The sequence below is a fragment of the Chiloscyllium plagiosum genome, unplaced genomic scaffold (assembly GCF_037043375.1).
Source record: "Chiloscyllium plagiosum isolate Xiang-an unplaced genomic scaffold, Cpla_swu_hap1 HiC_scaffold_25, whole genome shotgun sequence".
Lineage (NCBI taxonomy): Eukaryota > Metazoa > Chordata > Chondrichthyes > Orectolobiformes > Hemiscylliidae > Chiloscyllium > Chiloscyllium plagiosum.
This window is the reverse complement of record NW_028270163.1, coordinates 49,590,939-49,879,296: the sequence shown is the minus strand read 5'-3', so window position 1 is coordinate 49,879,296 and position 288,358 is coordinate 49,590,939. Positions and strand designations below refer to the sequence as shown.

The 288,358-nt window shown below is 42.6% G+C and overlaps 4 protein-coding genes and 1 long non-coding RNA gene across 6 annotated transcripts; 4 read left to right on the top strand and 1 right to left on the bottom strand.

Annotated features, from left to right (window-relative positions):
* The first annotated feature begins 14,654 nt into the window (after positions 1–14,654).
* notum1a (notum, palmitoleoyl-protein carboxylesterase a) lies at positions 14,655–59,103 on the top strand. Its single transcript, XM_043714985.2, has 11 exons — positions 14,655–15,437; positions 18,099–18,151; positions 21,365–21,460; positions 22,996–23,056; positions 25,557–25,615; positions 30,996–31,098; positions 45,457–45,648; positions 47,131–47,231; positions 49,089–49,236; positions 50,838–50,885; positions 58,259–59,103. The coding sequence occupies exons 1-11, from the start codon at positions 15,073–15,075 to the stop codon at positions 58,563–58,565; spliced, it is 1,533 nt and encodes a 510-aa protein (XP_043570920.2). The 5' UTR covers positions 14,655–15,072; the 3' UTR covers positions 58,566–59,103.
* LOC148145337 (uncharacterized) lies at positions 48,952–77,958 on the bottom strand. The gene is made up of 3 exons (XR_015761434.1): positions 77,865–77,958; positions 50,654–50,691; positions 48,952–49,198 (listed from the first exon to the last, which is right to left on the bottom strand). It is a non-coding gene; the product is annotated as an uncharacterized LOC148145337 (long non-coding RNA).
* A 12,435-nt stretch (positions 77,959–90,393) lies between these two features.
* On the top strand, positions 90,394–93,460 carry myadml2 (myeloid associated differentiation marker like 2). Its single transcript, XM_043714987.2, has one exon. The coding sequence runs from the start codon at positions 90,394–90,396 to the stop codon at positions 91,303–91,305; it is 912 nt and encodes a 303-aa protein (XP_043570922.1). The 3' UTR covers positions 91,306–93,460.
* Positions 93,461–109,260: 15,800 nt separating this feature from the next.
* LOC122562239 (pyrroline-5-carboxylate reductase 1, mitochondrial-like) lies at positions 109,261–125,603 on the top strand. Its single transcript, XM_043714984.2, has 8 exons — positions 109,261–109,344; positions 109,422–109,546; positions 117,274–117,344; positions 118,914–119,093; positions 120,564–120,785; positions 122,599–122,691; positions 123,664–123,827; positions 124,563–125,603. The coding sequence occupies exons 2-8, from the start codon at positions 109,480–109,482 to the stop codon at positions 124,702–124,704; spliced, it is 939 nt and encodes a 312-aa protein (XP_043570919.2). The 5' UTR covers positions 109,261–109,344; positions 109,422–109,479; the 3' UTR covers positions 124,705–125,603.
* A 10,642-nt stretch (positions 125,604–136,245) lies between these two features.
* cep131 (centrosomal protein 131) lies at positions 136,246–266,227 on the top strand. 2 transcript variants are annotated; one of them, XM_043714979.2, is made up of 27 exons: positions 136,246–136,587; positions 150,035–150,226; positions 151,624–151,733; positions 156,222–156,336; positions 160,972–161,102; positions 164,868–164,981; positions 167,373–167,525; positions 175,991–176,077; positions 177,489–177,606; positions 179,312–179,428; positions 184,396–184,564; positions 185,519–185,595; positions 192,371–192,559; positions 195,228–195,419; positions 196,175–196,312; positions 201,428–201,553; positions 214,791–214,907; positions 223,056–223,158; positions 225,953–226,154; positions 226,710–226,817; positions 233,492–233,609; positions 240,273–240,347; positions 243,111–243,253; positions 253,271–253,448; positions 262,022–262,218; positions 263,375–263,435; positions 265,785–266,227. In XM_043714979.2, exons 2-27 carry the CDS (start codon positions 150,059–150,061, stop codon positions 265,854–265,856), a joined length of 3,378 nt encoding a protein of 1,125 aa, XP_043570914.1. In that variant the 5' UTR covers positions 136,246–136,587; positions 150,035–150,058; the 3' UTR covers positions 265,857–266,227. The 2 variants fall into 2 exon arrangements, with proteins under 2 accessions (XP_043570914.1, XP_043570915.1); XM_043714980.2 differs by lacking the exon at positions 175,991–176,077.
* The last annotated feature ends 22,131 nt before the right edge of the window (positions 266,228–288,358 follow it).

The window sequence follows — 288,358 nt, the reverse complement described above, 5'->3', positions numbered from 1 at the left end:
TTAGTATCTCCCCCATCTCGTGCGGCTCCACACAAAGGCCGCCTTGCTGATCTTTGAGGGACCCTGTTCTTTCCCTAGTTACCCTTTTGTCCTAAATGTATTTGTAAAAGCCCTTTGGATTCTCTTAACTCTATTTGCCAAAGCTATCTCATGTCCCCTTTTTGCCCTCCTGATTTCTGTTTTAATTATATTCCTACTGCCTTTATACTCTTGTAAGGATTCTCTCAATCTATCCTGTCTATACCTTACATATGCTTCCTTTTTCTTAAACAAGCCCTCAATTTCTTTAGTCATCCAGCATTCCCTATATCTACCAGCCTTTTCTTTCAACCTAACAGGAATATACTGTCTCTGGATTCTTGTTACCTCATTTCTGAAGGCTTCCCATTTTCCAGCCATCCATTTACCTTGGAACATCTGTCCCCAATCAGCTTTTGAAAGTTCTTCCCTAATACCGTCAAAATTAAAAATCACACAGGTTATAGTCCAACAGGTTTAATTGGAAGCACACTAGCTTTTGGAACGACGCTCCTTCATCAGGTGATTGTGGAGGGCTCGATCGTAACACAGAATTTATAGCAAAAATTTGCAGTGTGATTCAGTTCCATCACACTGCAAAGTTTTGCTATAAATTCTGTGTTACGATCGAGCCCTCCACAATCACCTGATGAAGGAGCATCGCTCCGAAAGCTAGTATGCTTCCAATTAAACCTGTTGGACTATAATCTGGTGTTGTGTGATTTTTAACTTTGTACACACCAGTCCAACACCGGCATCTCCGAATCATGACCGTCAAAATTAGCCTTCTTCCAATTTAGAACTTCTACTTTTAGATCTGGTCTATCCTTTTCCATCACTATTTTAAAACTAATAGAATTATGGTCACTGGCCTCAAAGTGTTCCCCCACTGACACCTCAATCACCTGCCCTGCCTTATTTCCTAAGAGTAGGTCAGGTTTTGCACCTTCTCTAGTAGGTACATCCACATACTGAATCAGAAAATATTCTTGTACATACTCAACAAATTCTTCTCCATCTAAACCCTTAACACTGTGGCAACCCAAGTCTATGTTTGGAAAGTTAAAATCCCCTACCATAACCACTCTATTATTCTTGCAGATAACTGAATTTGTTTCTTAATGCCCCGCTGACTATTAGGGGAGGACAATCCCAACAAGGTGATCACCCCTTTCTTCTTTCTCAGTTCAACCTAAATAACTTCCCTGGATGCATTACTGGGAATATCCTCCCTCAGTACAGCTGTAATGCTATCCCTTATCAAAAACACCACTTCCCCTCCTCTCTTGCCTCCCTTTCTGTAGCATTTGTATTCTGGAACATTAAGCTACCAGTCCTGTCCATCCCTGAGCCACATTTCTGTAATTGCTATGATATCCCAGTCCCATGTTCCTACCCATGCCCTGAGTTCATCTGCCTTCCCTGTTCGGCCTCTTGCATTGAAATAAATGCAGTTTAATTTATCGGTCCTACCTTGTTCTCTGCTTTGTCCCTGCCTGCCCTGACTCACTTCTTTTCTCAACTGTACCAGTCTCAGATTGATCTCTTTGCTCACTATTTCCCTGTGTCCCATCCCACCAACCCTTCCATCACCCACCCCACTTCCCCCACTCCACCCCACCCCCACCTTACTAGTTTAAATCCTCCCAAGCAGCTCTAGCAAATCTCCATGCCAGTATATTAGCCCCCTTCCAATTTTGGTGCAATCCGTTCTTCTTGTACAGGTCACTTCTACCCCAAAAGAGATTCCATTGATCCAAAAATGTGAATTCTTCTCCCATACACCAGCTCCTCAGCCATGCATTCATCTGCTCTCTCCTCCTATTCCTCCCCTCACTAGCTTGTAGCACCGGGAGTCATCCAGATATTCCTACTTTTGAGGACCTCCTTTTTAAATTCCTGCCTAATTCTCTATAATCTCCCTTTAGAATCTCATCATTTTCTCTTCCTATGTCGTTGATTCCAATGTGGACAATGACCTCCTGCTGGCCCCTCTTCCCTTGAGAACATTCTGCACCCTCTCTGAGACATCCTTGATCCTTGGCACCAGGAAGGCAAAACATCATTCGGATCTTTTGCTACCGGCCACAGAAACGTCTGTCTGTGCCTCGGACTAGAGTGTCTCCTAAAACAATTGATCTCTTGGAACCCAACATACTCTTCATTGCATTAGAGCCAGTCTTGATACCAGAAACTTGGCTGTTCGTGCTACATTCCACTGAGAATCCATCACCCCTGACATTTTCCAAAACAGCATACTTGTTTGAAATTGGGATAGCCAGGTTAAATTAATACTTATGGCATATATTTTAAGTTTAATCAAGAGTCATATCTCAATAAAACAAATAATCAAGAAAGAATCTACTCCACTCTCTACTGCAGACTTATTGTAAGGCCACACCTAAATCTATTCACTTATCTGTTTCTGTGCTGTGACCTCTCCCATACAGGTTCCTCCAAGGTCCGTTGTAAATTTCAATGTTTGTTAATTCATGTTGAGTTCCATTCACCTTGGGATTAATCACCTTGCTTTAAGATTTTCTTCTTCAGGTCCATGCCCTTCATAGATTCAATGGTTCCACCAAGTTGCTGCCTAACCCACCAACCTACTGTCAGAATCAGGGTCACCATCTGCAAGAGGATAACTGTGTGCTGACATTTTCCCTGACAATGAAAAGCAAAACACTAAATCATTAATTCAGCCTTGGAGATGGTGCATTGAGGCAATGCCACTGGACTCATAGCCCAGAACCTCAGTCTTCATTCAAATCTTTCCCATAACCAGGTGGTGAAATGTGCATTCCATAACAATTCAGAGTAAATAGATTAGCCTAATGATGGCCATGTTTCACTAAAGTGCTTCAGAGAAGGAAATGTGCCATCTTTTCCTGTTCTGCCCAATGTTTGACTCCAAAATTCTTAACTGGGGATGACCAGTGATGTCTATGTTCCTTGATCAAATAAATTGAAACAAACTTTGCAATTAAACTCTGGACAGTCACATTTGACATGTATTGGGTTGTTATTTGCAAGTTGAGTATGATTCAGCTTTTTTCCATTGACAATCTGGTTACTAACATCAGGGAGAGAAACAAAGTTAACACTTTGGATAATATGACTCCTTTCACCCTTCCAACGCCTGTCATTAGCATAAATACAATCTTTCCTTCGATGCTATCAGTTCTGAAGAACTCAAAATGTTCACTCTGTTTCTCTCTCCATAGGTGCTGCCAGGCCTACTGAGTTTCTCCAGTATTTTCTGTTTTTATTTCAGATTCCCAGCATCTGCAATATATTGCTTTTATTTGATTATGAATTATATTGTTTGAGGAAGAAATACCAGGATCCTCAGGAAAATTCCTTCATTTATTCTAATAGTGCTACTCGATGTTTTATATTGAATTGATACAATATTTCTTTCATGCTACTTTCTTTGATACTAATTTATTTAATGTCAAAAGTGCAACTTGCCTGTACGACAGCTTGACAAACTGCTTTAGGGTTTGAAGGGAACAGTGCTTCCAGTGGAATAAAACTAGAAGCAAGGAAGTATTATTGATATTCAAAGTTTGTGAGAAGATTTGTAGCTCGGGTGCTCGTTGTTGTGGTTCTGTTCACCGAGCTGGGAATTCGTGTTGCAGACGTTTCGTCCCCTGTCTAGGTGACATCCTCAGTGCTTGGGAGCCTCCTGTGAAGCGCTTCTGCGATGTTTCCTCCGGCATTTATAGTGGTTTGAATCTGCCACTTCCGGTTGTCAGTTCCAGCTGTCCGCTGCAGTGGTCGGTATATTGGGTCCAAATCGATGTGTTTGTTGATAGAATCTGTGGATGAGTGCCATGCCTCTAGGAATTCCCTGGCTGTTCCCTGGCTTGTTCTATAATAGTAGTGTTGTCCCAGTCGAACTCATGTTCTTGTCATCTGCATGTATGGCTACTAAGGATAGCTGGTCGTGTTGTTTCGTGGCTAGCTGGTGTTCATGGATACGGATCGTTAGCTGTCTTCCTGTTTGTCCTATGTAGTATTTTGTGCAGTCTTTGCATGGGATTCTGTACACTATGTTGGTTTTGCTCATGCTGGGTATCGGGTCCTTTGTCCTGGTGAGTTGTCTGAGAGTGGCTGTTGGTTTGTGTGCTGTTATGAGTCCTAGTGGTCATAGTAGTCTGGCTGTCAGTTCGGAAATGTTCTTGATGTATGGTAACGTGGCTAGTCCTTTGGGTTGTGGCATGTCCTCATTCCATTGTCTTTCCCTTAGGCACCTGTTGATGAAATTGCGGGGGTATCTGTTTTTGGCGAATGCATTGTTGAGGTGTTCTTCTTCCTCTTTTTGCAGTTCTGGTGTGCTGCAGTGTGTTATGGCCCTTTTGAACAGTGTCTTGATGCAACAGATTCTATCAACAAACATATCGATCTGGACCCAATATACCGGCCACTGCAATGGACAGCTGGAACTGACAACCGGAAGCGGCATTCACTATAAATGCCGGAGGAAACATCACAGAAGCGCTTCACAGGAGGCTCCCAAGCACTGAGGATGTCACCTAGACAGGGGACGAAACGTCTGCAACACATACTATTGATATTACTGGGAAAAAAAGACATGCTGTTGAAGTTTTTGGTTTTGCAGTTATCAGGACAGAATCCAAGTCAAAAGACTCAAAATCTATTTGCTGACCAATTAGCATCCTCTTCCCATGCAGTATAAATTGATGTTACCTCTGAGATTTGGTATTCTTGCATTACTGTCATGATGAATACATGGAGAAAGCATCAACAACATACCTGGTTTTTTCAGCAATACTCAAGTACTATTCTTCCAAGAGACTATTAACTATGTAAGAGGTTACAAATTGTGCAATGATTATAACTCAGAGGACAATTATAAATGGTATGTAGGGATTATTCTATCAGCACAGGCTAAACGGATTGGGGTTCTACTCACTGGACTTTAGAAGAATGAAAGATGATCTAATTGAAGCATACAGATTCTTCAGTGATTTGACAGGGTCAATGCTGAGAGGAAGTTTCCCCTCATGGGAGAGTCTAGGACCAGAGTGGACAATCTCAGAACAAGGTGGTGTCAATTTCAGACTGAGATTGGAAGGAATTTAGTAGCTAAAGGGGATGTGAGCCTTTGAAAGTGTTTGTGACAGAGAGCTGAGGGGGTATAGTCCTTGAGTTTATTTTAAGGCTGAGATAGATAGATTCTTGATCAGGAGGGGAATCAAACGTTATAGTTAAAGGCAGGAAAGTGGATGTAAGCAAAGTTGTATCAGCCATGATTCTACTGAATAGCAGAACAGGCTCGAGGGGCCGAATGGCCTACACTTGTTCCTAATTTGTATGGTGTATGGACTCCCTGACCGCTGATTCCAGAGACCAATTCCAACTCTGACTGATGAGATGAGAAGTTATTCACAAATAGGTCTGTCTGTCTTACATGACCTGAATGTGGCTAACCAGCCACAATCACATGATGACACAAATTCAGATGACAGTTCCCAGAGGATGGCCAGATAACCGATAGGAATATCACACCAGTATCCTGGCAGTTGCTCCATTTAGGGGCCATTTGGCCCTTCCAGCCTGCTCCACCATTCAATCAGAACCATGGCTACTCTGATTTTAGACTCACCTCTACATTTGTGCAGCGCCCAGTTGGAAGGGGCTGGGGAGAGGTGGTAGGTAGGCAGGGGGCAGCAGGAACCCTGGCCCTGCCAGATACTGTGCTGGAAATGCTGGGAAACTCTGGATTCTCAGGAACCATTGGCATTCCGAGCTCTGGTCATTTGTGCATTTCCAAAAAACGTTCTTTGCTGTTTTCCATTCGGAACCCTATAAACTGCTTTTGTTAGGTTAAGTATTTTTTAAATCATTCCATTTAGGAGGAAAGCCTTCACACGATCTCCCGAGAATGGCGTTTTTACAGCCAACACACTGAACCCTCCCGCGCCGCTTCTGAGCACCAGCTTTACCTGTTTCGGTTTTTTGTTTTTTTTCAATGTCCTGTTTAAAGGTGCCCCGTTTCTGCCCTTTCTCCCCGTCTCTCCCTGTCCTTTCACCCTCTCGCTCCCTTTCCTTTTACTCTCTCTCTCTGCCCTTTGCCTCCTCCCATCCTTTCTCCCATTCTTTCTCTGCCCTTTCTCCCTCCCTCTACCCTCTCTCCCTCTCTCTTTGCCCTGTCTCCCTCTCTGTTACTCTTTGCCCTTCTCTGCTTGCTCTTTCTCTCTTTCGCCCTCTCTGTCCTTTGCCCTTCTCTCTCTGCCCTTTGCCCCCTCTCTCTCTCTGTCCTTTGCCCTTCTCTCTCTGCCCTTTGCCCCCTCTCTCTCTCTGCCCTTTGCTCCTCTGTCTCTCTGCCCTTTGCCTCTCTCTCTGCCCTTTGCCTCTCTCTCTCTCTCTGTCCTTTGCTCCTCTGTCTCTCTGCCCTTTGCCTCTCTCTCTCTGCCCTTTGCCCTTCTCTCTCTGTCCTTTGCTCCTCTGTCTCTCTGCCCTTTGCTCCTCTCTCTCGCTGCCCTTTGCCTCTCTCTTTATCTCTCTGCCCTTTGCTCCTCTTTCTCTCTGCCTGTTGCCCCTCTCTCTCTCTCTTTCTCTGCCCTTTGCCTCTCTCTCTCTGCCCTTCTCTCTGCTCTTTGCCTCTCTCTCTCTGCCCTTTGCCTCTCTCTTTATCTCTCTGCCCTTTGCTCCTCTCTCTCTCTGCCCTTTCTCGCTCTCTCTCTCTCTCTCTGCCCTTTCTCGCTCTCTCTCTCTCTCTGCCCTTTGCTCCTCTCTCTCTGCCCTTTGCTCCTCTCTCTCTCTGCCCTTTCTCGCTCTCTCTCTCTCTCTCTCTGCCCTTTCTCGCTCTCTTTCTCTCTGCCCGTTGCCCCTCTCTCTCTCTCTTTCTCTGCCCTTTGCCTCTCTCTCTCTGCCCTTCTCTCTGTCCTTTGCTCCTCTGTCTCTCTGCCCTTTGCCTCTCTCTCTCTCTGCCCTTTTCTCCTCTCTCTCTCTGCCCTTTGTTCCTCTGCCTTTTTTTTAGGTATGTGAAAGGCAAAAAATGGTTAAGACTAAAATTGGGCCCTTGAAGACAGAAACAGGAGAATATATTACGGGGAACAAAGAAATAGCAGAAGAATTGAATTGGTACTTCAGATCTGTGTTCACTGGGGAAGACACAAGCAATCTCCCTGAGGTAACAGTGGCTGAAGGACCTGAACTGAAGGGAATTTATATTTGCCAGGAATTGGTGTTGGAGAGACTGTTAGGTCTGAAGGTTGATAAGTCTCCGGGGCCTGATGGTCTACATCCCAGGGTACTGAAGGAGGTGGCTCGGGAAATCGTGGATGCGTTGGTGATTATTTTCCAGAGTTCGATAAATTTGGGATCAGTTCCTGCAGATTGGAGGGTGGCTAATGTTGTACCACTTTTTAATAAAGGTGGGAGAGTGAAAGCAGGAAATTATAGACCAGTCAGTCCGACCTCAGTGGTGGGAAAGATGCTGGAGTCTATTATAAAGGATGAAATTACAACACATCTGGATAGTAGTAACAGGATTGGTCAGAGTCAGCATGGATTTATGAAGGGGAAATCATGCTTGACTAATCTTCTGGAATTTTTTGAGGATGTAACTCTGAAGATGGATGAGGGAGATCCAGTAGATGTATGTACCTGGACTTTCAAAAAGCTTTTGATAAAGTTCCACACAGGAGGTTAGTGAGCAAAATTAGGGCACATAGTATTGGGGGCAAAGTACTAACTTGGATTGAAAGTTGGTTGGCTGATAGGAAACAAAGAGTAGTGATAAATGGCTCCATTTCGCAATGGCAGGCAGTGACCAGTGCAGTACCTAACTATGCAGGGATCAGTACTGGGACCGTAGCTTTTTACAATATATGTTAATGATATAGAAGATGGTATTAGTAATAACATTAGCAAATTTGCTGATGATACTAAGCTGGGTGGCAGGGTGAAATGTGATGAGGATGTTAGGAGATTACAGGGTGAACTGGACAAGTTAGGTGAGTGGTCAGATGCATGGCAGATGCAATTTAACGTGGATAAATGCATGGTTATCCACTTTGGTGGCAAGAACAGGAAGGCAGATTACTACCTAAATGGAATCAATTTAGGTAAAGGGGCAGTACAGAGAGATCTGGGAGTTCTTGTACACCAGTCAATGAAGGTAAGCATGCAGGTACAGCAGATTGTGAAGAAGGCTAATAGCATGCTGGCCTTCATAACAAGAGGGATTGAGTATAGAAGCAAAGAGGTTCTTCTGCAGCTGTACAGGGCCCTGGTGAAACCACACCTGGAGTATTGTGTGCAGTTCTGGTCTCCAAATTTGAGGAAAGACATTCTGACTATTGAGGGAGTGCAGCGTAGGTTCAAGAGGTCAATTCCTGGAATGGCGGGATTACCTTACACTGAAAGACTGGAGCGACTGGGCTTGTATACCCTTGAGGTAAAAGCAAGTTTAGAAGACTGAGAGGGGATCTGATTGAGACATATAAGATTATTAAAGGATTGGACACTCTGGAGGCAGGAAACATGTTTCCGCTGATGGGTGAGTGCCGAACCAGAGGACACTGCTTAAAAATACGGGGTAGACCATTTAGGACAGAGATGAGGAGAAACTTCTTCACCCAGAGAGTGGTGGCTGTGTGGAATGCTCTGCCCCAGAGGGCAGTGGAGGCCCAGTCTCTGGATTCATTTAAGAAAGAGTTGGATAGAGCTCTCAAGGATTGTGGAATCAAGGGTTATGGAGATAAGGCAGGAACAGGATACTGATTAAGGATGATCAGCCATGATCATATTGAATGATGGTGCAGGCTCGAAGGGCAGAATGGCCTACTCCTGCACCTATTGTCTATTGCCTCTCTGCCCTTTGCCCTTCTCTCTCTGCCCTTTGCCTCTCTCTCTCTCTCTCTGCCCTTTGCCTCTCTCTCTCTCTGCCTGTTGCTCCTCTCTCTCTCTCTCTGACCTTTGCCTATCTCTCTCTGCTCTTTCCCTCTCTCTCTCTCTCTACCCTTTGCTCCTCTCTCTCTGCCCTTTGCCTCTCTCTCTCTCTCTGCCTGTTGCTCCTCTCTCTCTCTGACCTTTGCCTCTCTCTCTCTGCTCTTTCCCTCTCTCTCTCTCTACCCTTTGCTCCTCTCTCTCTGCCCTTTGCCTCTCTCTCTCTCTGCCCGTTGCTCCTCTCTCTCTCTCACTCTGCCCTTTTCTCCTCTCTCTCTGCCCTTTCCCTCTCTCTCTCTGTCCTTTGTCTCTCTCTCTGCCCTTTGCTCCTCTCTCTGCCCTTTGCCTCTCTCTCTCTCTGTCCTTTGCTCCTCTCTCTCTCTGCCCTTTGCTCCTCTCTCTGCCCTTTGCTCCTCTCTCTCTGCCCTTTGCCTTTCTCTCTCTGCCCTTTGCCTCTCTCTCTCTGCCCTTTGCCTCTCGCTCTGCCCTTTGCTCCTCTCTCTCTGCCCTTTGCTCCTCTCTCTCTGCTCTTTGCCTCTCTCTCTCTGCCCTTTGCTCCTCTCTCTGCCCTTTGCTCCTCTCTCTGCCCTTTGCCTCTCTCTCTCTCTGTCCTTTGCTCCTCTCTCTCTCTGCCCTTTGCTCCTCTCTCTCTGCCCTTTGCCTCTCTCTCTCTCTGCCCTTTGCTCTTCTCTGTGTCTCCCTGGCCTTTGCCCCTCTCTCTGCCATTTGCCCCTCTCTACCTGCTAGTAGTCAAAGAATAATCTGCTTGAAGTCGGGAATTTGCGTGTTTGCCCCAGTGCTTTCCGATATAATTGCTGTAAATTTGCTGAACTTAAAATAAGAAACATTTCATTTCATCCCAGCTCCCGAGCGGAGAGAAAGAACACCATCAAAACACCTTCCAACCACAACCCCACAACCCCGACTGAGAGAACACAGGGCAAAGCAATCTGTCGGAACCTACCATCGGGTCACTCCCTCCCTCCCTCACACACATCCCCTCCCTCCCTCACACATCCCCACCCTCCCTCACACATCCCCTCCCTCACTCACACATCCCCTCCCTCACTCACACACATCCCCTTCCTCCCTCACACATCCCCTCCCTCACTCACACATACCCTCCCTCACTCACACACACTCCCTCCCTCACTCACACATCCCCTCCCTCACTCACACACATCCCCTCCCTCACTCACACACATCCCCTCCCTCACTCACACATCCCCACCCTCCCTCACACATCCCCTCCCTCACTCACACATCCCCTCCCTCACTCACACACATCCCCTTCCTCCCTCACACATCCCCTCCCTCACTCACACATACCCTCCCTCACTCACACACACTCCCTCCCTCACTCACACATCCCCTCCCTCACTCACACACATCCCCTCCCTCCCTCACACATCCCCTCCCTCCCTCACACATCCCCTCCCTCACTCACACATCCCCTCCCTCACACACACACTCCCTCCCTCACTCACACATCCCCTCCCTCACTCACACACATCCCCTCCCTCACTCACACATTCCCTCCCTCCCTCACACCCACATCTCCTCCCTCCCTCACACACACTCCCTCCCTCACACACACATCCCCTCCCTCACTCACACATTCCCTCCCTCACACCCACATCTCCTCCCTCCCTCACACACACTCCCTCCCTCCCTCACACACACATCCCCTCCCTCCCTCACACACATCCCCTCCCTCACTCACACACTCCCTCCCTCCCTCACACACACATCTCCTCCCTCCCTCACACACACTCCCTCCCTCCCTCACACACACATCCCCTCCCTCCCTCACACACATCCCCTCCCTCACTCACACACTCCCTCCCTCCCTCACACCCACATCTCCTCCCTCCCTCACACACATCCCCTCCCTCACTCACACATTCCCTCCCTCACTCACACATTCCCTCCCTCCCTCACACCCACATCTCCTCCCTCCCTCACACACATCCCCTCCCTCACTCACACATTCCCTCCCTCACTCACACATTCCCTCCCTCACACCCACATCTCCTCCCTCTCTCACACACATCCCCTCCCTCACTCACACATTCCCTCCCTCCCTCACACCCACATCTCCTCCCTCACACATATCCCCTCCCTCACTCACACATCCCCTCCCTCCCTCACACATCCCCTCCCTCACTCACACCCACATCTCCTCCCTCCCTCGCACACATCCCCTCACTCACATTCCTTCCGTCACTCATTCACACACATCCTCTCCCTCCCTTCTTCACACACATCCCCTCCCTCACTCACTCACACAATCCCTCCCTCACTCACTCACACATTCCTTCCCTCCCTCCCTCACAAACGTCCCCTCCTTCACTCACACATTCCTTCCCTCCCTCACTCACACATTCCTTCCCTCCCTCCCTCACACACACTCCCTCCCTCCCTCACACACACATCCCCTCCCTCCCTCACACACATCCCCTCCCTCACTCACAAACTCCCTCCCTCCCTCACACCCACATCTCCTCCCTCCCTCACATTCCCTCACTTCTTCCCTCTTTCACTCCCTCTCTCCGTCCCTGGCTTCTTGGTCAGCAACAGCCCGTTCCCCCTCCAAACCCGCGCCGCCGCTGCTGGGGAAGAATTCGGGTCTGACCTGGGGGTCTCTCTCTCCGTGTCCCGGACCCTGGGTAGAGCCTACCGGAGCTGAGAGAATGGAAACCGACAGAGCAGTTTCTGGCAGGACGGTACATCGGGAAGGTGCCTGTGTCACCGACCTCCCGGGGCAGGGCAACTGAGCGATGAAAGGGACTGAATTGGAATTGGCCCTCTATTACCCTCACTTTCTCCTCTATTACCTCCTTCCTGTCTCTCCCACCACCTCTCAGCACCGGCCCAGTCCTTATTCTCTCTCCCCCTCTCTCCCTCTCACCCTGCAGAGTCCCTCCGGCTCTTCTTCCTCATGCACCTTTCTCCCCCCCCCCCTCCCCCTCCCTCCCTCCCGCCAAGGTGGTGACCCTGGTTGACCGCTCTAAGTCTCTCGGACTCCCCCTACCCCCGCAGTACCCTGTCACACACACTGTTCTTACTCTCTCTCTCCCCCCCCCCCCCCGTGTTGTTTCTTGAATAAATATCCCTTATCTCAAATGCCCATCCCTTATCTGAAGCGATCACTTCAAATACAACAGGATGGGCTCTTGTTTTATCCTGTGAGCGGGGTTTCCGCGCCGTTTGGAGTTGAGAGGATTGAAGCAGCACTGGCTCTCGCCCGCACTGTTTTCTGAACCGTGTGTAAACAAGCCGTGATTGGGAAATAATAGGGACTATGGCTGACAGTACTGACCAGGGGATGTGTGCTCTCTCTCTCTCTCCCTCTCTGTTAAAGAGACCTTTGTTCTCTGACATTATTTAGAAAAAAATCTATTTCAGAGAAACGGTTTGGACATGCCGGTATTGGACTGGGGTGGACAAAGTTTAAAAAAATCACACAACACCAGGTTTTAGTCCCACAGGTTTAATTGGAAGCACTAGCTTTCGGAGCGCCGCTCCTTCAAACGCAGCACCGCTGTGTCTCAGTAAAACAAAATGCTGAGCTCTTACTGACTGGCTGAGCTCCGGCCGGCAGAGGGTCCCCTCAGAGATTATTGGGGACCAGGTAAGGTTTTTTTTTTGGGGGGGGGTGGTTCCGGGGGTGCGATTTAATTTGCAATCGCTCCAGGGTTTCAAATGAGCCTGAGGGCACCAGTTGGGGAAACTCCAAATCCGAATGGAGTTAAAGCTGGATTTCAAAGCTGTGCGTCGAGCCCCAGTGGGGGACTGAAACAGTTTGAGCTCCGGCTGAGGGAGAGGGGACAGACCGCGGTGTGAAATATCTTCCACACACACACACACACTGTCTGCCATTCTGGTCACCAGTCTATGGGAGGGTTGTGATTGCACTGGAGTGAGTTGAGGAGATTCACCAGGATGCTGCCTGGGCTGGAGAGAGACTGGATAAGAACCCCAAAAGAACTGCGGATGCTGTAAACTGAAAACTGCTGGAAAAGCTCCTCAGAATGAGGAAGGGTCACTCGACTCGAAACGTAAAGTCTGATTTATCTCCACAGATGCTGAGCAGAAATCATAGATAACATTTCGGGTCGATTGACCTCCCCTCAGAGTCATCGAGCTGTCCAGCACGGAAACAGACCCTTCGGTCCAACTCGTCTATGTCGTCCAGTTCTCTTAACCTCACCTTTTGCCAGCACTTGGCCCAAACCCTTCCTATTCATATACCCATCCAGATGCCTCTTAAATGTGACAATTGTACCAGCCTCCACCACATCCTCTGGCAGCTCATCCCATACACGTACCACCCTTAGGTCCCTTTTATATCTTTTCCCCTCTCAGCCTGAATTTTGTCCCTGGATAGACGGGACTGTTTTCCTCAGAGCGAAGAAGGATGGGGGGCGGGAGGGGATGGGGGACGCGGTGGCTCAGTGGTTAGCTCTGCTGCCTCACAGCATCAGGGACCCCAGTTCGATTCCAACCTCGGCCGACTGTCTGTGTGGAGTTTGCACATTCTCCCCGTGTCTGGGTGGGTTTCCTCCGGGTGCTCCGGTTTCCTCCTACAGTCCAAAGATGTGCAGGTCAGGTGAATTGGCCTTGGGAAATTGCCCACAGTGTTAGTCAGAGGTGAATGTAGGGGAATGGGTCTGGATGGGTTGCTCTTCGGAGGGTCGGTGTGGACTTGTTGGGCCGAAGGGCCTGTTTCCACACTGTAGGGAATCTAATCTAATCTAATCTAAAGAAAAACCTGATTGAGGAGCATGGACGGGATAGGCAGGGCTAAACTCTCTACGTTGGTGGAGAGGTCAGTAATGAAGGGACACCGGTTTAAGGAGGGTTTGAAGAGACACAATCAGACGCCGGTCAGTGGGAATCCGGAACTCAAAAGGCGGGGACTTGAAGACATTTAAAAACTACTTCTGGAGAGCACATCAAACACTAGCACAGACAAGGCAAGGGCTGGAAAATGGGATTAAAATAGATGCTTAATAACTGATGCGGACACGATGGGCCTTCCCCCCCCCCCCCCCCCCGTGCTACTGTAGCTGGAACAACACGGAATATCCAAGAATTAAATCTCCCGGGAGAGCGCGGTATACCCCCCCCCCCTCTCTGGAAAGACTGGAATCAATCCGCTCTGATCTTTGGGAACACTTAACACGGCGGCGACATCAAAGGGACGGCAAACACTCCCAGCCCCCCGTCCTGTTTGTTGAGGGGGGTGGGGGATGCGCAACTGGACAGCAACTGCGAGGGGGGGGGGAGGAAATCCCCTCCCATTGCCCGCCACCCCGACAGCACCACCCCCCCCCCCACCACCGCACCCCCTAATGGGGGAGATCAAAGGCGATTGGGGGAACACCTCAGAGAAGGGCTGTGGGGTGTGTGTGTGTGTGTGGGGGGGGGTGTGTGGGTGATGGTTGGGGAGGGGCTTGTGGGTGGGTGGGGGGGGGGCTAGCGAGGTGGTGGATGAAAGGGCCCCCACTCTCAAAGACCGCCCAGTTTTCTGTTGGCCAGTGCGTTCATTGGCAGGGAGTCAGAGGGAAGATGAAATAAGCGGAGATGGCAATTCAACTCCCCCCCCCCCCCCCCCCCCACCCCACCGTCCCCCCCGCCCCGAGCCATGTTCCCGACCGGAGCGGAGTGTGTGGAGTGAGCTCCCTCAGTATTTAACCAGCGTGGCTTCAGCACTCAGGGGCGGCTCGAGATTCCTCATCCAACTCCAGAGAGCTGCTGTAACAATTGTGGAGAACTTTACTTTAAATCATATCCACCAAGTCGTCTTTTTAAAGAGAAAAGATTTAAACTATTGGGAATAACTATTGGGAGGGGAAAACTACCTCGGCTGGAAAATTGACACGTTTGAATTGCACGATTTTCTGTTTCATTCTGCTTGATTCTTTTTTAAATTAATTTCAGGTTTTTTTTAATTTAGTTAGGTTTCACTCTCCCTGCGTCAGGGACCAGTGTATTTTTTTTATTATTTTGGTTGGGGTGCTGGAATCCTATCCTGAGACAGCGGGAGTAACCTGAGCGGATTTTGCTTTAAGTGTTTTTTTTTGAGAAAGGGGAATAGAGAGAGAGAGAGAGAGAGTTCTGCAGAGAATGGTCTCCGCTCCGAGCCTGTGGCGCCCGCTGCTCTTCGGCTTCGCCCTGTGTCAGCTCGGCGGCCCCGCCGACACCAGGAAAAGCTGGAAGGGTGCCCGACAGAACTCCCACTACCGCCGGCCCCAAGGGCTCTCTGCCCGGGAGAGGAGCCAGCAGCAACCAGCGGCGGCGGCGCCTGAGACCGAGGAGAGTTTTACTTTGGACTTCACCGCGGTAGAAGGAAACATTGATAACTTCATGACTCAGATCAAGAGCCTGGCTCAGTCCCTCTACCCCTGCTCCGTCCAGAAGCTCAACGATGACATGAGGCTCCACTTTCTGACCAACTCCTCGGTTACCTGTAACGACGGCACTCCGGCTGGGTAAGGAATTTCACGCCTCCCCCCCCCCCCCCACTGGACGGTCCTTTCCCCCCCCCAAACAAAACCCCCACTGACATCTCACATTGTCCGGCAGAGAGGATTTCATTTTTAAAAAAACAGCCCCTTTCAATCACGACACTCGGCTTCCTTTGAAAACGGACAGGGCTAGAGAAAAATTAACTACCACCCCCCAAAATAATATCCGCACCCCTCCTCAATCAGTGATCAAAAGTTCTCAGGGATTGGTTTTGCTGCTGAAGGGAATCCGGGTGAGAATGTCATTTTTTTTCTGATGTATTTTTTAAAGTCCACTTTATGGATGGAGCTTCTCTCTTTCTCTCTCCCCCGCCCCCTCACCCCCTTCTCTCTCTCTCTCTCTTGCTCTCTCCCTTCTCCACGCCACCACCGCCCCCAGACCCTAAAAACCTAAAATCTGAGCTGGAGCTTGCTGAAGAACGCGTGGATTCACTCTGCAATGTCCCGAATACAGCAGCTCAGGGCTGTACACGGCCCCGTGTCGCTCACTCGCACCGGGACCCGGCATTCTCCTATATACAACACCCCAAAGGTGACCCCTCCGCACATCCCAGCCTCCTTCCCCAACCAATTAGTCCGTCTGATACTCACATCCCGATCAATTTCACCCCCTCCGTGTGTAAAACTCACATCCTGATCAGTTTCACCCCCTCCCCGTGTAAAACTCAATCCCGATCAGTTTTACCCCCTCCCCGTGTAAAACTCACATCCTGATCAATTTCACACACCCCCTCCCTGTGTAAAACTCACATCCTGATCAGTTTCACACACCCCCTCCCTGTGTAAAACTCACATCCTGATCAGTTTCACCCCCTCCCCTGTGTAAAACTCACATCCCGATCAATTTCACCCCCCCTGTGTAAAACTCATATCCTGATCAGTTTCACCCCCTCCCTGTGTAAAACTCATATCCTGATCTGTTTCACCCACCCCCTGTGTCAAACTCACATCCTGATTAATTTCACTCCCTCCCTGTGTAAAACTCACATCCTGATCAATTTCACCCTCTCCCTGTTTAAAACTCATATCCCGATCAGTTTCACCCCCTCCCTGTGTCAAACTCACATCCTGATTAGTTTCACCCCCTCCCTGTGTAAAACTCACATCCTGATCAGTTCCATCTCTCCCTGTGTAAAACTCACATCCTGATCAGTTTCACCCCCTCCCCGTGTCCGTGTAAAACTCATATCCTGATCAGTTTCACCCCCTCCCTGTGTCAAACTCATATCCTGATCAGTTTCACCCCCTCCCTGTGTCAAACTCATATCCTGATCAGTTTCACCCCCTCCCTGTGTAAAACTCACATCCTGATCTGTTTCACCCACCCCCTGTGTCAAACTCACATCCTGATTAATTTCACTCCCTCCCTGTGTAAAACTCACATCCTGATCAATTTCACCCTCTCCCTGTTTAAAACTCATATCCCGATCAGTTTCACCCCCTCCCTGTGTCAAACTCACATCCTGATCAGTTTCACCCCCTCCTTGTGTCAAACTCACATCCTGATCAGTTTCACCTCTCCCTGTGTAAAACTCACATCCTGACCAGTTTCACCCCCTCCCCGTGTCTGTGTAAAACTCACATCCTGATCAGTTTCACCCCCTCCCTGTGTAAAACTCACATCCTGATCAATTTCACACACAGTCCCACAAACTCTTAGTTCAAATCAGAATTCGGAAAAACAACAGAAAGAGAAGATAACAGCCCCCTTTCTCTCTTTAAGACCCACGTGACGGTGAGGAATTAACAGAAGCGGCGCATTAAATGAGATTTTTTTCTTTATCACCAAAGCCGAGGGGGGTGGGGCGCAGTTCCTAGATCTTTGCATGTCTTTAGTCATTTTGAATGTGAGAATAATATTTAAAGTGACAAAATTCAGAGCAATGTCGGGTGTTTTTGGAATTGATTGTGTTGGTTTTCGATATATATTTTAAATAAAAGGCGAATTTGAGAGTTCAACAGGTAACAAACATTGAGATGCAGAGGCTCCGCATTACAGAGCATCAAACAATCCAGTATTTGGTTCATTAGGGGGATCCCTAACTTCTCAAATCGCGGTGTGAGAGACTCTCAGCTTCCAGCGACAGGGTGCTACCGGTTTTATAAATTCACCCCCGCCCGTTCTATCGGAGTGTTAACAGCGTCCCAAAATTCCGGTGACCTTCGTTACTCTGCCACAGCGGGGACACATTCCCTTCTCCAGTTTCGACAAGAGTAAGCGCTTCGGGGGAGGTGGAGGGGCTGCTCTCTGAGCAATGGTTCACAGGGCAGGGCAGTGACTCCCTACACCGGGCTCCATCTCTGTCAGCTAACATTCCCCCCCCCCCCCCCTCCGCAGTGGGCGAGGAGTTTCGCGAAAAAAAACCCACCAGATTCCCAACGCAGAAAACTCGAAATCTGGATTTTCTTCAGGTCAGTTCTGATGGAGAGTCATCTCGGCTCTCTCTCTCTCTCCATGGCTGCTGCCTGACTCGCTGGGATCTTCAGCGTTTTTCCTTGTCCAGCCAATGACAGTTTTGTTTGCAACATTCCAGCTTAGTATTCCTGAGGCTTCCGAATAGTTTTATTTAGCACAAAGTGAGCTCTCTGTATGTTGCTTTCACTGATTTACCATTACTTTCACAGGTATTACATGAAAGAGTCGAAAGGCAGTAGGCGCTGGTTAATCTTTTTAGAAGGTGAGTTTGGGGCTTTGAATGCAGGTGGATAGATTTCTTAAAGAAAAGCTTTCATTTATATAGCGTTTTCCCCATCCCCAGGCCGTCCCAAAGCACTGTTAGGCAGAGGGATGTTGTGAAGTCAGTCGCTGACATAATACTACTTTTTAGAAATTACAGCACTGACATCTGACGACGTTTAGTCAAAATAATTTTTTCCCGAATTTCACTTTATCTATTGGCGTTGGTAATGACTGAGATCCCGCAGAAATGCGCGTGAGAACAGCAACCTGCTCGGAAACCACGGGAGATCTCAGGAACACTAACATGGAACATCCCTGGTGTTTCTGAAAGGATGTTACTCCCTCTCTTCCAAATTCCGGTTCCCTTGTGCTTCAGCTTTCCAGCACCTGGAGGGGTTTCCTTTGCAGTTGTCCCTTTCTCCAGGGGATGAATCTAACCACTCAGCTCCCTACCCTCTGCTGTGTCCCGTCACCAACTCTTGTGATTAGATTAGATCCCCTAGAGTGTGGAAACAGGCCCTTCGGACCAACAAGTCTACACCTCTGAAGAGTAACCCACCCAGACCCATTTCCCTCTGACTAATGCACCTAACACTCTGGGCAATTTAGCACAACCAATTCACCTAACCTGCACATCTTTGGACTGTGGGAGGAAACCGGAGCACCCGGAGGAAACCCACGCAGACACGGGGAGAATGTGCAAACTCCACACAGACAGTTGCCCAAGGCTGGAATCGAAGTTGGGTCCCTGGGACTGTGAGGCAGCAGTGCTAACCACTGAGCCACTGTGCCGCCCATCCAGACTCTAAAACTATCATGGCAAAGGAGAATTTTATATCAGAGAGAAATGAAGATTAATTTGAAGATTAATATTGCTAGAATGATTTGATATAATCGGAAACACAAATTATAAAATCCATCCAGTACTCATTTTAGTAATAGTATTTTATTTAAACGTTGTCTATCAAGGACCCTAGTTCAGATTTCTTCCCTGAAAAGGTATAGCGATTTAACCATCGTGTAAAAAATACAATGAACTAAAGATTTTCTTCCTCTTCCAGTCAGCAAAATACAACCCTCACAATTACTTCATAATAAAATAGAACAATAAGGAATGGTTGAGGTTATGATCCAGTTCATTGTGAGGTCTGCAAGTGCTGACATTGCTGCTCCCAGGGATACTGTCATAAAGCGATACAGCACGAAACAGACCCTTCGGTCCAACTAGTCTATGCAGACCACGTTCCCAAACTAAACTAATCCCACCTGCCTGCATTTGGTTCATATCCCTCCAAATCGTTCCTATTCATGAACTTATCCAAATGTCTTTTAAAATGTTTCTGGTTGCTTTATTTTGTATAGTTGCTATATAAATGTAAGTTTTTGCTGTAAGTTAAAATCAAATCTCCTCATTCCAGTTTTCTTCCATTATCCTTCTGGTCAATTATGAATTATTCAAGGGAATAATTTGGAAAAGTGCACTTGTCCATTTTTAGCTGGATACTGAATGATAGCGATTTGATGGAGAGAGTACAAATCCTTTTGAGTGTATGGTACAATTTAAGTTGAACCCTTCAAACTCCTTCCTAGCTTTCTATTTTGTGAATTTCTAATTCAATGTGAATCTAGTCCATCTGCCCCTGAATAACCCAGGAATACTTAGGTCTACTATTGATTCCATTGCAACATTAAGCATTCACCTCAGCATAAACCACATCTCACACAGTCCCTCCATGAGTCTATCACTATTAGTGACACTGGTGGAAATAGTTTGATGAGGTAAAGTTAAGAGCAACAAAAATGCTTTGGTATGATGTCAAAGCAATCTGGGCTCTGCAAAAGTTTCCTGCTATGTTTTTGCAATAATATGGGGAATGGAAACATGGATGTGGGTATTTAGATGTGAAATGGAATGTAATAAATTTGGTAATTTTCTAGCATCAGAAAATTACCATGAAAGCTTTTAGCTTGCTGTAAACATTCAACTACTTTAAGTTTCTTCAAAAAGGCGACCTGCAGCCCCATCTGGTCTGGCCTCTATGTGACTCCAGTTTGATTCTTTGTGTCCTTCGCATGACCAGTGATTGGCGATAAATACAACTTACTTTGTGTACCCATAACCCCCACTCCTCAAAACGTCTAATGCTAGAAGTAGTTTCTGTAATTGAGAGGAGCAATTTACAGAGATAGCAGGCCTGATTTTAACCCTAAGTGAATGGGGTTTAATTGAATTAAAATTGCTTGGATCTTGTCCAATGTCAGAAAGCACTGCATATCAGGGGCATTAATAAAACATTAGTATTTTCAGATTTGGTACTGGGGATATTTTAACTCATCTATTGTCATTGTTAATTTAGAGTTTTAAAGTTTATTTATTTTGGCATGTTTTTGTAAAATTTGCCAGTGAACTTATAATTAGCTCAATATATTACATTTATTGTATTAATTTTGTGCCACTTTGAGGAGAGAATTTGGAACCATTGGTTTGACACTGGTAGCGAGTTGTAGATTTCAGAGCTATACATTTATAATGTTTCACTTTGTGAATAAAATCTACAGCTCTAGGAAGATTGACTTCTGGTCTCCTCCTTCACCAACTGGCTGTCAGAGGTTTTATAATGCACCAGCTAGTGTCTGACCCATATGTATTGAGATATGCAGGGGCATCCTCTCTCTTGGTGGCTTGTTTGGGAATTTGCTCCCAAGGTGTTGTTCTGCTTTGTCATTTGCGTGTGCTTACAAATGGCTCATGTTTTAAAAATTTTCTCCCAGATTTTCCGCAGGTATTTTTCATTTATTCCAATTTTCTATTTCACCTCCAACTAGGCCTTTTCAGATGCCCTGATGCTTTGATGTCTTTTAGTTGCCTCATTGAGATGATCATCACACTTCACTCAACAGTATTCTAAACAAAACCTTACTGGGCCATTCCTCCTCTTCCTGACCTTCCCCATCCACTTTTTGTTCATGAGTAAATGTCTGACTTGTCTTCCAGTCCTAGTCCCAATCAAATGTTTAAACTAAGCGATTAATCTGCCTTTTCTTTTTTTTGATACTGAAGGATTTGTTAGTTCTTATTCATGGACATCTACAGTATTTATAGACTATTCATATTTCTGGAGTGCAGAATTGGTATGTTTCTAATCCATAGATGTCTCATGCTGACTGTCCTATTCAATCTTGAATGTGCTGTTTGCCTCTGTTCTCCCAGGGGGCTGGTACTGTTTCAGCAAAGAGAATTGTGACACGCGATATGACACCATGCGCCGGTTAATGAGCTCCACCAACTGGCCTCGAAGTAAAACAGGTTGGTATTGGAAATTATGGTTTGGACGCTGCGCTATTGTTCACGCAACAGAGAGAAAACATTTCAGTCGAATAAAGCATTAGAATAATCATTTCCAAAGTCATTAGATCTGGGCATTCAGTGGGTGATGTCACCAAAGTCCTGCAGAAGTATACCATAGTCATTTGCTATTTGCTAAGATATTGGCAGTTCATAGACTACATCACTGTACTCCTGTAATCTTTTTGAAAAATGCCCAAAATCATGTCATGTATTTAGATGCTCCACTGAAGCACCTTTGGAATTCTCACAATGTTAACATCTAATGCTATAGATGTTAAGGACACTATATAAATGCAATCTGTTGTTATTGTATACATTTCAGGCAGACTGCTTTGGGACTTGGATGGGATAAAGAACTAATCATTCATTTCTTTTCCTCCACTCTGCCCTCCCATATTATATCTGTCTGGCTAATGTGCCAATGAGATGGGATTAAAAGAAAAGTCATTTTTCTTTTTCCAAGGACTGCTCTTGAAATTTTCTTGGAGGGTCACTTTGTGATTTTCAGGGTGACTTTTTTCAGTTTTCACAGGCTCCTTCTCCACTGATGACAGACAAAATAACATGACTTTCCATAGTTAGCATACGGGGTAACTGGACTTGCACAGGAGCAGGATTAGATGAACTCATCACATTTCTCAATAATCATCACCTCTCCATTAAACTTAAAGCAACAAAGCACAATAAAGTTCAAAATAATAAAGCACGATAAAGCACAAAAGGCATTAAGTTCCTAGACACCACAGTATTTAAACTGGCATAAGACAACAGGCATGGGTTAGCAACAAATTAAAGCACAACACAGTGATGCTAGATACTCAAAACAAGTACAAAGTGCTGGAGAAGTTCAGCAGGTCTGGCAGAATCCATGGAGAAAGAAATAGAGTTAATGTTTGGAATCTGGTATGATTCTTCTGGGCAATATGAAGATGATTTTTCTGATTGCTTGTTCCTGTGATTGAAGGTTCCCGTGTGGTTTGGAGCTTCACAGGGTGGAGTTGCCTGCCACTTCCGTGTATTTTGAACATTAACAATAAGGGTTTAGCAATGTCCACGAATCAGTCAGCCTGATTTCTAATGGCTAGAGACCACCACAGAAAGCTATCCATAATTTAACGCAGATTGACTTAATTGGCAATTTCACTGAGAGATACTATAAAAATTGAATGATTTCCCATGAACATTTGCAGATTAACTATTCATTTGTAACTGAAATTCCTATAATTTAGCTGTAAATGATTATTCTAATGCTTGCTCCACATTCCATAATCATTTTACATACTAGGAATCCCAACCCTAATTCTCCAACTATTGAAGTAACTATCCAGTATGTACTCTCAATGTGCAACAAAATTGACTGTGGATCCTTTATATCTCTGACAAGTCATAATCCTGGTTTCCCTCAAAATATTCCATGAAATTTAAAAGAAATGTGTGTTCAAATTCACATTAAGCTCATAGACCTGATGTTTCTGGGGCTTTTCTTTCATCAGGTACTGGAATCCTGTCTCCTCAGCCAGAAGAAAATCCTTACTGGTGGAACGCTAATATGGTGTAAGTTTTGGTCAACTCAAACAATTAGGAACCAAATTTGGAAAAGTTATGATGTCTGAATATGAAACATAATAATAGAAAATATTAAACTAATTCACTTGACGGCTCATAAAAATGCGACACCTGGTTTAAGATTGAATGTCTAAACCCATGCCCTCAACCATCTACATGGTCAAGAACAACAACTGAATGGGAAGATCACAACCATCAAATTCTCCTTCAAGTCACACACCACCCTCCTGACTTGGAAATATATCATTGTTCCTTGTTAGGTCAAACCTCTGGACTTCCATATATATCACGACAGTGGGAGAACTTACACCATACAATCTACAGTGGTTCAAGAAGCTGACTCACCACAGTCTTTCATGGGGCAAAGCAGAGTTTGTTGGCTGGGCCAGCTTTTATTCCCCATCCCTAATTGTCCTTGAGAAAATGGTGGTTAGCTCCTTTCTTGGACTGCTGTGGTCCATGGAGGGCAGACATTCTCACAGTGCTGCTAGGTAGGTGGGTTCAGGAATTTGGCTCAGTAATCATGAAGGAAAAACAGGATAGTTCCAAATCAGGAAAGTGTGTGGCTGGGAGGGGAACTTGCAGGTAAGTGGTGATGCTCCCATGTATCTGCTGCCCTTGTCCTTCGAGTCAGTAGAGATTGGAAGGCGATGTTGAAGAGGTTTTGGGGAGTTGCTGTAGTGCACCTTGTGAATGGTACACAATGCTCAGACCATGTGTCAATGGTGGATGGACTGACCTGAAGGTGGTGAATGGAATGCTAATCAAGTGGGCTGATTTGTCTTGGATGGTGTCAAGCTTCCTGAGTGTTTCCCAAGAGTGGTTCATTCCTGAAGAAGGGCTTATGCCCGAAATGTCGATTCTCCTGCTCCCTGGATGCTGCCTGACCAGCTGCACTTTTCCAGCAACACATTTTTCAGCTGTTTCCCAAGAGTACCAGCAAAGCTAACATCCCATGGATGCATGAAAAATTATACAAACTGCAGGAGTCTTGATATCTCCAATGCTGGATCAATCAATCAGTCAAAGTTAGGGGAGGAGTGAATACAAGTGACTGAAGTACTGTTGGATCAAGAGGGAAAATATGAAATGGCATTCCTGCTTGTAATTACTGTTTAGCCTTTCCCAAGCGAACAATGGCTTTGGATAAGCTGGAGTTCATTGTCAAATTTGAAACATCTCCTGGGGCAATGGTGGCATCTCTGCCATGAGGAAAACGTTCTGGATTTGTGCATCACCCCAGGATTCAATGGCCAAGGAAGCTGCATTTATAAGCAGATTGATTATGAACCTATAAACCCTTCCAATACATGCCAATGGCAGGCGGTCAGAGCAGGAAAATTCCTGGTCAACTACATGACAGGAATAACACTGGAACCTCCACCATCACAATCCATAGCCCTGGACTACAACATGTTTATAAAAGTCACTGCAACCTGGGCTCCATGAGTGAACTGCAACATACAATTACCACTGTAGTAAGTCAGCTTGGCACACTGACTGGATAGGAGAAAGTGAGGTCTGCAGATGCTGGAGATCAGAGCTGAAAATGTGTTGCTGGAAAAGCGCAACACATTCCTGAAGAATTCCTGAAGAAGGGCTTATGCCCGAAACGTCGATTCTCCTGTTCCCTGGATGCTGCCTGACCTGCTGCGCTTTTCCAGCAACACATTTTCAACACTGACTGGATAGGCACATAGAAAGGATGGCTATTTGGTGCTTTTTCATATCCCATCAAGTATTTGCACCTCTGGGTGATGCTGTGCGTAAAGGAAGAACATGAGGAAAATTTTGAACAACATGGTTATGTTAAATCTGGGGAAGTTAAATAATTGCATAGAACCACATTACATGTATCAGCACTGACTTCACTAGTCCCATCTAGGGAACTGAGTAATGAATGTGCTTGTTCTTTTACTGATGTTATGATCCTTACGTTGGGATTGAGATAATTTTAGTTTATTCTAACTAGAACTATCTGCAAAAAGGTAGGCAACACACAAAAGTATGCCATGTAATCATTCCAGTAACTCCTGTGCATTTGTCAAACTGCACTGTGTATTATATATATAGCATAAGTACAGGCTGGGAGTTATAATCTCCTGCACCATTCCCCCTGATTTGCAGGTTATTTTTCTGCCACTGTCATTCGATCCTATTCACCACACATCATCTTGAAGACAGTGCTGACATGCTCCTTGATCTCACACAGATCTACCTCTGAGCCTTTAGGAAGTTTAAGAGACCAGGGTGAATGGCTCCCTCCCTGTTGTGAAGGGCCTGAGGCCTGGTTCCCTGTGATGCCCTCGAAGTCTATTGGCAAATCCAGGACTGGCGTTATTGGATTATCATAGGCGTGAGAAAGTCTTTTCCAATTTCTCCCATCCAGAAGAAACTTGTGTAATTCTGTGTGACACTTAGAATTATATTTCTACTCAAATAATAATATCTGGCACATTGATTAATTGCACATTTTTTCCTCTTTCAGTTTTATTCCTTATTGCTCAAGTGACGTCTGGAGTGGAGCATCCCAGAAATCTGAGAAAAGTATGTTCTGGTTTGGTTCTATGTTGTTTTAAGCAGAATGTATCTCTATCAAATTTATGTAGGTTTGCCAAATGAATAAGTTCATTACTTGGAGTGACACTAAGATGATTAGGGGTTTAGATAGGGTTGACCGTGAGAACCTTTTTCCACGTATGGAGTCAGCTATTACGAGGGGCATAGCTTTAAATTAAGGGGTGGTAGGTATAGGACAGATGTTAGGGGTAGGTTCTTTACTCAGCGAGTCGTGAGTTCATGGAATGCCTTGCCAGTAGCAGTGGTGGACTCTCCCTCTTTATGGGCATTTAAGCGGGCATTGGATAGGCATATGGAGGATAGTGGGCTAGTGTAGGTTAGGTGGGCTTGGATCGGCACAACATCGAGGGCCAAAGAGCCTGTACTGCGCTGTATTCTTCTATGTTCTATGTTCTATTAAGTTATACACATGTGGAAGGTCCTAGTCTGATAGTTGAATTCAGTTGACTGACTATGTCCAGGACAGTGACATGGACATTACAGATCACCATAGTGTCTGTAACTAAAGTTCCAACACTTGATTGTTGTTGAGTTACCAGAATTTGAAAGCGTGCATGCATTGGGGCAGAATCTGATTCACTTCTTCTGCCTCTGAAGTCCAGTAGCTTACCAATGGTCACTGAGATGAATGACCATTTTGATGTGATATTGGAGGATCTGTGAATTTAGCTAATTGAACCAAACAAGCTTACAGTCAAAAGTAAACAATCTAACCATTTAAATAAGAAGGATGGCAGCGGTACCAGTGACCAGAAGTCGGTATTGCCATAAAGACCTGACTGGTTTTCTAATGCCATTTAAGAAAAGAAACCTACAGTTCTTATCTGAACAGGTCAGTAGAAATGCCGTCTGAAGTGACCTGAAGGTTACCTGGTTGCCATCACTTTCTGGCTAACAACTGTTACTTTTCCCAGTGTCACTTGTACTAAAACATTTGTCAGACTTGCACAGGTATTTTGTTAGAGCAATCTATGATTAATCCCATTGCCCCGCTGTCTTCCCCAGCCACTTTGCTCTTTCCCTGCTTCAAATTTATATTCACTCCTTCCCTTTTAAAGGTGCAATGGCCTTTGTCTTAATAACTCCCTTTGGTAAAACATCTTTCTTTGTAAATAAAGTTTTCTTAAACTTTTCTCAGTTTTATTTCAGTTTTAACTAGACTAGGTATGTAAGTTAGGAGAAAGTGAGGACTGCAGATGCTGGAGATCAGAGCTTAAAGATGTGTTGCTGGAAAAGCGCAGCAGGTCAGGCAGCATCCAGGGAACATAAGCCCTTCTTCAGGAATGAGGAGGGTGTGCCAAGCAGGCTAAGATAAAAGGTAGGGAGGAGGGACTTGGGGGAGGGGCGTTGGGAATACGATAGGTGGAAGGAGGTTAAGGAGAGGGTGATAGGCCGGAGTGGGGGTGGGGGTGGAGAGGTCAGGAAGAAGATTGCAGGTGAAGAAGGCGGTGCTGAGTCCGAGGGTTGGGACTGAGAAAAGGTGGGGGGAGGGGAAATGAGAAAGCTGGAGAAATCTGCATTCATCACTTGTGGTTGGAGGGTTCCTTTTCTCCTTTACCTGCTGCGCTTTTCCAGCAACACATTTTTAAGCTTTAGGTATGTAAGTTAGCTCGCTAAGCTTGAAGGTTTGTTTTCAGATATTTCATTGTCATACTAGGGAACATCATCAGTGAGAGTCTCTGGTGAAGCGCTGGTGGTATGTCCCATCTCACGATTTATAGGTCTAGGTTTCTTAAGGCGGATGATACCATTTCCGATTTTTTTCAAGGTAAGGTAGATAGGATCTAAATTGAAGTGTTTAATTAATGGAGTTCTGGTTACGTTAAAAATCACACAACACCAGGTTATAGTTCAACAGGTTTAATTGGAAGCACACTAGCTTTTGGAGCGACGCTCCTTCATCAGGTGATTGTCACCTGATGAAAGAGCATCGCTCCGAAAGCTAGTGTGCTTCCAATTAAACCTGTTGGACTATAACCTGGTGTTGTGTGATTTTTAACTTTGTACACCCCAGTCCAACACCGGCATCTCCGAATCATGAGTTCTGGTTAGAATGCCATGCCTCTAAGAATTCTCGTGTGTGTCTTTGTTTCGCCTGTCCTCAGATGTTTTTTTGGTGGAAGGGGATGATTAGATTAGATTCCCTACAGTGTGGAAACAGGCCCTTTGGCCCAACCAGTCCACACCGATCCTCCAAAGAGTAACCCATCCAGACCCATTTCCCTCTGACTAATGCACCTAACACTATGGGCAATTTAGCATGGCCAATTCACCTGACCTGCACATCTTTGGACTGTGGGAGGAAACCCACGCAGACACGGGGAGAATGTGCCATCTCCACACAGACAGTCACCTGAGGCTGGAATCGAACCTGGGACCCTGGTGCTAACCACTGAGCCACCGTGCCGCCCCCACTGTTGTTCCAGTCAAAGTGGTGTCCTTCTTTGTCTGTACGTATAGAAACTCGTAATAGTGGGTCGGGTCCTTTGGTGGGCAGTTGGTGACAAAATGTCTGAAAACAAACCTTCAGGCTCAGCAAGCTAACTTACATACTTAGCATCAACCTGAGCTACAAACCTTCTCAAAAAATGCTTTAAATACACTCTCCCCATTCACTATACTAAAACTCTTCAATTTTTAAAAGTAAACATTAAATATAGTTTATCCAGCTTTACCTCAGTCGATAAAGTGCTGTAACTCTTGATCACCATTGCTATCTAATGACCTTTCTTAAAGGTTGGTGTGCTTGAATGTTTTCATATTAATCACTTGTGGGACATGGGTGTTGCTGGCTGGTCAGCATTTATTGCCCACCCTTAGTTGTTCTTGAGAAGGTGGTGGTGCTGAAAATGTGTTGCTGGAAAAGCGCAGCGGGTCAGGCAGCATCCAAGGAGCAGGAGAATCAACGTTTCGGGTATGAGCCCTTCTTCAGGAATGAGGAAGGTGTGCCAAGCCGGCTAAGATAAAAGGTAGGGAGGAGGGACTTGGGGGAGGGGGGTTGGAAATGCGATAGGTGGAAGGAGGTTAAGGTGAGGGTGATAAGGTGAGGGTGATAGGCCGGAGTGGGGGTGGGGGCAGAGAGGTCAGGAAGAAGATTGCAGGTTAGGAAGGTGGTGCTGAGTTCAAGGGTTGGGACTGAGACAAGGTGGGGGGAGGGGAAATGAGGAAACTGGAGAAATCTGAGTTCATCCCTTGTGGTTGGAGGGTTCCTAGATGGAAAATGAGGCGCTCTTCCTCCAGCCGTCGTGTTGTTGTGGTCTGGCGATGGAGGAGTCCAAGGATCTGCATGTCCTTGGTGGAGTGGGAGGGGGAGTTGAAGTGTTGAGCCACGGGATGGTTGGGTTGGTTGGTCCGGGTGTCCCAGAGGTGTTCTCTGAAACGTTCCGCAAGTAGGCGGCCTGTCTCCCCAATATAGAGGAGGCCACATCGGGTGCAGCGGATGCAGTAAATGATGTGTGTGGAGGTGCAGGTGAATTTGTGGTGGATATGGAAGGATCCCTTGGGGCCTTGGAGGGAAGTAAGGGGGGAGGTGTGGGCGCAAGTTTTGCATTTCTTGCAGTTGCAGGGTAAGGTGCCGGGAGTGGAGGTTGGATTGGTGGGGGGTGTGGACCTGACGAGGGAGTCTTTTCGGAACGCTGATAGGGGAGGGAGGGAAATATATCCTTGGTGGTGGGGTCCGTTGGAGGTGGGGGAAATGACGATGGATGATACGATGTATATGGAGGTTGGTGGGGTGGTAGGTGAGGACCAGTGGCATTCTGTCCTGGTGGCGATTGGAGGGGCGGGGCTCAAGGGCGGAGGAGCGGGAAGTGGAGGAGATGCGGTGGAGGGCATCGTCGATCACGTCTGGGGGGGAAATTGCGGTCTTTGAAGAAGGAGGCCATCTGTGTTGTTCGGTATTGGAACTGGTCCTCCTGGGAGCAGATGCGGCAGAGACGAAGGAATTGGGAATATGGGATGGCATTTTTACAGGGGGCAGGGTGGGAGGAGGTGTAGTCTAGGTAGCTGTGGGAGTCGGTCGGTTTATAGTAAATGTCCGTGTTGATTCGGTTGCCCGAGATAGAAATGGAGAGGTCTAGGAAGGGGAGGGAGGAGTCTGAGACGGTCCAGGTGAATTTGAGGTCGGGGTGGAAGGTGTTGGTAAAGTGGATGAACTGTTCAACCTCCTCTTGGGAGCACGAGGCAGCGCCAATACAGTCATCGATGTAGCGGAGGAAAAGGTGGGGGGTAGTGCCAGTGTAGCTGCGGAAGATGGACTGTTCCACATATCCTACGAAGAGGCAGGCATAGCTGGGGCCCATGCGGGTGCCCATGGCTACTCCTTTGGTTTGGAGGAAGTGGGAGGATTGGAAAGAGAAGTTGTTCAGGGTGAGGACCAGTTCAGTCAGTCGAAGGAGGGTGTCCTGTGTCGCCAGACCATAGCAACACGACGGCTGGAGGAAGAGCGCCTCATCTTCCGCCTAGGAACCCTCCAATCACAAGGGATGAACTCAGATTTCTCCAGTTTCCTCATTTCCCTTCCCCCACACCTTGTCTCAGTCCCAACCTTCGAACTCAGCACCACCTTCCTAACCTGCAATCTTCTTCCTGACCTCTCCGCCCCCACCCCCACCCCCACTCCGGCCTATCACCCTCACCTTAACCTCCTTCCACCTATTACATTTACAACGCCCCTCCCCCAAGTCCCTCCTCCCTACCTTTTATCTTAGCCTGCTTGGCACACTTTCCTCATTCCTGAAGAAGGGCTCATGCCTGAAATGTCGATTCTGCTGCTTCTTGGATGCTGCCTGACCTGCTGCGCTTTTCCAGCAACACATTTTCAGCTCCGATCTCCAGCATCTGCAGTCCTCACTTTCTCCTGGAAGGTGGTGGTGAACTGCCTTCTTGAACTGCTGCAGGCTGTGTGCTGTTATGTTAGGGAGGGTATTCCAGGATTTTGACACAGGTTGTCATAATTTGATTTGGATTTGATGCCACTCAATGACGAATAGCTACCATCAGTCACTATGGAAAGGTCAACTTGGAAAATTTGGCCTTTAGTACCCTGCATTAGTCAGTACCTTCAGGAGAGAGAGAGGAGACAAATTAAAAGGTGAGACTCTGCTGTAACACCTGGAGGAAACCCACGCAGACACAGGAAGAATGTGCAAACTCCACACAGACAGTCACCTGAGGCTGGAATCAAACCTGGGACCCTGGTGCTGTGAGTCAGCCATGCTAACCACTGAGCCACTGTGCCACCCCCACTGGGTGTTCCAGTCAAAGTGGTGTCCTCCTTTGTCTGTATGTATAGAAACTATTCCATTGTTGTATGCACTCACCAATCATTGCTTATTGTTTGTTGTAGGTGCCTATGCTTTCATGGGAGCCCTGATAATACAAGAAGTTATCAAAGAGCTGTTGACTAAAGGTCTGGAAAATGCAAAGATTCTCCTTCTAGCTGGAACCAGGTATGGTGCTTGGGTTTTCAGGGTCCCAATACTGAGACCCCTTCTCTTAGAAATGTGCTGTGATATGATTAAATGTTCCTTGAGTTAAAAGTGAATTACATGCAGAAAATTGTATTCAGTCCCTGCAATGGGAATGATGTTGGTTGGATTCAGACCTACTTTGGAACTCACACACCACCCAAGGTCATTAGAGATTAAATTCCATTCCATTGTAGCAACTTGATAAGATGAAATGAGGTTGTGGATTGACTAATCATTGTAAATCAACGAGTTAACAATATTTTCTTTTACCATTTCTTTCTATCAACCTTCTTCCATGTTTGTCCCTTCTGTAAGTTTTGAACTATTGGCTTCTGTCTAAGCATAATTCCACTGCTTTGTTCTCGCAGCTAAATTGCTCTACTTCATGCTGAAGTTCAGACAGGAAATGTTGATGAGTTTTTTATCCAATAATCACCCAGCTAACCTAAATATCTGTATACGGTAAAAAGGGATATGAAGCCAAGCAGGTACATGGATGGTGTTAAGACACAGATCTACTGTGAGCTCACTTGAAGAAGAGCAGAACCTGGTCAGAGGGTTAATGGCTCTGCTCCTGTTTGTATAGTCACACTTCCAATAATCATCCAAATAGAAAACAGAAGTGAGAGAGCTGAATGGTTTCTTACATTCTAGCTTGAGATAAGATTTTGCAAACTGTCTTTTTTTTCTTTCTTGTCTAAAGTTGCTAATTTAGTATGTTGGATTAAATTAAAATTCATCCTGCTAATGATTACTCGGTTACTCATTGCCACAGCCAGCTTAAGTATTAGATGAGCTCACTTTCTCATTTGCACTGTTAGTTAGATCAGTACTTATGATGCTATCAGGCCACTTATGTTCCAATGTGACACAATTCAAACCCCCAAGCTGGGATAAAACAGTGCTATTGAATTGTCACAGGGGGATTGTGGAATAGAATAGATAACCTGGTAAATATTCTTTCCTATTCTTACACTTTTAGCAACCTTGTAGTTTCAGTGTGTAGGATTTCTTAAATCATCTTTGCCCGGGCGAGTACGCAATTTGCTGTGTAGAAGCGGGCTCTACGTTTCTCAGAAATCATTTTAGCTGCCCTGGATGTCCCACCATATATTCCTGACAATTCTGTCCCTTCTCCCTTGCAGCACAAACATGTAACAAATTGAGTAATTGTTCAGCAGAGGCAGCGTAAGCAAAACAAAATACAGACAGGAGGCTGAAAACTTTGCTGCAAGTTGCTGGCTTAAAATTTCTTTCCATTGCATGAAGAGACGTAGAAAAGCTGTGATGAAATTAAATGATCCTATAATCACAGTCAGGCAACAATGGAGGCACACATTAACTGCTCAGTATTCTGATATGGTGCATATTTCTCAGGCGAAATAAACACAGCAGTTCACCACTCAACCCCTCTTGTCTGTTTCACTATTCAATTAGATCAATGTCAATCTATATCTTTACTCTATCCATCATCCTTGGTTTCTCTAGAATGTAGAAGATTAAGGGGTGATCTGATCAAAGTCTTCAAGATATTAACAGAACAAGACAGGGTAGGTAAAGATAAACAATTTCTAGTGGTTGGGGATTCTAGAACTAGGGGTCTTAGTCTAAAAATTGGGGCCAGACGATCAGGAGGGATGCTAGGAAGCACTTCTACACCCAAACGGTGGGAGAGGTTTGGAACTCTTCCACAAATAGCAGTTGATGCTACGTCAGTTGTTAGTTTTAAAGCTGAGAGAGATTTTTTTTATTGAGCAAAGATATTAAAGCATCTGGGTCAAAGGCAATTATGTGGAGTTAGGTCACAGATCAGCCATGATCTCATTGAATCGAGGTACACGTCTAAGGGACAGAAAGTTCTGGGCCTGTTCCTATATACTGTATTCATTAAAATGCTTCTATATCAAAAAGATCCAAGTCACACTTCAAACAGATGTATAAAGGAACAAAGGCAGCTCCCATGAACATAAAATATTGGAATCAGGAAGTTTTGAGAATCTTAGCTGGTGTCTTTGTTGCCTTTCTAAGTGCTGAACATTGTTGTTTAAAAAAGAACATATGACATGACATAATACATTTTGACCTTATTAAAATCGTGCATGTTTTAAAAACCTTGCTACAGGATATTTGCTATTGTAAAGAATAGGTTGAAGTGTTCATCTCTTACTTGGAAAAATAATGTGGAGGTGCCGGTGTTGGTCAGAAGTCACACAACACCAAGTTATAGCCCAACAAGTTTATTTGAAACCACAAGCTTTTGGAGCGCAGCCCCTTTGTCAGGTGATGAATGGGCAGTTCTCTGAAATTTTGTGATTTCAAATAAACCTGGCGTTGTGTAACATCTGACTTTGGAAAAATAAATTCAGGCACTCATTCGATATACAAAACCAAAATGTCTGTAAATTTCACCATCACATTTGCAAAATAGGCAAAAGGTTATAACTTTTAAGCCTGAAGGACAATTGTGTTGTGGTATCAGCAACCTTTTGAAGGAATGTTTTGTGAGAACTGATCAAATCAGTTTGCTGAAATCGCCCTGGAAAGAGCAAGAAAGTAGGGGTAGCACATGGCCTTAGCGTTAACATTATCAGTACGGACAGTGCAGCTTCTGTATAATAATTGAAACATGTAGAAAAGACTCACTAACGGTGCCCTGAAACTTGTTCCTGTATTCAATGAGCAAAATATAATTCTCTTTGCTTCCTTTGGCAGAGTTAATGATCTTTGTGCCACAGGAAAGGGCAGCATATTAAAACCTCAATGTGTTCATACAGTGTGACTAAAGACACTTTTATGGTTTGATGCACATTTACCAAATCAAATAGAAAATAATTCCATGGAAATTAGATACAATGGAAACGTACTTGTGACCGCTGTAATATCCTTGTAGATCCTAGAGCTTTAATGGTTTTTCTCTTCCTTCATCATACTGATGTGACTGAGGTTAGTAGTTAAACAGAATAGTTTTATTCAAGTCTACATTCTCAATGCTATGTGACTCTCACTGTTGATGTTCAAATACTCTGTACCATCTAACTTTAATCTTGAGTACAGAACAGTTAATCTAACACAGAAATATAGTTGCGCTTCTATTACTGTCATTCTTTGATACTGCAAATTGTGACTTGGGGGCATACTTTGTAACTTTTAATTGGTCAGAATACTTTGGCAACATGGTATCAGCTGTTCCAAGAAGTGAACACTTTGCTCTTGCATCTGATATTGTAACTCACTGCACTGCCAAATCGAAAAATGAGAAACCAACGTTGATCAAAATAGACATGACGCAAACCAATAACTAAAATGTGACTGCAGCCAAGTGAGGATCGGTGACTAAATATACCTAAGTAAAAACCTCCAAGTGGATAAGGAAGAGAGCAGGAAGAAGCATGTATAAGGAATGGATTTCTAATTACATGCGATATCAATTCTTCAAAAAGTAGACTTGGAAAATGTTTCACTTTAAAGGAGGAAAGACTTTTTACAGTGTATTCAAGACTGTTTTCTATGTTACTAGTCCAGCAAAGAACACTATTTGATCTGTTCATGTGTAATGAAATGGAGCAAGTAGGCCACATCAAGTTAGGGGTGCATTTGGGAAGTGGTGACCACAATATAATTAAGTTCAATACAAGAAAAATAAAGAGCAAGAAAAGTGACAGGCATATGTATTTGACTAGGGAAAAAAAAACAAATTATACCAAGATTAAAAGGGACATGGCCTTGATTAAAGGGAATGAAAAATTGGCAAACATAACTGTATTTAACAGGAAATATTTAAACAGGAGACAGAAAGAGTACAAATTAACTATATTCCAGTAAGGCAAAAAGGATGTGTATCGATGATTAGTAGGAAAAGCAGGCCGCTAAGAGATGAAGAGACCAGTTTGTAGTGGTGTGTGAGGGAATGGCAGAAATGGTGAATAATTCATCTTTGCTTTCACGGAGAAGCTAGTACTGGGATTACACATCTAGATGAGGTGGGGTTGGAAAGTTGGTGGAGATTATAGTTTAAAGAGAAATGACATGAAACAGTTATTCTAAATTTAAGACAGACAAATCATACAGATGTGATGGATTTCACCTGCAGATCCAGAAGAAAGTTAGGAAGGAAATGACTGAAGAGTCTGACTAAAAATTTCTGATGAGTTAGAGTCATACAGCATGGAAACAGACCCTTCGGTCCAACTAGTCCATGCCGACCATGTTCCCAAACTAAACTAGTCCCATCTTGGTTCTGCACTTGGCTCATATCCCTCCAAACCTCTCCTATTCATTTAAAATGTATTTTAAATGTTATAACTGTACCTGCATCCACCACTTCCTCTGGCAGTTTATTCCACACACAAATCACTCTCTGTGTAAAGGAGATGCCCCTCATGTCGTTTTTAAATCTTGCTTCTCTCACCTCAAAAATATAACTATTGGTTTTGAACCTTGGGAAACGACCCTTGCTATTCATCTTATATGGCCCTCATGATTTTATAAACCTCGAGAAGGTCACCCCCTCAACCTCCTATACTCCAATGAAAAATATTCCAATCTTTCAAGTCTATTTTTGTAGCACAAAGAAACAAAGGGAATGTGTCCACAGGGACAGAGAGATGGGAATGTGGGCTGGTCATCTGGGAGTTTTGTTTCTCCTTCTCTCATGTTGTTTATTTACTGCACCCGAGTTACAGTTCTTAAACCGTTAAATCCAGAAGGTGGAAAACAAGAATGGGGGTAAAAGGAAGTTTCTTTTGACTGGAAGAGCCTTGTCCCATTAGGCTTTTATTAGTGAACTATAGTATCTTGCATTTAAGGCAGTGCTTTCTAAATATTTTCCCTCTGTGACTCCATTTCAAGACTTCGCCAATCGTCATGCTTATTGAAATAGTGAGAACTTAGAGACTGGGGTTCAGGGAAATTAGGTGGATGGGTGGTTGGTGAGTTGCTCTGACATTGGGTGACCTGATAGTGTGGCTGTGTAGCTGTTCTAACCTGGTCAGAGCTCCAAATTGCTGCCTCAAGACCGCAGACAGATAGGGGGCAGCAACACAGGAGAGAAATACTGCGCATGACAGATCTTAAAAAGAAACAGAAAGAGCCTGGGGAACAGGTCTGGCAGCATCTGCAGGGACTGAAACTGATTTAACATTTCAAGTCCAATATGACCATTCTTCAGCATTAGTCAAGAGTGTGGTGCTGGAAGAGCACAGCAAGTCAGGCAGCATCCAAGGAGCAGGAGAATTGACGTTTTTGGCATAAGCTCTTCATCAGGTATCCCCCACCCAAACATCAATTCTCCTGCTCCTCAGATACTGCCTGACCTGCTTTGCTTTTCCAGCACCACACTCTCAACTCTGATCTCTAGCATCTGCAGTCCTCGTTTTCTCCATTCTTTAGCATTAGTTTACTGGTAGGAAAATGTCAACCAAAAGATTTTGGAAGTAAGAATAGAAAACATGATTAAAATAGTAAAATTTTAAATGAGAAAGCAGAGTAGAGGGAGCATGACTTGTTGAAACATGAATAAAGGTGGCAACCTGACTGGAATTTAATACCTTTTATTTCTCGTCCATGGGATGTGGGTAATGCTGGTAAATCTAGCTCTTATTGCTCATCCCTAATTGCCGTTGAGAAAGGTGTATTGCCTTCCTGAGCTGCTGCAGACTGAGTGGTGTAGGTGCTCTCAGTGTTGGCAGCGAGGGATTTCCAGAGTTTTGACCCAGTGACAGCGAAAGGACAATGATATGTTTCTAAAGCAAGATGATGTGTGACTTTGAGGGAAATCTGGAAGTGGTGATGCTCCCATTTACCTGTTGTCTTGTCCTTCTACCTGGTCGAATTCAAGGTTTTAGGCAGTGCTGTTTAAGAAACCTTGGTGAGTTACAACAGGGCATCTTGAAGATGGTCCATACTGCATCCACAATACACCGTTGGTGGAGAATGTGGACAGTTAAGATTATAGAAGGGGTGCTGAACAATAAGGCTGCCTTGATTTGGAAGCTGTCAAGCTATTTTGATAGGTTTTGGAGCTACACTGATCTGGGCAAGTGTAGAGTATTCCATCTGACTTGTGCCTTGTAGGTGGCAGACAGACTTTTGGGATCAGCAGCAGATTCACTGGCTACAAAGTACTCAATCTCTGACCACTTCCTTAGCCATAGTGTCAATATGGCTAGTTCAGTTAATCTTCTGGTCATTTATGAACGTCAGGATTTTGATGGAGTGAGATTTGGTCAAGATCATGTAATAGAATGACAATGCATGTGGGTGCAGATCCCTTCATTGTGTGAGGAATTTGTGAATGGAACCAATACTGTGCAACCATCAGAAAAATCCCCATTTCTGATACTTGAAAAGGAATGTTATTAATGAAGCCACTGAAAATGAATACTGTCCTGAGGAACTCCACCAGTGATGGCAATAAAACGGTTAGGTTCCAACAACCAGAACCATCTTCCTTTGTGCCCAATATGACTGAAAATGATGGTGCCCCTTTACCCTGATTCCCATTGATGCAATTGTTACTGTAGTTCCTTGGTCAAATGTTGCCTTGATGTCAAGGGCAGTTATTTGCTCCACGCCTCTGGAATTTAGCTCATTTGATTTGATTTGTTGTTGGCACATGTACCAAGATACAGTGAAAAGTGTTGTTTTGCATGCTCTAATAGGTAGATCATACCCATACAAACAGCAGAATACAGTGTTACAGACACAGAGAAGGTGCAGAGATAGATCAGAATTAACATGTGAGAGGTCTGTTCAAAATGGGGAAGAAGCTGTTCTTGAATCTGCTTTTACATGTATTCAAACTTTCATGTCTTGTGCCTAATGGAGGAGAGTGGAAGAGAGTATAACTGGGGTGGGATGGTGTGATGGTCTGGGCTCCCTTCAGAAGTCTGTGTAGTTTCTTGTGGTTGTGGGAACAGTAGTTGCTGTACCATGTTATGATGCATCCAGATAGGATGCTTTCTATGATGTATCTACAAAAATTGGTAAGAATCATTGTGTACATGCCGAATTTCCTTAGCCTCTTGAGGAAATAGAGGCGTTGTTGTGATTTCTTGACCGTTATGTTGATGTGGGTGGACCAGGATAGATTGTTGGTGATCATCCCTCCCAGGAACTTGACCCTCTGGGCCATTTTTGGAGGAAGGTTGCAATGGTCAGGAGTTGAGAGGTCCTGGCAGAATCCAGCAACTGAAGATGTTATTGCTGGGTAAGTGGCAGATGTTTGCACCATCAATGATATCTCCCATCATTCAGATGATGATTGAGAGGAGTCTGGATTGGGAATATCCTATTGTTGTGAGTTAGCACGGATCAAGTTTTGAATCTTTGTGTAGTTGATCATGATGGATAAAAGTCAGCGGGGGAAAATCCCTTTGGATGTGGTGTACAGAGGTTTATCTGTAGGCAAACTTGAAAGATTTGCTCCATGAATGAAAGTGTAGTAAAAGTGGCAACATGGGTGCATAGTTTCTATGACGACACAATAAGCATTGTCAACATTGATAGTTGTTAGATATTTCAATGAGAGAAATTCAATAAAGAATCCAGTCAGCTTAAGGCAAGCTTGATTTTATAATTGAAAAACAGTCGCCCATTTTTATAATTCCATTTCCAACAAAAGGAATTGGCAGAAATGGGAAGCTACACGTGAAGACAGGTCAGAAGTAAGTTAAACCTTTTGCTCAGGTAAAGTGCTTAAGTAACTTTTCACACAATTATTATGACAGTGGAGGCTATGTCAAGTAAATTAGTAGCACTAAAAAAAGAAAGATCTGTACTTACGCAGCACATTTCATGACTGATGGACACATCAAGAGGTTTTACGGCTAATTAGTTTGTATAGAAGGGTGGTCATTGTGTTACCATAGGAAAAATGACAGCCCATTTTTTCACAGCAAGCTTCCATAAATGGCAAGATGATAAAGACTAGATAATCTATCTTTGTGCACGGGGGGGGCAGGGTGAATTTGTGTTGAGTGTTTGGGTAATTCTTACATGGATAGCTTTATGCGGTGTCTCAGAAGGTTTTGGGAATGTATTCAGTGAATATTGAGACAGAGGGGGTCCAGACTGATGTCAAAGGGATTCCAGTTTACCAAGCAGCTTGAAATTTACTCGGTGATGCCAGTGCCAAAGTTTGAGTGCAAAATAATTGATCTCCTTTTATCTCTATTTGCTCTTTGTGGAATTTTGGCAGTAACACCAAAGCAAAAGCAGATGGATTCTGTACCCTGGAACATGGAACCACTTTATCTATGGGCAAAACTTTGTAGTTCTTCCAGCTGCTGGTTGGCATTTCTGGCTGCTTGGAGTCATAGATGTTGCTAGAGACAATAAATATTGTTTTGAACAATTTTATGGACGGTCATAAAAAGCAAAATGCTCAGCAGATCCTGATTACAGATTTTTAACCTGAGGCATTGCGCCTTCCTTCCTGTTTCCACAGTTTCACAGATGCTGCCTGACCCACTGAGTATTTCCAGAATGTTCTGCATTAATTGTAGGAAAGCTTTCATGCCCTATGTTTTTGAAGTTTTGAGGGATTTTTGTGACTGTTATTTTTTGCCCACATCTGCCCTCTCTCCTCTGTCCATCGTCCTTTCCACTTCCTCGCTTCCTCAATTCTCTCCTCCCCTCCCCGACTCTCTGTGTTTTCTTTTTCTCATCTCTCCGGGCAATGGCTCATTCCAAGTCATTCTGGAGGCAGCTAACGCCCTTCAGTACTTGGCCCTAGTTAGTGGCTCCTCATCTGAGAATTTGAGTGGGGAGCACAGGCAAGCTATTCTGTGGGGGTATTAGAGATATCCTTTCCTCATTGGCCATGCATACACTTGAAGCTGATTTTAGTACCTCGAGGAGGCTGCACTGGTTGTATTCAAGCACAAAGCAGGGATTGAAACTAGAATCTTGTTAGCATGGTTCAGTTCAGCATTGGGAGCTGTATTTAATCACTAGGAAACACAATGAGCTGTGCTTTTGCGGTTTGCCCCATCTGAAAAACACCAGGGAGCTGGTGATAATATTTGAAACGACATCAAGGCAGAAAGGTTATGTCAGCACACCCTCTGAATCTCTTTTGAGACCTTTTACAATCATTAGAAAGAGGGCATGTTGTTCCAACATTACGGGCTGGATTCAAAGCAAGGTCCCACAGATTAAAGGGGATGCTCTGTTACCCACTGTGCCACCCAGTCTTTGATTATATTTATTTTTATTGTGGAATTGCTATTAATGGTGGGGTAACCCTTTCCATGGGAAAACATTGTTTTATGTGGCTGTGTTGTAATCACTATTATTACTATTATGCAATTAGATCCAAAGACATCTGAAATGTCAGAGACTGCTTTTGTTCATTAATGCAAAACTCCCAAGTCCGATTCTCCCTAGCTGATTTGGAATACCTTCATTTAAAAAAGCTCCAAGAATTAATGTCCGCACATCCTCCAATCCGAGATTCAAGTGATGGGATGTGGGGTATGGTGAGAGGATGCTCTTCGGAGGGTCGGTGCGGACTCGATGGGCTGAATGGCCCGCTTCCACACTATAGGGATTCTAGAATTCCAATGAGTGGAAGTGAGGACAACGAACAAGTAGACTGTCTTGATTTCATCGATTCAAGCTTTAATATTCATGGATATTGGTGAAGGTCAACAATGACTTCTGACGAGGAAGAAAGCTCAGTTCTTCATTGTCGTGAATTGAATAACAATCCAAGGTTTGTGTTTGATAATTAAGCATGAAATTTATAAGACTCGTAGTTTCTTGGAGTTTGTGATGTCACTTCCATGAATGTATGTGACATGTGACATAATTCAATCAACTGACAGAATTGCACTTGGATATTCCAACCTAATGCTGCCCATAACAGCTGGTAGACACACATTGAACAGGAGTCAGGAGAGTTGTTTTGATATTTCTTAAAGGCGACTAAAGCACAGCCGTCATCATTCATTTCATTACAAAACACAAGCACGTCCTTTAATTACTGAGCCGTAACTCAGCTGGTTCTTATTCCTCCTCTCGTTTGCTGCACTGCCATTATTTTCCTGCTAAGAATTAAGACGACATAATTCAATCAAGAACACCCCAGAGTGAGCTCCTACAGCACGATACCATTTAATGAAGGGAATCAGAGCTGAGTTGGAGCATTTTGGAATATAATGGAATGATGTAAACAATGGATAGTAGGGGAAAACAAATGAGAAGGAGATGAAGATGGATCATTATGTAGGGTCATTCCGATGTGAGCTGGAACAGAAGCTTAAACATCAGCCTTTCCCATTTTACTTCCTTGTGTTCTGCTTGTGTTGCTGAGGGAGACTTCAGGCTGTTGTTCACTCATTTTACGTGCTTAGTAGAAATGGGTTGTTGGTTCCAAGATACAGTTCTGCACATCTGTTTCAGTAACATGATGAATGCTTTGCATATTAAGAGGTTCAATTTTTTCAAGCGTAGGACCTGGATAATTGGTTACGTTTCTGAGTTGTGAGAAAGTGATTTTATCATAGATTTTCCATGTTGATAGAGTTTGATAACTATGAATGAATATCAACATAAATAATCATTGACTTCTTTCAAATAAAGAAGCATTTTCAATCATACAGGACCTATCATGACCTGAGAATATTGCAAAGCTCTTTTAATAGCAAATGAAGTGTAGTTGCTTTATGAAGTGCAGTTACTGTTGTAACGTAGGGTGTTATATTGAGTCAAAGAGTGTGGTGCTAGAAAAGCACAGCCGGTCAGGCACGAGAGTCGACATTTCGGACATAAGCCCTTCATCAGGAATTAAGCATTATATCGACTATAGTTAAAAATCACACAACACCAAGTGATAATCCAATAGGTTTATTTGGAAGTACTAACTTTCATGGCAGTGTTCCTTCATCAGGTAGCTGTGGAGCAGGACCATAAGACACAGACTTTATAGCAAAAGATCTCAATGTCATGAAACAAAATATTGAACAAACCTAGATTGCTGTTAAGTCTTTCATCTTTTAGAATGGGTTGCAGGTTTTGGTTCATTAACATGTAAATCCCAGACCTTCTTTCCAGTTACATTCTATGTCATATGATCCTGCTCCACAGCTACCTGATGAAGGAGCAGTGATCCGAAAGCTAGTGCTTCCAAATAAACCTGTTGGTCTCTAACCTGGTGTTATGTGATTTTTAATTTTGTCCTCCCCAGTCCAACACCGGCTCCTCCACATATTGACCAAATAGTAACTTGGTACTGGCTGAGTTTGTGAAAAGTGATATATAAATACAAGATAGTCTTTACATTTTTATATTTTCTTTGTCTCCATATTTGTAATTCTTTTTCCTTATTTCCTTACAGAAACTAAACTTTTATTTAATATATAATATGCGTTATCTTATACATATTAACACATTTTAGACACAAGATATAGAGTCATAGAGACGTATAGCATGGAAACAGACCCTTCCATCCAACCCGCCCATGCCGACCAGATATCCCAACCCAATCTAGTCCCACCTGCCAGCACCCGGCCCATATCCCTCCAAACCCTTCCTAATCATACACATCTTCAATAAAACTCCCTCACATAGACTCAGAAGCTCAATAAGTAAACTAACTTGTTATAATAGTAAATTCTGGCTTTCATATCAAATGGGGCTGTTTCAGGCTGTTAACTGGTTCATTATTACCTGCAGTGCTTTTCCAGCACTCCACTTTCGAGGTGCATTATCGTCCCTCACCTTAAAGTGGACAAATCCTGAGGGAATGATAAACCATCTCCATCTTTCTGCTCCAGAGAATCATCACACTCTCAATGTCACCATACATTCAGCCACATTTTGCACCATCGTCTCAAATGCTGTTTGTAGCAAGTTAAAAAATTGTAATCAATCCCTCCTCTATGAAGATGGTGCTTGTTTATAGTCTTGCTCCACCCTTCAATTTCAGCTATTACTATGATATTAGCAGAATCCACTAATTGTCTCAAGGCAAGAGTCTAGAGTCTGCAATAAGACTGGGTGATTTTTGAAGAATTAAATGAAGCACACCCTTTAAGGCAGATCTTTGATCTTGCTGAGGTGTCCATACTGAATTAACTGAATACATAGGGATAGTCTGAAATGCAAAGTCAGTTAGGCTTTATGAATTCTGGAATTTAGCTATGCTGGTGACTCCTAATTGCTGGTCCTCTATTGCACAATCAATATTTAAATAACTCACTGCAGTCTAAATAATCGCAGAACTGTCTGAATGTGTTTTTTAAGAAATAAACTAACTTGTTTAAATATGTAATGATGCAGCTCTTACGTCCTGAGAGGTGAGTGAAACCTGAACCTGCTGACCGAAGGGTCTGTTTCCATACTGTACGTCTCTATGACTCTATGACTCTATATCTTGTGTCTAAAGTGTGTTAATATGCTGACCAAGAGATAGGGACATTACCCCTGCACTGCAAGGTCATCTGTTAGATATTTTCAAATCGATCCTGTTTAGATGTGTGGTTACACACCTTTGGGGAGGTGGGATGTGAAACTCTGTCAGAGGTAGGGACACTATCACTACACCATAAGAACACTTTCACCAAATATCTTGATCTTCTCTTCTCTGAAGTGAAGAATTCCACTTCTATTTGTGTCAACTACAGTACATCATCTTTGGAACCACTCTCAAATTGTTTCTGCATTCTCTTCCATGCCTTCATATTCTTCCTAAACCATGCTGGACACAATATTCCAGTTGAAGCTTTATAAGAATGCATCACTCTGCTTAGCTTTATGCTTTATGACGCTAATTAAAAAGCTGAGGATCCCTGGTGCTGCCTTTTTACATCTTCTCAACCTGCCCTGCCACCTCGGTGATTTATGCACATACAGCTGCAGTCCCTTCACTCCTTTAGAGTTAGACCCTTTGTTTTATATTGCGTCTCCTCATTCTTCCGTTCAGACCAAACCATATTGCTTCGCACTCCTCTTCATACAATTTCATCAGCCATATGTCCGTCCACTTCACCAATCTGTGAACGTGGCACCATGCAGATTGAATTTAGGGTTACTCAGACTCACTCATTGCTAATCAGTTTACGTTACATTTTTCATGTTGGCGCTTCACATATTCTGTATCTTTGTTGCCGTTTTGTTTTATGGCCCATGTGGTCCTAATTATCTCCTTCTGGGTCCCGTGACTCTCCAGATGTGGAAAAAAAACACAAACCAAATAAATAAAGCTTGAAGCTGCTCAGCATCTCTCTCCTATCATTCTATCCCGACTATTAACATTCCAGCCCCAAATAGAACCCATTTAAAGGATCTGGTGTACAATTTGAGGAGGGTAAAATATAGAAAGGTCCAGTGAATGTAGTGTCTTCACAGCTCACATGGTCTCCTTACTTTGCCAATCAATCTTATGTCACTAAAGGAAGGCGTAGTGCATATCTTTAGTGGGGTAATAATCCCTCTTTAAAGAAATTGAGTTGTAATAGTTTTGTGTTTTACTTTTTTGCAGCCATTACATTCCGCAGCAGCTCAGATTCACTGGCACTGAGTTGCATGTTTCGTTCTAAGGGTGTGCAGAATAGGCAACTGAGCTCTGTCCTTAGTTATCAGAGCTTTTCCAGGTCAAGCAACATCAGCTCAGAGGCTGTCTGAAGCACTGTCAGGAAACACAACATGACTCAAACCAGCAGTACATCTGCTGATCTCCTGGTTAAATGTAAACACACACATGGTGTTGGAAGTGATTGTATAAGAATGGATTTGTATTTTATAATGGAACATACAGTGCCAGTTACGGTGGAGAATGTGTGTGTTTTATGGCCATGTTGTGGAAGTGCCAGTGTTGGACTGGGGTGGACAAAGTCAGAAGTTGCACAACACCAGGTATTAGTTCCAATGGGTTTATTTGAAATCACGGTGCTGACGTTGTATTATATAGGACATTCTGTGTTGGGGAAGCAGTATTCCCTGCCTGAGCACAAAAACCCTTGAAAGTTGGATTTGGAAGAATTATTACTATTTTTAAGTGTTTTGGATAAAAAGTTAAATTTAGGTCCTGTCGACTGTTTTGGGATCTAAGAGATATCATGCTATGTTTTCAAAGTAGAGCAGACTTGTCCTGGTCAATATTTACCCTTCAACCAGTATGCAACAATCAGAATATCTGGCTATTATCATATTACTGTGCACGGGATCTTGCTGTGTGTGCCTACATTGCAACAGTGCTTACACCTCAGAAGTAATCTACTGGGCTTCAAGATGCTTGAGGTTATGCAAGTCCCAACACAAATGCATGTTTTTCAAAAAAGAAATCTTATCTTTTGTTGTAAAGTTGTTAATGGGAGCGTTTGTCTGTCTGACTAGTGCTGGCGGGACAGGGGTGCTCCTGAATGTAGACAGAGTGGCCGAACAGCTTGAAGAGTTGGGAGTCCATGGAGTGCAAGTTCGCGGTCTGGCTGATTCAGGCTGGTTCCTGGACAACAAACAGTACCAGAGGACTGACTGCATCGACACAATATCATGTGCCCCCACAGAAGCGATCAAGAAAGGAATAAGGTAAAGACTTCTGCTTCTCTTGTGAGTTTCCATCTCTCAGAGCGTCCAGCTGAATAGGTTAGTTCTGATATACTTCTTGGTCATTGCACTTGGTTGGCATCAGTAATTCCACGACATGGGGTAACATAATGACTAAAGCTACCTGAGTATCATCTGGCTGGATAAACTTCTGTCAATGGGTGGAATCTGGGCTCTCACTTATAATATGGTTCGAGTACTCATCTACAAAGATGAAATTATCACTGGTATACCTGACAACGAGGGTTAATATTTATATCTCTACATGACTCTTAATGAGCAAAAGGCCTTCGGATATATACTTCAGAAATTTCTTTACTTTTAGGAATATTAATTTAACTAACTATTACAGGAGGTATCCTGCAATGACAGATCATGGGGTGGCATCTCGAAAAAGCACTCTGAGTGCAGAAGTTAACTTCCATCAAAGTTCACCATGTTCTTGTATGAGAAGTACTTGCATGTACTCAACAGTTTCCATCACCATGAAAATTATTCTTCTATAGCTAGTTTTTGAATAAAGGATATTCTGCACTCAAAGCAGTTCAGAGACAGTTCACTTATTTCTGGGATTGGAGAATTATTTAATGAGGAGGGGTTGAGCAGGTTGAGGGGAGCTGAGATGACTGAGAAGTCAGACATATTGGGACACGTAAGATTCTGAAGGAAGTGACGGGTAGATGCTGAGAGGACATTTCCTCTTCTGAGAGAGTCTACAACTAGAGGACACAAGTTAAAAATTTAAGACTGAGGCAAGGAGGATTCTTTATCCCTCAGCGAGTTGTGGAATTCTCTTCCCTCAGAGAACAGAGGGGGATAGAGTGTTGAATGTATTCCAGGTTGAATTTTATAAATGTTTGTTCTAGAATGTTGAGGATTATGAGGAAATGAAATTAAGTCCACAGTTGGATCAGCCATGGTCTTATTGAATAGCAGATGGACCATTCCTTGTGTTCTTATCCAAAGTATCTTAGCCACTCATTTTTAAATTATAGACATTAACAGCAAATGGACTAATTGGACTAATTACTCAGAGCCACTTTCTGCTGATTTATTTCACGTCATCTACTTTTCATCGAAACTGAAAAGAATCCAAAGTAATTGTAACTGCACCAAATGAAGAGTAGAAGGGGACTTTAGAGGATTAGGGTGTGCAGCCACAGTTGGAAGAATGGAGTTAGGGTTAGGGTTAGTTATGATCTCTCTTGAAGGACAGCACATGCTCGAGGGGGTGAATGGCCCATTCCTGCTCAAGTATTCTACTAACAACATTTGGGAACCAACATGATTGGGTTCATTTGTTTCCCTGAGCTGCTTCATTGCTCGTGAGTTGCAGGTCCTCTTAGACCACACAAATGCCTCAATTTAGTCGGAGGAAATCCACCCCCTTCCTTGTGTATTGGACCCAAATTCTTGTTCTTGAGTGATGGTGTGAAATGATTAAAACATCTTCCATGTTTTCAGGTACTGGAATGGAGTTGTACCTGAACTTTGCAAGCAGCAGTTCAGAGGAGGAGAAGAGTGGAACTGCTTCTTTGGATACAAGATATATCCAACATTAAGAAGTAAGATTTAAATAAAAAATGTAACAATATCAAAGTCTGTCTGATCAATAAGGCATGCTCAAATTATCCGGAGTTACCCTAGTCAGTCATCTCAGCTTCAGGGTGTTTCTGCAGGAGTTCCTCAGTGTAGTGTCAGGCCTAACCCATCTTCAATTGCTTCATCAATGACCTTCCCTCCATCATAAGGTCAGAAATAGGGATGTTTGCTGATGATTGCACAATGTTCAGCACTGTTTGTGATGCCTCAGATACTGAAGCAGTCCATGTTCAAATGCAACAAGACCTGGACACGATCCAGGCTTGGGCTGACAAATGGCAAGTAACATTCACACCACAAAAGTGCCAGGTTATGACCATCTCCAAGAAGAGACATTTGCTTTTTGATATTCAATGGTATTACTGTTCTTGAATCTCCCATTTATCAGCATTCTGGGGGTTACCATTGACCAGAAACTGAAGTGGACTAATCATAAAAATACTTTGCCTTCAAGAACAGGTGAGAGGCCAGGAATTCAGCAGTGAGTAATTCACTTCCTGTCTCCCCAAAGTCTGTCCACTATCTAAAAGGCCCAACTCAGGAGTGTGATGGGTGCAGCTTGAACAATCCTCATGAAAATTATCACCATCCCGGACACAGCAGCCTGCTTGATTAATATCAATTCACCAGCTTCAGCATTCACTCCCTTCTCCACCAACACACAGCACCAGCAATTGACAAGATGTACTGCAGCAACTCACCTTCAAAATCCACAACCTCTATGACCTAAAAGGACAAGGCACCAGAGACATAGGAACACTGCACTTGCAGGTTCCCCTCCAAGTTCCTCACCATCCTGACTTGGAAATACATCACTATTCCTTCACTGTTGCTGGGTCAAAATCTCTCCCTTTGTCAGCGTCCCTATGCTCTCCAAGACAGCAGCAGTTCAAGAAAGCAGTTCACCATCACCTTTACCAGGGAAATTAGGAATGAGAAATAAATGCTGACCCAGACACTGACACCTACATCCCATGGACAAGTAAAGAAAAAAAAATCTCTGGTAACAGGGGTCTCAAATTGCCCTCAGATTTCTCAAAGGTAGATTTGCAGTGAACCCAGATTAATGATAATTGACAAAGGGGTCAGTTGTAAAGATGGAGTGAATTTGTTTTATGCAAAATGTCTAGATCTGGTGCAGAACACTGCTTGAAGCAAATTAAGAAGTAGTCTTGAGAAAGAAGTTAGTTAAGATTAGATTAAATTAGATTACAGTGTGGAAACAGGCCCTTCGGCCCAACAAGTCCACACCGACCCGCCGAAGCGAAACCCACCCATACCCCTACATCTACCCCTTACCTAACACTACGGGCAATTTAGCATGGCCAATTCACCTGACCCGCACATCTTTGGACTGTGGGAGAAAACCGGAGCACCCGGAGGAAACCCACGCAGATACAGGGAGAATGTGTAAACTCCACACAGTCAGCCGCCTGAGGTGGGAATTGAACCCAGGTCTCTGGCGCTGTGAGGCAGCAGGGCTAACCACTGTGCCACTGTGATGAAGGGAAAAGTTTTGAAGGGTAATACAATAAGAATGTAGGGATGGCTGATGAACTAATTGGTTATTACCTTCAGAGCTCCAACACAGGTTTGATTGGCTGAATATTCTCCTTCCATGTTATACAAAACCAGAAAACTTTGTAACCAGAGTTTCAATGAGTAATAGGTCTAAGATTCTTTCACTTGACTGGGACATCCAGACTTTATTACAGCAAATCCTAATGCACAGACCTTCACTGGGACCGAAGGTATTTCTCAGAGGACGTTTTATGGAGAAAAGTCACAGAAAATCTGACTTTGTTCTGTTCCTTCCAAAGGCCCGTTGTTTGTGGTCCAGTGGCTCTTTGATGAAGCACAGCTTACCGTGGATAATGTACATCTCACAGGGCAACCAGTTCAAGAGGGACAGTGGAACTACATTCAGAACCTGGGAAGAGAGTTGAAAAATACTCTTAAGGACGTACCGTAAGTTTTGTCAGCTCTATGACCTTGTTAAAACCCCATTTTGGCTCTGTTTAACATCTGTCCCAGGTTTCAGTAGTGGGAGGGGGAGCTGAAGTTTTTGCCTCCCTCCCACACAAAGGATATGTGTCTGGAGGAGCTACCTGACTAACCAGTGAGTTCCTCACCTTACACCCTAAATAGAACAGTCTCCACATGAGGACTTGGATACATCTGGAGGACGTGTCTGGAAACTCGGAAAGACAGAGTTTCATTAAGAGTATGCAAGGCAGACAGACCTTGGGGTTCATGTATATAAATGTTTGAAGGCAGGAAACCAAATTGAGAGAGTGCTCGAGGAGGTATAGGGCATCTCAGGCCTCATAACTGGAGCTGATCAGTAGAAACAACAAGGTTGTGCTGGTTAAACCACAATTGAAGGGCTGTTTCCAGTCCTGTGCAGTATAGTTTAGGAAGAATGTAAGGTGCTTTAGAGGTTGCAGAAGAGATTTACCAGAATGGTTTTGTGGATGAGTGATTTTAATTAAAAGATTAGTTTGGACAAACTGGGTTTTTCTCATTGGGGCAAAGGAGATTGAGGGGAAATCTAATGGAGGTGTGAGGAAGTGGCAATGACCTAGAAATTTTCCTAGTGGGAGATTTGGTGGTGGCAGGAATGGTTTGTGAGGGGGCTGGGGGTGTTTGGGTGGGGGGGAGTTGTTAGGGCTAGGGTGGTGGAAGAACAGGTTATCAATGATTTCAAAAGGAGATTGGATGGCCACTTGGAGGAAATCAATTTGCAGGCTACCAAGATGGAATGAGGGATTACTTGATTTGCTCTACAGATAGATAGCATTGACTCAATGGGCCAAATGGTTTTGTTCTGGCTGTGAATGACTTTTACAGCTGTAATTATTTCAAGACAGTGTCCTGGACTGCCTTTCTCAATTGTATTCTGATCTAAAGTCTACACCAATCCAAAAGATCTGCAATCTGCATCCAATTACTCTATTCCTTTCTTCAAAGGAGTGAGTCATTTCAATTTCAATATATGACAATCTGGATGGGTGTATAAATAGGAAGGGTTTTGACGGATATGGGTCAAATGCTGGCAAATAGGGCTAGATTAATTTAGGATATCTGGTCGGCATGGACGAGTCTCCCTGCTGTCTAGCTCTATGACTTGATGACAGTCAATAAGGTTAATGTACATCAATAAATACAAACATAAATCCAGCATATATATTGCGATGTTGTCATTTTAATTATTTAAATGATCAGCAACAATAAATCATCCAAAAGCTGTGATATTCCTAGAATCATTCAGCCTACATTGCCTGTGCAACATTTGCACCTCGCCCCTGTCCATTTCCCATAATCTGACAGTATTTTTCTCTTCTCTAATCTCTATGCTTTTTAAATCTACAATTCAATCTCCAACCTTTCTTTCAGGCAGGGCATTCCACATCATCACAACTCCTGGAGAAAGACAAAATAAGAACAATTAAAGAAAAGCAGAAATTGGGACTTGATGAAAATAAATTTGTGTATTTTGTTGACAGTTAAAAGCACAAGTTTGGACACTATAAATTGTTCATGAAATACTGTTTTATTTTTGGTTTTAGGGCTGTTTTTGCACCTGCATGCTTGTCTCATGAAGTGATCACAAAAAGGTAAGATTTTAAAATCATTCAAAAGAGAAGTGTTCATTGATCGTATGTGGCTTTTCTTTTTTAACTGAAATTCTTTCACTGGTTTTATATTCCTTCAGTTAACAACAGTAACGGCACTTTAAAAGCTAAGAGTGATGTGTGAAACAGTTTGAGGTGTCTCAGTGTGTCTGGGATCTATATAAAACTGAGTCAATTTCAAACTTCTTTGTGAAACATTCAGTAACTTATATTCACATTCTATTTGTCCAAAGTTCTTAGTCCAATAAACTAATAAGCATTTGGAATGTCATAACAATCATGGCGATGGATTAAACGCTGGAAAATTGGGATTAACGTAGATTTTGAGTAGCTTTCTGTTGATGAGGATTTGATGGCCTGAATGGCATCTTCCATAACATCTAATTTTAGGATTCTATGAAATAAAACTAGTGAATGTTCTTTGTGCAGCGAGTCTGGGGAAGGGATCGAGCTACAAGTTTTGATCACTAACTAGGGATTTTGTGAATGGTGCAACAACATGGGTATTTCATGAGAGGCAAGGGATAGGTAAAAATACGAGGGAAGATTTTCCTATGAAATATTCCAGGTACTTAAAACTATTGTGTGACATCCGCACTCCACTCCAACACTCCTCCCTCACACTCCTCCCTCACACTCCTCCGTCACACTCCAGCTCTCACACTCTCCCTCACACTTCTCCCTCACACTCCTCACTCACACTCCTCCCTCACACTCCAGCTCTCACACTCTCCCTCACACTCCAGCTCTCACACTCTCCCTCACACTCCGCCCTCACACTCATCCCTCACACTCCTCCCTCACACTCCTCCCTCACACACCAGCTCTCACACTCCTCGCTCATACTCCAACTCTCACACTCCAGCTCACACTCTCCTCCCTCACACTCCTCCCTCACACTCATCCCTCACACTCCAGCTCTCACACTCCAGCTCTCACACTCCTCCCTCACACACTCCCTCACACTCCTCCCTCACACTCCAGCTCTCACACTCCTCCCTCACACTCCAGCTCTCACACTCCTCCCTGACACTCCAGCTCTCACACTCCTCCCTCACTCTCTTCCCTCACACTCCAGCTCTCACACTCCTCCCTGACACTCCTCCCTCACACTCCAGCCCTCATACTACTCCCACACACTCCTCACTCACACTCCTCCCTCACACTCCTCCCTCATACTCCTCCCTCACACTCCAGCATTCACACTCCACCCTCACACTCCTCCCTCACACTCCACCCTCACACTCCAGCTCTCACACTCCTCCCTCACTCTCCTCCCTCACACTCCAGCTCTCACACTCCTCCCTCACATTTCTCCCTCACATTCCAGCCCTAACACTCCTCCCTCACCGTCCAGCTCTCACACTCCTCCCTCAAACTCCTCCCACACCCTCCAGCTCTCACAGTCCTCCCTCACTCTCCCCCCTCACACTCCTCCCTCACATTCCTTCCTCACTCTCCTCCCTCACACTTCTCCCTCACACTCCTCCCTCACTCTCCTCCCTCACATTCCAGCTCTCACACTGCTCTCTCACACTCCACTGTCACACTCCAGCTCTCACACTCCTCCCTCACACTCCTCCCTCACACTCCAGCTCTCACACTCCTCCCTCACACACCTCCCTCTCACTCCTCCCTCACACTCCTCCCTCACACTCCAGCTCTCACACTCCTCCCTCACACTCCTCACTCACACTCCTCCCTCACACTCCAGCTCTCACACTCCTCCCTCACACTCCAGCCCTCACACGCCTCACTCACATTCCTCCTTCACTCTCCTCCCTCACACACCAGCCCTCACACTCCTCTCTCACACTCCTCTCTCACACCTCCCTCACACTCCTCTGTCACACTCCAGCTCTCACACTTCTCCCTCACACTCCAGCTCTCACACTCCTCCCTCACTCTCCTCCCTCACACTCCAGCTCTCACACTCCTCCCTCACATTCCTCGCTCACTCTCCTCCCTCACACTCCTCACTCACACTCCTCACTCACACTCCTCCCTCACACTCCAGCTCTCACACTCTCCCTCACACTCCAGCTCTCACACTCTCCCTCACACTCCGCCCTCACACTCCTCCCTCACACTCCTCCCTCACACTCCAGCTCTCACACTCCTCACTCACACTCCAGCTCACACTCTCCTCCCTCACACTACTCCTTCACACTCCAGCACTCACACTCATCCCTCACACTCCTCCCTCACACTCCTCCCTCACACACCAGCTCTCACACTCCTCGCTCATACTCCAACTCTCACACTCCAGCTCACACTCTCCTCCCTCACACTCCTCCCTCACACTCATCCCTCACACTCCAGCTCTCACACTCCAGCTCTCACACTCCAGCTCTCACACTCCTCCCTCACACACTCCCTCACACTCCACCCTCACACTCCAGCTCTCACACTCCTCCCTCACACTCCAGCTCTCACACTCCTCCCTCACACAACAGCTCTCACACTCGTCCCTCACACTCCTCCCTGACACTCCAGCTCTCACACTCCTCCCTCACTCTCTTCCCTCACACTCCAGCTCTCACACTCCTCCCTTACACTCCTCCCTCACACTCCAGCCCTCATACTACTCCCACACACTCCTCACTCACACTCCTCCCTCACACTCCTCCCTCATACTCCTCCCTCACACTCCAGCATTCACACTCCACCCTCACACTCCTCCCTCACACTCCACCCTCACACTCCAGCTCTCAAACTCCTCCCTCACTCTCCTCCCTCACACTCCAGCTCTCACACTCCTCCCTCACATTTCTCCCTCACATTCCAGCCCTAACACTCCTCCCTCACCGTCCAGCTCACACTCCTCCCTCAAACTCCTCCCACACCCTCCAGCTCTCACAGTCCTCCCTCACTCTCCCCCCTCACACTCCTCCCTCACATTCCTTCCTCACTCTCCTCCCTCACACTTCTCCCTCACACTCCTCCCTCACTCTCCTCCCTCACATTCCAGCTCTCACACTGCTCTCTCACACTCCACTGTCACACTCCAGCTCTCACACTCCTCCCTCACACTCCTCCCTCACACTCCAGCTCTCACACTCCTCCCTCACACACCTCCCTCACATACCGCCTTCACACTCCTCCCTCACACTCCAGCTCTCACACTCCTCCTTCACACTCCTCCCTCACATTCCAGCTCTCACACTCCTCCCTCACACACCTCACTCACACTCCTCCCTCACACTCCAGCTCTCACACTCCTCCCTCACACGCCTCACTCACATTCCTCCTTCACTCTCCTCCCTCACACACCATCCCTCACACTCCTCTCTCACACTCCTCTCTCACACCTCCCTCACACTCCTCTGTCAAACTCCAGCTCTCACACTTCTCCCTCACACTCCAGCTCTCACACTCCTCCCTCTCACTCCTCCCTCACACACCTCCCTCACACTCCAGCTCTCACACTCCTCCCTCACACTCCAGCTCTCACACTCCTCCCTCACACTCCAGCTCTCACACTCCTCCCTCACACTCCAGCCCTCACACTCCTCCCTCACACTCCTCCCTCACACTCCAGCTCTCATACTCCAGCTCTCACACTCTTCCCTCACACTCCAGCTCTCACACTCCTCCCTCACTCTCCTCCCTCACATTCTAGCCCTCACTCTCCTCCCTCACACTCCTCCCTCACACTCCTACCTCACACTCCAGATCTCACACTCCTCCCTCACACTTCTCCCTTACACTCCTCTCTCACACTCCAGCTCTCACACCCCTCCCTCACGCTCCTCCCTCACACATCTCCCTCACACTCGTCCCTCACACTCCAGCTCTCACACTCCTCCCTCACACTCCAGCTCTCACACTCCAGCTCTCACACTCTTCCCTCACACTCCAGCTCTCACACTCCTCCCTCACACTCCTCTCTCACACTCTAGCTCTCACACTCCTCCCTCACACGCCTTTCTCACACTCCAGCTCTCCCACTTCTCCCTCACAATCCTCCCTCACACTCCAGCTCTCACAGTCCTCCGTCACATTGCTCCCTCACACTCCTCTCTCACACTCCAGCTCTCACACTTCTCCCTCACACATCTCCCTCACACTCCAGCTCTCACACTCCTCCCTCACACTGCTCCCTCACAGTCCTCCCTCACACCCCTCCCTCACACTCCAGCTCTCACACTCCTCCCTCACACTCCAGCCCTCACACTTCTCCCTCACACTCCAGCTCTCACACTCCTCCCTCTCACTCCTCCCTCACACACCTCCCTCACACTCCAGCTCTCACACTCCTCCCTCACACTCCAGCTCTCACACTCCTCCCTCACACTCCAGCTCTCACACTCCTCCCTCACACTCCAGCCCTCACACTCCTCCCTCACACTCCTCCCTCACACTCCAGCTCTCATACTCCAGCTCTCACACTCTTCCCTCACACTCCAGCTCTCACACTCCTCCCTCACTCTCCTCCCTCACATTCTAGCCCTCACTCTCCTCCCTCACACTCCTCCCTCACACTCCTACCTCACACTCCAGATCTCACACTCCTCCCTCACACTTCTCCCTTACACTCCTCTCTCACACTCCAGCTCTCACACCCCTCCCTCACGCTCCTCCCTCACACATCTCCCTCACACTCGTCCCTCACACTCCAGCTCTCACACTCCTCCCTCACACTCCAGCTCTCACACTCCAGCTCTCACACTCTTCCCTCACACTCCAGCTCTCACACTCCTCCCTCACACTCCTCTCTCACACTCTAGCTCTCACACTCCTCCCTCACACGCCTTTCTCACACTCCAGCTCTCCCACTTCTCCCTCACAATCCTCCCTCACACTCCAGCTCTCACAGTCCTCCGTCACATTGCTCCCTCACACTCCTCTCTCACACTCCAGCTCTCACACTTCTCCCTCACACATCTCCCTCACACTCCAGCTCTCACACTCCTCCCTCACACTGCTCCCTCACAGTCCTCCCTCACACCCCTCCCTCACACTCCAGCTCTCACACTCCTCCCTCACACTCCAGCCCTCACACTCCTCCCTCACACTCCAGCCCTCACACTCCTCCCTCACACTCCAGCTCTCACACTCCTCCCTCACACTCCAGCCCTCACACTCCTCCCTCACACTCCTCCCTCACACTCCAGCTCTCACACTCCTCCCTCACACTCCAGCCCTCACTCTCCTCCCTCACACTCCTCCCTCACACTCCAGCCCTCACACTCCTCCCTCACACTCCAGCCCTCACACTCCTCCCTCACATTCCAGCTCTCACACTCCAACTCTCATACTCCAGCTCTCACACTCCTCCCTCTCACTCCTCCCTCACACTCCTCCCTCACACTCCAGCCCTCACACTCCTCCCTCACACTCCTCCCTCACACTCCAGCTCTGACATTCCAACTCTCATACTCCAGCTCTCACACTCCTCCCTCACACTCCTACCTCACACACCTCCCTCACACTCCTTTCTCACACTCCAGCTCTCCCACTCCTCCCTCACACTCCTCTCTCACACTCTTCACTCACACTCCTCCCTCACACAACTCCTTCACAGTCCTCTCTCACACTCCAGCTCTCACACGCCTCCCTCTCACTGCTCCCTCACATTCCTACCTCAAACTCCAGATCTCACACTCCTCTCTCACACGCCTCCCTCACAATCCTCCCTCACACTCCAGCTCTCACACTCCTCCCTCACACTCCTCCCTCACACACCTCCCTCACACTCCTTTCTCACACTCCAGCTCTCCTACTCCTCCCTCACACTCCTCTCACACTCCTCACTCACACTCCTCCCTCACAGTCCTCTCTCACACTCCAGCTCTCACACTCCTCACTCACACTGCTCCCTCACACAACTCCCTCACTGTCCTCTCTCACACTCCAGCCCTCACACTCCAGCTCTCACACTCCAGCTCTGACACTCCAACTCTCATACTCCAGCTCTCACACTCCTCCCTCACACTCCTCCCTCACACTCCAGCCCTCACATCCAGTTCTAACACTCCAACTCTCATACCACAGCACTCATGATTCAGATATCATTCTTAGTTCTCACTGTAAAATGATCAACTTTAAAAAAAAGTTCAATTTTTGAGATGAAATTTCAAAGTAGTTCTGTTGAATGCTTTCAGGGTTAATACCTGACAATAATTAATGATTGGCATGGTCTTAAAGTTGTCGTTCCGTTTTAACAGCTGGATCACAATGGTCTCCAATAACCAACACTACATTTGAGCATAACACACTGGAGGTTTCTTTTAAAAAAATCGCTCACTCACAGGAAAACGACTCTTTTCAAATCAGCATATTTGCATTGGTTCATATCTGCAGAACATTCTAAAGTGTTTCCCTTTTTAAATGCAATCACTGTTTTTATGCAGGTAACAACCAGTACATAGACGGCAGTGTGTAAACTTAATAAATGATCGATTTAATCTGATAATCTGACAGTGCTGCCGACTGAGCTGTGCTATTTCAAAAATGAGACAAAGAATCCCTTTAGAAATGATGGAAGTATGAGAGATCCCGAACACACTTTCATATCATTAAGTTGGAAACAAAATGACAAATCTGAAAGAACAGCAAGGTTTCTAGTAAAAGACAGTATTGACATTGAAAAGGGTATCTGCAGAATTTAGAAAATCCAGAAAGCCCTGGTTAAGTGCCACACCAAGTTTGCAAATTGCAGGAAAAAGACTTGGTTCTGGGCGGAAGGGCATTTTGATAGTTACAAACAATATTAGAAGGGAGGCCACATGAAAGGTGAAGGAATGGAAGGCAGTGCGTGCGGACAGGCTGAGATTGCATTGATTTGGGAGGACACCCATGTGGCACATAAATACCATCAATGACCAGGTCTGCCAAAAGTTATACTCACTGTAATAATCCCACCTCCAAGTCTGATTGCACATAGTGAGGAAAATAATGTGAAGAGAAAAAGTGGACTGCTCAGCTTCGATAAATACTAATGTAATGAAAAGGTGAATATAAGTGGTATTGTTTGGAGATGCTGATGGGAATTGTATTCCCATTACTTCCTTTAATCCATCACTGGCTGGATCAGCATTTATTGCCCAGAGGCCACATTGCTGTGGGTCTGGAGTCACATGTAGTCCAGACCAAGTAAAGATGGCAGTTTCTTTCCCTAAAGGACATTAGTGAGCCAGCTAGGTTTACCCCTTCCATTGACAATGGTTTCATGGTCATCATTAGACTCTAAATTCCAAACTTTTTATTGAATTCAAATTTCACTGTTGCTATGGCAGGATTTGAACCTGGGTCCCCAGAACCGTGGCCCTCGAAGTTAACAGTCTAATGATAACACAACTCAGTCATTGCCTCCTCGAGCATGGCAGTTACTTTTTACATTTCGCTTCCAGCTACTGGTTGAATCTCCAAGTGAAAGGGATCTCCTTACCACGAGCACTGCACTGTTGGGATCGCAGCCTTCAAGATGGTAACAGAAATGGCAAGAATTCAATGAAGGGCTGTCCCATCCATCTGACTGATGGCTGCCACTGGCCTCACTGTAACCCTACCTGCCCCACCATCAGAGACCAGTACACAGGGCAGGAGATGACTGTTATACAATTCCTAATGCACATGGGTTTCGATATACAGAAGATGGCCCAGCAGCAAGGAATAGAGGTTAGCAAACTACTCGGGATGCTGAGCAGCGGGAGCTAAAATACCTGCTCGTTGGGACTGATGAGACGTTGAATGCGTTTTACAAAAGACAAACTGCCCACATGCAGCGGAGGAGCAGGCAGGCTTTTCTAACCGGACCTCAACAATCTCTCAAATCAAAACCTGCAAGGACACAGATAAAATACAAAGTGGTGGAAAGCACTGGATTGATCAATGAAACATAAAAGGAGGAAGGACCCTAGGTCTTTCTATGCAACTGACAGTCTTCACAGATTGGATGGCAGAACAAGAAGACAGAACACGGTGAAATGGATTCTTTTCCCTTTCAGTTCACAATGTAAAACCGGACAGTGGGATTCAAGCAGGATATGCTGCAGTCAAACTATAATGCTGTGTATTTTTTAACAAACTAAAACCTGTGCTAATTTGGTAATTTTACATATTTATTTTTATTATGTAAATCATATTTATAAGTGTAATGCAGGCAGAGAGCTAAATATGTTTCTTTATAAATTGTAAATACTGTCTCCTAGTCGCATGTTTTTGTAATGGAATTAAAACGATCTCATGACAATCACTTTGGTGTGTTCTGCGTTAGTCTGTAAACACTGGAAGATTCAAGATTTATTGCATTTTCACTTACTCATGTCTATCTTTTGCCTTACACAGAGTAACACTGTTTACTACCGATTCGGGCCATTCAGCTCATCTGATCTGTACTGATGTTGACACTCCCCTCTTCAGCCAACCCATTCAGAATTACCTTCTGTTTCTGACCCTCATTTGTTTGTCTTCTGACTCATCTTAAATGCATCTATGCTATTCCCATCCATGTGGTAGTGAGTTTTGTATTCAAACCACTCTCTGGATAAAGATGTGAATTTCTAGTTGGAATTAATAGTGGCTATTTTACATGTGTCACCTGCTTTTTGGTGATTTCTAATGGATGGTTTGTAACAAGCAAATCTTCTCACTGGGCTTATCCAATTGTGACAACTCCTGCTATCACCATGATAAATATGGAATCATACAGCATAGAAACAGGCCCCTTGGCCCACCATGTATGTGCTGACCGACAAACAGCCAAACTGATTAATCCAATTGATCTGCAGTTGGTCTGTCGCCTCCTATACCCTAGCATTTTTAAGTGCTCACCCAGTTGCCACCCAGTGTCATATCATCCCTGAACAGGTTGATTAAAATATATCTATAACTGGCTATCCAGAGAGTGACATAGTCATACAGTCATACAGCATGGAAACAGATCCTTCTGTCCAACCTGTCCATACATAATCTCAAACTAAGCACCCGCCTCCACCACCCTCTCAGGCAGCATCTTCCATACAATATACCATAAAAATATTTTATCAGACACTCAGCATTTCACATTAGACAACACCACATCAAAGGATCCAAAAATTGCCATCATGGTTAAAATATATAAAACAGTAGTGACACACAGAGCTCCAGTCGTCCCTGCAGAAGGATTGAACAGCCTGGTTAAGAATGGGATGTCTTGTACTGCTGTTTGTCCCTGAACTGCTCATAAAACAATTCATCCTCCTTGTGCAGCTGTTGAAGGAGATATGCCTCACTGAATGCTAAAGCTATGTAATAAAGACCATCGTAATTCAGTGATGGAATTTCACCCACACAATAAAGATTCGTTCTTTTGATGGTCGGGGTAATACATCCAGCAATAAATTTGCTACTGTGTGTGCTGGGCCAGTCTGAAGAACATGACATGGTCTGGTGACGAACATGATTAACTCTTCACAAACAGCAATCAACTCATTGTAGCCAAATACATAGCCAGTTGGACAGTGAATGCTATGTTATCCTTTCCACTAAGCAGATAGGAGCATCAGTGTGGCCTTCATCTGTCTGTGAATGTAAAGGATTGTTGGTAGGAATTGAAGAAGTGTCAGGGAGTTTTCACCGTGTCCTGCCCAACATTAATCTTTCAAATACACTGTTAAATAAATAAACTGATGATTCGTCTTAGTTACTGTCTCAGTATAATAGTTTAAGATCCACAATTAATGCCATCAGCAAAATGTCAGGCACTGTCTCTCCTGTGTCTCAGGTACTAACATTGTGCTTGTATTGTACACAGGAATTTAAGCAAAATTCGCTATCTCTTGATATCAAGGTTACTGGGTAATTATTTAAGACCATAAGATACAGGAGCAGAAATTAGACCAGTTGGTCCATCGGGTCTGCTCTGCCATTCAATCATGGCTGATAAATTTCTCAACCCCATTCTCCTGCTTCCTCCCTGTAACCCTTGATCCCCTTGACAATCAAGAACCTACCTATCTCTATTTGCTAGAAAAGTTGTGAATTACTTATTTGTTCATCAGATAAATTATCCCAGTGTCATTCTAGCCTAGAAATCACAAAGGGCAACTTTCTTGAAGTATCTGCACTTTTACAGTCAGCTATGTGCTGGATCTCTCTGTTGATCAGCACCTGGACAGCTTGGAGATGCATGTGTGCTCCAACAATCCCGTGAGTAATGCCAAAGGAGGCATCTGGCATGGCGGCAAGGTTAGAGAGAGTTGTTAGGCAATGTGCAGGCTAAGTAGTTCTCAACAGCAGAACAGGTAAAGGATGTCTGTGTGTCTCACCTGATGCACAGATAGAAGGTACAATGGCAAGACAGCTCTGATCAATACGATGTTATTTTTTGCACTAAGCAGATAGGAACATCTATGGGATGAGATGTTGAATAAAATGCCCACCATTAAAATAATGAGGACAATGATGTTTACCCAAGCTCCCCACAAAAAACAAAACTCACATGCAGGCCTATACCAGCGTCTATTGGCTAAGCTGTGCAGTGATGTATAGAGATGTGAATCTGGGAATCCCCAGTCAAGAATCCACAGACAGGTGACAACTGCATGAAGGCTTGTTGGCCATGTGTGTTGGGTCAGAGGTGTCTTCGGGGAGCAGTATCTGTGACTGAGCAGTCCCCTTCACAATACCCTCTGCCCTTTACATCTGAAAAGGTGCTAGAAGAAGTGGTCTGAGAATAGACCATCCCACCTTCTGTGTGAATCCTACAGACCCAAGACTAAATGTTTATAGGATTGGCTGGCTTGAGCTCAGTAGATAAACGTTGTCAGAAAATGTTCCTGATCTAAATTAGCTCTAAACAAAACTTAAAATCTACAAATCACTTAATTCCAACATTAACTAAGCTTAGCAAGTTTTGAGAAGAGTTGTAGCTCAGGTTGAGGTTTTGTATGTAGGTTTGCTCGCTGAGCTGGAAGGTTCATTTCCAGATGTTTCGTCACCATACTAGGTAACATCTTCAGTGGGCCTCAGGCGAAGCACTGCTGAAAATTCCTGCTTTCTATTTCTATGTTTGGGTTGGTGATGTTATTTCCTGTGGTGAAGTCACTTCCTGTTCCTTTTCTTACAGATTAGGCTTACAGATACTCCAAGGATGATATTAGTTATAGTTGAAAATAATTCCTTGACATTTTCTGACAGTATACAAGAACCTTCATTGTCACTCACCTTGCACACTCTCTAAAGCTGCCTGCTCCTAAAGTACATAAAAAAAGGTCTATGACAAGGCTGATTAGAAAATTAATGTCCAGGTTCAAGTCTTACCTGCTCCTGAGGTGTGTCATATCATCCCTGAACAGGTTGATTAAAATATATCTATAACTGGCTATCCAGAGAGTGACATAGTCATACAGTCATACAGAATGGAAACAGATCCTTCTGTCCAACCAGTCCATACATAATCTCAAACTAAGCTTGTCCCACTGACCTGCTCCTGGCCCATATCTCTCCTAACCTTTCCTATTCTTCTACTCATGCAAATGTACCTGGAATATTGTAATTATACCGACATCCACCACTTCCTTGGGAAGTTCATCCCACACATGAATCATCCCAAGTATAAAAACTTTGCCCGTTATGTCTTTTTTAAATCTTCACCTTGAAAATGTGCCCCCCCCCCCCACTCTTGAAATCCCCCCATCCTTGGGAAAAGACAACTTAACATGTGGAAAGATGAAATCTTTCATTTCTGATGCTGACCATTTGCCAAGGCAGCCTCAAAGTCCTGATGAAGGGTTCCATCCTGAAATGTCGACTCTCCTGTTCCTCTCATGCTGCTTGACCTGCTGTGCTTTTACTAGCTCCATGCTTTATTGACTCTCAAACACAAAACCAGTTTCAGAATAGGCTCTCAGTGTAGAGGGGCATGGTGGCTCAGTTGTTAGCACTACTGCCTCATAGTGCCAGGGACCCAGGTTCAATTCCACCCTCGGGTGACTGTCTGTGTGGTGTTTGCACATTCTTCCCATGTCTGCAAGGGTTTCCTCCCACAATCCAAAGATGTGCAGGTTAGGCAGACTGGCCGTGCTAAATTGCTCATAGTGTTCAGGGATGTGTAGGTAAGGTGTATTGGTCAGGGGCAAATATAGGGTCAGTGTGGACTTGTTGGGCTGAAGGGCCTGTTTCCACATGGTAGGAATTCTTCAAATTCTATAAGTCCATTCAGGATACCTGCAGCTGTTTTGTTCATCCATCAGCCCTTGTGTGAACTTGTCAAATGTCCAGAAAAATCCTTAAATTGTCCAGTTCTTGTTAGATAACCAAAGGATGTAGCTGCAAAACAATACAACTCTTCATAGTCAGCAAATATTTCAACAGGCCAGTTGGAATGTTGATTAATTATTTGTACACTTTATGTCTGCTTGTTAAAGTGTCACTGTCATTGAATCTCAAGTGCCTGTCCACTGTGCAGAGATAGTTTGGGAAGCAAGGTGGGACCTGGGTTCAATTCCATCCTCAGGTGACTGTCTGTGTGTAGTTTGCACATTCTCCCTGTGTCTGCGTGGGTTTACACCAGGTGCTCCAGTTTCCTCCCACAGTCCAAAGCTATGCAAGTTAAGCAGATTGGCCATGCTAAATTAATCATAGTGTTCAGGGAAATGTAGGTTAGATGCATTAGCCATGGGAATGGTTGGGGGATGGATCTGGGTGGCATGCTCTTTGAGAGTAGACTGTGTTGGGCTGAATGGCTTGTTTCCTATTTTTCCTGGGATTCTATTCTACCATTATACTGATGTCTGCCTGTAGTCAGTTTGAGTGAGTCCACATGATACTTCGCTGAAATTGACTCTGACCTGTGTACTACAGGAAAATGTTTTGAAGTGCTTAATTTGAATAAGGCTGACTGAGAAGTCAAACCCCTTTGAATAAATATAGTGGGAGATGACAAGTCCTTGAATGTAATAAGAGAGACAAGCTGCCGGGAACTCTACTCCACAAAACTACCATTTTGGGACATACAAATGTGTACACGACCATACAAATTAGAAGCAGGAGTAGACCATTTAACCACGGCAGCCTGCTCTAGCATTTGACATGGTCATAGAGTCATAGAGCTGTACAGCCCAGAAACAGACCCTTTGGTCCAACTCTTCCATGGAAGAGAAAGTGAGGTCTGCAGATGCTGGAGATCAGAGCTGGAAATGTGTTGCTGGAAAAGCGCAGCAGGTCAGGCAGCATCCAGGGAACAGGAGAATCGACGATTCGGGCATTAGCCCTTCTTCAGGAGAAGACCTGCTGCGCTTTTCCAGCAACACATTTCCAGCTCCAACTCTTCCATGCCAGCACTTGGCCCATATCCCTCTAAACCCTTCCTATTCATATACCCATCCAGATGCCTTTTAAATATTGTAACTGTACCAGCCTCCACCACTTCCTCTGGCAGCTCATTCCATACACACATCACCCTCTGCGTGAAAAAGTTGCCCCTTAGATCCTTTTTAAATTTTTCCCTTCTCACCCTAAATCTATGCCCTCTAGTTTTGGACTCCCCTATTCTGGGGAAAAGACCTTGTCTAGTTACCCTATCCATGCCCCTCATGATTTTACAAACTTCTATAAGGTGACTCCTCAGCTTCCAACGCTCCAGGGAAAGTATCCCCAGCCTATTCAGCCTCTCTCAATATCTCAAACCCTTCAACTCTGGTAACATCCTTGTAAAGCTTGTATGAACCTTTTTAAGTTTTACAACATCTTTCCTGTAGCTGGGAGACCACAACTGAACACAGTATTCTAAAAGTGGCCTAACCAATCTCCTATACAACAGCAATATGAGCTCCTAACTCCTCTGCTCAATGCTCTGACCAATTAAGGCAAGCATACCAAATAACTTCTTCACTACCCTGACTACCCGAAACTCCACTTTCAAGCAACTATGAACCTACACTCCAAGGCCTCTTTCTTCGGCAACACTTCCCAGGACCTTACCATTAAGTGTATAAGTCCTGCCCTGACTTGCCTTTCCAAAATGGAGCACCTCACATTTCTCTAAATTAAACTCCACCTGCCACACCTCGACCCATTGGCCCATTTGATCAAGATCCCATTGTAGTCTGAGATAACTTTCTTCATTGCCCACTACACCTCCAATGTTGGTGTCATCTGCAAGGGGCTTGGCTATCTGATTGTGTATCTTAACTCCCCCTGCCTGTCTGGCTACTTCCAATAACCATTGACTACCTTAGTAGCCAAGAATCTAATTAATTCTACTTTATAAATATTGAATGAACTGGAACGTAGAAGCAGAAAACATTGTAAACATTCAGCAGGTCAGGTAGCCCTCTCTTCATAGATATTGCCTGACCTGCCCAGTATTTCCAACTCCTCTTCATCAGTTTCAATTTCGAATTTCCTGTGTCTGCAATATTTTAACTTCTGTCACTTTTGAATCATCCAATCCAAAAGAAAATAATTGGAGGAGAGTGCCTATTCCTAGTCTCCCTGGAGAAAAAGGTGATGCCGTCCCTGGGGGTAGATCCCGCTGCAGGGAATGTTAGGAAGGGTATTCCTGGATTATGATCTCGTGATACTGAAAGAACCATGCTATACTTCCAAGTCAGGATGGGGATGAGAGTCAAGGAAGAGGATTGCAGGTGCTGGTGTGCATATACTTGTCCCTCTGTTCAATTGCAGCTGTTCAATATGGAAGCCTGCAGAGGATAAGAACAATCAAGCAGCTCAATTGGAATTTTTGGTCTGGAGATACAGTCTGAGGTGTCTGTTGAACTTCTGCTGGAAGCTATGAAGCAGATTAGATAAAAGATCACAGCTATGATCACAGAATAGCACAGCACAGAAGGAAGCCATTCAGCCTACTAGGTCTGTGTCTTGGAGAATGATATGTGAAAGACTCATTAAAGTTCACATCAGACCGACTTTGGGATTTTGTCTCACCTCCTTGTGGTTCTGTTCCACCTCTCCCTCTGGTCCTCCCTCAAACCACGGAAGACATTCCCGCAGTAATACAACTATGAACAAGAAGCTGCAGATGCAGATTTGCAATGTGGGAAGGCTGTTGTGCAGCAGATACCACCCAGTTCTTGAGCAGACTAGGAAACTCTCCTGCTTACAATAGCCACAATGGAAGCCTATGCAAGTTGATAATCAACCTGTTTAACCACATTATGAATGCACCTTCTGTGGCCATCCAGGCTCAGAGTTGGACTTGAATGCAGAGCCTCTGGGTCAGAGATAGGAACAGTACGACTGCATAGTGAGAGCTTTAGGGTTCTATAACATAACTATCTGCTGACACACAAACTAAATCAACAAAGGAAGATGTAGCTCTTGCATTAGGACTGGAACTTATGTTATGAGAGAGCCAGTTAGCTGACCACAACATCATCTAGAAATATATCTGTGCAGCTGGTAAATATCAACACTTTTATACCACAGTTTTGCATTAATAGACTGTGAATGAAAACTTTTCAAATTCTTTTGAGTTGGATTATTGAGATACCCTCAAAGCTGTGGTTATCTGATAGAAATGCAACCTCAGGATTTGTGACTGAGAGGTCCCCAATCCCATTGGTAATGTTTAGTCCCATTTTCAAGCATGCCTTGTACTGCACAAAACAACATGTGGAAAATGGCAGCTTAGCACTTGTAGTCAGACTGGCTCCCCGGTTCATAGTTTAATTAGTATTTAGTCATTGCACACTGAACTCATTATGTTTGGACTTAATGTAGTGTGGGAAATGCAGACTGAATGTGATAAAAGTCTGACTCCTGCCGAAATAACTAACATTCACCACAGACAACTAGTCTAGCCATAATTACTCAGTGTCGCTCATATGGTACAATAACTGAGACATTTGGGTCATATGCTTTATTATCAGATGCTTATAGATCACGTGGTTGAGCAGGGAACAAGGAATCATCTCCTTTCAACTTGAATGTTTTCATCTAATTGCGAGAAAAGTTGAAATTATTTGACAAAGATGCTGGAAATACTCAGCAGTATCTGTGGACAGCAAGTGAGAGTTGGGCCTGATTAGAACTCCAAATGACATGCTTTGAGTGAGTTTAAACCAGGCTCAATATTTCAGCTCAATGACATTTCATCAGAACTGATGGGTCACTGACCTTAGATGTAACTCCTCCGTTCACCCTTAAGCTGATTTGCTACTTTCCATGTGCAGCCAATGTTCATTTTGCTGTTAAATGCTGCAGCCAAGTCATTAAATATTGGACAGTTCGTTCTTTTGATTAAGGTGTGACTTTTGAACGTACAGAATGGGAGTCTCTGATATCGCAGCACTTTCTGTACTGCACAAACATCAGCCTAGACGATGTCCCAAAAGCCTGGAGTGGGACTTGTTGTACTGTGACTTGAGAGACAAGAGTGCTATCACTGAGCCATGCTTGGTCAGAGACAAAAAACTGTAGATGCTGGAATCCAAAGTCGACAGGCAGGAGGCTGCAAGAACACAGCAAGCCAGGCAGCATCAGGAGGTGGAGAAGTCGATGTTTCGGGTGTAACCCTTCTTCAGGACTGGGGGTGGGTGTAGGGTGAGCTGCAGATAAAGGGAGTGGTGGGGGAAGGGTGCTGAAGTGGGGAGACATGAAGACAGGCAGAGGGTACGACCTGGCCCAGTCACCGCCCATTTTAATTCCCCTTCTCACTCCCTTTCTGACATGACCATCCTTGATCTCCTCCATTGCCACAACGAACCAAACCGCAAATTAGAGGAACAACAGCTCATCTTCCACCTGGGCAGCCTACAGCCCGGAGAACTCAACACGGAGTTCTCCAATTTCAAATAATCTTCCTTGCCTGACCCCGACTCCTTTCCCAGCCTCTCCTCCTCCCTTCCACTCCTCCCTGCCACCAACCGGATTCAATCCTCCCATTGACCAACCAGGTCTACCTGTCTTCACCTATCCCCATCTCACCACCCTTCCCCCGCCACCCCTTTATCTGCAGCTCCCCCCACACCCACCCCCAGTTCTGAAGAATGATTACACCCAAAACGTTGACTTCTCCACCTTTTGATGCTGCCTGGCTCGTTGTGTTCTTCTAACTTCCTGCCTGTCTACTGAGCCAAACAGCAACACTCACAGAATGCTCGAAAGATCAGTGAAGGGGTATTTCCATTCAAATTTAATTTCAGCAAGTTACACATGCTTAATATTTCAAACTTGGGTTAAATGTGATTGTCTCTGTTCAGAAAAGATTTACAAGGATGTTGCCAGGGTTGGAGGATTTGAGACATAGGCTGGGGCAGTTTTCCCTGGAACATCGGAGGCTGAGGAGTGACCTTATAAAAGTTTATAAAATCATGAGTGGCACATATAGGGTGAATAGCCAAGGTCTTTTCCCCAGGGTGCGGGAGTCCAAAACTAGATGGCATAGGTTTAAGGTGAGGGGGGAAAGATTTAAAAGGGGCCTAAAAGATTTAAGTGGCAACTTTTTCACATAGAGGGTGGTGCATGTATGGAATGAGCTGCCAGAGGAAGTGGTGGAGGCTGGTACAATTACAACATTTAAAAGGCATCTGGATGGGTATATGAATAGGAAGGGTTTGGGGGATATGGGGCAAGTGCTGGCAAATGGGACCAGATCAGTTTAGGATATCTGGTTGGTATGGATGAGGTAATTGGCATGGATGAGTTGGATCGAAGGGTCTGTTTCCATGCTGTATGCCTCTATGACTCTATGTGAAGGTGTGCATGTGGTTGAATATTCTGAGCAGGATTATACTGCCTGAAACAGTCGGAACAGATTTAACTGTCTAAAGGGAATTGGATAGATGCTTGGAATCATTCACAAGGTAATGTAGCAAGAACAGACAGGTGGTATTATTTGGCTTGCATTTTCAGACAGCCAGTACAGGCAATGGTGCGATGAATGGCCTCCTTCTGTGATACATTTGACTATGAAAAGTGGCAAATTAATCTGGACATTCACCCACCTGTATCAGTAAATGTACAACCATAACTGACAACATTCAGCGCTTCAAGAATAAAGTGCAAAAATGTTAGCAAAATTTATTTAAGACTTTTTAAGAAAAATTGGAGCATTTGCAGTTGCATTTTAAATAAATGCATCTTCAGTGGATTTCTTTTTGTAGGTGCTGGGCACAGTTAAGTTCAATTGGGACTGTGGTAAAACAGGAACATAAGCATGGGAAGCAGGAACAGTCTGATTGGTTCTTGGAGTGGGCTCCATCATTCAATAAAATTGAGGCTGATCTTCAGTTTAAGTTTCAATATTCTGTTCACTCCCCACTCCCTTCCATTCCTTTAGAGTTCAAACATCGCTTCATAAACACATCCAGAGCATCCACAGCTCTCTCAGTCTGACAATTTCAAAGGTTCACAACCCACTGAGAGAGAGAGGTTCCCATTAGCCTGAGCCCATAAGAAATAGGAACAGGAGTAGGCCATTCGGCCTCTCGAGCCTGCTCTGCCATCCAAGAGGATCATGGGTGATCCAACATTCCTCACATCCACTTTCTTGCCCTTTTCCTGTAACCTTTGATTCCCCTTCCAATCAAGAATCTATTTTCTCTTCCGATCAAGAATCTCTGCCTTAAATATACTCAAGGCCTCCGCCCACACAGCTCTCTCTGGGGCAAGGAATTCCAAAGACTCACAACCCTCAGAGAGAAGAAATTCTTCCTCATCTCAGCCTTCAATTGGGGTCTCTTTAACCTGAGATTGTGCCCTCTGGTCCTAGACTCTCCCATGAGGTGATGCCACCTCTCAGTATTGACCCTGTCAAGCCCCTGAAGAATCCTTACGTTTCAATGAGATCACCTCTCATTCTTCTCAACTCCAGTCCCAACCTGTTTAGCCTTTGCTCATAAAGCAGTCCCGCCAAATCAGAATCATTCAAGGGCACCTTCTTTAAACTGTCTCCAATGAAATAGTATCTCTCCTTAAATAAGGGGATCCAGAGATGCTCACATGACCCCAGATATGATCTCGCCAGCACCTTGTATATTTGCAGTAAGACTTCCCTACTCTTATAGTTGAGAGTGTGGTGCTGGAAAAGTACAGTAGATCAGGCAGCATCCAAGGCCTCATTTCTGACAAAGGGATTTTGCCCAAAACAGCAATTCCCCACCTCCTTGGATGCTGCCTGACCTGCTGTGCAATTAGATTAGATTCCCTACAGTATGGAAACAGGCCCTTCAGCCCAACAAATCCACACCAATTCTTCAAGGAGTAACCCACTCCCCTACCTTACATTTACTAAAGCATCTAACAGCATGGCCAATTCACCTAACCTGCACACCTTTGGATTGTGGGAGGAAACTGGAGCACACAGACAGCCACCTGAGGTGGGAATTGAACCCAGGTCTCTAGCACTGTGAGGTTGTAGTGATAATCACTGAGCCACCGTGCCACCCCAACCCAGCATCACACTTTCCACTCTGAAATCTCCAGTATCTGCAGTCCTCACATTTTCCCTATTCTTATACTCCAATCCCCTTGAAAAACGTAGCAGCTTATTGAAGACCAATGCACAATGCTGAACTCACATGCAGCTCAGTGTTCAAATTCCCAACTCGATAGATCAAGCCTGTTTTGATGATGATTGGCAGGCTTGTTTAGTTTATTAACCTTAAAAATTGTGCAAACATATCACTCAGTTAAAACAAGTGTATGTCTGTTCTGTTTGTCATTATTCCTAGCATTTGAATCTGTGCTGTAAAATTCTATGACTCACATCATTGAGGTTCTTAAGATATTAAGTTTGTCATTAAATTTTAAAACCTATCCCTTTATGATATCAAGGTTGTGGAAACTTTTGTTCTTGACTCTCCAGTCAGGGGAAGTATTTTCTCAGCACCTATCCTGCAGACCTAACATCGACCTTCTGCCAAACTAAAAAGCAAAATTCTGTGGAAACTGGAATAACACAGAAAGTGCTGGAGAAACTCAGCAGGTCTGGCAGTGTCTGTGCTGAAAATGTGTTGCTGGAAAAGCGCAGCAGGTCAGGCAGCATCCAGGGAACAGGAGAATCGACGTTTCGGGCATAAGCCCTTCTTCAGGAATGAGGAAAGTTTGTCCAGCAGGCTAAGATAAAAGGTAGGGAGGAGGGACTTGGGGGAGGGGCGTCAGAAATGTGATAGGTGGAAAGAGGTCAAGGTGAGGGTGATAGGTCAGACTGGGGTGGGGGCGGAGAGGTCAGGAAGAAGATTGCAGGTTAGGAAGGCAGTGCTGAATTCGATGGATTTGACTGAGACAAGGTGGGGAGAGGGGAAATAAGGAAGCTGGTGAACTCCGAGTTCATCCCTTGTGGTTGGAGGGTTCCTCGGCGGAAGATGAGGCGCTCTTCCTCCAACCGTCGTGTTGTTGTGGTCTGGCGATGGAGGAGTCCAAAGACCTGCATATCCTTGGTGGAGTGGGAGGGGGAGTTGAAGTATTGAGCCACAGGGTGGTTGGGTTGGTTGGTCCGGGTGTCCCAGAGTGGTTCTCTGAAACGCTCCACAAGTAGGCGGCCTGTCTCCCCAATATAGAGGAGGCCACATCGGGTGCAGAGGATGCAATAGATGATGTGAGTGGAGGTGCAGGTGAATCTGTGGCGGATATGGAAGTTTCCTTTGGGGCTTTGGAGGGAGGTGAGGAGGGAGGTGTGGGCGCAAGTCTTGCACCTCTTGCGGTTGCAGGGGAAGGTGCCGGGAGTGGAGGTTGGGTTGGTGGGGGGTGTGGATCTGACGAGGGAGTCACAGAGGGAGTGGTCTTTATGGAATGCTGATAGGGGAGGGGAGGGAAATATATCCTTGGTGGTGGGGTCCGTTTGGAGGTGGCGGAAATGACGGTGGATGATGCGCTGTACATGGAGATTGGTGGGGTTCTGTCCTGGTGGCGGTTGGAGGGGTGGGGCTCAAGGGCGGAGGAGCGGGAAGTGGAAGAGATGCGGTGGAGGGCATCGTCGACCACGTCGGGGGGGGAAATTGCGGTCCTTGAAGAAGGAGGCCAACTGGGTTGTACGTTTTTGGAACTGGTCCTCCTGGGAGCAGATGCGGCGGAGACGAAGGAATTGGGAGAATGGGATGGCATTTTTACAGGGGGCGGGGTGGGAGGAGGTGTAGTCCAGGTAGCTGTGGGATTCGGTCGGTTTATAGTAGATGTCCGTGTTGATTCGGTCGCCTGAGATAGAAATAGAAAGGTCGAGGAAGGGGAGGGAGGAATCTGAGACTGTCCAGGTGAATTTGAGGTTGGGGTGGAAGGTGTTGGTGAAGTGGATGAACTGTTCAACCTCCTCGTGGGAGCACGAGGCGGCGCCGATACAGTCATCGATGTAGCGGAAGAAAAGGTGGGGGGTGGGGCCAGTGTAGTTGCGGAAGATGGACTGTTCCACATATCCTACGAAGAGGCAGGCATAGCTGGGGCCCATGCGGGTGCCCATGGCTAATCTCCAGCATCTGCAGACCTCACTTTCTCCTGGCAGTATCTGTGGCGAGTGAAACAAATTCAACATTTCACATCTGAAAGGACTCTTCCTCTGTATTTCTCCAACATTTTCATAGAATCCCTACCGTGTGGAAACAGGCCATTAGGCCCAACAAGTCCACAACACCCTCCAAAGAGTAACCCACCCAGACCCATCCCCCTAATGTTTGCATCTAACCTAAACAGCCCTGAACAGTATGGGCAAGTTAACACAGCCAATTTACCAAACCTGCACATCTTTGGACTGTGGGAGGAAACTGAAACATCCACACAGACACAGGGAGAATGTACAAACTCCACACAGACAGTTGGCCAAGGCTGGAATCAAACCCAGGTCCCCAGTGCTGTGAGGCAGCAGTGCTAGCCACCAGGCCACCATGTTACCAACTCACTTTATTTTCTTTTGTCTGTTGATCACACCTGCCTAATGCCTGGGATAAAATCGTGATGCAAGTCTCTGTTTTGTGAATGGCATTCCCTTGACCAACTTTTGTTTTGTTGGAACAGCTGGTTACTGTGGGATGAAGGGTTATCTACCACTGCCCTCTTGTGGATGCAGAGAGTAGTCTCCTATTTGAAAACTGCAACAGAGAGTATCGCACTCGTACAGCAAATGGTGTTTTAGATATTTCCCAACTTGTTCAGAGATATTGTTAAAGATCTTTGTAGGAAGTGGGATTGAAAAGTGGATTTTGTGATTCGGAGGTAGGGACATTACCACTGTGCCACAAGGGCCCCACAAATAGTGATTCATACTGACAGCAAGGGCCACCAGTGCAGAAGTGAGAATTAATAAAGTATTTTGCTCACGTTAAAAATCCTGTGTCAATATAGCACTGAGATTGTGATATTGTCAAATTCAGTTTCGGATCACCAGTTGTTTGTTGGAATTGATGACAGAGAAGTTGCAATCTATAATCAGGGCAGTTGATCAATCAGCCATGTACCCTGACTCTGACCAGGAATTCTGGTTAGCTCAGTGGCTAGCTAGCCAGCTGGCTTGTGATACTACCAGTGTGGGTTCAATTCCTAATGCCCTTTATGAAAGGAAACAGCCAATCTTACCTGGTCTGATATCCATGCAACACTCAACTGCCCTCTGGGCAATTGGTCGAGATTATTTTGAAGAACTCTCCTGCTGCTTGAAGCATGGTGAACCTCAGATAAAACCATCATCAGTCATTGATTTCTAAGTGAGAACAACCCTCTGGTCAGCTATAACAATGGTGACTTCACCTTTATAAATGAACTATCATGTTTCTATATATCTTTGCCCTCTTTTCTTTCATATATCTGAATCATGAATACATGCAGTTTGCCCTTCAAGCAAATGCTAAGAACGAAAAATTCAGGGTACTGGAACTGACCTGAGGAGTGAAATATGAAATTTCTACCCATCTCTCACAGCACATTTAATGGTTATGGAGTACTCCAAGAAGATACACTCCTGGAAATGAGCTGTTGTTAGTTGTGGGTAAGTGTAGTAGGCTACTTGCTCAAGGTAGGGTACGCCCCGAAGTGACGGGTCACAAATGAGTTCATCTGTTTAACGGGACTGGGGAAGAATATTGACCAGAGCTGGAAATGTGTTGCTGGAAAAGCGCAGCAGGTCAGGCAGCATCCAGGGAACAGGAGAATCGACGTTTCGGGCATAAGCCCTTCAGAAGGGCTTATGCCCGAAACGTCGATTCTCCTGTTCCCTGGATGCTGCCTGACCTGCTGCGCTTTTCCAGCAACACATTTCCAGCTCTGATCTCCAGCATCTGCAGACCTCACTTTCTCCTCAAAGAATATTGACCAAGGCACTGGAAGCACTCCCCAGGGATTAGCCAGTGGATGGTTTGCACCTGAACAGGCAGACACTGTTTAGTTTGACATCTAAGTCAAAACATACATTCCTTCTCAACCACAGAGTCAAGAGTTTGATATAGTCCATAAAAATAATTATATTTTGGTGCTGTTAATTTGTACCAGTTTTACAAGTTGCCTTAGGGCACCTCTCTTACAATATTTTTGTGTACATGGAGTGCAGAAATAACGGGAATCCACATAATTAATTCCTTGCTATCATTAGGCACCCACGCATTAACTTGTTCTTATGATGCACACCCAGCATCAGGAACATGTAATAATACACCCTCTTCTCAATGGGTAATTGCTGAAAATTTAAAGTATGATTCATGTCGTAAATAAGAAAACAATGGTCTTGCATTTATGAAGTACCTTTAATGTTTCTGTGATGTCTCCACATGCTTTACAGCCAATAAATGACTATTTCCAAAGTTGTTATGAGCAAAGTTCCACAGCAAATTTGTTCACAGCAAACAAGTTCTGATCCATAATGGGACAAATGACCAGTTATTCTGATTTCAGTCGTGTAGGTTATGGGGCAATTTAACCCAGGACATCAGCTTATCCAGTGGTATTATTGTTAGACTATTAGTCTAGAGACCCAGGTCATGTTCTCGGGTCCTGAGCTCAAATCCTACCATAGCGGATAGTGCAATTTGAGTTCAATAAATATTAGGAATTAGGAGTCTAATGATGACCATAAAACCATTGTGAGGACAAACCCATCTGATTCACTAATGCCCTTTACGAAAGGAAACTGTCAAACCTGTCTGGCCTACATACACCTACAACTCTCTGGGCAATTAGGGATGGATAATAAATACTGGCCTGGGCAGTGATGCCCACATCCATGAAATTTTTTTTAAAAAGCTATAGTTCAGTTTCTATGTTCCCCATCAAAGTACACTCCTGAATTCCTCTGTGACTTCATACTCTGGGGAGCTGGCATATGAACACACCCACCACTGCCCAGTGACTTGCCATATGCTGATCTTGACTCCATACAACATTCTAGACTATGCCAGTGTCTAAGTGGGTGGCCACCTCAAATGACAGGGTGTCTTTGCCAGTGTAGTTGCTCCATGTCTCTCCTCATGCCAGGGCTGGATGGGCACGAGTTCTTGGGGGTCTGAAAACAAAAAAGCTCAGGGAAGTTGGGGATGGTGAGTGGGGGGGGGGGGGGTGTTGGCGTGGAGTGTTGCAGAACAGAAAGGAAGGAGTTCAGGAGTTCATTTGAGACCATCTGCCCTTTGCTCATCCTGGCAGGCAGCATGGTGAGGGTGCGCCAGGAGTCAGGAAAGGGGCAGTGAGCAGACATTTCCCATCATCCTTAACGTCACCCCCAACGCTCTGGGCTTAGCTGCAGGTGGTATCACAATGCAGTCAATCTCTGTAAGAACGTGCACATCCTGGTCACCCACTCATTCTGCTCTTTGCCTTTTGTTGCTTGCCATCTCATCCTGTAAAGAGGAGGCAGAATGTCAGTGATGGTATCCGACTGTGTTCGGGCATTGTGGCTGTCCTAGTTGAATAGGCGCGAGAGGCAAGCAGAGATGGGAGTGAGGTAGGTAGCATTGGTAAATGTGTGAGGGTGAGGTGGAGTACTGATTGCCTCTGGCTTACTGATAAGGTTGTGGTGCTTTGAGCCGAGTGAGAGATCACTGCTTGCCAGGTTGGAGAAATGTAGTGAAGATCCATTCACTGGCCATGGCCACCTATGTATTAGGCTTCTTGAAGTCAGACTCTGGGCACTGACTTCCCTGATCACCTGCTCCCAAATCCTTCCAACGGTCATCTGGGAGAAGCATGGTGTCTCTCTCTTCCTGTCCACCTCCAGTATAAAGGCCCCTGGCTTGACAACTCTGGACCTTGCTTAGAAAGGCAAGAATAATATTCAACAGCAGTCTTCTGTGATACCTTGAGGAGGGGCAGGCTACCTTTAAGAACTGAGGGATGGGGTCACCACATGCTGTTCAGCTCCCTCAGGAAAACAAAGTGACAAAACCAAGCATCTGGCCTACTGGACTCTACAAAAACGCACAAAGATAGAGTCATAGAGGTCCACATCATGGAAAGAGGCCCTTCAGCCCAACTCACCCATGCTGCCCAGTAACAGATTGTGAATTGTGCTCCCCGACCAAAATACCTTGTGGACCACATTGGATTTCGTCACATGCTCAGTATACCTTTAAGACATATGTGTTCATTACTGCATCATAGTATGTGGAGATAAGGCTTTCATACTCCATCTTACCTTCGGACTACTTGAAGCATGACATGCTACTTGAAGCATGCTGTTTTGTTGCAATCTAATGTTTGTGTATTATAGTTAGCTGTAACAAACATCTGTTGGAATCTTCAAGAACTGTGATATTTATGCCTATTTCATACAATATTACAAGTGATATCCTCAGCGTTGTTGCATCTGGAAAACTACCCTGCTGGAGGCAAATCCACACCAAACTATATTAGAAAATAGTATGAAATTGCCTCTGATTTAAATGGCAAAGTTTTTTCCTTCTCTATCCCTTTAGGAATAATATCTGCTGTTTCCAAATTTAGTACATTATACATTTCTGTAAACCATATTTCTTGCTCCTTTCAAATTACATTTGTTTTGGCTAAAATTCCAAAAACTGAACCGACCAGGGCATGTGTTAAATCTACGCCTTGTAATTAACTTCAAGGTAAAGACATTTAAAAAGGCATTTAATCACAGAAAGTTGTGATTTGCAAGACCTGAGACAACACCTGTGTCGGGTGACTTACCTTTTTAAGATAATGTTTAAAGGAACTGCAGTTTTATTTTCTTGAGACGTTTTGGGGCATCTGAGAGAGGAAAAGCTTTGATTCATTTTATACTGATACATTCGGTTATAAGTAAAAGGAACAAGCCGCTTTTGTCTGTCAGCTGCCCACTGAATCATACATTTGCAGCTTCATTTCCTGTCATTTCCCCCCACCCCCCACCTTTCAGGTCACAAGCAAAGAAAACGAAGGTTGACACTCCAGCTCAGTACTGAGGGTGTGCTACGCTGTTGGGCATGCTGCCTTTCCATTTCAGTGTAAGACAAAGTTTCTGAGTGCCTTCTCAGGTTGGTGTAAAAACAAGTCCCACTCTGCTGCTTTCAAAGAAAAGCATGGCAGTTATTCCCATGTTGAGAGTGTGGTGCTGGAAAAGCACAGCAGGTCAGGCAGAATCCAAGGAGCAGGAGAATCGACGTTTCGGGAATAAGTGCTTCATCAGGAAGCCCTTTCCTGATGAAGTGCTTATGCCCCCGAACACTGAATCTCCTGCTCCTCGGATGCTGCCTGACCAGCTGTGCTTTTCCAGCACCACAGTCTCGACTCTGATCTCCAACGTCTGCAGTCCTCACTTTCTCCCAGTTATTCCCATGCCTTAGCCAATACTGACTGCTCAATCGATGTTCCAGAATGAGACTATCTGGATGTGAACACAATCTTGCTTATGGGAGCTTGCTGTGCACAAGATGGCTGCCACATCATGACAGTGACTACATTCCATTAGATGTGAAACGTCTCAGGGTGTCCAAATCAAAATCACTACTTTCTGTGATTAAGTATCTTTTCAACATACCTTGAAGTCAATTAACACATAACACAGGTCACATTAGTTTTTAACTATTTTTTAATATGGGGGGTATCATTGACTGTGGTATTTTGCTGATAGCATTCTCCTCATAAACAGAATGTGCCTACTACCTCGAGTTCAATTTGACCTTTGCTTCCCTTTAACTGAAACTTTGACTCATGGAGCAAATAGATGTCAGCTCAATCCGTTGTAAGCAGGACTTTTATTCCTGGAATGTGAAAATAAACAAAGACTTACATATAGAAAGTAGCTTCCGCAATCACACAACATCCCAAAGTGCTTTACAACTGATGAAGCCCTTTTTATAATGCAGTCATTGCTGTACTGTAGGAATCATAATGGTCAAAGGCCTGAATAATGGTTCTAAGAAGTATTAATAATGGCTGGGACACTGGAGAACGGTCTCTGATTCCTATTCAAAATAGAAACATTGGGTCTTGTACATTCAAGCAAGGAAGAGATGGGGGAACTTGGTTGTTGTGTTTCTGCTGAAAGGTTGCAGCTTGGTTCCTTCAGCACCGCACTGGAAAGTGCAGGCAGCAGTCTTGTGTTAAAATAAAGAACTGTGGATGCTGGATATCTGAAACAATAAGAGAAAAGTGCTGAAGCAACTCAGCAGGCCTGGCAGCAACTACTGAGAGAAAAACAGAGTTACCGTTTCATCTTCAGTGACCCTTCTTCAGAAGAGTCTTGTGCTGATGTCTTTATGCTAGATCTACAACTCACAAAATTACTGACTGTGAGGCAAGAATCACAAATACTGTGCTCCCACTGGGAATAATATTACACTATTGGACCATGTTATGGGAGCTAAACTACATTCACTGATTCATTTGAGATAAAATAAGGTACAGACGAAAAATGTCAGCAAGGAACTAGAATAATCAAACTGCCCTGGTGCACATTTTCTGAATAGATGGCAATCATTCCAACTTTGCTTAGCCAAGGCTAGGAAAGCAGACTGACATATAATAAACTCTCATCTATGGTTCCTCATCCACTTCATCCTGTTCATCATGCAGGAGTCAAAAATACAAGCATATGAGACAGCCCCTGGGTTGAAGGATGTTTAATATTCAAAATTCAAGCTAATTTTGTCTCATAAATTAGATTTTTAAATGAATCTCCATTTGCTTGAGTGTGTGAACAAATGTCAACATGTATCCTGTAGTTACACAGGAGCTGTGATCCTCGCTAGCTTTGTTGCCAGAGGGTTTCTCAATATCACTTCACCTGGGAAGCCAGAATTTAATCGTCTCCTTCAAAGTTGTGGTGAATTGGCCATTGGTTAAATTTGGAAAGTCTGAAATTGCAGTAATGTCCAAGTTCCTGCAGCAAAGTAACAAAGCTGATGGAATGATGGCCAGGATTAAGTTCCAAATTCCGGATCAATCAAACAATGAGAGCGGTGTGAGGCTTTGCTCTCGTGTGAAATGATAGAGCTGTGAGAAAGCCATCATTGGGCACCGAGATCTCCCTGTGAAAGGACAATGAAACCCTGGAGAATGAGCCTGGGCAGGGAAGTGTTGTTGATCGGAGACAGAGTGAAACTAATACAAGTGGAAACTGAGGGAGCTCTGATCATGTGACCACATTCCCAATCCTACAGCAAAGAGAGAGTGGCCAGGTCACCAGGAGGTCACCTGTCGTGAGTAATGGCTGATTGATGAAAGCTAAGTGCCGGCAGAAACTTCAGGGAGGGAATTGGTGAGTGTGCAGCAACTATGACAGCAGAGACTTGGCTGCAAAATGCTCTTGCCTGAGCGAGTATGCACCAACAGACATTTTTTAACTTGGATGAAACTGGTATATTTTAGCATATTCTACCAGGACCACCCTTTAATGTTTCAAGCTCAAGTCAATGGATCAGTTCTGAAGAAGGGTCACTTGACCAGAAACATTAATTCTGATTTCTCTCCACAGACGCTGCCAAACTTGCTGAGCTTTTCCAACAATTTCTGTTTTTGTCATTGGATCTGGGGTTGGTTATGAAGGAATATCCTCTCTCCAGAGCAGCTGATCTCTCGAGTTATTCAGTGATGAGGAGGGGCACAACCCAACTGTTCCAGGGGCTGTGTTCATGATGTAGGCCGGATGGAAGATGGTGACGGAAGCTGTTATCACCAACTGTATCTGCACAAGAAGCAGAGAATGAAGAGGAGCTGGAGAAGGTAACGTGATACTTGGAGCTGTAAGTTCTTCTGCAAAAGGCCAGCAAGGTCACTCCAGCAGAGACAACCATGGACAACACGGCACATTGGCACTGACAGATGGAGCAATTGAAGACGCAGTACATTCTTCAATTGAAAAGCTCAAGAAGATCATTGGCTTTGGCCTCTAAGAAGGGCACTGTTTGTCACTGACCACTTGGGTGTTTCCTTTCTTCCTGGTGGTGGAAATCGAATAAGGATTTGTACACCTAGTATCTTTCACTTTGTCTCACACTTGCACGCACACAACATGGGTGCTGGGGATAATATAAGCACTACTGCAGTTAGGCAGTAGTGTGGGGGTTTTATTAAAAAATAGCCAGGAAATGGCCTGAGGTGTTTTATTCTAAAGGGAAAAAATTCAGTGGCCCTGAAGAATTCATTCATTGGCTTGTTTTCCCAGGCTGAAGAGCACAAAAACATGGAAAACTTTTGCATATTCACCGCTTTGTTGTGTTTGAGGACTTTTGAGTGCATTTACAGGGAAACTAGATTACAAAGGGACATCCCTGGCTAGCTTAAAGTTGTGTCTGAGGCAAATTTGCAGGTGGATCTCCTGCAATTTGATTTACTGCAATTTCAATGTAATTTTTCAATAGATAATTAAAATAAAATTTGTATTTCCTTGGGCTTTTTATAACCTCATAATACCTCAAAGCACTTTTACAGCTTTTCTCAAAGTGTCGTTGCTAATGAAATATATGGAATGCGCAACCAATTTGTGCATAGCAAGATCCCACAGCCATGTACCAACCACCAAATACTTTGGTGATGGACAAGACGTTTTCTTTTCTATGAAACAGTGTTTTGGAATCCTTTATATAAAGGAAACTTCCATATCCGCCACAGATTCACCTGCACCTCCACACACATCATCTATTGCATCCTCTGCACCCGATGTGGCCTCTTCTATATTGGGGAGACAGGCCGGCTACTTGCGGAGCGTTTCAGAGAACACCTCTGGGACACCCGGACCAACCAACCCAACCACCCTGTGGCTCAACACTTCAACTCCCCCTCCCACTCCACCAAGGATATGCAGGTCTTTGGACTCCTCCATTGCCAGACCACAACAACACGACGATTGGAGGAAGAGCGCCTCATCTTCCGCCGAGGAACCCTCCAACCACAAGGGATGAACTCGGATTTCACCAGTTTCCTCATTTCCCCTCCCCCCACCTTGTCTCAGTCAAATCCATCGAATTCAGCACCGCCTTCCTAACCTGCAATCTTCTTCCCGACCTCTCCGCCCCCACCCCAGTCTGACCTATCACCCTCACCTTGACCTCTTTCCACCTATCACATTTCTGACGCCCCTCCCCCAAGTCCCTCCTCCCTACCTTTTATCTTAGCCTGCTGGACAAACTTTCCTCATTCCTGAAGAAGGGCTTATGTCCAAAACGTCGATCCTCCTGTTCCCTGGATGCTGCCTGACCTGCTGCGCTTCTCCAGCAACACATTTTCAGCAATCCTTTATATCCACCAAGCAGGGCTTCGGTTGTGATACCTCACCCCAAAGGCAGTGCCGCTGACAGTGCAGCACTCCCTTGGTATTTATTACTGAGTTATAACTTTCACTGTATGGTCACATCTCTGGTGTGGGCCTCTCTAACTCAAACAGGCTGCTGGTACCCACTGAGCAATAGCTGACAGAATTACTCACTCACTGCTCTTTGAAAATCATTGTAAAACCCTCAGGTCTACATCAGTGTTTGGAATCCATCTCAGGGTTATTGATTAGAAAATGATATATCCACAAGTCAAGGACTAAGATTGCATTACTTTCACATTTGCATTGGCTTACCCTGGGGAGTTAACTTCACCCAGAGCAACAGGATCGATATTATAATGGACCCACTCATTTTTTTTGCTGGGGTAGGGGGAAAAGAGTGGTCAGACAGGATCTCGATTCCGATCACTAATCAACATCCATTGTCTGATGACCCATGAGAGATTTGCTCTCCAGGATCTGACACAGTAGATCAGTTTGAATGAAGTTCTGGAGGATCAGAACTCGGATGAATCATGTCACTCTTTAAAGTCAGATTTGAGGCTGACACAGAGACTCCAGGTTTATCTTACATTGAACCAAACGTTTTTTTCAATTGAGTAAAATAAAACAAAATTGTGGATCCCAAATATCTGAAGCAAAAGCCAGAATTGCTGGAGTCATAGAATCCCTACAGTTTGGAATCTGGCCATTTGGCCCAACAAGTCCACACCGATCCTCTGAAGAATATCCCATCCAGTCCCATTGCTCTACATTTACCCCTGACTGATGCACCTAACCTACATATCCCTGAAAACTACGGCAATTTAGACAATAGACAATAGGTGCAGGAGTAGGCCATTCTGCCCTTCGAGCCAGCACCACCATTCATTATGATCATGGCTGATCATCCTCAATCAGTATCCTGTTCCTGCCTTATCCCTATAACCCTTGATTCCACTATCCTTAAGATCTCTATCCAACTCTTTTAGATTAGATTACTTACAGTGTGGAAACAGGCCCTTCAGCCCAACAAGCCCACACCAACCCATTCCCCTACATCTAACACTACGGGCAATTTAGCACGGCCAATTCACCTAACCTACACATTTTTGGACTGTGGGAGGAAACCAGAGCACCCGGAGGAAACCCACACAGACACAGGGAAAATGTGCAAACTCCACACAGACAGTTGCCTGAGGCAGAAATTGAACCCAGGTCTCTGGTGCTGTGAGGCAGCAGTGCTAACCACTATGCCACCGTGCCGCCCACTTTCTTGAAAGTATTCAGAGACTTGGCCTCCACAGCCTTCTAAGGCAGAGCATTCCATACACCCACCACTCTCTGGGTGAAGAAGTTTCTCCTCAACTCTCTTCTATGTGGTCTACCCCTTATTTTTAAACTGTGTCCTCTGATTCGGGACTCACCCATCAGCAGAAACATGCTTCCTGCCTCCAGAGTGTCCAATCCTTTAATAATCTTATATGTCTCAATCTGATCCCCTCTCAGCCTTCTAAACTCAAGCGTATACAAGCCCAGTCACTCCAATCTTCCAGTGTAAGATAGTCCTGCCATTCCGGGAATTGACCTCCGGGAATTTAGCATGACCAATTCACCTAACCTGCACATCTTTGGACTGTGGGAGGAAACCCTCACAGACACTGGAAGAATATGCAAACACCACACAGAGGATGGAATTGAACCCAGGTCCCTGGCACCTTGAGGCAGCAGTGCTAACCACTGAGCCACCATGTGGCCCAACAGGTCCAGCACTAACTGTGGGAGAAAGCAGAGTGAACACTTCAGGTCTGCCGAGACTTCATCGCTGAAGAATCAGCTCTGACGAAGAGCTACCAGACTCAAAGCGTCGACTCTGGTCTCTCCCCATAGATGCTGCTGGACCTGCTGAACTTCTCCAGCAGATTCCGTTTTTATTTCTCTCTCAATCAAATCTGTTTTGCTTCACTAGACTTCACTGAATCATATTGGCAAGTATAAAAGACAACTGCATTAACAGAAAATAATAATCCCAACAGGAAGGTTCAAGTCCCATGTACAATAGGGGTGTGTCATACCATATCTGAATAGGATGATTCAAAATAACAATCTCAATAGGGTTTTGCAGTGATGTTGGAACATTAAGCTCTCTTAGCCTTAAAAATATCAGCAAAGAGAATAAGGGTAAACTGTAGATTATTAGCAGGTATTTGTGTCGAGCAGTAAAATGTAGCATCAGGCAATGTATCCACATCACAAGCTGGCCAGGGCGGCCCTTGTCTACCCTCTAGTGGTCTTTCATGGTTCTTTGTAGACATTTTTCATCAATCTCCTCAGGCACATTACAACAGGTCTGGGGCAGGTGGGATTTGAGCCAACATTTGTGGGCGGCACGGTGGCACAGTGGTTAGCACTGCTGCCTCACAGCGCCAGAGACCTGGGTTCAATTCCCGCCTCAGGCGACTGACTGTGTGGAGTTTGCACGTTCTCCCCGTGTCTGCGTGGGTTTGCTCCGGTTTCCTCCCACAGTCCAAAAGATGTGCAGGTCAGGTGAATTGGCCGTGCCAAATTGCCTATAGTGTTAGGTAAGGGGTAAATGTAGGGGTATGGGTGGGTTACGCTTCGGCAGGTCGGTGTGGACTTGTTGGGCCGAAGGGCCTGTTTCCACACTGTAATCTAATCTAATCTAAACTTTTGGCTTAGACATAGGGGCACTACCACTGTGGCACAAGAGGGTGGTTCAGGGATCACCAACCTTAATTACAAGAACAGCCAGTTTTAATGTTTCAAACACACAATATCTTCAAAGCTGCAATGCAGTTACTCTAAAGTTAACAATCATGAATTTAGTTCAATGTTTGAACCTAATTTTTGTTTTATAAAATTTGCATGTGTGTTGTTATTTATTTATTCTAGTAAAATTATTAAAATGAATGTCATTGTTTTTGTCTTTTAAAGCAGAAGTTTATTAAAATTAAAGGTTGCTAAAAATGTAAAAAGGAGTTAAAGCTTGGGAAAGGAAATCAATTATTTTTGCATAAATAAAAATATGGATACAAAGAACAGGAAATTAAAAAATAACTACTACTTTCATGTGGATTTCTCATGTAGAACATTTTGGAGAGTGCTTTTATGTCTGGACAATATGCTGTTCCTTTGCTTTTCTTGCAGGACTATAAACCTCCATCATTCTGTTAACCTTTCAACTTGCCTCTTCTGAAATCCATACCAGAAAACCCTTACTCACACAGATAGTTGGTTCTGAAGACAAACAGGATAACATCTCTTTATGTTATTGTAAGAGTCCCAGAAAATAACTTTAAGAATTAAGGTGGCACAATGACTCGTGGTTAACACTGCTGTCTCACAGCACCAGAGAACTGGGTTTGATTCTATCCTTGGACATCTATCTGTCTGTGTGGAGTTTGCATATTCTCCATGTCTGTGTGGGTTCCTTCCAGGTGCTCCAGTTTCCTCCCACAGTCCAAAGATCTGCAGGTTAGTTGGATTGGCCATGCTAACTTGCTCATGGTGTCCAGGGATGTGCAGGCTGGGTGGATCAGCCATGGGAAATGCAGGGATACAGGACAGGATAGGAGAGTGTGTCTGGGTGGATGCTCTTCGGAAGGGTGGTGTGGACTCAATGGGCTGAATGGCCTGTTTCCACACTGTAGGGATTGATCAGAATATACAGTGATTAAACCACCCATAGCACATGTTAGTCTACTGCTCTGACAATTTACTCAGTACTGCTCTGGTGACTGCAATTTTCCTGAACTATTCCTGTCCTGCCATTTGCTGATTATTATTGCTGCTTCTGGGATGTTACTTGTATCCTCTACATTGAAGAATTATACAAAATACCTTTTCAAATAATCTGCCATTTCCTTAGTTTCCATTGTTAATTCTCTCATAAGAAGAAACCTATAACACCAACATTCATTTTGTTAACTCTTGTTTAAAAATATTCATAGAAACTTATGCCATCTGTTTTTATATTTCTGGCTAACTTTCTTTCATACTCTGTTTTTCCTCGAACTAAGTTTTTATTTATTTTTTGTTTTTTTTTATTAGGGCAAAACATTCACCTTTTCCAGATTTTCCTATCTTCTTTGAACTCTTACAACCTCAGCTTAGAGTGTCTTGTCACATGTTCATGATGGTACCCCGCCTTTGGCCTTCAACTTGGTTTCTTACTGAGAATAAACACCACTAGCAGGCTCTATTTCCATTCCAGATTTCCAAAACTCACAATCTTTCAGACTCCTTGTGTTTTTGACAGGACTGCCCCATGGTTGAGTCATTAATGTTAATCCCAGCGTGTGAGAACTCTCTCTCCCATCCAACCCCCATGCCATCTGGATTGGAATGTGATGTTTATTTGCTATGTGACACATTCTGTACATATAAGCCTAGAAATAACTTCCTTTACTTGACTCTGTATTTTCAGTGATTGTTCGTCAAGGTCTTGTTAATATGGACCTGATAATTGTGGAACCTTGCTAGTAACTACTGAAATTCTTAAAGAAACATTCCATCCTTGTAAATTACTTGCCCACCTTCAACTTGCCATTCCATTCCAAAGCTGCTGTAGTCACTCAGATGTTCCTGGGATGTTTCTGTTCCTCCAGCAGTTTGGAGGAGGGAGGTCAGCTATTTTCTTTGGGATTGTAAAAACTGGGAATTTGGGGATGTTGAGAATGTGAAAACTATAGAATCTGGGAGATTGAGACTGGGAAAGCTGGGGAATCAGGGTTGTTGGGAATCGGGAGACTGAGGAATTGGGGATCAGGAATGGGGAAACTAGAGAATTGAGGATTGGGAATGCTTGGGAACTGAGAGCATTGGGATTGAGAAAGTTGGGGAATCAAGGGCTGGGAAGGGGGAGGTTGGAAAATTGAGCATGTCAGGATTGGGAAAACTAAGGAATTAGATGATCAAAAATGGGCAGGCTGAAGAATCAGGGATGTCAGGATCTGGGGAGCTTTGGAATAGGGTAAATCAGAGTAGAAATAGGTGAGGATTGGGAGTTTTGGGATTTGGAATTATGGAGAATTGAGAATTATGGGGAATTGGGGATGTGGGATGCCAGGAATGTTAAGGCAAAGGAATTGGGGATGATAGGAGGTACAAAGTTGGTGAATCAGAAATGTCAGGAATGGGGAGGCTGACTAATTAGTGCGAATGGGGAAGTCGAGGAATATGGGATGTTTGGAATTTCCATTGGAAAATCAAGGATGTCTGGAATGGGGAGGCTAATGAATCAGAGTTAGGAATTGGGAGACTGAGGAATTGGTGGGGTGTGGAATTTCCAATGGGGAATTAGAGATCAGAAAGGGGGAGGCTGAGGAATGAGAGGTCAGGAATGAGGAACCTGGAGAATTGGGATGTTGGGAATGGGGAAACTGAGGAATCAGTGATACCTGACTTCAGGGATTCTCTGAGTGCATGTGGACTCTGAAACTGTGAGGTTGAGATCTGCCATTCTTACCTAGTCTGGCCCAGCAAGCCAATCAGTTCAAGGCCAAATAGGGATGGACAACAATTGCAGGCCTTGCCAGTGCTGCCCACATCTCATGAATGAATAAAGGGAAAATGATTTTGACATTGAGTTGTGTTTAGGACAACATGCCCCTTTGAGGTGTTTTCCAAAGACTAAGCCCTTTGCCTGATCTCTCAGTTTGACTTAGGTCGATGTTTGTCAGCCTGGTTTGAAGATGGTATTGACTGATGTTCCCTATTGAAGGTTGACATCATCAGTTAGTCCTGAAGAAGGGCTCATGCCCGAAATGTCGATTCTCCTGCTCGTTGGATGCTGCCTGACCTGCTGCGCTTTTCCAGCAACACATTTTCAGCCATCATCAAGTGCAAACCAGAATCCAAGGAGAGATACTGGGTCTGTTAGCTCAGTTAGCTGTATGGCTGGTTAGTGATGCCAACAGCATGGGTTCAATTCCCACACCAGCTGAGGTTACCATGAAGTATTCTCTTTCTCAACCTTTCCCCCCTCACCTGAGGCATGGTGACCCTCAGGTTAAGACCACCACCAGTCACCTCCCTTTAAACAGGGAGCAGGACTACAGTGACTTTACCCTTTATCTTTATTAGTTATGGGTTGGATTTCAGGTTGCCACACCCAATAATGCCAGTTATATTTGGAGAAATGATGTTATGGCTAACAATAAGGGGAATCTGATTGTTACCATTGATTATCAGCACAATTTAGAGAGTTGTCATTGAAAGGTGGTGGAACTAAAGTTCTTCCCACCTCTGATTTCCCCTAAAGAAAAACTCTCTGGTCCTTTGGGTTTCCCCTTTCCCTCAGAATTCTCACCCTGGATCCTCCCTCTTGGATTTCCTGGCCTGGTCGGCTTACAAGTGATCTGCTTGTCACACAATGGCTGGCTTGAAAAGGGGCACCACTGACACAATGTCATAAAGATAAACAAAACAAACAGAAAATGTAAACATTAAAGGAAACTTATTGAATATGAACAATCATGACGCACTCCAGTTCCCATAGTACCCATTGATCAGGGAAAGCCATGAGTGGACACTGTGCTCCCTCTGCTGGAGGTGAATACCCTGCAGAAGAGGGTCGCAAGATTTCCATCATAAATAGATGCGGAAGTGCACAGTAGATCAGACAGCATCTGAGGCGCAGAAAAGGGCTGAACCATTGACTTTCCTGGTGCTCGGATGCTATCTGACCTGCTGTGCTCTTCCAACTTCACACCTATTGACTCTGACTTCCAGCATCTGCAGTCCTTACTGTCTCATAGGGACAAGATTTTTATTTCTTATCACCAATCACAGGATCAAAGAGTATATAAGAGGCCATTCAGAAATCAAGTCCGTACCTTAAATACGGAGCTTTCTACCCAGACCTGTGCTCCCACCCTAGCCCTGTAACCCCAGCTTTAACATGGCCAATTCACCCTAACCTGCACACCTTTGGACTGTGAGACAAAACCAGAGCACCCGGAGGAAACCCACACAGACATAGGGAGAATATGCAAACTCCACGCAGACAGGCGCCTGAGGTTGGAATCAGACCCTGGTCCCCGGCTATAGGATGCAGCAGTGCTAACCACTGAGCCACATGGAATAATATTCAGAGATGTTATTACACAGGTCTAAAAAAGGTGGGACTTGAGTCTGGGCCTCCAGGCTCAAAGATAGGGACACAACCACTGCATACATTCTCAAGGGAGGGAGGAAAGTGAATCCTGAATGAACACTCGCCACACGCATATAATTAATCAACCAATAACCATTATTTAACATTAGTCTTTTAGTTTGTTTAAACCTCCCCCACTTCGAAGACTTCCCCCTTAATTGCTGGTCTGCCAATCCATCATAAAAAGCTCATCCCCATAAGTAAGTTCCTGCATGGTCTCAAACTTACCTTTGTACCAGCCTTTCAGCTCGACCATCTGAGAACAGATGGCAAGTATGTCAGTCACTTTTACTTCCCCACAGGAACCCTGTGTCCACCTGCACCCACCCTTTCCAAGAAGTATCAATTGGGATTAGAATGTTTACTCTCTCTCTCTCACACGCTCTTTCCATAGATGCTGCCAGAACTGCAGAGTTTCTCCAGCACCCTCTGACTTTTATTTTTGATCTCCAGCACTATGCAGTTTCTTGCTTTTTATTTTGAAATGGAAAACATGAGTTGCATCAATCACACTTTCAGCGGAGGTGCAGATGGAATTAAAACTGTGAGGTTGGGGAATGCTCTGATGCACCAAGGGCTGCAGGGTCTGTTACTGTTGTGTGTGGACTGCCCTTGCTCACTAACTGACAGCTCTATTAATAGCGATATGGTCAAATACCAGCACTAGGACAAGCGGCAGCTGCAGCAATATCACCACCTTCCAAAATTAGCTGCATTTTCATTCCACTCAGACACTTGGTTGTCCAAGAGGAGAGCTGCAGCTGGAGGTGGGGAGGAAAAAGCTGCAGGCGGTAGAAGCTGATGAGGGTAAAAGCTAGTGGGGTAAAATGTGCTGGGTATAAACTGGTGCCAATTAAACATGCTGGGTAAAAGGTGGTGGCAGTAATTGTTCCGGGGAGGAGTTAGTGTGGCAGTAAAAGGACAGTGGGGGTAACAGATGCTGAGACAGTGACAGTGCAGTGGGGGGCAATAAGGACTAGGGCAGTAAAATGTGGTGGGTGTAACAGGTGCTGGGGTTAAAAACTAGTGGAGCAGTAATAGCTGGTGGGGGTAAAAAAGGGGTAGAAGACAGTGGGGGTTAAAGGCAGTGGGAGTTAAAAGGCAGTGGGAGGTAAGAGGCGGTGGGGGGTAAAAGGCGGTGGGGGGTAAAAGGCGGTCGGGGTAAAAGGCAGTGGGAGTTAAAGGCAGTGTGGGGGGGTAAAAGGCAGTGGGGGGTAAAAGGCAGTGGGAGTTAAAGGCAGTGTGGGGGGTAAGAGGCAGGGGGGAAGGCGGTGGGGGGTAGAAGGCGGTGGGGGTACAAGGCAGTGGGAGTTAAAGATAGTGGGGGGGAAAAAGGTTGTGGGGTTAAAGACAGTGGGGGTAAAAGTGGGGGAGGCGTATAAAAGGTGGTTGGAGTTAAAGGCAGTGGGGGGGGGGGTAAAAGGCCGTGGGGGTTAAAGGCAGTTGGGGGGGTTAAAGGCAGTTGGGGGGTAAAAGGCGGTGGGGGTTAAAGGCAGTTGGGGGGGGGTTAAAGGCAGTTGGGGGGGGGTAAAAGGCAGGGGGGTTAAAGGCAGTGGGGGGGTAAAAGGCGGTGGGGGTTAAAGGCAGTTGGGGGGTAAAAGGCGGTGGGGGTTAAAGGCAGTTGGGGGGGGTAAAAGGCGGTGGGGGTTAAAGGCAGTTGGGGGGTAAAAGGCGGTGGGGGTTAAAGGCAGTTGGGGGGGGTTAAAGGCAGTTGGGGGGGGGTAAAAGGCGGTGGGGGTTAAAGGCAGTGCGGGTAAAGGCTGATGGAGGCACAAGGCCCGTACCTGAACAGCTCGGCCCTGCTGTCTCCCCTGGGTGTACTCCGCTCGCTGCAGATCCTGTTCGGCTGTGTCACCCTGAGCCTAGTTGCCCACGATGGGGGTTACGGAGAGGCGTACGGCTACTTCTGTATGTTCGCCTGGGCCTGGTGCCTGGCGCTGAGCGGCCTGGTCGTCTCCCTGGAGCTATCCCGGCTGCAGGGCTGCCTAGGGCTGTCCTGGGAGAACTTCACCATCTCGTTCGCGATGCTGGCCGTGCTGATGGAGCTCACCGCCTCCAGCGTCTACCCGGTCTACTTCGTGCAGCTGGAGTGCGGGCCAGAGGCGGCGGGGAGCTGCGAGTCCCGCAGCTTCAGGATCTCGGCCAGCGCCTTCTCGGCTCTCACCTGCATCGCGTACGGGGCCGAGGTGCACCTGAGCCGGGCCAGGCCGGGGCACATCGGCGCCTACATGGCCACCACCCCGGGGCTCCTCAAAGTGGTCCAGGCGTACGTGGCTTGCATCATCTTCGGGGCACTAGCCAACGGCAGCGAGTACAGCCGCTACCCGGCCACCCAGTGGTGTGTGGCCGTCTACTCCATCTGCTTCACCCTCACCTCCCTGGTCATCGGTCTCAATGTATCCGGACAGACCGGGGCTCTCAGGTGCCCCTTCGACAGGCTAGTGGTCCTCTACACCTTCCTGGCCACCCTGCTGTACCTCAGCGCCGCCGTGGTCTGGCCCATCTTCTGCTTTGACAGTAAGTACGGCTCGGTGGAGAGACCGGCCTCTTGCTCTCTGGGAGACTGCCCCTGGGACAGCCAGCTCATCATCACCATCTTCACCTTCATCAACCTCATCCTGTACCTGGTCGACCTGATTTACTCGCAGAGACTCCGCTACATCCCGGAGCCTTGAAGGAACACCCCTCTCTCTGCAAAACAAAAATATTTGACTCACAAAAAAAAGCTTTAACTGAGAGCTGTTCTGTAAAGTCTTTGCGGATCAAAAAAAAATGGGATTTGACATTACACCTCAATTGAGAAATTGCACCTCGCGTGGTGATGTCTGAAACATTAAACGCTTTATCGGTGATGACTTGGAAATCTTCTCAGGATGTTTACTGGACAGTAGATACCGTGTTTATTATAGAGAGTGCCAAACTTGTGACAGCATTGTGAAAAAGGGTCACTGGTCCTGAAACGTTGACTCTGATTGCTCTCTCCACAGAAGCTGCCAGACCTGCTGAGCTTTTCCAGCACTTGTATTTATAACAGCTTTTGTTTTTGGTTGTGGAGCGGCGGGATAACAAGGCAAATGCTCCTCCGGTCTTTAAAAAAATTATTGCACACAGGTATAATCACAGAAGTAAGGCTAAACAAGTGAGCGTTAGCCCGTGCGGCCTGTAGGAATTACCGGCCAGCTAATTATTTCTTGCCATTCTTTCCGTATAACTCACATCGCCATGTCCTTGTGTCTGAATCTCCTTTGTGTTTATTCAGCTTCTATTTAAATCCTCTGTCATTCACGTCAACCACATGGTGTGGCTGCACATTCCCATCAATGTCGGTGTAAAGATCTTTCTCCCAAATCCCCTTCATTGGTTCATTGCTGACTGACTGTCTCAAGTTTAACTCCCTCCAACACCAACTGTCTTAACCAAATCCCAACCACTCACTGGACCATTAGAACTACCCCACCAGATTCTTTCATAATCTTGAAGACATCTACCAGAACAACCTCCATTTTCCTTCTACAAAAAAAAAGCCTTACTTATTCAATGTTTCCTAATGGGTATAAACTCTCAGTTCTACTATCATTCTTGCAGATTTTCTTTCAAAGCTTCTGTGTCTTTTTATATAATCATGGAGACTGGAGTTGTTTGCAGTACTCCACCTGTGCTCTGATCCATGTTTGATACAAGCTCAACCTTACTTCCCTGCTTTTCAGTGTTATCTCTTGGAAATTAACCCTAGGCATCTGCTTACATTTTTTTGCTCTTATTAAACTGTATCGATACCTTTAATTATGGTAGCACATTTGTGGTGTACCTAAATAACAACGTTAATATTAATTCAGGTTGTGACACCTTTTAGATAGAGGGAGGTCATTTGAACTGTCAGTCCTGTGCTGACCCTATACAAGGCTGCTCTAAGTCTATCTCACACGTTGTGGCCTCCACTTGTTTGCAGTTCTTTAAAGTGAAGCAGTAATGATGTTCTTATTCTGACATGTTATAGGTATATCACTTATCTTTGACTGACTTGCTTTTTGTATTCAGAATGTTGCAGAATATTCACTGGAGTAACAGTGATCAGTACATGTATACACCTGTATGCCAGGTAGAACACGGCGTTCTTGCAAGCAAGAGCTTACTTGTCACCTAACAGAATTCTACACTTTAAACAAAAAGCCACATCACTAGCAGCTGCTAATTGTGTACAGAAGTAGCTTGTTTTACCTCATAAAAGTAAACCTCTGGCTGTTCTGCTTCACAATGCTGTTTTGTATGTATATCTCAAGATTTAAATCCAATGTTTAAATGATGTAGATATTCTTTGGGAAAAGTGGAGAATGCAGGTCACTTGTTTTTGATCAGCTTGAATTTCAGCAAGGGGATGTGATAAAGGGACATTCTTTGTTTTATTTCAGTGGAATCAGCACATTTAACCAGTGCACTGGGGAGAATGAGATAGAAATGCATGTCCAATCAGGCCTGAATAAAGCATCTGCTGTAGTATCCTCTTCTGTATGACTGGAAACCAAATGTTAAAAGCTACTGTGTCATTTTTTAGGCAGAATAAGGCTTCTGCATTTAAATGTATAAACACTGATAGATTTAGTGCCTTGTAATCTGAACTGGAATCAAAGTATCTTTATGAAATAACAAGTAGTATAGCTGATATCATAATATTGTTGCAGAATCTCACTCAATAACAATTAAGAGTACAGATTGTGTAATGTCATTTGGAAGCATAAACATTGCAATTGAAATTAATAAATTTATTCTCCAATATAAATGTAATATGTTTAGATACTGTACCTTGTAACAAAAATAAACGCTACATATTTCCTCATGTTTGTATCTGATATTTTATCAGACACTAGGAAACCTGGTTTATCCTGTTGCATTGAAAGTAAAACAGGACAGGTCCAACAGTAACGATGTGGGGAGGACGGAAGAGTTGTTATTTTGAGTGTGTACTGTTGAAGGAAGGTTGGTTAGCTGAGATGGCTGGATTGTAAGGCAGACTGATGACAATGGCATGGGTTCAGTTCCTGCACTGGCTATGGTCACTGGCTGCCTTCTTGACTTTGCCCCTCACCTGATGTGCTGACCTTCAGGTTAAACTCACGACCAATCATCGCACTCTGTAGTGGGAGAGAGCTGACTTCTGGGTCTATGACCTTTGCCTTTGCATCACCAGAACAGAAACTCCATTCAAAACAGGTATAACAAATGTTTGAAAAACAGAAGCAGAAAATGTTCAATACAAGATGAAATGTGGGGTCTTCTTTTATTTCTGTCATACATTGCTGAAATGTGGTAAACCAGTTGCCTAAGAAGGAAATCACTTGCCTTATCACATTTTCAGGATGACTCAGGTGTATCACAACCAACAGGTCTCTGACCTGGAATCTCTGCAAGTACATCTGCAAATATGACACTTTTGTTTTACACAATAAGGTTTCACAAATAGAATTCATATTTTGATTTTCATTGATAAATCTTGCCCAGGGGACACCATGGGAACATCTCTGCTACTACCTTGAGTAAATGCCACAGGTTCTAATGTCCAACTATTCAGGCGTGTACATGTATATGGGTAGTCTTTTGGTATAAGGCTGACATTTGCTCATGGTAAGAATCTCTTTGCAGGGTCTTTTAACTTGTGCACTGCAGTTGCCACATGATTCAGACTGATCAAGAAATTCTCTCACTTTTGCTGCTTGCCATAGGGAAGATTTACAGATTGATAGCATGGCCCCATGGGTATTTTTGACATGATGCACTTACCATGGCCATCACATCTAGAGGTGGGACTTGAACCTAGAATTTCTGGCCCAAAGATTTGGATACGACAACTGCATCACAAAACTTTCTTTGTAGTAGACACAGCCTTGCTCAATTATGTATTCTAAAACATGCACCACCTTTGATAATGCAGTACTTTCAGTACTGTACCGATGTGTAAGTCTAGATTTATGTACTCAAGTCTTGGATAGATTTTATATCCATAACTTTGTATTTCAAAATCAAAATAATTAATTGCATCAAGCTGACATAGAACTGTATTCCTGTTATAGTGAATTTACAGTCATAGAGTTGTACAGCGTGGAAACAAACCCTTCAGTCCAAGTCGCCCATGCTGATCAGATATTTTAAATTAATCCACTTGTCAGCATTTGGTTCATATCCCTCTAAGCTCTTCCTATTCATATACCCACCCAGCCTTTTAAATGTTGTAATTGTACCAGCCTCCACTTCATCTGGCAGCTCATTCCATACACGCACCACCCTCTGCATGAAAACGTTGCCTCTTAGGTCCCTTTTAAACCTAAGCCCTCTGGTTTTGCACTCCCTTATCCTGGGGAAAAGACCTTGACTGTTCACCCTACCCATGCCCCTCGTGATTTAATAAATCTCTATAAAGTCACCCCTCAGCCTCCGACACTCCAGGCTATTCAGGCCCACTCTATAGCTTAAACCCTCCAACCCTGCCAACCTCCTTGTAAATCTTTTCTGCACCCTTTCAAGTTTCACAACATCCTTCCTATAGCAGAGAGACCAGAATTGAATGCAGCATTACAAAAGTGGTCTAATCAATGTCCTCTACAGCCACAACATGACTCCCTAACTCCTTTACTCAGTGCAGTGACCAATGAAGGCAAACATGCCAAATGCCTTCTTCATCATCCTGTCTACCTGCAACTCCACTTCTATGAACCTGCACCCCAAGGTCTGTTTATTCGGCAACACTTTCAGGACTTTACCATTAACTGTATAATTCCTGCCCTGACTTGCCTTTCCAAAATGCAACACCTCACATTTATCCTTGGTCCATTGGCTCATCTGATCAAGGACCTATTGTATTCTCAGGTAACCTTCTGTCCATTACACCTCCAATTCTGGTCTCATCTGCAAACTTACTAACTATACCTCATGTATTCACATCCAAATCATTTACATAAATAACAGAAGCGGTGGACCCAGCATCGATCCTTGTGGCACATCACTGGTCACAGGCCTTCACCACCACCCTCTGTCTCCTACCTTCAAGTCAATTTTGTATCTAAAGAGCTAGTTCTCCCTGTATTCCATGTGATCTAATCTTTCTAACCAGTCTACCATGCAGAACCTTGTAAAATACCTTATTTAAGTCCATATAGACAAAGTCCACTGCTCTGTCTTCATCAATCTTTGTCACTTCTTCTTCCTTATTATAATTAAAAAATGTATTAAACAGCATAATGATATATTGATCAGAGGAAGCCACCTATTCAGATGAATTTTTATATTATGTTTCTATACTAATTGATTCTTTTATTGGAACTTTTTAAAATAGGATACTTTCAGTTTCACTCAGACAGTCATTTATTTCATAAGGTGTCTTTTTTTAATGAATATATTTTAGTTTACAGAAAGGACCAAATGCACCACACTTCAGGCAACCTGGACTTGTATCAAGCTTAATTACTGCTGCTCAAGAGTAGCACGTGTCAGTGCAGACCAATACACTGTCTGCTCCAGAGGAAATCTGTGTCTGACTGTAATCCCCAACAAAACACATCTTCCACCCGGACAGTATTTTCCATTTGCACTGTCCATTTTCATTTCAGTTTCTTCCAATTGTCAATATCCTCCCTTCAGGTGCTGATTTCCCCATTGCTTATTTTTCACAATCCATAAGGAATCTTTCAAAGACCCATCTGTAGCAGTCTCAGGAGTGGATTTGCTTGGATGGCTGTTTTGTGATGCAGAATGATGCCAATTATATGGGTTCAATTCTTGCACTATCTGAGGTTACCATGAAGGACTTCCTTCTTAACCTCTCCCCTCACCTGAGACATGCTCCTTAGGTTAAAACCACGACCAGTTTTCTCTTTCTGTAATGAGAAAGCAGCCTGATGGTGCAGAACAACTATAGTAACTTTACTATGTATGTCATAATGGAAGTGAGCCAAGTCAAACATCAGAGATTTCCAAAGGTAGACTGTATGTTTTACACTTACAACTTACTTGGTCTTATCTATTATATTGTTATAAATCTGTTATATAAGGCTGAAGATAACAGGAACTGATTAAAGGCTTAATATTGGGCTGTTATGTGAAGGTCTGCTAGGAGTTAAAACTGCAGGAAAACAGTAGCTGCTGGCTGTACCAGATTAGGCTTACATTTGGACAAAATATTTGAGATTGCTCATGTGCATGGATAACTGCAAAATTGGCATTTGCCCAAAACCTTCAGGATTGATCACGTGCACAGAAAATTTCGAATAAAGCACATACTTGGCACAGAGACTTGTGTATAAAGAGCCTGAAAAATCATTTTGTTCAGGATAACTTCAAAAATTAACGTTGCAACAAGCACCCTACATCAGGAGGCATGGTGATGATCTTGAGCAGAGTTTAAGCCTGGTCAGCTGTGAACTCTCCCGGGTATTAATATTTGGGTTTAGTTACAGAAATCTGGGTAATGAAAGACAGTGATTGAGATATCTCTTGTAGTTAAAGTGTGTGTATTTGTTTAAGTACTTAATAAATTCATTGTGTTCTATATATCTCTAAGTGTCTCTGCTGTATCTTTGGTCTATGTATGTAATGTTGTCTCTCAGTAATGGGCAATAAATCAGTCAATGACTTTTTATGTATTAGATGGGATTAGAATAGTTTGCACTCAGAAGGCATGGTCACAATAACAACTTTATTTATAAAGCACTTTTGATGCTGCAAAATGTCCCAAGATGTCAAGGAAGCATTTTCAAACAAAATGTGACGCTAATCCATGTAATGATTTGGGTCACTTGACTGAAAGTTTGTTCAGAGAGATAGGATTTAATGAGATCTGAGATTCTTCAGTTGCCTGTTTATCACCAACATTGTATTTTAAAATGCAAATTCTATTTAACTATTAAGCACAATGTAAAATTATATCCTGCACATTTTAAACTGAATCTATCAGCAAAGTCTAGATTTTGAAGCAATGCAAAATTGGGATACAGATTCCTTTCAATATAGATGGATTAAAGAATATCCTTATAGATGCTACTATCCAGTCAGTCTGTCTCCAACATGACCTCCTCCTTTCCCCATTGAAAAATGCCATGTTATCTTTGCTACAAAACATTTTATAAAGTAAGAAAGATGCAAATTTAAATATTTGTCTTACCGACATCATGATTCAATAGAACTTTTGCAAATGAGTTTCCAAATCTCAACTATTATGTTAATATTATATTAACTTTTCCTATGGCCGAGCTAATTCAATTGTTTATTGTCAGGGTGTACAAAGTTAAAAATCACAATCACCTGATTCACCTGGTTGTCACAATCACCTGATGAAGGAGCAGTGCTCCAAAAGCTAGGACTTCCAAATAAACCTGTTGGACGAAAATCTGGTGTTGTGTGATTTTTAACTTATTGTAAGGGATTGTTTTAATTATGAGACAGAGTTTGTGACTGACAAGTATTGAACTCGCTGTAGGATACTTATCTATAGACTCAGTCCTCATTATCCATGAGTGATAGGGGCACAGACCTCCTGTGGAGAATAAAAGAAATGAGAAGACCATCCTGTATACCATGAAGGACCAGATAATTGGATTATCAAGGACATTAGAGAAAGAAAAACATGCAGAGTCTGGGACTGGCTTCATGAGTGCATGGATAAAGAGAATTAAGTAAGTATATGTCATACAATCACAAATGAAGGACTAAATTCCTGATGAAAGGTTTATGCCTGAAATGTCAATCCTCCTGCTCCTCGGATGCTGCCTGGCCTGCTGTGCTTTTCCAGCACCCCACTCTCGACTGTGATCTCCAGCATCTGCAGTCCTCACTTTCTTCCAATCATAAACAATGTCCATCATCATCATCTTTGAAGAATTAGCCGCATAGTCTTCCATTTTAACATATCAAAAGTCACCTATCAAAATGATAACTCTGTTTCTCTCTCCACAGATGCTGCCAGATTCTCTATGTTTCTCCAGTACTCTTTGTTTTTATTTCAGATTTCCAGCATCAAACAGCGCTTTGATTTATTTTGGTTCTATTCCTCCATTCTTTCCACATAGCTCTGTAAATTTCTCCTTTTCAAGTATATACACATTTCCATTTCTCTTTGAAAGTTATGATTGAATCTGTTTCTGCCATCCTTTTGACTGGGCATTCCAGATTGTAATAAACCATTACATAGAAAAAAACTGAAATCACAAGAGGTACAAAGCTTGCCCATTTACTTCCTCCCTCCTCACTATCCAAGGTCCCAGGCACACCTTGCAGGTGAAGCAACGGTTTACCTAGACTTCACTCAATTTAGTCTATTGTATTCACTGTTCACAATGTCATCTGCTCTACACTGGGTAGATGAAACACAGACTGAGTAATCACTTTGCAGAGCACCTACACTCTGTTTGTAAAAATGATCCCAAGTTTCCAGTTGCCTGCCATTCCCACTTCAACACACCGCCATGTTCCCAGACATCATTCCTGCCTCTGGTCTGCTGCAGTGTTCTATCAAAGCTTAATGCAAGCTGGAGGGACAACACCTCATCTTCTGTCTAGGTAACTTACAACTTTCAGGATTAAATACTAAGTTTAACAATTCCAGAGTATGAAAACCTCCCTCCATTTTTGTTACCCACCCCCAGACCCTGTTCTATATGGGTTGTTCCCAGCACAACCAACCCATGTTCAACTATTCACACTTTCCTTTAGCATTAATTCAGCATGCAAGTCTCTCATAGCTTACTATCAACAATCCCTTAGTCTGCTTCTTTACCTTCTCTCCTTTTCTGGGCTCCACTTATGCAAATCACACCTACCCCAAACCCATTCCCCGTCAGCAGCACAAATACCACTATTTCCTAGCTGTTTTCAGTTCTGACAAACAGTTATCGACTCAAAATGTTAATTCTGATTTTCTCTCCACTGATGCTGCTGGACCTGCTGAGTTTCTCCAACACTTTGTTTTTGCTTCTGCTTTTCAGGTTCTGCAATTCTTTATTTTAGTCAGGACTGCAGATGCTGGAGATTAGAGTCAAGAGAGTAGTGCTGGAAAAGCACAGCAGGTCAGGCAGCATCCAAGGAGCGGGAGAATTGACATTTCGGGCAAAAGCCCTTCATCAGGAATTCTTTGTTTTAGCAACTTATTGTCTCTCTGGGTTGTTTTTGCCATTTGTCATAAATCTATCTCCTCTACCTGCCAGTTTTTTGTTATTTAATTAATCATAGTAATTCACGATTGGAAACTGGATATCAATCTCCTCTGCTCCAAGGAGAACAATCCCAGTTTTGCTAGTCCGTTACTTAAATAGACAAGTTTAAACCACAATTTCTATTCAGAATTTTCCTCCAAAATTGAACAATAATATCATCCTTGAAGAATTTACACGTGTGAGCAATACCATAATGAGGCGGCACGGTGGCACAGTGGTTAGCACCACTGTCTCACAGCGCCGGAGACCCAGGTTCAATTCCTGCCTCAGGCAACTGTCTGTGCGGAGTTTGTACATTCTCCCCGTGTCTGCGTGGGTGTGCTCTGGTTTCCTCCCATATCCAAAAATGAGCAGCTTAGGTGAATTGGCCATGCTAAATTGCCCATAGTGTGAGGTGTAGGGGAATGGGTCTGGGTGGGTTGCTCTTCGGAGGGTCGGTGTGGACTTGTTGGGCCGAGGGGCCTGTTTCCACACTGTAAGTAATCTAATCTCTAATCTAAAACAATAAGCAAACACAAAATGCAGGAGAAACTGAGCAGGTCTGGCAGCATCTGTGGAGGTAGGAGCAGAGTTAATGTTTCAAGTCTGGTATAAGTCTTCTTCAGAATCAAAAGTTTAACAGTTTAAAATTAATCCTTCTTCTTGAGTTCTCTGCTCAAAGTTACAGCACCACAATCACCAGAATAAAATGTTGGATTATGCATTTTGATAGGAAGAATAAAGGAAATGAACATTATATAAAGAGGGAAAGACTGCAGAAATCCACAGAACAGAAAGATTCAAGATTCCTCATAACTCACAAAAAGCTAGCATCCAAATTCAGCAGTTAGTAGGGAAGGCAAATCGAACATTGGCCTTTATTTCAATAGTGATCGAGAATAAAAGTAGGGAAGTTTTGCTAAAATGTTACAAAGCACTAATCAAACCACAGCTGGATTACTGTGAACTATTTTGGATCTCTTATATACAAAGCTATAATGCATCCTGATGGTATGCTTTCTATGGTGCATCTATAAAAATTGATAAGAGCTATAGTGGCTATGCCGAATTTCCTTAGTCCTCTGGAAAGTAGAAGCGTTGGTGTGCAACCTTATTGAAACAGACAAGATTCTTTGGGGACTTGACAGTGTAGATGTGGAAAGGTTGTTTCCCCTTGTAGCCGAGTTGAGGACATTATCTCAGATTAAGGGGTCACACACTTCAAACAAAGGCGATGAGGAATGTCTTCTCATGAATCTGTAGAATTCGTTACTGTAGAGGGCTGTGGAGGCCGAGTCATTAAGAACGTTTAAGGCTGACAGAGACAGATTTTTAATAATTAAGGGAATCAAGGATTACGGAGAAAGTCAGGAAAGTGGAATTGTGGATTATCAGATCAGGCATGATCTCATCGAAGGCAGAGCAGACTCACTGGCTGAATGGTCTGTTTTGGTCTTATTATCTTATAGAAATTTGTCCACCAAAAGGATGTAGCTCCTATTCCTCTGGGATGTTAGTCTGCTTCACACTGGCCATCCAGTGAACTGACTCAAAGTGCTTACTGTTTTTCTCTTCAGGAATGCTGCCAGATCTGGAGTGTCTCTCCAGCACTCTGAGAACAGCTATGTTTGGATTAAATGGAGTTGGCTCAGGGGGGCTAAATTTCCTACCCCTGCTCCTTGTTCATATGAAGAAGGTTTATAAGTGATTTTCAATCTATATTAATTAGATTTTAAACAAAAATACTCATGACTTGTCCGTGGGAAATCATGTCTCATGAACTTGATTGAGTTTTTTGAAAAAGTAACAAAGATGAGGGCAGAGCAGTGGATGTGATCTATATGGACTTCAGTAAGGCATTCAACAAGGTTCCTCAAGGTAGACTAGTTATCAAAGTTAGATCTCACGGAATACATGTGGTGCCACTGTTTAAGAAGGGTGGGAAGGACAAGCCAGGGAAGTGTACACCAGCGAGCCTGACATCGGTGGTGGGCAAGTTGTTGGAGGGAATCCTGAGGGACAGGATGCACATGTATTTGGAAAGGCAAGGATTGATTAGGGATAGTAAACATGGCTTTGTGCGTGGGAAATCATGTCTCACAAACTTGATTGAGTTTCTTGAAGAAGTAACAAAGAGGATTGATAAGGGCAGAGCATTAGATGTGACCTATATGGACTTCAGTAAGGCACTCAATAAGGTTCTTGTCTCAGTCAAATCCATCGAACTCAGCACCGCCTTCCTAACCTGCAATCTTCTTCCTGACATCTCCGCCCCCACCCCATTCTGACCTATCACCCTCACCTTGACCTCTTTCCACCTATCGCATGTCCGACGCCCCTTCCCCAAGTCCCTCCTCCCTACCTTTTATCTTAGCCTGCTGGACACACTTTCCTCATTCCTGAAGAAGGGCTTATGCCCGAAACGTCGATTCTCCTGTTCCCTGGATGCTGCCTGACCTGCTGCGCTTTTCCAGTAACACATTTTCAACTCAATAAGATTCCCCAAATGAGACTGGTTAGCAAGGTTAGGTTAGATTAGATTAGATTAGATTCCCTACAGTATGGAAACAGACCCTTCAGTCCAAGACCACACCGACCCTCCAAAGAGATCTCACGGAATACAAGGAGAACTAACCATTTTGAAACAGAACTGGCTCAAAGGTAGAGGACAGAGGGTGGTGGTGGAGGGTTGTTTTTCAGACTGGAGGCCTGTGACCAGTGGAGTGCCACAAGCATTGGTGCTGGGTCCTCTACTTTTTGTCATTTATATAAATGATTTGGATGCAAGCATAAGAGGTATCATTAATAAGTTTGCAGATGACACCAAAATTGGAGGTGTAGTAAACAGCGAAGAAGGTTACCTCAGATTACAACAGGATCTTGATCAGATGGGCCAATGGGCTGAGAAGTGGCAGATGGAGTTTAATTCAGATAAATGCGAGGTGCTGCATTTTGGGAAAGCAAATCTTAGCAGGACTTATACACTTAATGGTAAGGTCCTATGGAGTGTTGCTGAACAAAGAGACCTTGGTGTGCAGTTCATAGCTCCTTGAAAGTGGAGTCGCCACTCCTCAGCCCATTGGCCCATCTGATCCAGATCCCGTTATGTTCTGAGGTAACCTTCTTCACTGTCCACGACACTTTCAATTTTGGCATCTTTGCAAACTTACTCACTATACCTCCTATGTTCATAACCAAATCATTTATATAAATGACAAAAAGTAGTGGACCCATCACTGATCCTTGTGGTACTCCACTGGTCACAGGCCTCCAGTCTGAAGAACAAACCTCCACCACCACCCTCTGTCTTTTCTACCTTCGAGCCAGTTCTGTATCCAAATGGCTAGTTATACAGTCATAGAGTCATAGAGATGTACAGCATGGAAACAGACCCTTCAGTCCAACCTGTCCATGCTGACTAGATATCCCAACCCAAACCAGTCCCATTTGCCAGCACCTGACCCATATCCCTACAAACCCTTCCTACTCATATACCCATCCAAATGCCTCTAAAATGTTGCAATTGTACCAGCCTCCACCACATCCTCTGGCAGCTCATTCCATACACATACCACCCTCTGCATGAAAACGTTGCCTCTTAGGTCTCTTTTATATCTTTCCCTGGATAGGATAGTGAAGAAGGCGTTTAGTATGCTTTCCTTTATTGAGTACAGGAGTTGGGAGGTCACGTTGTGACTGTACAGGACATTGGTTAAACCATTTTTGCAATATTGCATGCAATTCTGGTCTCCTTTCTATCAGAAGGATATTGTGAAACTTGAAAGGGTTCAGAAAAGATTTACAAGGATGTTGCCAGGGTTGGAGGATTTGAGCTAAGGGAGAGGTTAGGGCTGTTTTCCCTGGAGCGTCGGAGGCTGAGGGGTGATCTTATAGAGGTTTATAAAATCAGGAGGGGCATGGATAGGGTAAATAGACAAAGTCTTTTCCATGGGGTGTGGGAGTCCAGAACTAGAGGGCATAGGTTTAGGGCAAGAGGGGAAAGATATAAAAGAGACCTAAGAGGCAACGTTTTCATGCAGAGGGTGGTATGTGTATGGAATGAGCTGCCAGAGGATGTGGTGGAGGCTGGTACAATTGCAACATTTTAGAGGCATTTGGATGGGTATATGAGTAGGAAGGGTTTGTAGGGATATGGGTCAGGTGCTGGCAAATGGGACTGGATTGGGTTGGGATATCTAGTCAGCATGGACAGGTTGGACTGAAGGGTCTGTTTCCATGCTGTACATCTCTATGACTCTATGACTGTATAACTAGCCATTTGGATACAGAACTGGCTCGAAGGTAGAAAAGACAGAGGGTGGTGGTGGAGGTTTGTTCTTCAGACTGGAGGCCTGTGACCAGTGGAGTACCACAAGGATCAGTGATGGGTCCACTACTTTTTGTCATTTATATAAATGATTTGGTTATGAACATAGGAGGTATAGTGAGTAAGTTTGCAAAGATGCCAAAATTGAAAGTGTCGTGGACAGTGAAGAAGGTTACCTCAGAACATAACGGGATCTGGATCAGATGGGCCAATGGGCTGAGGAGTGGCAGATGGAATTTAATTTAGATAAATGCGAGGTGCTGCATTTTGGGAAAGCAAATCAGAGCAGGACTTATACACTTAATGGTAAGGTCCTAGAGAGTGTTGCTGAACAAAGAGACATTGGATTGCAGGTTCAAAGCTCCTTAAAATTAGAGTCGCAGTTAGGTAAAATAGTGAAGAAGGTGTTTGGTATGCTTTCCTTTAATGTTCAGAGTATTGAGTATTGAGTTGGGAGGTCATGTTGCAGCTGTGCAGGATGTTGGTTAGGCCATGTTGGAATATTGCATGCAATTCTGGTCTCCTTTCTATCGGAAAGATGTTGTGAAACTTGAAAGGGTTCAGAAAAGATTTACAAGGATGCTGCCAGGGTTGGATGATTTGAGCGATAGGGGGAGGCTGAATAGGCTGGAGCTGTTTTCCCTGGAGCATCGAAGGCTGGAGGGGACCTCCTAGAGGTTTATAAATCATGAGGGGCAAAGTCTTTTCCCTGGGGTGAGGGAGTCCAGAACTAGTGGGCATAAGTTTAGGGTGAGAGGGGTAAGATACAAAAGAGACCCAAGGGGCAACATTTTCATGCAGAGGGTGGTACGTGTATGGAATGAGCTGCCAGAGGAAGTGGTGGAGGCTGGTACAATAATAACATTTAAAAGGCGTTGAGAATGTGGTGCTGGAAAAGCACAGCAGGTCAGGCAGCATCCGAAGAGCAGGAGAATCGACGTTTTGAGCATAAGACCTTCATCAGGAATGAGACTTGTGGGTTGAGAGATAAATAGGAGGGGGAACGTAGCTGACAGAGGAGGAGAACTTCATCAAGGTAGGCTTCCTTGGAAAAGGCTTTACCCCACCAACCCCACTCCCTTCCATTTATCTGTCAGCCTTCTGGCCCACAAGCCTCATTCCTGATGAAGGGCTTATGCCCGAAACATCAATTCTCCTGCTCCTCGGATGCTGCCTGACTGGCTGTGCTTTTCCAGCACCACACTCTCGACTCTGATCTCCAGCATCTGCAGTCCTCAATTTCTACTACAACATTTAAAAGGCATCTGGAATGGTATATGAATAGGAAGGGTTTAGAGGGATATGGGCCAAGTGCTGGCAAATGGGACTACATTAAGTTGGGATAGTTGGACCAAAGAGTCTGTGTCTGTGCTGTACATCTCTATGACTCTATGACTTTTATGCCAAAGTTTCTAATTTTTCAAGAGGTTGATCTGACAATGGAGTTGCTGCTTTGGGATATTTTGAGCCCACCTTTCAATGCATGGGGAGTTGATGGCCTAGTGGTATTAGTACTGGATTGTTACTACTCCAGAGACCCAGGTAATGTACCAGTAAATCAGGTTGGCAACTGGTGGAATTTAAATTTGACAAAAATCTGAAGTTAAGAAGCTAACAATGACTACAAATCCACTGTTGATTCACTAATGTCCTGTAATTATTGTGGAATATGAGTTCCCTGACTGAGGCTGTTAATCTGATCCAATCAGGGAGCACTGGCTGACAGATATAAACAGGAGTGTCAAAATAAGCACTACTGCAGTTAGGCAGTAGTGTGGGGATTATATAAGAAAAAAAACAAAAAAAACCAAAAAAAAAACTGGAGTTGATCACACAGCACTGCCCTTTTGTGAAGTGCACTGCTTAAAAAAAATTAAAAAAATAGGAGTGTCAAAATAAGCACTACCGCAGTTAGACAGTAGTGTGGGGTAAACAAAAAAAAAGGAGTGTCAGGCATCCTGAAAAAAAAATAAACAGGAGTGTCTGTATCAAACAATGAAGGTACTTTTGATAAAGTGTATTTAAGAACAATCTATAGTATTAAACATTTCATATGGTAACATTTTGCTTGTATTATCCTGTGGTAGGACATGGGCAGGACTCGACTGCCGAGTTCTTTTTATTTCAGTCATTAATCCTCCTTCAGTAGATATGCGCTGAACCATACATTTCAAAATTAGTTCTGATAGATATGAAAAATCCTCTAGAGTCATAGAGATGTTCAGCACGGAAACAGATCCTTTGGTCCAACCCGTCTATGCCGACCAGATATCCCAACCCAATCTAGTCCCACCTACCAGCACCCGGCCCATATCCCTCCAAACCGTTCCTATTCATATACCCATCCAAATGCCTCTTAAATGTTGCAATTGTATCAGCCTCCACCACACCCTCTGGCAGCTCATTCCATACACATACCACACTCTGCGTGAAAAAATTGCCCCTTAGGTCTCTTTTTTATCTTTCCCCTCTCACCCTAAACCTATGCCCTCTAGTTCTGGACTCCCTGACCCCAGGGAAAAGACTTTGTATATTTATCCTATCCATGCCCCTCATAATTTTATGAACCTCTATAAGGTCACCCCTCAGCCTCCAATTCTCCAGGGAAAACATCCCCAGCCTGTTCAGCCTCTCCCTGTAGCTTAGATCCTCCAACCCTGGCAACATCCTTGTAAATCTTTTCTGAACCCTTTCAAGTTTCACAACATCTTTCCGATAGGAAGGAGACCAGAATTGCATGCAATATTCCAATGTCCTGTACAGCCTCAACGTGACCTCACACCTCTTGTACTCAATACTCTGACCAATAAAGGGAAGCATACCAAACGCCTTCTTCACTATCCTATCTCCCTGCGGCTCCACTTTCAAGGAGCAATGAACCATCACTCCAAGGTCTCTTTGTTCAGCAACACTCCCTAGGACCTCACCATTAAGTGTATAAGTCCTGCTAAGATTTGCTTTCCCAAAATGCAGCACCTCGCATTTATCTGAATTAAACTCCATCTGCTACTTCTCAGCCCATTGGCCCATCTGGTCCAGATCCTGTTGTAATCTGGGGTAACCCTCTTCGCTGTCCACTACACCTCCAATATTGGTGTCATCTGCAAACTTCCTAACTGTACCTCTTACACTCACATTCAAATAATTTATGTAAATGACAAAAGGTAGAGGGCCCAGCACCGATCCTTGTGGCACTCCACTGGTCACAGGCCTCCAGTCTGAAAAACAACCCTCCACCACCACCCTCTGTCTTCTACCTTTGAGCCAGCTTTGTATCCAAATGGCTAGTTCTCCCTGTATTCCATGAAATCTAACCTTGCTAATCAGGCTCCCATGGGGAACCTTGTCGAACGCCTTACTGAAGTCCATATAGATCACATCTACTGCTCTGCCCTCATCAATCTTCTTTGCTACTTCTTCAAAAAACTCAATCAAGTTTGTGAGACATGATTGCCCACGCACAAAGCCATGTTGACTATCCCGAATCAGTCCTTGCCTTTCCAAATGCATGTACATCCTGTCACTCAGGATTCCCTCCAAAAACTTGCCCACCACCGAGGTCAAGCTCATCAGTCTATAGTTCCCTGGCTTGTCTTTACCGCCCTTCTTAAACAGTGGCACCACGTTTGCCAACCTCCAGTCTTCCGGCACCTCACCTGTGACTATCGATGATACAAATATCTCAGCAAAAGGCCCAGCAATCACTTCTCTAGCTTCCCACAGAGTTCTCGGGTACACCTGATCAGGTTCTGGGGATTTATCCACTTTTAACCGTTTCAAGACATTCAGCACTTTCTCCTCTGTAATCTGGACGTTTTGCAAGATGTCACCATCTATTTCCCTACAGTCTATATCTTCCATATCCTTTTCCAAAAGAAGACAAAACAATACTACTGTCATATTTTAATGCCCACTGTCTTATACAGTAAATTTTGTTCACTGGGAACATTTTACTAAAAGTTGCAAGAAGTATTGTGCAAAGATAATGTAAGTTTTTATTTGAAGTACTTGAAATGCATTAATAAAGAATAGACTTGATCGACCAAAAAAAAACAGGAGTGTCCACACAGAGATGGATCAGTGTCGAGGACTCTCCACATGTAAATAAAAGATGACTTGGTGATGCCAGCCTCTGTCAAGTCATTTTAGTTCCTCAGGAAAGGAAACTGCCATCTTTACCTGGTCTGGACTACATGTGACTCCAGACCCACAGCAATGTGTTTGACCCTTAACTACCCTCTGGAGCAGATGGGTAACAAATACTGGCCTAGCCAGTGACATCCTCATTCTTGTCAATGAATAAAAAAAACAAGCATCTCATCTGAAAGGCAATGCCTCCGACAGTGCAGCGCCCTCTGAGTACTGAATATAGGGATGAGGCTGATTAGTCTGGGGCTACTTTCCTTGGAGCGTCAGAGGCCGAGGGGTGACCGTATAGAAGTTCACACATCATGAAGGGCATGGATAGGATAAATAGACAAAGTCTTTTCCCTGGGGTCGGGGAGTCCAGAACTAGAAGGCGTAGGTTTAAGGTGAGAGGGGAAAAATTTAAAAGGGAAATAAAGGGGCAAATTTTTCATGCAAAGAGTGGTGCCTGTGTGGAATGAGCTGCCAGAGTAAGTGGTGGAGGCTGATACAATTACAACATTTAAAAGGCATTTGGTTGGGTATGTGAATAGGAAGGGTTTGGAGGTATATGGGCCTGGTGGTGGCAAGTGGGACTAGATTAGTTTCGGATATCTGGTCGGCATGGACGGGTTGGACTGAAGGGTCTGTTTCCGTGCTGTACACCCCTATGACTGCCTGGATTTTAGGCTCAAATCTCTCGATAGTAAAAGACAAGCCATCCCAGCTATTGCCTTGTTGGAAGAGTAGCGTTTTTGGGGCCTTTTCACGCCATTACGAAAGACACCTTACCACAGACAGAGAGACGGAGTAAAGCGCTTATGAAATGATGCAATGGTGTGCTCACGTTGCGAGTATTCAATCTAACTTTATTTCAGGAGCCCGCCCTTCTCTCTCCCTGTTGGTTTCTGACCGGCAGAGGGGGCGGGTCCTGACTATAACACTCAAACGGATTGGTGGATACGGCTGTCACTCTGGAGGGATACACAGGCTTGGTTGGTTTGATACATTTCCGAGCCACGTTGCCGGAGTGAGCTTCCTCAGGATCAGGACGGACGGATATATCACTGGGCGTTAGCTTGCTGAAGGTGCTATATCATCCAGGTAATTGACTTAAACCCTCTCCGGGAACGGTGACTGATTGCGGGTTTGTTTTGCGTTCCAGGTAACGTTGGGGGACATCCATCGGCTTCCGGACTGCCATCACAAAGAGGGATAAAGAGATGAGTGTTGGGTTCATTGGGGCCGGTCAGTTGGCCTTTGCTTTAGCCCGAGGATTCACGGCTGCAGGTGAGACTCTCCCGGGGGACAGGTCGCTCTGCTGTAAGGTGGTTCTTCATGGGAACATTGCTGGTGTGTTTATAGACTAGTGTCCCAATGACTGGCCTGTTTATTCTCTTGGGGGCACACATCTTGCTCTCTATCTCTTCCTCTTTTGGCCCTGTATAAAATTATAAGAAATTGGAACAGGAGTAGCCCGCTCGGCCCCTCGTGGATCATGGTGGACCTGACATTTCCTCACGTCTACTTTCCTGACCTTGCACTGTTGTCGCTGGTTTCCCTGACTGATCGTAGTCTGTGTGCTGTGCCTCACATATCTTGGGGCTAGCCACCGCTTCTATCAGTCCAACCTGAGTAAATTGTTCCCAAAACATAAGTTACTCGAAAAGCTTAGCGAGTCTGGTAACATCTATGAAGAGGAATCAGAGTTAACATTTCAGGTCCAGGGACCTTTCCTCTGAATTGGAGGAAATTGGGTGCTGGTATTATAGTCAACCCCAACTCTAGCCTATTGTCTCCCCTTCGCTTAGCTTTCTTCTCTCTCTTTGACCTTTTCTTTGTCTGGAGAAAGTGAGGACTGCAGATGCTGGAGATCAGAGCTGAAAATGTGTTGCTGGAAAAGCGCAGCAGGTCAGGCAGCATCCAGGGAACAGGAGAATCGACGTTTCGGGCATAAGCCCTGAAGAAGGGCTTATGCCCGAAACGTCAATTCTCCTGTTCCCTGGATGCTGCCTGACCTGCTGCGCTTTTCCAGCAACACATTTTCAGCTTTTCTTTGTCTGCCCTGCCTACTAAATCATCTGTAACTTTAATATCGTGCCCAGCTCTGAGCTTTAACTCCTCAACCTCCCTTTCCAATTCCCAGTGTAAAAGTGCACTTTTGTTAATATCACTCCCCACCCCCACTCCCGCTCATGACCAATCCTGACCTTATTAGGTGATAGAGACTTTGGTTCTTATATTTCACCTCTGCAGCAGGTTCTGTCTCTGGCTGTGCTCTTTCACTCAAAAGCTGAGTATTGATTCACTCAGTTCATTTCAGACATGGCTAAGTCAGTGTGTGAACTGCTGCTGCCAATCTCTCTCCCTTCTGTAAGCTTGAGCTTGCCCCAAACTCTACTTCAAGTGATTCATTCCCCCACCCATCAACTGTTGTCCTTGCTGACATCCTCAGACCTGCGATTTACCGAGGAATTGATTCTGGTCCATAAATACCTCCTTTCCATATTGTGTCTGTGATCTCATCCCGGGGATGTGTCCTTGGAGCTCTCCAGTAGCCTAACATCATGTGCCTTCTCCAGCCAAATAACCACCTGCAATGACAGTCTCCGTCCTGCTGTTCACAACTTCCTTCTGATATTTTCAAACATATCCTCCAGACCCATCCCCTGACTGAAAGTTTAATAATCTCTCTTAGCCTCTCCCCTCTCTGGTTTGATATTATTTCTGCCATGACTTGGGCAGTGCTTTTGATGGGTTTTCCTGCATTATAGATGTTATTCTCATGTAAGATGATGTCGTTCAGGAGCTATGATGTGTGATTGTTTAGAGTGGTGGCTGAAAGCTTGTTTGAGAATAAGGCTTGTCACACAATCTTTTTTTTAAAAGACCAAACATTGTTGCCACAGGTTAATCCGCAGTTATTGTTCAGTGGGGTGTAGCTGTTGGGAAATCAGTGTGACACCAATGACTGAAATTCAAGTAATTTTCTTGCTGAGTAATTTTGTGCACTGAAAAATATTTTCTGTGGTTTTAGAGATTAGATTAGATTCCCTACAGAGTGGAAACAGGCCCTTTGGCCCAACTAGTCCACACTGACTCTCCGCTGAGGCAGCAGTGCTAATCACTGAGCCACCGTGCCGCCCTAATGATAAGGCTGTAGAAAATAAGATGTTGAGATGTTTGAGGTTCTGCTTCTGCTAGAGCGACAGACTGGAGTTGGAATGACTCTCGAGACCAGAGTGAGGGCACTGAAGAAACATGACAGCAAGTAATCACAGAAAGAACAAAGAGGCCTGAGCTCACCTGGTCAATACCAGCTGGAAAATGAGCCAGCCAACCTTCTCCACTTTCCAACATTCCACTCTGTAGGGAATCTAATCTAATCTCTAAAACCACAGAAAATATTTTTCAGTGCACAAAATTACTCAGCAAGAAAATTACTTGAATTTCAGTTGCCCTACAAGTTACGCCACTTCAGACGTATAACCAGACTCCTCTTTAAATGAGTTGAGGGTTTCTGTCTCCCCTTTTTCAGGCAATATGTTCCAGACCCCTACCAACCTCTCTCTTATAATGTTTCTGCCAATCACCGTTTTTAAAATCTAAAGTAAAGTCGCTGTAATCCATGGGACTGTTCTCTCATTGGAGAGTTGATTCTGTCCCCGATTCTGACCCCTCTGCTGAGGTCAGTAGCTTCTTCCCATTCATTCTGTCAAGGCCCCTCTTGCCTTCATCAAATCCACAGCTCAGCCTTCTCTCTTCCAAGGACAACAAATTAAGACTATCCAATATTTCCTAATTTTGCTAGTTCTGGTACCATCCTGGTAAATCTCCTCTGTAACCTTTCTAGATCTTTTCTGCAATGAGCTACACACAGTGCTCAAGTAATGGCCTGGCAAATAATTTACATGATTCCAGCATAATTTCCCCACTCTTCTGTGTTCTGTATCTGGGTGGTACTGTGACTCAGCGATTAACACTACTGCCTCGTGGTGCCAGGGTCAAGGGTTCGATTCCACCTTCTGGTGTCTGTGTGGAGTTTGCACATTCTCCCTGTGTCTGTGGGGGTTTTCTCACATGGTCCAAAGATGTGCAGGTTAGATGAATAGGGCATGCTAGATTGCCCCAGAGTGTCCAGGGATGTGCAGACTAGGTGGATTAGCCATGAGAAATGGAGGGATAGGGTAGGGGGTGGGTCCACACTGTAGGCATTCTATATATAAAAATACAAGGAAAGGATTCTGTATGCTTTTGTAATTGCCTCATTGACCTGTCCTACCTTCAGGAATCTGTAAATATTTACTCTGAGATCCTGTACTTATTTTACATTTCTCAGGAACCAAACATTAATTGTGTTTTTCTCTTCCTTGTTTGACCTCTCCAAGTACACCACCTCTCACTTCAAGTTGAATTCCATTTGCCACTTTTCTGCCCTTCTAATCAGTCCATTGATGCCTTTCTGCTCTTTACTGTTATCCTCCTAACTATCAACCACACTACCTATTTTTGTGTTGTCTCTGAGTGTCTTGAACATGCCCCCCCGCCCCCCCCCCCCATATCTCTGTACAATTCTCCAGATTACACCACAAAAAACAGAGGACCCACCACTGGGCCCTGCAGATCCCCACTGGAAACCACATTCGAGGTGCTGGAAAAAAAACCTGTCAGCAATTATCCTATGTTTCCTGCCATGGAGCCAGTTTTATATGAAGTTGCTACACTCACCTGAGTTCCAATGATTTATTCGTTTTAACCAGTCTGCCACCAGAGAGCTTGTCAAAAAGCATTTCCCAAAATCCATGATGATCATATAAACTGTACTGTTCTCCTCAATCCTCCTTGTTACAGGTCATTATGCTATAACGCGACAGCTGTGTTCCTCTGCAACCCGCACTATGGAAAACTGCTGTAGAAAATTTTGTATAGGCTGCAGAAGGTTGCCTATACATAATCATGAAATCCATTCAGTAGAAAGTTCATGATATCCAAACAATCATGTTACAGCCAATTCATGCTGATGGGGCATTATAGCAGAATGACCTGAATTTCCTTAATTTCAATTGAAATTAGTCAAGGACAATCTTCCCTTAACAAATCCATGCTAAATATTTTTACAGTAGTGCTTTTATATTTGATATTGTTTGGAGGATTTGAGTTTTGAAAGATTGCTGCCTCCACAATTTCTAAATTGAGGTTTTCTTGGATGTTCTAATGCTAGAGTAAATTATAGATGGATGGGGAGATGAAGCTATGGAGGAACATGAAGATGAGGGGATCAGTTTTAAATTTGGTGCTGTGACAGGCAGGAGATAGACAAGAAGCCAGTCTGCATCATCTGTACCATCAGGTAGTCATGTCATTTTTTTTCCCCCTCTCGGGTAGCAATATCTGCAATTAGCAAATTTGAGTATAAAATCCTTCACAATTTGAGCAACAATGATCAATAATGGAGTTGCAGAAAATGCGTCACAGTGAGCTTTTGGAGAGTTGTTAGATGTGACCTTTGAAATCCCATGCTGCCATTTGTTTTAAACTAATTGTGTAATCTGAGTTATTGGGCAACTCGATAGGAGATTTGTTAGCATGTGAGATAAGATTGGGATAACTTCTAGTGAGTTTCAGGGTTTGGTGTGGGGTGGAGAGGACCTTTTGTATTAAGGCAGGAGGATGGAAACTCTGCCACTTGCTCACCTCTCTCCTAAAGTGGGAGGACTTTCTTAAAGTTCACTCATGATGTTACTGCCGGGGCCAGCATTTGTTGTCCATCACTAATTTGCTGTCAATGACCCCACCGGCCCCAACTCCACTTTAGTTGGTGTCTTACACCCCTGGGACCTCCATTCCAGATTCACAAAATACAATCATAACATTGTTAATGTAAAAAGAGGCCATTTGGCCTATCAAGTCCACACTGGCTTGGATCATATTGCTTAATGCCAAATTGCCTGTTGCTCATAACCTGTGCATTATTAAAATTGAAACAGTCATCCAATGCCCTTTTGAATGTTTCAAATGAACTGTTACAATTTGGAGGGGTGGTGGCAGCATTCCAAATCTGAGCCATGAAGATTTTCCTCACCATGCACTTTTTTTGCAGAGCGCTGTAAATAGTCAGCAATGTACAGCATGGAAACAGACCCTTCGGCCTAACTCGTCCATGCCGACCAGATATCCTAAACTAATCTAGTGCCATTTGCCAGCATTTGGCCCATATTACTTTAAACCCTTCCTATTCATCTACCCATTCAGGTGCTTTTTAAATGCTGCAATTGTACCAGCCTCCACCGCTTCCTATGGCAGCTCATTCCATACACTCAATACCCTCAGCGTGAAAATGTTGCCCCTTAGGTCCCTTTTAAATTTTTTCCCCTTTCATCCTCAACTATGCCCTCTAGTTCTGGACTTCCCCATTCCAGGGAAAAGACCTTGACTATTTACGTTATCTATGCCCCTCATGATTTTATAAACCTGAGGTCATCTCTCAGCCACCAATGCTCCAGGGAAAACAACCCCAGACTATTCAGTCTCTCCCCATAGTGTAAGCCCTCCAACCACAGCACATTCTGGTAAATCTTTTCTGAACCCTTTAAGTTTCACAATATCCTTCTGATAGGAGGAAGTCCAGAATTGCATGCAGTATTCCAAAAGTGGCCTAACCAATGTCCTGTACAGCTGCAACCTCCCAACTCCTGTACTCAATGCTCTGACCAATAAAGGAGAACTATCCTCTCTACCTGTGACTCTATTTCAAGGAACTATGAACCTGCACTGCAAGGTTTCTTTGTTCAGCAACACTCCCTAGGACCTTATCATGAAGTGTATAAGTCTTATCCTGATTTGCCTTTCCAAAATGCATCTGTTGCTTCTGGATCTTGATCTTAAGCAGGCACAGTTTCTTCTTATCCATTCTGTCCGGACCCCATAGATTTTGAAAATGTCTGTTAAATCTCCTCTTCACCTTCTCTTGAAGGAAAGCATTCGCCGGTCTGTCTTCATAACTGAGGTCCCTTATCCTTGAACCACTTTTGTAAAGCTCTTCCACATTCTTCCCCAGTGCATTCTTATCCTTTCTGTAGTATAGCACCCAGAACTTTATACTTACACGGTGGCTCAGTGGTTAGCACTGCTGCCTCACAGCGTCAGGGACCCGGGTTCAATTCCTGTCTCGGGCGACTGTCTGTGTGGAGTTTGCACATTCTCATTGTGTCTGCGTGGGTTTCCTCCGGGTGCTTCGGTTTTCTCCCACAGTCCAAAGATGTGCAAGTTAGGTGAATTGGCTATGCTAAAGTGCCCGAAGTGATAGTTGCATTAGTCAAGGGTAAATGTAGGGGGGTGGGTTGCTCTTCGGAGGGTTGGTGTGGACTTGTTGGGCCGAAGGGCCTGTTTCCACACTGTAAGGAATCTAATCTAATCTAATACTCCAGTTTTTTTTTCAGGAGTTCATCATAACCTTCCTGCTCTTGTACTTTCCTTATAAATGAAGCCTAGAGTGCTATGTTTTATTAACAGCTGCCTGGCCACATTCAAATGTTTCGGTACATATGCTTCAGTTTTCTGTCTGCTCCTGCACACCCTTCAAAATACTATAATTGAAGTTTTAAACTATCATCCTCACTGCATTACAATGCTTCCAGGTTTTTGCTTCTCCGCAAACTTTGGAATTATTCCCTGCACATTGTATTCTGGTTCATTTTTATAATGCAATAGTGGCAGAAACATAGAAAGAGGAGGCTTTTTGAGCCATTCCCACCCATTCAGCAGAATCATGGCTAATCCCATATTTCAGCACAAACTCCTGATCTCTCCACATACCCCTTGATTCCTTTAGCTTCTCAAATCTATCCATTTCTTTCTGAAATTTGTTCCGTGAATGGCCACTGCTCTCAATAGTGCTGTTGGTAGTGCAAGGAGGTGATTCTTGGGAGTGGAATATCCGTTTTTGGTATAGCCATGGGACAACTAAATTACCCTGGTGAAATCAGCAGCCACAGTGGCAGGGTATCCACTGCCAGCAGATTGTTGGGAGTCCCAATAGATTTTGTAACAGATAATTGTTTTGGGGTGAGGTTGCTGTGATTAAATTTTGCTATTGTTTTGCAGAGATGGTAATTTAGCTGATAACTGCTGCTCATTCATGGGAGCAATATAAAACTGAATTGATGTAGTTGTGTTGACCTGAGATGAGTGCCTCTCAATGTTTTGCCAGTTTCTAAGCAGTATTGTGGATGAGGATGATGACTAACCTGAAATACATGAATTTCCATCAGGGCCTCCTTTTTATTTGGGAGGGGGGTGCGTTAGCACATTGTCAAAGTGCTTATAGCACAGAATATTGATGGCAACTCAGATTCTGAGTTTAAATTCTGGCATGATTACTCTGTTGGAAGATTCCTCATTATGGTGAAAACTTGGGGTTGTTTTCTTTGAAACAGAGGCTAAGGGGCAATTTAATTGCACTGTATATGTTATGATGGAAATCAGTAGAATGACTTAGAGGCAGAGAGTCTGCACCTGTAGGAGTGATTGGAATCTGGAACTCTCTGCTTCCAGATTACCGCCACACCTTTTAAGGGTGATATAAGAAGCAGAAACCTTCACGTTTGACAATCATATAGATCTGCACTTCTGATGCTAAGCCTTACGAGGCTATGGGCAAAGTGCTGGAAAATGGGATTAAAGTAATTGGGAGGTTGTTTTCGGCTGGTGCAGACTCAATGGGCTGAAGGGCCTATTTTTCTGTGTTTATAGATCTCTAACTCTGATCACTCTGCAGTAGGAAATGGGTTAATCTGAGGCATAGACTTAAAGCACTTTGTGAAAAGATTAAAATCAGATGGTGGATGGATGTCTGGTACTGAAAGTGTGATGAAGGCAAGGTTCCCCAGTGTGTTTGGAAAATCACTTGGATGTGCATGGAAGTGGCATAACCCAGAGGGTCACAGCCAAGAACTGGATGGTGCTTTGCTTCCCATTTTAATTGAACTTGCTTTCCTGAACCAGTTTTTTCTCCTCAGGTATCTTAGCTGCTCACAAGATCACAGCAAGTTCACCAGACCAGGATTTGCCCACCGTCGGAGGTCTGAGGGTATGAGGCAATGTGTTTGTTTTACCAATCCACTGTAGCAGTGACCCTTTTTCTTTCTGTATAATTATGTAAATGACTATTCCAGGTAGCTTTCCCAGCACCAGCTGTACGTGGAGTCAGGCTATTGAACCTTGTGAAAACAACCGTGTGTGTGTTGTGTTGTGTGTGCGCGTAAACAAACATCCCACCTGTGTTCACGCATCGTGCTAGCTTCTAGCTATGCTGCAGTATAAATTTTAGCATAGCTATTCTTCTAACTGTGTGACATTTCTGAGGTTAAGGCTATATTGGAGAGTTCATGCCTAAAACGCTTCAGTCATATCTGCTGGACCTACAAGCTGACTTCTCTGTTTTGATGTACTGTAGTTTTCCCATCCAATCATTCTGTTCTGCATTGCCTCAAATGAAATTATTGCCTTGAGAGCACTTTGCTAAATTTCTACTTTTTTCTTTATTGAGTTAAGTTTTTTTTTCCCTGAAAGAAACCAGCAGTGACAGCCCATTGCCGCAATGAACCACACTGCGAGTTGGAGGAACAACACCTCATCTTCTGCCTGGGCAGCCTACAGCCCAGAGGACTCAACATTGAGTTCTCCAATTTCAAATAACCTCCCTTCCCATCCCCTGACTCCCTTCCAAGCCCCTGCCCCTCCCTTCCACTAACCAGATTCATTCCTCCCATTGATCAACCAGGTTGTACCCTCTCCCTGTCTTCACCTGTTCCTATCTCATTACCCTGTCCCCACCATCCCCTTTATCTGTAACTCTCCCTACACCCACCCCCAGTCCTGAAGGGTCATCCCGAAATGTCGACTTCACCACCTTCTGGCGCTGACTGGCTTGCTGTGTTCTTCCAGCCTCCTGCCTGTGAACAAAGCAAGCAATTTGTCATGCACTCGAAACACATGGCTCCCTGTTTACAAATCTGCTGCATTTAATTAGCGATATACTTGGTCGAATTTCAAGTAGAGATGATTAGCAAATAATTTTAAAAAGGGATGTTATATTTCCAAAATTAAAAGTAACCACATTTGATTGTTCGTGCAGAGTGTAGGAGATGGTTGCAAATTCTGATTTGCATCCAACTTGCAGGAACAATAGCCACAAGTTTGAGGAGAAGGAACAAAGAAAGGCACCTGGAAATTTCTTCCTTCTCCAAGTTGGGGGTTGATGGCAGATGGCGGAGTTCAGTTGACAATTTCAGAATTGACATTGGTAAATCTTTGTTAGTCAGGGCTTTAAGAGTCTCTGAATGAAGGCAGAAAAATAGAGTTAATTGAAAAATGAAACATGCTCTGGGGTCTGGATGTCCTAGTTATTTTTCAGTGACTTCTTTTGTTGAAGCCATTCCCGAAAAGGATGGGAGTGACCGGGACTGGATCCAGTCTGAGATCAGTCGTTCTGATCACTCTAATTACTTTTAGGACATTTTAATCACAGAATGTCTATTGAATTACTTCAAGTAGCTTGCATTGTTATATTTTAATGTTAGAGAAGTTAGTTAGAAGAAATAAATTGTGTGTGACGCTCATTCATAATCTTTTCTGTTCTTTTTCTTTAAATTTGTAGAAACTTGGTGTCAATTTCTCCTTGAGCAACAAGGAGACTGTTCAAAAGAGCGATGTACTATTTCTTGCTGTCAAGCCACCCATCATCCCCTTTGTGCTGGATGAAATTGCTCCTGATATCCAGGACCGCCACTTGATTGTGTCTTGTGCTGCTGGAGTCACCATTAGCTCCATAGAGAAGGTAACTTTTGAGTCTAATGATCTTTTGCTTGAATTTTGTTCAGACACCAGTACAGTCACTAAAATTTCACTGCAGTTGAGAATTTAGGAAGGTGTGAGGTTTTGATTTATGATATTTGTGGTGGGAATTTCTGCAAATTAAAATAAATAATTTGTATGGCATATTTGACAAAGAAAACTAAAATATAAATAAGTCTAAAGTACTTCCGGAGAAAGAGTGCAGATCTTCTGTGATGAATACCTCCTATGTTGTCACATTCCACAAATGCCAACTGGCCCACATCACTTCACGTGGAGGATGACCTTTTGAGGCCACACAGGCATTATTCTGGATACAGCATTCCACAAGGAGCAACTAAGCTCACCTGTTTGTTTGGTGGCTAATGGAAGAAATTTGTTCAAGACAGTGGCAAATTATGTCTTTGCTTTCAATTTTATAGTCCACGCTTCAAACACTATTATGATTCAATTTTCAGCTCATTCTGACATGTCTGTGAGGATTCTGATTTCCAGTGGGTGCACTGTTACTCCCAGTTCCTAGGCTGAACATCTCAGTGCACGAGCAGCATATCAAATAGCAGCATAACAGCTCTGCCCAAAACCCTGCCACATTGCTTCTCCAAATGGAATATTAATGTATGTAAAAGCTGGTGACTACTGCAGGGTTTTAGGTTGAGAGTAAAGTATAGGAAGACGTAAATGCTAAATTGTTATGACCTTGACAATAGCAATGGTTGATTTAGTGAGTAAACTCACTGTTTGTGTTTCTTTAAATTCAGCTGCTAAGCAACATCACTCAGCATTGTAGACTGTCACACTCCAAATATCTTCCCATCAATTGGTTGCAGACTGATAGCTTATAGCTACATTGCTGATTTCCATGTTTTTAGAAGTTAAAAATACAATGTTGAAAATGAAGTGACAGAGTTACAGCAATAATGGGGTGCCATAGACTTACTGAGTACATTGACCTCCCCTGACTATTTCAAATAACTGCAGTATATTTACAGTTTGCTTTCTAATAATGTCATGAGTGATTTCACACTACACAGTGATCTGATTGACTAGTAGTGCAGGCTTGTGGGACTGATCCACTTAATTCTGCTCTGTGTCTTTTTGAAGAGAGAATCCTCCTCCATCTATCCTCTGAAAGCTGTGTGCAGTAGTTATGCCGAAGCGAATAAATTCCTACTGATCTGGTTAACATTTCAGAATGCAGTCAGTTTATGTTGAAGGACACTACCTACGTTTTTAAATAAGTATTTGATAAACTCCAAAGCAGCGATTCATTCAAGGGTATAGTAGACAAATATGAAGTGGAAAGGCATAGAAGAATGTAGTAATATGACTAGAGGAAGAAGGGTGGGAAGACTTGGAATTGACCAGTTGTGTTGAATGGCCTGTTCCTTTGTGTAAATTGATTTTACATTTCTGCAATGGCACTTTTTAATGTAGCTGCTTGATCTTGCAGAAACTGTCCTCTGTGCACCAATTTCCGAAAGTGATCCGCTTGATGACCAACACCCCTGTGATTGTACGAGAGGGGGCTACAGTGTATGCCACAGGAACACATGCAGAGGTGGAAGACGGGAACCTATTGGAGCAGCTGATGGCCAGTGTTGGCTACTGTGTGGAGGTTGAAGAGGATCTCATCGATGCAGTCACTGGGCTCAGTGGCAGTGGCCCTGCCTATGTACGTACCAGGCTTGTCCCTTTTCAGTCACAAAATACAGTCATCGACAAGTGCTCAGATTTTAGAAACTAGAGGGGGAACGAAACACCATTTTATTTTGTTCTAATAATCTGATAATGTGGGATGAGGAACATCACTTGTAAAGTTTTTCTTTTCCTTTCCAAGAAAGTCACAGAACAGTATAGGAATTGTGAAGGCAGGAACAGGATCACCAGGGACAATGGTAGTCCAGATGGACAAGATACAGTCAGGACGGCAAGCCATGTACAATATTTTAAATGCAGTCATTAATGCATAAGAACATAAGGGGAGGCAATCCTAGTGCTATTATCACTGGACTGTTAATCCAGGAGACCCGGGTTTGAATCCTGCCTTGGTGGAATCTTAATTCAGTTTAAAAAAAAAAATGCAAATCCACTGTCAATTGTCAGGAAAAATCCATCTGGTTCACTAATGCCCTTTAAGGAGGGAAACTGCCATCCTTTCCTGGTCTAGTCTACATGTGACTCCAGACCCACAGCAATGTGGTTGACTCTTAACTGCTCTGTGGGCATTTGGGAATGGGCAATAAATTAGGGCATAGCCAGTAATGCTCTCGTCCTGTGAATGAATTAAAGAAAACTCAACACAGAGCATTCCCAACACAGCGCACTGTAGCCCATTAGCCTCCTGGAGGGAGTATGAGTACACAACTCAAAAGTAACCAGATTAAAGATCTACCTAGCACATCTGAGATCCCAAATTTAGTCAGTGACTCCTCAACTAATAATAATATCTGCAACATTCACATAGATTGGTGAAGGTGGGATTGATTATCTTGGTGTAGAGAAGGTTGAGAGATGCTCTGATGAATATTCAATTTCAATAAGGACAGAGTACGTCAAGGTAGGATTGAAAATGAGGATACTATTTTTAAGGTCATACTGGCAAAGGGAACAATCAAGAGGTGAGGAATAACTCTTCCAATGCAGCAAGTGCTTCGTGTCTGAATGTGCTGCCTGAGTTGTGGTTGGAGGTTCAGTTGAGACATTCAAGGGCAAATTGGATTGTTATCTGAAGGGAAGGATTATGCAGGTTCATGAGGGGGAATAAGATGGGGAAATGATACTAGGTGCATTGCTAATTCAGATAGCCAGTACATGCATAATGGGCCAAATGGCCATCACCTGCACTGATATGATTCTGAGGACGGATGGGGATGAATTGCAAGGTGGTTACAAAGAGGGGGTGGAGTTTCAGGAAGCCTGGGAGGAGGCTTGTGTGGAGAATGTACATTCCTATTGACCTAGCTTGTTATGACTTAATTCCTAAATGTAAACCTACATTTTAAAAATATTTTAGTCGAGAATCTCTGGTTTTTCTTTCTTGTGCAAGCCTTTGTTTTACATCCATCTATCTTTGCTTTTGTAAAATATTTTGGGCAGAAGAAATACCAAGTGATTTTTCTCATTACCATTCAAATTCATTCATGTATCTTCTCACCACAATTTTAGACCTCTTAGCCAAGTATCTTCAGATCTTAACTTGTATTTACTTGATTCTTACACCTCATTTCTGAGCTGTCCTCTTGTTTTCCTAAGCCTTTAGTTTAGTAAAAGCTCCAAAGGTGCTTTATAATCCAAAGTTACCAATATGCATAGATCTTAATTGAGTGACTCATAGGCTTCTGGAGTGAGGCTGTCCACCTGAGACAGCTGCAGATCACCTCATAGAATTTGGATGTTGGTGAGAAGAATGAAAGAAGTGGATTTGCAAATAAGTCAAAGATTGTATATTCCACCAGACAAAGAAATGTAATCTGATTTATTGCCAGGCTTTTACAGCAATAGATGCTTTGGCAGATGGTGGAGTGAAGATGGGCCTCACTCGAAGGCTGGCTGTTCGACTTGGTGCTCAAGCATTGCTGGTCAGTAAATCACCAATGTGTCTTTTTCTCAATCTCTCCATCTTTACCTGCAGTGTATATGGGCAAAGATCCGCTAATATTGTTGATGGTCAGGAGCTGCTTCACTACATCTGTAATGTTAAAAGATTAAATTGTACACTCTGTTAAATGTGAAAAGGTTAAGCTATACTGTCTTTCTCCAAGAAGCTGAACATTCTGGAAGTGGGTGGGGATGACATTCTGTCTCTCAGACAGCATGCAAGAACGTGGATGACTAGCCATTATAATTTACACTTCATCTGGGCAGTCATTTACTACTTTTTTCCACAGCTATTATCAAATTAAACTCTCATTCAGTCCCTTCCATTCAGAAATGCTTTCATAGCCATCCCCAGACAATCAAATTCATTTATGTGATCATCCTCCAATACTGAAGCATATCACAACTACATTGTCTTGGGGAATCACTGAGTCTGGAAATCGTTTGCATAAAGATTCCTCAAGATTAGGGCATTTACATTATCACCGAGTCTGACCTCATCCTACCATTGTACCTGGGGTAACATGTGGTTATGAGGGGGGAGTGGCCGGAGTATCTATGAGCATTACCAACTGACCTGTATAAAGAGGATGTGGGGCCTCTTTTGACTCTACTTCGCATGCCTGCGAAAAGGGTCAAAGGGGTTACCTAGCTTGTACAGGCTTTAATAAACTTTAACTGTTTGCAGAAGTTGGTGTGAAACCTCAGGGGGAAAAAACCCTAACAAAACCACTCCATTGATTTTGTACATCAATCTCCCAGTACAGCACATTGTTTGTTTGAATTGAAAGCTTCAGGCTCCTTCATTTGAAATGAAGCATTTATAACAAGCTACTGATTTGTTCAAATGCAAGCCTTTGCAGTAGCTTCTGCAACTTTGATTTTCTAAATTTGTAGTCTTTTTGTTTAAATGGCGAAGGGCTTTAAGTTGCCCATGTTTCTTCTCTGGACAGGGAGCAGCAAAAATGCTGTTGGAGTCGGAACAGCACCCTGGCCAACTGAAGGATAATGTATGCTCGCCAGGAGGTGCAACCATCCATGCTATACACTTCCTGGAGAGTGGGGGCTTCCGCAGTCTGCTCATCAATGCTGTTGAGGCGTCATGTGAGAGAACAAGGTATGTGCCTGTTTTGTTTGTTTATTTATTCTTTGCCCTCCCCTGTCAACTGGAAGTCCACCTCTGGTCACTAATTCCCCATCCTTACCTAAGTGTGACTCCAGAGCTAGGTTCCCTCTAATTCTTTTCTCTTCTGTGCAGACCTCAGACTTCTGAAACTGGAAGTCAATGCTGGGGACAACGTTGACATTCTGATTTTGTATGGACCTTTTTTTTGTCTTTGAGTGGCTGCATGTCTACATAGCTTAAAAGGAACATTGCTCCTGACCCACAGCAATGTAGGTGACCATTTTAACAGGGCTGAGAAATGGGTAATAAATGTTAGCCCAGACTTACACTTGCATCATGTAAGTCGTACAGGATGAAAACTGACCCTTTATGGCCTCTTCACTTCTTTTACTGGACTAAGTTTGGGAGAGGTTTGTTTAGCCAATGTTATCAACGCCCTTTCTCCTCTTTATCTCCCTCACCTAATGTGCTTCGCTATTGAATTAACTAGTCAAGATTTGGTATTGGTATTCATTGTGGAAAGAAAACACCGCCTGCAGATTACTTTGTTTTGAAAAGGTGTATTTTTGAGATGAACGTACAAATAAAGAGTTTGTAGGACTTTTTTATTTTACAAGTTGTTTCACACCTTACTGTAAGATTTTATTCTGCATTTCGCAATTTGCTCTTGCACTTATTCATGTGTTTTCTCCTTTTTTTTTCTTCTTTTTTTCCTCCTTTGTTCAGAGAGCTGCAGTGTATGGCTGACCAAGAGACTGTTTCCCCTGCTGCCATCAAAAAGACCACCCTGAACAAGGTGAAACAGACTGCCTCGAAAGCTGGCATCAGCCTCTTCAACAATAAGTACCCAGGAAGCAAAAAACACTAAATACTGAATGGTTATTAAAATTGACTGGGCAAGCAACAGTGAAACTTAAGTATTATTACCAAAGTACAGTTTGATATGTATATTCAATGCAGATCAGTGGCTTTGCTTTTGTAACCACTGTGTACTGATATTGATATTTTATAATATGAAGGTAAGCATGCACATTAAGGTTGGTGAGACCTGCAGTTGACGGTGCTATCAATGTGGAAAATAATATTGGTAGTAATTTTACAGCAGTCTAATGCTCCCTTTTGCTTTCCTTCTGAATTGTTCCCTAATGCAGAAAACCAACATTGATTCCTCTTTATGAATTTTCCTGACAGGCAACACGTTAGCATTGCTCTCTGCTTAAATCAATTTTTTCTCATGCTGGCACTAGTCCTATAATTCCATGGACTTCAGTGCTGCTAACGAGTCTTTTCCCTGACTGTGTGTCTTAAAAATGTCCTTTATTTAAAAGGTTCCCCTATACACAAGATCAACTACATTACCTTCTTTGGTTATCTGTTATTGAAGAATTGAATCAAGTTTGTTGGATTGTTCTGTGACTATCACTTCACTTCAAATGAAAGCTGTGTCCTGAAAATCATTTTCATGTGACTAAGCTCAAGCATAACCGCATTAGAGATTTCTCAAAACGTGACTGTGACATTTTGTGCAGCTGAATAATTCAGCATAATGTTTCATGAAACCTGTACTTATTTTAATATGAAATGTGGCCTCAGCCTGAGATTTAGATTTCCTATGCACCGTTGGCTGGGAGTGCCCTGACCTTTAATTTCAAAGGAGAAAGTGAGGTCTGCAGATGCTGGAGATCAAAGTTGAAACTTTATTGCTGGAACAGCACAGCAGGTCAGGCAGCATCCAGGGAACAGGAGATTCGACGTTTCGGGCACAGGCCCTTCTTCAGGAATTCCTGAAGAAGGGCCTGTGCCCGAAACGTCGAATCTCCTGTTCCCTGGATGCTGCCTGACCTGCTGTGCTGTTCCAGCAATAAAGTTTCAACTTTAATTTCAAAGACCTTCTTGGAGATGTACAGTACAGGCTTATGGACCATATTATGTAGTTGTGATTTATGGTAAGATTACTTCTCTGTCTTCTGGCTTTAAGTGCACAACTGTCATTTAGACTGAAGCAAAGATTACTAGTTGGAGTCTTCAAACCTACCCATCTCATATTTATGATTAGAAATATAAGTTTTTAATTTAGGCTTGTGGTCAGATTTCCAACTTCCAAATGTTTCAGTTTCAATAGACTTGCCACTTTCTGAATGTTCATCTATAGCATTGAACACGTTTCAGTATGAAATAAGAAATGTGAGCTTTTTCGTGTTAAATAATTGGATAATCTTACATATCCCTGGTAACAGGACTGTTATTTGTTCTGGTATCTTGTATACGTTTTTGTAGCTATAGAGAAGAAACTTCAGGTCAATTGTGTTTTATTAGCACTCAATACTAGTGATGCTAAGGCCTTATTTGTATGTGAATTTTATACACCGAGCTACATTCACATCTTGAAGCTCAGAGCAAAAGACTGAGAGACTTTGATCTAGTGAATGCTGTAAATTCCTGGGAGTGTTTGTGTACTTGTAATGTTTGACCTAAAGTAGAGATTTCCGTCCACTTGTCCTAATGTTTAATGCAAAGTACTGTCAATATGTTCCAGGTTAATACTCTATTCTAAAGTAGAAGATTTATTGAGCAAAAGCATAGATTAACAGTTGCTTGGAAAATTATTTCTTTTCAGAATGAGATGTCAGGATGGACCCTTTATATACGGTACTACTTTGTAAAAATAAAACAAAAAACTTCAGATTTTTACTGCTACAGAGGTTGCTGCTTATCTAGTAATGGGCAATTGCTGCCCTGCTTATGGTTAGAGGTATTTACTGATTTAAAGAAGACAAACGAAAACTTTTTTTTTTATCTGGCCAGATTGAGATCACCAGTGAATCATGGTGCAATTGTGCAAGCAATTGACTTGATATTTTAAAAAGTTTACCAATCTGTCTGTCTGTCTTCTATCTAACTGTTTCTGATTGTGTTAGTTTTATACTTATCTGAACTTGTAGATTAAGTCAATGGTTGTGATTTCCATATGCCAAAAAAATGAATAATCCTATGATTTGGCTGATTTTTGTTTTGGAGTCAGTCCTTGTTTTGCAATATTGTACTATTACGTGTGATTTACAAATGAAATGCCAATGATATTTTAACAGGCCCTGTATGCTTTTCTAAACCGCAAATAGAAGTGGAAAAGAAGAGCCTGCCTTTGTGTAATTATGCAGGTCAAGTGGCTACTAACATTATGATTGTTCAATCACTTTTTACTTAAATATTTTTGCTTCTTAACCCTTGTCAGTTTTTTCCTGTTGTCTTTTTTCATGTTTTGCAAAATGGCTGCAAAGGGGCATATGCTTAAGAGATTGGACCAACTAAACCTGGATCTGAATTCAGGTCTGTGAACAATTGGTGAGTAGTGAGCTGATGTCTTGGACAATGCCTTGATCAGGTGCATTGTAGGGGTGGAATTCTCCTCCCTGTTACATGTGCAAGCATGTATATGTGCGCTTTCACAGTGGCAGGACTAGGGTACAATGAAAGTTGATACAAATCAGTGAACTTAAAATGGAAATCACAGGGCTGGCAGCATCTTTGCGAATTTAAATGCTTTGATTTTGAATAATAATGTACAGTTGTATCATGAAACTTGTATACATGTGAATTCAACATGTAATTTATAATAAAAGATGACCTTCTAAGACTCTGAAGTGTATGTTCTTTTGAAGCAAAGAATTCATGACATTCAAGTCACACCATACTGAAGTTTTGAGTATTTGCATTTCCATCAGCCCATAATGAAGCTGGAGTATCACTATCCAATTGTGGAATATTTATTCTGGTTTTACAATCGTATCTTCTGTTGAGGACATGGTGAGTCTGGCTTAGACTTGATTCTAGCTCAGTAAGTGCACAGAGTAACTCACTTCCTGACTCCAAAAAGCCGGTCCACCATCTACAAGGCACAAGTCAGGAGTGTGATGGAATACTCCCCACTTACCTGGATGGGTGCAGCTCCAACAACACTCAAGAAGCTTAACACCATTCAGGACACAATAGCCCACTTGATTTGTCGTCATATCTACTTCCTCCATTGACTCACAGTAGCATCAACATCTACTATCTACAAGACGCACTGCAAAAATTCACCAAAGATCTTTAGAGATCACCTTCCAAACCACAACCAATTTCATCTGGAAGGACATGGGAACACCCATTACCTGTAAGTTCCCCTCTAAGTCATCTAGATTTGGAAATATATCGCTGTTACTTCAGTGTCGCTGGGTTAAAATCCTAGGAATCCCTCCCTAACAGCATTGAGGGTTTATGTACAGCACATGGACTGAAGCTGTTTAAGGAGGCAGCTCACTGGCACCTTCTCTAGTGCAACTAGGGACGGGCAATAAATGCCAGACTAGGCAGTGATGCCCATGTCACAGAAGTGAATTGAAAAAAAACTACAACGACTCCTAGTGAGCACAGAGGTAATGCTGCCCTGTTTAGATGTGCCACATTTGGGATGAAAGGTCCTGTTCACTTTCTCAAGTGGGTATGAAGCATCTGGCTAATATTTATTCCTCCAGTAACATCACTAAGACTGACTACTACAAAGAGTAGCACAATAATAATTAATGTCCTGTGTGAGTTTGCAGCCTGTTTCAGACTTTTACAACAATGACTACTTCAAAAGTCTGCATTTTGCATGAAATGGTTTGAATGGTTCAATTACATAAACTGCATTTGTATAGCACCTTTTTAAAAACATATGCTAAGACTTGCGTTAGAAAGTGCTATCCTTTAATATGATCGTAAGTAGTGTTTTGACTCCTCAAGAATTTTTAAATTAAAAAAAAAAGAGACCGAAGCCATTGGAGGCATTTTCCAAGGTGGCTGAGAAGTTCTCAACCCTGGTCAACAATCGGTGTAGCTTGGATGTGCAAAAGAACTGGATGTTGTCTCCAAAGGGACCTAACTGTAAACCAGAATGTTATTGGTTGGTTGAAAAGGATCACTGTATCCCTCAGGTCATTACAGCTCTTTCATGCACCTTTCCAGAGTTTGTAAAACTATGCTTTGAGGATGATTGACTTATGAAACAAGATGATGAAAGTTGCTATCACGTAGGACTCTTTATCTATTCTGCATGAATAAAATTGTAGAACTTCATTGCTAAGAGTGTAGGGAATGAAGCAAATGCTAATGGTTGCATTTTTATTACGTGGATTGCTTAAAGTGAAATTTGTCATTTTATTGAAGTATCATTGCTTGTTAATTCTTATGGAATTTGTCAGTTCTGACTGTTTTAATGTGAAGTCCATAAATGTGGAACATCATTCCTTATAACTTTGAATATAGGAGTTGGGACATCATGTTGAGGTTGTACAGGAAGTTGGTGAGGCCTATTCCTGAGAATTATATACAGTTCTGGTCACCCTGTTAAAGGAAAGGTATTATTAAGCTGGAAAGGGTTCAGAAAAGATTCACCAGGATGTTGCAGGGAATGGAGGGTTTGAGATAGAAAAATAGACTGGAAAGACTGAAACTTTTTTCACTGGCCCGTAGGAGGTTGAAGTTTATAAAATTATGAGGGGTGGAGATAAAGTGAATGACAAAGGTCTTTTTCCCTAGTGAGGGGAGCGTTCAAAACTAGGGGCGTATTTTTAAGGTGATTGGAGAAAAACATTAAAAAGATGTGGACTACTTTTTTTTAGTGTTTTGTGTTTGGAATGAAATTCCACGAAGTGGTGGATGCAGGTACAGTTACAGCATTGAAAAGACATTTGGTTAAGTACGTGAATAGGAAAAGTTTGGAGGGATATGGGCCAGTGCAGGCAGATGGGACTTGTTTAGTTTGGGAATGTGGTTGGCATTGACTGGTTGGACTGAATGGTCTGTTTCTGTGCTGTATGACTCTGACTCAAACTTATTTTAGGTATCATTCAGTCAATAAATTTATTTATTCTGATCTACAGTTTCCCCTTAGACAGCATAAGAGAGGGAATACCAGAGGTTAGTGATTATGCCTTCAGCTACCTGCACCCTAATGTAAGCATTAGGAATACACCAGGGACCAGAATTTCATATCAACTTTAAGTCTTTTTAAAATATTTTGAGTCAGTACACAGGAAATAGTTCAGTGTTAAGTACATCTAATTATTTTTGATACCTACAGTATACTTAGCTAGTTCTAACAAAAACTTAACTGATTTGAAACAGCAACTCTGTGCTCCTTTCATCACAGATGCTGCCTGACCTATGCATTTCCAGCATTTTTGAATTGATTAATCTGGAATTGACTGTTTCTCTTGATGCTGGTGACCATGAAACTATCATCAGTTGTTGTAAAAACCCACTGGTTCACTAGTGTCCTTTTTTAGGGAAGGTCCATATCCAATCTAGTCTACGTGTGACTCCAGAACCACAGCAATGTTAGTCTTGTGTAGCACTCTTAATTGTCCTCTGAAAAAGACCAGCAAGCTACATTGTTCTAGATAATTAGAGATGGGCAATAAATAAACTTATCAAAGATACACACATTCCATGAAATAATTAAATATGCAATTTGCACCTAAGTCAGATGTTCTAAATGTTTTTCTTCAACCCAAGTATTAGTTTCATTCTTCACAAAAACCTGCAGCCATAAGTACAGAATGGAGTGAAGACTTGCTCAGTTAGATAGCATATGTGAAACAAATAATATTTCTTCAGCCTTGATCAGATTAATCTGACTGGTTTTTCCAGATTTAAGGTGAGAGGGGAAAGATTTAAGAGGGATCTAAGGAGCAACTTTTTCACACAGAGGATGGTGTGTGTACGAAATGAGCTACAGAGGAAGTGGTGGAGGCTGGTACAATTACAGCATTTAAAAGGCATCTGGATGGGTATATGAATAGGAAGGGTTTAGAGGGATATGGGCAGGGTGCTGGCAGGTGGGACTAGATTAATTTAGGATATCTGGTTGGCATAGACCAGTTGGCCCAAAGGGTCTGTTTCTGTGCTGTACATCGCTATGATTCTAAGTGCTTGAAGTAAGTGTTTAAACTTTGAAATAGTTGGCATTCTCTGTCTCAATTAGAACAAACATTGTGACGTGCAATTGCAACTTCTAATAATGCAAACAGGTGCTTCAGTCTGACAGCCACAAAGCATTGTTTTAAAAAAAAAACACAATTACATCAAGAATTGAGTGCTATTTGCATGATCAGACAAAGGGGTTAACATTTCATTGACAATATTCCAGTCATTTGCAAATGTTCCCAGGTCGTGATATTCATGCCTTGTTTCTGAACTCTGCTATTCAGCCTGTGTCACTGCTGTGGCATGTTGAATGAGCTGACATAATGATTGCCATTGTATATTTGCAGCAATTTCACAGCAGTTCACATTGTATTAACCTCAGCAGAAATTGCTTTCATGTCTAAGATCACAAGGCAATATTCTGGATGGGAATCATTTTAATTTGCATAAGCTGACAGCACAGCAGATCCTCATGAAACATGCCTGCTATACGTTTCTGAGGGTCTTTGTCTCCTTCAGTGCGTTGGCTTGTGATTAATCCTAAAATGCTTTTTCCTAACTCTGTATTCCACTTGCTTCGGTGACTACAGCTATTTATTTGTAAGTTTGACCCAGTTGACTGCTAGCAAGCATTATCTGATTTTGAATCCCTACATATGAAATTGTAAATGCCAACATTTTATGAACTACAACCACTTAATTAATGCAATCTGGTACAAGCTTATAGGAACAAGAGTAGGCCTCTTGGCCCTTCGAGCCTGTTCCGCCATTCAATAAGATTGTGGCTGATCTGACTTTTAACTTCACCTTTACATTCTTGTATGCCCTGATAATCTTTCATCCCCTTGGTCATCAAGAATGTATCTCAGCCTTCAGAATGCATCCCCAGTGCATTGAGTATTGGAGTTGGGAGGTCATGTTGTGGCTGTACAGGACAATGGTTGGGTCCCTTTTGGAATATTGCATGCAATTCTGGTCTTCCTGATACAGGAAGGATGTTGTGAAACTTGAAAGGGTTCAGAAAAGATTAACAAGGATGTTGCCAGAGTAGAAGAGTTTGAGCTATAGGGAGAGGCTGAATAGGGTGGAGCTGTTTTCCCTAGAGTGTCAGAGGGTGAGGGATGACCTTGTACAGGTTTATAAAATCATGAGGGGCATGGATAGGGTAAATAGCTAAAGGTCTTTTCCCTGAGGTGGGGGACTCCAGAACTAGGGGCATATGTTTAAGGTGAGAGGGGAAAATTTTAAAAGGAACCAAAGGGCCAACTTTTTTACACAGGGGGTGGTGCATGTGTGGAATGAGTTGCCAGAGGGAGTAGTGGAGACTGTTACAATTACAACATTTAAAAGGCATTTGGATGGGTATATGAATAGGAAGGGTTTAGAGGGATATGGGCCAAATGCTGGCAAGTGGGACTAGATGAACTTAGGCTGTCTGGTCAGCATGGACGAATTGGACCAAAGGGTTTGTTTCTGTTCTCTACATGTCTATGACTCTGACACTGTTTTTTGAGAAAGGCAATTCCAAAACGTTTTGATTGTCAGAAGAAAAAAATGTTTCCTCGCCTTTGTCTTAAATGGGCAACCTCTTAATTTAAAACTATGACTGTGTAATAACTCCGGAAACTTGCCTGGAAAGGAACATTGCTTATTGCTGAACACCAAAACAGAGCCACTAGTTGTGGCATATACAAACTGGTCCCAGAGCAGGACAGACATTCTGCAGAATTGCACTAATTCACAACCCGCCACAAATTCACTGTGACTTGTTTTTGTTTCTGTTTAACTACTAATTACCACCTGTAATCACCTGTGCAGCCAGTTAAATATTTACATGCAAAGCCCATTATGAGCGATGCAAATCATTAAAAGTGAAGGGAATTGATTGGGAGAGAGGGAAGTGACTGAATCAGAATGGAATAGGAGTGAGAATTAAAACACAACATTCCCCCCGGTACCCACCTATCTCTCAAGGCATTGAGAGACACCATTTTCTCCCTTTCCAAGGAGACACAGGCACAGATATAACCCCTGAAGTGGGGCAGACAGTCAGCAGAAATGACCCCATCTACATTCTGCTGCTTGGAGTTATTCAGGCTCTGTTTTATATTTTTAAATCAGTTTGTTCAGAGATGTTATTACACACCTCTGGAGCAGGTGGGACTTGAACATGGGCCTCTATAGACTAGACATACAGACACTACCGCTGCACTCTCAGGTCTGCTTTACATGCTTCTCTTACCCAGGGGCTGCTTTATTTTCTAATTGACCTGGTCAGAGATATCATTGTACACACACCAGGTGCAGGTGGGACTTGAACCAAGGCTTCCTGACTCAGGGGCAGGGATGCTACCAGAGTACCACAATAGCCCTTCAGGGTCTGCTTTATTATTTATTCTTGAACCCAGAAGAGCTATCATGTACAACTGAGTGACTTTCCCAAGTCCAAAATAATTTTGACTCTTTTTGTTTTCTTTTTGTAATACTAACCACCGCCAATTAAAACAAAAATCGAAAGAACTGCAGATGATGTAAATCAGAAACAAAAATAGAAGTTGCTGGAAAGTCTCAGCAGGTCTGGCAGCATCTGTGGAGAGAAATCAGAGTCAATGTTTCAGGTGGAGTGACCCTTCATCAGAACCAATAAAAACACCTGTGTAGCCAATTGAATGTTTACAAACAAAACTCATCGTGGGCAATTTAAACCATCAAAAGAGTGGCACGGTGGCTCAGTGGTTAACATTGCTGCCTCACAGCTTCAAGGGCCCAGGTATGATTCCAGTCTTGGGCAACTGTCTGTATGGAGTTTGCACATTCTCCTCGTGTTTGCATGGGTTTCATCTGGGTAGTCCGGTTTCCTCCCACAGTCCAAAAAATGTGCAGGTTGGGTGGATTAGCCATGCCACGTTGCCCATAGTGTCCAGAGATGTGTAGGTTAGATGGATTAGCCATGGGAAATGTAGAGTTATAGGGTGTGAGTCTCTGTGGGATGCTGTTCAGAGAGTTGGCATGGACATGTTGTGCCAAATGGCCTGTTTCTGCACTGAAGGGATTCTATGATCAAAGATGCGGGGAGAGACTAAATCAAAATGATGTTGGATGGGGAAATGAAGCACCATATCTCTTGTAATCCTTACCTCTCTCTAATGGCATCACGAGCAGCGATGGACGCTGCATGCTCCCTCTCGAAGGGCATTCTGAATGAAGATAACCACTGAAGAGCAGAATCTGCATTGTAAAGTGCTCAGGTCCAAGTTCTGGCTGGGCAGGCCATTGCTTGTTACCAAGGGAATTTCAACTCAATGAGTTCCAACAGGAGATTAGTGATTTCCCTGTGGGACTTGTAGAGGTTACCACAGACCCCCTACCTCTAGATTCTTCCACAAGAGGAAACATCCTTTTGACATCCATCTCTTTCAATCCCCTCAGGATCTTGATTTTTAATGTATTTGGAAAGGCAATGACTGATTAGGGATAGTCAACATGGTTTTGTGTATGGGAAATTGTGTCTCATAAAAGTGATTGTTTCTTTTTGAAGAAGTAACAAAGAGAATTGATGAGGGCAGAATGGTGGACATGATCTATATGGACTTCAGTAAGATGTTTGACAAAGTTCCTTTTGGTAGACTGCTTAGCAAAGTTAAATCACATGGAATACAGGGAGAACTAGCCACTTGGATACAGAAATGGTTTGAAGGTAGAAGATGAGGGGGGGGCGGGGGGGGTTCTGTGTGTGTGGAGGGTTGCTTTTCAGATTGGAGGCCTGTGACCAGTGGGTTTGCCACAAGGATTGGGGCCGGGTCCACAGCTTTTTGTTATCGATGTAAATAATTTGGGTGTGAACATAGGTGGTGTAGTTAGTAAGTTTGCAGATAGAGTCATAGAGATGTACAGCACGGAACAAACCCTTCAGTCCAACTTGTCCATACCGACCAGATATCCCTACCCAATCTTAGTCCAACCTGCCAGCACCCGGCCCATATCCCTCCAAACCCTTTCTATTCATATACCCATCCAGATGTATTTTAGATGTTGCAATTGTACTAAACCCACCACTTCCTCTGGCAGCGTATTACCACCCTCTGTGTAAAAAAAATGTTGCCCTTTAGGTCTCTTTTTATATCTTTTCCCTCTCACCCTAAACCTATGCCCTCTCGTTCTGGACTACCCCCACCCCACAGAAGAGACATTGTCTATGTATTCTCACCATGCCCCTCATGATTTTATAAACCTCTTTAAGGTCACCCCTCAGCCTCCAATGCTCCATGGAAAACAGCCCCAGCTTATTCAATCTCTCCTTATAGTTCAAATCCTCCAACACCAAAATTGGTGGTGTAATGCATAGCAAAGAAGGTTACCTCAGAGTACAACAGGATATTGTCAGATGGGCAGAGGTGGGTATTGCAGATGCTTGACATTAGAGTCATGATTAGAATGGTACTGGAAAAACACAGCAGGTCAGGCAGCATCTGAGGAGCAGGAAAATCGACGTTTTGGGCAAAAGTCCTTCATCAGGAAGATGATGAAGGGTTTTTGCCTGAAACCTCGATTTTCCTGTTTCTCGGATGCTGCCTGACCTGCTGTGCTTTTCCAGCACCACTCTAGTCTATTGATCAGATGTGCCAATGGACCAAGGGTTAGTAGATTGAGTAGATAGAAACAATTTAGATAAATGAGAGGTGCCACATTTTGAAAAGGCAAATCAGGGCAGGGCTGTCTCTCTGGAGTTGGGGGTGGGGGGTGGAGTTGATATCCAATCCACTCTCTGGGGGTGAGTGTGCTGGTACCCAGCCCATTCTCTAGGGGTGGGGGCTGATATTGAGCCCACCCTCTGTGGGTGGGAGTGGGGGCTGAGTTCCCACTGTGTTAGAAATCACACAACACCAGGTTATAGTCCAACAGGTTTGTTTGGAACCACTTGCATTCGAGGCGCCTCTGCTTCATCAGGTCTTTAAGCTACTGCTTCCAATTACACCTGGTGTTGTGTGATTTTTAAGTTTGTCCACCCCAGTCCAACACTGGCTCCTCCATATCATGCCTACCAACTCTGTGGCATGATTTGGAGATGCCGGTGTTGGACTGGGGTGTACAAAGTTAAAAATCACACAACACCAGGTTATAGTGCAACAGGTTTAATTGGAAGCCCACTAGCTTTTGGAGCGATGGTCCGAAAGCTAGTGCTTCCAATTAAACCTGTTGGACTATAACCTGGTGTTGCGTGATTTTTAACCCTGTGGCTGTGTGTGCTGGAATGCCTGGTCACTCTAGCTTGATGGCAGACCCTGGGGGTGGGGGGGTGGGGCCGGAGATGATCGACGTGGGCTCTGTCCAATCCACAGCCAGAGAGGTTACCCCGCCCCTGGGTAAGCGCCAATAGACGGGTGAGGGGGGCGGGACCTCCGTTGAGATGGTGTTTGGTTGCGCGGTTGCTAAGTGGATTCCCTCTCTGTGTGTGTGTGTCTGCCCTGAGATGACTCAGGAGGAGGTTCCTTCAGCCGCGTAAAAAGAAATGCACGAACATCGACCGTAACGGGAGCAGGGGAAAAGTAGCGACGCTTGTTTATCTATTTTTTAAAAAAAAAATTTGTTGCAATGTATCTCTCCTGATGTGAAGGAGAATCACAGCAATTATAATGTAACCTTAGGCCAAGGCTCTGCCAGCAGCAGCCCCCTCAGTCTGATACAAGTTGCCATCCACAGGCCCGGAGTGGTTCCTCTGAGCTTTCCAGTTACACTGTTGCCCGAAGACACCGCCGGTTGCACCCACCTGCACCGTGCTGTGGGAAATCGAGGCCTCCCCACGGTGAGTTGGCCAAAATGCACCACGTTTACAAACAAAAGTGAGAGTGAATTGGCGCAGGCGGGACGCCTCTCCCCTTGATCTCACTCCCGTGAATCCCACCCTACTTGGAAGCAAATGCATCGTTATCATGTCGAGGGATTAAAGGTGGTGCATGCCTGCGACTGTTACCAGCGTTGCCTATGGTAACGTTTGACTCAGTTGAGGTGGAAACGATTCTGCCTCAGCCAAGTCAAACCCAAAGCCGTCCGTGTCACTGCTATTTTCTTAAATGTAGGTAATGGGTTCGTGCAATGAATTCTTGTTGGTTTATCATTACTTATTACAACTTTCAGTGGAACTTTCCTGCAGTTGTTGCTTATTTTGAAGCATTAACTTTGACGAAGCTTTACATGATGTATTTGGATACTTCAATTTGAATGATTTAAAAATGAAGCTTGGTCTGGTGTTTTAAGAAAGCCATTAATCAATTAAATTTAGAGGAGTTAATAGTCCTTTTAGAACAGATTGAAATTTGTTTTATTTGTTTGCGGTTTGTGAGCATCATAGGCTTTAATCAGCGCTTATGGCTGACTCCAAACTGTTCTTGAGAAGGTGGCAAGGAGCCACCTTTTGAAATGCTGCAGTCCTGGTGTGTTGAAACATCCAAAATGCTATTACGAAGGGAGTTAGTATTTTGACCCAGTGATGGTGAAAGAATATCTATGTAGTTTGAAGACAAGATGGGAAGGGAGTGAAGGGGCACTTGCAGGTGATGCTCCCATACATCTGCTGTCCTTGACCTTCTAGGTGATAGAGGTCATTGATTTGAATGGTTCTGTTGAAGAATCTTGTGCATCTTGTAGATGGGGTACACTACTGTCACTGTGCTTTGGGGAAGGAAGTGAATGTTGAAGTTGGTGCTTAGGATACCAATTGATTGGATTGCCTTTATCTGGATAGTGTCTTGTGATGTTGGAGCTACACCCATCCAGGCAAGTGGAGATTGTTGCATCACACTCCTAATGTGCCTTGTAGATGATGGGCAGGAATTAAGCTAGTCGTCGCAGAATTCCTGGTCTATTGTAGTCACAGTATTCTATGGCCTGTCTAGTTCATTATCAGAATAATGTTAATCGCCAGGATGTTGTTTGTGGGAAATTCAGTGATGGTAATGCCATTAAATGTTAAGGGGTGATGGTTAGATTCTCTCTTGCTTGTGATAGTCATTGCTTGATAATTATATAGTGCAAAGGGTACTTGCCACTTTTCAAACCAAGCTTGGATGTTGTTCATGTCTTGTTGCTGCTTCAGTATCAGTGGAGTCATGAATGATGCTGAACATTTTACAGATGTTAGCAAGTGTCCCCACTTCTGATCTTGTGAAGGATGGAAGGTCATTGATGAAGCAGCTAAAAATGGCTGGGCTAAGGCCATAATGCTGAGGATTACTAATGCTCCCTTGATGTCGCGGGAACTTGCTCTCTTCAAGCAAATTTTACTGAGCTCGTGCAACATCATCGCACTGTCAATGACAGTGATAATTTTCTTATCAGCAAGAGTAGACTGTTACGAGAATCTTGTCAGGGTTCATAGTTTTTGCAGTATCTATTGTGTTTAGCTGTTTCTTGGTATCATGTGAAGTGAATTGAATTGGCTGAAGGCTGGCATCTGCAATGCTGAGGATCTCAAGATGAGGTTGAAATTTATCATTTACTTGGCACTTCTGATTGAAGGGGATGAAAATGCCTTGTCATCTGTACTGATAATCTGGGCTATTTGAGGAGCCTCTTCCTCTGCCTATTAATATAATGTATTGATTATCTATATGTTATTGTCCCATCTGTCAATTTAAAATCCTTTTGAAGAGAATTGTTTGAAATATACAGCTTATTTTAATCTACTGTGTTTGAATACCTAGTTATGGGTTATTTTTCTTCCAGAATTTGCATGTAAATTTGTGCATCTTTTGGCATTCTCATCAAATCATATTCAAATTGAAAAAGCAAAATGTTAAATCTTCAAAAATTGATTTATTAAACTCCAAAGCAATTTATACTAAAGATGTTGAGATAAAAATGATAAGGAAACTGATGCTAATCGTCAAGTTCATGTGGAACAAAGAATTAGGTGAAAAAAGGTATCATTAAAAAATTAAAGTAGGGCAAAGAGTAAATATGTGAACAGATTGGCAGTTAACATCAAAAGGAAACCAAAAGTATTTTGTAAAGGCATAAATAAAAGTAGGGTCATTAAAAGAAAAGAGAGGCCAATTTGGGACCAAAAGGTAGATCTTGTGAAGACATGATTTGGAGGTGCCGTTGTTGGACTGGGGTGTACAAAGTTAAAAATCACACAACACCAGGTTATAGTCCAACAGGTTTATTTGGAATCACAAGCTTTCGGCGCACTGCTCCTTCATCAGGTGATGAAGGAGCAATGCTCCGAAAACTAGTGCTTCCAAATAAACCTGTTGGACTATAACCTGGTGTTGTGATTTTTGACCTTGTGAATACAGAAAGTATGGATAAGGTACTAAATGAGTACTTTAACATTTATAGATGATAGCAAGCGTAGAAGACATGGGATTAAATTAACAATGGCGACAAGGGTGGGTGGCACATTGGCTTAGTAGTTAGTACTGCTACCTCACAGCACCAGTGACACTGATTCAATTCCAGCCTCAGGCGACAGTCTGGGTGGAGTTTGCACATTCTCCCAGTGTCTGTGTGGGTTTCTCTTCGGGTACTCTGGTTTCCTCCCACAGTCTAAAGATGTGCAGGTTAGCTGAATTGGCCATGCTAAATTGCCCATAGTGTTCAATGATCTGGAGGTTAGATGCATTAGTCAGGGATAAATATAGAATAGTAGGATAGGGGAATGTGTCTGGATAGGTGACTCTTCAGAGGGTCAGTGTGGACTTGGATGTAATGGCTTATTTCTGCACTATAGGGATTCTTAAAATAACAATTAGCCAAGAGGCTGATTATTGTGAATGGTTCTTTTTCAGACTGGTTGGATGTATACTATGATGCCAACCTCCTCTGTTGATTTTAGGACCTGTGCTATTTCTGATTATTTATTCGGGACCTAGAATTTTGTATGCAGGGCATAATTTAAAATTTTGCAGATAAGTGAAACTCAGAAATGGAATAATGAATGAGAAAGATTGTCATAGATTTAAAGAGAGAACAGAGAAATTGATGAAATTGACAGATGTCCAGTAGATGAAATTAATATGGATTAGTGTAAAGAATGAGGGCAGCAATACAGTGTGCTATTTAAAGAGAATAAAGGGATGGGGAAACCCTGGTGGTTTATATACATAAATGTTTGAAGGTAGCTGGACAAGTTGAGGGCTATTTCTTAAAAAAAGACATATCAGCTTTATTAATAGGCAAGTGGAGTACAAAAGCAAAGAGGTCAAGCTGTATATTTTATAAAAACACTGATTAGATTTCAGCTGAAGTGCTGTGTTCTATTCTGGGCATGACACTTTGGGATTCTGTCAACCCTTTGGGACAGTTATGGAGGAGCTTTACTAGAATGGTACCAAAAGAAAGGAGAATATTTGACAGAAAGCGTTAATAGGGCCATGGGGGAAAATCAGGGCTCTACTAAAGAGCCAACATAGCTGCGATAGGATAAGTGCAATTCCTCAAATATTTCTGAAGTATTCTGTGTTAAATCAAAATGCATTAGAAAATAAGGTTTTTAACTGGCTCATTTGTTAGATTAGAAAATGTTTGTTAGATTAGAAAAAATGATAAAATCAATTGATTTTATTTTACAAAGTAATAATAATTCAAAAGCCAAACATAAGTTATTTGAGAGAAGTCTGTAGCAATATTTTTGACATAAGGACTGGGTTGAAAGAATCAATTTACAGGTAAAACAAAAAGATTTCAAGTAATTGAGCTGAAAGTAATTGGACATGAGAAGAAATTTTGTCATTAGTTTTTGTTGTCAGGTAATGAGTGCATGAATCAGAATTTGAATTTAGTGAATTTTTAATGAATTATTCTGTTTTCCAAATTAAAAGCATATTTCTCCAATTAATATACTTGAAATTGATGTTCAGTTCTCAATTCATCCCCGTGGAGCAAAGCAAGTTAACATTCATTTGGTAGTTAAACCATTAAAATAGAACATTTATTAATTTGGATTTGAGACAAGTTGCTTTGTTGTGACTTTGGTGCAGTGCTTTGTCAGAAATAACAGTATGCTAAGCTGCTGAGTTGGCCATTGCCTACAAGTAAACAGTATAGGCAACAAATTCATTTTATGCATTTGTTAGAATGGATAACATAGCTAAAATGGAACTTGAGTGATATCAAATGATTGTTAATGTAGATGGTGATGACTTTTCATCAATACGTTAGCATTATTTCGTTTGTACAAGCTTTTCAGTTTTTTTCTTATGTGCCCATACAGAGATTTTTTTTCACACTCTGTTATCATCAGATGGGAGTGCTCAGTCATTGTTTAATGATAAAGTTCCTTTATATCTGGAGTAGGCTGACCAGCTGAGGACTGGCAGGGTTCAGTGGGTTGATGGAATAACTGCTCAGAGGCTGGCCAGCCAGTTCAGAATCACTTGATTTTTTAAAAGCCTTTTTTCCCGTACCACCGCCTAATGGCGGAGTCTTCTGGTTATATTAGTCAGCCAGGGATTTTCTGATTGGAGTTATTAACCTGGTAAAACAAAGGACTGCAGATGCTGGAAACTAGATTCTAGATTAGAGTGGTGCTGGAAAAGCACAACAGTTCAGGCAGCATCCGAGGAGCAGAAAAATCGACGTTTCAGGCAAAAGCCCTTCACCAGCTATTAACATGGGCCAATCAATGACCTCATCAACAAGACCAACCTGGTTCCAATCACTACAGTTAGGTTGAAGTGCAAGTGCACCAAAATACAATGATGAAGAGGTCCTTTTCAGTGTTTTCACACATTCAGAACCAGTATAAAAGTAGTTCACAGAATAAGGAGCTAGATGTAATCTTTAATGAGTAATGGTTGGTGCTATGTGGGAGGCTTTCCCTTTCCAGATACAGGAACTTCAAGGTAACTTCTAAACTGTCCAGATCGACAAACAGTACTAACTGCTGATCACCAAAATTCACATATGCCGTGAAAATAACCTTGTGTTCTTGCTGAAGAGAATTGCCAAAACAATTTTCCAGGGTAGATAAACTGAACAGTGATTTTATTTTTACATTTGCTCAGAATTGGCATTTTCAGAATAAGCTTTAGCAAGGTACATTTTCAGTAGTGATAGCTTAATGCTATCTGATGCTTTTTGGCCATCTGATCCAGGGCACTTGTGATTAAAGATTTATGTTTTCATGAACTTGGCTGATCCTTAGACATTACCATAAATCTGATGCTTTTAACCGTTTGCTGACTTTTATATTTTCATTGTCCTTTATGATTGTTTTACCTTTTGAATTACAGAACTGTTTTTGCTTTAGTCGTTTTGAGCATGTTTTAAAAATGTTTAACTTTGGTACTGCGGAGTATGAGATTTAAGTTGTATGTATTTGTCAAAGAAATCCATGAAGCAAATCTATGAATAAGTATTTCTTAATGAAGTTAGCAAAGAATAACCACTTGCAGTGTATTTTAATGTAGTAAAGGGAAGTCACAGAAACATGATCCGACACACACATAGATTTTTAAAATGAAGAGCAATGTGTTAGCATGGATGACCAAAGATTTTTAGTAAGATTACATCACGTGAAATCTGGGGGAGCTAGCAAATTGGATACAAAATTGGATTGAAAGTAGGAGATAGAGTAGTGGGTTACTTTTCGGACTAGAGGCTTGTGACCATGGGTGTGCTAAAAGGATTAGTCTGGTTCCACTGCTTTTCGTTTTTATATAAATTATTATGATGTGAATGTAGGAGATATGGTTAGTAAGTTTACAGATGACACCAAGAAAGATGGTGTAGTGGACAGTGAGGAAGGACAGTGTATCTCAGAATACATTGGGCCCTTGATCAGATGGCCAGTGGGCTGGTGAGTGGCAAATGGAATTTAATTTAGATAAGTGTGAGGTGTAGCATTTTGGTAAGGCAAACCAGAGCAGGATTTGTTAATGGTAGTGTTGTCCTGTTTTCCCCCCTCAGTCGAAGCAAAATGCTCAGAGACACAGAATAGTTTTACCTCCTTCATCTTTATTCCGGGCGCTGGAGGGAGAGAGAATGATCGCCCATGAGAGCACAGAAACATGAGTTCATGGTCTTCTTTGGAATAGCAGTTTCTCGATGAATTATATAGTTATTTTACAGGGGGGAGCATCCAGATTAGGCAAGATATATATTGATTTGGTGACCGTTGCAATCAGCAAGTGTCAATAGTAAAGATTAAGCCATCTGCTGTTACACAATGGCCCTTGTTGGGGCTGGCTTCACTTAATGAATACTTTTCACCTTGTTGAACTGGCCTCACATATTGAATGCTACCTTATCTTGTTAAATGGCTGTACATAATGAATGCTTTTCCACCTTGTTAACCCATTACCCTTGCCTCCAGCACCCCATTGTTAACTGCAAGTTCTTATCTGATCTGCGTTCTGCTCAGCTGAACCTCTTGTTTCACAAAACTCAGAACTTGACTCTTTCTCTGCCTGCTTATAACCTATACACATTCTCAGTAGGACCCTTGGGTGTGTGGCTAAACAGAGAGACCTAGTGGTGCAGGTGTGTAGTTCCTTGAAAATGGAGTCGCAGGTAGACAGGGTGGTGAAGAAGGCATTTAGCATGCTTACCTTCATTGGTCAGAACATTGAATATAGGAATTGAGCTATCATGTTGTGGCTGTATAAGACATTGGTGAGGCCACTTTTAGAATACTGTAATCAGTTCTGGTTGTCCTTCTATAGGAAGGATGTTGTTAAACTTGAGAGGGTTCAGAAAAGTTTGACGAGAATGTTGCCAGAAATGGACGGTTTGAATTATAAGGAATTGCTGAATAGGCTGTGGCTTGAACAGCCAAGATCGCTTTCATGGACTAGGGGTGTCTAAAATTTGAGGGTATAGTTTAAGGTGAGAAGGGACAGATATAAAATTGACCTAAGGGGCAACCTTTTCATGCAAAGGGTAGTGTGTGTATGGAACAAACTGCCAAAGGGAAGTGGTGGAGGCTGATACAATTACATCATTTTAAAAGGCATCTGATTGGGTACATGAATAGGAAGGGTTTAGAGGGATGTGGCCAAATGCTGGCAAACGGAACTGAATAAGATTGTGATTTACGTTTTTGAGAAGATTTGTAGCTTCGGTTGAGGTTCAAGTTGTAAGTTTGCTCATTGAGCTGCCAGGTTTGTTTTCAGACGTTTCGTCACCATCTTGGGTAACATCATCAGTGAGACTCCAGTGAAGCGCTGGTGTTCTCTCTGCATTCTAGTTATGTGTTTAGGTTTCCTTAGGGTGGTGATGACATTTCTGGGTTTTTTTCTCAGAGGTTGGTAAATGGGGTCCAAGTTGATGTGTTTATTGACGGAGGTCCAGTTTGAATGCCAGGCCTCTTATGAATTAGGTTCATCAGCTGATGTTTAAGTGTGTTGGTTGGTTTGTGGGCTACCATGATGCCAAGGGGTCAGAGTAGTCTGGTAGTCATTTCAGAGACGTCTTTGATGTATTGTAATGTGGCTAGAATTTCTGGGCGCATTGTGTTTGCTTGTTTGGGTTTGTTGTTGAGAAATAGGTGGACTGTGAAATTGGGTACCAATTCTCCATGAAGTCACTGTGTAGGTATTTTTCATTTGCTGCTTGTATTTCCTGTGTGCTGCAGTGCGTTGTGGCCTGTTTAAATAATACCCTGATGCAGCTCCGTTTATAGGTGTTGGGATGATTGCTTCTGTAGTTAAGTATCTGATCTGTGTGTGTGTTGCTTTCCTGTAGACGCTGGTCTGCAGTTCTCTGTTAACTATTTGTTCCACTGTGACATCTAGGAAGGGGAGTCTGCTGTTGTTCTCTTCCTCTTCGGTGAAATTTATGCCAGTAAAGATGTTGTTAATGATATTGTAGGTTTCCTCTAATTTGTTCCATTTTGTGATGACAAAGATGTCATCCATATAGTGGACCCAAAGTTTGGGTTGCATCTTAAATAACAAGCCCAAACAAGTAGACACAACACACCCAGAAACTTTAGCCATCCTGTCATACATCAAAGACATCTTGGACTACCAGACTACTCCGACCCCCTGGCATCATGGTAGCCCACAAACCTACCAACACACTGAAACAGCTACAGAGGAACCTTGATTATCCGAAGGACATGGGTGGAGAGTATTTCGTTCAGTTAATCAAATGCTGGATAATTGAATGCCGGATGGCATAGTTTAGCCAAGCATCGGGACCTTGTGATCTTGTCAGATAATCCAAAATTTGGATAATAGAATGCCAATAATTGAGGTTCCTCTGTACTTATGAACCTAAAGGACCCTATGCCAACAACCAGCAAAACAAGTGTAATTTCCTAAATACTCTGTGAAGACTGTAACAAATACTACATCAGACAGACAGGCAGAAAACTAGCCAGCAGGATACATGAACATCATCTAGCCACCAAAAGACATGATCCATTATCACTAGCAACCTTATGTACAGATGAAGAAGGACACCACTTTGATTGAGACAACGCATCCATCCTCAGACAGGCTAGACAGAGACATGCCCGGGAATTCATAGAGGCCTGGCATTAAAACTGGTACTCCATCAATAAACACGTTGATTTGGACCCCACTTACCAACCTCTGAGAAAAATAACCGGAAATGATATCACCCACCGTAACAGGCCAAGGCACATCAACAGAAAACAAGACGTAACACCAGCACATCATCAGAGGCTCACTGATGATGTTACCTAGCATGGTGATGAATTGTCTGAGAACAAACCTTCCAGCTCAGCAAGCAAGCTTACAACCTCAGATTGGGATGTTTGGTTGCTGTGGATGAGTTGGATTGAAGATTCTGTTTTCCATGCTGTATGACTTTTATTTGATCAAGAGAGAGGCCGAGGGAGGTGGAAAAAGGTTTCAGAAATGTATATCACGGGGTAAACTGCTGCAAGCATGGCTTCTAATGATGGAGCGAACAATGGGGAAAGTGCATATCAAAGGGCAAATGTAAGAAACAGTAACTTCCTGTTGGACAAGCAGGAAGATAAAATAATGAGGGTCATTACAATAAGGGGGTTTAAACATGAGAATGAGTATTTTAAATGGAAGAAGAGGGATAGTGAGTGAAAGGGCCTGATTAGTTAAAATACACAAAGCAGAGGTTCAGATAAACTGAAGTTTATAGATGCTGGAGTTTGGGAGACGGCATGGAGAGGAGTCAACTGGTCAAGTTTGGAGGTGATAAAGATGTATCTGACAACTTCAGTAGCAGATGAAATACAATGAGAGTACATAGTATTACAAACATACGAAGATACAAATTAAGAGCAGGAGTAGACCATTCGGCCCTTCAAGCCTGGTCCACCATTTGATTTGTAGCTGGCCTTTTTAACCTCATCTCCACATTTATGCCAACCCCTGATAGCCTTTCACCCCACTACTTACCAAAAATCTATCCGGTGTGGATGGTGCCAACAAGTTGGTGGAGCTCCTCAAGGGGAAGAGTGCCTTATCTCTCCTTCCAACTCCGTTTTGATTTAGCCCCTCCCCTACCTCTCCCTCACTTTGATGTTAGTGTGTTGTCCTTAATGAACTCTACATGTAAATTCAATAGTTGGAAACAAGGATGGTTTAATGGTGGGGGTTAATAAATGAACATGTCTACAAGGGATTTGGTGGTGGGAAAAGCTATTCAGTTGTGTGTGATAGGACTTCTGGATATAAGAAAAGGAAGAAATATGTTTTTCTGTATTCTTGGTGAGGGAGCATGTGATGTCCAATATTCTTGACACTTTTAGAGAAACATCGGCACTGCAGGGGCTGCAGTGCTTTATCACCTCCTCTCCAACTCCATTTTGCTTTAATCCGCTCCCTCTGTTCCTTCCTTTCCCTCACATTTGGTGGTACACTGCATCGCCCTTGCTAGCTTTGCATGTAAATTGGTTAATTGAAACCACAGATGACTTATTGCTGGTGGAAAATGAATAAAAAGTACCACCAATGATTGGTGATGACATATTAAAAATCATCACATTAAACTGATATTCTATTAGCTTTTCTACTTATTTGATGCAGCTACAAACTTTCCTTTTGTGATTTATGCACTGGGACATCTACATCCCTGGGTATCTCAGAGATCTACAATCTCTTACTGTGCTTTTTAAATTATTATTTCCAAAATGGACAATTTCATAATTTCCCACATTATAATCAATTTGCTAACCTTTGTCTACTCAGCTCATGTATCCGTAATTTTTCTATAGTCCCCTTGATTCCTCTTCACAACTTCCTTTACTCCTTACATTTGTTTCATTTGCAGGTTTGACAACTGTACATTTAGCCTCTTCATCTAAATTATTTACGTAAATTGCAAATTATATCACTGGCAAGGAAAGAAAATTGCTTAGCTAACGAAAAGCAGTATAGGCATAAATAGTTTTTGGGTTGGCAATACAGAACAAATTAGCTAAGCAATTTTCTATCCTTGCCAGTGATATAATTTATGACCTGATATTTAATTTTCTGATGAGATATTTCATCTAATGCCTTCTGAAAGTTTTAAGTGGAGTATGTCCACTGGTCATTCACAGTTGATATTACTACTTCAAGCAACTCTAAAAGGTTAGATAAACGTAATGTAAGTTGTAAGTTTGCTTGCTGAGCTAGTAGATTTGTTCTCAGATGTTTCGTCACCATGCTAGGTAACATCATCAGTGAGCCTCTGGTGAAGCGCTGGTGTTCTGTCCCGATGGCTATTTATGTGTCTTGGTCTGTTGTGGTGGGTGATATCACTTCTGGCTCTTTTTCTGAGAGGTTGGTAAATGACAAATGATGCTCCCAACCCACTCCACAAATACGAATGAGAAATTTTGGGCCCAAAAACTATGTATATTAATGTGACTGACCATGAATAGACAAGTACGCTAGAAGGAGCAATCAAGACTAAACAGTTCCCTCATTCCTGATGAAGGGTTCATGTGTGAAAGGTTGATTCTCCTGCTCCTCCGATGTTGCCTGACCTGCTGTGCTTTTCCAGCATTACACTCTCAACACTAAACACCAGCAGACCAAGACAAAAAAAATACTAGCCCTACAAGAAAAAGTAGCTAAACTTACACACAGCAATAACACGGACAATTCAGAGACTTGGATAAAGCACCTATTGAACCGACCACTCACAGACATGGGAAAAAGCCGTCATAGTACGAGGGATGAACTTCAGGGATGAGGTCAAAAAGGACTTCCTGGCAGCACTGGAATCCACCCTGAAAGACAATGGACTTATGGAAGAAATCGAGCAGGCCCTTCAGGCAGACAGTAGCACCAACATTAAGCAGAAAGAAAGAATGGAACACCCTCAACACACTGGAAAGGAAAGCTGTGGAAGGAGTCAGAAAAGACAGAAATATTGTAACCCTACCAGCAGACAAAAGGAGCATAACTGTAATCCTGAACAGAGGAAAATACATTGAAACAGCAAACACAGTCCACACAGATACCGATACCTAACAACAGATGGTGATGGACCTGACTCCAGAAAATCCTATTACAGCATTCCTGGGGAAACTTCACAAGACAGATGAAATTAACAAGACAGACTTCCAAAGAATGAAACCTGAAGGATCAAACACACTCCGTTTCTACAGATTACGAAAAGTACATCAACAAGGCCCTTCCCTCAGACCCATACTCTCTCTTCCCAGTGCACCAACATACAAACTAGCAAAGGAACTGCAACGCAAACTGAAATACCTAGTAGTAGAGTCAAGCAACTCTATCCACTCCACCCAGGAATTCCTTAACATCATCAAAGGCACGAAGATAGAGGACGATGAGGTCATGGTTTCTTTCTATGTGATGGCCCTATTCACATCAATAAATGTCACCCTAGCCAAAGAAACACTGGCCTTATGGCGAGACAAACCTGACGGCACTAACTCCATCAGCAAGGACAACATCCTCAAACTAATAGACTTGTGCCTCACAACCCACTTCACCTTCAACGCTAAGACCTACAAACAAATCAATGAGACACCTATGGGATCACCAGTATCAGAACTCTTAGCAGAAGCGGTTATGAAGGGGTTAGAACGAAAAGCCCATCCCATGATCCAGCCCAAGCTTTAGGTCCACTATGTGGATGGCATGTTTTGTCATCATAAAATGCAACAAATTAGAAGAAACCCACAAACACAAAACAACATCCTTGCAAGTATAAAGTTCACCAAAGAGCAAGAGAACAATAACAGACTCCCCTTCATAGATGTCATGGTAAGACGCAAAGCCAATGGAGAGCTACAGACCAGCATTTACAGGAAAGCCACACACACTGACCAGATAATCAACTGCAGGAGCAATCATCCCAACACCCACAAATGGAGCTGCATCAGGACATTATTTAAATGAGCCCCAACACACTGCAGCACCCAGGAACTAAGATAAGCCAAGGAAAAACACCTGTACAATGTATTCAGGAACAACGAGTACCCAATATGCACAGTCTGCCGTTTCCTACATAACAGACCTAAAGAAGAAGACCCAACACGCCCAGAGACTTGAGCCACCCTGCCACATGTTAAAGGCATCTCGGAGATGACAACCAGACTACATCGGCCCCCTAGGCATCATTATAGCCCACAAACCTACCACCACACTGAAACAGCTCCTGACAAAGTTAAAGGACCCCGTACCAATAACCAGCAGAACGAACTTCATATACAAAAATCCCTGCAAGGACTGCAACAAACATTACATTGGACAGATGAGCAGGAAACTAGCCACCAGGTTACATGAGCACCAACTAGCCACCAAAAGACATGACCAACTATCATTCGTATCCATACACACAGATGAACAGGAACACCAGTCGAACTGTTAAAGGCTATGCAATAACACAAAAAATGAGGGATAGATAGGAACAGGATGTTTACTGTCTTCAGGAATTTTTTATTTCTGAATTTATTTTTCTCCTTCAACCTGTTCAGCGATGGATTAGGTGGGACTTGAACTCATGCCTTTTGTTCCAAGGATAAGGACATTACCATTGTGTCACAAGAGGGTCCTGGATATAGTGCTTAGACTGTTGCCAACTGAATTCAGCTGGTGTTATTAAACCTGTTTGCTGTGCATGCTGGTAGAAAGTATAATGAAATCTTCATTTCGGACTTTAGCAAATACTTTGACTGTTTCAACAAACAAAGTATTCCTTAAATTTAAAACTAGAACAGGCCTCAGACACAAGTGATTATTCTGAAAGCTGCAAAGAAATCCTAATTATTTTGAAGTATTAAACGACTGGGATTCAAAAGGCAAATATTAACATATCATTTTCCAATTTCATTTCAGGTTTCTTTTTAATGTGCATTCACAATGAATACATCACGAAGCAGTTCTTCATTCCTCAGTGATGGATTTGATCTTAGCTTGACTGGCTCTCAGTTACCCATGACTAAACGCCCCAGCAGTGCATCACCTGCCAAACAGCTAACACGCTCCACCTCTGTCATCTCTGAGACCAAGGCCAAAAGGAACACTTTGGTAAATAATACCGATGGAATCTGTGATGTAACTTTATAGAACTTTAGGAGTTTAGAAACTTAGGTTTACAAACTCAAAGATGTTTCGAAGACTAAGGCGAGACCTTAATTGAAGCATAAGATGTTTGGTGGACAGCAGTTGATAAGGTAATTGCACAAAGGATTTGGATGAGTCTAGGTCCAGAGGGCATAATCTCAGAGAAAGGGTTGCCTAGTTAGATTAATGATAAAGTGGAATTGCTTCTCTCAAAGGGTAAACAATCTGTGGAATTCTTTACTACAGAGAACCACAGAGGCTGGGTCATTGAGCCAATTCAAATTTTTTTTTAACAATAAGGGAACCCAGGGTTATGGGGAAAAGGTAGTAAAGTAACGTTAAGGATTATCAGATCAGCCAAGATCCCATTGATTGGCCAAATGGCCTACCTCTTCTGCTATGTCTTAAGGTCTTATTTTCAAAACCAACTAGATTCTTGAGAAAATGGTTATTTTTCATGAATGTGATAATCCATGGTGAGTAAATCTAATGTGCCAGCAGACTTCTGGTATGAGACCCAAGTTGTCATTTTGTGGGCAATTTAGTTGTTTTGTTGGACATTCGACATGTTATGACACACTCTGGTACAGGTGGGACTTGAATCCAGACCATGTGCCCTTGAGGTAAGGATGCTTCCTCTTATGGCCAGTTTAACCTTAGCTTAATCACTGCTAATTCCCTTATTACTCTCACTTGACACTTGTAAAAGTATTTTCCAGTGAGCTTTTGGAGAGCGATTAGAAGCATAGATTCTGGACACTTTTCATTCTATATCACTGCACAAGGAATACTGTGTCAAATTTTAGTTCTTGCTTTCACAACTGCTTGCCTGCCCCAGTTCCTCAGTGTTGGCCAAAGCTGTGATTAGCTAATTTGTGACACCAGGGATTGTGTCTGGGATATTTCTGTGCTTTTTAATTCCATGTTCCAGATGTTATACATAAGCAGCCGTCCCTTGGTTTACTGGTGCATAGAAGTATCACAAGTGACTATTACTGCCTATTCATCAACCTGCATCTTCTCATGCCTGGTAGGTTCCATAAACCAGTTAGTGAGGAAGAAATGGGTACAGTTAGTGCTATTGCCCATGATTGATTTTGCCTGTTGTTAGTATTGCTGTGCATTTCTTCTCTGCCACCTAAAATCAGCACTACAACTCAAATTGGACAACGCAAAATGCAAAATTTGAAAATATCACAAATGTGCTGCAGTACTTAGAATTGTTTACAGAAATGGATAAAAATTTGTAGGAAAAATTGTTGGATGTGTGTGAAAATATAAGTGCAAGGGAAACCAAGAGAATGATAAACATAGTATTGAAAATTTATAACCGCAAAAGATATGTGTTTGCCTCTCTCTAGGTTAATGGTGGGCATGGAAATGTCAATGGCAACAGTTCTCGTACCATCAACAATTTACAAAGGTCAAACAGTGCAACACAAGTCAGCCAGCAAGCCAGTGCATCAGTAAGGTAATGTTGTTAGTTCACACCACTGGAAAGTGTAACATATTCTTGGTTTAGGCTGTATTTAATCCCCTCTGTAAATATGAAAGAAATCTTGCAAATCAATTCACCAATAACTTTGTCAAAACAATGAGCAACATTTTGATTGTTCAATCAGCATTCATTGCCTCAATGTAATTTCTCTGTTTTCCATGTGTGTCTGAAAGAAGCATTTGCACAATACCTTTTCGTTACATTTTCCCCAATGCTGTTCATAGCAGAGTCACCAATGGGTGTTGGTGAGTTTTGAGAAGATTTGTAGCTCAGGTTGAGGTTCTGGATGTAGGTTTGCTCGCTGAGCTGGCAGGTTCATTTTCACCCTTCCAGCTCAGTGAGCAAACCAACATCCAGAGTCACCAAATGTGCAGAGATATTCTTGGGCTGATAGGTCAAAGCTGTGTAGTGATTGAAATAAGGTCAGCCAGGTGGATCTCATAGAATATGTGTTCCTTGATACGCTATGCTGAGAGAAAAAAAAAGTGTCTCCATTGCTTCTTTTGCCATTCAAATTCAATCAGTGTCCCCTGGTTTTTGATCCTTCTATCAATATGATCAATTTCTCCTGTTCTTCTCTGTCCAGATCGTTCATGATCCTTCATATATCAAATCTCTTTCTTCTCTGAGGAAAATAGGCATAGTGTTACCAGTCTGTTTCTTCATGTTTATAATTAATAGGCTTTAATTTTGCTGATGAGCCTGTATTGTGGCACCTTTTGTCAAACTTATACACTCCATGTACATGACATCAACAGCATTATCCTCATCAGCCCTCTCTGTTATCTCATAAAATCTAAACCAAGTTAGTCAAACATAATTTGCTTAGTGCTGATTGAGGGACATGGCATTGTGAAAGGATGCGTGTCCATTGAGAGCCACCTTCCTGCCTTTAATGCTGAATCCCTTGCCCCTTTTCATCACAACCACCAATCCTGCAAAACACCCCTTGCCATCACGCAATGATCATGGGTCTCTCCGGTGGTGCCACTGAACATGATATGCTGGCAGCTCTTTGTAGACAGGTGACCTATTCCTGGAAAACTGATCCTTTGGAAGGCCTACTGCTGGTCTGGTTGATCCAAAGGAGGTGACACTGGTCACTTGCCACATCGTCAAAGGTGAGAGCAGCTGGTATATCTGAGAAACAGGATGTCTGAATGTGCCAGTATCCTCGGGAAAAACAAGGACTGCAGATGCTGGAAACCAGATTCTAGATTAGAGTGGTGGTGGAAAAGCACAGCAGTTCAGGCTGAATATGAGGAGCAGGAAAATCAATATTTTGGGCAAAAGCCCTTCATCAGGAATAGAGGCAGAGTGCCTGCAGGGTGGAGAGATAAATGAGAGGAGGGTGGGGGTGGAAAGAAAGTGGCATAGAGTACAATAGGTGAATGGGGGTAGGGATGGAGGTGATAGGTCAGGGAGGAGGGTGGGGGAAGGTAGCAAAGAATACAATGGGTGAATGGGGTGGGGATGAAGGTGATAGGTCAGAGAGGAGGGTGGGGTGGATAGGTGGAAAGGAAGATAGGCAGGGAGGACAAGTCATGGGGACAGTGCAGAGCTGGGAGCCAGCTCAGCCAGGCTGGTGAATTGCAAAACCTGCGCCCACACCTCCTCCCTTACCTCCCTCCAAGGCCCCAAAGGAGCCTTCCACATCCATCAAAGTTTTACCTGCACATCCACCGATATCATTTATTGTATCCGTTGCTCCCGATGCGGTCTCCTCTACATTGGGGAGACTGGACGCCTCCTAGCAGAGCGCTTTAGGGAACATCTCTGGGTACCAATCAACCACACTGCCCTGTGGCCCAACATTTCAACCCCCCCCCCTCAGTCGAGGAAATGGAGGTCTTGGGCCTCCTTCGCCGCCGCTCCCTCACCACCAGACGCCTGGAGGAAGCACGCCTCATCTTCTGCCTCGGAACACTTCAACCCCAGGGCATCAATGTGGACTTCAACAGTTTCCTCATTTCCCCTTCCCCCACCTCACCCCAGTTCCAAACTTCCATCTCAGCACTGTCCCCGTGACTTGTCCTACATGCCTACCTTCCTTTCCACATATCCACTCCACCCTCCTCCCTGACCTATCTCCTCCATCCCCACCCCCTTCACCCATTGTACTCTATGCTACTTTCTCCCCACCCCCACCCTCCTCTAGCTTATCTCTCTACCCTGCAGGCACTCTACCTCTATTCCTGATGAAGGGCTTTTGCCCGAAACGTCAATTTTCCTGCTCCTCGGATACTGCCTGAACTGCTGTGCTTTTCCACCACCACTCTAAAGTCTTCTTCTTAGAAGGGGAAAAGTAAAAAGGCCAACTTTGCTTGATTGCAATGGAGATGGAGACCCCCAGAGGGCCACACTGGCCAGAAGGATGCCTCTATGTGTGGAGTGGTCTTCAACTGCACGTGGTATCTAGTTAGCTTTGGAATATTGACTTTAATAAGCATTTGTCTCTTACCTAATCAAACAGGCTGCTCAAAACGGGCCTTGAGATGGAACTGTGCTGGCTAACCAGCAGGTTGGCAGGTAACAAAGGATTGTGGTCCATCTGAAGTGTTTGGATTTGGTGCCCAGATCTGCCCGCTCACCTGGCTGGCCACATTCTTCTTTTTTTTTGTTTCTTTATTTCTCCTTTGTTTCAAAGTTCACGTTTTGATCTTTTCTGCGGCAGCAATGGAGGTGGGCAGTTGCAAGGACCTGCTGCGGCACTGGGATCCAGTGTCTGTTCCTTGTCGTGGCTGCAGCTTTATCGAAGTCTTCATTGTTGTTGGGTCTGGTCGATTTCTCCTGGCGGTGGTTTCAGTGGTGGCTACAGCAGTGGTGGCCTGGTGGTTCTGGTTTGTTCCTTGTGGCTATGGCCTCAATGTGGCGGCTTTGAGCAGCAGTTGAAGTGGGGATGACTTGAGTGATGGCTTCAGCATCGCCAACCTTTTGGGTTCGGTCTGTCCCTCCTTGCTATGGTGGTGATACAGTGGCTTTAGTGTCAGCTTTGATGTTGGTACAGTGTGTCCAGTCTGGAAATCCTTGGTTTGGTGGCCTCGGACAGTTTCAGTAGCCACTTCAGAAGCCCAGGAGCCGAGGAGGGAACAAAAGATGAACTTTGTCCTTCCTTTGTCTCTGTTATCTCTTTTTATACTTTCTGTAATTATAATTGTGGCAACTTATATGCATTTCACTGTATTTTCATAAATGCAAGTGACAATAAGTTGCTATTCAATTCTATTCTAAACAATCCTGCCTTTGCATCCATTTTAAAATTAAATGCATTTAGTTTTTTGAGTTTCTTCAAATGTATACTTCTCTGTTCTTGGAAAGTAGAGATATAAAGTAATTTTAGTTTTGTAAAAGCAGCAAAATCATCTTATTTTACCTGATGTGGAATTTATTTTATGTGTGTCTATGACTTTCGTTTTTTTGGATTGCAAGCAGTAAGTAATGAAATTTAACTTGCTTGCTATCTTTTTTGTCCCGAGAAGGATTGAGGAACCAATTTGCAAGAAAATCAATAATTTCAAAAAAAAAACAAATGTTTTTCCACTGAATTCACTGACATTGAAATGACCAAATTGTCATATTAGAGAGATCTGAAATCCTATGCAATTGCTTATTGTAATGAATATAGATTACAACTTATTTGCTTGCAGTTAGTGACGGTAGGTGGCAGTGTGACCATACATATTTCAGTAACATCTCTGATCAATAAATGGTGCCCAGTTAGTAAACACTTAACTTGATGATGAAGAAGTTGAAATGAATTAGAAAACGTTTTCTCCATCTATTTCATTGAGCATCAGTCCGTTCCCCTCTTTTCCTTGAGTTTTAATCATTATTTGATTTAAAACAGCAATCACATAGTCACCAGGTGGAGTAAAGTTCAGACCACCAGCAATTGCTTGGAGGGAAGTTCAGCTTGGTCACAGTATCTACATGAGTACTTGATTTATGTAATCAATAAATCTGCATTTTATTCCTAATTCTTGCCTAGTTAGGGCTGAGGGAGTGATGCAGTGACTTTCGAAGAATCAAATTTCAAATGTGCAATAATGGAACACACTGAACAGACCCGCAAGAGAGCACAGTTTGGAACTAATGAGGCATTTATGTGCATGTCACATAAGGAGTGTGGAATTATGAGAATTAAGACTTTAGGAAAAGTGAATATCTGGAACTGGCTGCACATAATCACTAAAAGTTCATTCTGCTGTAGCACAACAGTTGTGTTCCTCTCAACCCTGTGTTATAGAAATCGCGCTGTACAAGATCACTACAGAAAATTGCTATATCCTTCAGTAGCAAGTTTGCATAATTCAAATAGAGGCAACAATTCGTCAATTGCATTATAGCCAATTTGTATGAATAAAATGTGTATTATACCAGAATGACTATAATGCTATTATGGCACTGTGAGTGAACAAAATAAGTCCATTAATTGTGACTCTTATCCTGTTTCCTGCTTAGTGAAGAGAGAGCAGATGATTTCCTGGCTTTGTTTGATAGCTCAGCTGATGGGAGGAAAAAACTATCCAGTTTGAGCAAGACATCCCCAGAGAAGAGGACCACTTGGAATGTTCTGGTAATTATAAACTAACTAACTCACTAAATTAACTCTCCAACCAACAGCGTGCCTTGATGTGTCAACAGGATTTTTCCATTTGTCCTTCAGAATCCTGTATAGTTTTATTTGTTATTTTCCATCTCCAATTTACAGAAGTGTTGGTCATTTCCTGGAGTACAGTTCCAACTGCTAAATGTCCCTCACTTATCTGGACGCTCAAATAGTATCTTAGCCTCTTGATCTCCTGAATGTAATGAAGCTTTCTAAGTTATTTGAACAGTTATTCAAGCTGGAATAAAGAAAATAATATTAAAATGGTATAAAAGTAAACTAAAACAGTTTAAAGATTATTTTGACAGCCTGTCCTTTTTAAATGTTTCAGTATATTACACTTATTCCCCCACCAAATCTCTTACTAATTACCTCTTGCTTGAATGTCCTGATGTCTGAACTTTGCATTGTAGTCATTCATACAAATATACAAAGTTAGAGCAGAAGTAGACCATTCAGGCCCTCGAGCCTGCTGTACCGTTCAGTATGATCATGGCTGCTCTGATAACATTTTGACTTCCATACTCCCCCCATTCACTCCCAATAACCACAGATTCTGTTATCTAACGAGAATCTATCAACCTTGTTCTAAAGAATATTTTATGACCTTTTGAGGCAGAGTTCCAAAGTGGCACAACCTTCAGAAAGGAAAAAAAAATTATCTGAAAGAGTGACCCTGAATTAGAAAACAGTGCTCCCTAGTTCTGGCAGACTCTCAAAAGGAAACATCCTTTCCATGTCTAGACCACTATTAGGACCATTCAGAATCTTGTATACTTCAATCATGCGTCTGGACATTTTCTTTGTTCTTTGTTCTTAACCAGATCACCTCTCTCTCTTCTAAACTGCACTGAAAACATGACCAGCCTACCTTAACTTATCCTCATAAGAAAACCCATTCATTCCAGGTATCAATCTAGTAAACCTCCTCTGAACTGCATTTACATCCTTCCTTAAATAAGAAGACCAAAACTGCACACAATAACCACCTTCAGAAACTTTGATTTCAGTTGTACCATCTCAAATAATCACATCTTTCCAAAAGAACCAGCTCAACTATATTAACAAAACGCTCTGGACTTGAAGTAGCAGCTCTTGCACTTTAACTTGCTATCTCTGGTTTTTATTTGAGCTGTTCATAAAAGGTTTCAAATGCACGGTTTTCAACTAATTTGACACTGCTTCACATTCAATATTAAATTGCTTCTTCATTTGACACTCTATATTTTAGGAAGCAAGATCATGCAGGAAAACATTACGTTCCATAGAAATGTTCTCTGAGATGCAATGGCTGCTAGATCAGTTGTTAATTTTAAATCTGAGATTTTTTTATGAAACATAGGTGTTAAGGGATATGGGTCAAAGGCAGGTAAGTAGATTTCAGCCAAAGATCAACCATGATCTCATTGAATGGTGGAACCAGCTCAAGAGGGTGAATGGCCTACTCCTGTTCGTCTGTTCCTGTGGAAGTTCTCCATCTGATTGTACTTACGTTTTCGAATGATACTTTTTTTTTTAAGTGATTAATCCATGAGTTAAAAGTAATTTGTCTTTAACTGCCAGGAATTAAAAGTCTCACCAACAATATTCAAGTACACCAGGCAGAATAGAATTGGCTTCCTGTAGAAATATTTTTTCATGGAACATGACTGCAGTAGTTGTATTCTACAAGGCTATCTGAATGCTAACATTCTAATAGTTAAAGCTTGAGAAATGTCCTCTTAAACTGTCATGCTGAGTGGTCGTGTGTTAATTGCATTTATAATGGAAAGTTGAGGTAGCTCTGCCATTAAACTCTGTCCCACTGTGATTCAGCGTGCTGTTGAAGATTAATTATTCTGGCAGTTCCTCAGCTGCTAATTTGCTTGAGTGTCATGCTACAACTTAGTCACGCTGTCTTGAGTTTATAGGGAATACAGGAACAGCACAAGGCCCTTTTGGACCATTTACTGTGTCCCACATAACTGTAGATTGTGTGAGATGACAGTCATTGCATGAGATGAAAACTAGTTCAAGACCTCTCAAGGTTCATAATTCTCTAGGCAAAGAACCAGCTTCTGACCTGTAACTCCTTTACCCTTCCAGTGAAGGAGGAAGAGTAGGACCGCTGGGGCTCGTCTGTTCCGTCCACTTTGTTTTTGTTTCTTTCCTCCTTTTTGTCTCTCTTCTATCTTTTTTTTCTCTTTTATTTTATTTATCTCTTGGTGAAGAGCTTGGTCATGGCAACACCAACAGTGGAGGCGAGTGGGCCCAGCAGCGCGAATTTAAGTAGCTCCAGGAGCATGGATTGATGGCAACAGCATCAGAAGCAAGTTTGGGTTCCCAGCAACTGCTGCATCATCGAGTTGTTCCTAGAGACGACTCATGGCTGCTGCTGTGGAGTCCAATTTGGTTTTGCGGTGGCATCTGCGTGCAGTGCAGATTCATGAAGTCGGTGGTGGAGGGGAGTTTGGGCCCAGTATGCCGTTGGCGTCAGCTGCGGCTACATTGGTGAGGTGGGCCTGAAGCTGACTCAGGCAGTGGCGGAGGTCAGGTTGGTACCCAGAAGCATCAGTGGCATCTGCATTGGTGAGGTCCAGAAAAAACTCAGTGGTGAGGGCATCGATGGAGGTGAGAGAGTGCCAAAGAATGGGGATTTCCGTTGCAGCAGTGGCAGCGCGGTGAAGGGGACTCATGCCTGGCCTCCAGGCCCACGGCAGAGCATTTCAGAAGAAGCACTGTAATGTTGGACACTTTATTTCTCTATCTTTGTGTTCTACGTGTTGGTTTATTTTTCTGTGTTTTAAAATGGCGCTGGAGAGTGGCAACATTATACAACACTGTATTTTGTAACAAGATGTACATGACAATAAATAAATCAAATTAAATCAAAACACATCTTGTGTGACGTAATTGGAAGTTCTCATCCTGGGTCATTCCTAACCTATTTGATTGTAAAATATAGCTAACTGAAGCACAGTATATTCTTTTCATCATCTTGTATGCCTCAATCATATCATTGTTAAACCTAGGCTTTTTTAAAATGCAGAATTCCAATTCTTTTCACCTGTCTTAATAACTGAAATGATTTATTTTGGGGTTAAGTCATCACTAAGTTTAAAACTAACTTTATCTTGCTCCTTTCCTTTGTCCTTTCCAAAAACCAGATTGTAAGTCAGGCCTGGTCATTTTCAACAGGGCTTCCCAATCTGTGGTTGTTGTCACTGCCTTTTAATCGACTACCCTCCACCTCCCCACACCATGTGGCAATGAGGGTTAAAGTTGGGAGAAGTGAAGGAAGGAGAGGATGAACAACTCTCCTGCCCTCCAAATTTCACTCTGGGATCACAAACCATCTAATGCATTAAAATAAGGTGCACCAGGAAAAGAGTTTGGAAGCTTTGTTCTGTGAGGATAACATTATTTATTGTGTGAGTTGTCCTTTTAATGCATCACAGTATCTTAATTGCTCTTCACAGTGTTGTTCATATGTGATTTTGAGAATTTGTGCACCTGGAAATATGGATTTCTTAGTTTCTTCATCTTCTTTAACACTTTCCCTGAAGCGTATATGAATAAAGAGAATTCACCCTGCATCATTCACACTCCCTAACACAATTATGAAATTTCATGCTATCTGAAAGTTTGCAGATTGTTCCCCCCATGCCTTCATTCAGATCATGTATTAAAATAGCAAACAGTAAAGGTCCCACCGTGAAATCTGGCCTAACTGTGTGGGGCAGGTGATGCCTGTGGATATTTTAAAGTAAGTGCTTTCTGATCCTTTATTTTTGAACCTATTTCAGTCCATAAAAATCCAGGTACCAAATTGACCAAATGAATTCACAAATCAATAATCCTTAATCTGTACTATTGTGATAGCAATAACTTTTTAAAAACTACAGTTAGGTTTGCAAGATGTGATTATTTTTTGTGAAACCATTGTGGGTGTCCCATGTATGCTCTTCTGTCCAAACAATCATTTACAACATTCCTAAGTATTCTGTCAAAAATGTTTCCTCTACTGGTATCTAACTAATGGGACTGTAGTTTCCTCCTTCTATCATGTCACCTTTTTTTGAAGCCTTGGTTCATCCAGATTGATCATTTTATACAATAATATTGCCCCCAAGCTCTGTCTAAATGCTGGATTTACTGATGACCCAATTGGAGACCTGAAAAGAATACTCATCTTCACTTACATGACCTGAATGTCTTATACTTCAAAGAATTATACAGTTCTTCTGTAATCCTTGCTGTTGGATCTCCCCTAACTGATGTGTGGGAAACCACTTGAGTAACTTGTAGTGGAAAGATGAAGTTAGTTTTAAATCTAGTGATGTAACACATACTGTACTAAACCAGGTAGTTGAAGAGAAAGCAACTTCTTGTAAAAGATCATTCCACTGTACTTATGACTTAACCATTTAATGACAAGTCATTTGTTATTGATGAGAGCCAGGAAGGTAAAAGTGGCTATTGTATGACCTTGGCTTCAGCACAGTGTAGAAGGATAGTATTTTCTGTTTCAAATACAAGCAATTCATTTCAAAAACAATGGACATATTTGTAGAATAACCTGTTGTTTCTCCATTCCGGTCTTTGTTTCTTCCCGAATGGCAGGATGAGGAGCCCAGAGCTTTCCCAGTTCCTGTTAGTGGTCGCAGTACCAGTACGATAGACGTGCCTGTCTTGTCGAAAAGGAGAGAGACCGCAACTGTGTCACTAGCAGCCAACTTTACAGCCAACAATCGGTTAGTGGATTTCTAGAAAGCTATAATAAGGATATAAGAATAAAAAAAGCTGATTCCCAGATATAATTGAAAGTACCTTTTGATCTTTGAATTTTGTAGAAATGTTTAATAGTATGATGGTAAAGAATGGATTTTGCCCTTTCATACATGCTTCTGTGTACTTCCAGCACTATTACTGTCCACTCCTGGATACTACCACACTTGAGAGAGGATGTGAGGATTCTTGATAATGTATAGAGGAGGAAAGATTTTGGAATGATTCCCTGGCTGAGGGAATTTAGCAATTGGATTTAGCAATTGTTGATGCTAGAGTTATTCTTCTTGGAGTAAAGAAGTTGAGAAGTGATGTGATAAAGGATACAGGTTATGATAAATTTAGAGAAGATAGAAAGAAAAGCTGTGCCCATAATCTGAGACACAAGGAATAGGGAGCACAGAATTTGGACTGTGGGGAAACGATGAAGGAAGTTATTTTCTATGAATAAGTGGAAATGACCCAGAACTTGCTGTCAGTGAGAGTGATGGAAGTGGTGCCGGTGAATGATTTCAAAAGAAAATTGGATGGCACCTGAAGAAAACAAACTTGCAGTGCAATGCAATAGAGTCATAGAGCTGTACAGCGTGGAAACAGACCCTTCGGTCCAACCTGTCCATGCCGAGCAGATATCCCAACCCAATCTCGTCCCATCTGCCAGCAGCCGGCCCATATCCCTCCAAACCCTTCCTATTCATATACCCATCCAAATGCCTCTTAAATGTTGCAATTGTACCAGCCACCCACATCCTCTGGTAGCTCATTCCATAAACGTACCACCCTCTGCAAGAAAAAGTTGCCCCTTAGGTCTCTTTTATATCTTTCCCCTCTCACCCTAAACCTATGCCCTCTAGTTCTGAACTCCCCGACCCCAGAGAAAAGACTTTGTCTATTTCTTCTATCCATGCCTCTCATAATTTTGTAAATCTCTATAAGGTCACCCCTCAGCCTCCAACGCTCCAGGGAAAATAGCCCCAGCCTGTTCAGCCTCTCCCTATAGCTCAGCTCCTCCAACCCTGGCAACATCCTTATAACTCTTTTCTGAACTCTTTCAAGTTTCACAACATCTTTCCGACAGGAAGGAGACCAGAATTGCATGCAATATTCCAACAGTGGCCTAACCAATGTCCCGTACAGCCGCAACATGACCTCCCAACTCCTGTACTCAATACTCTGACCAATAAAGCAAAGCATACCAAATGCCTTCTTCACTATCCTATCTACCTGCGACTCCACTTTCAAGGAGCTATGAACCTGAACTCCAAGGTCTCTTTGTTCAGCAACACTACCTAGGACCTTACCATTAAGTGTGTAAGTCCTGCTAAGATTTGCTTTCCCAAAATGCAGCACCTTGCATTTATCTGAATTAAACTCCATCTGCCACCTCTCAGCCCATTGGCCCATTTGGACCAGATCCTGTTGTAATCTGAGGTATCCCTCTTCGTTGTCCACTACACTTCCAATTTTAGTGTTATCTGCAAACCTCCTAACTGTACCTCTTATGCTCGCACCCAAATCATTTATTTAAATGACAAAAAGTAGAGGGCCCAGCACTGATCCTTGTGGCACTCCAGTGGTCATAGGCCTCCAGACTGAAAAACAACCCTTCACCACCACCCTCTGTCTTCTACCTTTGAGCCAGTTCTGTATTCAAGTGGCTGGTTCTCCCTGTATTCCATGAGATCTAACCTTGCTAATCAGTCTCCCATGGGGAACCTTGTCAAACGCCTTACTGAAGTTCATATAGATCACATCTACTGCTCTGCCCTCATCAATCCTCTTTGTTACTTCTTCAAAAAGCTCAATCAAGTTTGTGAGACATGATTTCCCACACACAAAGCCATGTTGACTATCCCGAATCAGATAGAGTGGGGACTTTCTGGTTTGCTTTCCAGAGGGCCAACATGGATTCAATGGCTGTCTCCTTCCGTGCTGTGAGGCCTCTATGTCAGGAATAATGTATCTTACTGTGGCATTTATTTCACCATGAAAAGACTGCCATCCTGAGTTTATCCCATGATTTAATAACCTGCAGTTAATAAATTAAATACTGCGCTGAAAAGTATTAATTAGTTTCGGAATAGATTTGGGGTACTGTCATTCATGAGAAAGGGCTAATTGCTATTTTGTTTTAATTTGAGCCAGACTGACTGGCTTGATGGTGAAGATCTTGCATTTGTCATCACCTATGGTCTGTCTGAGAAAGCAGAATCTGGCTGGAGAACCAGTCTGCTAGCTTGCTCGCATAGACACTAATGATCTACGTGTTCTTCTTATTGCACTGTAATTTCAAAAAAGAAAGTTGTAGAGTAGCAATACTGCGGATTCTATCACAAACGAAACTTAACGGCACAGTGCTTTCCTGGAGCTCAGCAGTTTTCAGGTCCGAGTGTACTACAGTTTGCTCTTCTGCTTTTAATTACTATCCAGTTAAACCCGCTGTAACATGCTCGAATGTGCCAGTTGAGTACAGCACTAAGTGGACCATAATGAATAAAAGTGAACAGGGCAGGTATGTGCAATTAGGATGATTGCTTGTATGGAATATAAACATCAGTATAAATCCTTTTCAAGGATTAGCAGTTTCTATGTTGTAATTTCAATTTTACACCGATCATGGATGGTAGTTTTATCACTGAAAGATGATGCAATATTTGCAGTTAGCTGCCGGATAAGATGGAGAAGGTAGCCTGAGATTGGAATCTTTTGCTGTCTGATGGCAAGGTTAGAGATGAGAAGGACAATTAATTACATAGAATGATGGTTAGCTAAAATAGTGGACGGATGTGCTCAGATGTTAAATTTATTCTTTTGTTGTCTTTTATTTTGAGGAGCTGTTAATGGTCCATCATGTCTGTGCAACTCTATCCAATTAGTTAAATTTCCCCAGTTCTTTCACATACTCTGCAAATGTCAATCTTACAAGTATACATCTGGTTGCCTATTGAAAGCCATGATTCTACCTCCAGCACTTTATTAGGCAGTGAATTCTAGATCATTTTTATTATCATAATTTCATAATCAGAACAAAAATTTTCCTCATTTTCTGGATTATCACCAATTATCATAAACTCTGCTTTCTGGTCACCAATTGTCCTGCCTGTGGAAACTTTTTCTTCTGACTTCATTGCATTAAAGCCTTTCATTATTATCAATGCAGCCATCAAATATCCTCTTGACCTTCTCTCTGCAAGGAGAACGATCTTAGCTGTTCTAGATTTTCCACACAACATAAATTCCACATATCTGTGCAGTTTGTGAAATGGTTATCGTGAAGTGTTTATTGTGATTCACTATATGGATAGAAAAGCAGACTTTACAATGTGTACGATGCTTCATTGATTTAAAATATGCCCACACCATGAATCAATAGGTAAAAGTTATGGTTATAAATTTATTTTATCAACTCTATTGCAATGCAGTTTATTTATACTTGAGCATGCAAGCTTGAAACAATTCAGCCATATCTTGCTTTGGAGAGAGATGCTGACTGGTGGATTTTAAATTCAATCAATAAAATCTGGAATTCATTAATCCAGTCTCAGTAATGGTGTCCAACGTCATTGCCTCCGTCTATAATACAACATGTTGAAAGCTGTCAGGATTTGCTAAACAAAGTCAAAATGTTTAACTTGGAGAGTGTTTGCTCATGTTTATCCAAATAAAATAACTTCATTGCAAGATATTTTGTCTTTGTGGGTTGAATAATTTTTAATTTTCTTTTTTTACAGCAGTAACAAGGGAACCGTTGGGAATTCTGTCACCACAATGCTGCACAACAACTACCCAACTATTGATAAACTTTTGACCCCAAAAAGCTCCAACCAGAAAGCCACATCTCTGAAGTAAGTGCAATATTCTTCTGAATCGTGGAAACTATTCAAAAATCAATTTAAAATCCTATTATTCTCACTTATTTATGAAATGATAATGTTTGCAATTATATTCAAAGTCTGATATCTTTTCTCTATGGTCTAATTTTATTAATGCATACAACCAAGAATATTAGCGGATGCTATATCACATTTCTTGACCGTGGCAGGGTAGCTCAGTGGTTAGCATGCTGAGGGATCCGGGTTTGATTCCAGCCTCTGGCGACTGTCTATGTGGAGTTTGCACATTCTCCCTGTGTCTGCATGGGTTTCCTCCAGGTGATTGGGTTTCCTCATTTCCCCTCCCCCCACCTTGTCTCAGTCCCAACCCTCGAACTCAGCACCACCTTCCTAACCTGAAATCTTCTTCCTGACCTCTCCGCCCCCACCCCCACTCCGGCCTATCACCCTCACCTTAATCTCCTTCCACCTATCGCATTTCCAATGCCCCTCCCCCAAGTCCCTCCTCCCTACCTTTTATCTTAGCCTGCTTGGCACACTTTCCTCATTCCTGAAGAAGGGCTCATGCCCGAAACGTCGATTCTCCTGCTCCTTGGATGCTGCCTGACCTGCTGCGCTTTTCCAGCAACACATTTTCAGCTCTTTCCTCCCACAATCCAAAGATGTGCAGGTTAGGTGAATTGGCCATGCTAAATTGCCCATAGTGTTCAGGGATGTGTTGGCTAGGTGCATTAGTTGGGGTAAACATAGGATAATAGGGTAGTGGAATGGGTCTGGGTGGACTTGTTGGGCTGAAGGGCCTGTTTCCACACTGTAGGGATTCTATGATTTCAGTCCGCAGTAACATTTTGGTATTCAGTATGGTACATTGGATTTTATCAATGGCAAGGGTACAGCTTTTGGCTTTGGTGGGTCACTGGCATTGTACCAATCCCTTTAAGCTGGTGGCAACAGAAGAAATTCCCAAAAGAATTGAATTCCAATTTGCAAGACGTATCCCATAGATGTATGCCAAATCTCAAGAAGAAATTAAAGTCAACAGTACAACATGCTCCACTGGTGCCATTTGAGGACATTTGATAGGACTGCTCAAGATGAGGTTCCTATTCTTGTAGGGATCTGGAGGTTCCTTGAAGGTATGCTACAGACAGAGTGGGCTGTGTAACCTTTGCATACTGTGCTTCAGAAGGCTAGATTGGCCAAAAAGGGAAATGATGGATGGTGAGGAGCTGTGAGAGTGGCATTGTTCTTCTGCAAACAAAGATGAGGATGTTGATTAGGAAAACATCATCAACATGATAAAGTGCAACAGCACAACAAGCTGGACAGGACTTAGTTCTATTGTAAGCAGTTGTCTCTAAGACGGGTGAAGTCATCATTCATTGACTGTAAATGTGCTGATTTTGGAAAGGCAAAGAGCCCCTGTTTATTCCCAAATGCAAGTACAGCTTATCGGTTTGTTCTTCTCTTTCCTGTTGTGCAATAAAAGTTAATGTTACAAATCATTAGAAGGTTTCACAACATTTGATGCTCCTACATTCAAACATGGCAATGATTTATGCTAGTATGTTCATGTGGGACAGAATAGTAATCCTTCAGGCAGGATTTCTGACACTGAGTAGCAAAAGGAAGTGTAGCCTCTGTAGCTTCATTCTTGCAGTTGATGATGTAAAGTGAAAATGTGAAATTCTAAATACATTGAGATATCTCCCCTGCCACCTTGGTGCCCTCAGAAGGTTTTAATTTTCCTTTTAATCCCACTATGTTGATGTAGAGTCCTATGGTCTGCGACTGGCATGGAGGAAGTCTGCTGGTTGGTGTTTTGGGCGGACACGCGTGGGGACCTTTCTGCCTAGGGTGCCCAGACATATTGAGAGTGTGCCGCCCAGAGATATCCTCACCATCCTTGGTTTGAGCATCCATGGGGGTGAGGGTTGCAGGCTGGGGTGAACTATCTTGGCCTTCTCTTTCATATTTTCTTCTGCAGTGAGACAAAGGCAAAGATTGGAGATGATAAATCCTGCCAATTCCATGCTGTCTTACCCCTCTCAAGGAATCAGCTTGTATATCACTTTTTTTGTTTCCTTACTGAATGTCTGTTCATTGGAAACAAAACTTTTGCCATTTGTGAGCTTATTGAACATTAACATCATGGTATCATTTGGAACTTAATTTCACTATCCTTTATGCAAATTAATTTTGTTAAAACTAATTGTTTTATATATACCCACTGTTCAAGAACAGGCATTGAATAAAGTGTTGGAAGGTTACTAGGGCATATGGGCTAGTACTGAAGCATGAGTTACTCTTAATGCTTTCTCATGAATTAAGATACGAAATGTTCATCTGTTTTGTATACATGGATTCTAAGGCGATTGTTGGAATGTTTATATGTTTTGACAGCAACATGATTAAGATGCCAGCTAATGAGGAGAATAGCTTGGATCAGGGCTCCTTTAAGAAATCACAGAAAAACCTGTCCAGTAATAATGTTGTAACAAGAAATAACACAGCCTTGTTGAAGAAGAAGGAAGTGACTGAGGAGGAAGCAGAAAGGTCAGTTTTAACATTTGGTAATTGCAGTTAAGAAGTAGTTATAATTTGTAAAACTAGATCAGAATCTACATTGTATTTTCTAGCCACATCATGACAAGGCAGTTGAATATTTGTCCCCACAGATGGTGAAATTTAACTGTCAAATTCTGTGGTTGTCTTTATAATGTGTTTTATTCTGTTTTAATTAGCTTGCAGGAATCATTTGTCAATAAATACTGCCTTGAGAGAGCAAGATCTGGTTGTATTGTCTACTTGAGATATGTGCAATTCATAAGAATAGATATTAGAACCATGGGCAAAATCTTCTGATCTCACTGGTGTTGAGCTTGGAGCTCCGAAGGATATTTACTTAGGCAAGATAATGGTGACCTGAACTGCATAGCTTTCCTGCCCCCTTGCCAGATGACACTCACTCAAGGGCTTTGAGACACTGCAGCTGGGATTAACCAAGGTCTGGGGAAGGGCTGACGTTTTCATCATGCACTGTGCCCAACAGATGAAATGGTAGAGGCCACTTGTGACCTGAGGCTGGGTAGGTTGTTTTTTATTGAAGAAATGAAAGGCAATCAATGCCTGAACAACAGGATGGCAGGAACCCAATAAGAGCTAACTCCTGCTTTGCTTTCAACTACTTCTGAACATCCCTTTTCACACATTCCACCTTGAGAGATGGAAGAATGAGGAAGGGTTCTCCTCTTTGCAGCAGCTATGGAAGCCTGAACAGTACTGCTGAGCACCAGAACTGCCGACCTTTGCCAGCTCTTGTTGCAGTACTTCTGGACCTACTCTGGGTCTTGATTCCAGGGGAAAACCTGCTGATGGTCTTACCACCAACTGATTTGTGTGTAACATGGCAGACCTGTCCAAGACAAGGCAGCATGGATCTTTCGCTTGCTCTCTAGCTAGCAGGTAAGAGTGGCACGGCAGCTCAGTGGTTAGCACTGCTGCCTCACAGTGCAAAGGACCCACTTTTGATTACCACCCTCTGGCCACTGTCTGTGTGGAGTTTGTGTGTTCTCCCTGTATCTGCATGGTTTTTCTCCAGGCACTTTGGTTTCTTTCCATAGTCCAAAGATGTGCAGGTTAGGTGACTTGGCCATGCTAAAGTGCCCATAGTGTCCAGGGATGTACAGGCTAGGTGGATCCGCCATGGGAAATTCAGGGTTACAGGGATAGAGTTGGTGTGGACCCGATGGGCTGAATGGTCCGCTTCCACACTGTAGGGATTTTATGCTTCTATGAGACCCCCAAAATTCAGAACAGCGTTCTTCCCTGTGTGGGTAAGGGTTAGTAATTGGATGCCCTTTCCTTGTGGGATCCAGTTGTGGCTTATTAGTAAATCCCTGGTTTACAAAAGGTAATTATATCTTTGCAAGTTGTTGTTATATTTCACAGTGCTTTTAAGTAACCTGTCCTTGTTAGGATCATAACAGTTGCTTGATTCACTCAGGACTGTATCTGAAATTTGTGAGGCCAAGTACATGGGAATCAGTATCTTTTCCATCGGCTGCTTTAAGGTACTTAATGTCTTTGTAACACGCTAGCACCCCTAACTGCCTGATGGATTCAAAGCCAAGCCTACAATTCTAGAAGATGTAGGCTGTACAACAAAGAAAGGAAGGTAAATTTCCTGCTTGGAGGTTTAACTGCGAGAACTGTCTGTCCTGCTATGAGCATTGACCCACACTACCCAGCAAGTGTTTGCTGGACAGCCCTAATTGACTATGATTTCCACAAGCTTTTTGTTGACATTGCCACTTAATGAGAAACTCGATTTGCCTCCCTGACCATGGATTGTTGTCTCATGCCTGTAATTTGTTCTCCCTGACTATAAACGTTAAGGACGTTGAGGCATTAAATAGGGTATCATAGCTCTGCCCTGATCACAATAACATCCTGTTGGAAGTGGTTAGCAAATTCTTCTGCCTTGAGTCCTTGCTGACAGACCACCTGTCCTTTGATGTGGAACTTGATATGCACGTAGGGAAATGAACTTCCACCTTTGGCTGACTCTCAAAATGCACATGGAACAACATCGAGTTGACTCTTCGAATCAAACCGATTACGCGATTATGTGGCCTGTGTTCTCAGAACCTTGCTGTGTGGCTATGATCACTTACAGCTATCGGGAAAGCAAGCTGAATAATTTCCAGCTTTACAATCTGCAGTGCATTATAGTATATCCTGGTATGACAAAAGTCATGAATGCACAGTCCACTCAAACACAGAGCTCCTACATTATTTTTGTACTCATCAGACTGAGACGTCTACTTTGGTTTGGCGTCTGTCACAGACTTAAGGACTTTTTGGGTGGTGAGGTAATTGGAGACACATGGCCAGTAAGATAGACAAAGTTTTGTTTCAAGGATGTGAGGCCTGATATGAAGACCCTAAACATTGATCATTACACCTGAGAGTCACTAGCTGACAACAGAGACAATTGGCAAGACCTCCTTTGGTTTGGTGTAAACCAACAGATGCAGCAGTTTGGCAACAAATGCCAATGCCAAATAAAGCAGCCCAGAACAACATTTGGTACCTTCATGTGCAGCACTTTGGCAGAATCTGTCATTTAAGCATTGGGATCCTTGCCATCAGCATAGCTGAAGCAAATTGAAGGTGCCTCATCAGAAATGGATTTGTTTACTGCATGTCTATGATCTTTTAGAGGTAGGGGGATGCTGGAACAAGCCTAGAGCATGAAGCACAGAAATTATTGATGAATATTTGAACTGAGCAGCTGTGAAACTGATCACTATTGCAAAGCCCATATAGCTTGGTCAGAAATCTTAAGTTTTCTCTTGACGAGGTGATGCTGTTTAGAGTCACTTAGAGGCACTTCAGCTGCAGTCAGGTGTTAATTGATTGCATTTTATATTTCGTACCATTCCAGCTAATTAACTTAGCCACAGAATAGATGACTCAAGGCTGTGGTGCAGTACTGTGCATATATCTGACCATTGTAAGTCTGATTGCAAACAACAATGATACAGAGTACTGGAGGAGATAGTGTTTAATGGCATGGTATAAAGATAACAATCTCTCCATCAACATCAGCAAAACAAAAGAGCTGGTCATTGACTTCAGGAAGTGGAGTGGAGGCCATGCTCCTGTCTGCATCAATGGTGCCAAAGTGGAGAGGGTCGAGAGCATCGAATTCCTGGGAGAGACCATCTGTCCTGGCCTACCCAAATCGAGGCAACAGTCAAGAAAGCACACCAACACCTCTGCTTCCTCAGACGGCTAAGGAAGTTTGCCTTGTCCATAAAGACTCTCTTAAATGTTTACAGATGCACCATAGAAAGCATCATACCTGGATGCAGCACGGTATTGTGTGGCAACTGCTCTTTCCAAGACTCCAAGGAGCTCCAGAATTGTGAACACAGCCTGGTCCGTCATACAAACCAGCCTCCCATCCATTGACTTCATCTACATTTCCCGCTGCATCAGGAAAGCAACCAACGTAATCAAAGTTATATTCCCATTCCCAGTTATATATTCTCCCACCCTCTTCTATCAGTCAAAAGATATAAAAATTTGTTTGGTGTACCAACAGATTCAAGAACAACTTCTTCCTAGCTGTTAATGTTAATCTCTCTCTGCACCTTCTCGGCAGCTGTGACATTGTATCCTGCACTCTGTTCAGTTACCCTGAGGAAGGGCATGTGCCCGAAACGTCGAATCTTCTGTTCCCTAGATGCTGCCTGACCTGATGTGCTGTTCCAGCAATAAAGTTTCAGCAGTTACCCTGATGCACTTGTATAGTATGATCTGACTGTGAGGTACTTAAGACAGCAGTTTTCATGGTACCTCAGTACATGTGATAATAGTAAATCAAATTAAATCAAAATTGTTCTACACAGCACTAACTGATGCTGAAAAGCACATTTTGGCCTTTTTGTCAAATTTGTGGGAAAAGAGCGGGTATAATATAATAACATCTGATGTTGAGGAATGTATCAACCAAAAACGTTGAAACAGTGGTTTAGTGTTTCCAATCAGTGGTTACAGTATTCCAGTAATTGGTGTGGTGTGGTATTACCCAAACAATTGTACAATAGCAACTCACTCTTGGAAATCCTGGCACTTCAATAGGTTACTTGTTTTCATCACCTGATGTGGTTGTTCTTTAAAAATGAGTATTTATTTAAATCCTGAAGCATATTGCAGATTTCAAATGGAATCTTGCTGTGTAAAATTAGGCCATGCCATAATATCTGTGGTTGGCTTTAACACTTGTTTTAATGCACAGCTTGAGCCACTTAATTTGGAAATGTCTCCTATATTCTACTATATTCTTGACATTGTATAAATCATTATGTTTTGTAATAGTTGCTTTTTATTTTCTAGTTTGAGTTGGTTTGTGTATTGTTAGGAAGGATGCAGTACAGATTTATGCACCAGTTTACTTGGTGTGAATAGAAAAATTCCTTCTGTAGCTAAAATTTTCAGCTTTGATTCAAGTTAGTAAGTTAAATAGAATGTAAGTTAACATGTAAATAAATTATTCCATAAATTGGAATTAAGCTTTAAAATTCTTCCTAAAATCATTGTAAGGTGAAATTTGCCATCTTGCATTGAAGTTTGTGTTGCTATTCCTTCCTTTAAAAAAAATGGATGCTCCATTTCCAGATTTGAAGGGCTGGCTTAAAATGTCCAAGACTGCAGTGCATCTTGCTACCTACTCCTAAACTAGTTGTGTTCCTTTGGTTATTCAATCAACCTTCCTATTCGCCATGGTTACAATGTCTGGCTCTGCTGTACAGTCAAAACTGGTTCACATTTTTCCATGAAGTGGTAGGGTACATTCTTGCAATATTGTCCACTTAAAATATGCTGCTCTTCCACTGTCTCATTTCCAGTCAGCCCATGCAATGGTCAGTATGAGGCAGTATGGTCACACACTTGACACTATTACTTTAAATGGTGCTGAGTTTGTTGAAATTGACATGTTATTGATCTAGGAGAGAGCAAAGCACTGCTCTTTATTGCTGGATAATACTTGATAGTAACAGGTCATCACATCATTTGAACCAGAACTTTGGGGGCTTCTATGTCCATAAGTGGTAGAAACCTAAATAGAAAATGCTGGAAAATCTTAGCAGGTCTGGCAGCATCTGTATGGAGAGAAAAGAGCTGACGTTTCAAGTCTAACTGACCCTTTGTCAAAGCTAAAGAAAAGGGGGGAATAGGGTGGTATTTATACTGGGCTGAGAGAAGGCGAGTCATGGCTTCAGAAGCAAAGGTAGCAGTAAAGAGGTGATAATGACAGTGCATGGAGAGATTATAGGGAGATTAGAAGCTGTGAATGACCAAGGCTGAAGCCAGTGCTATGTGACAAAATATGTGGGGGATGGGGGGGGAGGGTGAAGCAGAGGCAAAATGGAAAACAGGGGAGAAGGGTAGCAAAGGGGGAAGAGGAGAGGGAAAAAGGTGATGAGAGAGTGGGGAGCTAGAGAAAGAGAGACAATCGAGAAATAAGAGGTACAGAACAGTGGAAAAAAAATAAAAATAAATAAATGAAATGAAATAAAATTACGGAGCAGAATGTAAACAAAGGACTCGAGATGGGATAATCACCTGAAGTTGTTGAATTCAGTGTTGAGACTGGCAGGCTGTAATGTGCCTAGTCAGAAGATGAGATGCTATTCCTCCAGTTTGTGTTGAACTTCACTGGAACATTGCAGCAGGCTAAGGGCAAACATGTGGGCATGGGAGCAGGATTGTGTGTTGAAGTGGCAAGCAATGGGAAGGTCTGGGACCTGATTGTGTACAGATCGAAGGTGCTCAGCAAAGCGATCACCCAATCTGTGTTTTGTCTGTCCAATATAGAGGAGACCACATTGGGAGCAATGAATGCAATAGACCAAATTGAAAGAGGTACAAGTGAAATGCTGCTTAATCTGAAATGAGTGTTTGGGGCCTTTGATGGTGAGCAAGCATGGAAGTGGTAAAGGGGCAGGTGTTGCACCTTCTGCGATTGCATGGGAAGGTGCCGTGTGTAATGGGAGAGGTGCCAGGTGTGACGGGAAGGTGCCAGGTGTGACGGGAAGGTGCCAGGTGTGACGGGAAGGTGCCAGGTGTGACGGGAAGGTGCCGTGTGTGACGGGAGAGGTGTTAGGTGTGATGGGAAGGTGCTGTGTGTGATGGGAGAGGTGTTAGGTGTGATGGGAAGGTGCCGTGTGTGATGGGAGAGGTGTTAGGTGTGATGGGAAGGTGCCGTGTGTGATGGGAGAGGTGTTAGGTGTGATGGGAAGGTGCTGTGTGTGATGGGAGAGGTGTTAGGTGTGATGGGAAGGTGCTGTGTGTGATGGGAGAGGTGTTAGGTGTGATGGGAAGGTGCTGTGTGTGATGGGAGAGGTGTTAGGTGTGAGGGAAGGTGCCGTGTGTGATGGGAGAGGTGTTAGGTGTGATGGGAAGGTGCTGTGTGTGATGGGAGAGGTGTTAGGTGTGAGGGAAGGTGCCGTGTGTGATGGGAGAGGTGTTAGGTGTGATGGGAGAGGTGTTAGGTGTGATGGAGGAGTGGAGTAGGTTGTCCTGGAGGGAACGATGTCTGCGCACTGCAGACAGGGTGAGGGAAGAGAAAATGTGTTTAGTGGTGGCATCGTGCTGGAGTTGGCGAAAATGGCGGAGGATTATTCTTTGCATGTGAAGGCTGGTGGGGTGAAAGGTGAGAACAAGAAGGACCCTATCCTTGTTCTGGGAGGAGAGGGAGGGGGTGAGGGCCATGGCATGGGAGTTGGACCGCACACTGTCGAGAGCCCTGTCAACAACTGTAGGTGGGAAGCCACGGTTGGAGAAGAAGGAGCACATGTTAAGAGCACCACTTTGGAAAGTGGCCTCATCGGAACAAATGTGGTAGAAACTGGGGTTGATGGGGTTGAACTGACTGGAAGAAGCTGAAATGAGTTACTAAATGACAATAATAAAATAAGGCTTTAGTTTGATACACCTAACTAACATCTAATCAACTTTATGCAAGTGAGAAAGTAATGGGGGCAGGTTTTCATTGTTATATGTTATGAACCAGACCAGACTGCCCCGTCCTGCCAAACTATTGTGAGGAGAGGGCCGAGACCCTAACTTTTGTATTTATTTAAAGACAAGAGTAAGGTACTGTGTTCCAGAACATAATTCAATAGGTCTACCACTAGGCTTTAATCAAAACACACTTTATTCTGACAGCACAAAAAAAATTGGCATAACTTTATTGAAATACCTAATAAGGTTGTGTGTTATTTAACCACTAATCGTTAACTCTTCCAATATGGGCAGCATCCCCCCCAAAAACATACTACAGTATTTGGCAAAATAACAATTCAGCAAAACAGTTATGATTCTCACATGCTGTCTCCCTCCAGTGCAGAAGCAAGAAACAATCTGCCCTTTTGATTTTAAAGAGGAAGCCTCATTGTCTAATACTTCACTCAAGCAGCCAGCAGAAACGTTCAGCTTCTTAAAAGCAAAGCTAAAAGGCTTTCTGGATCTGAGAGCCATGACCCTGCCCAATCACAATTCTTTTGTCTTTAAAAAAAAATTCCAGGGTGAGCTCAAAAGCTGATAACCAACCGCCTGTGTGAATGAGACCTTTTGGCATCACTCTGACAACACCTTTTTGCAAGAGAAACAGGACAAAACATTCTCTTAAAGGCACAGTCTCATCACATATAACAAGTGGAGTGCATAGTTGATCAAAAATGTCCAGTTGTGTTGGTCTGCTGTGTCATTTGTATGCTGGTTATAGAATATTTAAAGCTACCTTCGTTTGGTGAGCAGCACAGGTAGGCAGGTGAAATGCTACAAGATACACTGATGGTCATATCGGAATCATGCATTATCCTCAATGATGAAAGCAGCATGGTTTCTGGGTCAGTTAGAACGCTTTTGCGACTTGAGTTTGCAAAACAAGCTGGCTGCCAAACATCTGGTACAAGATACAACTCATCAATCAACCTCCATTTGAATTTCAGTGGGATGTATCTACCCAGGATTAGGCCATTTTGGCCGACACCCATCCACCAATTCCGCAGAGACTTAAACATCATAAAAAGCAGTTTTACAGAAAAGTACATCCTGTTTCCAGAGGTAGATGTAATTCTTTTAAAAGCCAATTTCTCCAGGCTGAGCACCCGTGAACATCAAGCATCTTATGGGATTTTTTTGGATTGTTTTAAATATTGATTTTTCAGTTTGATTGCCAGTTACAGTTCTGTCAAGCACAAGCTATCAATTATTTACATTTTTGCATATATTTGTAAAATTTTGTATCTGAGTCATTGCATTTGCTTTGAGAACAGGTTTGAAGCATTTATTCTGAGTTTTTCTTGAAATCATTGGAAATTATTTTATGTTAAAACTATGATGACCTTAAATGCTCATGTTAACAGCACCATATATCCTACCTAAACATCAAAACAACTCTGAATCAAAAATTGTCTCTAAATATGTTTTTCTACCACCCCTAGAATCCGATACTTAAATCTTAACGATAAAATGGATTTTACTCAACTGCTCCAGAACGATAATCCAGATATCGCTCATCCCGATTTAGGGTATGCATAGATTTTTATGTAGGAGTGCGTTGCTTACCTTTATGGTGTTGTGCAGAAAAAAATTGCTGTCCATGTACGAGCTGACCTGTGCGATTTTGCAAAGCACATATAGTAGTATTTGTAGTGCTTCCTTGCTGTTCTTCTAGGTTTCTTTCTACTTCATCTTTGTGCATGAGCTTACTGCTGCAAAAAGCAAATTCTAAACTTGAGTGTTTGGTTGACAAAGTTGGATACAATGCTGTAATTTCACTGCAGTTGTGTTTGGAGTCATTGAGAATGATGGGGTAAAATTTCTTTTGCCTTTTTCAATTACATGCTCTCTCTCAGCTGTAAGAGACCTCTTAGAAATTAGTTGAGTCTAGGCACACATTGCTCTTCATCAATAATAATTGGCATCTGTGTATTGATCGTAAATATCACTTCATGTAAAGGATTGAGTGAAGTTAACTGGGCTGGAGAGAGGTTGTGTGGTGAAATTACTGCAGTTGTCGTGTAGGTGATAATCTGATAAAGAAAATGTTTTTCTTCCAATTATCTAAATATACATTGACCAGGTGGAATTTTTAATCTGACTGTTTGACAACAAAACCATATAGGAAGTCCTGGAAGTAAAATTTTAATGTTGGTGTAATGAAGCTGATGTTAGACTGGATGTTATACTCCTTTTCCAATCTTTCTTTCCAGTGATGTCTGCAGCAGAATGCAGTGTAGGTGACCCATTCAATATCACCTTCTAAAAAACTGGTGAACCTTGCCCAATGTTTAAATTATTTCATGGAATGTCTCTTTATGGATCAGAAAGGCCTCTACATGGCACTCACTAGGTGTGTTGTTTTTGATCTCTAAGCATTGGACTTTCTTACTCAATGTGCTGTCATTTACAGCTCTCACTGAACAGCACATGATTTTATATCCCATCCCAGAATTACTGTACAGGAGGATGTTAGAGGAAGTGAAGATTTTCTGAAAGTTGTGAACGTTCATTGGAGAAGAAGTGAGAATTCATACAAAATCATCCAGTATAAAAATTGCCTTGGTATCCACAAGTATTTCACCACAGCAGCTGAGTTTTTGAGCTGGATTTGTTTATCTGTGTAATGTATAATTTTAATTACCTACCTTATTTTAGCATGTCCTGAAAAATAAAGACTCATTACTTAATGTCACACTGTGTTCTGATTGTAGTACATTCACAGCATACAGAGGCAAATTAGTCATGTTATCTTAAGATCAACTCTTGATTTTCAGCTGATGCATCATGAATAATTGTGTGCAACTTCTCCATTGGTTAACACTGAGTAGGAAGAAAGGTCTTTATTTTAATGACAAATTATTAATTGAACTATGTTCTCATTTTAAAAATATTGTTTTTGGTCTTTTTCTCTCTTTTGGCTCCACACCTAAATGATAGATTCATACAACATGTGAACCATGCAGTGATTACCATTCAGCGTTGGTACAGACGTCATTCCCAGAGACGCAAAGCAAGTCAAGCTGCCCTAAAGCGACTGCTTGCTACTAAAAAACAGGTGACTTCAAAAGAAATACAACTGGATAAAATGCTGTACACTGAATATTCACATTGAGCTCATTAAGGCTTCTAGCTAGGAATACATAAATTCCTAGATAAAGAAAAATCCAGATTAATTTAACTTTCTTTCTAACATCCTGATTGTCATACGATACAGCTGGGTGGCATGGTGGCTCAGTGGTTAGCACTGCTGCCTCACACTGCCAGGAACTTGGGTTCCATTTCCATCTTGGGCGACTGTCTATGTGGAGTCTGCATGGGTTTCCTCCGGGTGCTCTGGTTTCCTTCCACAATTCAAAAGATGTGCAGGTCAGGTAAATTGGTCATGCTAAACTTTCTGTAGTGTTAGGTGCATTAGTCAGGGGTAACTATAGGGTAGGGGAATGGGTCTAGATGGGTTACTGTTTGGAGGGTTGGTGTGGACTTGTTGGGACAAATGGCCCATTTCCCATTTTGTAGGGAATGTAATCATAATCATTGTAATAATGATTCTTTGTGAATTAGTTTACTTTAAATCCAGATATGAAGTGAAGAAAATCCCCAATGTTGGAAAGCTTTAGGCACCATCAATCCAAAGTGACATCTTCACTCTCAAGCCTACTACACTTAGCTTATGTCCTAAATCAAAGTACTCCTGCAAGATATCCCAAATTATAACATTCTGAAATCAAAGCTTTAATTTGCAAATGAATTCAACAATGTTATCTTCCTTCATAATCACCATAGCTATCCTGTACCATTAATAGATGACATTTACTTAATGAGTATTATATTATTTTCAGATTAGTTTGAATTCCACTACACTCTCACCCAAAAAAAACCCTGCACTATGCATTAACGCACATACGTGCATACATAGATGTCCTCTCATTCACTCTGTCTGGACTAGCTGAAATAGTTTGTGGTCTACATTATCGAGTCCACTAAAGATGAACCATCTGCTAAGTTCCCCAACAGGTAGGTTCACCCGGAAAGGATGAAACAAAAGTCCTAAAGGTGAAACATCAATTTCAGCAAGTTGGCTCAATTTACTTGTAGCTCGCAGCTGACAGTTACAGAAATGTGTTTGCTGAAGTCTGGTTGCCTAATCTAGCTGATGAATGATCTGTTAGGTAAGACAGGACCCTTAAAGAGCACAGAACAGCAAAAAGTATATTTATAATGTTTATTCCATACAATTGTTTAATTCTGTGATGCAATCAAAGCAAAATGCTGAGGTTCCTAGGCATATGAAATAAAAACAAAGTGCTGGAGAAATTCACTAGATCATGCAGCATCTGTGGAAGCAGTTTATGTCTTGAATCCAATATAACTTTTCTTCGCACTCTGAAGCAATTCTGAAGAAGTCCAATGTTAATTTCTTCTCTCTGTGCAAATGCTGTGGGACCTGCTGAGTTTCTCCAGCAATTTCTTCCTTTAGTATCTGTACTGTACTTGGTTGTTGTGAAATATTTAGTATACTTAGCATGGAATTTGCTTTTAAGTTATGTTTCATCAAAATCATGAATCTTTAAGAAAGTGAATTATAAACAATGAAAAATTATTGAAGCTGTCAACTATCAGTACTCTTGTGCATTAGCAGCATATAATTATTTACAGTAGGGTAGAATTAGGTTCACTCATCATTTGGATTAAGATCCATTTCAACTTGCCAATTAAATACAGGGAGGTGGTAATTAACTGATGGTGCATTTTTGTGTCAGGAGAGAGAGCAAGAAATGTTAGTTGAAAGTGATCAAGAGCGCCAAAGGAAAAAAAGTGAAGAACGGAAGAGGATTCGAGAAGAAAAAGCCCGACAAGCAAGGAAGGCTGCCATTGAGGTACAGTGCTGTAATGTGAATTTCATCTTTCGGTTTCAGTTTGATTTTTTTTTTGGTTTTAAAATAACCTTCTATATGAACATCCTTATTTCACCACTCCAGTAGACTTTTATTATGTTGACGATGTTATGTGCAGCAGTCTGATAATGTCAAAATGAGACTTTTTTTCTATAGCCTACTTCTACAGGACATGACTAATTAAATATTGAATGTTAACAACATCTTATGTAACTTGTCAATGTAAAGGTATGTCAAGCTCATCGCTTTATCATGACTTTTTTGTGGAAACAAAATGATTTAACGATTTTTTTAGTTTAATTTTCTTAATTCCACTTTAAGAAATTAAAGTGTGGTTTTGGTGTGGAAATTAAGTGAGGATTTCTTGAATTTCCTAATGTATGATGATTGTTATTCATATTTTGAGCAGAGCTAGTTAATTACCTCCTCAGTGCATTATATTGTAGCTCCTGGACTAGTTCCTTTTTATGGTAGCAGTGGCATTGGGAGAGCAACTCGTACAGTTTGGAGTTTTCAAGTTACCGTAACTGTTCATTTGGGTGGATACTGTGCTCTTTCTGATAGCATGATAGCTTACTGACCAGATTTGAGTTCCATTCCAACTACTGTGACAAGGCTATAATCAGGACACGATTTCTGCAAAATTAGTACTTGTCTTTGTTGTTTTTATCTAACATTAATTTGATGTTATGAACATAATAAAATCAAAGTTTATGATTAGTAAGGGAATCAAGGGTTACAGAGAGAAGGCAGGAAAATGAGGAACATATCAGCCATGATCAAGTGGTGGAGCAAATGAATGGCCTCATGCTGCTCCTCTGTCTTATGGTCTATATATGTTATTGTGTTCAATATTGGCACTTGTCTTAAGGATGGAGAAAAAGGTGCTACAATAGGAGCTGAGAGCTTGGTTGCCTAATCTAGCTGATGAATGATCTCTTAGGTAAGACAGGACCCTTAAAGAGCACACAGAACAGCAAAAAGTGTATTTATAATGTATATTCCATACAATTGTTTAATTCTGTGATGCAATCAAAGCAAAATGCTGAGGTTCCTAGGCATATGAAATTAAAAAAAAGTGCTGGAGAAATTCACTAGATCATGCAGTTTATTTAGTACTGAACAATAACAAGAAATAGCATCAGGAGTTGCCTTTTCAGTCCTTTTGGGTCTGAGTTTGCTCTTCCATTGAATAGGATTTAGAAGTGGCCTTAACCAGTTTTCGGTAGGGTCTCTCTGTAGCCTTGGACTTGCTTATTGATCAAAAATTTGTCGAATTCACCTATATTCCGAGCATAGTTGGGGTTGATTCTTGTGTTAAAATTCCTCAGTTCATGCTGTTGTAATTGCCAGAGGGATTTCTGGATCTCCTCACTCCTGTTAGCTATGATTCTCCTTTTCATATTGAAGCTTTCAGTCCCCGGAATGCTCTCACATTGGCACCACCACTGAATCCTCCATTCTTTGTGACATCCCATTTGAACAGTAATGGCCACTTAGAATGAATGTTTTTGCAGGATTTGTTCTTTTTGAGCCTCTGACATCTGTTCGATATGAACAATGAGTAGGAGTAGGCTATTCAGCCCCTTAAGCCTGCTCCTTCTTTCAGAGCAGGTTTTTTTCCCCTGAAAATCTAATCCTAGTTAATACTAGGAGTCTGTCCATGTTCGACACCTTACCATAATGCAGCAATTTATATTCAATGACCCAACCTCTTGTCCTTTCAGGGGTAAATAATTCCAAAGTTTAAAGATCCTCTGAGAGATTAAATTCTTTCTCATCTCCATCTTAAATGTGTGAGACTCTTATCCTGAAACTGGGCCTCTTCATTCTAGAGGAGCCTCAGCCAACCACAAATGTTTTAGTCACAAACTCATTCAATCACACTGCGTTGAGTAGTGGATGCACATACACAGTTTGTGGAGTGAATTAGTTAACATAAGTAATTAGCGATAAATGTAATACAAGTTGTATTTTGGGCTGCACGGTGGCACAGTGGTTAGCACTGCCGCCTCACAGCGCCAGAGACCCGGGTTCAATTCCCGCCTCAGGCGACTGACTGGAGTTTGCACATTCTCCCCATGACTGCGTGGGTTTCCTCCGGGTGCTCCGGTTTCCTCCCACAATCCAAAAATGTGTAGGTTAGGTGAATTGGCCATGCTAAATTGCCCGTAGTGTTAGGTGAAGGGGTAAATGTAGGAGAATGGGTGTGGGTGGGTTACGCTTCGGCGGGTCGGTGTGGACTTGTTGGGCCGAAGGGCCTGTTTCTACACTGTAGGTAATCTAATCTAAAAAGTCACATCTTAAGGGGGGTCACCATCATGGCCCATTGTGAGTCTCCCATGAATAAGAGACTTTAACAAAGTTGGAGCAATGGACTTAAAGGCATGGGATAAGGGGGGGTGGGGGGGGAAACATTTTGGCATGAAAAGCTTTAAAACAAATTCATGAAAACATTTTGTGATTAAATGTGTTTTTATCTTCAAAGAAAGAAAGGGGAATAATGGAGGTTAATTTTGTTAGATGGGATATGAAAAATTTAATGTTATGAATCATATTTGTATTTTACAGTAAGATATAAAATATGAAAACAATTTTTACTTTTCATTCCTCCAGCTCAAGGATTGTTTTTATGTCTAAAGTTTTTATTTGAAGAGAAGAGCTAAATCTGATAATGCAGTAAATAATAGTATTTAACTGATTGATTCATTGGTTGGGTTTATATAATTGTGGAACAGTTTTTGGGGGCAGGGCGTGTCATGTGGAAGGAGCTACAAGTTTGAATAGTTAATAAAATCTATTCAGAGAGAAGGGGTTCTTCCTCACTGACTAGCTTGGATCTGAAATGACCAACCAAAACAAAGATTTACTTGTTGTTTTGTTCATTTGCTAGATGTGAGACCTTGCTGGGTCCACTTATACCAATGTAACCAGTGGATATATTTTTCCATGTACTACATTAGCTTCAGGACATCCTAGGGACACGAAAGAGGCCATGTTCTCACACTTTTTACTACTAAGAGAGAACACACACAATTCTTGTAAATAAGTGGTTAGACTCGTTGAATATTACCCATTACCAGTTTTTGATGCTTTGGTGGTACTGTTATGAAGAGCTGCAGTGAGGCACTGCCTGAAAAAATATCTATTATCATTCTGAAGGAGATAGCTGAAGAGATACTGGAGATGTCAGTGGTGATCTGGAGTCAGGGAGGGTCCCAGAGGAATAGAAAATGGCTAGTGTAACCCCCCTGTTTAAGAAGGGAGTAAGGCAAAAGATAAAAGTTACAGGCTGATTAGCCTGAACTTGGTCGTTGGTTAGATTTTGGCGTCCATTGTGAAGGATGAGATTTCTGAGTACTTATAAGTGCATAGTAAATTAGGACAAAGTCAGCATGGTTTCATGAAGGGGAGGTCATGCCTGACAAATCTTCTAGAATTCTTTGAGGAGATAACAAGCAGGAGAGACAGTGGATGTTATATACTTGGAGCACCAGAAGGTCTTTAGAGCCCATGGTGTTAGAGGCAAGATGTTAGCATGGATAGAAGATTGGCTGTCGGGCAGAAAGCAGAGTGTTGGATTAAAAGGGTCCTTCTCAAGATGACAGCTGGTGACTAGTGGTGTTCCGCAAGTATCTGTGTTGAAACCACAACTTTACACTTTAGATTCCTGAAGAAGGGCTTATGCCCAAAATGTCGATTCTCCTGCTCCTCGAAGGTTAGGAGAGTGGGCAAAGAAGTGGCAGGTGGAATACAGCGTGGGAAAGCGTTAGGTCATTAACTTTGGTAGGAAGAATAGAGGCATAGACTATTTTCTAAATGGGGAGGGAATCCTAGTCCAGGATTTTCTTAAGCTAAATTTGCAGGTTGAGTTGGTAGTTAGGAAGGCAAATATAATGTTGGCATTTACTTTGAGAGGGCTAGAATATAAAAGCACGGATGTGCTTCTGAGGCTTTATAAAGCTCTGGCCAGATCACACTTAGAATATTGGGAGCAATTTTGGGTTCTATACCTCAGGAAGGATGTACTGGCTCTGCAGCAGGTCCAGAAAAGGTTCACGAGAATGATCCTAGGAATCCTCGGCTTAACATATGAGGAACACTTGCGAACGTGAGGTCTAGAAGGATGAGGGGGAATCTAATTGAACCTTGAGGAGTACTGAAAGGCCTGGATAGAGTGGAAATTGGATAGATGTTTCCATTAGCAGGAGAGACTAGGACTCGAGGGCACAGCCTTAGAATAAAGGAGAAACGTCTCCAGCCAGAGAGTGGCGAATCTGTGGAATTCATTGCTACAGAAGGCTGTGGAAGCCAGGTCATTGAGTATATTTAAGACAGAGATAGACAGATTCTTGATTGTTGAGGGAATCAAAGGTTATGGGGCAAAAGTGGGAGAATGAGGTTGGGAAACTCAACATGATTGAATGGCGGAGCAGACTCGAAGAGCCAAATGGCCTAATTTTCGTTCCTATGTCTTATGGTCTTATGGTCTCATTGTAAAGTAAGGTAGTTCTCACAACAATGCTGTGCCTCAGAAAATTGGAAATAATCTTCATTTCAAATTTCAAAAATAAGTAGTCATGTTGACTGAATGCTGTACCGGTGGAACTGGTCCATTGCCAGTATTGAGTATGATATTTTAATTTAAATTTAAGACTTAATTTGGAGATGCCGATGTTGGACTGGGGTGTACAAAGTTTAAAAATCACAAAACACTAGGTTATAGTCCAACAGGTTTATTTGGAAGCACTAGCTTTTGGAGCGCTGCTCCTTCACCTGATGAAGGAGCAGCGCTCCGAAAGCAAGTGCTTCCAAATAAACCTGATGAACTATAACTTGGTGTTGTGTGATTTTTAAAGTTGAAGATAGTATTCTAAGGGGTAAATTCAATATCACTGTTCAAATAACACTAAATTGTAATTCCTAATACCTGCATTTTGTTTTTGAAGGAACTGCAGCAGAAACGTGCAGAAAAAGCAGCTGAAGATAAGCGAATTAGTGAGGAAGAAATTGCCATGCTGCAAGAAAGGGGAAAGATAGCAAAGAGAAAAACTATCAGGCCTGTGCGTGTCAATAATACAAGTCCAGATCGTAGTCGAGTCAAATCCAAAAATTCAGGTGTGGGAAAATGTTTGTATTACCATAGACAAGATATTGACGATATGTGGTTAGAAGCAGAAATACATTGAATTTATTATTTTTGTTATATTTTTATATTTTCTGTCTGTCAAACTTTATTTGAACACATTGCCCCTAAGACTTCAGTACCATCAAATTTTTGCAAGGTTTTTCAGTAGGCAGACAAACAGTAGGCTTGGATTATAGAGTGCGTTCCTACAGGGGTTTTCTTACTTGATCCTCACTTTCAGGGGAAATAACTAGAAATCCAGGAAAACTGATAGTAACATTTACACTATTTTTCTAGAACTTGCATGGTTTTTACAAAGGTTGTAGCAAACAAACATTAACTAAAGAACCCCCTTGAAAATTTATCCTCCAGAAAATTTTCTCAATTTTATATTGTGTCTCAAGACAAAACTTGAAAAGTTGAACACTGGAGTAAAGTGTTATTGTTTAGAAGTCTAACATTGTTCAAAGTCTGTATCAACAGCGTGAATTAAATTGTATTGACCTAAGTGCCATTTTTCTCCTTGCTGCTGATTTGTATGCCACACAATATACTTAATTTGTCAGAAAGTGTTTTGGGATATCCTGACCCCATGAAAGTTGCTGTGTGAATGCAAGTCACTTATTCTTTTATATGATTTATGAATGAAACTGAGTGATTACATAACCTGGCTTAATGTACTTTCCATTAAGTCCCAGCAATTGATTCAATTTACTCTTTAAATTTTATTTCATTTTCTGTCCATCTGTACAAATCTTTCTCCTGATAACAAAACTATGAGAAGATTATCTCCAAGTTTAGTGATTTCAATGTGGTGTGATATTCTACATAGTTCCTGACAAGACTCTCTGAGTCCATATTTGCCCATACCATGCTTGATTTTTAAAAGTTTGAAGTTTTGTCCATTCTTCATTTTTTATTTTTAAAGCTTGTACTTAATGCAGTTACAGATCCAGAAGTGCATTCTAACCAGAGAACTGAAAGTCCCCCTCATCCTTGTGTAAACACAGAAGAACTACAGGTATGTGTTCACATTACATAATATCACTACCATTCAAGTTAGCTTTTTATTTCACTTTCGGTCAGTTTTGCTTTCCATGCAGCTCATACATTTTTATTGGTTCTGATTTGTATTTTTTCAAACAAGTGCCACTTAACCCATACCTAAGTATACAAAGCATAATGCTTCCAAGTTTCATTTGTCAGCTGTGCTTAGTTATTGGTTGATAGCAGAGACACTGTTGGCTTCAGTCCCTTTTGGTAAGATATAAGAAATAGAAACAGGAGTAGGCTATTCAGCCCTTCAAGCCTGCTCTGCCATTTATTGAGATTTTGGCTGGTACACTACTTCAATGCCATTTTTCTGCAATGCTGTCTATATCCTTTAATATGTAGATATCTGTTGATCTCAGTTATAAACATACTCCATGAATGAGCCTCCATGACCATCTGGGACAAAGAGTTCCAAAAAAATTTCTCCTCACCTCGATTCTAAATGGCCTGTCTCCCTTGGTTCTAGACTCTTCTAGTTAAGGGAAGCATCCTTCTTGAACTTACCCTGCCAAGCCCTTGTAAAACTTTAGTATGCTTCATTGAGATCATCTCCTATTTTTCTAAGCTAAAAAGAAGGTTCCTGATCTGTATGTGTGGCTACATCAAGTATAGACAGAATAGAATGCAGTCTGTATATTTTTATTCTTTCTTGTCTTCTACTTCTCTTTGATCAGCTTGCCGAAAGAAACTCAACTGTACTTGTTAAAAATGGACTAGCTGGTTGAGGTTTTGGAGTGTCCCGGCTCTTCTTGTCCCTGTATGGAGCCAATAGTTAAGGAGAGAGTGAAGGAACACTGGCGAAGAAGTAGGCAAATTTTAAAACTAGTTTTCAAGTGAAACCAGTTACGATGCAAAGTAAAAAGCACACTGCTTTCTATCCAAATAATGCCTCTTAATATTTCAGCAATTCTTCAATTTCTTGTATAGAAACACACATAATAAACATCTGTAATTTAAGGTTTTGCAATATCTTGGTGGTAATTATAATTTCAAATATGTTCTCAACCAAGATGTAGAATCATAGAATCCCTATAATGTGGAAACAGGCCATTCAGCCCATCGAGTCCACACAGACCCTCTGAAGAACATCTCACCCAGACCCACTCTCCTATCCTATCCCTGTAACCCTGCATTTCCCGTGGCTAATCCACCTAACATCTTTGGACTGTGGGAGGAAACCGGAGCAAACCCACACAGGGAGAATGTACAAACTCCACAGTCACCCAAGAGCAGAATCAAACCCAGTCCCTGGTGCAGTGAGGCAGCAGTGCTAACCACTGAACCACCATGCCATCCCTCACATCTTGTGCCTACAGGTAGCCTAAAATGTTAATATCGCATAATTTATTGAAATGTTTTGCACCACAAAGGATGTGTATTTAAACATTTGTACGTGTGCTTTCTTTTATGGGATATCTTCTAATGTGGAAAAGCATCCCAAAATTCGTCATGAGGATATAATCAAACAATGAACATAGATTCAAAGAAGGAGATATTAAGTTGGGATAAGAAAGATTTGATCAGTGAGAGGTGTATTAAAGACACACAGGGCTTCTTGAAAGGATTTCCACACTATATGGTTGTTCCTCTTACAAACAGCAGCGGTAGAGGAATGGACATATTATCAGGGAGGAGTTGGGCTGAAGGAGTGCAAGATATTAGAATGAATCAGACCATGAAAGCATTTAAATGTGAGGATAACATTGTAAATTAAAACTATGGGGCATGGGAGGAATATTGGCTGGTCAGCAGCTTACTGGGAAATGAGGTAGGTCTCATGGGATGGATAAATTTGGACAAAACATTTGAAGAGATGGGGAAAAGCTGGGTTCACCGTTAAGATGGGCATATGAACAAGCTTGGCTTGATGGGCAAGAAGAGAATGCGAATCTGCATAGACAAATGAATTTCCATAGGAGTGGGGCTGATTTCATCACGAAAAAACAGGAAACTGGCAGTGAGGTGGGGAAAGCTGTATTTGAATAAGCACTTCACCCACTATATCTGGTTGTAACCTCCTCTCTCCAGGTGTTCCAGAACCTTAGGCAATCCAGATCTCAACAATAGAAAGAATAAGTGTGTTAAAATCTGAGGCATAAATCATCATTGTCGTACTTAAATTATTGATCAACTTTTCGACGACAGGCTATTTCCCACCTATGTTCACCTTCAGTGCATCCTGCTTAAACTGGAAGTGGGTAAATTGACTGTGGTCAGGTTTCAGACTTTTCAATACTAAAGTTCCTGGCTGCTGGAAGAGTTGTATCATCCCCTCCACTATAGTGCCTGATCTGATGATAGATGGTCAAGTAAGTTGTGTGTTTGGTGCATCAAATTCTATGTCCATTGGACTTGAGACAGCGAAGACAGGAGCTTTAATGGAGTAAGCAACTGAGATGGAAGACAGTGGGTTTTACTGAGGACAAGGATAGAAATGGTGAGGGTAAGTTCATGGTTGAGTCAGTTGGGAAAGGTTAATGATGATGCATAATAACACACAAATTAATAACTGTCATCCCATGGATCATTTAGTTGAGGCCAGGGGATTGACATGGATTGTGCTGGTACCTATTATAAATTTTGTGGAGGTGGTGATGACATTGGCTGTGCAGCATTTGTTTTCCTGCTGTTACAAAGGAGCTGAAACGTGTAATTGAAAAATGATTTTATTGAACACTACAAGTTCCTGTGTCTGAAATTCTGCTGTAATTAATAATAAACTTAGTGTGAAATTAGTTATGTTATTTAAGAAAATGCATTATTTAGCTTATTAATATTCCAAACAGCAGATATAAAAGTTTTCTCCAGCATAAATGCAACCAATTAAGTTACTGGATCAGTTTATTATGGATAGTAATTTAATTCCCTCACTTTGTCAGACTCAGATTATTTGATTTTTGGTTCTCAGTGACTTAAATTATTTTTAAAAAAGTTGCCAAGAAGAAAAACAATGAAAAACATCAAATATTTGCAATCTGCAATTTTGTCTGACTAGCTATTTCAGATCCCCTGTGACAGAAAGAATTAAACAGTGGGATGTCATAAGCAAAATGTGACAAGAAGTATATCTGACACAGCAAGTGTACATGGTCAGCAAAGCTGCTCTAATGTATAAAGTAATTGAAGGCTTGAAATTATCTGCACATACCTGTACAGAATATGGCCATTTCAGTGTTATGGTGACAGCACATGCATTTGTACTGCATATTGTTCTTGTCAGACCAAAACAATTTTTCATCATCATGGCTTGACTATTGTTAGCCTTTCTTACAGAAGCATGAAACATTTAGCAAAAAAGGGTTGATATCCAAACCTTCAGAGATATACTAAATTACTTGTATCTCTTCCACCTCTCATTTAAACTATGGTCATATTTGTCTGGAAAATGCTGACTCATGATAGCATTTAATTTGATGGATATCAGCTACATATGTCATTGAGGTCCTTATGCATGCCTGAACATGGAACATTGAAGCCTGAACTCTATTCTTCTTTTGTACGTGGGAGATTACATACACACGCTTCCAGTAGAGGTCCTTGTAGTCCCTTTATTGCAAAGAATGTATTAGACAGCTAACATATGTTTATCAGTTCTCCCCTCCATCAAATTTTTTGTGGTAATCTTTTCTTTGGAATTTCTGAATTTCCTTTCTACTGTCCTATAATTGTACTGATTTATACGATTCCACGTATTTCTCATTTTGTACCTATATCTCAGCATCAGAATTGTCACAGAAGGAGGCCACTCGGCCAATTGTGTCTACATTAGCTTGTTAAATGAGTGTCATTACCTCATGCCAATCTCCTGATGCTGAAAACCTGAAATGAGATAGAAATTGCAGTAAAGAGTCGTAAGTCAGGCAGATCAGTGGAGACAACAGAACACCTGGTATCGGCAGATAATTTGTTAAAAGAGATTTTAATTTTGTTCATTTTGTCAATTCACATTCTATTTTGGGGAAAAATGCTTAAATTTAATGAGGGACCTTTCAAATTTTAGTCCATTTCCCTCAGTGGTACAACTATTATCTTTGAAATTCTTGAGTTTTATTTCAGTATAATGCTTGATATCTTAGTGCAGCACTGAGAAGAATTGGGCAGATTTTTATCAGCTCTTTCCACCATCCCAATCTCAAATAGTTCTGTATTAATATTAAAATCTTGCTTTGTTGGAAGTGCTGCCTTTCAGATGAGTCAACAAACCTGTCCTTAATCCGTGTCTCACTGTGGATTCAAATATTCCCACGAACTAACTAAAGAAGACTTTGCCGTTTTCTCTGGTGTCCTCACCAACATTTGCTCCTCAGTCAATGCATTCAAACATATTGGTCATGAATTTCCTTATGGTTTGTGGGACTTTTACTGGATGTTGTTTGGGCTGCATTCACCCACAAAACAACTAATTTTAAGTTTCAACAGTAATCCATAAACTGTTAAGTGCTTTTGGAGGTCCTGTTCATATGAAGAGTCATAGAGATGTACAGCATGGAAATAGACCCTTTGGTCCAACCCGTCCATGCTGACCCGGTATCCCAACTCAATCTAATCCCACCTGTCAGCACCCGGCCCATATTCTCCCCCCCCCCCCCCCACAAGCCATTCCTATTCATATACCCATCCAAATGCCTCTTCAATGTTGCATTTGTACCAGCCTCCACGACTTCCTCTGGCAGCTCATTCCATACACGTACCACCGTCTGTGTGAAAAGTTGCCCTATAGGTCTCTTTTATATCTTTCCCCTCTCACACTAAACCTATGTCCTCTAGTTCTGGAGTCCCGACCCCAGGGAAAAGACCTATTTACCCTATCCATGCCCCTCATAATTTTGTAAACCTCTATAAGGTCACCACTCAGCTTCCGACGCTCCACGGAAAACAGCCCCAGCCTGTTCAGCCTCTCCCTATAGCTCAGATCCTCCAACCCTGGCAACATCCTTGTAAATCTTTTCTGAACCCTTTCAAGTTTCACACATCTTTCCGATAGGAGGGAGACTAGAATTGCCCACAATATTCCAACAGTGGCCTGACCATTGTCCTGTACAGCCACAACATGACCTCCCAACTCCTGTACTCAATACTCTGACCAATAAAGCAAAGCATACCAAACGCCTTCTTCACTATCCTATCTACCTGCGACTCCATTTTCAAGGAGCTATGAACCTACACTCCAAGGTCTCTTTGTTCAGCAACACTACCTAGGACCTTACCATTAAGTGTATAAGTCCTGCTAAGATTTGCTTTCCCAAAATGCAGCACCTAGCATTTATCTAAATTAAACTCCATCTGCCACTTCTCAGCCCATTGGCCCATCTGGTCCAGATCCTGTTGTAATCTGGGGTAACCCTCTTCGCTGTCCACTACACCTCCAATATTGGTGTCATCTGCAAACTGTACCTCTTATGCTCGCACCCAAATCATTTATGTAAATGACAAAAAGTAGAGGACCCAGCACCAATCCTTATGGCATTCCACTGGACACAGGCCTCCAGTCTGAAAAACAACCTTCCACCATCACCCTCTGTCTTCTACCTTTGAGCCAGTTATGAATTGATGTGGCTAGTTCTCCCTGTATTCCGTGAGATCTAACCTTGCTAATCAGGCTCCCATGGGGAACCTTGTCGAACGCCTTACTGAAGTTCATATGGATCACATCTACCGCTCTGCCCTCATCAATCATCTTTGTTACTTCTTTAAAAAACTCAGTCAAGTTTGTGAGACATGATTTCCCACGCACAAAGCCATGTTGACTATCCCTAATCAGTCCTTGCCTTTCCAAATACATGTACATCCTGTCCCTCAGGATTCCCTCCAACAACTTGCCCACCACCGATGTCAGGCTCGCTGGTGTACACTTCCCTGGCTTGTCCTTACCACCCTTCTTAAACAGTGGCATCATGTTAGCCAACCTCCAGTCTTCCAGCACCTCACCGATGATACAAACATCTCAGCAAGAGGCCCAGCAATTACTTCTCTAGCTTTCCCACAGAGTTCTAGGGTACACCTGATCAGGTCCTGGGGATTTATCCACCTTTACCCATTTCAAGACATCCAGCACTTCCTCCTCTGTAATTTGGACATTTTGCAAGATGCCACCATCTATTTCCCTACAGTTTATATCTTCCATATCCTTTTCCACAGTAAATACTGATGCAAAATACTCATTTAGTATCTCTCCCATTTTCTGCGGCTCCACACAAAGCCCGCTTTGCTGATCTTTGAGGGGCCCTATTCTCTCCTTAGTTACCCTTTTGTTCTTAATGTATTTGTAAAAACCCTTTGGATTCTCCTTAATTCTATTTGCCAAAGATATCTCATGTCCCCTTTTTGCTCTCCTGATTTCCCTCTTAAGTGTACTCCTACTTCCTTTATACTCCTCTAAGGATTCACTTGATCTATCCTGTCTATACCTTACATATGCTTCCTTCTTTTTCTTAACCAAACCCTCAATTTCTTTAGTCATCCAGCATTCCCTATACCTACCAGCCTTTCACCCTAACAGGAATATACTTTATCTGGATTCTGAACGCTTCCCATTTTCCAGCCGTCCCTTTACCTGCGAACATCTGCCCCCAATCAGCTTTCGAAAGTGCTTGCCTCCGTCAAAATTGGCCTTTCTCCAATTTAGTACTTCAACTTTTAGATCTGGTCTATCCTTTTCCATCATTATTTTAAATGTAATAGAGCACTAAGTTAATGCAATTTTCTTCCTAAAACTTGTTAACTGACCTCCGAATGTTTTGTAGAACCAGCCACAGGATGTGATTGAGGGTGAGATACCAGTTGAGGAGCAGGAGATAATGACAACAAGCCTAACACAGTCGAAAACAACACTGAATGATGTACTCGACACGCTCAAGCTACTGGAGGAAGAACCTAAATTACTCACTGGACCAAAGGTCCATGAGAAGGACAAATATGCTTGGATTGATGAGGTATGTTTTTACTGTTATGTGACAAGGAAGCTATTAACTGATGTACTTGGCGAGGGTTCATCTCATAAGCCAGGATTGTCCTGTTGGTGACGATTTTGCATTTGTTTCAACCATTGTCAACTTCTGTATTCTAAGGGGCCAGTAGCCCTTCATTTTAATAGGGACTATACAGGAGCACCATCAAAGGGAGTATGGAGATTTTGCCTTGTTTTTGAATAGGGGGCCAGAAGGACAGAAACTTGCTAATCTGTAATGGTGCTATTGTAAGAGTAGTGTGACGTTTGCTCTTATCACATCCAAAATCAAGGGCTTGCTTTTGAGCTTACTTTGGATGACCATTATCCTGAATGTGAGATGCAAGATACCTTGTGATGGAATGACACCCAGGGATGGCACACAGAGGATCCATCTATTAATAAAAACTCCTATGAGCACAACTCTGGTCCCATAGGTGCTCATGGAAAATTATATAGTTATTTATATGAGCCTATTTATGTTACTACATGAGGGAATAGATGACGAGTTGTGTAATGAAGCTCTTGGGTAGTGATCCATTTTAGACATTTGTAGCTCAGCAGTGGAACATTTGGCTTATTGTGTCAACACCAGTTAACAAAGACCTGGTTACACAAATCTCATTTTCCAGCTCTTGGCCCATAGCCCTGAAGGCTCGAGCAAGGCAAGAGATTATGCAAGTACTGCTTAGATGTTGTGAGAGTTTCTGGCCCATCCAATCTTTCAGGCAGTGAGTTCCAGACTCCCACCATCCTCTGGGCAAAAAACCTTTCTCCTCAACTTCCTCTTAGCCTTCTCCTTATGTTAAATCAATGCCTCCTGGTTATTGACCCCTTTACTAATGGAAAAAGTGCCTTTCTATCTACCCTATCTATACCCCTCATAACTTTTCGTATGCCATATCACTGCTTAGACCCTCCAGCCCAAGCAACATTCTGGCAAATCTCTACACCTCCCCCCCCCCCCCCCCCCAAAAAAAAACCCATTGAACAATTGCATATTTCCTATACTTGAATGATCAGAACATATGCTGCCTTAACCATTATCCTCTCCAGACTGATCTCAAAACTCTGAGACATTGGTCTCGGTTCCACCCTCTGCAACTGGATCCTCAGCTTCCTGATCCACAGACCACAATCAGTGAGGATAGACACTCCTCCACAATAATGCTCAACACTGCAGCCCCCCTTCCCACCCCCCCATAGGACGTGTCCTAAGCCCCCTACTGTGCTCTCTGTACAGCACCAGAATGAACACCGTCTACAAGTTTGCTGACGATACCACCTTCATAGGATGGATATCTAACAATGATGAATCAGAATGCAGAAAGAAGATAAAGGGCTTGGTGATGTGGTGCAATGAGAACAACCTTTCTCAACATCGCCAAAACTTAAGAACTGATCATTGACTTCAGAAAGAAGGGAGAACACATCCCCATCTATATCAGTGGAGCTGAAGTAGAGAGGGTGGAGAGCATCAAGTTCCTAGGAGAGACGATAACCAACAACCTGTCAAGTTTTTATTTCACCCTGTGGTCTGTATGTCCTTGCTTACTATGATCTGCCCGTACTGCTCGTAAACAAAGCTTTTCACTGTGCTTAAATCAAATAAATAAATCAAATCAAATTTGAATGTTGGAATGAAGGGAATACAAGAAAATTGAGCCCATGAATGTGGGAAGCAATATTTAATAACAACACCACAGCTTTCTATGCCCTTGCATTAATTCAAATTACCCTGGTGGGTATTATTCTGTGCTGGTCAGGTACTAAGCTCCAGTCAGAACTAAAGAACATACAAAATAATTGTTTGCTGTAACCCAAAAGGACGGTTTTATTCTGAGCTGTTGTACTCTGAAAACTCAAGACAAGTCTGAAAAAGCCCATGAACCTGGCTAATGACTAACCAGTGTGACACACAAGTACTCATGTAACTCACTTCTTAAAGGAAGACTATCCAAAGATAACATACCCCAACTATAATAATTAACAGGTACCATGACTCTAACACGCTGTCCTGCTACATTTTGAAAGACTTGACACTTTGAATTAATTCACATAGAAATAAATAAATAACAAATTGAAAACGTATTTGGTTTTTCTGGCTTTCAAGGTGAGGACTGTGTCTTGAATGAATCCACTGTTACTTGTAAAGCACATTTTGATCTTAAATTGTTTCACCATAGCTTGTAAGGTACATTGTAATCTTATATGATTTCACTGTAGCTCATAGGCACATTGCGATCTTAAATTGTTTCATTGTTGCTAATAAGGCTTCACAGTGGTAGAAACCTGAAAAGAATTGGATGAAACACATTGGATGCCTGTCAATATAGAGTTAAAATTTTAAACTGTGCCTTTGATTGGTTGAGGGTGTCATGCTTGTGTGGTTACAAACTGCTTTAATATAAAGAACGGTTTTAAGGTGGGACGGCAGAGGGACTGTAGAGAATCAGACAACTATGAAGACTTGTCACTGGATCTCTAAAGGATTGATATAATATCTATTTTGTTCACTTAGAACAAAATAGATATTTTGACTGCATAACTATTAGTGTTTGATTCTCAAAGTTACCAATTGCTATCATATTAACAGCCAGTACAATTTACTTGAAGTGCACAGTTTGTCCTACATGCTATCTCTTAATAAACAGGATTGTGACTCCACATCCTTGACGGCAGATAATTTGGAGAAACTGGGGCAAATTGAGCAGGCTTCAAGCCTGCCAACTGCTGGCCCTCTGCTTTCTGAAGCAAAGCTACAAAGCATTATGAGTTTCCTTGATGAGATGGAGAAGTCTGAACAGGAGAGACCGAAGTCTCGTTCCTCAACAGCTCCCAAAGAGGTAAGTCAGACTAATTGCTTTTCATTTAAATTAGATTGAATTAAATTCATGTAACCCAAAAATCAATATCAAGCAAGTTCTTTAATTTAGGAAAAACACAAATGAGTTTATTTTCTGATCCATGTGATATTTATGTATTTTCTGTCATTAGTGAAATCATCTGTGTAAGATTGAAAGTTACATACTGGCTGTCCATGTAAGAGAACAATGTTAGTGAAGAAATCTGAGGACCTACTGTAAAAACTGCAGGCCAAAAATAGCTTGACCACAACATGCTTAACTTGACTAAAGAGTTGCTGTTTGGTTTATTGGGTTTATGTTATGGGTGTGAGTCATGTCAATTGTAGAGGTATGCAGGGCATTTACTTTTCCTTTGGTAAAGGAAGAAGGAGAATTGGACATTGGCAATCGAAGCCTGGGAGGTGCACTGTGCCCTAATAAATAGACTTGAATTGGACTACACTTTTTTAAAAAATGAGGCATGGAATCAAGTACTACGTCTTGGCCTAACTGCCAACTGTTACATGGCAATTAAAGCCATGATATGGAGGTGTTGGGCTGAGGTGGAATAGGTCAGAAGTCACACGACACCAGGTTTATTTGAAATCACAAGTTTTCAGAGCACTGCTCTTTTGTCAGGTGTGACTTCTGACCATGGAATTAAAGTCATTTGAAAACAGTAGGTTACGTTGAGCATGTGATGTAGCCCTTTCAATGTTGCACTTATATTAAAATTTGCTGTATACTGTTTCCAGGTTCTGCTTTCTGAAGAAGAATTGTCTCACCTGGAACAAGCTTCAGTCATGGCAACTGAGGTTACAAGCTCAATGATCAGGTTAAAACTGGAATTTGAGGAAAAGAAACGTGCAATTGTCATGTTGCAGACTGCTTTGGTAAATACCAGGAGTAATTCCCACAATATTTGTGGTTAATATTCATTTTAATTTCAGAGGACAAGGTGATAGAATGCATTTTGGCTGCTGATAACCGATGCATTGAAAGTTTGTACAATCTTTCTGTTGACCACCAGTGCACTGAAGCTAATATAGGCAGTCTCAAATGAATTCGTCCTAGCCTTTAACTTGAAAGGTTTTACTTGACTGGAGACTAAAGAATAGGGAAACCCTTCAGAGGAGGTAATCTAACAGTACTTCTCTTTGATATTGCTTGGAATGTAAATGCAATGCATTGTCGAATCTCGTCAGTGTTTTAATACCTATCTGCTACTAATTGTTTACACAGTGCAGATGGTACCACCAGTACTATCTGAATATTTCAAAACTGGGCAAACTGTGAGGGCTGGGATTTACCCAATCAACATTACGGCAATGAGTAGCCAGAATGCCACATCTTTATTTTTATTTACGACTTTGTTGTGTGCAACAAGCTGAATGTTGTAGTCCTTTGCAGTCAAACATTCCGTGCTCATGAAAACATCAGGAAAGTGGACTTTATCTTTCTTCCTTGGCCTGCCATATCATTTATTCCAGTAAAATCTTTCTGCAAATAATTTAAAAATGGCTGATTAAATTCAGCTTATTTGGGAGTGGTTGGAATATTCACAAACAATTACAAAGTACCTACAGCATGAATTATAATCTGTTTGGAGCAATTTTTCTATGCTATTGTTTATATTACATATAACCCTTCTTCAACTCTTCATCCTTATCAGCATATCTATTCTGTTTCTTTCTCCCTCATATGTTTATCTAGCTTCTCTATAAATCTATCCATGCTGTTTGTGCTAATTACTTCCTGTGGTTGAAAATTCCACACTGCCACCACTCTCCAGATAAAGGCGTTTTTCCTGAATTCCCTAATCAATTCATTAGTGACTATATTGTATTTAAGGCACCCAGTTCTGCGCTTGGCTTCAGGTGGGAACATCCTTTCATTTTTACCCTACCAAATGCTTTCATAATTGTAAAAAGTCTGATCACATGACTCCTCAGTCTCGTATTCAATAGAATCTGGGGTTTTAAGCCTCTTGCAGTCTTTCCTAATAAGTGTAACCTCAATGTTCTGGTATCATCTTAATAAACTAGGATAATTCCTGGGATGAAGGGATCGATTTATTGAAACATATATGATTCTGTGTGGGCTTAGCATGAACACTGGAAGTTTTATTTTGTGTGGCAGTCTATAACTAAGGAGCGCAATTTGAATACTAAGATGGTGATGAGGAGGAATTTGTTCTCCTTTGGGGTTATCGGAATTCACTCCCCGAGGGAGCAGTCGAGGCTGAATTTTTGAATATATCCAAAGGGGTCAAATGTTATTGGGTTTGAAGGGGCACAAGTAGGAAAGGAGAGTGAAAGGCACAATCAGATCAACAATGACCCTTGTTTTGATGGAGGAGCAAGCTCAAGGAACCACGTGGCCTACCCATTGTTGTATTTCTCATGGGATTTTTTTTTCAACTTTGCAGTGACGCTGTATTTGATGATAATGAGACCCGGGGGAAATGGTGTTAATGTCACTGGACTGTAATCTAGAAGCGCAGGCTAATCCCCTGGAGATACATGACTGTAGTTGCTGGTTGAATTTAAATTCAGTTAATAAAATTGAGAATTGATGCTACCATGAAACTCACCTGCTTCACTAGGGTCCTACAGGGATGTTCCTTCCTTTAGGGAAGGAATCTGTCTTTACCTGGTCTACATGTGACTCCAAATCCACAGCAATTTGGCTGACTCTTAACTGCCCTTGTTAGTGGCCCACTGAATCATTCAGTTCAAAACCAATTAGGGTAGGCTATTTTACTATATATCTGTCTGTATAGGTACAGATCTATAATCTGTAGACCATGATAGGTGTTCACATCCTATCTATAATTAAATGAAAGCTGTTCAAATTTGGTTTGACCAAGATTATATGTAAGTTTAACCTAAATACTTGACTTTACAATTCACTTTCTCTAGATATGAACCCAACACTTCGTTTGCTTTCATTAGAGCCTGATTAACATGTGTTGCTAGTTTAGAGGCTGTGTATCTATACCAACATTTAGACTCTTCCTTTCCCAGGAGTACATAACCTTCTTCTTATCCAAACCAAAATGCACTACTCATCATCTGTAGCATGTAATCAGGAAGGCTATTGGCATACTATCCTTGATTATGAGAAGAATTGAAAGTAAAATAAATGGTGTTATCCTTGTTAACAGGGCATTATTGAGACCACATCTTGATTACAAAGTGCAATTTTGATTTAGAAGAGATGTAAAGTCTTTGGAAACAGTTCAGACAGTGAGATTTAGAATGCTATACAAAAACAGTACAGTCAAACCAAATCAAAATTACCTGATGTTTCTTTATATAAGTAGGATTGAGGCGAGTTGATGGCCTAATGGTATTATCGCTGGATTGTTAATCCAGAGACCCAGCTAAGGTTTTGGGAACCAAGGTTAAACTTCCACCACAGCAGATGGTGGAATTTGAATGCTATAAAAGTTTGGATTTCTCTGCTGGTTAGAGTCATAAAAAGCAATGCCTGCACCCAATGCATCTCACTGGAAAAAGACAATGTTGTTCTGGATAATATTGAGAAACATGCTACTAGATTAATTGGGATTAAGGTTGACAAGGAGGAGACATTAGAAATTCTGGAAAGTGTGAAAATAGATAAATCCCCTGGGCTGGTTGGGATTTAACCTAGGATTCTTTGGGAAGCCAGGGAGGAGATTGCCAAGCCTTTGGCTTTGAGCTTTATGTTGTCATTGACCACAGGAATAGTACCAGAAGACTGGAGGTTTAGCAAATGTTGTTCCCTTGTTCAAGAAGGGGAGTAGAGACAACCCCAATAATGATAGACCACTAAGCCTTACTTCAGTTCTGGATAAAGTGTTGGAAAAGGTTATAAGAGACAGGATTTACAATCATCTCAGTAGGAATAAGTTGATTAGGGATAGTCATTACAGTTCTGTGAAGGGTAGGTCGTGCCTCACAAACTTCATTGAGTTCTTTGAGAAGGTGACCAAACAGGTGGATGAGGGTAAAGCCATTGATGTGGTGTATATGGATTTCAATAAGCTGTTTGATAAGGTTCTCCATGGTAGGCTGCTGCACAAAATACAAAGGCATGGGATTGCGGGTGATTTAGTGGTTTGGATCAGAAATTGGCTAGCTGAAAGAAGACAGAGGGTGGTGGTTGATGGGAAATGTTCATCCTGGAATTCAGTCCCCAGTGGGGTACTGCAAGGACCTGTTTTTGGTCCACTACTGTTTGTCATTTTTATAAACGACCTAGATGAGGGCGTAGAAGAACGGGTTTGTACATTTGCGGACAACACTCAGGTTGGTGGAGTTGTGGAAAGTGCCGAAGGATGTTGTAGTTTACAGAGGGACATAGATAAGCTGCAGAGCTGGGCTGAGAGGTGGCAAATGGAGTTTAATACAGAAAAGTGTGAGGTGATGTACTTTGGAAGGAGTAACAGGAATGCAGAGTACTAGGTGAATGCTAGGATTCTTGATCGTGAAGGTGAGCAGAGAGATCTCTGTGTCCATGTACATAGATCTCTCAAAGTTGCCACCCAGATTGATAGGGCTGTTAAGAAGGCATATGATTTGTTTGCTTTTATTAGTAGAGAGATCGAGTTTCAGAACCATGAGGTTATGCTGCAGCTGTACAAAACTCTGGTGTGGCTGCACTTGGAGTACTGCATGCAGTTCTGGTCACCGCATTATAGGAAGGATGTGGAAGCTTTGGAAAGGATTCAGTGGAGATTTACTCGGATGTTGTTTGGTATGAAGGGAATGTCTGATGAGGAAAGGTTGAGGGACTTAAGGCTGTTTTTGTCAGAGAGAAGAAGGTTGAGAGATGACTTGAGAGATAATCAAACATATAAGATAATCAGAGGGTTAGATTGGGTGGACAGTGAGAGCCTTTTTTCTCGGATCGTGATGGTTAGCATGAGGGGGCATAGCTTCAACTTGAGGGGTGATAGATATAGGACAGATGTTAGAGGTAGTTTCTTTACTCAGAGTAGTAGGGGCGTGGAACGCCCTGCCTGCAGCAGTTGTAGACTCGTCAACTTTAAGGGTATTTAAATGGTAATTGGTTAGGGATATGGACGAGAATGGAATAGTGTAGGCTCAGATTGGTTTCACAGGGTGGCGCAACATCGAGGGCTGAAGGGCCTGTACTGCGCTGTTATGTTCTATACTCTATGTTCTATGAATGGAAAAAAAAATCCCGAATGGTCTTGAAAAAGTGGATGTGGAGTGGTATTTCATCATATGCAGAACTCGGGGCACTATTTTAAAATGAGAGGTTCTCTTTTAGGACTGAGATGTGAAGAACTTTTTTCTGTGAGTTGTGTAACTCTGGAACTCTCTGGCTCAGAAGGCAATGGGATCCTTGAATACTTTTAAGGCAGAGGTAAACACATTCTTTGTTAAACAATGGAATCAAATTTACTCTTTAGTGGCTACTTAAGGCCTCCTGCTACCATTGGTTGAAGGGTGGGGGTGACCAGGGTATACCCTATACCTCTTGTTGGAGACTATTAGTTGGGGACAGTGTACTTGCCAGCTAGGTTCTGATAAATCCTCTCCTTTTAATCCAGCAACAGTGATGATTATTGTTGAGGAACACATGCAGCTCTCAGCAGTGTCTGCCAGCTCCTGTTGGCATTGCTGGGACTAGAAAGAGTGTCTGGCAGCTCTCAGAGCAGGGGCTAGCTTCCCAATAGGGCAGAGGTCTTGGCTGAGCCAAATAAAGGTCCACTGATTGGAACATCAAGTCATGCTTTCCAATCCCTGAAGGCTCACCCGTATCTTTTAAGCTGATGGTGAGTGGCTTTCTGCCTCCACGTAAAATTCCACTCGCTTGTTCTGAACTTAGTGTTGAGTCAGCCAAGTTGTACAGTACCTTCAGTAAGACTGATTTGATTTACATAGTGAGATACACGGGACAAAGTGTAAACAGTTTCTGTTTGGTTGTACAGTTCCTTGAAAAAACAAAGCACAGAAGTTTACATACTTTTCTTATCAGACTTTTCTTTTTAGGCTCAGCAAAAAGAATTGACTGTGCGTCACATGAAGGAAGCTGAAAAGGAAATGTGTCAACGGATAAAAATGCAGAAGGAACAATACGAATCAACTATTCAGCGGCATCTGGCATTCATTGATCAGGTAAAGTTCACAATAAGATTTTAAAATTGAGATTTTAGAGTGAATCTTTTCAAAAATTGGGCTTAAATTAAAGGTCAGCCACAGAGTGCCCTGAAGGAAATTTACCGTTGCTTTTGTAGGCATCTACCAACTTTACCTTTGCTACATTATTTGGTGCCTGTGAAACATGCCAGGTTAACAGTCCATGATTGTTTAGTAAGCCTCAATGAGATTTTCATTTTCTTTATGTAATTTTTTGGTCTTCCTGCTAAAATATTGTTCATAGATTCAGAAATGTAACAGTACAGATTGACCTCACTGGCTTGTTGAGGTGAATTTTACCAAAAATTGGCCAAGTGTCAATTTCAGGGAATTTAATGGATGGCTTCTACTCATGAGCTCCAATGAGTTATTTCATGAAATTTTACTCTGCTCACCTTGTTAAGAATGCACCACATCCCTATGCTGTCACTGTCTCGTTACCTTGTACTCACCAGCATTAATGCTGCCAGGTCTTCTGGATTTATTGCTGCCAGTGCCGTATTTAAACTTTGTGCACACTGATCAAGGGTTTATGCCCAAAATGTCGATTCTCCTGCTCTTCGGATGCTGCCTGACCTGCTGTGCTTTTCTAGCACCACACTCTCGATTGTGTATACTGCAAGCCAGGAAGTGCCTTTCACAGTTCCAGACTGTGAAGAATTGTGCCAGAGATGATGTCAGAGGCAAGTTGCCACCTCGACTTTGCTGATGCAGACCTGGAGAATCTGCTAGACGGGATGGTGGAGAGGAGGGCCATCCTCTTTCCTTGAGATGGCCAGAATAGACCATACCACCAGACGGGGCCTGGTCTGAAGTTGCCACCTGGTTCTGCGTGATGTCCTGATCTGGAGGAACAACTTGTGTAGGAAGGAGTTAATGACCTTTTGTCAAGGGTAAATATCAACACCTCTTTGCTACCTCACTCTCAGTCTAACTTTGCTGCTGCACACTCATTTACCACTTCCTCCATTGTGTGTGGTACTTTTCCTCAATGGCTGTCATCCACATTATTTCCCCAGATACTAATCCTGCACTTCCTACTAACTCATTCGGGACACCTCCCCACCTTTCACCTGCCTGCACCAACACAAGCAGCTTTGTGTGTCCAGTTCATCTCAATCAGCCCCTGTTTGTCTCATTGCAGGAGAAAAAAGCCCACGATATGGCTGAAAGACCCAAAGTGGGTGGCTGGATGTCCAATATTTGTCTCCTCTGCTCATTTAAGGAGAGGATCCTTGAGCTCATGGGAGGAAGGAGACTGCAAGAATACCGAGACCTGCAATCAAGTAAGATTCATTGTGAACTGTGAATGTATTTTTAACAAGCCCAATCTTCTTCCCCTATTTCACCACTCATTCCCTGTCTTGTCTTCTGCAGGCACTTGTGGAATCTGCTCATTGTCCAGCCTCAAGAGAGCAGCCCCTCAAGCCAACATATCTTCCTCCACTCCTAAGGAAGTATTCACAAATTCTTCAGGGGAAGCACTGACCTTCGTTGTCTTCTGGGTCCTCCACCAGCTCAGATAATGACATTTCAGTGTGCTTTAGCTAGAGTCCGGAGCACATTCTGGTGAGCACATCTTTGGCATGTCTGCAGCTTGCCAAGGAAGAAATGGTTCAGGTTGCTGGCACTTGGAGGACTGCTGGAGACCAGGCAGCTGGACAGGGCTTAGGCAGGAGAGGACCTCATGGTGTTGCTCATGAATAACTTAGTCAAAATACAAGAGCTGACAGAGCAGAGCAGTAGCAGCGACACTTGAGGAACTGGATCAAAGATTTGATAAGTCGGCCAATGCTCTCTATTCTGTGCTATCTCCAATGGCAGTTTGGTAACCACCATGGAGAACCAGGTCCAGCACACTCTCTCTGTTAGATATATGTATAGACCTGCATTCTATTGCTGTCTCCATTGGTTATCAGCACTAATGGTAAGGCAGCAGGGGACGAAGGACTTTGACCTCACACCTAGTGCCCCTTCCCCATTGGGAGATAAGGTGGTCAGAAGGCACTCAGCAGGAGGAACACCACCACACACACAAACACTAGCCAACCCCCACCCCAATCCCCATCTTAGGTCAGTACACTCCAGAGCTCCCCCCCCCCCCCCCAATAAAACTACCACCCCACCAAATCAACCTTGTATGTAACCCCCAGATATTTGGATGTTCAAGCCGACAATGGTAATCCTGCATTTGAATACTCACAGCAAGCCTGGGCCTTGTTGCTATAAAAGCCCATGGAGGTGATGGCCTGGTGGTATTATCACTAGACTATTAATCTAAAGACCAAGGTCATGTTCTGAGGATTCAGGTTCAAATGAGCTTTGGCGATGACTGGAAGTTGAGTTTTAATTAAATCAGTTAATGCTTTATTCTGTTATGTTCAGCAAGTATTTTTGATAACTATTGGACCAGTTACATTGTTGTTTCAGATATTTTAAATGTGAAAGGCAAGTGGGGAAAAATCCTATGTTTTGGAAGAATGGTGGATCATTGAAGGGATGCAAAGCATCTCAGGCTGCAGCAGATTGGCAGCCACTGATCCACGCATACACCTGATCACACTTGAGGTGCACAAATGCGTACTGATCTTGAGCCAAATTGATTCATAAGCACTCGACTGTAAAGCACAGTTTTTAATGTCTGTCATTTGACATCATTCTAAAGTGCTTTTAGTAACAACACATTAGTTAATCCATAGTACATAACAGTACGAAACAAGTGGCAAGTGCACTGTCGGCCTAAACAAACAATCTAATCTCCTTCACAATTGAAAATAGGCAGTTTAAAAAGGCTATATATTTTTTTATTGAATGGATTAATTTTGCCAGAGGTGCAAGCAGAAAGAGATTGCAAAGTTTGACTTGTGTATACCTTGTCCTGACCATTTCTTTGCAGAAAGGATTGTATTCTGTAATATTTAATTTATTTGCAACCATTAGGAATGTGTTATGCAAGTTAATGCACAGTTCCCAGGCAACTGTTAGGAAGCCTTCAGTTCAAGGCAGTTTATTTTCTAAGTAATTGATCCCTAAAGACAAGTCTCCAGGTGGCTGTGGGATGATCAGTATTCTCCTTTGACCCATGAAGTGAAGCTCCCTTTACAAACAACATCACCTGAATTGACCATTTGTCTTCATGTTGCTTGGAAGGTCTTGCTGTGCACATTCTGGGTTGTAAACCTGCCTAAAGAATAATAGTGACTACACTTCAGAAGTACCGTCTTGGCTCTTTAAGATGCTTTTAGGATTTGGAATGCTTTGGACTATTGGACCCTTTTGTTTTAGATTAGATGGAAACAGGCCCTTCAGCCCAACATGTCCACACCGATCCCCTGAAGAGAAATCTACCCAAACCCATTCCCCTACCCTCGATTTATGCCTGACTAATACACCTAACACTCTGGGCAATTTTGGTGGAAATCGAACCTGGGTTTCTGTTGCTCTGAGGCAGCAGTGCTAACCACTGAGCCACCCTGCTGCCCTGGAGCCTGTTACAGTCCAATTAATACTAAAAAATAAAGGGAGAGAAATTAAGTACGGTCACCATCAAACTAATGGGGCAAAGGCTGATCAGTTCCTGACCCTGATCATTTGCACTCTGGGATCCTAAAAGAGATAGCTACAGAAATAGTGGGTGCAATGGCTGCAATTTTTAAAAATTGTTGGATTCTGGAGAATTTCTAGTGGACTGGAAAATTGCTAATATGACACCCCTATTCTTAGAAGCATGGCATTCCAATCAGAACTCTATCAACAAACACATCAAGTTAGACCCCATCTACCACCCCCTGAGAAAAAGAACAGGAAATGGCATCACCAACCCAAAGAAAGCCAAACATATAAATAGAAAGCAGAAATCATCAGCAGTGCTTCGCTTGGTGGCCCACTGAAGATGTTACCTAGTCTGGTGATGAAACGTCTGGAAATTAACCTTCCAGCTCAGCGAACAAACTTACATCCAGAACCTCAACCTGAGCTAAAATCTCAAAACTCACCCCTATTCAAGAACAGAGGGAGGCAAAATGTCAATTAGCCTTACATCTATTGCTGGAAAAGTATTGGAATCAATTATTAAGGAAGTAAAAGCAGAGCATTTGGAAGATCATGATCTAATCAAGCAGTCAGCGTGTCTTCATGAAAGGGAAATCATATTGGACAAATTTGTTAAAGTTTCCTGAAGTCTCAAACAGATCGAATAGTGGGGAACCGCTCGATGTGCTGTATTTGAACTTCCAGAAGGTGTTTGACAAGGGACCTCACAAAAGGTTAAGTCACGAAATAAGAGCCCACGATGTGAAAGCTAGTATATTGACATAGATAGAGAATTGACTCATGGACTGGAAACAGTGAGTGGAGATTAGGGGTCCTTTCGCGGATTGGTGACCTGTGACCTGTGGAGTTCCCCAGGTAGTAGATTGGCAGTCACTGATTCATGTGTACATCTGATCACATTGGAGATGCATGAATGAGTACTGATCTCGAGCCAAATTGATTCATAAGCACTCGACTATAAAACACAGTTTTCAATGTATGTAATTTGACATTGTTCTAAAATGCTTTTCCTAACAACACATTAGTTAATCCACAGTACATAACAGTATGAAACAAGTGGCAAATGCTGTGAGCACAACTGTTTACAAGATTATATTAATGACTTGGAGGAAAGAAGTGAATGTACTGTAACCAAATTTGCGGGCAACACCAAAATGGGTGGAAAAACTGGTTATGAGAGGGATACACAGAGTTTACAGAGATATTGATAGGTTAAGTAAGTGGGCAAAAAAATTGGCCATTGAAGTATAATGTAGGAAAATGCAAAATTGTTCATTTTGAAAGGGAGAACTAAAGAGCAGAATGTTATTTGAATGGAGAGAAACTGCACAAAGCTGCAACACAAAGGGACTTGGGGGTACTTATGCATGAAACACAGAAAGCTAGCACACAGATGCAGCAGGTAATCAGGAAGGCTAATGGAACGTGGCCTTATTTCAAGGGGGTTGGAATATAAAGAGTAGGGAAGCCTTACTGCAACTGTACAAAGTGCAGGTGAGACCATGTCTGGAGTACTGTGAGCAGTTTCAGTCCCCTTATTTAAGGAAAAGTATCATTTCAGAGAAAGTTCACTAGGATGATCCCTTGTATGGGAGGGATTTTCTTATGAGCAAAGGTACAGACTAAGGCAATATTCATTGGAACTTAGAAGATTGAGAGGTGTCTTAAGGAGCTTGGTAAGGTAAATGCTGAGGGACAAAAGGAGAGGAGGAAATAAGTACAATAACTATTAGGAAAAAAAGGGACTCTGGCCCCATTAGTTTCTCCAAAGACCAGTACGTTCTCTGGACATAATGGAATGCATCCAAGGATGTTTAAAGAAGTAACTACAGAGGCAATATGTGCAGCTGTAGTCACCTTCCAGAAATCCTCAGATTCTGGAAAAGGCCCAGAGAATTGGAAAACTGAAAGTTAAACACCTTCATTAAAAAAGGGAAGGGGATAAGTAAAATCAGGTAACTGAGGGTCAATTTGCTTAACATCTGTTAATGGGAAATTGTTTGAGTTATTATAGTTATAATAGCATAATATTTAGAAATATGTAATATGATCAAGCAATATCATGAAGGGTAAAGAGGCAGTAACAAGTTGAATAGATAAATGATAACCTTAAGACACCTCTCAATCTTCTAAGTTCCAATTAATATTGCCTTAGTCTGTACCTTTGCTCATAAGAAAATCCCTCCCATACAAGGGATCATCCTAGTGAACTTTCTCTGAAATGATACTTTTCCTTAAATAAGGAGACTGAAACTGCTCACAGTACTCCAGGCATGGTCTCACCTGCACTTTGTAGTGGATGTAATGTATTTGGATTTCCATGAAGCATTTGACAAGTTAACACACCTTAGGCTAGTTAATAAGGTAAGAGCCTGTGATGTTGGAAATAGTACGTTAGCATGGGTAGAGAATCAGCTAACAAATGGAAGACAAAGTTGGGTGTGAAGGGGCGAGGTCATTTTCAGGTTGTCACACCGTAACTAGTGGAGTGCCACTAGTGATCAATGCTGGAATCATAAATATTTAATAATATTAATGACTCAGATTTTCTTATGAGCAAAGGTACAGACTGAGGCAATATTCATTGGAATTTAGAAGAATGAGAGGTGTCTTAAGGAGCTTGGTAAGGTAAATGCTGAGAGCATATTTCCTCTCATAGGAGAGTGTCGCATCAGAGGGCATAGTCTCAGAATAAAGAGACACCAATTCCAGACTGAGACAGGGAGGAATTTCTTTCTCTAAGGGTTGAGAGTCTTTGGAACTCCTGGGAACAGAGGGCTAGTGGGGCACAGTCTGAATGTGTATTTAAGACTGGGATACATTCTTGATCAGTCGGGAATTCAAAGATTATGAATTCAAAGGGCAGGAAATGTGGATGTGAAGAATGTCAGCTCTGATCCTTTTGAATGGCAGTGCAGGGCCAAACAGTCTACTCCTGTTCCTGTTTTGTATGGCCTTATGGTCTACACTATTTGATGAGTTTGTGGCTCATTTGTATCTGAACTCCACCCACTCATCTTAGGCCTCAAATCTTGAATGAATCAACTTGATTCCATGACAGGGAAATACAATTCTATCTGAGTTCTTTCTTGACATAATGAGCAGGATTGATAAAGGAATACCAGTAGCTCTAGTATATTTAAATGTATCCAATAAGGTGGCACATAAAAGACTGGTGCACAAGATAAATGCACATGTATTGGCGATAATATATTAAAGAGGACTGGCTAATATCCAAGTAACAGAATTGGTGAAGGGTAGAACGGTCTCAAGGCGCTGAATGCCTACTCTTGCCCTTAATTTGTCTGCATGTTTTTATGTCAATGGGTTCAGTTTCCAGTTGGCACACTAACTAGTGGAGTGCCTTAGGGAGCAGAGTTGGGGCTTTAACTGTTTGAAATCTATTTGAATGAGTTAGATGAAGAGACTGAGTGTACTACAGCCACATTTGATGACCACGCAAAGATAGTTGGAGAAGCAAATTATAACAAGGACACAAAGGCTGGAATTTCAGTGGCCTCCCATAGGTCCTGCTGCTGAGACCTCAACCAACACTGGGGAACTGTGGTACTATAGAGGGCCTTTTAAGATTGACAGGCTTTCGGTTCACTGGAACAACAGCCCAGCTCTTTAAACTGGCAGATCCACCTGGAGGGTCAGTAATTTAGCATTGTTGCTAATAGAGGCTAAAAATCACACAACATCAGGTTATAGTCCAACAGGTTTATTTAAAAGTACCATCTTTCGGAACACTGCTTCTTCATCTGGTAGCTCGTGGTGCAGGATCGGAAGACACAGCTCCGAAAGTATGTACTTTCAAATAAACCTGCTGGACTATTACTTGATGTTGTGTGATTTTTAACCTTGTCCACCCCAGTCCAATACTAGCACCTCCACATCATAGCTGCTGCTAAGGCTGCAAGGGGGAAAAGAGATGCCCTTGAAATGTTGGAGTGCATTTTTTCTATCATGTAGCCTGACCAGGTCATCCCAGCGATCAGAAGGAAAAACCCTTCAGTGGCAGCACTGGAGTTATGAGTTATCGAAACATAGGAGCAGGAGTAGGCCCAATCAGCCCCATAATCCTATTCCACTATTCATTGAGATTGTGGCCCAACTCCATATACCTGCCTTTGGCCCATATCCCTTCATATCTTCTGCTTACAAACATTTATTTATCTCAGATTTAAAACTAACAACTAATCCAGCATCCACTGCCATTTGTGGAAGAGAGTTCTAAACATCTACCACCATTTGTCTGTAAAATGCTTTTTAACATTTCTCCTGAATGATGTGGCCCTAATTCTCAGACTCTGCCCCTAGACCTAGAATCCCCAGCTAGTGGAAATAGTTTATCTTCATCTGTCCTGTCTTTTCCTGTTAATATTTTGAAGACTTCAGCCCTTAGCCTTCTAACTTCTAGAGAAAACGGACCCAATTTGAATGATCTCTAATCATAACTCCTGAAATCCTTGTAAACCTGTGTTGTATTCTCTCCAAGGTCAATGTATCCTACCTATGGTGTAGTGCCCAGATCTCTTCACAGTACTGCAAGTGGGGTCGAGCCAGAGTTTTATATAATTGCAGTATAACTTCTGTATTTTTGTATTCAAAGTCCTTTAGATATAAACACCAGCATTCCATTAGCTATTTTTGATTATTTTCTGTGCCTGCTCATGATATTTTAAAGATCTATGCACCTGAATCCCAAGTTTATTTTGATATCCAGTATATTTAACTTCATATAACCCAAAAAGTACCTTTATCTGCTTTTTAGTCCAAAATGGATAACATCATACTTGCTTTCATTGAACTCCATTCTGCTGCTGTTTTACCCATTCACTTAGTCTATCAATATCCCTTTATAAATTTATGTTATAATCAACATTGTCTGCAATGCTGCCCAACTTTGTGTCATTAGCAAATTCGGATATATGACTTTTTTATGCAATTATCCAAGTTGTTAACAAATAATATGAATAATTGAGGCCCTAATATTGATCCTGTGGGACACCACTGTTCACAAATTGCCAATTTGTGTACCTACTCATTACCCCTACTTTCTGTTGTCTGTCACTCAGCCAACTTCTAGCCACATCAGTAATTTGCTGTTAGTTCCCTGGGTTTCTCACTTTGTTAACAGTTTCTTATGTGGGACTTTATCAGATGCCTTTTGGAAGTCCAGATAAACAACATCTATGACATCCCCGGTCCACTCATATCTTCAAAAAAATTCAATTAGCTTTGTCAGGCATGAGCTACCTGTCATGAATCCATGCTGGCTCTCCCTGATTAACAGAAAATGTTCAATGTGTTCTGGTTTTATATTGTGTAAATTTTTCTTTAAACATCCTCCACTGTTATTTTATGCATTAACAGATTTTCCAGGTTTACTGTGGACAGTCTCTACCTCATCTTGTTAAAGGTGCCTTACCTAAATCTAAACCTCTAGTAGCTGATTCATGCTGTTTGCTTTCAAGCTCTACATTGAATTCCCTCGTGCTGTGAACAATATTTGGTAAATTAGGTTACTAATTAAATCTGGCTCATTACTCATTACTAATTCCAATATTGCTTGTCCCATTGTTGCATCCAGGACATATTGCTGTAGGGAACTCTCCTGGACACACTTCAGAAATTCATTTCCTAAGATACGGGCTTATTGAATTGGGATGAATTTATTAACAGATAGAATTTGTGATGAAGGCCATAAAACAGACTAGTAACCAATGAATAATTTTCAGATTGGCAGACTGTTATTTGGGTGCTAAGTGGATCACACCTGGGGATTTTAGCTATTTGTAAATATATTTTATTGAATTAGGAGGAAGGGTCAAGTCTAATATTTCCAAATTTACTGATGCTGTGAAATTAAGTGAGAAAGTCACGTGAGAATACCAAGAGGCTTGATGGGATTTAGACACTAACTGATTTAGCAAGAAGCTGACAGATGGTGTCTGACATGGGGAAATGTGAAGTTATTTGTTTGAAAGGAGGAGTAGAAGGAACAGAATATTTTTAAACGGCAAGGAACTGTTTTGTTTGTGTTCGTAGAGATTTGGCTGCCTTGTACAGAAAATATGGGAGGCCTTGTGGCACAGTGCCTCTGGGTCAGAATTCTGGATTCAAATACCAGCTCAGGCCATGATGGTGAAGGAAGATATATTCATATCATGGCCAACAGGTTACTGGAATGTTGAGAGAGTCTTCTGGTCATCTGTGCTTGATGTAGAATGAGACCCTTGAAGCTCCAGCCTCTGCAGCAGGCTGGTAACATGTTCAAAAAACAATTACCTGTGGAACTAGACATAAGAACATACTTTGTCTGCTACACCACTAGGCGTGAGAAGATAAAAAGAAGTACAAGAAATATATAAAGCTAATATGCACGTATAGCCAGTAATTAGGAAGATAAATGGTATGTTGACACTGAGATGGTAGATTTTTGGATACTAAGGAAATTGAGGGATGTAGGATTGGATGGAAAGATGGAATTGAAGTTGAAGACCAACTGTGACTTTATTGAATGGCAGATCATGCTTGAGGGGCCATATGTGACTGGTACATTTAGTGGATAATATTGCATTGCATTCTTCCAAGTTAGACTCCGGTCCAGAACTTTCGACAGCAGCAGGTGTCCTGGAATCGTATATCCAAAAATTTGTTATATATATTAGGAGTGGCATAGTGGTTAGCTCTATTGCCTCAGCACCAGGGATCCAGATTCGATTCCAGACTCAGGTCACTGTGTACGATTTCCATGTTCTCCCTGTGTCTTTGTGGGTTTCCTCTGGGTGCTCTGGTTTCCCTACATGGTCCAACGATGCGCAGGTTCTCTGGGGCGGCAATGGCCTTGTGGTATTATTGCTGGGTGGTTAATCCAGAGATTGGGATAATTTTCTGGGTACCCCGAATACTGTTTAAAAATAGTCTATAATTAAGTGTCTAATGATGACCATGAATCCATTGTTGATTGTCATAAAAACTCATCTGGCTCACTAATGTTTTTTCGGAAAGGAAACTGCCATCTTTACCTGGTCTGGCCTGCATGTGACACCAGACCCACAGCAATGTGGTTGACTCTTAACTGCCCTCTAGGCAATTAGGGATGGGCAATAAACACTGCGTAGCCAGTGATGCCCACATCCCGTGAATGAATAAAGAAAAAAAAATTAGGTACTTTGGCCATGCTAAACAATTGCCTTGTCATATCCAGGAATGTGCGGATTAGGTGGTTAACCATGGTAAAAACCCCATGCGGGTTTTCGAGGATGGGTTGTGGGTGTGGGTGGGATGGTCCTCAGAGGGTCAGTGCAGACTTGATGTGTTGAATAGCCTCTTTCTGCACTGTAGGAATTCTATTTTATTCTATTTTCTTGATGTATTCATTATTTATCTTTATGTATGCATTACAGTGTTGACACTATTTTCCTTGTACTGTGCTTTGAACCTTAGGACTTGAATTGAATTAATTAAATAAACAGTGGTAACCATTAGTTTATTCAATTCGTTATGATCTTTCCTGGTTTTTGGACTTTAAATGGCTAACAGCTAATTGAAAACAAATGTATACCTTTCAAATTAATTACATATTAAATACTTTAATATCTTGTAAATATCGCAAAATAAAAATTCTGTGGGTGTTGCTGGTACTCATAGTTGCTGGTATCAGAAATGTGTAATAAGAAATTAAGATAGGAAGTTTAGAAATGATTGGTTCAAATAAATTTCAACAGGTTGATCTCTGAACATGCCTTAATCACTTATTTTCTTATTGATATTTCTTATGGGTGTTATCAGGGGTGGGGATTTAATTTGAGGTAGGAAGGTATAAAACAATAAAATCTTGTTTACAGATGAAAGGTTCAATAAAGTTTCAGCTGGAACCCTTCCAAGCCAATGATTTGTACCACTTAGAAGGACAAGAGCAGCAACTGTATGGGAATACCACCACCTTAAAGTTCCAATCTAAGCAACACAGTTCTTTCATTGTCACTGGAACAGAATCCAGGAATTCCCTTCATAATAGCACTCTGGGTGTACCTATACGGTGGCCCAGTGGTTAGCACTGCTGCCTCACAGCGCCAGAGACCCGGGTTCAATTCCCGCCTCAGGCGACTGACTGTGTGGAGTTTGCACGTTCTCCCCGTGTCTGCGTGGGTTTCCTCCGGGTGCTCCGGTTTCCTCCCACAGTCCAAAGATGTGCAGGTCAGGTGAATTGGCCATACTAAATTGCCTGTAGTGTTAGGTAAGGGGTAAATGTAGGGGTATGGGTGGGTTGCGCTTCGGCGGGTCGGTGTGGACTTGTTGGGCCGAAGGGCCTGTTTCCACACTGTAATGTAATGTAATCTAATCTATACCACATGGATTGCATTAGCTAAAGAAATTGTCTCATCACTACCTTCTTTGGGGCAATTATCAATGGGCAATAAATGCTGGCCACAGCACAAGTAATACATGTATCCCACGAAGGAATATAAGATCATTTATATCTTTGTAAACAGCGGCAGAATAAGGACACCTTTATTTAATCAATTTGGATGGGTTCAGGCAAAAGTAATGGTGAACTTAGTTAACTTGCCACTGGGTTCTTCTCCCAACCCCATATAATATCTTCATATACATTATCTCTCTGTTAAATTTGAAATATGTACTGAAAAAGAATTGCTCCCTGAAGTGGTCCAGCTGTTTAGTCATTATTTTAAGTATTCTCGTTAGTTTCCAATCAGTAGTAAATTTATTATTTTTGATGGGGCAGGAAGGGGATGAAGGCTTTAGAGTGCTTATAATTGGCATTGGTATTCTTGGTAGAGGTGGACAAAATTAATCAGAATTCCACCTCCAATCAGTATCCGGTTACTCCTGCTAAAAGTGTTAGTATATAGGCAATGTGTCACAAGAGGATCAGATTTGGTTATAATACTTCAATTCTTGAGTCAATTGGCACAAGTCTTAAGCACTTTTCAGTGGCTATATAGTGATGTTAGTTGAGGGATAGATATCTGTCAGGATGCTGGGATGAAAACTCGCATGTTTTTCCTTGAATGGTGCTATTCGCCCGTTTTATGTATACGAGAGAGAACAGATAGTGCCTTGGTTTAATGTCTCATCCAGTAATTAGCACCATCATGCACCATGCTGCAGCACTCTCTCCCTTGGTGTTACACTGAATTAGGAACTTAGATTCTGTGGTCACGTCTTTGGAGTGGAGCTTGAACCCATAGCCTTCTGATTCAGAGGCAGGTGCGAGCTGGTGTGCTTTAAGACTGACACCTTATTTCATTGAGCAACAAAAGAACTCATGACATGATTGGCTAAATTACTGTAATGCTCTGGATGTGTGTCATCTGGAAGGCAAATGGAAGACATTTGGCAGAGAAAATTTTGATGAAGTTAGAACTTGACAATAATAATGTTTATTCGTCTTTTGTATTGGGTTAGACTTGTTTTTATTGTTATTCATCCTGAGCTTCATGGTCAGCTCAATTATTCTTTCAAACTGTAAATATTTACCTCTTTGATAAAGTTATGTTATAACTGTTGTAATGCTTAGTATACTACAGAATGTATTGATTTGTTTTGAGGGCTGAATTTAAATATACTTTGCTCAATGTTTAGTTATGTTGATAGAATTTTTGAGCTTTTTATTATCTGTTCCTTACAGCTGATAGATGACAAGAAAGGGTTAAGTGCAAAGTGTGAGTCCATGGTAAATGAATTGAAGCAGGTGGACCAGAAATACTCTAAGAAAATCCAACAGATGCAAGAGCAGAATGAACTGGTGAGAGATTCAGACTGCAAATCCATATAATTATGCAGAATGTACAGTATAGGAACAGGATAATTTGCCTCCTCATCTATTCTAGTGCTTATACTCCACAACCTCTTTCCATTTTATTCTTTCTTCCTATTCCTTTTTCCTTTATATATTTGCCTAGATTTCTCTATTCTGTGCAATTCACCTCACCTACTCTAAGTGGTAGTGAGGTCTACATTCTCGCTGCTGTCTCTTTAGACAAGTTTCTCCTTAAATGTGTAATTGAATTTATTAGGAGCTAACTTAAATGCGTAATGTCTAACTATGGACTCCCCCAGAAGTTGAAACATCATCTGTACCTTCATTCTATCGAGGCAAAAGTGAGGACTGCAGATGCTGGAAACCAGAGTTTAGATCAGAGTGGTGCTTGAAAACCACAACAGGTGAGGCAGCATCCGAGGAGCAGGAAAACAGACGTTTTGAGCAGAAGCCCTTCATCAGGAATATAGGCAGGAAGCCTCCAGGGTGGAGAGATAAATGGGAGTGGGGTGGGGCTGGGGAGAAGGTTGCAAAGAGTACAATAGGTGAATGGGGATGGGGATGGAAGTGATAGGTCAGACGGGAAGGTGGAGTTGATAGGTAGTATGGGAGATTGGCAGGTAGGACAGGTATTGAGGACAGTGCTGAACTGGAACGTTGGAACTGAGGTAAGGTGGGGGGGAGAGGGGAAATGAGGAAACTGGTGAAGTCCACATTGATGCCCTGGGGTTGAAGTGTTCCGAGGCGGAAGATGAGGCGTTCTTCCTCCAGGCGTCGGGTGGTGAGGGATTGGCGGTGGAGGAGGCCCTGCATGTCCTTGGCAGAGTGGGAGGGGGAGTTGAAATGTTGGGCCACGGGGTGGTGGGGTGGATTGGTGTGGGTGTCCCAGAGATGTTCCCTGAAGCGCTCTGCGAGGAGGCGTCCAGTCTCCCCAATGTCGAGGAGACTGCATCGGGAGCAAAGGATACAATAAATTGCATTGGTGGATGTGCAGGTGAAACTTTGAGGGATGTGGAAGGCTCCTTTGGGGCATTGGATGATGGTGAGGGAGGAGGTGTGGGCGCAGGTTTTGCAATTCCTGCAGTGGCAGGGGAGGGTGCCAGGACTGGAGAGTGGTTTGTTGGGGGGCGCGAGGACCTGACCAGGTAGTCACGGAGGGAACGGTCTTTGTGGAAAGCGGAATAGGGGTGGGGAGGGAAATATATCTCTGGTGGTGGGGTCCGCTTGGAGGTGGCGGAAATGTTGGCGGATGATATGGTTAATGCGAAGGTTGGTATGGTGGAAAGTGAGGACCGGGGGGTTCTGTCCTTGTTATGGTTGGAGGGGTGGGGTTTGAAGGCGGAGTTGAGGGATGTGGATGAGACGCGTTGGAGGGTATCTTCAACAACATGAGAAGGGAAATTACGATCTCTAAAGAGGGAGGCCATCTGGTGTGTTCTGTGGTGGAACTGGTCCTCCTGGGAGCAGACACGGCAGAGGTGGAGGAATTGGGAATACAGGGTGGCATTTTTGCAGGAGATAGGGTGGGCACAGGTGTAATCCAGGTAGCTGTGGGAGTCGGTGGGTTTGTAAAAAATGTTAGTGTCAAGTCGGTCGTCATTAATGCGCCATAAAAGCGCCATTAGCCATGTGGCTGGTACAACTACCATCCCCACAGTGATCGATGACATCACTTCCACCCCCATCATGGCCACATTGATAGTCACTTCCGCCCCTCATGATTCCTAATGCACCATACGTGACATCACTTCCACCCTCCATGTCATCATTGATGTCACACGTTCAGTGACATCCGCCCCCTCTACTGCCATGTTCACCCCCACTTCCGCCCCCACCAATGCCACTCACCTGCATTCTACCGACACCCCACCCCCCCACAGATTCCATTGCCACCATCCCTGCCCCCCCAGAACCCTGAGGGGGACATCACCCCTGCTCATGACTCTACCCCCATTCCCCCCACCACCACACCCACTCCAGTTACAGGCTCCGCCCCTACTCCGAGCTCCACGCCTACACCAGGTCCTAGCTCCCAGTCTGCCAAGTTTTCACCATTCCCCCCCGACCTTCCCCTCACTGAGGGTGAACGATCAGTCCTCAGCAAAGGCCTTTCCTTTATCCCCCTCCATCCACGCATCAATGAATTTAATACGCATCGTGGTCAAACAATTCTTCTGCCGTCTCCGCCTCCAAGCTTATTTTACAATCAGGACTCTTGCCCACCTTCTGAGGACCCCTTCACTCGCCTCCAACACACTCCATTCACCTGGACATCCTGTACTGGCCTATTACCCGCCGTCGACCTCTTCATTTCCAACTTCCGCCGAGACATTAACTGCCTCAAACTGTCTACCCCCCTCCCCCACTCCAACCTCTCAATGCACAGCCCTCCACTCCCTCTGCTCCAATCCAACCTCACTATCAAACCAGCAGATAAAGAGGGTGCAGTGGTAATTTAGCGCACTGACCTCTACACCGCTGATGCCAGACGCCAACTCGAAGAACCTCCTCCTACCGCCCCCTTGACCATGACCCCCACCCCCATCACCAAACCATTATCTCCCAGACCATACAGAATCTCATCACCTCAGGAGATCTCCCACCCACAGCTTCCAACCTCGTAGTCCGGGAATGCCGCACCGCCTGATTGTACTTCCTTTCCAAGATCCACAAACCTGACCACGCCAGCCGACCCATTGTCTCAGCCTGCTCCTGCCCCACCGAACTCATCTCCACCTACCTCGATACTGTCCTATTCCCCCTAGTCCAGGAACTCCTCACGTACGTTCGGGACACCATCCCAGCACACCACCTCCTCCATTTCCCCGGCCCCCAGCGCCTCATCTTCACCATGGACTTTCAATTCCTCTACACCTCCATCTGCTATGACAAGGGCCTCCAAGCCCCCTCACCTGACGTCCCCAACAGTACCCTTCCAATGACACTCTCGTTCGTTTGGCTGAACTGATCCTCACCCTTAACAATATGTCCTTCGAATCCTCCCACTTCTTCCAGACCAAAAGAGTAGCCATGGGTACCTGTATGGGCCCCAGCTATGCCTGTCTCTTTGTCGGCTACCTAGAACAGTCCATCTTCCGTAGTTAACTGGCACCACTCCCCACCTCTTCCTCCATTACATTGATGACTGCATCGGTGCCATCTTGTGCTCCCGCGAGGAGATTGAGCAGTTTATCAACTTCACCAGCACATTCCATCCCAACCTTAAATTCACCTGGACCATCTCTGACATCTCCCTCCCCTTCCTGGACCTCCCTATCACCATTAATGACGACCAACTTGAAACTGACATTTTTTACAAACCCACTGATTCCCACAGCTTCCTGGATAACCTCTTCCCACCCTATCTCCTGCAAAAATGCCACCCCGTATTCCCAATTCCTCCGCCTCTGCTATATCTGCTCCAAGGAGGACCAGTTCCATCACAGAACACACCAGATGGCTTCCTTCTTTAGAGACCGCAATTTCCCTTCTCATGTTGTTGAAGATGCCCTCCAACACATCTCATCCACATCCCGCACCTCCGCCCTCAAACCCTACCCCTCCAACCGTAACAAGGACAGAACCCCCCTGGTCCTCACTTTCCACTCTACCAACCTTCGCATTAACCATATCATCCGCTAACATTTCCGCCAGCTCCAAACGGACCCCACCACCAGAGATATATTTCCCTTCCCACCCCTTTTCCGCTTTCCACAAAGACCGTTCCCTCTGTGACTACCTGGTCATGGAATGGCACTATTCGGCACTGCCCTTTTGGCACCGATCATTTGGCCCCGCCATTTTGGCTCTAAACTGTTTTGGCGCTCATTACTTTGGCACTGAACTGTTTTGGCACTAATACATATAGATAACCATCGTTTGAAAATTTTGGTTTGTATCATCAAGGCGGTAGATGATTATTAACAATTGTTAAATGAGAAAATGATTACAAAACGAGATTTGATTCTGCAGCTGGTCATTACAGCTTTGACTATCAATTCTTGCTAGTTGAGAAAATTACATCGGGTAATTAGTCATCCTCTCTTCTTTAACCAAACAAGACTTTTTTTTTATTCTGAATTGGTGCCAAAACAGCTCAGCGCCAAAGTAATGAGCGCCAAAACAGTTCAGAGCCAAAACGGCAGGGCCAAATGATCGGCGCCAAAAGGGCGGCGCCAAAACATACCTTATCCACCTGGTCAGGTCCACGCCCCCCCCAACAAATCACTGTCCCGTCCTGGCACCCTCCCCTGCCACTGCAGGAATTGCAAAACCTGCGCCTACACCTCCTCCCTCACCACAATCCAAGGCCCCAAAGGAGCCTTCCACATCCATCAAAGTTTCACCTGCACATCCACCAATGTTATTTATTGTATCCGTTGCTCCCGATGCGGTCTCCTCTACACTGGGGAGACTGGATGCCTCCTCGCAGAGCGCTTCAGGGAACATCTCCAGGACACCTGCAGCAATCAATCCCACCGCCCTGTGGCCCCACATTGCAAATCCCCTCCCACTCTGCCGAGGACATGCAGGTCCTTGGTCTCCTCCACCGCAACTCCCTCACCACCTGACGCCTCAGAACACTTCCACCCCAGGACAACAATGTGGACTTCACCAGATTCCTCATTTCCCCTCTCCCCCTCACCTTACCTCAGTTCCAACCTTCCAGCTCAGCACTGTCTTCATGACCTGTCCTACCTGCCAATCTCCCTTTCCATCTATCCGCTCCACCCTCGCCTCTGACCTATCACTTCCATCCCCATCCCCATTCACCTATTGTACTGCAGCCCACCCCCCCCACCCCCCATTTATCTCTCCACCCTGGGGGCTTCCTGCCTATATTCCTGATGAAGGGCTTCTGCCCGAAACGTCGATTTTCCTGTTCCTCGGATGCTGCCTGACCTGCTGTGGCTTTCCAGCACCACTCTGATCTAAACCCTTTGTTCTGTCGAGTCTCTTTACAAATTTAAGGTATCCCATCAGGTCACCAGTAGATCTTTCTCTAGAAAGATTAATCAAGTCAATCTTTCCTGATGGTTGAACATTCTCTGCTCTATTATTCTATTATATCATTTTTGTACTTTCTCCATACCTTCTGTATTTTCTTTCTAGTGTGGAAACCGCTATACGCAGTACTATATGATCAAGTACCAAGATTCTGAACAAGGGATGAGGGGGCTGATAATCATGCCATACAATTTCACAAGCAAAAACAAAATGTCTAATGCCTCGTGGCACAATTGCTAAATTATTAATCCAGAGACCCCAGTAATGATCTGGAGACCTGGGTTTAAATCTCACCATGGCATATGGTGGAATTTGGATTCAATTAAAAATCTGGAATTAAGGTCTAGTGAGGACCGCAACACCATGTTGATTGTCAGGAGAAGCCCTTCTGTTTTACTATTGTCCTTCAGGGAAGGATATCTGCCATCTTTATCTGGGTCTGGCCAACATATGACTCCAGGCCGACCATAATGTGGTTGACTCTTAATTGCCCTCTGCACAATTAGAGATGGACAATAAATGCTGGCCTAGCCAGTGACTGCCACATCCTGCGAATGAATAACAAAAACTAGAAAATCCTAAAGAGACCACCAACATGACCTACTCTTCAGAATAAAAGCAATTCACACCAGATTTTATTCAGTAACAGAAAAAAATACAACAACAGTGGAAAAGATTTAAGCAACTTAAACTATACCCCCCCCCACACACATACTTACAGAGACACGCGCACACATGCACTCACGTGCACATGCATGCGTGCGCACACACACAACAAAGTTAACACAGTTACTACAGGTGGAAAAAGAATATAGATGTGGTAAGAAAAATTCCAAAAGTCCATACCACAAAATGGAAAGTAATTTTTACCAGTCCTTTTGATTTTTTGCTATAAGACGAAGGTCATTCTTCAGTTTGATGGTTGATCAGGTGAAGTGTCTTTTCCTAGAATCATAGAATCCCTACAGTGTGGGAGCAGGCCATGTGGCCCATTGAGTCCACACCAACCCTCCGAACAGTATCCCACCCAGTCCAACCCCCTCTACCCTATCCATGTAATCCTGCATTTCTCATGGCTAGCCCACCTAGCCTACACATGCCTGGACATTATGGGTGATTTATCATGGCCAGTCCACCTAACCTGCACATCTTTGGACCGTGGGAGCAAACCAGAGCACCCAGCGATAACCCATGCAGACGCAGGGAGAGCATGCAAACTGCCCACAGACAGTCACCCAAGGCTGGAATTGTCCTGGGTCACTAGCAGAGTGAGGCAGCAGTGCTAACCACTGAGCCAGCATGCTGCCCTTGTATTTTCTTGTATGAATTCTTTCTTTTCTCTTTCTGTCTTTCTCTGACATGGAGAGACATGAGGAGAGATGGATGCTTTCTGTATGCAGGCTTTGGATATTTCTTTCACACTGTTGCTTTTGGCACTTTTCCTCAGTGCATTCAGTCTCAAGTTCTCTCTTTTACAGATTCTAAAAAGCAATATTGAATTGCCCAATTCAATAATATGCAACACTTGAATTTCAACTTGCAAAACCTTCCTGGTATTCTGGTCATGGCAGTCCAACCCCATTTCAGTTTATATCAGGAAGTTTAAATCCAACTCGAGCAGCTGGTGAAATTCAAAATTCAATTAATAAATTTGGAATTAAGAGCTAATCTCCGTGATGGTGCACATGAAACTATCACCAATTGCCTTAAAAATTCTGTCTGGCTCACTAATGTTGTTTAGAGAAGGAAATTTGTCGTCCTTACCTAATCTGGCCTACTTGTGACTCTGAGCCCATAGCATGTGATGTACTCTTAACTGTCCCCAAACCATTGAGTTGAAGGGCAGTTAGGGATAACCAACACCCACAAAGGGTTCATTCTCCTGTTGTTGGGTGCTGCATATGGGTCTGAAAAGGTTAATACTTGATTGAGTACGGGAGGCACTCCATCTGGGTGATGATGTCACAGGGACATGGTCAGATTAAGTAAGGAACTAGTTGGAGACAGATATGCTGAGAGTCTTTGTAGTAGTAGGTCCCATTCATATAATCTGTGACTAGTTGCACTAATGCAGTAAACTTCAACTTATTGACTCAACATGACTAAGATGGAAAGATGGCTACCCATCTAAAAATGGGTAGACCATCCAAACATCCATACACACAATAGTGACTGAGATTGATACCTCAACTAAAATCCTCTAAACAGATTACTTAATTCATTGTGTGTTTGTAAATTGCCTGCTTTTTACCCTGAATTATATCAAAAGTGCTCTGTAATCTGCCAGATGTGAAAAGTGCTACAGCTTTTGTTTTATCTGTGACCACAGGGCAGTCTTTGTACATATAGGTTGTATTTCCCTCATCTAGCATTCGCTGATTCCAGCAACCTCTGGGGTCTGATACCCACAGTATGATTCCAGTTCTGGTTTCTGGAGAACCCAACCTCTCTGCCCTTCTCCCCAAAACTGTTTTCTTGCTGCATCCATGTAAACTGGTTCAGTATCCTTTCTTGGGCCAATTTCCAAATCATCGTCATTGTCGACAAGCGGCAGAACAATTGGTCCATGTAAAGTATCTGTTTAGATCACAAGATCATGGTGTGTGCGTGCCCAGTCTGCACTCGCATTCATTTTCTGTTTTGTTGTTAGACCCTTTGGCAAAGGATATATTTTGTTTCCCACAGCTGGGTGAGGGAGGTATAAAAAAATTAAATGCTTCAAGCTCACACAGAAACAAATGCCTCTGGGGCCATTAATACAACTTTATCTTTTTCCAGATTCTATATTAAGGAACATTCATTATTTCAAAATATGGTTTGCAACAAGGAAATGTAATTGAATCTAATACTAAAATGCAGAAGGATGGTGCATGGTGCATAGCACATTTTAAATGTATTTAAAAACTCCTAAGCTAACCCTGACATATGACTTCCTCTGATCGGGCAAACACCTGATCCTGAGACTGCCAGAGGACAGAGGTACAATCTGAATAGTTTTTTAAAAATATATATGACAGCGTCCTTTTATTCCTGTCTCTGAATTTTTTCAGCATTTGAACTTCATAGTAAAGACCATTGTACTGCAGTTTTTTAAATAACGTCCTGTCTCACTATTTCTGTCTATAGGAAATCAAGAAGTTAAAAGAAATAATGAGTGCAACAGAAAAAATACGCAGAGAGAAATGGATAGATGAGAAAACAAAGAAAATTAAAGAGATTACTGTAAAAGGTACCAGTTTACAAGCCTGGGGCTTATAATTGATATTCTAAAGAGAATATCTGACCATTAACAGTTGCATATTGTTGTGGATGACCACTAATGGGAAAATATTGTATTCAATCATTTTGCAACAGAATAGCCATTTAAATGAACTAAAAGAATTTCCAAATTTATCATACAGCTACTGCTCACGTTTCCAAATATACAATAGGACATATTTATTGTAACAGGTTTATCATCAGATTTGTTACCTTATAGCTTGCTTGTGAATGTTGAGAAGATTGTTAAAGAACAAATCATCAAGAAGTACATGATACAATTACTTTACCAGCTGTCTACTTCTCTTAAGCTGCAACCAAAAAAAAGTATTTCTTGACCAAACCTCTGATCAGCTGCCATATTATTTGTTGACAAAAGAAAAATACAAGGATGATGGAAAGCTAAAACACTTGTGTGTTTGTGGATGTCTTGAACAGCTGCAATTCTTAACAATTCTTCAAGAATTGAGTAATATTGAGAGTTGGAGAGCTTAATCAGAACGATACAGTAATGAGAAAGGAGCACTTTATATGTTGTAGGCACAACAACTCTATGGAACGTTGCTGCAGTTGTCCCTGATCATATCTTGCATTGCTGAAATGTAGGTGGGTTTGGCATGGTGAAATTATCAGAGTATTGTTACAACTTGATTCACTAAAGGAGCCAGAAAAGCAGAATCACTTAGTAATTGAGTGTAAGTAGGCACTTTAATCTTGTTGCAGAATTGGCTGACAATGTCACGAAAAGGTGCTTGACCCTAAACAGGAAGCTGTTAATTTTACTCCGTATTCCTTGCAAAAGTACATGATGTGCTTTATTGTGGCATGTCTAGGTTTCCTAGAATAATACCACTGAGACTGGGATTGTTCTTCAAGTAGTAGTTTAATAGTAGCTTTAATAGAAGAGTTAAGAACTATAAACTTTTTGTGTAGAGAAAACTGTTTCCACTGGCAATAGGCTCAAATGACATAAATTTAAGATAACTGATAAAAAAAAAAAGTAAGAGAGAATGAGTGTTTTTTTACATTTTGTGAAAGGGTGGTAGAAAAGATTCAATTTTTAAAAGTGAATTGGACATATGCTTGAAAAGGAAACATTTTCAGGAGAGAAAAGATGGCAGAAAAAGACCGTACAGGCTTTTTCTGTGCTGTAAGATTTTGCAAAGTCCTCCTAGGCGCTGACCTCTTGTCTAAACAAATTAAACCAACAAAATCTGTTGTGACCTTGGTCTCCTAGGTGTAGACGTTAAGTGTGATGGTCTACACATTTCAGTGCTAATTGTACATTGTGTTAAAAGTAATTGAAGATATAGATAAATGAGTACAGCATCTTCATACTGTTTGCATTGAATCTGTACATTGAAATGCTCATTTCTCAAAAATGCTACACAAAAATGCTCCCACAGTCCAAAGATGTGCGGGTCAGGTGAATTGGCCATGCTAAATTGCCCATAGTGTTAGGTTAAAGGGGTAAATGTAGGGGTATGGGTTGGTTGCGCTTCGGCGGGTCGGTGTGGACATGTTGGGCCGAAGGGCCTGTTTCCACACTGTAAGTAATCTAATCTAATCTAATTCTATTATCTCACTCTATTTCCACAGGTTTTTGTTCAGGTAACATTGTAAAGCATAGAGATATCTGGTGGCAAAAACTGATATTTGTTTATCTAGTACACCATTAATGCACATGCTAAACTTGCAAACCATTAAACAACATATGAATCAATGTACCATTTGCTGGCTCTTCCTTTCCCCTTTGGGAAGAATATGGAAGAGTCTATGCAACCTTGGCATCTTATTTGACCCTGAGCTGCATCAAATTCCACCCAAAATCCAGAGCATCTTAAAGGTAGAAGAGTTCCACACTCATGACATTGTCCATCTCCACTCATACTCATTCTACCTGCTGGAGGATACCTTGTATCACCTCTAGACTTTGACAATCCCAGTGATGTCCTGGACAGCCTCCTGTTTTCCACTCATCATAAATACCTGTTCCCATAAAACCTTGCCTTTCATAACCTGTCATACTCGCCCCTAACTTCAGTGACCTTATTTGACTGTCAGTGCTACCCCCCCCCACCAACTTCCCTGTCTGTCCTTATGTGTGTAACCTCTTCCAGTCCCATAAATGCCCTCTATCTTTGAATTCACCATTTCCCTGACTTTGACCCCTTATGCATTCCACCCAATTCTTTTGTCCCTTTATTAGTACCCATGCCTTTAGGCATCCAAGCTCACCTGGAAACCATTCTCTAAACCTTTTCTCCCATCCACCACCTTCTTTTAAAAGCCTCCTTAAAACTTAAACAAAACCAAGAATTGCTTGACAAACTCGGCAGATCTGATAGCATCTGTGGAGAGAAAGAAGCATCCACGTTCTGAATCCACTGACCCTTCTTCAGAACTCTGAACGGGTCAGTGGATTCGAAATATTAAATCTGCTTTCTTTTCACAGATATTGCCAGACCTGCTGAGTTTCTCCAGCAATTCCTGTTTTTGTTTTAGTTTTTCAACATCTGCAGTACTTTGTTTTGTTTAACTCTTTGAAACTTAGCACTTTGACAAAGTGCTTCGTCACATTCTTCCCCAACCACCCACTTCCCAATGTCCCATTCTTTGCCATTATGGATGTTCACACATCTATAATGTGCCTTGGAAAGGCTTCCTATGTAGCAAGTTATTGTTAAAAGTAATAGCATTTTCTTCTGTCTGGCCTCTCAGTGACCTTATCATAAATCTGCAGAACTGAATTTCTTGATTTCCAGGTTTGGAACCAGAGATTCAAAAGCTAATAGCTAAGCATAAACAAGAGCTCAAGAAACTGAAAGCATTGCATGAGGCTGAACTTCTGCAATCTGATGAGCGTGCGGCCCAGAGATACATCAAACAGACTGAAGAATTGAGGGAACAACTGGAGAGGGAGAAAGAAGATCTGTGCCAGAGGGAGCGGGATCTTGCTAGACAAAGGTTTGGAGAAAAAAAATTCAAATAATCTCTACCTCTTGAGTCCGATAACACTGAACTGTTCATCTCAAAGTCAGAGAATAAACGACAGTGTTCTGCTAAAAAATAATAAGTTGTGTTTTGACTTCAGATATCAGTTCAGTTAAGGGCTGGTGGTCTACCTCTGACAAATTACACATAAAACCTGTTTATAGCTGATTTGTGAGCAATTTTTACTGAGGTCATAGTATAATCTAAAGGCATATATATATATATATATATATAATCCATTCTGAGGAATGGAAAAGGCGCCATTTTAATTTGAAGAGTGTGTCATCATCAGAACAAATTTTCATAAATGATCACATTCTGCAAAGGCTTTTATAAAGTAAGTATTTAGAAAACTGTTAGTCAGCATTATAAAACTTCAGTTTTGTAAGACTCTACCTTTACCTTTATTGTTAAGGATGTTTTCTCATTCCCCTCAGCAACGCTAAAGATACTTTCAGCATATTAAAGAATATGATCATTGCTTACCTATGTTAATTCTCCAAAGTGATTGTTACTGTGTTCCAATAGATATGAGAAACAGCTTGAACAAGAGGAGCAAGCTATCCAACAACAGCGAAGAAGACTGTATGCTGAGGTGGCTGAGGAGAAGGAACGTCTCAACCAGCAAGCGGCTAGGTCAGAATATCACCACACTGTCAAATTCAAGTACTGATCTTTTTGCCTCTCTGTTAGCTTTCTCCTTGACCTGTTCCTTTTTCCTGAAATCATGACAGCCTTTGGGTTTGCAAATACCTTCCCCAACTGATTATGTTTCATGTGGGAGCCTAGACAGTGAGGTTCAGCATAAAATGCTAACTAGCACAAACAAACAAAGTGCAAGGTCACCTGATATCCACTTTTCCTTCCAGAAGGAGAAACTGAGCGTACCAATGTTAATTGCAATGTCCTTGTCTATCCTACTTGAGGTCATAAAACTCTGCATGGGCCAATGTTTAATATATTGATTGATGTAGCTCAGTTACCCAGTCAGCTCAATAAGTCTTTGATTAGTGTTTATGGCTTTAACTGTCCTTGTAACTATTTTATTGGCTCATTTTTGTTGAAAACAGGACCGTACAAAACTGCATCAAGGTCACCAGTTTTTTTTATATTTGTTAATAAAATGTCAAATCTCTAATTGGCCTTGAGAAGTCATAATGTGCCCTCTTCTTGAACTGCAGCAGTCCATCAAGTGTAGGTACACCCACAGTGCTGTTAGAAAGGGAGTTCTAGAATTTTGATACAGCAGCAGAGAAGGAATGGCAACATATTTCCAAGTCAGGATGGTGTGTGGCTTGGAGGGGCACTTGTATAGTTGTTGAATTGCAATTGAACATACAGAAATAAAATTAAAACAAATTGCTGGAGAAATTCAGTGAGTCTGGCAATATCTGTGGACAGAAGCAGAGTTAACATTTCAAGTCCAGTGATCTTCTCCAGAAATAAAATTTGCTTCTGTGGAGCACCTATGTATTGCATAGCTTTATGTTTTTGTGAAAAATACAATGGGCGGAACCTAATTGGGGCCTGAACGATGTGGGCTATGGTGAGATTTGTGGCAGAATCATGTGAGGAGTTGAGCGAGTTTTATCTTGTTGGAAGGAGCTTTAAACATTTTTTATGCATCTTCTCGGTGGCTGGGTGAGTTTCTCACTGGGCAGCAGTGAGAACAGTGAGCTTATCAGTGAGCCAGTTAAGAGGATTATTGCTTGTTAAATGCCTTATTAACATCACAACTCACCTATTAATATTCAGTTTTCTGTCTTACTAAATAAACTTAGTACTGAATAAATTAGAAATTCTCAACAGGGAAGTCAGTGTGGGTACCAGGCACCTTCAGCTTATTGATGTCTCCAAGCAGCCTCTATGTTGCTCAACAGCAAACTACCTCTTGGAGAACATGCCATGGCAGCTGCCTCACAGACCCCTCGTCCTCCGACATTGACATTGACATTTGTCAATACCTCTCAAACTTTGTGGCTCCTCTCCAATCCACTTTTAGGGCACTTAGGAAGTATAGACTTGCCTTGCAAGGTGCGTTGGCAACTAGCATCGAAAGAATGCTTTATGTTGCTGGGCCAGGACACCCAGATCATAATTGGACCAGGCTGTATCTCCGAGCTGCTTGCTTGCCCTCTTAGCACTTGCTTAATTAGCATCTATCTTCAAGACAGCTGCATTCATACTTTGTCTTGTCATACCTGCCATGCTGTGCCATGCCTCTTAATGTATTTGCATTTCAGTGAGGCGAAAGGCTATCAGTACTGGTGTATTAATAAGCTCTTTTGCCCAGACGTACCAGCTGCTTGTCATAGAAGCATAGAAAGCAGGAGTAGGCCATTCAGCCCCAATGCCTGCTCCATCGCTCAACATGATCATGGCTGTTCATCCAAATCAGTACCCTGTTCCTCTGCCCATGTCTTTTGATCACTTTAGCTCTAAGTACTAGAGACAACTCCTTGAGAAGATTTAATGTCTTGACCTGAATCACTTGCCTGACTTGGGGAGACATCTTGTTGTACAATACACCGAGACATCAATCCAATGAATATAGCAAATGACAGCTTTTATTTTGATTCACTCATGAGACATGGGCATCCCTCCTTAAGGAGGGAATTCCAGGATTTTGACCCAGTGACAGTGAAGGAACAGCAATATATTTCTAAATCAGGATGGTGAGTGGCTTGGAGAGGAACTTGAAGGTGGTGGTGTTCTCATGTATCTGCTATCCTTGGTTATGGATTTAGAAGGTGCTGTCTAAGGATCTCGGGAGAATTTCTACAGTGCATCCTGTCAATAGTAAACTCTGCTGCTACTGAGTGTTGGTGGTGGAGGGAGTGGATGCTTGTGGATACGGAGCCATTCAAGCAGGCTGCTTTTTCCTGGATTATGTCAAGTTTCTTGAGTGTGTTCCAGGTCCCATTAATGACTTACATGGGCTACAGAGTTTATGAGACTGGGTTACACCCGTTGGAAGATAAAGTGAGGGCGACCAAAGGCGCCTGGCTTCCATGTCTGTACCAGAGCTTAGCTCTTTCCTTGGGCTGGTGAATTATTACAGAATGTTCATACATCAACCTGGTCTCCATCCTGGCACCTTTGCACCAGCTCCAAAAAGGGTCAGCCTTGGGAATGGTTGCATAGCCAAGCCGTAGCTTTCAGAGAAATGAAGAAACAGCTATCATTCTCTAAGGCACACTATAATCCCAAGCAAGATCTGGGATTGACATGGCGATGCCTCCCCACATGGCATCGGGTTGTATTAGCTCATAGGTGACCCAATGGAGAGGGACGCCCAATAGCGTATACATCCAGGTCTTTGACTAATACAGTGGGTAAATATGCCCAGATAGTAAAGGAAGGTTTGGCAGTCATATTTGGAGTCAGGAAGTTCCACCAATATTTTTATGGACATTAATTTGTAATAATAACAGACCACACACCCCTACTAGGTTTACTTGAAGAGACCTCTAAATCTGAGATGGACACAGCAGATCTTGTTGCATTGATGCCTTTGTTGCTGGAAGAAGAGAGTGAATTTCTACCAAGATGCTCCAGGCACATGGGGCAAGTTCCTGGGCATTACACACCACCCATATCTGACACAGAGTCAAAGGAACCTGACCCAATGCTCAAATTCCCTAGGAAGTGCTATTTTTAATAAAAAGGACTGACCTATGTCCTCAGAGACAGAGGAAAAAGGGTGTGTGACGGTAGGGTTTGGGGCCTGGCTTTGCTGCTCCTCTCCCTTGTAAAATTGCTGTTTCTCTATATACAGCTGTTAATGTTAACTGTCTTGTAAACTGTGTATTGTTTAATGAAATAAAAAAAGAGGAGTTCTCGGACATCCTCGCACTTTGAGAGCTGGCTCTGGGGGAAGTTGATTCAGTGTCAAGATCTTTCTGTGTAAAAAATAAAGGGTGACTTGGTGACGGGAAACTTATCTGAATGGAGTATTTCATGGCGAATGTTAGCTCAAGCCTGGATATTATCCCGATCTTCCAGATCCAATAATCAGCGATCGTCCCCTTTTTGATCAGTATGACTCCAAGCAGAGATTTTTCCCTCTGATCTCCATTGATTCCAGTTTTGGTCGGGCTCCTTGATGAGATATTTGGTTCAATGTGGCCTTAATGTCAAGGTCTGTCACTCTCACCTCACCTCTAGAATTCAGGTGTTATGTCCATGTTTGAAATAAGGCTCTATTGAGGTCAGGAGCTGGGTGACCCTAATGGAACTTTAAACTGTGCATTACTGAGCAGGTTATTGCTGAGCAGATATCACTATTGATGACACCTCCATCACTTCCAAGAGATGTTTCATCATATGTCCTGTAAATATGACGATAGACTGTAGAGAATGTAATGTAAAGTTGAATTATTGACGTTATTCGGATGGAAAGGGTGTCAGAGCACAGTAGGTACTCCTTTTGAATGTAATGAGTTGATCATTTGGCCTACGCAGCACATTCACCAAGTTGATGCACATGCACCAGGGCCATGGTGGAACAGAGGATGCTGAAGAAGAGGTTCCCCTGTTTGGACTGGGGAGACTCCTCAGTGTAGCCCGGAGAGCATGTGGTACATCATCCTAGTGGGCTGTACTCTTCAGTTTAAGCAGGTAGCGAAGTGATGTGCTGAATGCTGAGGAACTAGGGCAATAGGAACAGTCTTCCAAGGATAAAAATGAGGTGATTTGGGAGGAAGAAACCTTGTGCATGTCAGAGCTCATTGTGTCAGGTGCAACAAGTCAGACAAAATCTCATTGATGCCCAGTTCCAATATATGAGAGCTGGCTGCAGCAGATCCTCATGGAAATCAAAATAGTTTTTGGTCTTCGTGCCAGATTTGATTTGCATTGTGGGGACAAAACACAGTCTCGACTCATTTGCTTTTGCTGGTAGTAAATAATAGTCTATTACATTGGATGATCTGGGATTGTATTCATCAGAGTTCAGAAGGTTGAGGGAAGATCTAATAGAAATTTACAAGATTATGCATGGCTTAGAAAGTGTGGACAGTGGGAAATTGTTTCCATCAGGCGGGGATACTAAGATTCGTGAGCACAGCCTTAGAATTAGAGGGGGTCAATTTAAAAAGGAATTGAGGAGACATTTCTTCAGCCAGAGAGTGGTGGCCTGTGGAATTCACTGCCACTGAGCGCAGTGGAGGCCGAGACATTAAATCTCTTCGAGGCAGAGATTGATAAATTCTTAATCTCGCAAGGAATTAAGGGATACGGAGAGAGTGCAGGTAAGTGGTGTTGAAATGCCCATCAGCCATGATTGAATGGCGGAGTGGACTCGATTGGCCGAATGGCCTTACTTCCACTCCTATTTCTTATGGTCTTATCCTTTGGCAGTTATATATAAATAAGTGCTTTTAGGCAATTTTGTGAGAAGTTATTGAGTACCTGTACAAGCAGAGGGGAGGGGATGGCAAATTAGTAAGATTGAGTTTTTCCTCCTGATCTCCATTGAGTTTTTAAAACTCAAGTTTGGAATTGCCTGATTGCTTGTCTGTATGTGATATTGCCCTCCTGTAAAAATGGTATCTCTTACATTGGAGGCAGAGGAATTCAGTGTATCTGCTCCCAGGAGGAGCAATTCCACTACAGGACATCCCAGATGGCCTCCTAAAGAACCACAGCTTCCCCACCCATGTGATCAACAATGTCATCCAACACATCTCCGCCACTTCCTGCCCTTGAACCCAACCGTGCCAACTGCAACAAGGATAGAACCTCACTAGTCCCCATCTTCCACCCCACCAATCTCCGGATACAGCACATCATCTTCCGCCATTTCCACCACGTACAATCAGACCCCACCACCAGAGATATATTTCCTTCCCCACCCCTAATGGCATTCCATACAAACCATTCCCTCCATGACTCCCTCGTCAAGTTCGTACCCCTCCCCCCACCAATCCACCCTCCACTCCTGGCACCTTCTCTTGCTGCTGCAAGAGATGCAAAACTTACGTCTACACCTACCCCCTCACCTCCGACCAAGGCCCCTAAGGATTCTTCCATATCCAGCAGAGATTTTCCTGCACATCCAAACACCTCATCTACTGTGTCTGTTGCTCTTGATGTGGTCTCCTTTGCATTGGGGAGACAGGATACCAACTTGCGGAACGTTTCAGGGAACACCTCTGGGACACACACACACACATCAAACAACCCCATTGCCCTGTGGCCAACCACGTAAATTCCCCCTCCCACTCTGCCAAGTACTGGGCCACCTCCACTGCCCAATCTAAGCCACCTGATGCCTAGAGGAAGAGCACCTCATCTTCTGCCTTGGAACTCTCCAACCACATGGCATCTGTGTTGACTTCACCAGTTTCCCCATCCCCCCTCCCCACACCTCATCCCAGATCCAACCCTCCAACTTGGCACCGCCCTCTTGAACTATCCTACCTGTCCATCTTCTTTCCCACCTAACCGCTCCACCCTCTCCTCCGACCTATCACCATCACCCCCACCTGCATCTACCTATCACTTTCCCAGCTACCTCACCCCCACCCCCACCCCCATCCTCCTATTTATCTCTCAGCAGCCCCCTCTTCCCCCACTCCCCACATTCCTGATGAAGGGCTTATGCCCGAAATGTTGATTCTCCTGCTCCTCGGATGCTGCCTGACCTGCTATGCTTTTTCAGTGCCTCACGTTTCGCTCTGATCTCCAACATCTTCAGTCCTCACTTTCTCCTACTGACCAATGACAAGCCGCAGGTCTACTATGGACATTGCAGACAAAGTGATAATGACTTAGAGGGGACATTCAGACAGGACGTAGCTAAGGACAGGTAAACTGTGGTCTAGTGATCAAACAGTGACAAGTGTGAGAGAATGGGGTTGTTTTTGCGCTGGAGTATTAGTCCCTGTGTCCAGCGAAGCTTTATGCCTACTGAGCCATTATTATGTTAGTGAGAGGAAACACCTAGTCGCCCATGTTCCTCTGGGAGCACAGTAGCCTTTTAAATGTGATGTGGATGCAGCCAATGCCGGTCTTTTGGCGGATATCCATTAAGTAGTAAGTTGTTGTGGGAAAGGTGCATATAAGATGGGGCTGGAATTGGATGAGAAGGATACCAGAGGTAGGTGTAGGTAGTTAATGGAGCAAGTTTGGTAAGATCTGGTTGAGAATTCTCACCAAGCCTCTCAAGATAAAGCTGGCATAAATGCCATAGCAAATGATTATCTGCTTGTTTAGTTGACTTAAGTATCCTGGTACAGCAATTGGTAGGAAATAGTTTTGCCCTTTTGAAACACATATTTTACATTGGTAACTTTTATAACTTGCAGGCAGCGAGCTGAGTTGGATGAGCTGCGACGACAGCTGGAGGATAACTCTTCCCTTGTAACCAAAGCCATAAAAGAGGAATTTGAAAAGGCAAAAGAAGAGCAAGAAAGACGTCACCAGGTAGCATTGTGTCAAATATTAGAATGATGCGTTCATATGATGTGTTACATTATCTTTGTTGTTTCTCTTCTTACTAATTTTCTGACTCCTCATTTCTGCTTGTACAGGTACCTAACAGCTTCTTGCAAAATTGCCTAAAGAAGTTATTTATATATAACTATCAGCAGTTGTAATAGACGATTATGGTAGAGTTACACTGTCCCTGTTTCATGTTCCATACATACAGGAGCATAAACAGCCCAGTCCTTCCCTCAAACCAGCTCTGTATTTTAATACCATTGACATACCTTAGCTTCAGACTCTTTTATATGCTAATCTAGCAAAACATCTGTCCATTCCAGTTGAAGAGGACGCACACAAAATAAACAGCAGCACAAAAAGATTAGAAGCATAACTTGTATCAACTTCATCCTTCACTTCTTTTAAGACATCATTTTTTTTTTAGATTACATTAGATTACATTACAATGTGGAAACAGGCCCTTCGGCCCAACAAGTCCACACCGACCCGCCGAAGCGCAACCCACCCATACCCCTACATTTACCCCTTACCTAACACTACGGGCAATTTAGCATGGCCAATTCACCTGACCTGCACATCTTTGGATTATGGGAGGAAACCGGAGCACCCGGAGGAAACCCACGCAGACACAGGGAGAATGTGCAAACTCCACACAGTCAGTCGCTTGAATTGAACCCGGGTCTCTGGCGCTGTGAGGCAGCAGTGCTAACCACTGTGCCACCGTGCTGCCCAATTCAATTTTGTGAATTGAATTGAATTTATTGTCACGTGTACCAAGGCACAGTGAAAAGCTTTGTCTTGCAAGCAATACAGGCAGATCACAAGAGTTAAATAGCAGGCTTTTGTACCTTTTCCCCGACGGTTGAAGTTGTAGAAAAACATTGCCAGGGTGGGATGGATCTTTGAGAATGCTGGCGACCTTTCCTTGACAGCAGGCCTGGTTAGGTGGATTCTATAGGTGCGAGGTTGGCCTTTGTGATTGTCCAGCTGAGTTCACCACTCTCTGTAACTGTCTCCGATCTCGAATGGTATAGTTGCCATACCAGGTAGTGATACATCCAGATGGAATGCTCTTGATGGTGCACCTATAAAAGTTGGCAAGGGTATTTGCCATCATTGTCACATTTCCTCAGCTGCCTGAGGAAGAAGAGATGTTGTTGGGCCTTTGTAACCAGTGTGTCCATATGAAAAGTCCAAGAAAGCTTGTTGTGGATGACCACTCCCAGGAGCTTGACATTCTCCACTCATTCCACCTCTGTGCGGTTGATGTGTAGGGGGCATGAGTAACACCACGCCAAAAGACAATAATGAGTCCCTTGGTTTTGCTGGCATTGAGAGCGAGGTTGTTCTCAGTGCACCATTTTTCCAGGTCTTCCATCTCCCGTCAGTACTCTGTTTCGTCGCTATCTGAGATTCGACCAATTATGGTGGTGTCATCAGTGAACTTGTAAATGGCATTAGTCTGGTATTTGTCGATGCACTTATGGGTTTACTTTTTCATACTTAATTGATAACATCACTGTTGTAAAGCAGAAGTCAGCACCACAACTAATGTGTCAATCGAACTTGCTTTCAATGGGAGACAGTTTCAATAGTTATTTCCCTTTGTGTGAAGATGTGTTTCCTAACTTCTCTGTCAAATGACCTGGTTTTACTTTTAAAGTTCCATCTCCTAGGCATACACTCTCCCAAACAAGCTGACAAATCTTCTCTCTACTTACTCTAATTCCTTTAAATCTCCTAAAAATCTCAAACAAACCTCAACATCTTTAAGATGATGGTAGAGCAGGGCTCATCCGCTCCGACTACCTATTAACTTTTTACGTACCTCTTTTCCTGAGCTCGGGTGGTGATGAGTGGACCCTGCACTGTCCTCATGGCGGTGGTGAGTGGGCCCAGTGCAGACCTCGTGGCGGTGGTGAGTGGGCCCAGTGCAGACCTCGTGGCGGTGATGGGTGGGCCCAGTGCAGACCTCGTGGCGGTGGTGAGTGGACCCTGCACTGTCCTCATGGCGCTGGTGGGTGGGCCCAGTGCAGACCTTGTGGTGGTGGTGGTGGGTGGGTCCAGCACGGCTCTCGTGGTGGTGGTGGGTGGGCCCAGTGCAGACCTCGTGGCGGTGGTGAGTGGGCCTAGTGCGGACCTCGTGGCGGTGGAGGGTGGGCCCAGTGCAGACCTTGTGGTGGTGGTGAGTTGGCCCAGTGCAGACCTTATGGCGGTGGTGAGTGGGCCCAGTATGGACCTCGTGGCGGTGATGAGTGGGCCGAGTGTGGACCTCGTGGTGATGGTGAGCGGGCCTAGTGCGGACCTCGTGGCGGTGGAGGGTGGGCCCAGTGCAGACCTTGTGGTGGTGGTGAGTTGGCCCAGTATGGACCTCGTGGCGGTGGTGAGTTGGCCCAATGCGGACCTCGTGGCGGGGATGAGTGGGCCGAGTGTGGACCTCGTGGTGATGGTGAGCGGGCCCAGCGTGGTCCTTGTGGCGGTGGTGAGTGGGCCGAGTGTGGACCTCGTGGCGATGGTGAGGGAGCGCCTACGTACTTTTCTGGTACGGGCACTGGAATCTGAATTGGGGCTGATACTTTGGTGGAGGCAGTTTTGGCGAGGTGGACCCGATGGCAAAAGATGACACCTGAGGATCGGCGACTTGGTCATTGGTTGGGTCAGGTGCTGATAGCAGCAAAGTGGTACCAGAAGGGCATCATACTGCCATCGGCGAGATGGACCAAGCAGTGACAGACATTAGTGGGTCCAGCTCAAGTGGTGGCAAGGCAGCAGTAAAGGAGAATCGGCTCAGCGATGAAAGATGGTGCCTGAAGAGCAGTGACTTCAATGCAGACGGTGGTGAGGTGTTGGAGGTGGGATGGGCTGGCTCAGGACTGATGGACTCTCTTTAAGCAAAATATTTCTTTTTTTTTCTTATTCTTAAAACTATTCAAAATGGTGCCAGATTGTGGTGATAGTGGAAAGGTTTTTCATTGTATTTTACTGTTTTTCTCTCTGTAAAATGCGCTAACATCAAAAAAAATCATCCAAATTAATCCATTCATTCAAATCACCAATTGTCTTCTAATACAAGTATAGTTTATGCCAATCTCTCCTCGTAATGTAATCTCAGGACTCTGGTGCTTCCAAATTCACCACCTCCACCTCTTTTTAAAAAAATGGCCAGGAGACACATGGAAACACCACCACAAACTATCCTCCAAGTCACACAACATCATGCCTTGGTAATGTGTTGCCATTCCTTTACTATCATTGGCTCAAAATTCTGGAACACTTTTTGTAAAAACAGTGTGTGCTCGAACACATGGCATGCAGTGATTCATAAATCTTCTCAAGCAGCGTTCTTGTCCCACAAGCAGTTTTAAAAAAGGCCTGTGCTGTAATGCTTCCACAAATACTGCCAGCAGAGATCATTGGATCACAAGCAGGAATGAGAGACCTAATTTTTTCCTCCTTGATCCTGGTGTGGTGAGCTCATAACAGAATCATTTAGCACCAATGCTAAGATTAACACAAACCAGAAAGTGAATCTGTTTTGATGAAGAGTAAAACATTAACTTTGTTTCTGTCTCTTCAGGTTCTGCCAAACCTGCTGACTTTCTCATGCATTTTCTGTTTTGTTGTAGTGAATCTATGGCCCAACTTGTTTTGTGTAGCCTAGCAACTTACTGTGTAAACTTGTAAAGCTAAACCACAAGTTATCAATCTTTTGAACTATAATGTTTTTGTTTAATTTTAGAACATCAATCTGTATCTATTATGCATCCGAGAAATATAGTCTAGCTTTACTGAATTTATGAAAAAGTACATTTGCAGGAAAATTTGTCCTTATTTTGTAAATGGATAAATGGCAACCTGGAGGTTTCGCATACTTGCATTTCCAAAAGGCATTTGAACAAAATAGCAGGTCAAAGGTATAGGGAGTAACATATTAACATGAGAAAGATTGATAGCTAACAGGAAGAAGACATTAGGGATAAAATGAGTCATTTTTTTCATTTATAAGGTGTAACTAGTGGAATGCGACAAGGATCAGAGATTGAGCTTGCTGCAGTGTATGTCAATGACACAGGGTAGCTATATTTGGAAATGGCACCAGGATTGTCAAGGAGAGATAAACCACTTACAGAGGCATGGAAGTAGGTTAAGTGAGTTGGCAATAATTTGGCAAAGATGCATTATGACGAATGAAAGCATGATCTTGTCTGCTTTAAGAGGAAGAACAGAATAACAATATATTATTTAAATGGAGAGAGATTGCAGAACCTGGGGCTATAGACTGATCTGGGTATCCTGGTACATGAATCTCAGGAAGTCAGTATGCAGGTACAAGTGGTAAGGAATCGTGTGGAATATTGTTACTTATTGCAAGAGGTATGAAAAATAAAAGGAGGGACATTTTACTGCAGCCATGCAGAGCCTTGGTGAGACCAATCATGGTAACCAACAGTGGCTCAGTGGTTAGCATTGCTGCTTTACAGCACCAGATTCAATTCTATCCTCGGGCGACTGTCTGTGTGGAGTTTGCACATTCTCCCAATGTCTGCATGGGCTCCTCCCCCCCCCCCCCCCCCCCCCCCCCCCCCCCACCCCCCAAAAGTTCTCTGCTTTCCTCCCATAGCCCAAAGATGTGCAGGTTAGGTGAATTTGCCATGCTAAGTCACCATAGTGTCCTGGGATGTGCAGGCTAGATGGGTCAGCCGTGAGAGATGCAGGCTTACAGGAATAGGGAAGGAGGATGGGTCAGGGTGGGATGCTGTTTGGAAGGTTGCTGTGTACTCAATGGTCTGAATGGCCTGCTTTCACACTATAGGGATTCTATAATTTAATCTGGAATATTATGTATAATTTGGTCTCCTTATTGGACAAAGGACACAATTGCATATTACATTAGAAATTGTTCAGAAGAGTTTCATTTGACTCATTCCTGGGATGAATGACTTATGAGGAAAGATTGAATAGGTTGGGCCAATACCAATCAAAGTTTAGGAAAACGTCGGGTGATCTCACTGAAACATACAGGATTCAGAGGAGACTTAATAAAGTGGATATTTCTGGGGGGGGTGAATAGGAATGTAGGTGTCCTAAGGAACTTGGTAGGGTAGATGAGGAATTTTTGCTTCTTCTTGTGGGATTGTTTGGGAGCAGAGCGCATAATCTCAGAAGAACGGATTGCATATTTAAAACAGAATTGAAGAGGAATTTCTTCTCTGAGGGAGTGAATCAGTAGAATTCTTTTTCGCAGAGGGCTGTTGAGGGTCATTAAGTATATTCAGGTTTGAGCAGAGCTTCAATCAATAAGGCTATGGGTAAAAGGCAGGAACGTGGAGCTGAGGATTATCAGATCAGCTATGATCTCATTGAATGATGGAGCAGACACAGTGGACTGAATGGCTTACTTCTGCACATGCATCTTTATGGTCTTATGTAGTTTAAGAATAGGATGTCTCCCATTGAAGATGGGGAAGAAGAGAAAACAGTGAAGGCTGGGTTAATGAGTTTATTTAGGGCTGTCAGTTAGATTCTTGCTGGACAAGGGCATCGAGGATTATAGAGGGCTGACAGGAAAGTGGAGCTGAGGCCACAATCCATAATTTTATTGAAGGGCAGAGCAGATTTGAGGAGCCATGGACTCATTCCTGCTCCTAAGTCTCCATGTTCCCAGATGGGATATAGTATTTTCTATTGCTGAAACTGTTTTGTCTGAAATTTTGAGATTTTAATTTCCTTGGAAACTAAGGCATTTGCAGCAGTCACCAAAACACCAGGTAAATTTAACAGCACACTCTCCTTTTCAGGAGTACCACGTAAAGGGAAGCAATACTACACTGTTTCAGTTGTACAGAATGCTACTCACCAATCCATGTTGTTTTGATGTCCATAAAAGTGAAACTTGTTGAAAAGAGCCACAACAGAAGTCAAAATTTCTCACTGCAGCTCCAGTGTTCGACAGTGGATTATATTGTCTGTTGTCACAGACACATACAGTAAATGGCCTACTTCAGATTCAAGCACATGTTTCTGTGGTTAGATTGCTAGTCTCTGCTGCAGGCTGGAAACATTGTGCACATGCCATACCTATTTACAATTTATCATGGCACCTAAAGAGTCTCTTGCCTAAAAAGAACAGCTTTCATAGGGGTATGGTGTATATAATCTATTAGTGCAATAATGTAGCCCTAGATTATTAAATAAAATTGAAGTTTACTGCGTAGTTTACTGCGACCCTTCTAATGCTGAAGCCCAAAGGGGACTGCCCCTCCAGGCCCGATAAGTAGAACAAATGGCATGTTCGATAGTAACCAGTATTTTCCAAAGGCTGCTCATTTGTCCAGGATCATCACAGCATGAACTCTGCATAATTTTACTCCCTTTCCCTAACTTGAAGTACTGATATTAGTTGTGCCATTGCTCTAGCAGGTATAAGTCAGTTCAATACAAACTGGGAAATTACCTTGCAACTTTCCATGCCTGCTACTCACTGTTTAATGAGCTAAACTCTTGGGAGTTGGTGGACAGAGGACATTTTTCAGTACTGTGCTAATATTTTACTGAGTCAATTTGGGATCTTAATCTTGCCTTTGGTTTTGGCTGAAAGAACTGTTAATGTTTTGTTTCTTTTTCATTCCTCTACTTGATCAGGCAGAAATTCAATCATTGAAGGAAAGACTAGAAATTGAAAAACAGGCCTGGGAAGAAAATTACATGAAGAAACAGGTAATTTTAATTATCTTTCAGCTTACAAAGTGTGTTCCATTTGTTTGCAGTAAAGTAGTCAGAGAATTTGTTTTGCAAAGAGCGATTAGATGTTGCATTACTTGGATTTTGAAGGCTTGTAGATAGTGATATCATAAACAACTGTAGACAGACGAAACAGAAACAGCGAAATAAGATTAAACGAGGCAGAGCAATTTAGGTTGTAAATGCCAATAAATGTCCCTCAAAGTTTGACAGTAAGAAAGATAAGTAGGAAAACCATTACAGCAATTAGTTTGAATTAGATAGATCATTAGGGTGAATTTTACAGCTCCCAAATGATGTATTTGAAGGTGGAATAAAAACAGAAATTGCTGGAACCGTCACTGAACCTAAAATGTTAACTTTGCTTTCTCTCCACAGACACTCCAGACCTGCTGAGTTTTTCCAGCAATTTCAGTTTTTTTTTTCTGATTCCGACATTTGAAGTTACTTCGTTTTTTATTTGAAAGTGAGTTGTGGAGTTTGTGACATAAAGCAGGTAACTTACCTGCTCCCTTCCAACCAGTCGCAACCTGTACGCCATATTAAGGTGGGCAACATATCAGGCAGCTGGCCCACTTGTGGGCCTTTTGAAGTCCATAAATGACCAATTAATGGCTGCTGAAGGACCTCATTCTGCCTCAGCCACTATTTTACATGTGGCTGCGGAAGTTGGAGACATGTTAAGCTGCTGTGGAAGTAGGAATGCTCCTGTAAGTTCATCAAGAGGATACCTTGCAAGATCATACCCCTCCCTTTATCCTTGCTCTAAAATACAACTCCTTCCCTTTGCTAAGGTCTGCTATGCAGATCTGACCAAACTTCCAGATTTACTTGGAACTCCAGGATCTGTTACCTCTTCATCTTCGTCAACTACCTGAATTGGCCAGCAGCTCTGTAGGGTAGGTCTCCTCACAAATTGGGGGCAGAGGTGCAACTCCAAACTGGTTAATTCAGTTTCTTGTCTCCCTTTTGCAATGTTAAATCCCCATAGGTATACAATAGAAAGAACACATAAAGATGTAGAAAAAGACATGAAAGTGATAGTAGACATAGTATTTTCATTGTCTAAAGAATGTGCTTCAGCAATTCTGATCAGCAGTCTACAGAAGTGGTTCAAAATTTAATGCGTGATTGATTGGCTGTTGTAGTCACTTGACTGAACAAAAACCACATGTTCAGAATGAAAGAATAATGACTGATTCCACTGTCAAGGAACTAGGCTATGAGGAAAATTAGAGAAGCTTAACCACTTTTACATTCTAAAGTTTAATTTTCATTGAGATACTTGAATTAGTTTAGGTAATGTAACCCTAGATTAGTAAATAAAATGAAATGTAAATTAAAGTATTAAAAAAATCAATTTACAAGTTATCCAGAATCAATTAATAAATGCCATTCATACCTCTTGTTAATTTGAAGGAAAGATTATGTTGAATGTGCTAGATGGTAAAGACAAAACAACCCCAATTAAATACAATATTGGAATAATAACTTTTAAATTAATGATATTGGATATCTGTGCACTTAGTTTTTTGGGTAAATTCCAAAAATATCTCTGATTCAGAAATGTTATCTTAAAAATAAAAACGGAAAGAACTGCAGATGCTGTAAATCAGGAACAGAAACAGCATTTGTGAAGAGAAACCAGTGACCCTTCCACAGATGATGCCAGATCTGCTCTGCTTTTCCAGCAATTTCTGTTATTTTAGAAATGTTGGTTTTGACCACTTGTGGTTACATAGTTAGAATCATAGAACGGTAACAACAAAACAGGAAGCTATTGAGTCCATTTTGTTTGTTCCGGGCCATTTTTTCATAGTTCTTCAATTTTTCTTTTGAAACAATTATCCTTTTGTTTTTATGCAAACTATAATTGCATGTATTTCTGCCAAATTTTCAGACAGTGGAATTCAATTGTTATGTGAAAATGTTTAGCTTCTTTAGGAAAAATAACCCTAACTATGCCAGTCTATGCATATAACTGAAGCTTCTTATCCTCAGTGCCTTCTGATAAATCCTTTCTGGACCCTCCACAATGCCTTGGCATCCTTCAGATGCTTGGAATTTGACTCCATCTGATGCGCTAATGATATTTTATAATGGCTCATCATTACTATTTTGCCTTTGTACTCTGTCCTCATTTATTCAACCCAAAATTCTATCTACTTTGTTAACTGGTTTCTGAACCTGCCCCACCACCTTTTTCAATTGGTACACATTAACCCCCTTCTCCTGCGTACTTATCATTCACAGTTATATTATCTGTCTTTTTCACTTTACCAAAAAGAACCACTTCATTTATGTATGCTTTCAATTTCATTTGCCAAGTTTTTGGTCATTCCACTAGCCTGCCCATGGATTCTTGGCCAGCAGTTCATTGACCCTCCCAAGTTTTGCGTTATCTGCGAATTTGAAATTTGTCAAGTCTAAATTATTAATGTAGGTCAAAAAGAACTATAATCACAATATTAATTCTGAGGAAACCCCATTATATACCTGCACCAGTCTGCAAAACAGTAATTCCGTCAGTAAACCAACTTTATATCCTTGCTATCACTATCCTTGTTACTGTATGTATTGCAAATTTTCTGGTATGTCTGGTATGTGGCACTTTAATTTGTAATGCAGTACTTCATGCTACCAACTTGCTTTGGAAAAGTAACCTTCAGGGTTGGAATAACCCAATTCGTCTTCAAATAGTCCTTGCTTTTAGGTTGAGCCATTTCCTTTCTTCTTTAGGAGGCGTGGTTGCTTACCCACGAGCGGGGGTTAAAAGAAGAGGTCCGCAAAGGACGAGATAAGGAGATCGAGCTTGTTATCCAACGTCTGGAGGAGGAAGTCAGAGTTTCTAAGCAGGAGTGTGAGAGGGTGGCAGAGAATACGTGAGAACGTTTTCAGAATTTATTCTTGCAAGAATCTATATCCTAAAAGCAATTCACTGTGTCTTGTATAAAGAAACTGAAAACTAATATTTCAAATTACTAGATTAGATGGGATTGCAAATGACAATGACAATGTTTTAGCAATTTTGGAAAATCTGAAAATAGACCCCTGGGCCGGATGGCATTTATCCTAGGATTCTCTGGGAAGCCAGGGAGGAGATTGTCAAACCCTTGGCTTTATGTCGTCATTGACCACAGGAATTAGTACCAGAAAACTGGAGGTTTAGCAAATGTTGTTCCCTTGTTCAAGAAAGGGAGTAGAGACAACCCCGATAATGATAGACCACTGAGCCTTACTTCGGTTGTGGGTAAAGTTTTGGAAAAGGTTCTAAGAGATAGGATTTATAATCATCTGGAAAGGAATAATTTGATTAGGGATAGTCAACACGGTTTTGTGAAGGGTAGATCATGCCTCACGAACCTTATTGAGTTCTTCGAGGTGGTGACAAAACCAGTGGATGAAGGTAAAGCGGTTGATATGGTATATATGGACTTCAGGAAGGCGTTTGATAAGGTTCCACACAGTACCTTTGCACAAAATATGGAGTTTTGGGATTGCGGGTGATTTAGTGGTTTGGATCAGAAATTGGCTGGCTGAAAGAAGACAAAATGGTAGTTGATGGGAAATGTTCATCCTGGAGCTCTGTTACCAGTGATGAGCCGCAAGGATCCGTTTTGGGTCTACTGCTGTTTGTCATTTTTATGAATGGCTTAGATGAGGGCATAGAAGAATGGGTTAGTAAATTTGCAGATGACACTAAGGTAGGCAGAGTTGTGGATAGTGCCGAAGGATGTTATGGGTTACAGAGGGACATAGATAAGATGCTGGGCTGGGCAGAGAAGTGGCAAATGGAGTTTAATGCAGAAAAGTGTGAGGTAGTTCACTTCAGAAGAAGTAACGGGAATGCAGAGTACTGGGCTAATGGTAAAATTCTTGGAAGTGTGGATGAACAGAGAGACCTCAGTATCTGGGTATATAAATCCCTGAAAGTTGCCACTGAGGTTGATAGTGTTATTAAGAAGGCGCATGGTGTGCTGGCATTTATTGGTAAGGGGATTGGGTTTCGGAGCCATGAGGTCATGCTTCAGCTGTACAAGACACTGGTAAGGCCGCATCTGGAGTGTTGCCGCATTATAGGAAGGAAGTGGAAGTTTTGAAAAGGGTTCAGAGGAGATTTACTGGGATGTTCTATGATATAGAAGGAAGGCCTTACGAGGAAAGGCTGAGGGAACTGAGGCTGTTTTCATTGGAGAGAAGAAAGGTTGAGAGTTGACTTAATTGAGATGTATAAGATAATCAGAGAGTTAGATCGGGCGGACGGTGAGACCTTTTTCCTCAGATGGTGAAGGCTAGCACGGGCCATATCTTTAAATTGAGGGGTGATAGATTTAGGACAGATATCAGGAGTAGTTTCTTTACTCAGAGAGTAGTAGGAGCGTGGAATGCATTTCCTGCAACAGTAGTAGATTTGCCATGTTAAGGGCATTTAAATAGGCATTAGACATACATATAGATAATAATGGGATGGTAGGTCAGATGGCATCAGATTAATTTCACAGGTTGGCGCAACATCAGGGACAGAAGGGCCTGTACTGCGCTGGAATGTTCTATGTTCTGTGTAAAATGAAATGTAACAAAAGTGATGTCATAACATCAGGAGACTTCTATCTGAACATTAAAATTGTAAAGAATCTAGCTGCCCTGTGCAACTTGTTTGCTCCATTTTATAGATGTATAACTTGTAATCCAACACACCTGGTTTAATGTGCACCATGGAGACAGAATACATAAGTAGAATGTCTAAATGATCATTTAGATAATAGTTTGATGGACACCTGTGTAAACATAACGATTGGCTGAAAAGAGGAATAGTCTGTTTGTTAGAGTCTATAACTATATTTAATCTCTAATGTTTAATTGTAGAATTGGGGAGAGTTTGAACAAATTTTGAGAGGGAAGGGGTGAACTTGTGATTGGTGACCAGAAAGGAACTGCAACATAATCATAGGACAGACATAAACAACAGTGTAATTAGAGAGATATAGTACTAAAACGTTCTATCATCACACTGAGGAAAATAGGAAAATTGACATCGGAGGTATTACATTGTATTTATTTCAGTGTTTTCTGGGTTACTAATAAGGTTGGGGTATTGCAGGTAGAAGTTGCCATGTGAGATTGTGAGGTTGTATTAACAGAGATGGAATAGAGAAGTAAGGCCAAGAATGGGTCCTTAATATTCCACATTATAAATATTCAAGTATGCTAGAGGAGGGAAAGTGGCAGGGTTAATGAAATTTCATTTTGTAGTTTTAAATAAAAGGGATACTTTGGATGGCTCCAGGACTGAAACCATTTGTTCAGAGGATGAGAGGGGCTGTTTTACATCGCTGAAGCTTTTATCATAAAGTTCAAATGGTGATCAGAATCTATTCAAAACAGGTTCAGCTAATTTGAAAGGCATGTAACAAAAGTAAAGTATTAATAATAGATTTTACTACTCTAATGTAATCTGAGAAAACTTTGTGGTAAGAGTAGAGAATGGAAGCATTGAGTGTTGTTGCTGGAGAGAGCTTTCTTGATCAAGTTGTTCCTAGTCTAGCAGCGAAGAAAGCAGTGTTGGTTTGAGTTCACAGAAATGAAGTATGGCAAATGACCACTGTCTGTCATTCACAACATAATTCTGTTTGGATTAATTATTGGAAAGAGACTTCAAATTCTCAACGATAAAAATGTCCAACTAGGGAAGAGCAAATTCTACTAACTTAGAAAAGGTCCTAGCATTGGTAAGCTCCTAGAATAGGTAGTTTGCAGGATAAAGCTGAAATGGACTTATAGAAGGCATTCAGAGAAGGTCCAGTTCGAATACAAATTAGGCATATTCCTCTGAAATGGTATGGTAAAACATCTAAAATCAATATGCTCTAGATATGAGAAGAAACAAAAATCAAATAAAACAGAATAAGGAAACTTCTGGCAAATGTCAGAGCAAGAGTCATTTAATATCCCGGTATATTATTGGCAGGGAGAGAGGAAATTAGAAAAGGGTAACCCATTGAAAAGGGAGAGATTACTTGAACATATTAAAAACTGTCACTGAACAGAATCCTAAAACATTTTCTATGCCTACAAAGTGTAATGGCTTTCACTAAATTCAGACTTGTTTGGAACCCAAAGAGAGTCCTTCATATAGAGGCAAGATTATGGCAAAGGTTTAAATCAGTACTTTACATCTCTTTTGATATAGGAACCAAATAATGTGAATATTATTGTCACTGGGGATGGGGAAGTTGAGGACAGGACAGTAGAAGTCATAAACAGTCTACATTTCAGATGTAGGGAACAAAATTGCAAAGTTTGTAGATGGCACAAACCTTGGTATTGTCGTGGATAGTGATGAGGATAACTTTCATCTTCAGGATAATGAATAGGAATAGTGATGTGTGCAGGAGCATGACCAACGGTGTTCAGTGCAGTTTAATGGGAAGATTAAAATGGAAAGTTATTACACTAGGAATGGCACAATTTGAAAGTGTAAGTGAGTAGAGAAAATTGCTGTCCATGCACATAACTCCTCAAAGGTGTACTTCGACAGCCTGTGGTTGTTGTCCATAAACTTCCTATGTTGGGTAAGTACAAGAACTAAGGCTCCACCAGTACTATACTCTGGATCCCCATAGCCTGCACACTAGTATTCACAACTTCCTATTTTACTACAGACAAAATCTGAAGTATGGAGAGCAGCGCAGCACCGGAACAAATCCTTCAGCCCACGATGCTATTTTAAATTAGTCCCATCTGTCTAGACATGCTCTGCATCCTCTGTCTATGTCTCTTAAACTTTGCTATCATATCTGATTCTACACACGCCCCTGGCAGTGCATTCCAGGTACCTACTACCCTCTGTGTAAAAGCATTTTTCTTGCACATCTCCTTTAAACTTACACCTCTCACTAAACCTATGACACACACACACTCACTCTCACACACACACTCTCTCTCTCTCTCTCTCTCTCTCTCTCTCTCTCTCTCTCTCTCTCTCTCTCTCTCTCTCTCTCTCTCATTTAGATATTTCCACTCTCAGAATACTACCCCCAACTATCCATCTATCAGGACACCCCTCAGCATCTGATGCTAGAGTGCAAACAACCGAGGTTTGTCCAAACTCTCCTTATATCAAAAACACACCAATTGAGGCATCATCCTGTTAAACCTTTTCTTCACCCTCTCCAAAGCTTCTACATCCTTCTGATAGTAGATCAGAAGTGCGCATAAATGTCGCCTGACCAAAGTCTTACACAGTTACAGCATGATGTGTCGACTTTTATACACAATGCCCTGACCAGCAAAGGCAATTATGCTGTATGCCTTCTTTACAACACATGCACACTGGAATGGGGGGTGGAATCCAGCTGTTGTGGTCCACGTTGGCACTAACATCATAGGCAAGGCTAGGAAGGAGGACCTGTTTGGAGATTATCAAGCACTAGGAAGGAAATTGAAGAACAGTTCCTCAAGGTTCATAATCTCTAGATTACTACCCAAGCCACGTGCTAATTGGCATATGGATAAGAAAATTAGGGAAGTAAACACATTGCTAAAGAGGTTGGTTGGGAAAGAAGGATTCCATTTCATGGAACATTGGCATCAGTTTTGTAACAGGGGGATCAGTACCGATGAAGCAGGTGTCCACCTGAACCAAACTGGATCCAGTGTTCTGGCGAAAAAGATAAATCGGTGGTACTAAGACTTAAAACTTGTGAGTCAGGGTGAAGGGAAAGGGAAAGCAACAGGGAGTATGGAGTCAAGTAGAAAGATAAGCAGCAGGTTAGCATGTGTGCAGGGTTTAAGTTCAAGGCAGGCTAGGAATGAAGCAAAAAAGAATGATAACTTAGGACATATTACTAGAGATGTTGGAAATCATGAGGATAAGAAAATTAGCATTAAGGTTCTTTATCTAAACGCTCGTAGTATTTATAAAAAAACAGATGAATTAATGGCACAAATCATCGTGAATGATTATGATGTGGTAGGCATCACGGAGACGTGGCTGCAGGGGATTCAGGACTGGCAGTTAAACATTCAAGGATTTGCAACTTATCGAAAAGACAGGGAGACGGGTAGAAGGGGCAGGGTTGCCTTGTTAGTTAAGAATGGCATTAAATCTATGGCACTGAATGACATAGGGTAAGTGATGTGGAGTCTGTGTTGGTGGAGTTGAGGAACCACAAAGGCAAAAAAAAATAATGGGGGTTATGTACAGACCTCCCAGCAGTGGTCAGGACCAGGGATGCAAGATGTATCAGGAAATAGATATGATTTGGAGATGCCGGTGTTGGACTGGGGTGTACAAAGTTAAAAATCACACAACACCAGGTTATAGTCCAACAGATTTAATTGGAAGCACACTAGCTTTTGCAGCGACGCGCCTTCATCAGGTGGTAATGGAGGGCTCAATCCTCAATAGATAGAGCATGTCAGAAAGGCAAGGGCACGGTGATCATGGGGGACTTTAATATACAGGTGGATTGGGTGAATAATGTTGCTGGTGGATCCAAAGAAAGGGAAATCATGGAATGCTTACAGGATGACGTTTTGGAACAGCTTGTGATGGAGCCCACAAGGGAGCAGGCTATTCTGGACTTAGTTCTATGTAATGAGCCAGACTTTATAAAAGATCTTAAATAAGGGAACACTTAGGAGGCAGCAATCATAATATAGCAAAGTTCAGTCTGCAGTTTGAAAGAGAGAAGGCAAAATTCGATGTAATGGTGTTACAGTTAAATAAAGGGCATGAGAGAGGAACTGACAAAAATCGACTGGATGCAGAGCCTAGTGGGGAAAGACAGTAGAGCAACAATGGCAGGAGTTTCTGGGTGTAATTGAGTACACAGTACAGAGGTTCATCCCAAGGAAAAGAAAGATTATCCAGGGAGAGGCTAGACAGCCATGGCTGACAAAGGAAGTCAGGAAATGTATCAAAGAAAAAGAGAGAGCCTATAAAGTGGCCAAGAGCACTGAGAAATCAGAAGACTGGGAAGACTACAAAAACTATTAGAGGATAACAAAGAGAGAAATAAGGAAGGAGAGGATCAAATATGAAGGTAAGCTAGCCAGTAATACAAGAAATGATAGTAAAGGTTTCTTTCAATGTAATAAGAAACAAGCGAGAGAAATTGGGCCACTCCAAATTGATACTGGAAGGCTAGTGCTGGGAGATAAGGAAATAGCTGAAGAACGTAATAAGTATTTTGTGTCAGTCTTCACAATGAAAGACATGAGTAATATTCCAACAATTAAGGAGAGTCAAGGGGCAGAGTTGAGTATGGTAGCCATTACAAAACAGCAAGTGCTAGAAAAGCTAAAAGATCTAAAACTTGATAAATCTCTTGGCCCCTATGGGCTACATCCTAGAGTTCTGCCGGAGGTGGCGGAGTAAATAGTGGAGGCGTTGGTTGTGATCTTTCAAAACTCACTGCAGTCAGAGAAAGTCCCAGATGATTGGAAAATTGCTGTTGTAACCCCCTTGTTCAAGAAAGCATCAAGACAAAAGATGGAAAATTATAGGCTGATTAGCCTATAGGTTGTAGGTAAAATTCTAGAACCCATCATTAAGGATGAAATTTGTAAATTCTGGGAAGTGCAGGATCAGATTAGAACAAGTCAGCTTAGATTTAGTAAAGGGAGGTCATGCCTGACAAACCTGTTAGAATTCTTTGAAGAGGTAACAAGTAGGTTAGAGCAGGGAAACCCAGTGGATGTTATCTATCCAGACTTCCAAAAGGTCTTTGATAAGGTGCCTCACGGGAGGCTGCTTAGTAAGGTGAGGGTCCATGGTTTGGAGGTGAGTTACTGGCATGGATTGGGGAATGGCTGTCTGACAGAAGGCAGAGAGTTGGGATTAAAGGTTCTTTTTGGGAATTGCAGCTGGTGACAAGTGGTGCCCTGCAGCGTTCAGTATTGGGGCTGTAGCTGTTCACTTTGTATAATAATGATATAGATGAAGGGATTGGCGAAGTTTGCCGATGATATGAAGTTAGGCGGACAGGCAATTAATACTAGGGAGGTTGGGAGGCTGCAGAAAGATTTAGACAGTTTAGGAGAGTGGTCCAAGAAATGGCTGATAAAATTCAACATGAGCAAGTGCGAGGTCTTGCACTTTGGTAAAAAGAATACAGGCATGGACTATTTTTTAAATGGTGAGAAAATTCATAAAGCCAAAGTACAAAGGGATCTGGAAGTGCTGGTCCAGGATTCTCTAAAGGTTGACTTGCAGGTTGAGTCCGTGGTTAAGAAAGCAAATGTAATGTTCTCATTGATTTCAAGAAGATTGGAATATAAAAGCAGTGATGTGCTTCTGAGACTTTATAAAGCTCCAGTTAGGCCCCATTTAGAATAATGTGTCCAAATTTGGGCCCCACAATTTGGGAAGGACCGACTGGCACTGGAGCGTGTCCAGCGGAGATTCACACGGATGATACCTGGATTGGTAGACCTAACATGTGTTGATCGGCTGAAGATTCTGGGATTGTATTCATTAGAGTTTAGAAGGTTGAAGGGAGATCTAATAGAAACTTACAAGATAATGCATGGCTTAGAAAAGGTGGATGCTGGGAAGTTGTTTCCGTTAGGCAGGGAGACTAGGAACTGTGGGCGCAGCCTTAAAATTAGATGGGGTCAGTTTAGAACGGAAATGAGGAGACATTTCTTCAGCCAGAGAGTGGTGGGCCTGTGGAATTCATTGCCATAGAGCACAGTAGAGGCTGGTATGTTGGGTATCTTCAAGGCAGAGATTGATAAATTCTTGATCTTGCAAGGAATTAAGGGCTACGGGCAGAGTGCGGGTAAGTGGAATTGAAACACCCATCAGCCATGATTAAATGGTGGAGTGGATTCGATGGGCCGAATGGCCTTCCTTCCACTCCGATATCTTATGGTCTTTACCACCTTATCCACTTGTATTGCCACTTCCAGGAAACTATGGACTTGGACTCCCAAGATCTTCTGTATGTTATTGCTCATAAGAGTCTATACTTATACTTTATAATTTCCTCACACTTGACTTCTCAAAATGCATAACCTCACTCTTGTACAGATTAAACTCCATCTGCAATTTCTTTGCCAACCCTTCCAACTGTCTATATCCTGCTGCATCCTCTGATATCCTTCCTCACTATGTACAACTCCACCAATTTCTGTGTCATCTGCAAACTTACTAATCAGACCACCAACATTTTCATCCAAATAATTTATGTATATTGCAAACAACAGAGGTCTCAGCACTGATCTTTGTGGAAGGCCACTGGTCACAGATCTCCAGTTGGAAAAAATATCACTCCACAACTACACTCTGTCTTCTATGACAAGACAATGTTGTATTCAACCTGCCAAATCACCATGGATTCCATTCCATTGACTGTCTGGACTAGCCTACCGTGAGGGACTTTATCAAAGGCCTTGCTAAAGTCCATGTACACCACATCCACCCTCTTACCGTCATCAGTCATCTTTGTCATTTCCTTGAAAAACTCAGTCAAGTTTGTGAGGCAAGGCTCCCCCCCTACCATAAAGCCAGGCTGACCATCCCTGGCTGACTATTCTTCAAATGCAAGTAAATCTAATCCCTCAGAATCTTCAATAATTTCCCTACCATTGATGTAAGGCTCTATAATCCTGATTATTCTTGTTGTCCTTCTTGAACAAAGAAACAACATAGGCTTTTCTCCAGTCTTCTAGGGCCTTGCCTGTGGCTACAGAGGATACAGAGATCTCTGTCAAAGCCTCAGCAATCTTCTCCCTTTCCTTTTTCAGTATCCTGGCATAGATCCCTCGGCCCTGGGACTTACCTACCTTAATTTTTTTCAAGACCCAACACCCACTTCCTCCTTAATATTGACATGCATTACAGTATCAACAACCCCTCTCCAAACTTAACATCACCCATGTCTTTTTCTTTAGGAAATACCGATGTGAAATACTTATTAGGAACCTCACCCACTTTTTGTGGCTCCTCGTAAAAATTCTGTATTTTGTATTTGAGTGGACCTATCCTTTCCCTTGTTCCATTCTAGCTCCTAATATACGTCATTGAGTCAAAGAGATGTACAACATGGAAACGGACCTTTTGTCTATGCTGCCTAGATGTCCTAAATAAATCTAGTCCCATTTGCCAGCATTTGGCTCATCTCCATCTAAATCCTTCCTATTATAAAATGGCTTAGGATTCTCCTTAATCCTAGAGGTTGTCCTGCTATAATGCGCATTTCATCTGCGCAAATTGGCTAAAATGTAATTGATGAATTATGAACATTGTTTAAATAATGGGAAATTTTTACTGAATGGGTATAGCGATTTTCTATTAGTGATCTTCTACAGTGCGATTTTCTATAGCACGATGTTGCAGAAGAACACAACTGTTGCGTTATAGCAGAACAACCTGTATTTGCCAAGGGCATGTCAAGGCCCCTTCTAGCCCTCCTAATTTCTTTAAGTTATTTTCTGCTTCCTTTATACTCCTGAAGGGCCTTGTTTGATTCCTCTTTCCTAAATCTTACCTTTGCTTTCTTCTTTTTAACTAAACATCTCTCGTCACTCAAGGTTCCTATACCTTGCCGTCCTTACCTGTCATCCCGTTTGAAAGTAAATCCAAACCTAACATACTGGCCCTGAACTCTTGTCAAAAAAACTTTTAAAAAAACTCCCACACGTTAGATTTGGATTTACTTTCAAACAGCTGCCTCAATCCAGTTTTTCCAGTTCCTGCCTAATACTGTTGTAATTAGCCTTCTCCCAATTTAGCACTTTGTACTGAACATAAGGGATGTGATTGTCACCTGCAAATGGTGCATCTCTCCCTAATGCATCCTAATTTCTGAAACTACACTCAAACTGCTATTGCATTAAACCAAGTGAAACAGGCACTACAAGCCTATATGTATAAAATGTACTTTTTGCAGGATTAAGCATGTTCGTCACAAATATGAATCTGAATTGAGGGAACTGGAACGCTCAGAACGCAATCTGCAGGAAAAATGCAATGAACTTAAGGCACGGCTGATGGATGCGGAAGGAGAGACTATCCGCTTCAAGGGATTATTCAGATATAAAGAACAAGAAATAGAAGATATCAGAAAGGTAACATAAAAGTGTTTATTTGTTAGTGTTAGATATATCATTTACAGATTAGAGAGTTTTTACAGTAAAGAAAGAGGTCCTTCGGCCCTTCATGTCCATGCCAGTCATCAAACAACCATCTATTTTAATCCTGTTATCTCAGCAGCAGGCACCACCCTGATGAGCAGTGAAATAGTGTTTGTCAAACTGCTTATGTTCCATATTCATGGTGAGGCAGATTTGATGCCATTACAGGAATTATAGTTGGCCTTGGTGCCCTTGGTTGAGGGGTGGAAGAACGTAGCTGGGGTTCCAACTCATGATTTCTGCCCAGTCGTCTTTACTGGACATCTGTCAATATTGAAAAGAACAACGGTAATGTGCTTCAAGAGCCATGCCACTTTGTCTCTACTAGTCACGAATGGGCACTTTGTTTGATACTGCTGAAAGCAGCAGCAGTACTCTGTCACTTTGAGCTGACTTTTCTTAGTGTTTTGGAGCTGGCTGGGGGTACTGTGGGAACGCATCAGGAGGGGAGGCCCACATCTTCTTGCTGTCACATTAGCTCTTTTGCTTCCCAATGGGTTCCCAGGGGAGATGTTGGAAACCCCAGAGATAATGGCTATCCCTGCCTAAATTGTTGCCACTGCAAGTGCAGTCTCTCCCCCAGCTCTGATCGCCGTGGCTTGTCTGCTCTTCCTGGATTACTAAGAAAAACCTACCTGTCTTCAAAGCACTTGGGCAACTGTTCCTCATACTGAAGACTTCGTAGCACCCACCACAAGTACGAGCACCTTTGAGCCTCTTCTTTCAGGCTACAAAACTCTCCTTTGTTATTGCTTTGAGAAATGGGAGGTAAACATGAAGTACCGAATGGAAATATTAATTCACCATTATTGGTTCAACAAAACACCTCCAGGAGAAGAAACTGAACTTTAGTTTTGTTATGCAATTGGGTTATGAAAGCAACTTCTACTCTGAAAGTAACTATTGGAATATGACCTCAAAATCATGATAAATTTACTTCAAATCTCCAAGTATAGGTTTTGAGGCCTTATTGTTAGATGATGGGAGATGGGTGTGTGTTCATAGAGACAATAGGACAATATTAACTTTGGACTATTAATCTGCACCTTTGTCTTTGATTAATTCCTGTGATTTGTCCAATGATGAGTCTTTCTTTCATTTTGCTTCAAAATCTTGTGCTTTTTCCCATTGATTGCTTCATTTGGTCCCATGGCTTGTTAACCATTTGTTTTGATCCTTCTATCTTGCAAATGGATTTTTCATCCTTTTTTGACACTCAGCCCACATTATGTCTAACCCTCTAGTTAATCTTTCATTGCTATTCAATGCTTTTTTTCTATAAAGGAATTGTTATACGTAGTTACATTTTATGGGGGACACTCCTTAAATTGGAAAAGCTCATTTTTCTAGGGTCTTTCCCAGTGTGTAAGGGTGGAGATGAGATGACAGTTGCATTGGCCTCAGAATATTTAGCCATCTTTAAAAGATGTTTATTTGCCTTACTGTTACACTTTCACAACGCACACACTGTTTTATTTCTACTCCTGTTTATTATGTGATTTCATGGGCCAAAGCAATATGTTCTGGTTTTAAAATTGAAATTTTCATTCTAAATTGCAAGTATGACAGGCACTGCCAGCACCTTCATGTATCAGCAAGTTCCACAGAAATATTTGATTTGAATAGCATATATGCATATAATTGGAAGGTTGGGAAGCATGTCCAGAAAAAAAGGATATGTTGATAGGAGAGAATAATGTTTCAGGTTGTAAATTTGCTCACTGAGCCGGTAGGTTTGTTCTCAGATGTTTCGTCATCATGCTAGGTAATATCATCAGTGAGCCTCCATTGAAGCACTGGTGTTATGTCCCGCTTTCTATTCATGTGTCTTGGTCTGTTAAGGTGGGTGATATCATTTCTGGTTCTGTTTCTGAGAGATTGGTAAATGGGGTCCAAATCAATGAGTTTATTGATGAAGTTCCAGTTTCAATGCCAGGCCTTTATGAATTCCCATGCATGTGTCTGTTTAGCCTGTCCTTGGATGGATGTGTTGTCCCAGTCGAAATGGTGTCCTTCTTTGTCTGTGTGTAAGAAGGATACTACTGATAGTGGCTCATGTCTTTAAGTGGCTAGTTGGTGTTCGTGTATCCTGGTGGCTAGTTTCCTGTCTGTCTGATGTAGTGTTTGTTGCAGTCCTTGCAGGTATATTGTAAATGACATTCATTTTGATGGTACAGGGTCTTTGAGGTTCATTTGTTGCTGTTTCAATGTGTTGGTAGGTTTGTGGGCTACCATGATGCCAAGGGGTCGGAGGAGTAGTCTAGTAATCATCTCTGAGATGTCTTGGTATTGTAGTGTGGCTCGTGTCTTCTTGTTTGGGTTTGTAGTTTAAGAGACAGCGGACTGTGTTTATCGGGTACCCATTGTTCTTGAAGGCGTGGTATAGATATTTTTCTTCTGCTGCTTGTAGTTCCTGGATGCTGCAGTGTGTTGTGGCCAATTTAAATAATGGGGCGAGAATGTGGTGCTGACAAAACCCAGCAGGTCAGGCCACATCCAAGGAGCAGGAGAATTGATGTTTCGGGCAAAAACCCTTCATCAGGAACGACGCTTGTGAGCCAAGAGTGTAGAGAGATAAATGAGAGGGGGTGGGGCTGGGGGAAAGGTAGCTGAGAGTACAATAGGTGGATGAAGGTGGGGGTAATGGTGATACGTTGGGGAGCTGGTTGGAGCAGAATAGGTGGGAAGGAAAATGGACAGATAGAACAGGTCATGAGGACGGTGCTGAGTTGGAAGGTTGGAACTGGGATAAGGTGGGGTGGGGGCAAATGAGGAAACTGGTGAAATCCATATTGATCCCGTGTGGTTGGAGGGTTCCTAAGGTGGAAGATGAGGTGTTCTTCCTCCAGGCAGTGGGTGGTTAGGGTTCAATGGAGGAGGCCCAGGACCTGTATGTCCTTGCCAGAGTGGGAGGGGGAGTTGATGCAGCTCCGTTTGTGGGTGTTTGGATGATTGTTCCTGTAGTTGAGTGTCTGGTCTGTGTGTGTTGCTCTCCTGCAGACACTGGTCTGCAGTTCTCCATTGAATGTACGTTCCACTGTAACATCTTGGAAGGGGAGTCTGTTATTGTTCTCTTCCTCTTTGCTGGAATGTATGCCAGTAAGGATGTTGTTCATGATATTGTACGTTTCCTTGAATTTGTTCTGATGACAAAGGTGTCATCCACATAGCAGGCCCATTGTAGAGTAGTGTTTCATTTGAAGCACAAACACCAGCATGTATAAGTTTCACTAAATAGCTTGTGTAATCCTATTTGCCTTTTTCTATCATACCATCTTTCTAAGAGTGTTTTGTTTTTCTTCAAATGCAATTTGGAAATCTTAATTCTAACCCTTCACTGAATTTGCTTATTACTGTCACCTCTCTTTTTTTTTGCCACCAGCTTTGCTTGACATTGTTTTCATAGTAATCGGTAGCAGTGGTTCTCCTGGGAATATTCAATTCATTTGCTAATTGAAGCAAGTAGTCAATAAATCCTGAATCTTTACAGCTCAAAGAGAGATACAGTTGTTGGTGTTAACATTAGCTCACTAATTTTCAACAACAATGCTTAAACAATTTGGCCAGGATTTAGGAAGACATTCAGATATCCATCAGTTAATGAGTCAGAGTTCTTATATTTTTGTAATTTATTATTAGAATATTAAGAGTTTTGGTAAAGGCATTTTCATTTCAAGAAAACATAAAGCATAACAGAGCACTGACAATCTCAGGTAATTATTTCCTAGTTCTTTCCTATCTCTGGACACAATTCCTGTTGTCAGTGACTTGTTATGTGGTTTTGAAAAATGAGCAAACCCAGACCTCGTTAGGAAAATCTGTAGGTCCCTGTATGTTTAAATATTAAGCATTCATATTTTATAAATTCCCATCTCCTCAAGTATGTCTAAGGGCTCACCTTTTCTGTAATGATTCCACTTCTTATGATGGCTAAATGCTATTCTGTGTGCAATCTTAAACTAACATGATGAGTGTTCTGGTGTGGTGAAGCTTACATTTCCCCTGGTTTTGAAATGTGGGCTAAGAAAATGCCAGTGTGCAAACTTTGTACTAAAAAAAGAAATAATGCACATACAAACTGACAGGGAATTATCAGTTTTGATCTAGTGTGGTTTGGAACTTCACATTTTCACAACACACTTCACAGCCAATGTGTGCCTTCTGACCTATGATCACTGTGTGCTACAGCCAAACATGAGTTTATACCTTTGTGCAGCAAAATCTCACAAGCCAATGGGATAAACCTATTTTTTTAATGGCTGTGTTATTTTTCTTTGTATTTACTCACAGGATTTCAGCATCCTGGTCTGGGCTGATATTTATTGCCCATCCCTAATTACCTTCGAAATAATGCAATGAGCTGCCTTCTTGAACTACTGCTGTTCAGCTGGAGTAGATATTTTCACAATGCTGTTAAGGAGCACGTTTCATGTTTTTGACACAGTGACAGTGAAGGGATAGCAGTGTGTTTAAACATCAGGATGACGTGTAAATTGGAGAAGATCTTGAAGATGGTGTTGCCATGCATCTGCTGCCCTTTTCCTTCTAATTGATAAAGGTGATGGAATTTGGAAGGTGTTCTTAAAGGAACCTTGATAGTGAGTTTTGGAAAGGGTTTTGAGAAAAGAACCTAGATATTTAGACCTATGATCTAAGAATGAGTTGTACAGTGTATCTTGTGAATGAAACAACCAATATTGGTGGTGGATGCGGAGGATGTTTGTGGATGTGGTGCCAATCAAGAGGATTGCTCTGTCCTGGATGGTGTCAAGCTTCTTGAATATTGTTGGAGCTGTACCCATCAAGGCAAGTGGAGAGCATTCCATCATACTCCCAACTTGAGTCTTGAATATGTTTGGGAAATCAGGAGCTGAGTTCCTTGTAGAAATTTGTTGGCTGAGAAAAAATATTAATTAAGAAATGGAAAAATTCCCTAACTTTATTTTTCTGAACAGTGACAAAGAAACTCTTCTGCCTATTTGAATAGATAACTTGTTCTTTGTTTTTAAAGGCTTACCTGAAAATTAGATCTTTCATCAATTCAACAATCCCTCAGTACTTTGCTGGAATGTTAATCTGGGATATGTGGTCTGTTCTTTGCAGTGACCTTTAAACCTACAACCTTCTGACTCAATTACTGTTACTGAAACACTGAAGCTGGGGTAGAGACCCAAATTAAATTTAAATGCTAGCAGAAACCAGGAGATGAGGAGCAGGAACTTGGGAGTTTAGAGTGTCTGTCTCAGCATGAGAAAATATTGACAAATTTTGAAAAAAAAGATATTGAGTAATTAGTGCTGGTAATGAAGAATATCAGCACATAATTACTGGAAAAGCTCTTTGTCCTAAAATATTTGTATGATTGATAGTAAGGTAACGTTAGTAATAATACTCACTATTAATTGACAAAGATAAAATTTGTGGGGTGGACTTTTTCCCTTTGGGGGAACTGCCCTAAGACCCAATGGAACTATTACATGCCTGTGTATTGATGTTCTTGATACTGCTGGAAATCCCAAATTTTTAAAGTATCTTTACAATGTTTCATCAGACATTTTAGCAAATTGCCTCATCTCTGATTAGAAAGTAAATGCTGAAAAACAGATGATTGCTAGAGATTCATTTTCAACATTATTGTCTTTGTAGCATCCTTAAACACAGGTGAGGTGCCGGAGGATTGGAGGATTGCTCATGTTGTCCCCCTGTATAAGAAGGGTAGTGGGATATTCCTGGTAACTACAGACCCATGAGCCTGATGTTATTGGTGGGAAAGTTGCTAGAAAAGGTACTGAGGGATAAAATCTATTTATATTTGGAAAAGAATGGGCTTATCAGTGATAGGCAACACGGTGGGGGAAATCGTGCCTTACCAACTTAGTCGATGAAGGAAGGGCTGTAGATGTCATATACATGGACTTCAGTAAGGTGTTTGATAAGGGCCACATAGTAAACTATAGGAGAAAGTGAAGTCACATGGTGTGCAGGGTGTTCTAGCGAGGTGGATAAAGAACTGGCTGAGCAACAGGAGACAGAGAGTAGTTGCAGGGAACTTCTCGAAATGGAGAAAGATGACCAGTGCTGATCCACAGGGATCAGATACATAAATGATCTGGAAGAGGGCATTGTTGGTCTGATTAGTAAGTTTGCAGACGACCATGAAGATTGGTGGAGTAGCAGAAAGCATAGGGGACTATAAAAGAATACAGGAGAATATAGATAGACTGGAGAGTTGGGCGGAGAAATGGCAGATGGAGTTCAATCCAGGCAAATGTGAGGTGATACATATTGGGAAGTCTAATTCTAGAGTGAACTGTATTGTAAATGGAGGAGCCTTAGGAAAAGTTGATGAGCAAAGAGATCTGGGAATTCAGGTCCATTGTACCTTGAAAGTGGCTGGACAGGTAGATAGAGTGGTCAAGAAGGCATATGGTATGCTTGCCTTCATCGGACGGGGTACTGAGTATAAGAGCTGGCAGGTCATGTTAAAATTGTACAAGATTTTGGTTCGGTTGCACTTAGACTACTGTGTACACTTCTGGTCACCGCATTACCAAAAGGATGTGGTTGCTTTGGAGAGGGTACAGAGAAGCTTTATGAGGATGTTGCCTGGTATGGAAGGTGCTAGCAATGAAGAAAGGGTGAGTAGGTTAGGACTGTTTTCATTAGAGAAAAGGAGTTTGAGGGAGGACCTGATTGAGGTCTACAAAATCATGAAGGGTATAGATAGAAATAAGCCTTTCCCGGGGTGAAGGATTCAATAATGAGAGGTCACGTGTTCAAGGTGAAAGGTGGAAAGTTTAAGGGGGATACACACGGCAAGTACTTCACACAGAGGGTGTGGGCATCTGGAATGCGTTGCCAGCAGAGGTAGGGGCAGGCACAGTAGATTCATTTAAGATGTGCCTGGATAAATGCATGAGTTGGTGGGGAGCAGAGGAATACAGATACTTAGGAATTGGGTGATAAGGTTAGACACTGGATTTGGATCGGCTGAGGCTTGGAAGGGCATAGGGCGTGTTCCTGGGCTGTAAATTTCCTTTGTTCTTTGTTCTTCTTTGTCTATAGTAAAAAGAGAAGTGGTAAAATAGTACAATTTACATAAAGTACACTCAAAAATTCCCTCATGTTGCCTCAGTGTTTTGATCAACTGAATCCTCAGTGGATGACTCAGGCCATGGGGAGAGGAATGAACTTGAAAATTGTTGGACTGGTTCATGAAAGCAATTGAAACCACTAGAAGAAAGAAGAGGATCTCCTTTTACGTTTTCATTTTTCGCTCATGGTGTGAGCTCTGCAACAACTTAAGTTTCCTCCCCCATCCCTTGAAACATTTGACAAGGCCTGGACTATCATCTCCTCAAGGAAACAGAATTTCCAACAGTGTAGTGTTCCCTGTATACTCTTCTGAAACTTAAGCTTAGCTTACATAGTTAAGTCTCTGGTATGTGGCTTGAAGCAACAATCTTTTTTGAGTCACAGTCAAGCAGTACAACTGAAACAAGGCCAACAGATTTGAGTTATGACAAAAGGCTGGATAGGCTGCGACTTTTCTTGGTGGAACATGGGAGGCTGAGAGATGACCTGATAGAAGTTTATAAAATAATGACAAGGTATAAATAGAATTGATCGTAGTTGTCTTTTCTGAAAGATGGGAGAATTTCAAGAAAGGGGGCACATTTTTAAGATTAGAGTGGTGCTGAAAAAGCACAGCAGGTCAGGCAGCATCCAAGGAGCAGGAAAATCGATGTTTCGGGCAGGAGCCCTTCATCAGGACATTTTTAAGGTGAGAGCAGCGAGATTTAAAAAAACATAAGAGGCAATTTTTTTTGCACAGGGTGGTTTGGGTGTGGGATGAACTTGCTGAGGAAGTGATGAATATGGGTGCAGTTACAACATTTAAAAGACATTTCAATGGATACACGAATAGGTTAGGTTTGGAGGGAAGTGGCCCAGGAGCAGGCGGGGGTACTAGTTTAGTTTGGAATTATGTTTGACATGGACTGGTTGGAACGAAGAGTCTGTTTTCATGCTGTATGACACTATGACTAACGTAGGACAGTTAATCTCTGAAAGAACAGTAATTTTCCAAGTTGTCTGGTTCAGAATCTTATGCATTACACAGGCAACTTGTCACAACAAGGTTTCATCTGCCAAAAGTATAAAATATAACAAAGTTCCTGTCCTATTGTAGCTATCCTGGTTGGACCATTATACCTACCTTACTATTTTACTGCTTGCATTTTCCTCCTAGGAAGTACTTTTGGAATGGGGACATGTCAAGTGAGCTTCCAAGAGCTGGTCCCAATGTGTTTGATGTTGCTTCAGTTCCACATTCTTAGTAATACTGCTTGTAACAAAATATGCAAGAACCAATTTATTAATTTATCCTTTTAAAAATTAAAAACAAATAGGAGACTTTCATTATGATTATCTGTAAATTAATAAAGAAATCCCTTTGGACTTTAAAGAGTTTGTACAATTTATTGTCATTTACATTTTGGAACCAGATCAATGACAGACTTACAGAAGAGAGAAACAGTTTAGCAGAAGTAATTCGTCAAGAGTTTGCAGACCGATTAGTCAGCACAGAGGAAGAAAACAAGCGGTTAAAGACAGAGATGTCTGAGATGAGAGCACGTCATCGTTTGGAAGTGGAACGAATCACTAAGGAAAAGGAAGATGAGCTGGAAGAGGTGCATAAAAGGTACGATGCACATTCTTTAGATTATCGGGATAGTCCAAATCCAGATTAATGTTTGAACATGAATATGAAAATATAATGAAGCCCTGTTCTTTGGCAAGTAATTCTTCACAATTTGTAATATATTAGTGATGCCGATTACATGTGCAATATCTCCTAGAGGGATGGAATTGAAAAGCAAACAAGTTACATTCAACTCCATTTGCTCTTTGGTTTGTCCACATTTGCAGTTTAATATACAATTCTAGTTGCATGTTATAAAGGGGCACAGAGCAGGTGGCAGAAAGGGTCATAAAAAGAAACACCAGAACTGAAAATTCATGCTTAACACAAAAATCTGAGCAGGCTGAAGCTGTTTGCACTGGAAAGAAGTGACAGATGATCTAATGTGGATCTTTAAGATTATGAAAAGGTTTGTTGATAGACAAAGGCAAATGATTACACTTGTGCTGGAGACCAAAAATAGGTGCCATAAAGATAAGATAATTGCCAATAAATCCAATCAGAAATTCAGGAGACAGCACTTTATGAGAATGTAAAATTCACAACCACAAGTAGGTGAAGTTAAAGGTTTAGATGCATTTAAAGGGACACTGAATGAAAAAGGATGACAGTTCTTTTTCAATAAGATTGGATGAAACAGGAAGTTCAAATGGAGCTAAACCAAATGACTTGTTTGTGTGCTGTACTCTAGATGTAACAGCAGCTCAATTAACATCTGCAATGGAGAGTTTAATTTTAGATTAGATTCCCTATATTGTGGAAACAGGCCCTTCGGCCCAACAGGTCCACACCAATCCTCTGAAGAGTACCCATGCAGACCCATTCCCCTCTGACTAATGCGCCTAACACTGTGGGCAATTTAGCATGGCCAATTCACCTGGCCTGCACATCTTTGGATTGCAGGAGGAACAGGAGCACCCAGTGGAAACCCACGCAGACACAGGGAGAATGTGCAAACTCCACACAGACAGTCACCCAAGGCTGGAATCGAACCTGGGTCCCTGGCATTGTGAGCACCAGTGCTAGCCACTGTGCTGCCCTAGAAAAGGAAGGTTTTCATCAGGACCTTTTTGGTGTTATAGTTTACTGGCTGAAATGTTGTTTCAAAACTCCTTCACCTTGCTTGGCAGTCATGTTATGATTTTTTTTATCATAGAGTAAAAGTAGCAATAGTAAAGAAAGAAGAAGCGGTGAATAATCTTCGAAAACAATACGAAGTGAGTATTTACTTTAAAATAGCTAAGCATTTAGTTTCTCACCTACTTTCAAAATTGTCACTGAGTACTTAAATTGAAGCATACAAAATCGGTGACATTTGGTAACGTTTTTGTCAGACTTTCAAATTTCAATCAGTCATTGCATTTGCTGTTGTGCTGCCTTAGTTCTGAGATATTTTAAAAGTGCAACGACCTGCCTTAAAAGAATGTTTCGTGATGTTAATGTATACTGTCATATTTTTGTATACCAATATGCAACCTCCACCACAATGTAACTATTCCCTCCTTTCTGATTTACCTCGAAAATATAACGTATCAAATTTAACCTGCTCAATTTCTAGTTGGGATCAGAATTTTTATTCAGTTTGAATGAAGGACTACTATGTTTAAATTTTTGCAGTTGACCTTAATTCCATCTTTGTTTCTAAATGCACTGTCATCCTTATCCAGTAATAACAATGGCCTTGGCCACCTCATTAACTGGTTTAATGTTGGATTTGATTGAGTACCTTGGCTGCCAACTCCTAGCACTAGGGTTTCACACCACTAAGTAAATCTGCTAGACACGCTCAGGACCTTTCTACCTCCGGGATCTTCCTTACCAACACAGCAAATTAACATTTGATTGATAATTGACTTTGGTGGTACCAATTCACAAGCACCTTAGGAGGGAAAAGCATGCTTATTAAGTATCATTACCTGTGAAGCTTTTCCCTAATTTTCTCAGTTCTGATGTTGGTTTTCTGGCTTCCCCATATGTGTGAAGCCCTGAATGGGCTACTTTTTAAATGGTGCTCAAAAATAGAAGCAACTTGCTAATTATATCTTCACTTGCTAGAATTCAGTCTTGCTTGGGTTATGGAATAACTGAAATTTTGACCTAGTCCTCATTCACTCCCCTTCTTGAATTACCATGTAACTAGATTATATCTCAAATTTGGAGAAACTCAGTCAGTCTGGCAGCATTCATGGAGAGAAAAACAGAGTTAACATTTCAAGTCTGATATGACTGTCCTTCCTGTACGAAGAAGAGTCAGATTGAGCTTGAAACATTAACTTTGTTTCACTCTCCACACCTACTGTCCAACCTGCCCAGTGTCTTTAGTATTGTCAGTTTTTATTTCGGATTTCCAGCATAGGAGGTGTTTTGTTTTCATTTTCTTTTAAATTTCTTGTAGACCATCCCCACTTGCATGATTCAATCAGTTGCCTTCCAATATCTGCCAGTTGGTATTCTAAGTTGTAACCTGCATTTATGGACCTTGTAGCTCTGAAGAATCTAATTTAAAGAGATCCTTGAGGTATTGAGTTCGTTGCTAATCAGGGCAAACATTTTCAAACAACTTCATTATAAAATCTTGAAGAAGTTTACATGTTACTGTTTGGGCATGGAAGTTACATTTGCCTGGTTCCAGTTGCCTCGAAACCAGCCCATATTCATTCATCCAGCAGTGTATGCATTTACTGACATATGAAACTCTCAGTCCTATGCTATTGTTAATTCAATTAATTTCAGTTGTAATTGATTACATCTTTATAGCAATGCCAATTGGAATGTGTGTCTTTTGTTGTTTGAGACTTAGGACTATAAAATAAATGATATTTGAAGATCCAGAGAAACAAGAGTTAGTTTTACAGCCCTTCAAGCCAATTCCAATATTCCATGAAGTAAAAAAAAAACCCTGCATCTGAGGAAGGGTCACTGGATCAGAAACATTGACTGTACTTTCTCTCCAGAGATGCTGCCAGATTCATTGAATTTTCCAGCTATTTCTGTGTTTGTTTCATCTGCATCTTGATTTATAGTCACCTATCTGTAACCCAGGATACCCTTACCTGATTTACTTAGAGAGGTCTAAATCTGGAACTTGCAACCACATTAAGCAGTTGAGTTGAATTGCATAGCTGAATCTAAAGGAACTCTAGAAAATGGAATGGAAGGATATATTGATAGGCTAAAATTAAATAAAAGAAGTAGAAATATTGGAAAGTGACACCAGATGGTTTGATTCTGTACTGTAAATTCAGTGAACACATGCACTAGTATCACCGGCTGCCAGGCTTTTGAAATTTGTTGCCCTTTATGTGAGAAACTGTGAAGATTTCATTCACAACTGGCTTAGCCTCATACAGGTCTTTGTGCTGAGAGGGGTCATGAATTATGATTTGAAAACTTTCCTTAACCTACAATGATGCAGAGTGTCACTAATATTATATAAAGCTGCAGAAACTAGCCCTTTAGTCACTGAACACTGCAGTTAATTGCTTTCAAGCTATTTTCAAATGTTCATTACATTTTGGCAAGAAACTATTTTTAATTCTTGTGCATCATCATTTTTCTGTGTTTAGGCAGCACATAAAAGAGCTGATCATCTTGAAGCCCTGCTTGAACAACAAAGAAAGCAACTCATTGGCAAATGAACATGGAGACCATTAAAGCAGACTGATGAGACCATAAACCTCACGCTGCGAGTATTTGCACCGTCGAGTTGCATAAGTGAGATGCGCAAGTGTCATGATTTGTGCAAATGCCAACAGAATTAATTTAATGTTTGTTTTTGATCAATAATCTCATGTAGTTTAACTGTCCAAATCAAACATTTTAGCTAAATGGTCTTTTTTAAAAAACTTTTTTTTATTTTTCTACATTATGTATCGTAATATTTTTCTCAAATTGCAGCCCTTATTTTGTATGTTAGCTGTAATGTTTAGCATGACAGAATTTATAAAGCGTTTCAATTAGTTTCATTATTGCACAAAATCTCTTGTAATTAAATGACTCTTTTCTTTGACCCACTTTTGTTTCATTTTGGTTGGAAACACTTACTTGAATTCAAGAAATTCTGTGCCAATTAAACTGATAAATAACTGCCAATAAAGCTTTTTCCCCACAATCTAATTATTTCTAAACAAACCACATCTGAAGAAGAGTCATATCAGAATCAGAACATTAGCTGAGTTTCTCTTGCCACAGATGCTGCCAGGCTTAGTCATAGAGTCATAGAGATATACAGCATGGTAACAGACCCTTTGGTCCAACTCGTCCATGCCGACCAAATATCCTAAGTTAATTTAGTCCCATTTGCCAGCATTTGGCCCATATCCTCTAAGTCGTTTCTATTCATGTACCCATCCAGATGTCTTTTAAATGTTGTAATTGTGCCAGCCTCCACCACTTCCTCTGGCAGCTCACTCCATACATTCATCAACCTCTCTATGAAAAAGTTGCTCCTTAGGCCCCTTTTTAATCTTTCCCCTCTCACCATTAACCTATGCCCTATAGTTTTGGACTTCCTCTCCCTGGGGAAAAGGCCTTGGCTATTTACCCTATCCAAGCCCTTCATGATTTTATAAACTTCTATAAGGTCAGCCTCTAATGTTTCAAATAAAATAGTCCCACCTATTCAGCTTCTTCCTATAGCTCAAACCCTCTAACCCTGGCAACGTTCTTGTAAATCATTGCTGAACCCTTTCAAGTTGTGCAACATCTTTCTTGTAGGAGGGAGACCAGAATTGAACGCAATATTCCACTGGCCTAACCAATGTCCTGTACAGCTACAACATGACCTCCCAACACCTATACTCAATACTCTGACCAGCATAGGCAAGCATACCAAACACCGCCTTCACTAATGTCTACCTGCACTCCACTATGACCCCCACACTCCACGGTGTCTTTGATCAGCAACTGCTGAGTTTCTTGAGCATTTTCTGCATTTGTTTCAGATTTCCAGTATCTACCATATTTTACTTTCCAATCACATCTGTTGTAGCTGGTCCAGAGCTTCTTTCTTGCTGGGTAGCCCTGCCAAGTTTTATTTCATTCCTGACAGCAGCAGCAGTATTGTGGAGCACTGTGGTACACGACAACTTCCAGGGCAGCAGATGATTCAATATACTGAGGATTGACCATGTGACATCATTCTGTGATAGGTACAGTAGAAAATGACACAAGCTACTGTGCTGATCTTAATTGTACTGTGTGTACACCCTCAATGTATTTGGAGCTGCCTCCCTGAACCACTACAGTTGTGTGGTGTGGCTGTTTCCACTTTGCTCTTTGGCCAGGAGTTCCAGGGTTTTGACACATCAGCGAAGGAACAGTGATATACATTTAAGTCAAAAATAGGTGGAAAGGTGGGCTTATGAGAGGGATACAAACAGTTTACAGAAAGAAGTTCACAGGTTACCTAAGTTGGCTAATACAATATAATGTGGGAAAATATGAAGTTGTTCATTTTGGAAGGGAGAACCAAAGAACAATGTATTATTTACAGAAACAAAAACAGATGTTGCTGTAAAAACTTGGCAGGTCTGACAGCATCTGTGAAGAGAAATTAGAGTTAACATTTTGGGTCCAGTGACCCTCAAAATGTTTTATTTAAATGGACAAAAAGCTGCAGAAAGCTGTACCTCACAGGAACTTGGAGTACCTGTGCAAAAAACACAGAAAGCTAACACACAGGGGCAGCAGGTAATCAGGAATGCTAATGAAATGTTGGCCCTTATTTCAAGGGAGTTGGAATAATACAGTAGGGAAGTCTTTTTGCAACTATACAGGGTGCCTGGTGAGATCACATCTGGCATACTCTAAGCAGTATTGGTCTTCATATTAAGATAATATATTATTACAATCATCGTAGAATCCCTACAGTGTGGAAGCAGGCCATTTGACCTTTTGTGTCCACACCAACCCTCCAAAGAGCATCCTGCCCAGACCCACCTCCTGTCTCTGTAATCCTGCATTTCCCATTGCTATTCAACCAAGCCTGCACATCTTGGTCACTACGGGTACTTTAGCATGGCCAATCAGCCTAACCTGCATATCTTTGGATTGAGGGAGGGAACCTGAGCAGGCACAGGGAGAATGTGCAAACTCCACACAGACAGTTGCCCGAGGGTAGAATTGAACCCAGATTCCTGGTGCTGTGAGGCAGCAGTGCTAACCATTGAGCCACCATGCCACCCTTGGAGGTACAATGGAGATAGTTCAGAAATTAGGATGCTCCCTGGTATGGAAGGATTGTGTAATTGAGCAAAAGTCAAACAACTTGGGACTCTACTCATTTGAATTTAGAGGAAGTGAGGTGATCTCATTGAAACATATAAGATTCTTTAGGGACTTGACAGGGTAAATACTGAGAGATGGCTTCCCCCATAGGAGGGTCTAGGACCAGTGGACATAGCCTCAGAATTAAGGGATGCCAATTTAAGGCTGAGATGAGGAGGACTTTCCTCTCTGATGGTTGAATGTCTTTGGAACTCATTGTCACAGAGAGCTGTGGTGGCAGAGTCCTGGAGTCTATTTAAAACTGAGATAGATCGATTTTTGATCAATAGGTGAATCAAGTGTTATGGTGAAAGACAGGATAGTGGATGTGAGGAGTGTTAGATCAGCCATGGTCCCATTGAACGGTGGAACAAGCTCAAGGGACCAAACAGCCTACTTCTGTTCCTGTTTCTTATGGTGTTATGGTCATAAGTCAGGATGGTGTGTGGTCTTGAGGGGACTTGGAGCGGGTAGTGTTTTCATATGGTTGCTACCTTTGTCCTTCTAAACGAAAGGTCATGGGTTTGGGAGATGCTTTTGAGGAGCCTTGACCACCTCCAAATCTCTCACCATCCTGATTCACCACCGTTTCAAGGGCGGATACAGATAATCATTAAATGCTAGTCTGATCAGCAACTCCATATCCTTTGAGGAAATAAACAAAAGTACGGATTTCAGTGTTAATCTTGTAGATGGTACAAGTTTGTACTAGACAACATGTTTAAGGGATGGATAGGGTGCCAATGAAATGGCTGCATTGGCCTGAATGCTTTCAAAGTGTTTGATTGTTATGAAGTTGCACTCACCCAGGCAAATGGAGAGTATTCCATCACCTCCCCTGATTTATATCTTGGAAATGGTGGCAAGGCTTTGGCTACTAAGGAAATGAGCCACTCAACAACAACTTGTATTTATATAACAATGTTTGACAAAATATCCCAAGATGCTTCAGAGAACTGTTAGTGTGTTATATTTGGCACCAATCCACATGTGGCGATATTAGAAGGTCAAAGGAGTCGTCAAAGACCATCTTAAAGGTAAAACGGGAGGTTTAGGGACAGAGTTCCAGAGCATTGGTCCTTAACAGCTGAAGTCATGGCTACCAGTATCAGAGCAATTAAAATTGGGGAATCTGAAAATAATTAGGAGAGTGCAGAAATCTTAGGGTTGTTGACTGGAGGAAATGAAGAGATTAAAACACAAGAATGCAAATTTTAAAATTACTGCTTAACAGGAACTAAAGTAGATTGGCAAGTACAGGAGGATGAGCAAACAATGTGTGGCACAGGTTAGGATAAGGAAACCGTTTTAGATGACGTGTTTCTGGAAGGTAGACCGTGGGGAGCTGACCAGGTAGGATTGAGATGACTGGATCTAGAGTTAGTGAGAAGGTGAATCGAGACAGGGACGGAATCACACCATGCTACTCAGGTGGATGTGGCCATCTTAGTATTGGGGTTAATTTGTGTTTTATAGTTCAACACAGGGTCAAATGTGGCATTAAGGTTCCAAACCATCTAGGTCAGCCTCACGGAGTTGTCAGGAATTGGGGTGGAATTGATGATGAGGGAGCAGAGTTTATGTCAGCACCTGAAGACAAAAGTTTCAGGTCGTCTGAATATATAATTGGATGAAATTTCTGCTTGCCACAGAATGCCCAGACTTGTGTAACCACATTATTTACTTGGCTGGTCTTATTAAGTTTGATTATTGGTGCCCCGGCATTTTAATGGTGGGGCAGTTCAGGGATTGTAATGCTGTTGAATGTAAAGAAAAGTAAGTAGACTTGCTTTTATTTTTGGAGATGGCAATTATCTGACACTTGTGTAGTACATTACTTGTCACACAGTGGCATAAAGTGAATGTTGATGAAGTCTTGCTACCTATAGGTATGGATTGCTCAACTGTCTGAGAAATTATGTATAATATTGAACACCTTGAAAACATCAGTCAAAATCCCTATTTCTGACTGTATGATGGGGAGAAGGTCATTGATGAAACATTTGAAGATGGTTAGGCTAGGACCCTGACCTGATTAACCAAAACAAAGTCCTCGGGTAGGGATGTTCTTTGTCCAACAAATTCACTTGACTTATTTTGAGCAGTTTATAATTCCAGCTAGTTCAGAGTTTTATTCCCATTGATTTTGTTATGATCATAATGAAAATAGACTATCAGTATTCAATTGTAATACATTGACTTTAATACTGGAGTCATAAGCTCAAATGATTATTTAATAAAAACAACTGACTGAAAATGGTTGCTGCATTCTCCTGACAAGCTCAAGCAAATCAAATTTAAAGATATAAAGCTGGCTGCATCAATATTACCATATTAAACAAGATGCTATGTAAAGAAATTTGCATCTCTTGTTTTACTCACACTTGTGTGATAAATTCACATATGTTGAGAGGTAAAATACAGCTTATAACTATCTAGCAATGACACAGACATCAGAATCTGCAAAGGAAGTGTGTACCAACAGCAACCTTGGATCAGCAAAAGAGGAAAGAAGCCAAGTGGACGTTCAGCTAGGATACTGCAAGTTCTTCCCTACATATCAAGCTCAGAAACTAATTCTGGGGAAAAAAGCAACTGGAAAACCATTGTTTTGTCAAGAAATCAATGTTATTCATGATGTTTGCCACTGCAGAGTAACCATCTGTCAACTCAAGGGCTATACAAACTGCCTTTGTGGCTGCCTTTGCCTTTCCTATCTGTATAGACACCATCCATCTGCTCCATCCTAGTTTTTAAATTGTTATTACTTGTGTTTGTGTTTGATGTCACATTTTCTCATTATCCTCTGGTTTAGCAGGTAATAAAATTCCACTCTCTTATTCAAAGTCTTGGCAGTGGCTCTCCTTCATTTTGATCTGGTCAGCTACATTTAATGGAAGAATGAAAACTACATGCTTAAAAAAATACTTTAAAATATTTGATGCCACTGACTGTGAGAATATTAGAAAGAGGAGAGCTAATTATGCCTCCTCACCTGATTATAACAACTTCAGTTTTATTAGGGCTGCTTTAAACAATATTCAGTCATAGATTTTCTTTGATGTGAGGTTATTGTAATTAAGTGTTGTTTGATAACGATGTGATGGGATTGCTTCCGTCAACACATTGGTGGTAATTGGCACAGAAGGAGCCTTGTGGTAGTATATTATCTCTGAGCCAGGAGACCTAGGTCATATCCCACTTGCTGCAGAGGTATGTAATAACATCTCTGAACAGGTCGATTCAAAAATATCTAACACTGTGATGATTGCTTCCATAATATAATGGTAGTAATCAGTGATGAGCCAATGTGGCAGAGTGGTAGTGTTTCTACCTTTGGGCTGCAAGGTTTGGGTTAAACACCCATGTGCTCCACAGATATGTCATACATCTGAACATTTTGATTGAAGATAACTTGGATTTGTCCTGCCTTTTGTGCACAGGATATTCCTGGTCGATTTTCCATTTTGAAGAGTAGGTTGTGATGTTGTAGCTTTATTGAAATAGTTTGGTTTGGTGTACGGCTAGTCCTGCAGTATAAATCTTCAGCACTACAACTGGGATCTGTACAGACCACACCAACAGATGCATTGAACCTTGATATCACATGGAGTGAATCTGATTAACTAAAGATTGGCACACCAGAAAAGTGATTGTTCCACACAGAATGATAGTATAATCAGTGTGATGATAGAATTTCATCTCTGCAAGGATTTGTGTGGTGATCACTGCAGCAGCATTGTCAAAGAGAAATGTCTCTGTGACATGTAATTTGGTGACGACAAGACCACACAGTTTTTCTCTTGTGTTGGTTCCCTCATGATCTGAGGTAAAAACAATGACTGCAGATGCTGGAAACCAGATTCTGGATCAGTGGTGCTGGAAGAGCACAGCAATTCAGGCAGCATCCGAAGACAGGCAAAATCGACGTTTCGGGCAAAAGCCCTTCATCAGGAATAAAGGCAGAGAGCCTGAAGCGTGGAGAGATAAGCTAGAGGAGGGTGGGGGTGGGGAGAGAGTGGCATAGAGTACAATAGGTCAGTGGGGAAGGAGATGAAGGTGATAGGTCAGGGAGGAGAGGGTGGAGTGGATAGGTGGAAAAGGAGCTGGGCAGGTCGGACAAGTCCGGACAGGTCATGATCCCTCATGATCTGGCCTATTCTGGAAAATATGTCTTTTGAAGTTTGTTCAGCAGTATGATGATTGATTCACTCTCTGGGAAAGAAGCTCCCATGCTGAATTAAGTTTGTGCCTTACTACCTTCAGTGCTTTTTCTAAATGCTCCTCAAGATGGAGGAGAAATCAGCATCGTGTTTCCTTGCTCATGTTTGATCTGATGTTGTTCACTTTGCTGGGATCTGAAGTCAATGTTGAATACTTCCAAGGCCACCATCCCGAGTGTCACTGTATCGCCACATCTGGTGGGTCAGTCCTGCTATAATATATGCAAGGATGATAATGAAGACGTTTGGGAGGCTGGTTGGAAGTTCAGATGTTGCGAGAATGACTATTTCAGCCTGCTGCTTGAGCACTGTCTGATGCAATAGCTCAAAGAACCGTACATTCTCAGATGTTGATGAGGAGGACTTTTCTAGTTGTCTGATCTGGGTGTGCCTTTGTCACATTCAAATCCAGTACCAAAATGAAGCAAAATGTTTCAAATCTTCTGCAAGCTACTCTGCATCAGTGAATGTCTTTTAAGACTAAATTCTTGTTGACTTATCTTGTACTCCAGGTATGTTAACTTAATTCTTTTGTGATGTTCTTAATTATTACTAATTATGGTAAAGTTGCCACAGTCTTACCAGACCATTAGAGAGAGGTAACTGGTGATGGTTTTAATTTGGGGACCACTATGCCCCTAGTGAGGGGAAAACTGGAGAAGGAGAATCCTTCATAGAATCATGGAATCCCTACAGTGTGGAAGCAGGCCATTATCCCATCAAATTCACACTGACCATCCAAAGAGCATCCCGCCCCCCCCACATGCACACTCACATACACACACCCCCCACCCGACCCTATCTCTGTAACCCTCCATTTCCCATGGCTAAACTATCTAGTCCACACAGCCTGGAATCTATGAACAATTTAGCATGATCAATCCACCTTACATGCACACCTTTGGACTATGGGAGGAAACTGGCGCACCCAGAGGAAACCCACGCAGACACTGGGAGAATGGGTAAACTCCACACATACAGTCACCCGAGGCTGGACTGAAACCTGGGTCCCAGGTGCAGTGAGGCACCAGTGCTAACCTGAACAGCTGTGGGAGTTGAACCCATGCTATTGGCATCCCTTTACATTGTATAACATTCTAATCCTGAAACATGAAATTACATGGTTTTGCCATTTTTCTGTGAAATTTATGATTCGATGGTCACATTGAATGTTTACCATTGGCAAGATATTTTATAACAAAGGTATTCAATTTTCACTCAATATAATTTTGATATTACTAACATGGGAATTAAAGTCTAATAGGTACTATCTGTCAAATAGTTAGCAAGTGTATGAAGTATAGTTGAAACAATAGTTTTACAAATAAAATAAAACTTTTATTTACAAATTTGAATGAAATGTGGGCTTTTTCAGTGCATTTGAGACACAATTTGGAATTGGATATATCAGTAGTTAATTGTGGACATTTTAAAACAAATTGTATAAAGTTTATTCCCATTTTATGCTGCTAAATTGAATGCATAACTGTGTCTAGTAACACAGAGTACGATTACATTAATTATATTAACCTGATTATCTTATTTCATTAACAGTGCAATGGTTTGGAAGGTTCTTGCTGTGGCATTTGGTATGATATTTGATGTGGAATTGCAATGACAATTTCAAATCAAAGCAAGTTACATAAAATCAAATTGATGGATGGAGGTTTAATAGATTTGCATTACACAAACAAGATTCATAAACAGGAATTTACATTGTTCTTCTGAACGTTTTTTCCCTAAAAAGGGTTTTCGAGAAACAAATACATTGGGAACAATACAGTGGCAATAGTAGTTAACACAGAAGGGAGTTGGAATTCCTTTACTCTGTGGGATGTTTTACTCTTATCTTCAAAATTCACGATTTCTGTTCCATGAAAACGAACAAAAAAACAGAGTGTTTGCCAACTTAAATCATAACGTTTCATCATGATGTTAGCACAGAACTCTGAATTTAGCTTGGAATGTGCCCAAATATCAGTCATTAAACTTGAGGGATTCTGCTGATTTATGGTTGTCAGTTTTGTAGCTGATCCTGAAAAATACATTAAATCTATAATTTGTTTTGGCTTACAATATTTTGATTCAAGTGCAATATGGTATTCTGCATAAAGTATTGGGATAAAAGTCTCTCTCTCTAGGTTATAAGAATTAGGTATCAATGAGATAAACATGAACAATCAGCCTATTTCAGTTGTAAAATATAAACTACTTGAGTTTGGCACTCTTCATTCAGATTCAGCAACTGGATGAGAAATGAAAATATCCATTATCTTCTGAAAGTAGGGCAATGGAAAACCTTTACATTCTTAAAGGAGTTTATGTTTAATTTCCAGAGCTTGTGGCTCTGTTCTTGGGGCAATATCTGAGTCATGATCTGTGTTTTAAATTATTGACCCTGATTTTGATTAATAATGAATATGAGACATGGCATGGTGGCTCAATGATTATCACTGCTGCCTTACAGCGCCAGGGACCCAGGTTCAATTCCAGCCTCGGGTGACCGTCTGTGTGGGTTTTCTCCAGGTCCTCTGGTTTCCTTCCACAGTCCAAAGATGCCCAGGTCAGGTGGATTGGCAGTAGGTTTAGGGGGACAGGTTGGATGGCTGGGTCTGGGTGCCCTTTGAAGGGTTGGTCAGATCCGATGGACCCTTTGAAGGGTTGGTCAGATGAATGACCTCTTTCCACACTTATAGGGATTCTATGAGAACTGTAATTTTTTTTGGAGTAAATCAGACAACTTCTGACATCCCTACATATATAGTTAAATACAGAAATGGGAAAGTTGCTTTCAGTGGTATTGCATCATCCACAGGATGTGCAGTAACAGTCCTTGGTAATGGACTTAACTTGGGTTACAGATCCATTAGTTAGCTTCTCAAGAATACTTTGGCAATGAGGAATGGTGCTTTTAAGAGAGTAATTGAATGTTTAGCAATTTAACAATTGATGATTATAGCCAAAACCCCTTTTAGCCCTGGAAAGTGATTAATATTTCTGCAGTCTCATTTCCACAGATGTTAAAAAGTGTTGGAATTTACAAATAAAATGTACTTGCTTTTTAAAAAAAGCTTTTCCTGCCTTTCTGATCTCACTCTTAATTCCATCTTTCCTGATCTTCATTCCAGTTCTACACATGATTGAAATATTGCATACTTCCTCCTTCTTTGTTTAAACTTTGAGTCTGAGTGAGACTTTGACAATCTGGTTATAAATCCTCAAAGAGTTTTAAGCTGCTGACAGACTCACTGGACCCCCTGTTAAAGGTGTTGAGCTGGGTCAGGTACCAGACTAGAGCAAGTGCCCAACCAAAAGCCTGCACAGAGTTTACGGGTATTTAGCAGACAGATGAGCACTGTTCCTTCAGTGAATTATCACAAGATCCAAGTCATTGCTTTCTAAGAAGGAATGATTACCTTTACAGAATGCCGTTGACTTCAATGTTACTACTACAATTTACTTTAATTGACTACTATGTGCTGCTGTGCATTTTTCTTTTAGAATTGGCTAATTTCTTGATATTGTATTTTGTATGAATTTCATGGATGTTGCAAAATATGATAATTTGTTATGATGTCTATGAAAATTGGGAGTATAAAGAGTTTTTAAAAAATGTTTACTTGTATATTGAAGTGGGAAAAGGACTTGTTTAAAAGCCAAGGCTTGTTGAAGGATTGCTGCAATTTTTAAAAGTAAGTAATCTAGCTCTAATTGGAAGCAGTGTTTACACAGCTATCAGTTCAAGCAGTGGGGAAAGCTGGTTAAAGATGAGCTGGAGCCAGGGGTGTGCAGGTGCGAATGGAGATTTGACTGGCAACAAGTAGCTGATTGGTCTATGAAGTAGTGACAAAGGCCTCCTGACTGGCAACAGCTATGTGGTTGGTTCTCAGCTCAACAGTTCAGGAATATGAATGTTCAGGTCAAAAGTCATCAAACTCCTGGAAGGGAAGGAGCTGCTTTTGTTCTGCATTAAAAAGCATCTCCAACCTCTCATTAATTGCTGTAGTCTGTGACTTTTGGTTTAAAAGGCCAGAGGCCATTATAAAACCAGTCACCCTGTGCCTTCTGCAAACAAGTGAAAATACCTGCAGGAAAAGGATCTAGAAGCAGCATTCTGATCAACGCCAGAATCACGTCAGCAAATCCTGTGGACTCAGACCACTGAACTGCCTTCCCCTTTTTTTGTATTTGTCTTATGTGTGTTGAGGGGAGGATTATAAGTGGGTTGGAGGATGAATTAGTAGAGTTACATATTGACATTTCATAATTGTTTATCTGTGGTTAGAATCTATTTACTTATAATTCCAGTGAAGTACAGAAACTTGCTCCATGCTTAAAGTCAACCTATATATAAAAGCAGGTAAATTGGGGAATTCAGCATACTTTTAAAAATCTTTAACCTTTGGATTGACTCTGGAAATAGCATTTCCAGAGATTGATTTACAGTGCACTACCCCAGTGAGGTATTGTAGCAGGGGGGATTTGTGATATGCAGCTAAAGTTCTATCACCCATTTTATACCCTTGCCTGAAGTCAACTGAATCAGCATGGTAACAGTGTAAAAATGATTTGGTTCTTAATTATCATCACTTTGCCCGAGTGTCAATATTTTTAATTAACCTGTTATGACGCATGTCTGGAACAGGTGGGACTTGAACCCAGACTTTCTGGCTTAAGTGCAGAAATATTAGCGCAGCACCACTGGAGGCCCTTCCATCCTATTATCAACATTTCACCAAAACAACTTTCATCTATCGATCACTGTGGTGAGAAACGGCATGAATTCTAGAGAATTCAAAGGAAAAGGGAAAGTGAAACTGAAGTCCAAGATCAGCTTTGATCTATTGAAAGAAACAGGTGCCTATTCCTGCTCTTGTTTCATAACGTTTATAAGTTAGAGATAGGAATAGGCGATTCAGCCCCTTGAGTCTTTCTGCCACTTAAGATCATGGCTGATCCTACTCTTTCTTCCTTAAATCTTCATTCATTGATCAGCCAATATCCTTGCTCTACAGGATAATAAATGATTCCACTTTGTGACCAGAGATTTTATTCCTCTAACAGAAGAGCTTTCTCAGATTGGTTCAATGTAAGCACTTCCTTCAGAATCGAAAGGTCATGGATTCAGACCTCACTCTAACTTTTGACATTTAGACCGGGCACTTCAGGTCTGTATCGAGGGAGGTATCATCTTTTGAATAAGGCATTAAACTGAGATGCCCGTTTAGACATATAAAGTACATTTTTGAAGAGTAGTTACTGTTTTGTAAAATGTGGCAGCCAATGTGTGCACAGTAAGTTCCCACAAACAGTAATGTCATAAGGATCAGAATGTTGTTGATTCCATAATGGCTGGGAATTTGCACTTTGATTTCGGATTCTGTCCTACTATATTCCAACAAGTGGTATTATAATCTCAACCTGCTTCCCACCCTCTGCCCTGAAGTGTGACACAGCGAGGGTTAAGAATTACTCCGAAACTGATGACTTTACATATAAACCTACATGAAACCTCCATTATAAAAGATGAAAGTAAATTAAGGAAAGGATTGTCCACTCTCTCCTGTTGACAGTGTTGTTAATGCTGGTTGCACAAGGTTATGACATTCTCAGTAAAACTGTGTATGTGTGTGTGGAGAAGGGATGCTGGGATGGAGATCAGTGTCAGGATACATATTTGAAAGTCAAGATATTGCCTGATCAGGATGTAGATCAGTGACCACAGGACTGGTGGGTCAATGGGACTTTGAGTGATGAGGAGAAAGTGAGGACTGCAGATGTTGGAGAGCTTATGTTCGAAACATCGACTCCCCTGCTCTTTGCATGCTGCCTGACCAGCTGTGCTTTTCCAGCATCATACTTTTTGCCTGAGCATACAAGCTGCTGAACTTTAGTTGAGCTCCGGTTTATGGATGGAGGAGCTGGGCTGGCAGTTCATTGAAATAGACAAATTTAGAGCTCACAGGGTGTGGTTTTCAGCACCAGATAAGCTGACACACTGTCATGTTGATCAGATGGGCCAATGGGCTGAGAAGTGGACATGGAGTTTAATTTAGTTAAATGCGAGGTGCTGCATTTTGGGAAAGCAAATCTTAGCAGGACTTCTACTCTTAATGGTAAGGTCCTTGGGAGTGTTGCTGAACAAAGAGACCTTGGAATGCAGGTTCATAGCTCCTTGAAAGTGGAGTCGCAGATAGATAGGATAGTGAAGAAGGCGTTTGGTATGCTTCCCTTTATTGGTGAGAGTATTGAGTACAGGAGTTGGGAGGTCATGTTGCGGCTGTACAGGACATTGGTTAGGTCACTGTTGTATATTGCGTGCAATTCTGGTCTCCATTCTATCGGAAAGATGTTGTGAACCTTGAAAGGGTTCAGAAAAAACTTACAAGGATGTTGCCAGGGTTAGAGGATCTGAGCTACAGGGAGAGGCTGAACAGGCTGGGGCTGTTTTCTCTGGAGCGTTGGAGGCTGAGGGGTGACCTTATAGAGGTTTATAAAATCAAGAGGGGCATGGATAGGATAAATAGACAAAGTCTCTTCCCTGGGGTGGGATAGTCCAAAATACGAGGGCATAGGTTTAGGGTGAGAGGAGAAAGATATAAGAGAGACCTAAGGGCCAACTGTTTCATGCAGAGGGTGGTACATGTATGGATTGAGCTGCCAGAGGAAGTTGAGGCTGGTACAATTACAACATTTAAAAAGCATCTCGATGGGTATATGAATAGGAAGGGTTTGGAGGGATATGGGCTGGGTACTGGCAGGTGGGACTAGATTGGGTTGGGATATCTGGTCGGCATGGACGAGTTAGACCAAAGGGTCTGTTTCCATGCTGTACCTCTCTATGGCTCTATGCCTCTTCAATAAGAAATAACTTCACGTCTCAGTTTTAAATAGGTGTCTCTTTATTCTATAACTATGCCCATGTATTTGAGATCCCCTGATAGTGGAAACATCTTCTCAACATCTACCTTACCAAGCCCAATCAGAATCTTGTATTCTTCCAAAAACTCTAATGTATAAGACCTACTCTGTTTAGCCATTTGCCTTCTAAATTGTTTGCTACATCTGCATGTTAATTTTTTTGTGTTTCATGCACAAGAACACCCAGCTCCCTCAGTGCTGTAATTGTTTGATGTCTCTCCTTTTAAATAGTAGTCTGCCTTTTGATTCTTCCTACCAACATGGAAGACCTCATGTTTTCCAACATTAAACTCAATCTGCTAAGATTTTTCCCACTCCCTAAAACCTTCTGTAACCCCTTGCAGATTTCTTGTGTCCTCATCACGGCATATCTACCCACTTTTGGTAACATTAGCAATTTTTATATATGTGACACAGCCCCCTCCTCCAAGTTATGAGTATTGGTAACAAGTAATTGAGGTCCTAGTACAAATTCTTATGGCACTCGACTGATAATGTGTTTTCAACCAGAAAAAGAACCATTAATCCCAACCTTCTCTCAAACCTTACTCCATGCTAATACATCAGTCTCAAAAGTGTGAAATCTTACACTTTTACATAGCACCTAATGAAGGTTTAGATACACAACATCTCCCAATTCTCTTTTATAAACTCTGCTTTTTATATCCTCAAGGAACTTTGGCAAATGTGTCAAATGTAATGTCCCTTTCAAAAAACCATGCTAACTCTGTTTGATTTTGTTAAGTTTTTCCAAATGTCTTATCGTTTCCTCCATAATAACAGAGTCTAGCATTTCTCCAGTGTCAGTGGCCTATGGTTTCCTGCTTTTTGTCTCCTTCCCATCTTAAACAGAAGAAGTGCGATTGTGATTTTCTAATCCGCTGGAACACTCATGGAATCTAGTGAGTTCTGGAATATTTTGACCAAAGCCTCCACCATCTCTGCAGCCACTTCCCTTAAAACCCTTGGATGTCGGCCATCAGGTCCAGGTGACTTGTCTACCTTTGGTCACATTAGTTTGTCAAATATTGTGTCCATTGTGATAGAGACTGTGCCATGATCTTTCCTCCCTTAGTATCTTGGTTATCTGTTACCTTTAGGTTGTTTTTAGGGTCTTCACCATGAATACAGATGTAAAATATTGGTTTAAATCATCCGCTGTTTACCTGTTATCAATTCTGCAGTTGCAATCTCCAAGGCTCCCACTCTTACATTCGTTGTTCTTTTTTTATATATCACTAGATATGTTTGTCAATATTATAAATATCCCTCAATTAATTTGTGTTTGGATGCACTCTTTGATTGCCTTTGTGTATCACAAGTGGTTCATCCTTCTCATTGTGTCCTTCATTGTGACCAGAATAAATTTTTGCTGACCCTTATGAAATATGTGCTTGAATGTTTGCCATTTTTATCCATTGATTTTCCCTTTAGTCTACTTTACTAGCTCACATTTGACAACTCTTTCTTTGTACCTCTGTAATTGTCCTTATTTCAGTTCAGGATGCTGGTTTGAATCCAAGTTTCTCTCTCTCAAACTGAATTTCAAATTCTACCATGTTGTGATTTTGGCTACTACCAAAAGGATCTGAAATAACTCCACACAGGCCGATATCCCATCACTAAGTCACCCTTTATTTACACATGCATAGTACATAACACTGACCCAGCTAGCACAGAGCCAGCTCTTAGAGTGAACAGAACCCCTGACACTCCTGTTTATATCTGTCAGCCAGGGCTCCATGATCGGACCACGTTAGCAGCCGCAATCAGGGAAATCATATTTCATAAGATCCACCTAGCTGACCGTGTTACAGTCACTACAGGAACATTAACTACAAAATTTTTTATTAATCCTCTCTCATTGCATATTCCTAAATCTAAAATAGCATCTTCCAGTTTTGGTTCTGCAACATACGGCTCTATGAAGCAATCCCTAATGTACTCTAGAAATTCATCTTCCATGCTACCTTTGCCCATATGGTTTAGTTCCATTAATATGCAAATTAAAATCAATTTGAGAACCCTTCTTACGTGTCTCCATTATTTCTGTGTTTATACTTTGTCTTTCAGTGATAGTAAATAGACAACTCCCATCCCTGTCAGCTTTCCCTTGCTATTACCGATTTCCCCTCAAAATGGTTCTACATCACAATTCATTGCACCTAGATCACTACTCCCCACTGCACTGATGCCCTTCTTTATTAGCAACGCTATCCCATCTCTGGTTCCATTTTCTTCCAGAACATTGAATACCCTTACATCTTGAGTCCACAGTCTTGGTCAACTGCAACTCTGTCTCTGTAATGGCTGTCAAGTCATATTCATTTATTTCTGTTTGTGTCATGAACTCATCTGTCTTGTCACAAATGGTGTGTTTATTCATGCAATATTCCTAAACTCTGCTTTTTAAATCATTATTACTTACTCTGATTCTAATTTCTGCTGAGGTCTTCCTGCCACACTTCAATAATCATTTGTCACTTCAATACCTCACCTTTTTGCTCTTTTGTTTCTGTCTGATTTTTAAAACTTGCCTTCAATTGAATACTCCCATCCACTAATTAATGTAAAGCTCTATCTACAATGCTAGTTGTATGATTCACCAGCATTTTGTCCCAGGCATGCTTCAAATGATGTCCATCCCAACAAAACAGTTCCCTCTTTCCCCAGTGTTGGTGCTAGCGCTCCCGGAATCAGAATGGATTCCTCCCATGAGCCGTGAACCGTGCATTTGCAAATAGAATTGAGACAGTCCAGTTTGGCTTCAGTTGCCAGGGAGATAGTTGGACCCAGTGACAAGACAAAAGAGAATTTTTAAGCTGGAACTAATTCCTCCTCAATACTAGGCATCATCAGAATCCTTCTTAATCTATTTTCAGACACAATGCTGTGCAATTATTTCAGTTTAGTGTGTGTGACATGGGAGCCACATTTTTAACTGACAGTAACATCCTCCCACTACAGGACTTGTAAGCACAGACCAAAATAACAGAGAGGATTAGGTGACTGCAGTCATGTTACACATTTAAAAATAAATCAAGTCTGTCTTGTATTCTAGTAATATATTTAAATCCTATTTTAATACTGAGCATAACTGATTGAATTGCAGAAAAATTTTATATTTTAGTTTTGGCACTATCATGTATCAATTTATGAATGTTGAAATAGAATTACTTTGCTGACCCATTGGTTGGAAAATAACTATTGTTTAGACAATTCCCCGACCATCGATCAAATAGGAATGCAGGAACTCTTTCAACATCTCATGTTTAGTACTGCACTGAGCCATAGTCACAAGCTGCAGTCTTGCTGGGATTGCGACTTGAAACACTAACCAACAGGGTGATTATTCAAAATGTCTGGCTAAAAGGTTTGAGATCAGTGATGAGGGTCATTGAGTATTTTCATTTTACTGTGTTGTAAATGCAGGGATGGGAGAGCTGATTTGATTTGGCTGTCTGTCTCTGTGCTGTAACAGTGCCCAAACACAACTGATGGAGTCATTTTATCCTACACTCATGACTCAAGTGTTCAACAAGCCAGGAGGTGAATAGAAGAATTTTGGTTGCGTTTTATTGACTTTCCCAGCAAGAGCTGAGAAATCTGAGACACTGCAAAGCAGTTTTGCAATGGCTTTCTGTTAAGAAGTCAACAAGGTGCATGCTAGATATTTTCTTCTTCATTTTTATCCTTCTAAATCCCCCCACAGTCACACTGTACCCAAAGGGGGTCCATCAGTAGTCCGAATGTTTTCCCCAAATCACCCATGACTCTGTGGGTGTGAGTGTGTGTGAATAGTGAAACAGCAAAAAACAAACATTATGCAAATATTTCAATCCATATTAGGTGTTTACCAACAACCCACTAAGTATAAGTAACTGGAAAATCTTGACTGATTTTGGCAGATGTTCCTTAAAGTTGCAGATTATTATTCATATGTAGGCAATTGAGAGTTGCCAAGGGAGTCATTGGCACTTGGATGATCTATGACCAGTGCTGAGAGTCCATGCTGTATGGCTCTATGACATAATAGTCTATACAGTGCTTGGTGACACCCCATGAACAAGAAATGTACTGCGTACATTACTGATTCATAGAATGAGACAACACAGGGTAAGGCTATTAACCCAGGAACGATTCTTTGAAGGAGCTTTCCAGTTAGTCCCATTAAGGCAACAAGGGTATCTTGAAACTTATGAAATGCTCATTATGATTTGGCAGAAAGACCTGAGTCTTTCCCCACTGCACCTTGGCGGCAGCTGCCCCAGGCTTTAGTGTGTCCCCAGCACATGATCCTGGACCTTGGAATGTGCCAGTCTGTTCATTGTCTTAATGGGAATGTAAATTGCTACCTTTCATGTTTAGAAATTGCCTTTTTATTGCAACTGGATTGAGTTGTACTGAGGAATGTTAAATTTCCACTGTATTCTCTGCAAGGTCAGTGTGGACCATGTTGGAATCATCACCATTCTGCTCCAGAGTCCAGACTTGCTTCTTTTTCATGGTGCTCGCCAAGATGTTGATCTTGAGGCCACATGTTTCAGCTGTTAGGTATTTCTTGCTGCAATTGATGAGTCCAAACTGGATCTGCAGACTAAGTCATTAGCTGCATGGTTGCAGGCTTTGCTCTTTGTTAACACTCTTTGAGTCTAAGTTTTTTTTATTGTTGTTGCAGTTTTTTTTGGTTAATGTAGTTTTTGTTGCATAGGTTGGGTTCTGTGTCTTTGTTTGAGTGGAGATCCCAGTACATGTTAACTCAACCTCCTCCAGTAATGCACAATTGGGGACATGGGTGGCTTGTGGTTAGCACTGCTGCCTCACAGCACAGGGATCCGGGTTCGAATCCAGCCTCGGGCGACTGTCTGTGTGGAGTTTGCACATTCTCCTCATGTATATGTGTGTTTGCTCTGGTTTCCACCCACAGTTCAAAGATGTGCAGGTTAGGGTGGATTGGCCATGCTAAATTACCCATTGTGTCCAGGGATGTGCAGGCTAGGTGGATTAGCCTTGGGAAATGCAGAGTTATGGGAATTGTCGGGAGGGGGGAGGGAACGGGAAGGGTGGTGCGTTTTGGGTGGGCTGCTCTTCCGAGGGTCAATGTGGCCTCAATGGACCAATGTCTTGCATTTGCACTGTAGGGATTCTGTGACAACCTATTTTGTACTTTTATTTACTTAGAGATAATTTATGAGCAAAATGCATTTTTAAAATTAATAAAATCTGATTAATGCCAACAACATTTCCATTTCAAATGTTTTTCCAATTTCATTTTGATTGGTTATGAATCTGTTTCTATGTCTCTTTCAGACAATGCAAGCCAGACCTTGATAACTTTAAACAAATAATTTCTCTTCTATTTCCCTCTTGATCATTTGCCAGTTCCCTTAAATGTAAGTTTGGTTGAATTCCTGCCTTGGTTATTCTGTGTGTTTGCATTGGCACAGATTGCTTGTTCTCTTTCCTTTGGGTCCAAGCAATGTGGCTCTCCTGGTTTTTGGCAGGTTTCTTCCTGATAATTTGAATCAACTACAGGTTATGTGACATACATTTGGCAAATCTTCTCTGAAAGTATCTAAACTATGCCACGTTGGCAAAGTGCAGTATAAGTACACAAAGGATTCTGGACCAGCTCATTTCTCAAAAATCCATTCCATCAGTTTCGTAGTTCTGAAAAGAGACTTCATACAACTTAACCAAAGCAGTTCAGCACATTTTTCGGTACGTTAGCTCCTAACGCATGATGCCCTTCCCTAACCTTTGAAAAGAGGTGGCATAGTAGCTCAGTGGTTAGCACAGTGTGAGGTGATGAGCAGTGTGAGGTGATGAGCAGCGTGAGGGTGATGAGCAGCGTGAGGGTGATGAGCAGCGTGAGGGTGATGAGCAGCGTGAGGGTGATGAGCAGCGTGAGGGTGATGAGCAGCGTGAGGGTGATGAACAGTGTGGGGTGATGAACAGTGTGGGGTGATGAGCAGTGTGAGGGTGATGAGCAGCGTGAGGTGATGAACAGTGTGGGGTGATGAGCAGTGTGAGGGTGATGAGCAGCGTGAGGTGATGAACAGTGTGGGGTGATGAGCAGTGTGAGGGTGATGAACAGTGTGGGGTGATGAGCAGTGTGAGGGTGATGAGCAGCGTGGGGTGATGAGCAGCGTGAGGGTGATGAGCAGCGTGAGGGTGATGAGCAGCGTGAGGGTGATGAACAGTGTGGGGTGATGAACAGTGTGGGGTGATGAGCAGTGTGAGGGTGATGAGCAGTGTGAGGGTGATGAGCAGCGTGAGGGTGATGAACAGTGTGGGGTGATGAACAGTGTGGGGTGATGAGCAGTGTGAGGGTGATGAGCAGCGTGAGGTGATGAACAGTGTGGGGTGATGAGCAGTGTGAGGGTGATGAACAGTGTGGGGTGATGAGCAGTGTGAGGGTGATGAACAGTGTGAGGGTGATGAGCAGCGTGAGGTGATGAACAGTGTGGGGTGATGAGCAGTGTGAGGGTGATGAGCAGCGTGAGGGTGATGAACAGTGTGGGGTGATGAACAGTGTGGGGTGATGAACAGCGTGGGGTGATGAGCAGCGTGAGGGTGATGAACAGTGTGGGGTGATGAACAGTGTGGGGTGATGAGCAGTGTGAGGGTGATGAGCAGCGTGAGGTGATGAACAGTGTGGGGTGATGAGCAGTGTGAGGGTGATGAGCAGCGTGAGGGTGATGAGCAGCGTGAGGGTGATGAGCAGCGTGAGGGTGATGAACAGTGTGGGGTGATGAACAGTGTGGGGTGATGAGCAGTGTGAGGGTGATGAGCAGCGTGAGGGTGATGAGCAGTGTGAGGGTGATGAACAGTGTGGGGTGATGAGCAGTGTGGGGTGATGAGCAGCGTGAGGGTGATGAGCAGCGTGAGGGTGATGAGCAGCGTGAGGGTGATGAACAGTGTGGGGTGATGAACAGTGTGGGGTGATGAGCAGTGTGAGGGTGATGAGCAGCGTGAGGGTGATGAACAGTGTGAGGGTGATGAACAGTGTGGGGTGATGAGCAGTGTGGGGTGATGAGCAGTGTGAGGGTGATGAACAGTGTGGGGTGATGAGCAGCGTGAGGGTGATGAGCAGCGTGAGGTGATGAACAGTGTGGGGTGATGAACAGTGTGAGGTGATGAGCAGTGTGAGGGTGATGAGCAGCGTGAGGTGATGAACAGTGTGGGGTGATGAGCAGTGTGAGGGTGATGAGCAGCGTGAGGGTGATGAGCAGCGTGAGGGTGATGAACAGTGTGGGGTGATGAACAGTGTGGGGTGATGAGCAGTGTGAGGTGATGGCCAGTGTGAGGGTGATGAGCAGCGTGAGGGTGATGAGCAGTGTGAGGTGATGAGCAGCGTGAGGTGATGAACAGTGTGGGGTGATGAGCAGTGTGAGGGTGATGAGCAGCGTGAGGGTGATGAGCAGCGTGAGGGTGATGAACAGTGTGGGGTGATGAACAGTGTGAGGTGATGAGCAGCGTGAGGGTGATGAACAGTGTGAGGGTGATGAGCAGCGTGAGGGTGATGAGCAGCGTGAGGTGATGAACAGTGTGGGGTGATGAGCAGTGTGAGGGTGATGAGCAGTGTGAGGTGATGAGCAGTGTGAGGGTGATGAGCAGCGTGAGGTGATGAACAGTGTGGGGTGATGAGCAGTGTGAGGGTGATGAACAGTGTGGGGTGATGAGCAGTGTGAGGGTGATGAGCAGTGTGAGGTGATGAGCAGCGTGAGGGTGATGAACAGTGTGAGGTGATGAACAGCGTGGGGTGATGAACAGTGTGGGGTGATGAGCAGTGTGGGGTGATGAGCAGTGTGGGGTGATGAACAGTGTGAGGTGATGAGCAGCGTGAGGTGATGAACAGTGTGAGGTGATGAACAGCGTGGGGTGATGAACAGTGTGGGGTGATGAGCAGTGTGAGGGTGATGAGCAGTGTGAGGGTGATGAGCAGCGTGAGGTGATGAACAGTGTGGGGTGATGAGCAGTGTGAGGGTGATGAGCAGCGTGAGGTGATGAACAGTGTGGGGTGATGAGCAGTGTGAGGGTGATGAGCAGCGTGAGGTGATGAACAGTGTGGGGTGATGAGCAGTGTGAGGGTGATGAGCAGCGTGAGGGTGATGAGCAGTGTGAGGGTGATGAGCAGCGTGAGGGTGATGAACAGTGTGGGGTGATGAACAGTGTGGGGTGATGAGCAGTGTGAGGGTGATGAGCAGTGTGAGGGTGATGAGCAGCGTGAGGTGATGAACAGTGTGGGGTGATGAGCAGTGTGAGGGTGATGAACAGTGTGGGGTGATGAGCAGCGTGAGGGTGATGAGCAGCGTGAGGTGATGAACAGTGTGGGGTGATGAGCAGTGTGAGGGTGATGAGCAGCGTGAGGGTGATGAGCAGCGTGAGGGTGATGAACAGTGTGGGGTGATGAACAGTGTGGGGTGATGAGCAGCGTGAGGGTGATGAGCAGCGTGAGGTGATGAACAGTGTGGGGTGATGAGCAGTGTGAGGGTGATGAGCAGTGTGAGGGTGATGAGCAGTGTGAGGGTGATGAACAGTGTGAGGGTGATGAACAGTGTGAGGGTGATGAGCAGTGTGAGACGATGAGCAGTGTGAGGGTGATGAGCAGTGTGAGGGTGATGAACAGTGTGAGGGTGATGAACAGTGTGAGGGTGATGAACAGTGTGAGGGTGATGAGCAGTGTGAGACGATGAGCAGTGTGAGGTGATGAGCAGTGTGAGGTG

Bases quoted from the DNA above. Each gene is read 5' to 3' on its own strand.
- notum1a (XM_043714985.2), top strand. From the start codon at position 15,073: ATGGTCTCCGCTCCGAGCCTGTGGCGCCCGCTGCTCTTCGGCTTCGCC. The intron at 25,616-30,995 runs GTATGTTCTGGT...TGTTTGTTGTAG, and splicing joins ATCCCAGAAATCTGAGAAAA to GTGCCTATGCTTTCATGGGA. The intron at 49,237-50,837 runs GTAAGTTTTGTC...TTTTGGTTTTAG, and splicing joins AATACTCTTAAGGACGTACC to GGCTGTTTTTGCACCTGCAT.
- myadml2 (XM_043714987.2), top strand. From the start codon at position 90,394: ATGGAGGCACAAGGCCCGTACCTGAACAGCTCGGCCCTGCTGTCTCCC.
- LOC122562239 (XM_043714984.2), top strand. From the start codon at position 109,480: ATGAGTGTTGGGTTCATTGGGGCCGGTCAGTTGGCCTTTGCTTTAGCC. The intron at 109,547-117,273 runs GTGAGACTCTCC...TTTTCTCCTCAG, and splicing joins CCGAGGATTCACGGCTGCAG to GTATCTTAGCTGCTCACAAG. The intron at 119,094-120,563 runs GTAACTTTTGAG...TTGATCTTGCAG, and splicing joins CCATTAGCTCCATAGAGAAG to AAACTGTCCTCTGTGCACCA.
- cep131 (XM_043714979.2), top strand. From the start codon at position 150,059: ATGAATACATCACGAAGCAGTTCTTCATTCCTCAGTGATGGATTTGAT. The intron at 179,429-184,395 runs GTACAGTGCTGT...TTGTTTTTGAAG, and splicing joins CAAGGAAGGCTGCCATTGAG to GAACTGCAGCAGAAACGTGC. The intron at 184,565-185,518 runs GTGTGGGAAAAT...TACTTAATGCAG, and splicing joins AGTCAAATCCAAAAATTCAG to TTACAGATCCAGAAGTGCAT.